General features: G+C 50.9%; 9 protein-coding genes and 2 pseudogenes across 18 annotated transcripts; 4 read left to right on the top strand and 7 right to left on the bottom strand.

The window, feature by feature from the left end:
• Nucleotides 1-5,691: 5,691 nt before the first annotated feature.
• On the bottom strand, nt 5,692-14,646 carry EIF3K (eukaryotic translation initiation factor 3 subunit K). The gene is made up of 8 exons (XM_080908443.1): nt 14,506-14,646; nt 13,465-13,563; nt 11,484-11,604; nt 10,884-10,958; nt 8,775-8,841; nt 8,364-8,441; nt 7,108-7,233; nt 5,692-5,759 (listed from the first exon to the last, which is right to left on the bottom strand). The coding sequence occupies exons 1-8, from the start codon at nt 14,562-14,564 to the stop codon at nt 5,728-5,730; spliced, it is 657 nt and encodes a 218-aa protein (XP_080764569.1). The 5' UTR covers nt 14,565-14,646; the 3' UTR covers nt 5,692-5,727.
• Nucleotides 14,647-15,793: 1,147 nt separating this feature from the next.
• MAP4K1 (mitogen-activated protein kinase kinase kinase kinase 1) lies at nt 15,794-34,696 on the top strand (the record flags this gene model as incomplete). Of its 3 annotated transcripts, none has more annotated exons than XM_080909115.1 (32): nt 15,794-15,892; nt 16,045-16,102; nt 16,224-16,314; nt 16,907-16,971; nt 19,485-19,540; nt 19,629-19,676; nt 19,817-19,859; nt 19,948-20,020; nt 20,788-20,919; nt 21,306-21,368; nt 21,458-21,539; nt 22,358-22,471; nt 22,698-22,776; nt 24,037-24,095; nt 24,229-24,272; nt 24,362-24,406; nt 25,560-25,602; nt 26,253-26,415; nt 26,493-26,575; nt 27,810-27,833; nt 28,450-28,489; nt 30,610-30,686; nt 30,773-30,833; nt 31,944-32,052; nt 32,149-32,207; nt 32,376-32,479; nt 32,882-33,056; nt 33,321-33,383; nt 33,458-33,547; nt 33,629-33,699; nt 33,965-34,020; nt 34,627-34,696. In XM_080909115.1, 32 exons carry the CDS (start codon nt 15,794-15,796, stop codon nt 34,694-34,696), a joined length of 2,439 nt encoding a protein of 812 aa, XP_080765241.1. The 3 variants fall into 3 exon arrangements, with proteins under 3 accessions (XP_080765241.1, XP_080765239.1, XP_080765240.1); XM_080909113.1 differs by having other exon boundaries at nt 28,405-28,489; XM_080909114.1 differs by lacking the exon at nt 27,810-27,833 and having other exon boundaries at nt 28,405-28,489.
• A 184-nt stretch (nt 34,697-34,880) lies between these two features.
• RYR1 (ryanodine receptor 1) lies at nt 34,881-155,486 on the bottom strand. 4 transcript variants are annotated; one of them, XM_080908926.1, is made up of 106 exons: nt 155,329-155,486; nt 149,798-149,917; nt 148,496-148,600; nt 147,273-147,347; nt 147,115-147,193; nt 146,725-146,837; nt 146,281-146,374; nt 143,537-143,630; nt 143,041-143,115; nt 142,490-142,646; nt 142,154-142,318; nt 141,337-141,458; nt 140,820-141,015; nt 139,711-139,846; nt 139,535-139,630; nt 139,332-139,450; nt 139,060-139,193; nt 138,234-138,475; nt 137,572-137,764; nt 136,594-136,810; nt 135,238-135,342; nt 134,949-135,052; nt 134,388-134,471; nt 133,097-133,404; nt 131,636-131,838; nt 130,032-130,206; nt 129,715-129,923; nt 127,020-127,414; nt 124,968-125,100; nt 123,743-123,903; nt 122,835-123,000; nt 120,382-120,468; nt 120,043-120,269; nt 118,616-119,228; nt 116,962-117,219; nt 116,430-116,630; nt 115,996-116,107; nt 113,017-113,163; nt 111,977-112,250; nt 110,769-110,883; nt 110,540-110,672; nt 109,252-109,346; nt 108,319-108,454; nt 108,002-108,188; nt 107,813-107,921; nt 106,420-106,540; nt 106,166-106,335; nt 105,315-105,535; nt 105,127-105,217; nt 104,117-104,257; nt 103,607-103,770; nt 103,434-103,512; nt 103,188-103,277; nt 102,637-102,777; nt 102,252-102,326; nt 102,098-102,173; nt 101,718-101,841; nt 101,229-101,344; nt 100,430-100,497; nt 100,215-100,336; nt 99,521-99,570; nt 99,046-99,106; nt 98,615-98,853; nt 94,740-94,821; nt 94,099-94,229; nt 92,361-92,693; nt 92,026-92,266; nt 89,589-89,676; nt 89,374-89,466; nt 88,842-88,856; nt 87,245-87,415; nt 85,798-85,857; nt 85,322-85,459; nt 84,873-84,985; nt 84,633-84,729; nt 84,123-84,229; nt 81,096-81,147; nt 80,906-80,980; nt 79,288-79,387; nt 78,918-78,997; nt 78,724-78,800; nt 77,651-77,724; nt 77,002-77,019; nt 76,003-76,083; nt 72,956-73,044; nt 72,747-72,875; nt 72,556-72,660; nt 70,365-70,446; nt 68,894-69,081; nt 54,905-55,246; nt 51,042-51,833; nt 50,301-50,365; nt 49,544-49,694; nt 48,774-48,860; nt 47,200-47,451; nt 45,159-45,289; nt 43,665-43,707; nt 41,498-41,628; nt 41,344-41,404; nt 40,885-41,031; nt 39,979-40,113; nt 37,007-37,163; nt 36,164-36,228; nt 35,808-35,908; nt 35,282-35,333; nt 34,881-35,098 (listed from the first exon to the last, which is right to left on the bottom strand). In XM_080908926.1, the coding sequence occupies exons 1-106, from the start codon at nt 155,377-155,379 to the stop codon at nt 35,003-35,005; spliced, it is 15,096 nt and encodes a 5,031-aa protein (XP_080765052.1). In that variant the 5' UTR covers nt 155,380-155,486; the 3' UTR covers nt 34,881-35,002. The 4 variants fall into 4 exon arrangements, with proteins under 4 accessions (XP_080765052.1, XP_080765054.1, XP_080765053.1 ...); XM_080908928.1 differs by lacking the exon at nt 77,002-77,019; XM_080908927.1 differs by lacking the exon at nt 88,842-88,856.
• A 7,714-nt stretch (nt 155,487-163,200) lies between these two features.
• RASGRP4 (RAS guanyl releasing protein 4) lies at nt 163,201-178,576 on the top strand (the record flags this gene model as incomplete). Its single annotated transcript, XM_080908670.1, has 17 exons — nt 163,201-163,223; nt 165,748-165,932; nt 166,716-166,837; nt 166,947-167,002; nt 167,899-168,030; nt 168,130-168,283; nt 170,514-170,585; nt 172,554-172,670; nt 173,520-173,795; nt 175,100-175,180; nt 175,275-175,379; nt 175,509-175,627; nt 175,722-175,866; nt 177,809-177,845; nt 177,932-178,066; nt 178,373-178,488; nt 178,550-178,576. The coding sequence occupies 17 exons, from the start codon at nt 163,201-163,203 to the stop codon at nt 178,574-178,576; spliced, it is 1,902 nt and encodes a 633-aa protein (XP_080764796.1).
• A 313-nt stretch (nt 178,577-178,889) lies between these two features.
• On the top strand, nt 178,890-179,380 carry LOC308413540 (ADP-ribosylation factor-like protein 2-binding protein; annotated as a pseudogene). The gene has a single exon. The product of its transcript is annotated as an ADP-ribosylation factor-like protein 2-binding protein (transcript).
• A 1,832-nt stretch (nt 179,381-181,212) lies between these two features.
• Nucleotides 181,213-185,054, bottom strand: FAM98C (family with sequence similarity 98 member C). Its single transcript, XM_080908437.1, has 8 exons — nt 184,977-185,054; nt 184,733-184,878; nt 184,523-184,657; nt 183,999-184,204; nt 183,433-183,510; nt 183,236-183,352; nt 181,956-182,123; nt 181,213-181,506 (listed from the first exon to the last, which is right to left on the bottom strand). Exons 1-8 carry the CDS (start codon nt 185,015-185,017, stop codon nt 181,360-181,362), a joined length of 1,038 nt encoding a protein of 345 aa, XP_080764563.1. The 5' UTR covers nt 185,018-185,054; the 3' UTR covers nt 181,213-181,359.
• A 5,152-nt stretch (nt 185,055-190,206) lies between these two features.
• On the bottom strand, nt 190,207-196,440 carry SPRED3 (sprouty related EVH1 domain containing 3; the record flags this gene model as incomplete). Of its 3 annotated transcripts, none has more annotated exons than XM_080908519.1 (5): nt 190,207-190,875; nt 191,533-191,673; nt 194,804-194,880; nt 194,968-195,136; nt 196,264-196,440. In XM_080908519.1, the coding sequence occupies 5 exons, from the start codon at nt 196,438-196,440 to the stop codon at nt 190,207-190,209; spliced, it is 1,233 nt and encodes a 410-aa protein (XP_080764645.1). The 3 variants fall into 3 exon arrangements, with proteins under 3 accessions (XP_080764645.1, XP_080764646.1, XP_080764647.1); XM_080908520.1 differs by having other exon boundaries at nt 196,357-196,440; XM_080908521.1 differs by lacking the exon at nt 191,533-191,673.
• Nucleotides 196,441-199,627: 3,187 nt separating this feature from the next.
• Nucleotides 199,628-202,219, top strand: GGN (gametogenetin; the record flags this gene model as incomplete). Its single annotated transcript, XM_080909169.1, has 2 exons — nt 199,628-201,513; nt 202,102-202,219. 2 exons carry the CDS (start codon nt 199,628-199,630, stop codon nt 202,217-202,219), a joined length of 2,004 nt encoding a protein of 667 aa, XP_080765295.1.
• A 406-nt stretch (nt 202,220-202,625) lies between these two features.
• On the bottom strand, nt 202,626-208,421 carry PSMD8 (proteasome 26S subunit, non-ATPase 8). Its single transcript, XM_080908288.1, has 7 exons — nt 208,201-208,421; nt 206,932-207,004; nt 206,709-206,811; nt 205,307-205,472; nt 204,469-204,569; nt 203,781-203,892; nt 202,626-203,135 (listed from the first exon to the last, which is right to left on the bottom strand). Exons 1-7 carry the CDS (start codon nt 208,366-208,368, stop codon nt 202,998-203,000), a joined length of 861 nt encoding a protein of 286 aa, XP_080764414.1. The 5' UTR covers nt 208,369-208,421; the 3' UTR covers nt 202,626-202,997.
• Nucleotides 208,422-209,386: 965 nt separating this feature from the next.
• LOC308413754 (large ribosomal subunit protein uL11-like) lies at nt 209,387-209,861 on the bottom strand (annotated as a pseudogene). Its single transcript has one exon. The product of its transcript is annotated as a large ribosomal subunit protein uL11-like (transcript).
• Nucleotides 209,862-216,022: 6,161 nt separating this feature from the next.
• On the bottom strand, nt 216,023-235,456 carry CATSPERG (cation channel sperm associated auxiliary subunit gamma; the record flags this gene model as incomplete). The annotated part of the gene is made up of 27 exons (XM_080908669.1): nt 216,023-216,274; nt 216,373-216,472; nt 216,631-216,723; nt 218,221-218,310; nt 218,532-218,627; nt 218,751-218,814; nt 218,986-219,142; nt 221,102-221,182; nt 221,368-221,486; nt 221,584-221,782; nt 221,874-221,936; nt 222,653-222,866; nt 223,814-223,923; nt 224,016-224,174; nt 224,406-224,517; nt 225,862-225,991; nt 226,084-226,134; nt 226,929-227,036; nt 227,171-227,230; nt 228,890-229,027; nt 230,014-230,185; nt 230,721-230,876; nt 232,005-232,077; nt 232,228-232,357; nt 232,476-232,620; nt 235,022-235,075; nt 235,184-235,456. The coding sequence occupies 27 exons, from the start codon at nt 235,454-235,456 to the stop codon at nt 216,023-216,025; spliced, it is 3,399 nt and encodes a 1,132-aa protein (XP_080764795.1).
• Between the last annotated feature and the right edge of the window lie 1,809 nt (nt 235,457-237,265).

Genomic DNA, 237,265 nt, shown 5'->3' with positions numbered 1-237,265 from the left:
AAAGGAATGGGATTCTCTGTCAGATCTAAAAGAAACTCCGGACAAACGGCTAACCGGGCTGTGCATTAGCATACCATACCAATTTAGGAGTATGTGCACCTTCTCTCTGCATTCCTCATTCCTATAACCCCGCCTTTTGGCGTGCCTGCTCTTTGCCCTTCTGGCTCTCGGTTCTGTCCTTCACAGTCATCTCTGCTTTCTCTCCCTCTCCTCTGGCTCTCCTCCCCTCCCCCTCCTCTCATGGCCTGGTTCAGTCTAGCAATCACTTTAAATCTACTACTTTCTCTCCCTGCTCTGGACTCTTCCTGGTGCCTCCGGCTGGACTCTCCCTCATATCTGCCATAAACCTCCCCTGGTGGCACTTGCCTTTAGGAGGCAGAGGCAAAGGGCGGATCTGCGGTGAGTTCAAGGCCAGCCTGGTGTATAGAGTGAGTTCCGGGATAGCTAAGGCTGCACAGTGAAATCCCCATCTCAAAAAACAAAGACAAAACAAAAACTGCTCTCCTCAACAGTACCTTGAACCTGTCATCTCCCCACTCTATTCAATTCATTATCAATTTCACAATCCATGTCCTAGACTTTGATATCCACCCTACTGTCTTCCCCTTCATTAATCCCTTCCCAAGTAATTCCCCTTTCTAATAGCAAGTTTGGTTCCCTTTCCACCCCCTGGGATCTTGGGTTGGACCTTCAGGCTGAACCACGTTGCCTGCTACCTCTTTTCTCATGGAATTTTGTCTTGTTTTCCTCTGGAGATTAAAGTTAGGGCCTGCTAGGCAAGCTCTCTACCTTTTTTAATGATTTTATATTTTGAGAGAGTTTCACTAAGCTGCCCACACTGGCCCATGACTTGTGATGTTCCAGTGGCAACCTTCCAAGGTTGCTGGGATTTCCACTCCACATCTTTCCTTCCTTCTCTCTTTCTTTCTTTTTCTTTCTTCCTTCCTTCCTTCTTTCTTTCCTTTCTTGTGTATATGTGCATGTGTGTTTTGTCAAGACAGGGTTTCGCTGTGTAACCCTTACAGTCCTGAAACTCTGTAGACCAGGCTGGCCTTGAACTCAGAGATCCACCTGCCTCTGCCTCCCAGTGCTGGGATTAAAAGCTCCACTCCACATATTTTCGAGAGGAAATTGTATTCTTTATGCCAGCACAGCCTTTAAAACAGTAGGAGAATATATTTAATAAAACAATAAAAGTCCTGGGCCTTCAGCCAGACCCAGAAGTTCCTCCACATCTGGGTCCCTGTTTTCCTCTCAGCTTACCTGCCACTCTCTCCCTAGCTTGCTGGCCTCCTTGCTGTTCCTGCCTCCATCCAAGTGATTCTAAGTCTCCAAAGCCTTTGCCACGGTGCTGTCTGTTGTACTATCCCCATATTCCTCATCTCCATGACTCCGCCTCCTCCCCTGAGGGTCCCGAAGGAGCCTGACCCCCTTTATATAAAATGACACTTTGGGTTGGAAGGGTGGAGGTGTGGGGATGCGCCTCAGAGGCAGAGCAAGTGCTTAGAATCCAGTCCTGAGAGTTTCAGAGCTTGGCTCTGGGATAGAATGCTGAACAAGAATCTACCAGTGAGGGGCTGGGGGCGTGGCCTACTGAAAGAATGCTTGCAGAACCCGGGGTTCCACACTAAGGCTCCCTCCTGAACCTTTTCCATAATACTTTTCATTGTTTAACGCTTTTGATTCATTGCTGTTCTAGGTCCTGTTTCCTCCCCCAAAATAGCAACCCAACCCACAAGGGAGGGAAGGGGACCTTTGCTTCAGATTCTGCCTTAGCCCTGCCCTCTGAAGCAGTGGGTGCAGGAAATTTACCAAGTCCTAAGGGAAGGAATGAGTAGGCTCAGAACCATAAGCAGAGCCAAGTGGGGTGACTCAAGCCTGTGGCCCCAGCACTTGGGAGGATGGGGCATGAGGAGGTGGTCAAGGTCAAGGTCAGCCTTGTTTAACAAAACTATGAAACAACAGAAACCCAGAACACTGGTGCAGTTAGGGGATGGTGGGATAGCTCAGCAGGTAGACACTTGATGCCAAACCCAATTTCTTTGGGTTTTTTATTGCTGCACTATGACTGAAAACATGTTGGGGAGGAAAGAGTTTACTACCCGTTCATTGAAGGAAGTCAGAACAGGAATTCAAACAAAGCAAGAACCTAGAGGCAGGAGCTGATGCAGAGACTGTGGAGGGGCGCTGCTTACTAGCTTGCTCTTCAGAGCTGCTCAGCCTGATTTCTTATAGAACCCGGGACCACCAGCCTAGAGATAGCACCACCAGAACAGGCCCTCCCTCACTGAGCACTAATTGAGAATATGCCTTTGATCCCAGGACTCTGCAGGCAGAGGCAAGCAGGTCTCTTAGTTCCTGGCCAACCTTGTCTACAAATCTAGTCCAGGACAGCCAGGGCTTGTTACACAGTGGAACCCTGTCTCAAAAAACCAAAACCAAACGAACAAAATGCCTTACAGGCCTACCTACAACCTGACTTATGGATGCATTTTCTTACTTAAGGTTCCCTCCTCTCAGATGACTCTAGTTTGTGTCGGGCTAACATAAAACTAACTATCCAACACATCTAATGGCCTCAGTTTGATCTCTAGAACCTACACAGTGGAAAGTTGTCCTCTGACCTCCCCTCGTTCTCTCTCTCACACTCACACACACACACACACACACACACACACACACACACATATATATATAAAATTTTTAATTTTTTAAATGAGGATGTTAAAGTGGAGTTTTCAGTAGTGGGAGGCTGCTGACTCACAAAGAGCCACAGGTAAGGAAGGACTGCGACCTGTCACCTACAGCACTGTGGAGATTGGGGAAGTGGGGTGGGCAAGCGTGTCATGAATTTAACTTTGTTGGGACAATCAGAGTGGTTCCCTAGCCTTGGGATCTGAGCCAAGGAGGCAGGTGGGGACTTGACTGAGACCAGAAGGACCCCAGGGGAGTAGCTCTTTTTGCGGTGGGGGGATCTCAAGTAACCCATTCTGGCTTCAAACTCCTTACTCACCGGAGGATGGCCTTGAACTCCCGATCACGCATCTCTCAAAGAGCTAGGAGTCCAGGTGTATGCTGCATACCCAGCTCAGCCCAGGGCTCTTGCGATGGGTACAGTTATCCATCAGTCGTCCCTACCCATTTACCAGTGGGCACAGAGATTCCCAGCCCAACAGCTCAGAAGCAGAGGCAGCAGCCTGAATAGTGATGCTTGCATGAAATGGTCTCCATGGTGATAGGACCATCTATATAATTGCGCTTTCCCTCACTTCCAGGAGGGGACTATAAACAGCAAGACCTCCGAGGGTCTCATGTAAGTAACCACAGCTGCTGGTCCTCTTTTTTTTTTTTTAATTATTATTTATTATATATAAGTACACTGTAGCTGTCTCTCAGACACACCAGAAGAAGGCATCAGATTCCATTACAGATGGTTGTGAGCCACCATGTGGTTGCTGGGACTTGAACTCAGGAACTTTGGAAGAGCAATCGGTGCTCTTAACCGCTGAGCCATCTCTCCAGCCCTGGTCCTCTGTTAAGATTCACTTCACGTGTGTGCATGTGGGAGTGTGTGTGAGTGTATGTGTGTGTGTATATACACATATGCATACAAGCACCATACGCTGGGTCCCCTCAGAGAACAGAAGGGAGCAGAATGTTCTGGAACCATAGTTACAGAAAATTGTGGGCTCTAGGAACTGGACCCAGGTTCTCTATAAGAGTAGCAAGTGTTCTTAGTCACTGAGCCATCTCTCCAACCCTAACCTTTTGAGACAGGGTTTTACTACGTACAGTCTGGCTGGCCCGGAACACACGTGCCTCTCCCTCCACAGTGCTGAGATTAGAATGTGCCACCATACCCAGCACACTACTCTAGACTTAAAGAGAGCAAACAGATGTTCTGCCTGTTAACCAGTGTTCCACAACACAGCACCTCCCTCTGTATTCCAGGCTGATCCGTTCCCCCCACCCCCAGCCTCCAGAATGCCAGGAAACTATGGCTGGCTCCTGTGTCCCTTGTTAACAGTGTAAGAGGGGTCTCTTGAAAGGACTGAGAGTTGTCTCTCAGGTTGGGAGTAGACACTGGAATGTCACAAGTGGCTGCAGCAGCTTGAAGAGGCAGACATCAGAAACTCCAAGTTAGACTTTGGAGCTTATCACACACACACACAGCCACACACTCACAGCCACACACTCACACAGACACACACACCACACACGTGCACAGGCTCCAGCCATTAAACAAACCAAGGCCTGTAAATCACTAGTCTTTGGTCAGAGCCAGATGGAACATGGAACGTAGTCGAGACAAGGCTATCAAAAGGCCAAAAGGTCATCATTTCTCCTCTTGCTAAGCAGCTATGGCCAGTTGCTTAAGTTGCATCCTACGCAGGAGCACCTGCCAGGAGATCCGTAGCTGTGGTCCCCACCCAGAGATGGCTGAGGGTGGAGCAGCATACCAGCCCTCCCTCCTCTAGCACCTCAGAGCTTTCGGGAACAGAAGTCATTTATTAGCTGTCCCCAGGGTTAGGAGGAGTTCTGGTTCCGGGTGCCTGCTCCTGTAGGTCTAAAGGCCAGAGCAAAGGGCGTGTTCCCCATCCTGGTTCCTCAGGCCAGGAATGATGGGAGAGTGCCGACTACTGGGAGGGCCAAACATGCCAGCAATCCATCTGCTGGCAAGACAGAACAGGCCCCAAGGGAGCTGGGAGTGGCCAAGGCTGAACATTTACTGGGTCACTTATCTCTGCTGACTTCACCCCTAACCCTGTGCATACTGAGATCACCTGTCCAAGGTCACTTGGCCCGGATACCTGGAATATCTTGGGTGTGGCATGAACTGGGTGACTGGGAGGACAGCTGACTGGGCAGACAGTCTGGTAACCTTTCTCACCAGAACCTCGAGAAAGGCCGGCTAACAAAACGAGTGACAGATTTTCAAAGTCTAAGATGAACGACCACCACTTTCCCATGACTGAAAGAAACAGCTAAGGGGCTGTTAGGGGAACAAGAACAAACCACTTCAAGTCGACAAGTGTGGAATGTATACACATGTCCGTGTGGAGGTCAGCCTCCCAAAGACTGGGGTTACGGGTATGTTGTGATGCTTGGAACTGAACCTAACTGAAGATAGCTGTAGCACCAATTAAATCAGGGTTCCCCACTTAACTCAGAGCTCAGCAATTTGGTTGGACTGGCTGGCCGGCCAATGTCAGGGAACCTCTTGTTTCAGGCTCCCCAGTGTTAGGGGTTACAAGTGCACTACCACATCACAGAAACTTTAGGACTGAGAGCCTCAGTCCCCTGTAAAGACAGAGTCTGATGTATGTAGTTAAGGGTAGCTTTTAATCCCTGAGCTTCCTACGTCCCCTCCAGTGCAGGGACTGGGCAGGCTGCCACCCCGGTCAGTTGAGGAAGCACTACACCCTCCTTTCCAGAAGCAGGGTGACTTGACGAAGAGCAGAGCTCTCCTATCTCTCAAGAGCCCAGGGCCCCAGGGTGGCAACTCCCCGGGACATTCACCAGCCTCAGCCTACCTCATCCGAAATGACTCACAGGTCAAAAGGAGGGGCAGGGAAAGGCAGCAGGGTGGGACAAAGGAGGAAGTGGCGTGGGGGACGCCCGAGATGAGGGATGGGCCCCAGCTCAGGCCACAAATTGGCTCTGTGAGGGCAGAGGCAGGAGACAACAGGGTGGAGTGAACAAATCTTTATTAACGCACACGCACAGTTACTGGGAGGAGGCCATGATGCTGGACACACCTGTTGAGAAGGAAGAAACAGGGTGAATTTGTGAAGAGAGAAGGGCCACCTCCCAGGGATCCGCTGTCCTTCAGGGCAGGTCACCGTCAGCACAGAGGTAGTTTGGCGCTGTAGTTCAGTGGTCTTGGCTACGTTAACCGTGCTGCACCTTAGCTTCCCCGTCTGTATCTTACAGGATTAGGAAGTGAAGAACTCAGCACTGTGCCTGTAGCCCTGACCTTAGCCACATGTGGGACAGGGGCCCCGCTCTCCGCTGCAGACAGAACGGTGGGGAATTCTGAGACCCTAGCACGGAGAGCACTTTCTGTATAGGTCAGGGTGCCCAGTGGGAAGCCACAGAGCCCACTGCTGCTCAGCTCGGCTGCTGACCCACTGGTGTCCCGAGTGAGCCAAAGCTGAGAGAGCAGGACCGGCAGGCCAGCAGGCGTGTCCCTGTCCTTCCCACTTCATGTCCTGCTCTGATGGAAGGGTGAAGCAGGGTACCTAAACGCCTGTGTTGATTTAAGGATCTGTCACTACTTAAAGACAGTGACTTACTGGCAGCCCAGGCTGGCCCTGAACCTCCCGCCTCCTGTGTGCTGAGGTCAAAGACACGTGCCACCACACCTGCTTTGTCCTCCTTTGGGGTGAGTCTGTTTACTCAAAGTGTGACAGGAACCGCTGTCACTGCCGTTCACTCTGCGCCTGGGTCTTGGCTGCGTGCCCTACACGATGATCTCCCTTCACATTCAACCTCCCAGGAGGCGGGCGCTGTGCCATGTCTAACAGTTTCCAAGTTAGCCCAAGAGCAACTACCTTATGCTGGGATGAAATGACGCATCGAGAGCCACAGCTCTGTCAGGACTGTTACTAGAGTCATCTACCGTTTCCAGAGGAGAAACTGAGGCAGAGAAGCAAGGGTACCTTGGCACAGGCAGCTGTGACGCAAGGGCAAAACAAGCTTCAGGGCCTGTGGTAACCCTGGGAACAAGCAGAGGAGGGAAACACCCTGCCTGGCCTCTCTAGGCCCTAGAAAGAGCTGGAGAAGGTGGGCTGGGACATGAATTTAATTCCAGCACTCTGGAGGGAGAGGCAGACAGATCTGAGGCTGAGGCCGGTCTGGTCTATAGGAATGCCAGGGCAAGAGAGAGCCAGGGAGAGGAGCAACACAGAGGACTCATGTATAGCAGGGAAGGCTACCCAGCATCCCTCACCGAATCTCCCTGGGCAAGCAACCTGGATGGGTCAACGGAATCTTGCAGACAGTTCCCGACCCAGGAAGGGAGGCTCTGCCTAGTGCTTTGCACACCCCAGCACTGCTCTGAGGACACCATGTCTCCCCCATAGTCTGCAGCCCCAGGCCACTTACTGTCAAAGTCGATCTTCTCCACGATGTTCTTGGGCTTGATGCTCTCTTCCTGGCTGCAGATGAAGATCTGCCCCGACTCGTCAGCGCTCCAGCCGTACTTGCTCATCCACACCTTCAGCTGGTTGTCTGCAGGTGACACGGGCAGGTGATGGAGGCAGGGAAATCAGGGCCCAGGCCACGCCTCCTTTGCCCAGCTGCTCTAGGCAACCACTGCTTAGACAGCAGCAGGGTTTGGAAGAGATCCTTTAGGGCAAAGCCAGCTTTCTGGGGCTCATTCTCCACTTGGCCACCAGAGGGCGCATTAGCCTTTCTCCTAGTCCCATAAGGGTTTTGCTGTAGCTTTATTTTTTTATTTTTGAGATAGGATTTCATGTAGCCCTGACTGGCTTGGACTCATGATGACTTAAACTCCTAATACTCCTGACTCTCTCCCAAGTGCCAGGATTATACAGCGTTTGCCTCCAGGCCCAGTTTTCCTTCGTTTAAGGATACTTTCTATTTCTTTTAAAATCCATTCATCTACACATGTGTGCAAGTGTGAATGTGCACAGGTGCTCCCAGGGCATGAAACTACTCAGAATTTCTGGGAGCCCGTGGCCCACCCACCATGGGTGCTGGGGTCCTCAAACCTTCTTCCGATCAATCATAACTGCTAAACCTCTGCTCATAACTGCTAAACCTCTGCAGCTCCATGCTGCTCTTTGTACTCAAGTGCTGAAAAGGGCCCAAGCTCTTGTATTCACTGCCACGGTCAGCATCAGGACCACTGCCTGGCATCTACATCCATTAATAGTGTGGTGCAGAGACTTGTGCTATAGCCCAGGCTGGCCTGGGACTCCACACCGTCTTCTTGCCTCAGCTTCCTGTAGCTGGGATACAGGACCTGGGGAGGGTGTTTTCCAGGCAGTGTCTCACTACAAAGCCCTGGTCAGCTTTTTTTTTAAAAAAATTATTTATTTTTATGTATATGAGTACCCTGTAGCTGTCAGACACACCAGAAGAGGGCATCAGATCCCATTACAGATGGTTGTGAGCCACCATGTGGTTGCTCGGATTTGAACTCAGGACCTCTGGAAGAGCAGTCAGTGCTCTAACCACTGAGCCATCTCTCCAGCCAGCATCCTATACCCAACTCTCACCCATACTCTGGGGCAGGCAATAACCTAGGAAAGGTGCAATGGGTCCCCTGAGCTGGCAGAGGCCCCGTACCCCAACCACCCAACCCTCTCAGACTGACAGAAAGCACCAGGCCTCACCAGGAAGGTCTCCGAGCATCTCAGCCAGCAGCCAGCGGTCGATGTGCTGGTACGTGATGCCCACCACATGGCAGATAACTGTGGAGATCAACACAAAGGCCGTCAGAGGCCGTTGGACGCGCGGTCCAGGGATGTAGCTGTGTGAGAATTCTGAGCTCGCTTCTGTGCCCCTCCCTGGTATAGTGAACAGCAATGGGTTCGCTGCTCCATTTCTGAGCACAGCTTTACCCTCATGGCTCTACGTGGCCTAAGCTTGCTCATATGATCATCCTTAACTTCAGAATATAAACGGATGCTCTAAATAAAACTGGCTATTGCATGAGAACCGGTCTGCCTCATTTCTGATCCCTTCTCCCTGGTCCCCACCACACTGCCCTCAACCCCTCAGAAACCCAGGCTCCCGGGACTCACATTTTCTGACAGAGTCTTCAAAGCCCGTTATGCCTTCCAGAAGGTCCATGTTCTCATCCAGGGCTTGCTGCGAAGAAATGATGCCGAGTATTAACACTTACACTATCAGGCTTGGCGTTAACCAGCGAGAGTGCTGACAGGCTGGAGGCTGAGGCAGGGGGATCTCAAGTTCCGGGGTCAGCAGATGTGATGAGTCTGAGGGCAGGAGATCCTCTCTGTCTCTCGCTGGTTTAAGACAAGGTTTCTGTGTAGCCCTGGCTGTCCTGGAACTGGCTCTGAGAACCAAGCTGGCCTTGAACTTAAAGAAATCCACCTGCCTCTGCCTGGCTGCGAAATTCAACAACCAAATCACAAAACGTAAATGTCCACCCACACACTCGAGTGCAAGCAAACACACACACACACACACACACACACACACACACACACACACTCACACACACACACACACACACGTCATTGGTGTGCTCTCCTCTTTGCAGCTCATCCTTCCCCACTCCAGGTTTGTAAGTTCAGTAAAGCACAGGCCTAGGGGGGGGGTGCCTCACTGCTGGAAGCTGTTGCTAAGGTGGAAGAAAACCTGGAGGAGTGTCCCAGAAACCACGTGACCATGTCTGCACTGGGAACCGGACACCTGAAGGCCCAGGTCACTGAGGGTCTGTGAGGAGACGGACACTGAATGCTGGGCGGAGGGCACAGAACCCTCAGTGAAGGAAGCAGAGAAGTGGCTTCTAAGCAACAGAGGAGGAGGGGACACTGAGAAAGGAGACCACAGCCCTTGACCTGAACACTTAACAGGAATTTCGGGGAGTGTCACATTTTCTGTTTTGTATTTTTTCCTCATGTTTTCAGCACGTAATTGTCTGACATTTCTATAGCCTTGCCTTGGATGGAGCGGGGAGGGGAGCCTCGAACCATGTCTCTGAGGTTCTGGCAAGCTCTGCCGGAATGCAGAGGCTCACTGCAGACCTGGTGTGATCTACAGGCTCCTACCCTCCCCCAGCTCCGGCCTTTTTTTTTTTTTTTTTTTTTTTTTTTACTATCGTGTTTTGGATAGTCTTGCTACGTCACCAAAGTTGGCCTGAACGCTTCTTTTCTAAACATTTATTTTAGAAGGCAAGATTTGGTGCTGGAAAGATGGCTCAGTGGTTAACTCAAGAGGTCCTGAGTTCAATTCCCAGCAAATACAGGTTTCTCATTTATCTATAATGTGCTCTGATGCCCTCTTCTGGCAAACAGGTATACATGCAGCTAGAGCACTCCCATGCATAAAGTAAACAAATCTTTTTTAAAAGGGAAAATTGATATTTATTTATGTATATGTATCTATGTGTAAGCATCAGCATATGCTGAGTGGGGTCACCATGGTGGCCAGGAGAGGCTGCCCAAAAAGTGTGCTGGAGCCAAACTCTGGTGCTTTTTAATAAAAAAATACATTCTATGTATATGTAATATATCCAATATGTATAATATATGCACATATATTATGCGTATAGGTGTTTTGCCTGCATGTTTGTCTGTGTACCAAGTGCATAGCCAGTGTTCACGCAGGCCAGAAGAACAAGTTAGATCCCCTAGAACTGGAGTTACAGATGGTTTTGAGCCACTGCTTTTAACTTCCCTGGCCTGGGAGCTCTATCTTCAACCTCCTAAGCTCTGATACGCAGGAAAGGGCCACCAATCAGCTTAGCTTTCCCCCCTGGGTGTCTCTCCATATAACGTCTGGAAAGGCAGAGAGCTCAGAGTGGATGAGAGGGTTTGTTTCTAAGTAAGGGCTCGGGACAACGGGACAGGGTCAGCCTCAGCCGTGCGGGTCAATCCTGGTTCTATGCAGAGATGAGAAGCTCTGAGCACAAAGCCCATGGCCACACTTGGCTACCACTGCCTTTCTTTGTTCCAGACAGGTTCTCATGCAGCTGGGACTGACCTCAAACTCTGCAACTGAGGCTGACATGAGCTTCTTCTGATTCTCCCGCTCCCACCTCCTAGAATTATAGGTGTGTGTTAACGTGCCTGGTTTTATGAAGTGTTGGGTGGGGATGGCACCTGGGGCTCCTCACACACTAGGCGGGTACTCTAGCAGCCCAGCCTGCACCCAAAAGACATTACCCAGAAGGCTTGAAAGTGGCAGGTCTCCAGCAGGTCCCCGAGGTACAAGATCTGTCGGATGGGCCTCTCTTCTTGCTAGCAACACGAAGAATTAAGGAAGAAGTGGGGGAAGCCATGGGTCCAGCTCAACCCTCTCCTCCCATCTCCTGGCTCCTTCCACCCCGCCCTCCAAAAGACCTGGGAACTAGGGTGAGGGGTGTGGTTCAGTAGCACAGTACTTGCCTCATGAGTGTGAGGGCTTGGGTTCCATCCTCAAAACCACAGAAAATACCCACCACCTGGGAGACAGAGGCAGCAGATCTCTGTGCGTTCGAGCACAGCATGGTCTACAGAACAAGTTCCAGGCCAGCTAGGGCGATAGAGGAAGATACTTTTCCAAAATACACGAATACAAATAACTGAATCATAGGAACCCACAGGTGGAAGAGAACTGCTACCCCAAGTTGTCCTTTGACCGCCACATGGACTCTGGGACATGGGAGCACTATACAGCTTCCAGGGACTGGCCGAGCACTGAACAGGTTCCTTTTTTTAGAAAGGCACGCATAAAGCCCTCTACCCGCCCTGCTTCCCAACCCTCACATGCTGCCGCAAGGATACATGTGCCTGGTCGATCATACACTTGCACAGGGTGAAGTCAGTGTGGGGCAGGTTGGTGAGGGCTTTCAGCAGAATCTGGGCAGTGACTGTGGTCTGGAAGAAGGCTGGGTTGAACTGGTACCTGAGAAGGACAGTAAGAGACATAGCAGCGGTGGCGTCTTGCAATGCTGGCTGTGGTGGCAGATGACCAAGGCATATTGTAAGTGTGAGGCTAGTCTGGCTACTTTTATACAAGTAGATACAATGACAACCTGTTAAGACAGGCAAGGGTTCCGGTCTGGGGTTTGGAATCTAGGAATGTGTGCGCTCCAACACCAACTGTATCTTCTATATAACCTTAACTTCTGAGTCACTTCCTTGCTCTAAACACTGTTGCATAACTCACAAATGGATCCAGTCACAAGCAGCCCCCTGGAGTGGGAGCTCTGAGCCAGGCTGCCTATGCAAGGAGCACTCAAAAAACAGCCAGCATCTCTGGTAAACACATTATCCCCACTTTATAGATGTGGAAGCTAAGACTACATAAACTGGTGCATACGAACGGCAGAAGCAGAGGCAGGTGGACCCGCGAGTTCAAGGCCAGCCTGGTCTGCACAGCAAGTTCCAGAGCGAACAACTACATAGCGAGAGACCCTGATTCAAAAAAAACAAAACACCAAAACCAAACTAAGCTATACAGCTGGCAGTGTGCCAAGAAAGCACTGGTGGGAAAGTAGGTGTGGAAGGGCGTATTTGTACTCACAATGCCTGCAGGTCTGAAGCAGAACCCAGAGAGTTTAAGGCTACAGAGTAAAATGCTCAGTGGGTCCCAGAGAAAGGCAGGCTGAGGGCATGTGTTCAATGTCATCTTGAAAGCAAGTTCAAAGCCAGTGACAACTACAGGACCCTGGCTATTAACAAGACCAGAAAAAGGACCAGAGAGAGGGCTCAGCCAGTATAAACGCTTACTGTGTAAACTCACTGTCCCAAGCCAAATCTCCTGGACATCAGTGAGTATATGTGTAAGCCCAGCACTGCCATGGTGTGATAAGAAACAGAATCTTCTAGAAGTCTTCAGGCCAATCGGCATTCAGAGGCAGAAACTCAGAAAGGTGATAAGTGCCTGCCAGACACGGTGCCCCATGCCTTCAGTCCCTGGGCCACCCTGGTCTCCAGCTCAAGGGCCAGGACTCAGCAAAACAAAACGGTGGGAAGCAAGATCAATTGCCTCAAGTTGTACTTGGACCTCCAGACTTGTCCTCACACTCATAAAACAAAATTAAAAGGGATAAAACAATGTTTACGCCAGGTGGGCATGCCAGCCTGGCTGGCACTCCAGTCTCTGAAGGTGTTAACTCAGGAGCCCAAGAGCAAGCTGGTTAGCCAGACAAGCTGTGGCAGTGAATTCTGGGAGGCTCTCTGACTCTGAATAAGGTGGAAGATTGATCAATCAACCCAATGGTCAACATCAAGCCTCCACATGCTTGTGCACACAGACACAGCCCCACACCCCCACACACTCACAAATATGGGCAAAGAAAAAGAGCTGCCACCAACCCAGTGCTGAGAGGAAGATACCTGCTTCAGAAGAGCTTGTGCTATGTGATTACAGCAGAGCTCAGAGCAAACAGACCTGACCCGAGCTGATCTGGACCCAAGGCCAGGCCCTAAGGGCTCAATAGTTGTTTACCTTAGGGTGGGGGTGGGGGGGTTGATGGGGCAAAGCATGAGCCAAGTTGGGCCAGTGGAACTAACAAATGAATGTTCATTTACAATAATCTGTCTAGCAACAGAATTGTTTATTAATTATCTTGTATATTTTTGGAATGGATAAAAGACAAAACAAAACCAAAACCCTACTCTGACCCTCTTAGCTTATACACCAAAGAGAAGTCACATCCTGCAGCTTGCCCCAGGCACCTCCGCACCAGGTTCCTTAGCCAGAAGGGCTTCCCACGAGCTAGCAGTTGGCATGAGGATTAGGAGGGGACAAGATACTCACAGTTTCAGGACGGCCAGGTTGGCCTCCAGATCATAGGCATTCTCCTTGGCCTGTGTCTCCACATACCGCTCCAGTGTAGCCAAGTTCTCAGGGTTGTACCTGGAAGGGCATCAAGATGGGTGAACAGGATGCCATAGTGGTTACATGTCTTTCATCCCAGCACCTTGGAGGCTGAAGCAAGACAGGAGGATTGCAAGTTTGAAGCTAGTCTGGGATTTATAGTAAAAAACTGTCTCAAAAGGAAAGAGGGAGATAATTAGATAAACAGACAGACAGACATGGGCAAAGAGAGAGAAGACAAGAACATAGGCCAGTCTCATTATAGGGTTTAGAAACCACTGTGATTTATTAACCTGAACTCACTCTCTCCCTTCCTACAACCTTAATTCTGGCCATGGGGTATTCCTCCATTTATTATTCTTTTAATAAAGCTACATTCATTCGATCTTAACATAATAAATAATTTAGTCCCATCTACTAGAACTACCCAGATAGCGGATCAGCTGTACAACTTCCAGTAAGTCTTGCTCACAACATGGACCTCTGTCTATCCCTACTTGAGCCCTGAGTGGTGTCTAGGATGCCTCCGACCTCAGCCACTCTCTGCAGCCCATGTGTTCCTAAATATACCTTCTCTTGAATCTCGTTCTGACCCAGTTCAATCCTCTCCAGACTAGCTCAATACGTGGGTTCCTTTGGCCAGGCCCTGATCGCTCCTTACTGTCACTATCCGTCGAAAGGGATTGTCGCCGGGATGGAATGGAAACCTAAGTTCAGGAACTCAGGACCTGTGGCTCCTTCCATCACCTCCGGTTCCCACTGGCCAAGTAAACATCAGTGAACATTATGTAGGATGGCCCACAAGAAGGGCAGAGAAGGAAGAGACTAAGAGACACCGAGAGTCTGTGGCAGCACAAAAGGCAAAGTTGAGGGACTAAGAGAAACACCTCTGGATGAGCGTGGAGCCCTGGCCACCCCTTGCTGGCTCCCTGTTTCCTCCACCCCGCTTGGGCAGAGCGCGCCCTCCAGCCGGGCTCAGACCTGTCGATACCCTTGAGCAACTTGCCCACGTTTGCTCTCATCTGCTCAAACATCGCCATGATCACTGTTGCCTTCCGCTGCCCCAACTTGAGTCGAAAACCAGGTACGGCGCTTAGTACTCGAGGACCGGAAGAAAAGGAAACGTGCAGGAAGCGGAACCTACGTCACACCCTCTCTCCAGCTCTTACGAGGAAGGCAAAGGGAAAGGCGCTTCCGGCAGCCGCACCTTTTTTTTTTTTCTACTACGTAATTTCCTCTCAGCGGTTGTAATTTGCGCATGCGCATTGGTCTCTCTTAAATGAGACCAATTACATGAGAAAAGGTTTAGTCGGCCTTACTACGCAGGCGCCAGGAGGCGGGCTAAGCTTTTTCCCGGGCTGCACAAATTTGTACTTATGTTTCCGACGCGCGTGCGCTGGAGTTGTACCGGGTGGGGGGGCTGAGTCTCTGTACGCATGCGTAGCCGTAAATGAGACTAGACGCCTGAAGGGTTCCAGCTTCATTTTTTGCGTTTAGTCAGGTGGAGATGCTTTCTGAAGCCCTTCTTGTCTCCGACTTGTGTGTCCGAGACAGCATCCCGTATCCTGACTTCCTCACTAATAAGCCCCAAACCCTGGTCCCCACTCGCATTCCGCGATGCTACAGTGCTCTCTGCTAGGAGGCTGGGAAGGCAAATGGATTACCGTGGCACCCTGGAGTCTCAATCAGGCTCCGCGTAGGGACTACTAACAAGTGCCCCACGTCTGCCACAGATGCCATACACTTTTGAAGCGATGCACAGACAATGTGCCATGTGGGCAGGTGCCCTGAGCTCAGCTGTCACTTAAGTCACATGCAAGTGTCAAGAGTAAACAGTCCTCTGTGCTACTCAGCCAGCTTTGTGCAGAGTTTTGTCAAGCCTGCAACCTCTGGCTTGACTCCAAATCTTCAAGTACCCAGCAGAGGCTCAACCTTAACCTGTGACTCCTCCCAAAATAGGAGCATGTTGGGGAGAGGGTGCAAGGTCAGCCCCAGGTTGCATTTAAGAACGTTTGCATCTTATTTACATAGTGTCCTTTAGGGGGAAAAGGGGAGTTCCATGGGTCCCAAGGCAGAACCCAGGGGACAGGGGTGGAGCCCTCTGCACAGCCCTGCAGCTGGGGCAGGAAGCGAGAGTGGGGAGGGGGAAGGCCACAGCCCACAGAGTCAAGGCGGGCCCAGGACTTGTGGAGACAGAGGGCTATACCAAAGCTTGAGCCCTGAGGCCCTGTTGGCCTACTGGGCACTGGCCCAGCCCCGGCCTCCAGGGATGGCCCTTGTGGACCCTGACATCTTTAATAAGGACCCTCGAGAACACTATGATCTACTGCAGCGACTGGGTGGTGGAACCTATGGAGAAGTGTTCAAGGTGAGAAAGCCCTTCTGTCTCTTCCACCATCAAAACTGGGATAGTTGTGGTGAGGCCGACAAACAGGAGTGTAAGAGAATGCCGGGGCCTTGACCTCGGTTCAGAGATGCAAGCTATTGAGCCTGTCTGATGGCCAACTTCCCCTTTACAAGGCTCGCGACAAGGTGTCTAAGGACTTAGTGGCTTTGAAGATGGTGAAGATGGAGCCCGGTAAGAGTGGGGACCCCAGAAACTTCTTCCCCATCCCTGCCCTTATACTTCCTGGGATAAGGGGAACACTTCTGTGAGCCCCTGCTTGTAGCCACCTTTTCTCTCCTGCCTCTCCTCACAGATGATGATGTCTCCACCCTACAGAAGGAGATTCTCATGCTGAAAACTTGCCGGCACGCCAACATCGTGGCTTACCATGGCAGTTACCTCTGGTGATGTCTTAGCCCATCCCCCAACCCAGCTCCTTATTTCTGACCCGGCACTAGGTCCTCAGACCTAAACTACCATTTGTGACCCAGATACCCTAACTTGACCTCCAACCTGAGGACTCTTACTATTAATTGGGGCATTCCAGTTGGATTTCCAGTCTGAAATTCTGCCTTTCTTACTGAGTACCCACTAGTTGAAGGTCTATTCTAGAACTTTCTTCGTTGTAATCAAATCTCTCACTGGTCTGTATCACCCATATCACCCATTTTTTACTCTGCTGCTTTAATATGCACCCCCAAATTCTTTGGCCCCCAAGATAGTATCTCAGTTGCCCCAATAATGACATCTGTTCCTTAAACCCAGGACTCTTTGTCTTGTTTGTTTCTCCATGAATTCTCTGCCCTGTCCCCTAAATTACCCTGGGATGGCAGTGGGGTGCCCTTGGGTTGGAACCAAAGACCTAAATTCCAATCAAATTGTTCTGGAATGCACACCTCCTGGCCTCTGCTCAACCTTCTGTGTCATGGGAACAGGACCGAGTGAGACAGCCCTGGGAGGTCTCACTACCATCCCTGCTCTCTTGACACCCTATAGGCTGCAGAAGCTGTGGATCTGCATGGAATTCTGTGGAGCCGGTTCCCTCCAAGACATCTACCAAGGTTAGAAGGACAAGGGGACAATAGGCCACCTTCTACCATCAGTCCACCTCTCCTGTCTGTCTGTCTATCCTGGGAGCTGCCTTCCCAGTTCACACCGTACCATGAGCCTTGGATGATGCTGGGGACCCTGCCCTCCAGCGCCTGTGGGTCCTGCCTGTCTTTTCCCACTCATTTCTTTGTCTGGATATCTATATTTTCTTGCCAAAAACTATCCCCGGGTTGGGGCAGTTTTGCATTTTCTTTCCTTCTTCCTTCTTTTTTTGAGAAGGGTTTCTTACTATGTAGTTCTGGTTTGTGTCCAGCTTACAGAGTTCTGCCTTCTACCACCCCCGGTGTTGAGAGTCACTGCATGTGATACCATGCCTGGCCTATTTCTGCATTCTCTAACTCAGATTAATTGCTCAGATTTTTCGGCAGGCAGTCAATGAATTTCTGGGTCTAGCGAGTCTCTCTCTCTCTCTCTCTCTCTCTCTTTCTCTCTCTCACACACACATTTTTTGTTTTTGGTGTAGTTTATTTTGAACCTAGAGTCTTATGTTTGCTAGGCAAGCACTCTGAGCTAGATCGCTAATACCTACCCACTTTTTAAAATAAATTAATTTATTCTTTGAGGGCTTAATTTAAACTTAAATTAATTTATCTATTCTTTAGTAATTATAGGTATACAATGTATTCTTAACATATCCCTTCAATTTCTCTTGCAGCTGCTCCTCAGCCCTCTTTTTACTTATTATTTTCCAACAGTCTCAACAACTTACCCAGGCTGGCCTTGAACTTGTGATCTCACTGCCTTAGCCTTTTCAGTAGCTGGTCTACACCTCAGCCTTGTCGGAAGTTCTGGTATTCACCTCTCTAACTCTAGCTAGCCCAAGATTTCAAATGTCTGAAAAGGTCTCACCATAACTCAGTGGTAGAATGCTCGTCTGGTAGGATGGATCGGGCAACACAAAACCTCCTCCAGAACGGGAAACTGAGGCCAATAGGCAGGAAGTGACTCACCCAGCCATTGTGTAAGTCCCATTGTTTGCCTGACACCCTCTGTCCCATCTTTCTCTTGTCTTCATTAACCCTGCTCGCCTTCCAAAATACGTCTGTCTCCCTGCATTTGATCTCTCTGCTCATGTCTTCCTCTGCTCTGATGCTGTGTCTTTCTGTCTCTGTATCCCAGCCATTGCTCATCTTCCCTGCCCCCACATCACCCCATTCAGAGCCTCCCTCAGCTCCCATAGGCCTCCAAAGGGAAGCTTATTCTGGTTCTGACCATTGCCCCCCGCCCCACCTCCTGCCATTGCTCCTTTTCTCCTGCAGAGTCAGACCCATCACCACCTCCTCCGCTTTATATGGTAGCCTTGCTGACCAGCATGTGTAAAATGTCATAGCTCTTCCCACACATACTTCCTGTTGTTGTTCCTGGCTCTGTTTCTTACTAATTAGTATTATATTTCATTATTACCTTACATTATATGTTTTTCCTTATTTCTTATTTTTAAAAATTTATTTTATTTATATGAGTACACTGTAGCTGTTTTCAGACATCAGAAGAGGGCATCGGATCTCATTACAGATGGTTTTTACATGTGGTTGCTGAGAATTGAACTCAGGACTTCTAGAAGAGCAGTCAGTGTGTTCTTAACCTCTGAGTCATCTTTCCAGCCCTTATTTCTTATTCGTTTTTGGAATAACAGGCAAAAGCTATTCCTCCAGTCTTTCCATCTTATATATTATTTGTCTTGGAGTGTTCTCTCCATGAAAGCAGGGAGTTGTCTGCAGGTAAAACCTGGGGACTTCCATATGCTAGGCTTAGACTCTATTGAGCCACGCCCCCAGCCCCATTCAGCCTCACCCCCAGCCCCTCACTGGGGGGGGGGTCTAGGCAGGGGCTCTACCACTGAGCCACGCCCCCAGCCCCTCATTGGAGGATTCTAGGCAGGGGCTCTACCACTGAGCCACGCCCCCAGCCCCTCACTGGGGGATTTTAGGCAGGGGCTCTACCACTGAGCTGCACCTGCAGCCCCTCACTGGGGGATTCCAGGCAAATGCCTTTCTCCTGAATCATGTCCCCAGCCTTTTGGGATGACTATCTTGCTTGGTCCTGTGTCTCCAGGACCCCTGGCACAGAGTAGGGCTATTGTAATTATTTGCTGAGTGACTCTTCCTCTGCCCTATAGCTGCTTATTTATCTGTCTATCACTCTTCTCCCCTGTTCAAATGCTCTTGGTTGTTTTGGAAACAGGTCTTTCTATGTAGCCTGTATATTGGTATATAGCTGAAGCTAGCCTCAAACTCAGGGCAACCCTCCTGCCTCAGCCTTCCAAGTAATTGGATTACAGGCAAGAGCAACCACCTTTCAGGCAGCTACTATCCTCTCTCTCCCCTTTCCGGTTGTCCCATCTAAAGCGTCCTCTTTGGACATCCTATCAGATGTCATGGGTCAAGGGAGGCTGGGGACCCCAGAGAGCCAGGATTCCTGGCTCTTCTCCCAACACCTGGCCTGGCTTGGATGTCTTTTGCAGTGACCGGCTCTCTGTCTGAGCTTCAGATCAGTTATGTGTGCCGGGAAGTGCTTCAGGTGAGAAGGGGCCAGGGGACTCCCAAAGCAAGCAGGGCTTTTGCAAGGCAAAAGGTATTCACCCGGCCATTGCCCATATCTCACCCAGGGACTGGCTTACCTGCATTCACAGAAGAAGATACATCGAGACATCAAGGTAGAATGGGGACAGGAGTGTCACAGAGGGAGGGTCATGGGGGGGCATTTGAGCTTTAGGGAGGAGTCACAGGGGTTGAAGCAAAGGAGCACTGGAAAGAGGTTTCGCTGTCAGCCTCTAATTCCTCCTCTGGTCCCCAGGGAGCCAACATCCTCATCAATGACTCTGGGGAGGTTAAGATGGGTGAGTCTGGCTCACAGGATACCCAGGGAGCTGGGGAGGTTGAAGAGGGGATGGGGCAGACACACATTATTTCTGTCTCTACCTCCAGCTGACTTCGGGATCTCAGCCCAGATCGGGGCGACACTGGCCAGACGCCTCTCTTTCATTGGAACACCATACTGGTGAGGGGTGTTGGGTTGCTGGTGGCTGGGATGGGAACAGGGGCACTTCCCATCTTGGTCCCCAGGAAGTCCTTGGCTCTGCCTTCTCCTACTAAAAACTGCTTTTTTCTCTAGGACCCCTGTTGACTTTCCACTCAACTTCCTCTCTTTCTGGCCCTTTGTGCCTGTTTCTCTTAGTGTTCAGGATTTCAGTGGTGGTAGTTGTGGTGTGTGTGTGTAGTGTTGTTGTTTTGTTGTTGTTGTTACTGTTGACAACACAGGTTCTCCCATAGCTCAGGCTGGCCTTGAACTCCTCGATTCTCCTGTCTCCAGTTCCTAGAGTTTCAGGATTACAGGCTTGCACCACCACCTGGCCCAGCTTGGGTTGGTTTGTACCTTGATTCCTATCTCGCCCCAACCGTCTTTATCTTATTTCTGTTCTCGAGCCTGTGGCTCTGAGCCTTTGCTTTGTCTTAGGGACTGAAGCTAAGGTTCAAAACCATCTCTGTGCCACTGAGCCGTCCTCCCAGCTTCTGTGTCCTTTCCTCCCTCTCTCCTGTTTTCCACTCAACGCCTCACTCCGTAGCCCAGGTTGGCCTCAAACTCCTGCTTTAACCTCCGGCGTGCTTGGATACTGAGCGCCCCCACACTTTCCTTTTCTAACTCCTTCTGCAACTTTGTCTTGGGATCTTTCATCCCTGGCTCTGTCGGTGCCCACATTTCCCCTCACCCCACCTCCTCTCCTGTCCCTGGGCCACTTCTTGCTCTCTGAGGGTCTCTGCCCACAGGATGGCTCCGGAGGTGGCAGCTGTGGCCCTGAAAGGTGGATACAATGAGCTATGTGACATCTGGTCTCTTGGCATCACGGCCATCGAGCTGGCTGAACTTCAGCCCCCGCTCTTTGATGTGCACCCTCTCAGGTAAAGGCCTTAACCTCCCAAGTGCTGGCATTGAAGGTGTAGCCCTCTGTGCGCAGCAAGACATTCTCATCCGGGGTCTCATCATAAACAGCTTCTCGCAGAGATTGCTTTCCCAACCAGGCATGGCTGCCTTTTCCCAGCACTCAGGTAGCTAAGGCATGGGGGTGGGGAACTCGAGGCTGGCCTGAGCTACATGACAAAATCAACACTAGAGTCATGGTTATGCCCACTTTTTATAAGGGATCTGGGGACTCGAACTCAGATCCTCAGGCTTGCGCACTTGCTACTGAGCCACACTCCCCTGTTCTCTTTCCATGGAGGAACTCCTGAAACGCTGAGGCCTGTCCCCATAGATCTGAACCTCATGTTCTTCCCTACTGATCTAGGGTTCTCTTCCTCATGACCAAGAGTGGCTACCAGCCTCCTCGGCTAAAGGAAAAGAGCAGATGGTAAGGGGGGGGGTGACTTGAGGGCCGGAAGAGGAAGGCTGTGTGGTGTGAGGAAAAGGACTTCACACCAGATCTGGCTTCCTCCCAAGGTCTCCCTCCTTCCACAACTTTGTCAAAGTCACCCTCACTAAGAACTCCAAGAAACGTCCCAGCGCCACCAAGATGCTCACTGTAAGCCACACCCCTCCCTACCCTGTTCCTTCAGCCCAGGATTACCAAGTCTTCCACAGCTCACAAGAGCTGTACATAGAAACCCGGTGGCCCCTTCAAATGCCCTAGTCCCTCAGAATTTCCCAGGACTCTACCCACAGACCTTCCAAACTATATAGGGAGATCCAGGCCTGGAGGCACAAGCCTACAGTCTCAGCACTAAGGAGACAGATCAGAGGATCAGAAGTTCAAAACCATATTTAGTTACATAGAGAATCTGAGCTACATGAGACCCTATCACAAAAATGAAACTCAAACCAAATTAATACTATTATTTCTTATATGTTTCCTAGTGCCTGTTCTCTGTCTCTCTCTGTTTTTCTGTCTCTCTCTGTGTGTGTATGTGTATGTATTGTTTGGTCTCATGTAGCCCAGGCTAGCCTCATACTTGATATATAGCCAAGAATGACCTTGGACTTCTGAAACTCCATTTCGCAAGGGCTGAGATGACAGGCATGAGCCGCCATATCTGGCTTTACCCCAGAGCTTCCTAAGTTTTCCTGAGTTGCTGGAATTTGCCAAGTCCCAAAGGCCTCCACGTGCTCCTGAGAGTCTTCACCAAGCCTGGTGGCTTCTAGGACATCCTAGAATTCCTTACCTCCCCTCCGGGAACCTTCTTCTAACTCCTCAAGACTTCTCAGGATCTCTGGGCCCCTGAGTCTCCCAGCTCCCCCTCTGTTCTCCCTCAGCTGCACCCTGGAGCATTCATTCTCTTACAGGAGGCCCCTAACCTCCCCTCCTCACCATGCCAGCCTTCTGACCCCTGCCCCCTCTCACAGCATCAGCTGGTGTCCCAGCCAGGGCTCAACAGAGGCCTGATCTTGGATCTTCTTGACAAAATGAAGAATCCTGGGAAGGGGCTGCCTGTTGAGATTGAGGATGAGGAGCCTGAGGTGAGAGCCTTAGAGGAGAGGGACGTGGGGACCTTTGGGCCTTTGCACAGGTTTCTCCTCCTGCCAGGAAGGCCCTCTGGAAACATATGTTAGAAGGAAAATGGCGGGAGGACAGGAAGCCTGGCAGGGTTGGATACAGAAGTTAGAAGAGCAAGGGTTCGAGGTGGGCTGCTGGAAGACTATTAGAGGGCTGTAAGCCCTGACATGGCTCTACCCTTCTGCTCAGCCACCCCCTGCCATCCCTCGGCGGATCAAATCTACCTACCGGGCCAGCTCACTGGGGATCCCAGACACAGACTGCTGTCGTGAGTAGAAAACCCTACAGTTTTGGGCCACCAACGCACACTGTCTAGCACGCATGGGCTCAAATCTCAAGAATTTTGTAGCCATGTAACTCTCAAACTGACTGTAGAGTCCTCTCTCCTCAGTCCCTTGACACCACCCTCCAGCTCTGACTCAAAAGAAACTTCAAGAATTGGCCTAAAGGCATGGTGGCGTATACCATTAATCCCACCCTCAGGATGATCATTGTGAGTCCAGGGTTGCCTGTTTTCCATAGTGACTTCCAGGCCAGGGTGACACAGTGAGACCCTGTCTCAAAACAGTGACAGGAAAAAAGAACCAAACCAAACCAACCAACCAAGCAAACAAACAAAAAAACCCCACAAAGACCAAAACCTCGCAAGAACAGGCTGGGGCTATAGCTCAGCTGGTAGAGTACTTGCTTCATGTACACAAGGTCTTAGGTTGAAGTTCAGCTGTGATCCCAGCACTTGGGCAGCGGAGGCAGGAGGATCAGAACTTCATGGTCACTCCTGTGTGGCCTGTCTTAAGAATAAATAGGAGGGCCAGTGAGAGGGCTCAGTGGGAGAAGGTGTTTGCTGCTAAGGCATATGGAAGGATAGAACCAACTTTTGCAAGTTGACCTCTAATGCACAGGCTCCTCCCTCTCACAAAACAAATAAATACACGTAATTTTTTATACATTGAAAAGAAAAAAAAAAAAAAAGAAAAGGCCGGCAGTCATGGCGCAAACCTTCAATCCCAGCACTCCAGAGGCAGAGGCAGGTGAATCTCTGAGCTTGAGGGCAGCCTGGTCTATAGAGCAAATTTCAGGACAGTCCGGGCTACACAGAGAAACCCGGTCTTGAAAAACCAAAACAAAGAATAACCAAAAAAAAAAAAACAAAAAAAAAAAAACCAACAAAACAAAAAACCAATCAACCACAAGCACCACTGCCACTAACAAATCCTGTGAGATTAATACCTACTTAATGCCCCCAAAACAAATGCCTTACAGCTACTTTGTGCCCTCTACCTCTCTGCTGCCACCCATGGTCCCCCCCAAACAAGACCCCTCAAAACAAAGGCCCCTCCCACAAGGGACAGGAGCTGCCCTTAAGGTCCAGACTCCAGCCCCGCCCCTCCCCATCTCTACCCACACTCTCCCTGCGGCATCCTTCACTGGATTGTCTCCGCCCACTTCCCAGGGCCCTGCCCCTCACTGGATTGTCTCCGCCCACTTCCCAGGGCCCTGCCCCTCACTGGTCTTCCTCCCTTCCCAGGGTGGCATATGGAATTCCAGAGGCCCAGATGCGTGGACTGCAGATCTCAGGCTGACACTGTGAGCTGAGTGGCCTCCTGGGCTCTCCCCAGAGGCATCCCCTCCTCCTCCCCCTCCCCACGTCCCCCTCCCCAACCCCCCCACCCCTCCCCCCCTGCCCTGTGCTGTGCTTACTCTTTCCCCCATCCCACAGGTTCTCTTACAGCCCCCTGCAGACTTCAGGAGCACCAGTCCCAGGTCCAGGACCCCTCCCCCTCCTCCGGGCTGGAGGGGAGGGGGAGGGGGTATGTGGGAGCCACCTAAGGGTCATGCCTGTCATTCTTCAGGAGCCAACTTTCAGACTCTGATGACGACTATGATGATGTGGACATGTAAGACCCCCACAAATCCTTCACTGTAGCTCCTCAGCACCCGAGAACCTGTCTTGTGTCTTCCCAGCCTCTACCCCAGACCCCAACCTTTCCTATCTTTTCACCCCAATGCTTGAACTCTGATAACCCTCAGTGCAGCTTCCACTTTCCCTCCTCTTCTCCATCCGTGCTCCCCAAACCCATTGGACCCTCTACCTTCACCTCTGACCCCTGGACTCTCTCAAATCTCTGAGTCGGAGGCCACCCTGGTCCACAGAGTGAGCTCCAAAACGGACAAGGCTGAAATAACACTGTCTGAAAAACAGAAGGGAAAGAAATACCAAAAACAAACGAGACAGAATCCCACTATGTAGCCCCAGCTCTGTATTTAGACCAAGATAGCCCTATACACAGAGATCTACTTACCTCTGCCTCTCACATGCTAGGATTAAGGACATGGCTAGCTTCTTCTACTTTTGAACTTGATACAAGGTAACACTGAGTTATGCAGGCTAGAACTGAATTTACTCTGTATCCCAGGTAATCCTCCTGCCTCAGCTTTCCAAATAACTGGTATTACTTGCCTAGTCAGGTCTGGCGCCTTCTACTTTTTATCCACTCCCCAGTTGGGCTCTTTAGTTACCCGCGGTCCCAGGCCTGACCACCCTTGACCACCTCAGCTCTGGCGTCTTGCCCCTTTCCTAGGCTCAAACCCCAACCTTCTCCCCCCAAGTCTTGGTCATTTTCTCATCCAGCTCCAAGTCTGTAGCCCATGTTGGTTTTGAAACTCTCTCAATCCTCCTGCCTTCGCTTTCTAAGTGAGATTACAGACTGATCTCACACAAAAATCACGGGGATGTCCTACCAGTCAGGGTCTGAGCCCCAGGTTTCCAGCTGCACCCAGCAGTCCGTCCCATGTCCCCACATTCTCCTTGCCCTGCCCCTGTTTGTTCCTTACCACATGTGTGTGGGAGGAGGGCTAGAGTGGGAGGAGGGAAACAGGACCTGTGTCCTCTCGTGGACACCATGTAAAAGTCCAGAGCTGCTGTTGCTGTTTCCAGCCATGGCGCTAAGTTGCTTGTACCCAACTGTCCCTCAGCCCCAGGCCATAAGCCTGAAGCATCCCATCTTGTCCCTGGAGCCCACACCTGCTCACCCTGTCTTTGTGTTTCAGTCCCGCCCCTTCAGAGAACACCCCTCCTCCACTGCCCCCCAAGGTAAGGCCCTGGGAGTACTGAGGCCAAGTCCTTTGATGCTGGGATGTTTTTAAATGTTTAGAGTTTGAAGCTCACAACCGTCTGTAATGGGATCCTACGCCCTCTTCTGGTGTGTCTGAAGACAGCTACAGTGTACTCACATAAAATAAATAAATCTTAAAAAAAAAAAAAAAAGCACGTGGGGTTCAAGATGGATGTATATATAGAAACTCCCTGGATCTGGGTGTGGTGTTGCATTCTGGGAGTGAAGGCAGGACGATCGAGAGTTCAAAATCATTCTTAGCTGTGTAGCAAGTTCAAGGCCAGCCTGGGCTACACGGTGACTTAGCGAGACCCTGTCTCAAAACAAAAATTTGTTTGTTTAAAGCAAGGCTGGGTGGCAGGGTGTCTGGGGTGTCCGGTGGAGTGAGAACTAGCTAAGTAGCTGGGCGTGTCCAGGATTAACTCTTTGTTTCCTGGTGTGTGCTGATGTCCCTCTCCTGGGAGGATGTGGGTCTGGGAAATGGTGGAACCAAGGCAGGGTGTCATGGGGAGGGTCATAGATATGGCTAATTCTTGGTCCTGGAGGAGGTGGGGTTTGGGGTGCAAGGTATGCTGTCTTCTGATGAACCTCTTGTGTTTCTGTCTCTCCCATACTCCTGACTCTGAAGCCCAAGTTTCGGTCTCCATCAGATGATGGCTCTGGAGTAGTTAAGGATGACGGACAACTGAGCCCAGGGGTGCTGGTGCGGTGTGCCAGCGGGCCTCCTCCACGGATCCCCCGCCCTGGACCTCCCCCAGCCACCCGCAGCCCTCACCTCACAGCCCACTCAGGTACAGGGCAGCCCTGGGGGAGGAAGAAGGGCAGGGGTGGAAGTCTCCTGGTCTGATTCCGTTTCAACTCCCACCAGATCCCACGCTCTGGAACCCAAAGGCTCCCGAGCCAGGCCAGCCCCCACTCCTACCGCCTAGGAAGGAGAAGATGAGGGGAAAGGTAAGAGCGAGTTACCGGGTCTCAGGCTGGGCGAAGGGAAACCCAGTGGATGAGGGGGTGGCATCTGATAGGTGACATTTATGGAGCCCTTTGTGCCTGACACTGATCTTGTGGGATGTGTATGAGTGTGTGCGTGGGTGAGTGGCGTATGCACAGGTGTGTGTGTTGGTGCAAATATGGAGGCTGGAGGAGACCATCAGACGTCAGGCTTTGTCTCTCGAGACAGAGGATCAGCCTGAACTTGTTGCCGGGCTGGTGGCCAGCAAGCCTCAGGGATCCTTCTGTCTCTGGGGTTACAGAGGATTGTAGTCATGTCTCGTTTTTTTAACATGGGTGTTGGGGGTCCAAACTCAGTTCCTCACAGCCAGTGCTCTCCTTCTGAGCCCCTATCTCATGTCTTCATAAAGTGCAAACCTTCATACATGAATATAGATACCACATACTCTGTGGGAACCATGCACTTGGGGGCGCTGAGGCGGGGCGGTGGGGAGCCGCAGGGCTGGGCGCTGGGCGTTAGACATGCACCTGAGCCCTTCCTGTTAGTTTTCCCATCACGATGGTACAAGGCCAACCAAAACCAGCCTAGGGAGGAAAGGGCTTACATTTCCACTTCACAGTCCACTATGAAGAGAAGCCAGGGCAGGAGCCTGGAGGCAGGACCTGAGGCAGAGGTGAAGGAGGGACAATGCTTTTTGTCTGCCTCACTCCTCATAGCTTGCTCAGCCTGCTTTTCTATACAACCCAGGTTCCCCTGCCCAAGAGTGGTATCACCCAATGAGGGCTGAGCCCTCGCCTGGCCTCTCCCATTAATTGGTAATAATAATAATAATAATAATAATAATAATAATAATAATAATAATAATGTCCCACGATCTGACAGAAGCATTTTCTTAGTTATGGTACTCTCTTTCCAAGTGACTCAGTTTGTGTCAAGTTGACAAAACAAAACTGGTTGTCAGCAGAAGACTTACCTAGAATCCTGCTGTGAAAGGTTGGGGCAGTAGTTCGCCAGGAAGAACTTGTCTAGTTCAACAGCGAGGGACTGGGTGCGTGGCTCAGTGGAAGACAGCATAGCCTTGCTTTCTGTATCCATTATCTGCAAAGGTAGGCGTGAGGGGGAGGGGGAGGGTCTAGGCCAAGTAGGTATATAGTGAGACTCTGCTTTAAAAAAAAAAAAAAAAAAAAACTGGAGGAGGGGAAGGGTGTCCTAGAGGTGGCTGTTCTCTGTTCACAGATGGAGAACAAGAAGGGCCGAGAGGTAAGTAGCTTATTCAGAGTTAGATATAAGACATCCCCCCGTATCAGTGGACAATCCATTCCAGGACCCCCAATGGGTGCCTCAAACTGGCTAGTACCCAATTCTATATTTTCCAACAAGATACATATTTATGGGGGGGGTTCGTTGATAGGCAAAATAAGAGATTTACCGAAGAATCAGCATATGGTGGTATACACCTGTAATACCCAGCACTTTGGAAGTGGAAGCAAGAGGGTCAGGAGTTGAGAGCCAGCCTAGGCTACATAGAGAATCCAAGCCCAGCCTGGGCTACAATAAGACCTTGTCTTTTAAAAAAAAAAAAAAAAAAAAAAAAAAAAAAAAAACTAAAACTAAATGAACATTTTTGTTTTTGAAATATCTCATGTAATATGTTTTGGACCATACCCTAAACCCTAACCATGGTAAATGAGACCGTGAAAGGCAGAACCCAGATGGAGGGGTTAGAGTGGGGGGTACGGGGGAGTCCTATGCCTCGGAGGCATGGGCAGAGTCTGAACCCTGCACCTTCCTGTCCTCTGCTCCCTGCTGTCCACTGCCCATGGCCATCCAGGAGTATACCCTTCTTGTGAAATTATTCAACGGCTGTCCCCTCCAGATCCACAGCACAGCTGCTTGGACACATCCCTCTACGAAAGGTGGGCATTCAGGAGGCCCAGGAGAACCTGGGGTGAGGAGCCAGGGGGATGACAGGGACCCTAATGGAAGCACAGAAAGACAGAGAGAATATTTTTTTTTGTTTTAATTTTACGTATGAACCGTTTTACCTGCAGGTACGCCTGTCCGTCACTTACGTTCACGCAGTGCTGACAGAGGCCAGAGAGGGCCCTGTATCTTCTGTAACTGGAGTTAACTGGTTGTTAGCTGCCATATGGGTGCTGGGAACTGAACCAAGTTCTCTGCAAGAGCAACAAGTGCTCTTAACCGCTGGGCCACTTCTCCAGCCCCAGGAAGCTCTCTCTCTCTCTCTCTCTCTCTCTCTCTCTCCTTTTTTTTTTTTTTTTTTACTACATTTTTAGTTTTTAGATGTCTTCTTAAAAAAACAGACTTGTTATTAGCTATTTGAGAATGTCATACAATACTACATTCTCGCCTTGCCTTCCTCCCAGATCCAGCCCCACCTCTCCATCCGTCCATCCATCCCAAATTTGTGTTGTTCCTTTTCTTAAGACTGTGGGGCCATCCACTAGAAGATGGTTAGCTCTTAATAGAAAACTGACATTTCCTCCCTGGGAAGCCATCAACAGGTGTGTGCTGTGTTTAGGTCTGCGCACATGAACAGGAATAGCATGTAAGGATCGCAGTTACAGGCAGTTGTGGGCCCTAAGCCTGGGTGCTGGGAACCGGTCACCATCCTTCTCTCAAAGCAGCAGGTGCTCAGCTCCTGAGGGAGGGTCTTAATGGAGTGATGTTGGCCTGGCCCAGTCTGGAGCAGAAGTTGTGGTAACTGTTGGGATTTGGGGATCCAAGAGGGGATGCCTTGGAAAACAGTTACTAAACTAGAGTTTAGAGGCCAGCGGGGTCTAGAAAAGACCGTCCACAGTTAGGGGAGCGTGATGGAGCCCCAATGGAAGATGAAGGTCACCTGCATGTTGGCCGTAGAGATTGGGATCAGTTTGGGGTGGGGGATGGGTTTGACTACAGCAGAAAAGGACAGAGTCAGTAGATCGCAGAGGGAGGATGAGATTGAGGCGTCAGTATTAAATGACGTAAGAGTCTTGGAGCAGAGGTGCACAGCATTACTGAGGCTGAGGTAAAAGGATCATCACGTGCCTGAGGCCAGCCTGAGCCGTATAGCAAGAGGCTTCTCTTCTTCTCCCCCTCCCCCTCTTCATCTTCCTCTATCTCCTCATTTTTCTTTCCTGTTTTAGGTTTTTCGAGAAGCGGTTTCTCCCTGTAGCCTTGGCTGTCTTGGAACTCTGTAGACCAGGCTGGCCTCAAACTCATTGAGATCTACCTGCATGTGCCTCCTGGGTGCTGGGCTTAAAGGCGTATGCCACCGCTGCCTGGCTAATGAGAGCCTTCTTAAGCAAACAGACAAAAAGCATAATAGCCCGAACTGGTAATCCCTGCTCTTTGGAGGAAGAGGCAGGAGGATCAGAAAATCAAAGTCAACTTTGGTTTCATAGCAAGTTCAAGGGCCAGTGGGATACTTGTGACCAGATCTCATAAAACAAGAGACAGGCTGGGAAGAAGGCTCAGTGGCTAAGAGTACGAGCTTTTTTTTTTTTTTTCTAGCACCCACATGGGGGCTCACCGTCTTCTCTAACTCCAGTTCCAGGGGATCCCACGCCCTCTTCTGGCTTCTGAGGGCATTGCATGTACATGGTGCAGAGGCACACATGTAGACACTTATCCATATAAAAGAAAAGCAAATCGTTTTTTAAAAATGACAGCTACCAGAGCTGATCAGTCAGTCCCACCGGATAGAAAAGGCTACCTTGGGGACCCGGGGTCAAAGATCAGGGTCTGGAGACAGGCACGGGGGAGGAAGGGGCGAGGCTACAGGGCTGCTGCAGGAAGTAGAGTTGGAGGGTCAGGGCATTGGCAAATCGCAGAAGGGAGGGGCGGGGTAGGGGAAGGGGTCATGGAGACTGGCGTAAGCGGACAGAGTAGAGGTTAAGCTCAGATTTGAGGAGGCTGCGGATGTCAGGCTGCAAGAGGCATTTGTATGAAAGGGTGGGTTTGAGGTGAGGGCCTGGGAGGTCCATCTTCCACGATGAGAGACCCCAGCAACCCCCTTGTCTGGTCCACTCAGACCAGCACCTGCTCCTGGGTGCAGAGGAAGGCATTTTCATACTGAACCGGAATGATCAGGAGGCCACGCTGGAAATGGTGAGGGGTGGGGTCAGTGCTGGCGGTGGTGGTGGTGGGGTGGCACAGGGTCATGGGAATCACGGAAGTCACCCCATTCTCTGCAGATCTTCCCTGGCCGCACAACCTGGCTGTACTGCATCGACAACCTCCTCATGTCCCTGTCAGGTTAGCCTGTGGCAGAGGGAGGGGCAGGGCCAGGACTTAAGGGCGGGTGTGGATGAGCACAAACTGAGTGTTCGCCTGAGGTTCAAATCTCACCACTGAGCCTCGGTTTTCCTATCTGCAAATCGGAGCTCCGATAGCTTCACGTCTCAAGTTGGTTGTGAGTTAATGTTTTACAGTCCATTCATTCAACGTTAATTAACTTTGACATCTCCGGGTGTAGTTGGCACACTCCTTTAATCCCAGAGCATAAGAGACAGGGCCAGGTGGGTCTGACAGTCAGAACTTAGTCTCTATTAAGATAGACAGGAGTTACAGGGTTTGTTGTTTGGTAATGGGGCCCTTGTATGTAAGGTGCTATGTCTCCAGCAGCACCCTACCCTTTATTCCCACCCCAAGACAGGGTTCCTCTGTGTAGCCCTGGCTGTCCTGGAACTCACTCTGTAGACCAGGCTGGCCTTGACCTCAACAGAACCGCCTGGTGTCATACCCCCCAGCTTTGAGACTGTGTATCCCAGGTTATCCTCCAACTGAGGGTGACTCTCTCGCTTTAGCCTCCCAAATTCTGAGATTATGAGCAGGCACCACCAATCCTGGCACTGGTAGGGTTTTCTGTTAAACTTTGAAATATGTGCCAGGTGTCATCAGGAGGATTTGAGTTCAAGACCACTCTCAGCTCCATTGGGGAGTCAGAGGCCAGAGGCAACCTCACAAGCTCCCCTCTCAGGAGCAACAGCGCTCTGAGCACAGACAGCTTATTTTTTAAAATATTTATTTATTTTTATATATGAATATACTAATGTTTTCTTCAGACACACCAGAAGAGGGCATCAGATCCCATTACAGATGGTTGTGAGCCACCACGTGGTTGCTGGGATTTGAACTCAGGACCTCTGGAAGAGCTCTTAACCGCCGAGACATCTCTCCAGCTCCAGACAGTTTATTCTGTTGTCTGTTTTACTGAGCAGATCACAGTGCCTGGACCACCCTGGTCCTTTCAAGTCTCAATGGAAAGTGGGATTATGCAAATCCATGTTGGGGAGTTTCAGGGGGCTGGAGACAGATGGTGGAGTCCTCTAACTGCTTACTCCCCCTCTCATACACACACTGCAGGGAAGACCCCACACCTGTATTCTCATAGTATCCTCGGCCTGCTGGAAAGGAAAGAGGTCAGAACAGGAAGCCCCATCGCTCACATCAGCCCTCACAGGCTACTGGCAAGGTAGGAGCCCCAAAGGGCGCCACTGGCTTCCCTGCCCCCGCTGCTGCGCCCCCCGCCCCCCCCCCCCGCAGCCTCTCACTCCTCCTCCTCCTTCAGAAAGAACTTGGTCTCCAGTAAGATTCAGGATACCAAAGGCTGCCGGGCGTGCTGTGTGGGTGAGAGCCAACCTCCGGGTGCAGAGTGATGGGGAGGGCTGGTGCCTGGATAGTTATCTACCCAATAAGGTCGAGGCATGGTGGCATGCTGTTCAGGACCCTCGAAAAGATGGAGGGTGACCCTGGAAGGAGACAGGGACCCTGATCCATTCTTGTCCACTCCCACAGCCGAAGGTGCTAGCTCTGGGGGCCCATTCCTCTGTGGGGCATTGGAGACGTCTGTGGTTCTGCTCCAGTGGTACCAGCCAATGAACAAATTCTTGCTTGTCCGGGTAAGTTTGTAGAGGGTTCTGCAGCATGAGACTCAACAGCCTCACACAGACGTGCTTGCAAGCACATAAAAATAAGTAAATCGCTAACTTCCTGATATTTAAGCCCCTCCCCTCACATCTTAGCTTAATTATTTTAGGCTCCAAGGGTTTGCTGCTCTGGTGTGTGTGTGTGTGTGTGTGTGTGTGTGTGTGTGTGTGTGTGTAGGAGTGGGGTTCCTGCCTTTCTGTCGCCAGGTCGACACGCCTCTGGGCAAAGCCACATTTACTCTAAAAGCACGCTTTGTTTCTTTCTAATGAAGTCCGAAATTCTCCAAGGGGACTCCCCACCTACCCCACGCCCATCCCCCACCCCACCCCGGGTCTCAGAGCCTCCCTGAGTCACTTCCCCGTGCCGGCCCGCAGCAAGTGCTGTTCCCGCTGCCCACGCCGCTGCCGGTGTTCGCACTGCTGACAACACCGGGCTCCGAGCTGCCGGCCGTGTGCATCGGCGTGAGCCCCGGGCAGGCGGCAAAGTCGGTGCTCTTCCACACCGTGCGCTTCGGTGCGCTGTCCTGCTGGCTGGACGACTCCAGCACTGGTGAGTGGGCTGTGCCGCCGAGAGGCGGGGCTGCAGGGGAGGGGCAGGGCTGCGGGAAGAGGGCGGGGCTTCAGAAAAGGCGTGGTTTTAGGAAAGGAGTAGGCTTGTGAGAAGGGGCAGCCGGACGACGAGTGAGGGCACAGTGTGTGGTCTTACTTGGACTGGTCATAACAGGGTGGAGCGCGTGTGAAAGGCAGGGGACCAGAGAGGTGCTGGTTGAACAGAGCCAGGCAGTTAATTCTTAAGCCCCTGCCTCTTGCACAGAGCACAAGGGACCAGTGCAGGTGATCCAAGTAAAGGACGACATGGTGATGGTGCTGATGGATGGTAAGAGCCTTCCTCCTTTCCCTTCCTGGTCCTCAACCCAGGCTTTGTGCACAAAACCTTCCACTTTCTTCTAGGCACCCTGAAGCTAGTAACCCCAGATGGGGCACCAGCTCCCGGGCTTCGAACCCCCGAGATCCCCATGACAGAAGCGGTCGAGGCTGTGGGTATGTGTTGGATAGGAGGGCCTAGGGTCAAGGGTGGGAGCTCTGTGACTTCAGGGTCACCGGCAACTGCTTCCTTTCTAGCTATGGTTGGAGATCGACTCCAGGCCTTCTGGAAGCATGGAGTTCAGGTGTGGGCTCCAGACTCGGAACAGGTAGGGTCCTTCAGTTCACACCACTCCCTTGCCTTCATCCTCAACCTTTTCATCCTTTAAATGGGCTTGGAGAAGCCCTAAGTCAGGACGGAGACTCATGTAGGGAAGCTTCAGGGCAAGTGGAAACAGGTTCACCTCGCAGAGAGTCCCTGGGTCCTGATCTATTCTTTACAGTTGTCTGGGGTTAGACTTACCCTGAGGAAGCCATGTTTGTAAAGAGGGGAGGGCCTACTTCTCAGTATAGACACAGACACTTTCTTCACAGCCGCTGCAGGAGCTGAGAGACCCCACCCTCACCTTCCGTCTGCTCTGCTCCCCCAGGTATGGAGGTGAAGGGGTGATGGGGAGGAGGAGAGGCTGCTGATGTGGATGGAGGTTTCCCTGGCTTAGAAAACCCTCCTCCAGCTCCACCATGACTCTTGGGAGCCTTGGCTGCCCACAGTAGAAGCCCCTGCACCCCAATGCTTCCCTGCATCCCTTTAGTTGAGTTCAGATTGGGACTGTGAGCTCCCCATGGCTTCTTTTACTGCTGTTGCTATGAGATAGCATGTATGTCCCTGGGTGGGCTCCAGTTCTCTCTTTTATCACAGTGGGGTTGGGGGGCATGTGACACAGAGGGCACCTGGGATCAGAGGACATTTTTTTTCGGAGATGATTCTCTCTACCATGTGGGTTGCAGAGATTGAACTTAGGTCATTGTGCTTTATAGGTCAGGCTAACCTCAGACCCTTTACATAGCTGAGGATGACCTTGACCTCCAGATTTGCCTGTTTCAGCCTCCCAGTTATTGGGATTGTAGGCATATGTCACCATGCCTGACTTAGTGATTGTCACAGCCTGGGATTGGAATGGTGCAGTTCCTCTTAAATACTTTGAGAATGAACAAATGAATGAATGAATGAATGCCTTGACCTCTGTCTTCTTCAGGCCTGTGGTGGTGGAAACACGGCCCACAGATGACCCTACTGCCCCCAGCAACCTCTACATCCAGGAATGAGTCATTGAGAGGGCCTGAAAAACAGACGCCTGCCGAATCCTAATGGACACACTAGTGGCCGCAACATGTCCTTATCGCCCAATAAACTTGACTTTTGTCTTGTCATCTTGAAATTCTTGGGGGAGAGATTTTTGGATGCCTCGCCCCCCCTCCCCAGATTTTAAATGACCCTACACAATGAGGCTGGGGTGTAGCACAGGCTTTATTGGTCTAGTCCAGGGTCACCTGTTCCCATCTGCACGGGGGGTGGGGGGGGACCTGCAGTGGGAGAAGGCACTTGAGGTGGGGGAGGGCCAGCTGCAGACCTCAGCCAAGCTGGTCCTCATACTGCTTGCGGAAACAGTCTCCGGCAGGGAAGAAATCCCAGCACCTTTCTTGGTACATCTTCCAGACATACGACTCCTAGGGTTGGGGGATAAGAGGTTCTTGGTCACATCTTCGCAAGTTTGATATGGAGTCTCTGCTGCCTGCAGACTGTCCTCTCTTAAGGCTGGTTTACTGAGTAGAGTAGGGTGTAACTAGAGAACAGCTTGCTGGAATAGCTTGAGCCAGGTCCCCTACGCGTCCCTTATTAGCACCTCTTACCTGACCAGTGTGCTCTGTCTCATCCTTATTTATCAAATACATCAGGAAAAACCTGAGGGACAGAGGACCACAGAGAAAGGTAATAAATACTTGCACTGAGGTTTAGTTTTATTTTCTGGTGCTGAAGATGAAATCCAGAGGTCAGTACATGCTAGATAGAAATTCTGCCACTAAGCCACACCCCCAGCCTCTCACTGGGGGATTCTAGGCAGGGGCTCTACCACAGAGCCACGCCCCCAGCCCCTCCCTGGAGGATTCTAGGCAGGGGCTCTACCACAGAGCCACGTCCCCAGCCCCTCCCTGGAGGATTCTAGGCAGGGGCTCTACCACGGAGCCACGCCCCCAGCTCTTCACTGGAGGTTTCACTTTATCACTGAGCCACAGTGATGCTTACTTTCTGATTTTGTAAAACCTATCCATGGACACCCGCATCCCTCTCTGTAACTGGCCCAGGCTCGGCAGTCCTGCCCTGGCTTCCAGCGGGCTCACTCCCACCCTCTGATCACCCATCACCTCCCACACTCACATGTAATTGGCTAGGTTGTGCTCTTCCAGAGTGTGGGTCTCAAACCCATGTGGGGTCGTGTCGAAATAGTCACTGCCGATTCCACAGATGAAGCACTTGGTCTGAGGACAGTGAAAGAAGTCAGGGTCAAGGCTTGGTGACATCCAGTACCTCTGGGCCTTACCTTGCTCCCATGCCGTTTCCTAACCTCACCACACTCCCCACGCAGAACAGAAGCACGTGTTTATTGAGTACTTCAAAGGAATGTACGGCTTACTCTTCCTGGCAAGCTCTGAGGTTCGTACCAGTAATGTCCCTAATTTATTTTTCCCTATACATCCCATAATTCCTTAGATTCACTCTTGGACATGACACACCTCCATGTCTTCTTTCACTTGCTCTTGCTGGTCTCGGAGCTCCCCGAAAGCGTCAATAATCAGACCTGGGGTGGCAAGGCACAGGTCAATACACTGAGTACCTCTGGGCCTTGCCTTTCTTCCGTGGCTTTCTTACTCTTACCACACTTCCCAAGCAGAATAGAAACGGGGTTTGTTGAGTACTTAGTACGGACACTTCAAAGAAATGGACGGCTCAATCTTCCCGGCAAGCTCTCGGTTAGTACCAGTAACATACCTAATTATTTTTTCCCTACGTAGCTTTAGCTGGCCTGGAACAGAGACCAGGTTGGTCTTAAGCTCATGGTACGTCCCTGGCCTCAGCTTCCCAAGTGCAAGTGCTGCCACTGTGACTGGTTTTGGTCAGGGGCAAGGCCTTTGGACTTAGGGATTCTCAAGATTTTATTTTTTTTGTCACAAAACAAACCTGTGCCACACCATGTGAGTCACTCAGGATCACACCTATCGGGGGTGGGGGTGGGGAGTCAGGCCTTTCTTGGCCAACTTGTAAATTTTTTCCTTCAAGTCCTTGGACATCAACTTCAGCCACATGGGGACACTGCGGCTATAAGGCAGAGCCAATGGGGACAGGCTCTTCCCAGGAGAGTGCATGGGACCCATGATGGGGGAGGTCTGGCATCAAAGCTTGTTTTGCTTTTTCAAGACAGGATAGCCCTGGCCATCCCAGAACTCACTCTTGTAGACCAGGCTGGCCAGAGAACTGCCTGCCTGAGGTCTCACAGTAAGGAGAGGCTAAGCCAGGGAGCTAGCCAGCCTCTAGGCACTATGCCATCCCTCCCACGCACACACCCAGCCAGCACTGACCCTGAATGATGGCCAGGAGAATGACAATAACAAAGAAGAAGAAGGTGATGTCGAAGACGACCCGGTACAGTTCATATTCATCACCGGCCGGGTCCTCGATCTCGTCCCCGATGCCTCCTCCAGCCCGGACGCCCACGTACATGTGGAACAGGTAGCACTAGGGAGGAGAGGTGGGCCACTCAGTCAATAGCCACAGAACCCACCAGAAGCCTGGACTAGGGCCTGAAGACTGAACAATGATGGAGAGTTCTGGGCCCTGCCTCTCACAGCTGGGGAAATGTCATGGCTACCACAGGAAGGCTGGTGACAGATCAGATTATCAGTGGACAGGATTTAGACTAGACTAGGAGACATACTTCTGGGCACATCCATGAGGAAGTTTCTAGATCGGGTTATTGAGACGGGAAGACCTGGCCTGAATATGGCCCCAGTTGTGGGCTTGGGGTCCCAATATGGATAAAAAAGAAAAAGCAAATAACCGTAAGGTTTTCCACCTGTGCCCCAGTTTCCAAAATAAGGTCTCTGAGACTTAGTTATTTATGAATGAATGCCTAGGCCGTAAGTTTGGGCTTGTTCCCCGACTAGCTCATGACTTATTTAACCTGTTTATCCTATTCTGAGTACCACATGGGTGGTTAGCTCCCCTTGGTTTCATGCGACTGTCAGAGTTGCAGGAGAATCTCTTCCTGCACCTGATGCTATCCCAGAGTTCCTCTCTCCCTGCTGGAACTCCCACCTCCGACTTCCTGCCTCAGCTAATAGGACATCAGCTTTTGACTGACAGGTGATGTTCCCATACAGTGCACGAGAGATTCTCCCTACAAAGGTATTCCTCTCGCTCTGCTTCCTGACCAGTCACCTCATGTTCCTGCCACCACGATGGACTATATTCTCAAATTAGGGTGAGAACAGTCCCTGTCTTCCTAAGTTGCCTTTGTAGGTCACATTGGGGAGAAATGTGACTAACGCAAGGGTAGGAGCTGGAGGTACCCGGCTGTGCCAGGTAGAGTGCTCATGTGGTATGCGTGAGGCCTGGATGTGATCCTTAGCATCACCTAAAGCAGAATGGTGGCACATGGCCGTCATCTCAGGCAGAGGCAGGAGGACCAGAAGTTCAAGGTCAACCTTGGCTACACTGAGACCTGGAAGAGGGGCTGGAGAGATGGCTCTTCCAGAGGTCCTGAGTTCAAATCCCAGCAACCACTTGGTGGCTCACAACCATCTGTAATGGGATCTGATGCCCTCTTCTGGTGTGTCTGATGACAGCTACGGTGTACTTATATATAATAAATACATCTAAGAGAGAGAGAGAGAATTAATTGGAAGGACCGGAAAGTTAGCAGGAGGTGACAGGGACAGGGGTCAGGCTGGGTCAGGGAACAACACTGTCATACTGTGAACAGGAGAAAGTGCAGGAACACTCACAAGCCCCAAGGTGCATCTGGCCTAGCCTCAGAGCATCCGCCAAAAGGGAGGGTGGGGGAGGGGGCGGAGGGGTGTTAAGTCTCTCAGCTGGAACCCAAAGGAGGTGGGAGAACAGGTGATGGGAGACAGTGTTCCATGTAGTCAAAACAACGTCACCCAAGGGGAGGAGACATCTGGGGGGCTGATTGTGTAGCAAGGCCCTGGGCTCCAGCCTTATCACACATATACCAAAGTTGTAGGAGGCTGGAGAGTTGGATCAGCTGTTTAGGACACTGGCTGCTCTACCAAAGGACCCAGGTTCAATCCCCAGACCCCATGTGGTTTTATCACTGTCTGTTGTTCAGTCATACATGTAAGCAAAACACCATATATGTTGTGAGAGAGAGAGAGTAAGAAACCTATTTTTTTTTTTTTCTTTTCTTTTCTTTCATGAGGAACTGAAATAAGTTTGGCGGGGCTGAAGAAAGGAGCTACTATGAACGAGACAGGGAGGGAGATGAGGCAGTGACTAGCTATGTGGGTTGTGCAGGCCTGGGCCCAGTGGTCAAGGAGGGCTTTCTGTAGGAGGCAGCATTTAATTTGGAAGGTAAGATATCAGGTGAAGGGGCGTGGCTGTTAAGCCTGGTACAAGGCAGAAAAGGTCAATGGGGAGGACCAAAAGTAGAGGAAACATGTATTCCCAGAGGAACTGAAAAAGGGCCAGGAAGTCAAGAATCAGAAGCAATAAAGACTGTGGTTAGACTTGGGTAGGGCCAGATCTTCTCTGTTTTTTCATTTGTTTTGGGTGGGGATTAGTTCCAAGCCAGGTTTTCTCTGTGTAGCTTTGGCTGTCCTGAACTCAGTCTGCAGATCAGGCTCGCCTGGAACTCTGAGCTCCATCTGCCTTCCTCTGTCTTCCCAAGTGCTAAGATTAAAGGTGCGGGCCACCACCACCCCATGTCTTCCGAGATGTTTGCCCCAAGTCACCTCACCCAGAGAGCACAGATGATGTGGCTGATCCTGCTAGGCCACAGCTCCACCCCCTACCCCCCAGCTACAGCCAAGTAATCAACAATCTGAAGGTGCTTTGGTTTGGGAGAAGAGGTCTCCCTGTGTAGCCCTGGCTGATGAGGAACTCACAGAGATTGACTTGCCTCTGCCTCCCGAGTGTGGGGTTAAATGGCTTGTGCCACCACACCCAGCTTCTTCTTCCTTTTTTTTTTTTTTGCATTTTCTTGATGGGGGAGGGCTCAGCCCATTGTGGATGGGGCCGCCTCTGGGCTGGTGGTCCTGGGTTCTATAAGAAAGCAGGCTGAGCAAACCATGAGGAGCAAGCCAGTAAGCAGCATCCCCTCCATGGCCTCTGCATCAGCTCCTGCCTCCGGGTTTCTGCTCTGCTTGAGTCGCAGCCCTCACTGCTTTGGGGAATAAACTGTTGTGAGAAAATGAACTGTGAAACAAACGCTTTCCTGCTCCAGCTGATTTTGGTCCTGTGGTGTTGCTACAGCAATAGTAACCCTGAGGAAGACACTTTGTAACTGGCGCACGGGCGTGGGGGAGGGGCTCACCGTCATCATGTCGTCACACTTCATGTCAGGCTCGTCCTCATCTTCGCTCTTGTTGTAGAACTTTCTGAAGAAGTTGAAGGCCACCACCGTGTACAGGTAGACCACGACGGCCAGGAGCCCCACGGTCATCACCAGCTGGGGGACAGGTTGGCACACGTCAGCTCTACTCTCCTTCTACACAGGGCCCTCGACTCTCTGCCCCTTGGGATTCCGGAGCCTCTGCCACACTCTGGCTGCTTGGCTCTCCCTCTCCCAGAATGCTCTAGGCCTGCTGTGATGGTGGCGCATGTCTTTCATCCCAAAATCGGGAGGTAGAGGCAGGCAGATCTGAGTTCGAGGCCAGCCTGGGCTAAATAGTGTGAGTTCCAGGACACTCAGTGCTCCATAGACTGGAACGTCGGAAATGACCTCCCTCCCCACAAAGCACAAGAAGAAACCAAAGAATGGGGCTGGAGAGGTGGCTCAGTGGTTAAGAGCACTGACTGCTCTTCCAGAGGTCCTGAGTTTAGTTCCCAGCAACCACATGGTGGCTCACAACCATCTGTAATGGGATCTGATGTCCTCTTTTGGTGTGTCTGAAGACAGCTACAGTAGTGTACTTATATATAATAAAATAAACAAATATTTTCAAAAAGAAAAAAAAAAAAAGAAAAGAAACCAAAGAATGCCCTAATCTTGGCTCAGACCTTTTCAGACTACCATGCCCCTCCCCTCTCGGCAAACCCCTCCCCTCCATGCCCCGCCCCTCAAAAATGGCCCCGCCCCTCAAAGATGGCTCCGCCCACACTTCCTTGTGCTCATAGACACAGTTACCAAGTCCACTTTCCCAGTATCTCTTGGTCACCTCCCCTGTCCCTCTGCCACTCCCAGATCTCCACGCAGGTCCCTGCCAGGTCCTCACCACACCTGCTTTCCATTGTGAGTGACAGACGAAAGGATGGTGCGCAGCGTCTTGACTCCCATGGCGATGTCCAGGAGGTGGGCAGCGAAGAAGAAGTTATTGTAGTGCCCCAGGAGGGACATCACCATGTACCAGCCCAGATACAGGAAAGACTGAGTGTAAAAGGGTCGGAGTCAGGAAACATGGGAGGGTGTCTCAGAGCAAGGACAGATGCACGCTCTGCCTAAGGGAATATCTACCTGCTCCAGAGCAGGAGGGGCCAGGGAGCAGGTCAGCTACAAAAGACCCACAGCAATGGCGAGGATGTTCCGAGAACAGGGGCATGGGGCCTAGGGATCTTTCTGGGGTCAGGGAATCCTGGGCACATTCCTACTCTAGGGGCTTTGCATGAGCTGTTCCCTCATTCGGACTCATTTCTTTCCCCGCTGCTACCCCACTCCATCCACGGCCCCTCCCCCCCTCACGTTGTCTGTGAAGATGACTCCAAACTTCCAGATCTGGTATTTGACGTCGATGGACATGATCCTGAGGGAACAGGAAGGGAGACCGCCGGATGCCTGGGTGTCAAGGCACTAGCCATGTCCCCTGGCCCACCTCTGGCAGAGGTGCCCCTCTCACCATGTCAGCAGGCCTGGGGGAGGGTCAGGTTTGCGCTCATTGTGAGCCGTGATCTCCAGAGAGGCCAGATCCATGCCCAGCAGTTCTGCAATCCGCTCCCGCCCGAAGATGTCCCCGTGTTTGTCCAGAACCTGTAGGAGAGAGTAAAGCCGGGCTGGAGTTGGGGAAGGGGACATTGTCTGTGTAGGGTTTCTAGGGACACCCAACTTTACAGGATAAACAGAGGGAGCATTTTTCTGGGAAGAAGGAGGCCTGGTTTCTCCGATAAGGAGGAAGGTCCAACGTCTGGCAGATGCAGAAGCAAATTAATGAGGAAACGATTGTTTGCGGAGGCGGAAAGAGGCGTGTAACTGGGCCCCCTGTCCTCTACTGCAGCTTGCCGTTCCTGTCTGTTCACTTACCATTCCAGCCACACTGACTTCCTGGTCACTCCGAGGGCCACTCCAGACCCCTCTAACAGAGCAGCAACCATTCCTGGCCAGCACACACTTTCCTGCATTTCCACACTAACCCTGATGCATATCTTATGCTTTTTTCTTTCCTAGCCTGAAATTCACTCTATAGGTCAGGTTGGCTTCAAATTCCTTGTATGTGTTTCCCTGGGTGTGCAGTGCCCACAGAGGCTGTAAGTGGGCATCTCATACACCGGAGCTGTTACAGATGATTGTGAGTCACCATGTGAGTGCTGAGAACTAAATCCAGGTCCTCTGCAAGAGCGGCCAGAGCCCTTAACCCCTGAGCCATTACTGCAGCCTTTGTTACATTTCAAAGATTTATTGCCAGGTTCTCATTTGGGTTTACTTCTTTCAAGATTTATTCTTTAGTCAGTTATATGTGTGTCTGCCTGTGCGTTTGTATGCGCCATGAGTGGGCGCCCACCAAATCCGGAACATGAATATCAGAGCCCCTGGACCTGGGTTCTGGGAGAACCGAAAGATCTCTTAACTACTAAGCCATGTAGCGACAAATTTGGAGCTTTGATTTCTTTTTAAAACACAGAAATATTACAGGAACATGTTTTTGTGTTAATCCCAGGTGTGGGATATGGGACTGCTTCAGACTGTCCACAGCCGCTGACTCTGATTTACCTCGAGCTCTAGCAGGGACGGGGATTTTGCCAGCTGAAGATAGTTTCTGCGATTGTGTGACATTTGGAATTCTGGGAACGTTTCAGAGGGTGCATAAGTGTGAGGCCCCCGTGTGCTGTTGATTAGTTGCAGTTTGTTATGTGCAAAAAAAAGGGGGGGGGGAAAAGAAATTAGATGTCCTGACAGTGAAGATTAAACTTGCTCCAAGGAACTTGATGCCCTAATCAGCAAGAAGTAGTCTAACTATATTGTTGTCCCCTTTCCTCTCCATCCTTTCTCACTCCAATCTGGTGTTAGGAGGTTGTAAGGGTAGAAAAAGGGTGGAGAAGGGTAGAAGAAAAAAGAACCCACAAAGCAGCCAATGTCCAGCTACAAAGCCATCTTTCCATCCATCCATCCGTCTGTCCATCCGTCCATCCACCCCCACCCACCCACGCACCCATCCGTATAGTTGCTGGTTTGGTTTGAGGTTTTATGAAGACAGGGTCTCACATAGCACAATGCAGCCATGAACTTGGTGAGGGCAACCTTCCTGCCTCCATCTCCTGAGTACAGGTTTGTACCACCATCCTAAATTTTACACAGTGCTGGAGATTGAACCCAGAGCTTTGTGCGTGCTTGAGAAGCACTCTACCAACTAAGCTACACCTTCAGGCCCCCAAAGAGACATTTAGAGACATCTAGGTTTCCCTGGCTGTCCTGGAACTCACACTGTAGACCAGGTTGGCCTCGAACTCCCAGAGATCTGCCTGCCTCTGCCTCCAAGTGCTGGAATTAAAGGTGTGTGCCACCACACCCGGCTGAGAAAAACTCTTAACTGCCCTTACAGCATTGCTCATCTCTCAAACTACAGACTGGTCCTCACCCTGGGCCCTTTACACGCATCTTCTCTTTTAAGAAGAATCAATGATCACTGTGCCCATGTTTCCGGGGGGGAAGCTCTTCAGAGGGACACTGCCCCTTGCTGAGAGTCACATATAAAATTAGCACTTGGCAAGGCCAGGGGTGGTCTATTGGCATCAGGGGACTCAGCCTCCAAGCCCTCCCCTCCACACACGGTCCCCTCACGTTCCTCTCACCTTCCGCTTGACAAACTTGTCCCAGTAGTTGCTGGGGAAAGACCTGTTAAGAAAGAAGTGTGGGGAGGTTAGGGTGCTGTAGTTGTTTGAATGAGGCTGACCTCCCAGAGGCTCAGTCCTGGATGAGCTATCAGAGAAGGATTAAGAGGTGCGGCCTTATTGGAAGAGGTGGCTTACTTTGTGGCTTCCAGAGCCCACACCAGACCAGGCTCATTCTGTCTCTGCCTCTGTGTCTCTGTCTCTGTCTCCCCCCCCCCCGACCCCAGGGGATCAAGCTACTTCAACACTATGCCTACCTACATGCCAACATGCTCCCTACCACGATAACAAAACTAACCCCCCTAAAACTGCACTCCCCAATTAAATGCTTTCTTTTATGAGAATTGCCTTGATGGTGTCTCTTAGCAACAGAGCGGTGGCTAAGACATATGGGAAGGATCATGGGGCTTTCTTGAAGTCAGGGGCTGGTCCAGAAGGCAATGAAACGGGACAGGAATCACTTTAACCCCTGTGCTCAAATCATCCTCCTGCCTCGAGCTCACAAGCGCTGTACTGGTGTAAGCAATTCCACCTGGCTCTAGACTCTATTTAACATTAAAACATTATTTATTATTCTGAGTGTAAGGATGTTTTCCCTGCATGTGTGTGGGAGGCCAGAAAGGGGGGGGGAGGGGAGTCAGATCTTTTGCAACTGGTGTTACAGGCTGCTGTACATTGGTGCTGAAGATCAAACCCAGGTCCTCTGAGAGAGAAGCCAGTGCTCTTAACTAGTGAGCCATCTCTCCAGCCCCCTCCACATTACTTTTTGAGACAGGGTCTCTGATTGAACCTATAGTTGGCTAGACTAGTTAGTCAGTGTGGTGGCTTGAATATACTTGACTCAGGGAATGGCATTATTAAGAGGTGTGGCCTTGTTGGAGTAGGTGTGGCCTTGTTGGAGGAAGTGTGCTACTGGGGGGGGGGGTGGGCTTTAAGACCCTCATCCTAGCTTCCTGGAAGCCAGCCTTCCGTTTGCTTTCAGAGCAAGATGTAGAACTCTCAGCTGCTCCAGCACCACGCCTGCCTGGATGCTGCGATGCTTCTGCCATGATGATAATGGACTGAACCTCTGAGACCGTGAGCCAGCCCCGATTACATGTCGTCCTTTGTAAGAGTTGCCGTGGTCATGGTATCTCTTCACAGCAATGGAAACTCTAACTAAGGCACCTACATCTAACCTAACCTAACCTGGCAGCCACGTCCAGGTTTTTATACTGCTGCTGAGGGTCTGAACTCAGGTCCTCATGGTGAGCAGGAAGTAATTTACCCTTACAGTTGTCACACTAATGCCACACCCAGAGGAACTTTAATTCGTCCACAGGATGGGGACGATGGCCAGGCTTAGAGAGAGCAAGCTGGGTCGCCGGGGCCTTGCTCTTTGGAAGTCCAGGCCTGGACTGGAGTAGGAATCTAGACCTGCCCCTCTGCCACCCCGAGGTGGCGCTGGGCACGTACGGTGTGTTGAGCACCAGGCGGTCCCACTGTCCTTTCACATCGTCATCCTCTGGCTGCTCTGTGATGTACAGACCATCGAACTCCAGCTTCCGGGCCAGCTCCTTCTCCCGCTTAAAGATCACAAGGGGCACCTAGGGATGGAGGGAGGCGGGAGTGAGGGGTGACATTAGTTATGTGGAGAGGGAGACCACGGTCTTTGCAGAAGCCATGGGACCTGCCTGTAGCCCGTGAATGGCACCAAAGGAGCTGTCTCAGACTTCAGGGTAGAAATATGGGAAGTGTTAGCGGGGGAGTCAGGGGTGGCTGGGGAGGTGCGGAGGTGCAGGCAAGGGTGGGGGCTCTATAAAGGAAAGGGCAAGCTCAGGGAACCCCTTGTTTTCTGCTGCAGGATGGGGCTCCAGAGGAGAGTGTCAGTGTCAACTCATGCCCATAAGGGATGTAAGACAGAGGCAGGTGGAAGCCACTGAAGGAGGGGCAAGCTGCAGACACAGCCTTCAGGACTCTAAACCAAAGAGCTGTGTTAAGTCAAAAAAAAAAAACTACAAGAGTTACACAAACTTCCAGACCTGCAGAGCCCAATGGATGCCTGAGACAGGCTTTGGGGGCCATGACAAACCTTGGACATATCTGATATATATCAGAATCCACTCCATACCTGTCACATCTGAGACCCCAGAGACATATTTTTCATTTAGACATCTGACATGAGACATATCTTTCATTTAGACCAGGCTGGCCTGGAACTTGCAGAGATCTGCCTGGCTCTGTCTCTTGAGACTAAAGGTGTGTACCACCATGCCAGGCCTTGTCTTCTTTGTCTTATTTTATTTTTAAATATAACCCACAGGTGCAATTAGTATTTTTCATATACCAATGGGTGTGGGCCATTCCACTGAATCATGGGTAAACTAACACACACCATGCTCCTGAAGAAATGTGTCTTTCCTTTGCCAGCAACAATCAATTGTTAACAACTACTTGATTAGGGATGAAGGCTTGTTTTGGAGACAGGATCTACCTCTGTAGCCCAGGCTGGCCCAGAACTCAATGGCCTCCTGGCCCTTGGAATTACAGGCATGCACTGGAATGGGCCCAGCTTCTCAGAGACCTTTTTATATTCAGAAGGTCGTCTAAGGGACTGGAGAGATGGCTCAGAGGTTAAGAGCACTGACTTTGCTTCCAGAGGCCCTGAATTCAATCCCCCAAAACCATTTGGTGGCTCACAACCATCTGTAATGGGATCTGCTGCCCTCTTCTGGTGTGTCTGAAGACAGCAACAGTGTGCTTATATACATAAAATAAATCTTCAAAAGAGAAGGTCTTCTAAGTGTGTATATATGTGTGTGTGTGAGTGCATGTTATTATGTGCATGTAGGTGACCACAGACGTCAGACACCCCCACCCCCTGCAGCTGGAGCCAGCCATTTGTGAGTCACTTTGCATGGCGGCTGGGAACTGAACCCTGGTCCTCTGCAAGAGCAGTACATGCTCTTAATCACTGAGCCATCTCTCCAGACCCTTGGCAGAGATCTTTTAAGGAGAGATTTTACTTGCATTCGTTTTAATTGTGGGTATGTCTGTGTGCGTGTGCACATGGGTGCAGTACTTCTGGAGGCCAGAAGAGGGCATCAGATTCCCCCTGGAGCTGAAATCACAGGCGGCCTGGGTCCTCTGCAAGAGCAGTATGTATTCTTAACTGTTGAGGCCATCCCCCCACCTCTCCGATTTCACGGAGATCCTAATTCGACTGGTTACCAGGTGGGGGGATAACATTCTCCATGATAAGTTTGCCCCCTCAGGAGGGAAGTGCACACAGCAGTGTATGCAAGGCGCAGATAACCCGGGGCTTAGCCTGTCAGCTGTGGTCTGCATTAGCTCCCATTTGCAAAAGCGTCCCTGTTGGTTGGCATCTTTGCCAGTATCCTATTGGTTGCTCTATTGGTTACCAATTTTACCCAACCTAAAGCCTCCTGTCCCACCCACTGTCCTAGGTCCTCTCTGCAAGCATCCGCCATAGCCCCAGTCACGTGTCATGTCTCACCTTGAGACAGTTGTAGCCAATGATGCAGAGAAAGGCCACCAGAGTGTGCAGCAGGCTCAAGCACCTCAGGGCAGGTTCCATGTAGCCGGTACTCTCTTCCAGGAAGTAGTACACCATGTTTTCATCCTCATCACCCTCTGCCTCATCACCGGCCCTGGAGCCCCAGCCAGAGCCATCACCAGACCCTGCCCCTGACATGTCCCCCGCTCCGGAACCTTCTATGTCATCCTCCCCTGGCGGAGAGTCTGAGACCTGAAATGGGGTCAAAGGCAAATCAGAGAGGGGACCCTGGGTGGCACTTGGCCTGTTATGGCACAACTCACAAGCAGGAGCATTTATATGACATGTTTTTTTTTTTGTTTCCCTCTTTCCCCTTGCTTCTCCTCTTTGAGACTGGGTCTCACTATGTAGCCCTGGCTGACCTGGAACTCACTATGTAGACCAGGCTAGCCTTAAACTCCAGGAGACCCATCTGTCTCTGCTTCTTGAGTGTCGGGACTAAAGGCATTCATCCCCACCCCCAATAACATTTCTTTTTAACATAGTATCTTGATAGCATAGGCTTGCCTGAGAATTCCTATGTAGCCCAGGCTGGCCTCAAACTAGTGATCATCTACGACAGCTTCCCAAGTACTAAGACTGTGGCTATGTGCCACCACACCAGGCCTTGAGGGTATTTTCTGTTGCATGCTTTATTTATTTACTTATTTATGAATGAATGACTGGGTCTCATGTGGCCCAGGCTGACCTCAAACTCTCTGTATCGCCCAAAAGGACCTTGAACCCTTGATCCTTCTGCATTCACCTCACTGAAATACAGTCTGACTATGTAGTAGGCCTGGCTGGAACTTACAATGACCCATATGCCACTGCCTTCCAAGTATTGGGATTCAAGGCCTACTACCGTGCCTGAGCCTGGTTCCCTCTTTTAAGTTTCAGAAGTCTCAGACATAAATGTGGCTTTGATCCCATTCTGAGGATTGGGAGACAGAGGCAGAGAGATTAAGCATTTGCTCACCACCATCTGTGCCGTTATCTAAGTCCCCTGGTAAGAACAGGAACACCCCCGCGCCCCAGCTTCAGGAGGTCTGGCTCCTCGCCCTCTCTCTCCATTCCAGGAGCTGCCCGCTTTCTCCCACACACACCTCTCCTCAGCTGCTCTGAAATAGTTGCGTCACTGGGCACTGAGGAGACTTCCATACCTGGGTGCTGCCCAGCAGAAGCCCAAAGCTGACAGGGCAAGTGGCTCTGTGTCTTGCACTAACTCTTGAACGCACCCAGACACCTGTCCCGTATGGGCCCAGCCACCTCCACAGGGCACCCCAAATCAGCACCAGCTGTCTAGGAGGTTGAGTCTGGATATCATCACTTCCCTGAAGGGCCTAGGACCCCTGAGTTGTCCTGAGCCTCCTTTCTCACAGCTGGGTGAGGATCTCTGCTGCTTCCCCCACTCCACCCCCCCCTTCCATGGCCTGTTGCCACAGGATAGACCCCCTTGCCCCTGCCCTGGAGCCTGTTGCCACAGGATAGACCCCCCGCCCCTGCCCTGGAGCCTGTTGCCACAGGATAGACACCTTATAAAACAATAAGATGAAGTTGATGGCAAAGGCCAGGAAGAGGGCCAGGAATCGCAGCGTGTAGAAGTTCCTCGACAGGTAGTTCTAGAAGGTGAGAGAGGAGAGGTCACAGCGTGGCCTCGTCTCTGACCGCTTCTCACTATTCACCCACAGCGAAAGCACCTGATCCTCAAATAGCTCCCCACAAGCTCCTCCTCATGGAGTGAGGCTTCGGCTGAGAATTTCACGCGCATGGACTTGCTCCGCTCTCGCTACAGCCCCCACAGAAGGGCCGTTGCTGTGACAGGCCTTTACAGATGAAGAGACCGAGGCTCTTTCTCAAGGCCACATAGCCAAGGATCTGCAAAGCGACTGTTTGAGAGAAAGGATTCTCTACGTGGAATCCGGGACCCTCGTGCCAGGCAAGCTCTCTGCCGTGGAGCCACGCCCCAATCCCGTAATCCGGGTAGACGGGAGTCTCCATCTTCCCAGCCGTGCTCCACCATGCTTCATTCACTGGGAGCAGAAGCAGGTTTCCTAACCACGCCCGCCACCCTTTCCTCCCCACACCTCCCATTCCTCTTCCTCTCAGTCTCCCTCGGCCCCAACTCTAGTCAGGACTGGCCCGGGGAAGGGACAGGATACTGTCTCCCAGACACCCTCCAGAACATGGGTTCAGATCCCCAGCTGTTCCTGGGGACAGCTCTGCCCCCTCTGTGAGATGAGCTTGGGGAGAGGTGGGTCTTGGGAGAAAAGAAAGCTTAAGTATGGCCCTGCTGGGTCCTCACCAGGAACTTCACCCTCTGTACTTCCAGTTCACCCCAGAATTCTTCCAGGCCTGCACCTCCGGCTTCCTCCTTCTTTGGAGGGGGTGGAGGGGGTGTCTTCTTGGGGGGCTCTGGAGGCGGCTCAGGGACTTCCTTCTCTCCATTCTCGGTGCTGTAGGGCACAGAAAAGGCTCAGGTAATTCATTCACTCATTCATTCATTCAAAGTCATTCATCTGTGGTCTCATCTCCAGCATTGAAAAGAAAAGAAAGCAACATAAAACGTTTCTGGTTTGCAGCAGTAGGAATTAAAGCCCTGAGCATGCTGGACAAGTGTGCTTTTTTTTTTTTCTTTTTTCTTTTCTTTTCTTTTTTTTTTTTTTTGAGATGGCATCTCAATAAGTTACCTAGGATGGTCCAGAACTTGCTCTGGTCCAGGGAGGCTTTTAAGTTGCTGCCCTTCTGATTATCTGAGATCATCACACCCCATCAAAATAACTTCACGTGTAGGGCAAGGGGGAGGTGTTCCAGACAGAAGGAAACACAAGCACAGAGATCTAGAGCTAAAAGGCGCGGGCGCGTCTCTATCTTGGGTGCCTTAGAAGTCTCTCCTCATGTATGGACTTGAGGACACGGAGGGCGGAGGGGCGGAGGGCTGTGGGCGGAGAGCGGAAGGCAGAGAGCGACCAGCACAACTTTGGGCCTTGACCTCAGAAGCTTCTCAGTCCAGGAGAAGGGTTGAGGTAAGGGTCTGTCCCCTTCCACTCGAAGACACTCACTCAGCTTTCTCCGGTTCCGGTTCTGGCTCTGGTTCTGGGGGCGGCTCCTCCTCTTCTCCGTCCACCTGGGGGTAGGCACACATAGGTCTCAGCCTCTTGGTGCCCACCAGCCTCTTTCTAGCCTGTTACTCCCTGGCCTTACTTCTTGTCCCCTGGGTAATCAGGGTGTTCTCCTGGATCCCCTCTTCCTTGGAAACTGAGGCTCATGGAGATAAACCGCCTGCCTCACAATCCTGTGCAGAGTCAGTCTGAATTCAAAGAGCACTTTGTCTGTTTGTGCTGGGTTCACACTATGTAGCCCAGGCTGGCCTTGAACTTAGATCCTTCTACCTCAGCATCCCCAGTGTGGAATCACAGGCTTGTGTCAGCATCCTTGCCCAAAGGGTGCTCTGGTCCCTCATGGCTTCTCATCACCTTGACAACCACAGGCAGCAAGCATGTCATAGCACCAAGGTGTGAGGATGCTGGAGGACCTTTCTCTAGGACCCCTCTCTCACATTAACTCCCTACTCTGTGTTTCTCTGAGAGTTGTTCCTGTTGTCCCTAACACTATCTCTGTGGGCCTCCCCTCCCGCGGCCCCCCCACCTTTAATTTGGTCTCTAAGTCTTTGCTTCTCGCCAGCCCCCAGAATGTTTCTCTCCCTAATATTTCGAGCTTCTCTTCTGTTCGACTTTCTCTGAGGGTTTCCGTCAGGCTGTTCCTCTCTCTCCATGCCCTGGAGCCTTGCAAGCCCCTCTCACCCCCAACTTCCTCTTGAGGATGGGCGAGCCCTCTGGCGTGGGGGGCTCCACTGGCGTCGTGTCACCCATATCCCCGAGACCACCGGCTCCTTCTGGCCGGAAGGGGCTCCCGTCGGCCACGGCCACCGCCCCGTCGGCACCACCGGTGCCAGCCTGGTCCGCTGCCGCCTCTTCGTCTCCGATGCCGTCGGCCGCATCGCCTTCGCCCTCTCCCTCACCCTCGCCCTCTGCATCGCTGCCGGCGCCGCCCGGCTGCTGGCCGTGCACCTCGTCGCCCGTGGGGTCCGGCATGCCCGCCAGGAGCTCGGTCACCGTCACCTTCTTGGCACTGTCTACCAGCCCACCACCGAACAGCGAGCCCCAGAGCAGCCGCAGTGCCCCGGCCGCCGCGCCCGCGCCCGCGCCCCCCGCTCGGGCCACCATCGCCCAAAGCAGCGCGACCACCGCCGTGGCAGCCTCCCGCGCCGTCATCCGCCGCAGCCTCCGCACGCGTCGCCGCAGGCTCCGGTAGCTCAGACCCCGCAGCGTTCGGCCCGCCGCCGCCGCCAGCCACATCCACACGCCCGCGGCCGCCGCAGAGCCCGACCCGTCGGGACCCGCTGCGCCCTCCTCCGCCTCCTCGGCGCCCTCATCCTCGTCCTCTTCCTGCTCGCCCTCGGGCTCAGAGATCTGAGCGGCGATCTGCATCTCAAAGATCGTGTCCTCGCAGAAGCTCACGAACATCTCCATCTTCTCCGACTCGCCGCCCTCGTTCACCACGTCGAAGATGAACTGGCGCTTGGACTCCTTCACCTGCAGATGAGGAGAGCGGATGGTGGGATTCGTTGTAGCAAGCCCCTTTGAGGCGGGGACTTAAGTAGCCCAGGCTAGCCTAAAACTGCCAATAGAGGATGGCCTTGAAGTCCTGATACCCCTGCCTCCACCTTCTGAGAGCTAGTATCAGAGGTACACAGCACCACCCTCCTCAACTTCCAAGTTATGGAGACATAACTCAGAATTAAGCACGTTGGCTACTCTTCCAGAAGACTCCATTCGGTTCCCCGCATCCATAGAGTGGCTCAGAGCCACCCGTAACTCCAGATCCAGGGATTTCAATGCCTTCCAGACACACACACACACACACACACACACACGGGTGGTGAACTCACCACGTGCAAGCATAAAATAATCTTTAAAAACAATAAAACGATGTGTATGTCTGTGTGAGCGCACATGGGTATAGGGAACCTAGAATCTTGGGAGTGGGCATAAGATCCCCTAGACGGAGAGTTACAACTCAGAAGGTGGGAGCCACCCAGTGTAGTCAGGAAACCAAACTTGGGTCCTCTGAAAGAGCAGCAAGCACTCATACCTGACCATAATTGCTACCACTATCATTTTTATCACCATCATTATTTTGGACATGGAGTTGCACTGTATGGGAGCCTGGAACTCACTATATAGACTGCGTTGTCCTCAAACTCACAGACACTGGCAAAGTTCTGCCCCCCACATGCTAGGATTAAAGGGGTGCACCAGCAAACTCCATAATTACTTTTGCATTTAAAGGAACCGTGCTCTTGTTATGTTGCCCAGGCTGGTTCTGAACTCATGGCCTTAACAACCGTCCCCACTCAGCCTTCAGAGTACCCAGCTCCACAGACGTAAGCAGCTGCACACAGTGCAAAAGCTGTTAGCAGAAGCTCTGATTACAGAGCGGGATGGTCTTTTGTGCGTCTCATCCCAGCACTTGAGAGGCTGAGGCAGGAGGAGTTTTAGCCTGCCTTGAGCTGTAAAGATGGTTAGGGTTAGGGCTAGTCTGAGATGCATGCACACACACACACACACACACACACACACACACACACACACACACGGTCCTAGACAGGCACTCACGGTAACACAGATCATAAATAAAAAGTTGAGTTTGAGCTTTCAGGAAGCTAGCTCCAGAACCTAGCCTTTGTTTATTTTATTTCTGTTTTGAGATAGTCTTCATATTAGCAGGTGTTTTCTTTGCACATGTAATCCTCCTGCCTCAGCCTTTCAAGTGCTGGGGTTACACAAAGAACATACTTGTCCATACCATACCCAGGGTCTTACACATCCCAGTCTAATCTCAGATGCTGTAGGTTGCTAAGGATGACCCTGAACTCCTGGTCTTCCTGCCTTCGCTCCCCAAGTGCTAGGACCACAGGCACGCACCACCCTGCTGGGCTCCTTCTGGTCTTTCTGGGAGGATGGAGAGTACAGTGATTGCTGGGTGGTTTTTGACCTACTTCTTCGGGCCTCAGTTTCCCCTCCATAAATAGAGCACAGTTGGAGGCTATAAGGATTTAGTGAGTTGACTGATGTTGGGTGGTTAGACTAGTCCGGCATGGGACGAGGGCACGGTGGTCACTGGTGATGGATTTCCCATGAGGCCCGTATGGACACGCATGGAGAGGGGTGTTCACACCATGAGTTCAGGGAGATCACAGGAAGAGAGAGTACTCACTAGGGAGGAGCTGAGTGGGAGGGAGGAGAGAACACAGTGCAAGCGCCGTCTAGGAGGACAGGGTGAACGGAAACTCCCTGCAGACGCATGTGCACAGACATCCCGGGTGCAAGGATGTGTAAAAGCACACGTGGCCCTGGTAGGATGGAGTCTGTGGCACAAGATCATAAGGGTTCTTACGGAGAGCAAGGAGAAACCAGGGGCCCGGGGAGGGGATTCAGGCATGGCATACTGGGAGGATGCTGGCTTGGTGTGACCACACCGGCCTAAGGCTTTGTGCAGGGAATGCATGGGACCTTACAGAGGAGGTGACAGGCATGATCATGCCAGGGCCTGTATTTACACAGTAAGTGCAAGGGGGTGTGTGCAGGAGCCAGTGTAAGAGGCCATGGGCACGTGGGCAGAACATGATCCACATGGGTTTCTACTGAGGAGTGGCATGAGACGGGTGGGCTGAGGAGACCGCGGGTGTGTGAGCCTCGTGGGTGGAAACAGTGTGTGGGTACCCCCTGGGGGCATGGCAAGCTTGCGTGGGCGCAAGTGTGTGCAGAAGGACCCCTGGGGTTTGGGGACAGGGTAGGGACTGAGGGTAGAAGTGGGGCTCACAAATGAACTTAGCACCCAGCAGGCGTGGAGGCTGTGAGAACACTCAGGAGGGTGTGAGAGATGCTTTCAAGCATTGGTGGGTTGGACGAGTGAGATTCGGGGTGGGGAGGGAGCCCCGAGATAGGACTCGGAAGGCCCAGGCTGCACGGGGCATGCTTCCGAGGGGCATATTTGAGAGTGTGCTAACATGGTAGGGCACCCTGGAGCCATGGAAGTGTATGGGACAGCTGGCATGGGCCTATCGGGGGCCCAGGGGACAGGCGAGCAGATTGAAGCACGGGTGTGACTGCATCAGAGTGACAGGTGGTACTGGTGTACCCAGGGTCCGGTTGCAAGCCATGGTGCACTGCATCAACCGTGAGGACACACCCATGCTACTGCTTCGATGCACAAGGGACGTGAATGCAAGAGGTGGCCACCAGCGAGCTGGGGTTGTGCAAGATCACAGCCCGAACCACAAAGTGCCTCTGAGAAGGGATGTGGGGTGCAGTTCGATTGGTAATTTGCCTAACATGCAGGAAGCCCTGCGTTTGATTCCCAGAACCCCCAAAGCCAGATGTGGTGGGATTCCCAGCACCGAGGGCACGGAGGCAGGGCTCATCCTCGGCTACAGGGAGTTTAAGGCCAGGCTGGGATACATAAAACCTTCTCTTTATATATAATAAGATGGGGGAGGGGTGTGGGCTTGTCGGAGCCGGGTAGGGCCCGAGGTACGGTGTCCACAGCCCCATGGAGGGTTTTCAGGTATCAAGATTTCATGCACACACACAGGACTACTGACCTGGGGCATCTCCCACTGGGCACGGTTGGTCTCTGAGATCTCGAAGTAGATCCGTTCTATGCGACGCGACGCGCCCATGATTTCGATGCGGCCCAGGTAAGGCCGGAAGTACTCCAGGATGCTCTCAGCCAGCTCCAGGAAGTTGCGCAGGCGCGGGTCGTGGGGCACGTGCTCGGACAGGTTGGTGAGCAGCACCGCCACGTTGAAGCCAATGTCCCGCGCCGGCTCCTGGAAGCGGTTCGCAAACTCTTCGCAGTTGATCATCTCGTTCTCATCTGCTTCGGAACACGAGAGCAGGAACTGGATCTCTGGGCCAGTGAACTGCTTCTGGCTGTCCATGGCCTGTAGGGAGTGGGCAGGAGAGAAAACTCAAGGGCCTCAGCATCAGCAACAACTCATTGCAAGGGCTTGCGCTAGGATGGACGTGGGCGTGCTGTTTTTAATCTCAGCACCCGGGAAGCAGAGGCTGAGAGCTCTGTGAGTTCGAGGTCAGCCTGGTCTACATAGAGCTAGGACGACATAGGGAGACTTTGTTTAAAAAACAAACGCAACAACAACAATAACAACACAATAAAACTCCACAAAAGAAAGGCTCAGATGGTGGGGTGCTTGCCCCAGATGCATGGGTGGGGGTCTCTGGTACTATATAAACAGGTATGGAGACCCATGCCTGTAATCCTGAAACAGGAGTGTAAAGGACTGCTATGCTCTTGGTAAAATAATGGTATTTGTTTTGTTTTACTGTTGTTGTTGGCTTTTCAAGATAGGGTTTCTCTGTGTAGCCCTGGCTGCCCTGGAACTTGCTTTGTAGAGCAGGCTAGCCTCAGACTCATTGAAATCTGCCTTCTGCCTTTGCCTCTTAGGTGCTGGGATTAAAGGCATTTAAAACGCACCCAGCTACTGATTGTGGGTTTTTTTTAAATTAAAATTTAATTTTGATTCTGCTTGTTTGAGACGGGGTCTATGTAGCCCTAGCTGTCTGGTAACCCATCATTGTAGACCAGGCTAGCATCTAACTACCTAGAGATACACCTGCCTCTGCCCCCTGAGTGCTGGGGTCAAAGGCATTTGCTACAATGTCAGCTTCTTGTGGTTCGTTTGTTATCTTTTGTCTTGTCTTGTTTTGTTTTATTTTGCTTTTTTGTATTTTAAGACAAAGTGTCATGTAACCCAGGCTGGCCTGAAACTTACTACATAGCCAAAGCTGACCTTAAATGCCGATTTTCCTGCCTCAGCCTTCTGGGTGTTGGTATTACCTACCATGCCCAGGGTAGGCAACTCTGGGAACCAAACCCAGGGCAAAACAAAACACCAACCAAAACCAAAACCAAAAAAAAAAAAAAAAAAAAAAAATGTCAAGAGGCAATTCAATTCTGACTTTAGCTACACAGCAGTTCCCAACCTTCAGTTTTATATTGAAAGATGCTGGTCATATTTTACTAGGGGCTACAGAACACAGACAGAGAGACGTAGTTCTGGGGTAGAAACAGAAGCGAAGTTTCCTGGCTCTGGGCTGTCCTTTGTGAAAAGCCAAGAGCTCTGCAAAATGCTTTCTAAATGAGTATCAGACTCTGCAGATCATGAGAGGCTCTAAAACCACAGAGCAGGGAGACTCGGTCACACAGGAACTTCTCATCGCGTCCCCTGCTGCATCCCCTGCCTCTTGATGAGTGGCACCTGCCACAGGGCCCTAGGATCATCATACACATGTCCCTTCCTTTGTGACGCTGTCTCTGGCCACTGTCAACCTGCTTTGCTGGAGTCACCTCCCGGGCCAGGCCAGGAAAGGCTGGAGGAAAGTGGGGTGGGCAGGACTGAGAGCTGTACCTTTTTTTGCTTGCTACCTGTCATGAGATAACCCTGGGATCTCAGGCTCCAAATGTCACCGTGCACATATGATCGTCAGTTGTCCCATCTGGGCTCAGACCACATTCCAGAATCTTGACCGATGTGACAACTGACACATCTTGGTGATGCTCCCCACACCCCCACACAACAGGAGTGCTCGGGGGAACTTGTTTTTTTATTATTTCCGACTGAGTTTACTGTGTTACTTGGCTAGCCTGGAACTTCCTATATAGAGCAGGCTGGCCCTGGATTCTTGGCAATCCTCCTGTCTCTACCTCCAGAGTGCTGGGATTACAGGCATGGGGGATCACATCTGAATCCAGAAGTGAACTTTAAAAGATAAACTGCCCCAGATCCCCAGCCTTATGCATTTCAGAAGTAGCAGCCCCCACCCACCACCCACCCACCCACCGCGCTTAAGTTAAAATCTCTGAGTCATAGCTGCTTGCTCTCTCTTGCCCACGTCAGATTCCTCAGCAAAACTGTCAGCTCAGCTTTCAGAACAGATGCAGGACTCATTCTTGTGTTCTGCCTCTGTGGTCCCCCACTTCCTCTGTCTCGTCTCCCACCATCACGAGGGGTCTCCCAGATGCACCCCAATCTCTACGCAAAGTGGGAGGGGCTCTGAAAACACCTGTTCAGGTCTGAGCCCTCTGCTCAGAACTTCCCTGGACTGTGCACCCTACACATTAAATGCCAAAGCTCTCCCACTGCCCCCAGGGCCCGTCAGCCGCCCCCAGGCTCCAGCTGCACCAGCCTGCCGCTCCTCCCTGAAACTCTGCCTCGTCCTTTCTCCTGGGCCACCTCTGCAGCCTTACTGCTTTCCTTCCTGCCTGCTCGTTTTGTTTTGTTTTCCAGCCTTTGCTTGTTGTCCGTTTGCAGGGGACACTACGCTGTCCTCCATCTTACATCTCAACACCAGCATCTCCGCTCCGGAAGAGCCTTCCCAGCCACCCTATTCACAGGCTTGGTTTAGCTTATTTTTACTAGGCGCACCCCTCTGATTTGAGTAGGGTGTCTCTGTTTTGTTCTGGCATGCTCTTACCATTAAGGGAGTGGCTGACACCCAGTAGGGGCCTCATCCAACATTGTGGTTTGGAAATGTCCCCCACTGGTTATGGTGTTAAAGGTCTGGCCTCTAGGTGGCGCTATTGGAAGACGTGGCCATTTAGTGGGTGGGACCTAGTGATAGGGCTTTAGGCCATTGGTAGAATGCTTAAAGGAATTAGGGGATTACAGACAAAACTCCTAATCCTTCCTGTTTACTTCCTACTTCTGGGTTTCATTCTTTGCTTTGCAATATATCCTTCCCAAAAGCCTGGCCACCCCCAGAAACCGTATACAATGGGCCTGTTTGATCTTGCACTCAAACCCTGAGAACAAGGAACAACAACAACAAATACTAATAAAACCTTTTTTCTTTATAAATTCATTGCTTCGGGTATTTTGTCATAATAATGGAAATCTAATATGTCTTCTTTTTGTAGCACCTCTTTTGTGCTTTTGAAGACAGGGTCTCAGGTAGCTTTGGCTGGTTCTAAACTCTCTGTAGCCAAGGCTGGCCATGAACTCCTTATCTTCCCATCTCACCTCCCAAGTGCGGGGTTACATGTATGAGTCACTGCACCGAGTTAGGAAAGCTGATATATCCAAATCTGTCAAGCACACAAGATGTCCTGAAGATGGGGCATTTTGTTCCATTTTCGGAGAAGTGGCAAGCTCTTTGAAAATCAATTCTAAACAATGCTTTTAAACCTCCAGCTGCAAGGCGCTTTGTACAATGCAAAAAGATTTGCTTGGGAAATGAATGGATGCTTGTTGGGGGAAGTCTTCCGGTGTTTGTAAATGTTTAGAAAATTAAATACCACCATATTCCATCTCCAAGGAGCTTACGTATCGGGGTATTTACCATGAGCAGCTGCCAACAGGAAGAAATCAGAGTGGTAAGGGGATTCGTCTGCTGGGTGGAAGGTTATGGGAGGAAAACTCAGATAAAATAATAGCATTCTCCGAAACAGATTCTGATGAAGTGTCTATAACAAATCTCAGTTGGCAGGACACATGAGGACAGAGAAACACATGAAATGGTAGGGAAAATAGTGTGGCCAGATCCAGACTACGAGAAACTACACCCGGGGAGGCTCTAACCATCTGGGTGGCTTGGCATGGGATAAACACAAAATGTTGAAATAATATTTTAGATAAACTGATATGTATGTGGATTTCTTCCCTTGAAAAATTCACAAGTGCAAGAAAGATGAATCAGCTGTTAATCGCTCTGACCGCTCTTGCAGAGGACCTGGGTTCGGTTCCCAGCATCCACAGGGTGACTCACAACCTCTGAAACTCCAGGTCCAGGCACCTGACTCCCTACCTGACCTCCCCACAGTGTACTTATATGCAGACACAAACCACAGGCATGAACAGACAGAGCTTAGTCAGCAATGTCTTGCAAGACCAAAGGCCTGAGTTCAAATCCCAAGAGGGAAAATTATGTGCTTGGGCATTGCCCGCATGCATTTGCAATACCCTTGGAGGCCACAGGGTTCTAGACATCCTAGAACTGGAATTACAGGCAGTTATGAGCTGCCGTGTGGATGCTGAGAACCCAACCCAGGTCCTCGGGAAGAGCAGCCAGAATTATTAAGTACCGAACCATCTCTCCAGTCCCAGCCCCATTTTAAAGAGCCAAATGCTTGACTGTCATCCTAGAACTTTGAGATAGAGACTGGAGGAACTCCAGGGCTCACTGGCCAGCCAGATTAGCCTAATTGGTCAGCTCTAGGCCAGTGAACAATCCTGTCTTAACAAACGAGGTGGTCAGCTCCTGAGGAATGCACCTGAGGTGGTCCTTCAGCATACCTGGAGGAGGTGCCCACACATATACAACACACAGATTCAACACACATGGGGTGCACACACATATACACACAGATTCAACACATGGGGTGCACACACATATACACACAGATTCAACACATGGGGTGCACACACATATACACACAGATCCAACACATGGGGTGCACACACATATACACACAGATTCAACACATGGGGTGCACACACATATACACACAGATTCAACACATGGGGTGCACACACATATACACACAGATTCAACACATGGGGTGCACACACATATACACACAGATTCAACACACATGGGGTGCACACACAGATATACACAAATCCAACAACATGGAGGTACACACACACACACACACACACACACACACACACACACACGTACACATTGCATGTGTGACTTATGCTCAAAATCCCAAACTCAGAAGACAAGGCAATTGAGTGTGTGGAGTTCAAGGTCAGCCATGGCGGAACCTGTCTCAAATAATAGTAAGATCAGAAGTGGGAAGATAAGTCAACTCACTAAAGAAGATTCAAAGAGCTATAGAACAATTATGTTTGCATGAGTTTTGACTCAAACAAGTTATCACAAAAACCTCCAGTCATGGGGAATTTAAAAATCGGAACTCTAAATATTTGACTAAATATTTGAGCTTTTTAAATTTCAGCGCTGGGGCTGGAACCTCCCCCCCAGCTCTCGATACTCAGTGATATAATACTGGGACCCCAGCATTCAGGAGGTGGAGCAGGGTATTCAGGGTCATTCTCGGCTACATAGCAAGACTGAAACCAGCCTGAGCTAAGTGAGAATCTGTCCCCCAAAAAACGCACAAAAGGGACCAATAGGATGGCTCGGCAGATAAAGGCAAGCGTGGTGACCAGAGTTCAATCCTCAGCACCCACATACAGGCGGGTGGGGAGAAACAACTCCGCAGATTTGAACTTGTCTGCTGACGCCCTTAGGCATAATGGTAACGTTAAAACTCATCCTTGTATTATACAAATGCTGGTTTCTGGGCCCCCATGTCTGGCTGCAATCCTTATGCTGAGACTCTCCCTCTCAGCGTGGTGTAAACGTTGCTCCGCAGTTATTCCCTGATTGGTCAGTAAAGCTGGATGGTCAACCAATGACTGAGCAGGAGAGAGAATAGGGCTGGACTTCCTCCCAGAGGGGAATGGGGAGACAGGCGAGGAAGGGAGGAGAGGGTCCGGGAAACACCGTGGAGAAACACCTGAAGCTCAGAGAGCCGGATCAATACTGAAGTGCAAGTATCTTGGGGAATCTGCTGGGAGGTAGAGCAATACTGCTCAGTTGTTGGGCCCTTAAAACTTGTTAAGTAGGGCTGGAGAGATGGCTCAGTGGTTAAGAGCAATGGCTTTTCTTCCAGAGGTCCTGAGTTCAAGTCCCAGCAACCACAGGGTGGCTCACAACCATCTGTAATGGAATCTGATGCCCCCTTCTGGTGTGTCTGAAGACAGCAACAGTGTACTCACATAAAATAAATAAATAAACCTTTAAAAAGAATCTTGTTAAGCAAATATAATTGTCCACTCTTAATAATTTGGCAGCTAGCTGGGTTAAGAGGAAAATTGCAAGAGTTCCAGGAAAGCCAGGGCTGTTACACAGGCAGGCTCTGTCTCAAAAAACCCAACAAACCAACAACGGCAAAGCCCTTTCTTTAAATTAAGGACGTGCTTTATTATAGGTGTACCGATGTTTGTCTGCATGAAGGTGTGTGCACTGAATGTGTGCAGGACCCACCAAAGCCAGGAGGACATCGGATCCCCTGGAAACAGAGTCACAGCTGACTGGGAGCTACCACGTGGTACTGGGACTCGAACCTGGATCTTCCTCAAGAGCAGCCGGTGCTCCTAACCACTGGGCGGTGTCTCCAGCCCTAGTTGTGGATAATTTTAATTTTATTTTTATGGTGTGGTTTTGGTTAGGGGTGATAATGTCTTGTGGCTTGTCAAATAAAAGGAAGATCTTGTGTGCGCACATGTTGTATGATGCCACTGATAAGCAATGTCCAGAACAGGCCAATCTCTAGTGACACTGGGCTAGTGGTTCCCAGGGGCTGAGGTGGGGGAAGGGCAGTGACTGCTAATGACTGTGGGGCTTTTTCTTGGGGTGACTGTGGTGTTCTAAAGTTAGATGGTGACCAGCACGCCGTTCTGATATTCCCACAAGCACCGTGTTGGGAATTTCCAATGGATGGGTGGACAGCGTGCGCATTACAAGGCAGTCAAGATGTGATTGTTTAAAAGGAAGTCTTAGCTAGCCAAGTGCGACGGCTCAGTAGCACCAGTTACATCAGAGGCTAAAGAAGTAGGAACACAATTTTAAAGCTAGCCTGGGCAACACCGTGAGTCCCAGCCTCAAATTCGAAAATGTAGTTAAAATGGAGGCTGGGGGTAGATCCCTGTGCCATTCACCCCATCACTCACTAGCGTAAAAGCTTCAACTCTTCCTGAAAGGCCTTTTCTCTCCCCTTCCTGTGGTGTTGGGGGTCAGACACAGGGCACATCCTGTCAGGCCTTGAGACACACCCCTAGAACAAAGTTGTATCTTTAACGCATTTTCCGCCAAGGAGCCCTGACGCTGGAAGCCTATCCTGATAGAGGCCGCATCCAGGAGATTAACTGTACCGAGCACAAACCCCTGGCTTCTCGTGGCTCAGCGGCAGAGCACCGACAGATTCACTTGCCTTTGCTGTGGTTCTTCAGAAACGTGGTTTATGCAAGGATGGGTGGTGGAAAAGACACCTCTGCCTGTCGGGAGCCTTCAGAGGTGGGGCGAGCATGACCAGGAATAGTGACCAGATGACACAGGCTCAGCGGACAGACGGGATTGCCAACACAGGCCAGATGGCCCAAGTTTGAGTTCTACAACTCACCGTGGAAGGAGAGAGCTGACCGCTGTCCTGTGGCCTCTGTGTGTACACCGTGGCAAAACTTGAGAAACGTGACCTTGAATTCTTTACAAGATCAATAGATGTATTATTGTGTTTGGTTAGTATTGTTTATTTGGCTAAAAGTTAGTAAAAAGTTTTAAATGGATTTCCAAATAAAAGTCCAATATTCTGCACGGCCAAAATAGCCTCATAAAGAAAAGCAGCCCAGTGCTCAGGAAGCAGAGACAGGTGATCTCAAGTTTGAGGCCGAGTTCTAGAGAAAGCCTGTCTCGGGAAAACCAAAATAGATGGATGGATGGGTGGATGGATGGATGGATGGATGGATGGATGGATGGATGGATGGATGGATAGATGGGTGGGTGGATGGATGGGTGGGTGGGTGGGTGGATGGATGGATGGATGGATGGATGGATGGATGGATGGGTGGGTGGGTGGATGGATGGATGGATGGATGGATGGATAGATGGATGGGTGGATGGATGGATGGATGGATGGATGGATGGATGGATGGATGGATAGATGGATAGATGGGTGGGTGGATGGATGGATGGATGGGTGGATGGATGGATGGATGGATGGATGGATGGATGGATGGATAGATGGATGGGTGGATGGATGGATGGATGGATGGGTGGATGGATGGATGGATGGATGGGTGGGTGGATGGATGGATGGATAGATGGATGGGTTGATGGATGGACAGATAATCCTTGTGGTTTTGGTGCACATCCATAATCCTAGCACCTAGAAGGCTAAGGCAGGAAGATCACTGAATTCTAGGGCAGTCTGAGCTATAAAATGAATTACAGCCAATCTCGGTTGCTGTGTGAGATCCTGTCTCAAAACAAACAAACAAGCAAACAAGCCAAAAATAAACCCCAAGACTAAACAAGCCCATGGGATGAGCTCAGCGGTAAGGCATCCGCCTAGAGTAGGGGAGGCCTGGATCCAATCCCCATCGTCACCAAAACACAAAATAAAGAGGAGAAAGATGCAGAGGTCATGACGTCCAGTTCACAAAACGAGCCACATGAATGAAATGTGATCTGAAGGTGCTTAGCTGGGCTCGCTCGGACGCAGGGAACGGGGAGGAAAGACTGCCCTACTAGCTGTCTGCCATCGGACTGGCAAATGTCAAAGACTTGCCAGTGGGGTCTGGTGTCTAGGCTGTAGGGAGACAGGCATGCTCACCTTCACTAATGCACATCCTCTGAAATACACCACACACACACACACACACACACACACACCGACTGCTGTCAGTATGAGAATATTCACTAGAGTCAGCACCGGTCCCTCTCGAGGACACCGACTGCCGCGTGGGGGACTCTGACATGATACATATATACATGCATGCGATGCCCGTGGTGCAGACGGCATCCTTTGTGCTGTGCGTGGCTTGCAGAACTGTCTGCGGCACAGGTCGCAATAGTAAAGCACCAGGAAGCAACAGGTGTCCATTGACAGGGAAAAGGCTAGAGGAACACGGTATACCCATGAATAAGAATCTTGGTCGCCCTCGGAAAATGGATGGGGAGGCTCCCTGGTCTCTAAAACACGCTATAACACGGTGGAGACAGGGCTGGGGATGTAGCTTAGTGAGGAGAGTATACGAGGCCTCAACTCTCCCAACATCTCATTAACCAGGTGTATGATTAGCTCGGGTCTGTAACCTCAGTGCTTGGGAGACAGGAGGAGACAGAAAGACCAGAAATCCACATCATCCGAGGTTGCATATCAAGTTTGAGACCGGCCTGGACCACATGAGGTCTTGTCTGAGGAAAGAAAAAAAATTCAAGTAGAGGCTGGGGCCAGGCATGGTGGGTGCATGCATTTCATTAATGGATTTAACCCACGGAGGAAGGTGGATCTTTATGAGTTTGAAGCCAGCTTGGTAAAAAGTTTCAGACTAGTCTAGAAAAGAAAGAAAGACAGACAGACAGACAGACAGAAAGAAAGACAGAGAGACAGAAAGGAAGAAAAAAGAAAAGAGGAAAAAGTAGGCGCAGGAGAGATGCTAGGTGGCTAGAGAGTTAAGAACATGTACTGTTCTTGCTGACAGAGGACCTAGGTGATGTGTTCAGCGCCCACACTGGGCGGCTCATTAGCACCTTTAGCTCCAGTTCCCGGGGCCCGACGCCCTCTTCTGGCCTCCATGGGCAACTGCACACATGTGCACAGGCATAGTGCAGTCAACGTACCCATTCATACAGAATAAATCTTTAAAACAGAACAACACACACGAAACCAAACCAAACAAGCATGGCTGCATGTGCTGGCAGCCCCAGCACTGGGTGGAGGGGACAGACTGGAGGATATAACAAGCTTCCACTTTTGGCAAAAAAAGATTTTGGAGTTCAAAGAAGATGCTGTAAATCCTACACTTGCCTCTGCATACGATCTCATGGAAGCACACACCTGCACACTCAGTCAGGGTACTACCTCACACACATTCTGCAGGGAATCTAGACAAATGGTATAGTGCCCTACGGGTTACCTAAGAATGAAGAAAAATAAGAATATTTGTATTTGTATGAAAAAATGATGATACAATAGAAAAAGAATTGAAGCAGGCTTAGTATGAAGTGTGTGTGTGTGTGTGTGTGTGTGTGTGTGTGTGTGTGTGTGTAACAACAGGCAGATGGGGACAGATTCAGTTAAAATTTCATGAACACAAGTTGGGTATGGTGGCACACACCTTTAATCCAGCATGGGAAGAGGCAGGAGGATCTCTGTGAGTTCAAGGCCAGCCTGGTCTACAGAGTGAGTTCTGGGACAACTAGAGATACACAGTGAAACCCTGTCGTGGGAAACCAAACCATAAAAACAAAAACAAAACAAATCCCATGAATGCATACTATATTTAAAAACAAAACAAAACACAGGGCTGAAGAAAGTTCAGATGTTAAGAGCTCTTTCTACCCTCTCAGAGGCCTGGGTTCAGTTCCCAGCATCATCCATGTTAGAAGGCTCATGGTGCCTGTCCCTCCAGATGCAAAAGATCCAATAGCTGATTCTAACTTCTTTGGGCCCCAACACTCTCTCTCTCTCTCTCTCTCTCTCTCTCTCTCTCTCACACACACACACACACACACACACACACACACACACACAGAGTTCCAGTGCTGGGATTAAAGGCATGCACCACCATGTCTACTTTTAATTCTTAAAAACAGTTCTTTAAAGTGGGCTGGGGAGATGGCTCAACGGTTAAAAGCACTGACTGCTTTTCCAGAGGTCCTGAGTTCAAATCCCAGCAACCACATGGTGGCTCACAACCATCTGTAATGGGATTTGATGCCTTCTTCTGGTGTGTCTGAAGACAGTGACAGTGTACTCACATGGAGTAAATAAATCTTTAAATAAATAAAGTATATGCATGTGTGTGTGTGTGTGTGTGTGTGTGTGTGTGTGTGTGTAGAGACATTCATATGCATGCATGTGCACATAGGTAGATGTCAGAGAACTTCCAGAAGCACGTTCTCTCTGTCACCACATGGTTCTGAAAGTGTTACAGGTTGTCAGGCTTAGCAACAATGCCTTTACCTGTTGAGCCATCTTACCAGCCCCTTACTGGAGGATTCTAGGCAGGGGCTCTACCACTGAGCCACACCCCCAGCCCCTCACTGGGGGATTCTAGGCAGGGGCTCTACCACTGAGCCACACCCCCAGCCCCTCACTGGGGGATTCTAGGCAGGGGCTCTACCACTGAGCCACGCCCCCAGCCCCTCACTGGGGATTCTAGGCAGGGGCTGTACCACTGAGCCACGCCCCCAGCCCCTCACTGGGGATTCTAGGCAGGGGCTCTACCATTGAGCCACACCCCCAGCCCCTCACTGGGGGATTCTAGGCAGGGGCTCTACCATTGAGCCACACCCCCAGTCCCTCACTGGGGGATTCTAGGCAGGGGCTCTACCACTGAGCCACGCCCCCAGCCCCTCACTGGGGATTCTAGGCAGGGGCTCTACCACTGAGCCACACCCCCAGCCCCTCACTGGGGGATTCTAGGCAAGGGGTTCTACCACTGAGCCACACTCCCTGCCCCTCACTGGGGATTCTAGGCAGGGGCTCTACCACTGAGCCCCGCCCCCAGCCTCTTACTAGGGGAAAATGAGCCACGCCCCCAGCTCCACACTGGGGAAATTCTAGGGAGGAGCTCTAGCACTGCTAGAATGAATGGTTCAGAGAATAAGGGGCATCAGGAAGTAGAATGGAGCTGAATCCTATGTCCCAGGAGATGAACAGATTAAGGGAGTGGTGACCTCGAAGCAAGATCCCACCCAGCTAAGCTTATTGCTTTTGCCTTTGCAGTTGAGCAAGGGACTTGGTTATTGTTTTCATTTGTATTTTAAATCTGAAAGGAACTACAATCCAGCAATGGAGGGCACAAGCTTTTGATCCAGATTTGAAGGCCAGTGGCCTAGGAATGTGGTATACACCTTTAATCCTAGGAGAGACAAGCAGATCTCTGACTTCAAGGTCAACCTACAGTTTAAGTCCCAGGACGGCCAGCCTTAGCCAGTGAAGGAGCTGGAAAGTAGAAAGCTAGTGATAATGTAATAGAACAAGGCGCCATGTTCCAGCTCCAGTCAGTCTCGGGACTAGGCAGCTTTGGCCGTGTGGCTCTGGCTTCAGAATTAAGAGTAGAAAGAGACTACTCGGACACTTGATGATGTCCAATAGCTGGAGCCAAGCAACTAACAGTCATTAAGAAGCATTCAGCACCACTGAGGTGAAATCTGGGAAGTGTTTTCTGAGAGCGCAAAGCAGTTGTGTTCCAGAGAGAGCCAAGGTTGTACCTCGTGCTGTGGCTTGACCTAGTAATGTGTAAGAATCACCACCAGGCGGTACTGGTTCTGAAGGCATAAAGGGGACATGAAGGCTGTGAGAGGCCATGGAAGGCCATTGGTGAAAGTTCAGCCTCCGATGCAGTTGATGGCCCAGGACTGAAGGGATCATGCAAAGATTTGGTACCATGAAGAGAACCTCTGAGAGGCTATTGGTGAAGCCTGGTTGCAATGAGAAACCCCAGCATGACAGAGATGCCAGTGCCGTGGGATGATCACCAGGAACAGCAGCAGCAGTGGAGTGGAGTCAACCAGAGCCTAGAGTGCCACAGAGGACAGAGCTGGAGATGTGACCCCAAGCACTTTGGAGGAGCCCAGAAGATCATGTGTGGATCCCAGATGTTGAAACAAGAAGCTGCAAAGTTGAAGTTGCCTTGGATTCTCCAAAATGGTAGAGATGCCAGAGCCATAGGATGCCGGCCCAGGCAAAGCTTCTAACAAGAAGTAAAACCAGCTCAAGAGAGAGAAGTGTGTTGCCGTGAATAAAGCAGAAAGGAGTTGGAGATCTGAAGAGGGCTTTGACATCAGACATAGAGATGAGAGTTTGGAGTTTCCCCACCTGGTTCTTGGTCTCGCTTTGGTCTAGCATTTCCTCACTATGTCATTTTGGAATGGTAATGTATATTCTGTGATGTTGAATCTATGTGATCTGCCTTTTGATTCGTATAGGGGATTACAGTTAAGGGATTGCATGGATTTCAGAAGAGACTTTGAACTTTGGAATTTTAATATCGTTTGAGACCGTTATAGACTATGGGACTTTTGATATTGGACTAGTGTATTCTGCATTATGCCGTGGCTAGGTATGGCCCCCATAGATTCATGTGTTTGAACAAGCCTATGGGAGACAGGGATTGAAATGCGGTGGTTTAAATAAGCTTGAGCCTGAGAGTGGCACTATTAGGAGGTGTGGCTTTGTTGAAGTAGGTGTGGCTTTGTTGAAGTAGGTGTGGCTTTGTTGAAGTAGGTGTGGCTTTGTTGAAGTGGGTGTGGCTTTGTTGAAGTAGGTGTGGCTTTGTTGAAGTAGGTGTGGCTTTGTTGAAGTGGGTGTGGCTTTGTTGAAGTAGGTGTGGCTTTGTTGAAGGAAGTATATCACTGTAGGGGTGTGCTTTGAGATGCTTCTCCTGGCAGCCTGGGAGACAGCTTTCTCTTAGCTGCCTTTGGGACAAGATGCAGAACTCTCAGCTCCTCCTGCACCATGACTACCTGGATGCTGCCATGCTCCCCACTATAATGATAATGGACCGAACCTCTGAACATGTAAGTCAGCCCCAATTAAACATTGTCCTTTATAAGAGCTGCTGGGGTCATGGTGTCTCTTCGCAGGAATAAAACACTAGCTAAGATACCTCTCAAGCCCTGGGACCACAGGCATAAGCCACCACACTCAGACCACCTCAGTGTTACAGGCCAACTGAGAAGTCTCTCCCCCACAGCAGCCAGCCAGGGAGGCACAGTTGGCACTTGGTAAGCCTGCCCAGATAACCCGGGCTCACCTACTGCCTGGCACCCACCTTCTGGAAGTCCTTCTTGGAGATGAGGCCACGGGGATCCGTGACGTAGTCCTGGAAGGCCTCAGAGCCTACGATGTCCTTGAGTTTCAGAAACATGTCGAAGAACTTGAGGATCATCTCCACATTGGACGAAGATTCCACAAGCATGTCCACCATCTGCCGGGCAATCATGCCGTTCACCACATTCCCTGCGGGAGACCTGGGTCAGTGCCACGCAGCAGAGAAGCCACCCATGGCTCCCTAGGACCCACCCACTAGATGGGCACTTCCTGGCCCCCTGCCCTGCCTCCAGGAAGAGGGTCATCACATGATCTGTGGGGGTGCCATGACCACCTTGGTTTTGATAGATTGGGTGGAAAGATCATCAGTGAAGATAACAGAGATCTAAGTCAGCAGTGGGGGCCACGTGCTGTGTCAAGAATGCCTCAGGAGGACCTCACAAGGAAACTATTGCTGCAGTTTCCCCGGCAAGAAAGACTTACAGGTATATAGCTGCTAAGTAGTCAAGGGAGGATTTGCACCCAGAGCTTTGCGAGCGCTGAGCTCACACACTGAAAAGCTCCGTACTAATGAAGCTGGGTATAGAAGCACACGTGGGAATGTCAGCATGTGTGAAGCCAAGCCAAGAGGACTGTCATGAGTTCTGGGCTAGCCTGGTCTATAGAACCCCAGAGGGCATTGGCAGGTTGTTGTAAGCTACCAGGTGGGTGCTGAGAACTGAACCCAGGTCCTCTGGAAAAGCAGCCAGTGCTCTTAATTGCTGAGCCACCTCTCTAGCCCTAGTTTTTTTTTTTTTTTGTTTGTTTGTTTTTTTGTTATTTTTTTGTTTGTTTGCTTTTTTGTTTTTTAATGTATATATGAGTGCTCTATCTCCTGTCTGCCTGTAGGCCACAAGAGGGCACCAGATCCCATTACATGTGGTTGTGAGCCACCATGTCTTTGCTGGGAAAACTTCAGACCTCTGTAAGAGCAGCCAGTGTTCTTAACCGCTGAGCCCTCCAGCCTAGTTTTTGTTTCTTTGAGATAACTTTTTTCCCATTAGGACAAGCTGACCTAGACTCAGCATGTAATTCAGGTTGTTGTTATTATTATTGTTGTTGTTGTTGTTGTTATATCAAACGAAAGGCTTTAAGTTGCTAAATTTGGTGCAAAGCCGATACATGAAATCACTATCCATGTATTATATTGGTTTACTTAATAAATCTTAAGTTCATTGATAAAGTCTTCAGGCAGCTCATCTTATTAAAATGTCTCTGTGGAATCGATACATTAGCATCCACAGAGTCAGGGCTGAGCTCGTACACAGAACTCGGAAGATGTCTGCTGACCTTGTCCGGCAACCTCTTCACCACTAACGCCCTTAGCATAATGTCAGGTGGGGGCTCAGAGGTGGGGTCTCTCGGGTCTCAAGCACCATTCTTGGGCTGGCCTGAAGCTCTGTGCGGCTCCCCATCCCCCCCCGAGTGTTTACCTTCCAGGAGGGACAGCAACATCACCACCATGTCCTTCTGCAGGTCCAGAAGCTCCTTCAGCAGTTCTATCTGGCTGGAGTCCTAGAGAGCACACACCAGCTCTGAGAGGCCGGTCTCAGCGGAGTGCCTTCCACTGGTTTCAGGTTTCCTCACCTACCAGAGGGGCCTAAGTCCTCTTCTTTCTCTCTTACCTCTGAGGGAACCCGCGTCCAAACGTTTTTCTCGGAAGCAGAGGAAGGGCAGAGAGACAAGATTGTGGGGTGGGGTTGGCACCCAGGGGCGGGTGTGTGAGGGGTGTGAGGATGGCAGATAAGGAAATTGGGAGCCTTAGAGAGCAGACATTCAGGGCAGAGACAGACAGACAGATAGACAGACAGACAGACAGGGACAGATGCTGTGGACAGAGAGTCAGATCTTAGGAGGATGAAATTCCAGCATGGTGCTTGGTCCATGGGGACGGTTGGTCATGCTAGAGCTGACTGTGATGGATGGGTGGGACCATGAGGAAGTGCAAGAGGAACGGGCACTGGTGAGGTAGGCAGCCGTGCGATTTCTGGTTGCCATTTGGGGACACAAGTACACAGTACATCCCCGGCCACGGAAACCTCCGTCAAAGCCTCCCAAAGTGGCACCTGTGTGATACTGAGTCACACACGAGTACCATGTTTTTACTTACACACGAGTTGTGTGTGTCCCTTGCCACCTTGCTAAGCTGTTCATTCTGACCCCAATGCAACCCACAGTTCCAAAGTTTGGTCTTCTGACCCAAGGTCCCAATAAATTGAGATCCCAGTATTGCTAGGTTAATTGCGCCTGGGCTCTGTGCCTTCCCATGAGCCTGTCTCGTCTTAGATGCCACAGCAGAGGGGGTGAGCTGTCATTCTGGCAGAGCTCAGGGATCGAACTCCACATCCTGGCTCTTGGAATGAACACATCAGTGGGTCTGGCCAACCAGAACTTTCTTCCCTCGGGCTGAGATCACTGGCAAGCACATGATCCAAGAGAACCTTGGGTCTTTTATTTGAAACTTTTAGAAAAGACCCGTTTCCCACTCCCTGGAGCTGTTAGTGCGGTGAAGAGAAGCCTGGTCACCATTTTTTTCTAGGCCCTAACTAAACGATTCTAGGCAGAGCCACAACCCCAGCCCCTCACTGGAGGATTTTAGGCAGGGGCTCCACCACTGAACCACGCCCTCAGCCCCTCACTGGAGGATTTTAGGCAGGGGCTCCACCACTGAGCCACGCCTCCAGCCCCTTACTGGGGATTCTAGGCAGGGGCTCTACCACTGAGCCACACCCCCAGCTCCTTGTATTGAATCTCTCTTATAATTTGCATCTGATCCAGTATTACAATAATACTTGGAAGTTTGTTTCCACCAATATTTTAAGATTACACCAACATCATATGTCAAACTGTGCTGAGAAACCGAATTCTCAGTTCAATTCCTTTCAAAGTCAGATGGCATCATACAGGGTCATCATCATACACTGTGGCAAATTAGGTCTCTCCTTCCTTATGACATTTGTGGGACATTTAATGGAATACTTGTCTGCCACCTGCCGGACAATTATTGTATTACACCAATGCATCTGCCCAGTTCGTGTCTAGCACCCCATGGTTGCCTGCAGTGCACAAACTTGCCTAACTGAACACGGAAGCCTTGACTAAATCTACTAAGCAGAAGCACACAAAATGAATGGAGTGTGGGGGGCGGGGCGTGCACGAGGCTGCAGAGGAGCAAGGGGGCGGGGAAAAGGAGAGGGCAAGTATTCTAGGAGCGGGATCCTTACATCATGGGTGCTTGGTACGGGAGTCTTCTGCGGCAGGCAGGGTGAAAGAAGGAACACTCCTTCAGCCCCTAATCTAGAAGTGTAGTCCCACCCTATTCCCCAGAGCTGGAAGAATCTGGGATGACGTCATTAGAAGGAAAATGATCTGAACCAGTCATAGGAGAGTTCTGAACAGGAGAGATGGGCTCCAAAATCAAACCAATGAAAGTATAGGTGGGAAATGAGCAGATGGGTGGGGCAGAGGAAGAAGCATGCAGAGGACCGATTCAGAAGGAGGGGCTTTGGCCATGGGGAGTGAACCTGTCTGGAGCATGCGCAGAGCACTAGGGAACCGACCAATGGGACAGGGGAGCCTAGGGGATGGCTGGAGGCTAAGGGCTGATCTCCGACGAACTCGAACCTGGGCCAGCTTCATCATCATGTGCGCGAACACGTGCAGGAAGCCCACCACAGCATCCCAGAGGCGACTATGCGCTAGGCTCTGCTGGTTTCCGGTGCAGGGTCCCTGGGGACAGAGGGTGGCCTGAAGCCCCAGCAGGAGTGCCGGATGCGGGCAGCTCTGCCTCCACAGGTCCCGAGGGCGGACCCTACCTGGATGTACTCGGTGAGGCTGTTGAACACTTGTTTAGCTACGGACATGGCTTTGGAGAAGTTTCTCTTTCCCTGCTCCTCGATGACATCCTTGCCCGAGTAGTACCAGTAGAAGTCACTGATGGATTCCTGTGGGCCCGGGAGGGCACAGAAGGTGTTGGAGTCATGCTTGGAGCCTCGGGACCCTGGCGCAGGCCTCCCCTCCTTACCTGCAGCCGCAGGAGGTAGTCCACTGTGCAGATGATGATGTTGATGGTGGTCGTGTTCCCAGTCTGTGTCCGTAGGTAGTTTTGGAAATCTGAGGAAATGAACAACATGTTCATTCAGTGGGTGCCCGTGACTGGGGAGACCCTGGGGTTTATTCATTTAGGGTTAGGATTAGAGTTCGTATTGTGTGCCTACGGCGTGCCAGAAGTCAAGTCTGAAGTATGTGTGTCACACAGGGATGGAGGGTCACATATCACACACACACACACACACACACACACACACATTTAAAGATTAGTTTATGGGCCGGGAGAGATGACTCAGTACTTAACAGTATTGGCTGCTCTTGCACAGGCCCTGGGTTCAAGTCCCAGCACCCTATAGTGGCTCCCAACCATCTGTAATTCCAGTCTCCAGTGATTTGCGCTCTCTTCTGGTTCCCTCGAGAACTGCATGCACACTGTGCCCATACAGTACGTAGGCAAGATATCCCATACACACACACACACACTAAAAAAAAAAAAATTATTTACTTAGGTATGGGCATGATAGTCCCTGTCATTAATTCCAGCACTAGGGAGACAGTCAGGTGGGTCTTTGTGAGTCCGAAGCCAGCCTAGTGTATTGGGCAAGTTCCAGGCCATTCAAGGTTGCAGTGAAACGCTCTCCAAATGTTTTCATTTGTTTATCCCTGAGAGGTGGGAGATGCTTGTACGTGCAAGATGCTAATAAGGTTAGAAGCCAGCTCTATCCATCCACCAAGTCGGTCCTGAGAACCAGTTCAGGTCAGGTCATCAGACTTGGCAGCAAGGCCTTTTATCCACTGGGCTAACCAGCCTTCCTCTCTTTGTCTCTCTGAGACAGGGTCTGGAGAGGTGCCTCAGACTAGCCTCCAACCCTCGGACCTCAGACTCCCACCTACCAGAATTACAACTGTGTAACTCTCACACCAGCATCAAATGCTTTTATTTATATTAATTAGGTAACTAAGTAGGTTTTTTTTTTTTTTTTTTAAAGATGGTTTTTCCGAATAGTCCTGGTTGTCTTGGAATTAGCTCTGTAGCCCAGGCCGGCCTTGAATCCAGAGATCCGGCTGCTTCTGCCTCCTGGGTGCTTGGGTTAAAAGCATGTGTTGCCATCCCCAGTGTCTAACTGTTTTTAAATTAATTTTTCCTGAACAAATATTTAATGGGTGAGCAGAGGTAAAGTTCTCCAGTGTTTCTCCTTCTCTTTTGTTTTGCTGCATTTTGCTTTGCCTTGCTTTGTGAGACATGTACACCAGGCTAGTCTTGAATTTAATGTGTAGTTAGAGAGGCTGTCAGATCCCCGGTCCAGCCAGTCTAAGAGATAAAGGTACGTGTGCATATGGCAGGGGACACTTCCAGTTCAGTGAGAAACCCTGTTTCAAGACTGTAAGGCAGAGTGACAACAGAAAGACACTTGATACACCACAGTCACACACACCACAGACACACATCACAGTCACACGCATCACACAGTCACACACATCACAGTCATACACACCACATTCACACACATCACAGTCACACACACCACAGACACACATCACAGTTACACACATCACAGTTACACACATCACAGTTACACAAATCACAGTTACACAAATCAGTCTCACACAGCACAGTCACATACATACATCACAGTCACACACACCACAGCCACACATCAGTCACACACATCACAGTCACACACATCACAGTCACACACACCACAGACACACATCACAGTTACACACACCACACAGTCACACAAATCACAGCCTCACAGCACAGTCACATACATACATCACAGTCACACACATCACAGTTACACATCAGTCACACACACCACAGTTACACATCAGTCACACACATCACAGTCACACACATCACAGTCACACACATCACAGTCACACACATCACAGTCACACATCAGTCACACACATCACAGTCACACACACCACAGTTACACATCAGTCACACACATCACAGTCTCACACATACCACAGCCTCACACATTACAGTCAGACACACCACAGTCACACACATCAGTTACACATACCACATAGTCACACACATTACACAGTGTCAGAGATACACAGAAACCTCTCATAGACACACACACAAAGACAGACACACACACAAAGACAGCCACACACACACTTTCCCTCTGTATAGCCTGTAGCTTTCTGTGTCCTGTGTCCTGTGTACACACAGCCATGGGCGCACGCTTGTCCTGGGGAACAGCCGCAGGGAAGGTGGTCAGGCTTCGGGCTGCTCTTGGTTTCTGGTTTTGGAGCTAAAGTCTCCCTGGGCAGCCGGGCAGCCTGGACTCCTGCCAGAGTCCCAGCACTGGGTTGCAGGCCTTTGTCACCAGGCCCAGCTTCACTGTCCCTTCAGTGTAAGCTGCCTGAGCCGTACGGAGTTTATCTTTCCGCCGGCACGGTGTTTAATCAGCGTGCTGCGTCACACTGCACAGTGTAAAATTGGCAGAGCGTGTGAAAACTCTCGCTTCTGCTAAGAGAGGACCCGCACATCTCCTGGGAAAATGCTTTCTGTGATAAGTGAATAAATCAAATACATCCACTCTTAAACACCAACCAATTCGTTCGTCTGTGGACTCTGGCATCCAGCCTGCACGGAGGGCTGCCAAATGCCTGTGGGAAAAGCGAGTGTGACCAATTGCCCATTTGGGGAAATTGACTCCTGGCCAAACTGGATTTGGCAGAATGCCGGTGAGGAGTTGCACGGGCTGGAGTGAAAGTGAAGCTAAGCGGTTTGCTTCCAGAACTTTCAGAAGCCAGAGGAACTTGTGACTATTGTTGGTTTCTTTGGGACAGGTATCACGTCGCCCAGGCTGGCTTCACACTACCCATGTAACCAAGATGGCCTCATATTGGTCCTCACGCCCTGCGTGCGCTTCTTCGGAGAGTAGAGAAAGCAGAGACCAAGTCTGGGCAAGGTTTGTATGCCCGGAAGAGGAGAGATCAGGTGACTTTTAGAAGCCCCGCCCCCTGTGCCCCTCCGCCCCGCCCACCCTCCCCTCTCACCATTATTATGACCCTCGCAGAGCAGCTGCAGGAAGCGGAACAGGTCCTGTGTGAACTCATCATCTGCCATGACTTTCTCTCCTGGGTGGGAGGAAGGGGACCCAGGAGGGGTCAGAAGTGCCAGGACACAGCACACACACACGCATGCAATCCATGCACACTGCACACGCGTGCACAACGTATGGGGTGCTGGAAGGAGCAAGCAACACTTCGAAGACACTGTGAGGGCCACCGGCATTTAAGACACCAGCCAGTGAAGCTAGGGTCTCAAGTGTCTTTCTACATTAGTGTCCCTCCAATGTCACCACTTGTGTGACATCCAGGAGTGACCCAGTAGACACTCAGCAGCTGGTATAACCCTGAGCCGTACTCCAGGCTGCCGGGGTTAATGGATTATAGAGTTGGGGTCACTTGCACACAAGGTTCTGGGCAGGGGAGGACGGGGCTAAGAAGAGATGGGGATTGAAAGACTGGCCCCAAAGCCTCAAAAGCAGCCAACCCAGGAGAAGGAGAGGGGAGGTGTGTCAACATGGTCCAATCAGAATGGACATCTGAAAGAAACCAATCACGGTGAGCAGTAAGGGCTAGGTTGGGAATGGACCAATCAGAGCAGGCGCAGAGGGCATGCGCGGCACCAATCAGAGTGGTTGCCTCCAACAAACGAGGACCACCAGACTAGGTTCGGAACGCACAGCGCAGAGAGGGTGGGAATGGGGGAGGGCTGATTCCACCCTGGACTGGGAATCTGGGTTTGGAAGCCCCCGAAATATCCAGCTGAATAGGGACCTTGACTGTCCTTTCTAACTTCTGCGTTACATTTGGGGAAAGCTTACGTTAAATAAAACTTGTTCATTATGCCACTGGCCTCTGGGCTCGGGGAACCTGAAGGGGTCACCGCCCTGACCTCCCTGACTGTCCCAGATCCTCAGCCCCAGGGGGTATTGGGGGTTAGAAGGGGGTCGGTGGGCGCAGCACAGCACAGGGTGGCGGGGGAATTACCGTTCTGGCGATTGATGACTGGGGCAGCCAACAGGATGGGAGGAGGAAGCAGGAGAAAAGAGGAAAAAGAGACAGAGACGGACAGAAGTACAGGGACATGGGACCAAGACAGACACACAGAGAGAAACGAGCACAGGGAGAAAGACGGCGAAAGGAGGAGACAGGAGGGCATGGGTTAGCAAGGAAGAGAAATGAGGGGGGAGCGAGGGGAAGGGGAAATGGAGTAGGGAGATAGAACATGAACGAGGGAGAGAGAGAGAGAGAGGAAGAGGAGTGGGGGGAGAACACAAGAGAGGCAGGAGGCAGAGGTCAGGGTGAAAGTTAGACACGTCAAAACACAGCAAAGAGGAGACTCGATTAACCGGATTAGGAACATTAATGAACGGCAACCATAAAGAGACTTGGGGCACGTGGAGGGTGGTCCACGTGGCGATGGCTGAATGACACCCATGGGAAGGGAGACCCTGGAGGCATAGGGGTGGGCCCAGGATGGGGGGGGGATCACAACCCCGGGGGGACCTACTAAGGGGAACTCTTGGGAAGAGGGGTGCCTTGCAGGACTGGGGCTATGGGCAGCCAATGGGGCAGAGAAAGGGATCTTGAGAAAGGTGATGTCCCAGGGAGACGGGCACCCGGAAGAAAGTCTCACCCGTTCCATCCTCGTTCACCATGCCCAGCCCCTCTGCCTTGTTCTGCCTCTCAAAGGCATTGAGGTCCAGGACACTGAGGAAAGAGATGACTGACGTGAGGAAGGTCCGGTTTCTGTCTCGCATGGCCTGGCAGCCCCCACCGCGGCAGATGAGCCATAAAGGCCAGGGCATTAGAGATAGCAGACGGAAGCTATGGCCCCGCCCACTTCTCGAATTCCACCCTTCACCCCTCCCTCGTCTACCTCCTATTCAATCCCTCACCCTCTGCCTGTACCTCACCCTGCCCTTCACCCTCTGCCTGCACGCCCAGGCACCTCCTGCCTCTATCCGCGCCCCCATCCCCACCCCATCCCACCCCTGTCCTCTTTCTTAAGCCTCCGGCCCCCTGGCCTTGTGAAGTGGGTCTAGCAAGAAAGCTGAAATCATGAAGACACAGAAAACCTCAGTTAGCAAATCCTACAGAGGGGCAGAGAAAAGTCAGCTGACAGCAAGAGAGGAGAGAGAAATGGCAGATGAGCCCTACTGGGACCCTCCCGCGAGTTGTCCCTAACCAGGGTTCCTCTCGTCTGAGCCCGTCTTGCCCTTCCCTTTGTTGAGACAGGGTCTCATGCAGCTCGGGTTATCCTTACACTCCCTGTTAATCCTCCTGCCTCTGCCTTCTGAGAGCTGGGGTCCCAGGCATGTATCGGATCTTATCCTCTCCTCTATGTTGGGGAAGGAACTCAGATCTTGCTAGGCAGGTGCTCTGCCGCCAGGGTACAACGCCAGCCCATAACCCAGTCTCAGTCCGTCAGTGTGTCTGTCTGTCTGCACTCCAAGCTGGCCTCAGACTCACTCAGATCCTCCTGCCTCTGCCTCCCAAGTGCTGGGGTTAAAGATGAGCAGCACCACGACCCCACAACTTGTGATGGGTGAGATTTTTCTTTCCACGTCAGTCCCCCTAGTAAACCCTTTAGTATTTGTATCCTCTGTGTAGGGCCCTTTCCCTGGACCGGGAGAGTCTAAGAAGAGCACCGCCCCCCCCGCCCCCCCCCAAGCAGAGCAGAACCGGAGGAGAGACTTAGCGCCCCACCTGCACGTCTGCATTAGCGCCTGGATACTCTGGAAGAAGCCCACTTCCTTCTTGTCCTTCAGGTATTCCAACATTTTCTGCAGCGGAAGTGGCAGGAGATGGCGGTGGGAGCCACTCAGGAACACCCATCGGCCCCCGCGCCCACGCCCACCCCCACTTAGCCCCTCCTCCCAAGATCCTGCCTGTTGGGTTACCTGCTGTACTTCCGCGTTCCCTCCGTTGAGGATGGAGATGCCCAGCTTCAGGGTGGAAGACACCATGGCACCCGTTTCTCCTGGAAGTCCCAGGGACAAGGCCAAAGAAACCAATCAATGTTTCCACCCGACAGAAAAACTACAGTAGGCGCAGGAAGGAAGGAGATGAACGGGGCTCTATGTGTGACCGAAGAGTGGAGGGGAGGCTTGGAAGACAGACATGCCAAAAAGTCTGCAGGAGCTGGACTGTGTTTGCAGGCTGGGGGCATGCAGAGGGGGCAGGGAGTGGGTGGGTGTACCAGGTAGGATGCAGCGGGTGTGTTCACAGGGGGAAGGGGATGCCCGGGATCGGGGGGCGCATGGACGGCACCTTTGCAGGCGCTGATCATCTGCAGTACCATCTCAGCGGCACCCCGGTTGTGCAGCCTCGACTGCTGGTACAGGAGCCTCTGCTTCTCCATCTCCTTTTCCTGAGGTTGGGAGCAGGTTTGAGAGTTCAACAGCCTAACCTGGGTGCCCAGGGTCTGTCCCTCGTCTGTCTTCCCAGCCCCAGCCTCATTGGCCAACTCTCCGACTGTGAGGTCCCTTCCGTGCCCCAAGGGGCTGACATTCTGTTTGTCACCTGTACCTGGCTCAAGTCTGCAGACCTCCAGCAGCTCAGAGCCTAACGTCTATGAAGACGCCCGTGGACAAGCCCTATGCTATGCTCCTGTCACTCTCTAACGGAAACCTGGCATTCCTTCTGCTGTGGAAAGGTCATCAGAACCCTTACTACTGTTACCAAGAAGAATCACAAATGCACCCACGTCACATTACTGTCTCAGACGTCTTGAAATATCATGTGATGTGCACCATAACCTCTTAATTAACCCCTGCTACACCTTGCTTCAGATAGCTAAGTAAAAGGTGCCACCAAATTCCAAATTTAACTTTTTAAAGATTTATTTATTTATTTATTATATATAAGTACACTGTCACTATCTTCAGACACACAAGAAGAGGACATCGGATCCCATTACAGACGGTTGTGAGCCACCACGTGGTTGCTGGGATTTGAACTCAGAACCTCTGGAAGAGCAGTCAGTGCTCTTAATTGCTGGGTCATCTCCCCATCCTGCGGTTGGTTTGTTTTGACAAAGACCTTACAGTGTAGCCCTGACTTGCCTGGAACTTTTGGCAATCCTCCTGCCTCAGCTTTCCAAGTGCTGGTATTACAACCATGTGTCAATATGTCCAGCTTCTGAATTTTTATTTTAAATATATTTTAAAGGGTGTGTTTATTTTAGGTACATGTATGTGTGTGCACACCTGTGCATGAGCACATTTCAATGTCTTTGCGGACATTTTCCGTATGCATGCAGTACCCATAGAGAACAGAAGAGGGCGCAAGAACAACTGGAACTGGAGTTATAGGTGGTTGTGAGCCACCATGTGGATGCTGGGAACTGAAATTAGGTCCTCAGGCAGAGCAGCCAGTGCTGTTAATTGCTGAGCCACCTCTTTAGGCTCTAAATATCTCTTTCCCTCCTTCCCTCCTTCCTTCCCTCCGTCCTTCCTTCCATCCTTCCCTTCTTTTTTTTTAAAGCACAAGTTCCTCATGAACCCTAGGCTGGCCTCAAAGTTATAGTTCTTCTGACTCATCCTTCTCAACACTGGGATTACAGGTGTGTGACACCACAGCTGTATTCCTTTATCCTTTAACTTTCTCGGTCACTTTCTCCTCTGAGAATCCTTCCCTGATCCCCTCTCACTGTGTCTGGGCTGCGGTGCCTCCGGAGCTGGCCCCATCCTAGCCCCACCCTTCACCTATGCCTCCCGACACCACAGCGAACACCTGGTGTTGTTGAGGTTTGTGTTTTGGCATCTTTCATCCCCAAGGACAGGCTTTGTTGCCACCGTGCGCCCAGATACAGCGCTCGGGTCCTATACTGAATGGACAGGAGTCAAGAGCTCCCGACCCCTCCTCCAGGATGCCCTCATGCCCCTACCTCAAAGGACACCTCCACCTCCTCTTCTTCACCTCCTTCTTCGCCATTTTCTCCGCCCTCCTCCAGGTGGCAGCTCTGGGGAGCAGCATCAGCTGGTGAGTGAGCCAAGCAGATGACCTGGCCACCCTTCAGGGGCCCCTTCAGTTTGTGGGAGAAGGGAACAGCCTTCAGGGCAGAGGCAGGAGCTCACCTTTGCCATGATGTCAGCGTAAGCCATGTACAGGTAGTCCTCCTCCAGTTTGCTGAGGAAGAAAGCAGAGAGACTCGCCCAGTGATGACAACTTCCTAACTTTCTTTTTTTAATTGAGATAAGGCTTCTGGTGGCCCAGACTGACCTCAAACTCAATATTCAATGACCCTGAGCCCCTCACCGTGGTGCCTGCACCTCCCGAGGCCTGGGATTCCAGCTGTGCCCCATCACGCCCATTTTATTATGGTGTTGGGGATCGAACACAGGGCTTCAACCATTCTAGACAGGTAACCTTCCAACTGTGCTACAACCACAGCCTTTTGTTTTGGGGGCAGATTCTGCAGATGTAACCCAGGCTGGCCTTCAACTCTTCTGCCTCATCTTCCTTAGAACTGGGATTACATGTATGTGACACAACGCTCAGCTTGAGGTTATCCATTTTATAATAGATTTTCCTCTTTGCTTTAGAAAGACGGCAGGTGCTGTCCCTGTATTATCTTCACAGCAGTCCTATCAAGGAGGTATAGTACCAGCTCCATTTTACAGATGTAGAAACTGAGTCACAAAGACCTTGGCTGGCCAAGGTTGTACAACTTGCAGTGGAATCCAGCCCATTTAGAGTAACATGGAGTTCTGAGTCTCCCTCAGATGGGAAACAAGACACTCGGCTTCCCCATGCCCCTTGCAGCCATAGGTGGATATCAACATTTTGGTCACGGGCTATGTGCATAAGCCTACCGGGGAGAGCTTCGCTTACTGGAGAAAAGTGGCTAAAGGTCTTGCTGGGGTGGGGAAGGGAAGGCTTCCCCCTCTTCCTGTCTGGCACGTGGCCATGATGTGACTACCCTCAGCTACATCATCTACATCATCTCCCCCTGCCATGCTTGTCCAGCCATGATGGGCTGAAATCTACTGAAACCATCACCCAAAGGAAATCTTTAGAGACAATGTTCCGGTGTGGCACCCCAGGCATGAATCCTAGCACTTGGGAGACTGAGGTGGGACAATCGAGAAATCGTTCAGAAAGAACAGAACCAGATGGGGTGTGCTGGCACACCGGAGACAGAGGCAGGAGGATCTCTGTGAGTTGTAGGCCAGCCTGGTCCACAGAGAGCAAGTGGACAGGGCTCTACCTTGTTTCAAAAAGTGGAGGGAGGTTGGGGTGAGAAAGGCAGACAGTAAATACTTTACGCCTTTCTGGTCAGAAAAGTCTCTGAGCCTTAATGCCATCTTGTGTCGGAGTAGACAGGAAGTCTTAATGAGTAAGTGTGGTTACCTTCCGGTAAAACTCTTCAAAAAAACAAAGCAAACGAAACTAATCTTTGCGGCCCTTAGGTAGCTTTTGTGAGGTTTGGCGCTTAAAGTGGCAAGTAAGAAACCAGTATGGGGCTGGAGAGATTGCTCAGGTTAGAGCACTGGCTGCTCTTCCAGAGGTCCTGAGTTCAATTCCCAGCAACCACATGGTTGCTCATAACCATTTATAATGAGACCTGGTGCCCTCTTCTGGCCTGCAGGGGTACACGCAGGCAGAACGCTGTATTTTTTAAAAATTATTTTAATAATTAAAAAAAGAAAAAAAATTGATATAGACTGTAAGACTCAAGCTAAGACTGACAGGAAAAATGAGAAAAACTGTGAGTCCCTGCCGGTCACCCTGCTCAGCCCCAGACACGCTACAGCTTGATTTCATGTTAGAGAAAAAGAAATCCCTATACGTTTTCTTTTCTCTTTCTTCCTTCCTTCCTTCCTTTCATTCTTTCTCTTATAAGGACATTTAATCGGGGCTGGCTTCCAGGTTCAGAGGTTCAGTCCATTATTACCAAGGTGGGAACATGGCAGCGTCTAGGCAGGCACGGTGCAGGAGGAGCTGAGAGTTCTACATCTTCATCTCCCCTAAGGGTTTTCATTTCCTCAGCCACAAACTAAATGGAATTGGAGAGGGCGTGTGCATGTCAAGTGAGCAGTATGGTGCCAGACACAATAAACACTCACAGATACCACTCTACTGTTAATTTTTAGTTTTTGTTTATTCGAGACAGGGTTTCTCTGTGTAGCCTTCGCTGTCCTGGAACTCTCTCTACAGACCAAAGATATCTGCCTGCCTCTGCCTCATGAGCGCTGGGAGAAAAGACGTGTGCCACCTAGCGCCTGGTTAATTTTAGAATAAATTTGTTTCTCTCTGTGTGTGTGTTTTGTCTATATGTGCACCATGTGGGTGCAGTGCCTTCAGTGGCCACAAGAGGGAGCCAGATATCCCCAAACTAGGGTTATAGATGATGACCAGCAATTATGTGTAAGAGCCACCAAAGGACCCCATACCAATACCCATATATTTATGGGGACTTAACTGCTGAGCTATCTCTTCAGCCCCTCAGAAGCATCCTCACTATCATGGTTATTACTAAGATGATTTAATGGCCACTAACTTGTATCAAAGTCTTCAAAGGGGTTAGAAATGTCTCCATTCCTATCTAGTAGGAAAAAAAATGTATATATCAACTCCCCTGGCTCTCTGCAATACCATCCTGATCTCTGTCAGACAAACGCTTTTGTTTCTGTTGTTTTGTTTTGTTAAAGCTCTGGGGGTTGAACCAGGGTCCTGTCTCTGCCAAGCAAGCATGCAACGACTGAACTATATCTCCAGCCCAGGTACGGTTTAAGCAAGACATGTTCTTTTAATAAACCCACGTGACAACTTTTGTGAACCCCTGAGACAGGATATTCCTGTGACATGTTCAGCAACGGTAGAAAGTAGCTGCCTGTCCTCACAAAGAGACACTGAAGGGTCTAGTGATTGGGGGCCAGTAAGAGCGTTCAGAGGGTAAAGGAGCTTGCTGCCAAAGAAAGCTGAGTGTGATTACTGGGATCCACACATGGCAGAGGGAAAGAATAGACCCCTGCAAGTTTTCCTTTGACCTCCGGCAGATATACACACACACTGAATAAATAAGTCTAATTACAGAGTTTAAGGGTCAGCTGATTCTTAAGGATCCCAGGACTGCTTCTGAGAGAGGGGAGAGTTCTTACCTTTTCTCAGTCAGAGCTGTGCGGCTGAAGTGTAGGACCAACTGGTGTAGGGGGTCTGGCTTCTTCTCCTCCACTTCTTCCTCCTCTTCCTCCTGCTCCCCAGCTTTCTGGGGGGATGGGGTGAAGGCTGGAGGGTGAACTTTTTTGGGTCCTCATCAGTCCCCTCTCATAGTCTTGCTGGATTAGAATTTTGTCTCTTTTCCCAAATCAGGCCTAAGGGGTCTCGTTTTCTCTTCTTCTTTTTTAAAATAATTATTTATTTATTTTATGTATGTGAGTACACTGTAGCTGTCTTCAGACACACCAGAAGAGGGAATTGGATCCCATTGCAGATGGTTGGTTGTGAGCCACCATGTGGTTGCTGGGATTTGAACTCAGGACCTCTGGAAGAGCAGTCAGTGCTCTAACCACTAAGCCATCTCTCCAGCCCAGGGGGCTCTCGTTTCTACATGGAGGCCTCCCTTAGTCCCACTCAGCCCTCCCCCACATCCCAAGCAGTCCCCAACTCACTGATAGGTCATCTATCATGCGGTCCTCGAAACTGTGGTCCTCAGTCAGGATCCAGGAGGCTTTGTAGCTCTCCAAGAACATGTTACATGCTCGGTGCCTGCAAGACAAAGGTCTTCAGGCTACCGAGCATCTCCTGTTCCTCCCACTCCCCCTGCATCTGCCGCCCTCAATCCTAAAACTCAACCCTATTGGTACTCCATCCTCCGGACTCCCAGGCCTTTTCCCTTCTGGATGTCTTACGTGGGCAAGTTGTACAGGGGCGTCATGCGGAAACAGGCCACCACTGCCCTCCGGCGCTGCTTGGACAAAAGTTTATGCCACACCGCCTTCTTGGACTTGTAAGGATGCTCCGTCTGGGGAGTGGGATATTCTGTTATGTCTCCCCAGATAACGACAATGGCCCAAGTCCCACCTAACCCTGAGTGAAGCTACCCATGCATGTTCAAGACTACGTGCAGAGCGGTCAAAGGAACTCCTGGGCTCCTCTGCGAACAGACTCAAGGCCCCTTCAGGAGGTCTCACCCTAGTCTCAATGCTTTATCACACTTGCGCTCAAGGGTCCAGCTCTAGCCCCGCCCACCACCAACAGGCCCCGCCCACCACCGGCAGGTCCCGCCCACAACCGCAAGCCCTGCCCACAGACCCAAGACCAGGCCCTGTCCAAAGGCTCAGCCTACAATGGCGCCCACCTGATCCAGGTGATAGAGCACAGCGGACACTTCCTGGACTCTGCGCACGATTTTCTCAGGATCATCGGCGTCTTCCTCGCGGCCTGGGACACCGCGGTACAGTGCCATTTGCCAGCGAAGAGATGGTGAGCCTTCCACCTGAGGGGAGTGGATCCTGAAGGCATCTCCCTGGCCGTCTGCCTACTTTCTACTGCCGAGCTTTGGTGCAGTGAGTGAGAAGCAAAGTCCCTCCTTCAGAGCTGGCAAGTTGGCTCAGTGGGCAGGGCGCTTGCAGCCAAAATTGAAGACCTGAGTTCAAACCCCCCCCATCCGGTCCTCTGGGACCCAACCCATATGATAGAAGGAGAAAACTGATTCTTTCGTTGTCCTCTGACTTCTACATGCATGTCAAGATACACTAAATACATACATGTAATTTTTTAAAAAGTCTCTCTTCCATGCCCGGTGTTTCATACACTTCCCCTCCAACGACTTACCTTTCCCTGAAGGTTAAGGTTGTTTTGAAGGAATTCACGGACCTCCTCATCTGTATCTTTCTGGGAAGACAAAGCCCACTAGGTCACTTTGGAGGCCTCACGTTCCACCATGACCCATAGCCCTCCCCCTTCTAGGCCTGACTTGACGAGGGTGGGACCTAGGGAAAATGAGAAGAACGTGACTGGGCTGTGGACAGACTGGTGTCTAAAGTGACTCACGGGCTCACTTTGAAAGCGCAGAGGGGGTTATTGAGCCTGTGGGGTGTGTGACAGGGGACATCATCAGAAGTCAAATTGCCCAAAGGGGGATTTTTCAGGGGCCGGGTAGAGTGGGCTGTTTTGGGGGATCAGGGGAGAAGAGGGGAAATGGTGGGGCCAACAGAGATTATAGGAAGTTGGGAAGGCCAATTAAGTGTCGGGCTGCACAGGGCCAATGGGAGAGTTAGCCAGGTGAAGCGGGGCCTTAGGAGTCACGGGGCTCTGGAGGATTCTATAGGATCCCCAGGACTCAGTATCTCCTAGGAAGTTAAAGTTGAGGAGTGGCCTCCAGAGTCCCTGGGAAGAGGTTATTGCAACATGAGGGAAGAAGTCAAGTGTCTTCAGGACCTTGGGGTAGGTGTGGGGTAGAAAGATGTCAGGTGCTCAAAGGGGCCTTGTGCCAGAATCCTAGAGGACGTCTGAGGGTTGCTGAGGCTGAAAAGCATCTTCTTGCCATTTTATGTAAGGGAGAAGTGGCCCCTAAGGAGTTTCTGAGTGTCCAGGCTACCTTATCTGGGGATTGGATTAATTAATAATTATCAATCACTTGTTAATTGATAATCAATTAATCATTACCTTATTAATTAATTTAATAACAATTTAAATTTAAATAACAATTTGATTTAATAATTAATTAATAATAATGAATCTCAAGGTCCTTAGGACCTCTGAAATCCCAGAGGTTGGGAGTGGGGGTCCTGGGGAAGGGGACATTAGGATTCTAAGAGGCTTCGAATCATAAAAGCTCACTGGCTGTCAGCAGACGCCTGAAGACAAAAGGGTCCTACAGGTCCCAGACCTTCAGTCATGAGAATATTTGGAAGTTACAAAGAGTTCAGTTAGTCTCAGGAGATGGTTCAGGTGTCTGGGGGGAGAGGAGACCATTGGTTTTATGGCTGTGGGGGAGAGACCCATGGGGTCCCTACAGGGCTTATTGGAGTCCTATAAGCTATATCGGTCTCTGGTTGCATTTGAGGGTTAACTGTGTCCTTGTCTTTAGATTTCTTGGATGGAGTCCTCGGCATCCTAGGGCAAGGCACAAAACATCGTAAGGGGGTTGGTAAGTGTTTGAGGTCCTGCAGAGCTTTGGGGGGTTCTACATCAGGATTCAGAAAGTTTCCATTGGATCTTAGGGGTTCCCTGGGATCCTAGAAACAGAGTAGGGTGCTGGGTGGGCCTGGATAAGCACCAGAGCGTAGCGGCCCTTGGCCAACGCGATGAGGTCCTGGTCAGTGGGAGCACACATGTTGAGTCCGATAGGCAACATCTTCTTGAGCGTGGCCACGATCAAGGATGTCTGCACCGAGTAGCGGTCCCCTCGGCGCTTCTTCTTGGTGCGTTCCTGGTCTGAGCCACCTGACTGTGGGGACACAGGGTTCAGTGTTTGCTCAAGACCCCACCCCACTGCCCCAGCACCAGCCACAACCTGTATCTGTTTCACACAACCTAGCATCTGGTTGCTAAGCAACCTATTTTCACCCCAGCCTTGCTCCTCCTTGTGCCACAACCATGATGGTAGCCCTATCCCCCACCCCTGGTCTGATCCCTCCATCCCAACTTCTTCTTTTTTTTTTTTTTTTTAAAGATTTATTTATTTATTTATTGTTTATAAGTACACTGTAGTTGTCTTCAGACACACCAGAAAAGGGCATCAGACCTTATTACAGATGGTTGTGAGCCACCATGTGGTTGCTCGGATTTGAACTCAGGACCTCTGGAAGAGCAGTCAGTGCTCTAACCACTGAGCCATCTCTCCAGCCCCCATCCCAACTTCTAACTAGAACCCGTGTATATCCATCCCCCATTTGCTTCAGACTCTAGCGATCCTCTCTAAGAGAACTGCACAGGATTCGATGTTTACCACGCTCCGCCCCGCTCTTCACATCCCCAAACCAAGTTTCCAAGAACAAAAACAAAAGGTGTTGGCCCACAAAGGGTCCCAAGACACAAGATAAGCTAGAAGAAGAAAGGGAGAGACAGAGAGACTGAGGCAGACAAGGACACGAGGAGACAGAAGGTACAAGATAGATCTGAAAAGATCTGGAAGCCAAGACAGAGAACACAGACTCCCACAGCCATGTTCTGGAGCCTTAGGTGCAGACCCCTCCCTGGCCAGGGACACCAGTCATGCCAACAAAAAGTCCCGGTGGCAAGCCAGAGCCCCATCCATGGTAATACTGAGCATGGCCCAAGTGCCAGGCACCACCAAAGGCCCCACATGCAACACTGCTGAGTCTTTAAAGAGCCCCAGGCCTGGGGTCTGTTGGCTGGATGCCATCAGAAGTTCACAAAGATGACATTTGGCAAGAGTCACACAGATCACTACCATCACTGGGTTCTCCCCAGAGGCCAAGACGTACACCTGTGCACAGCCAGGGTTGCCCCTAACCATGCAGCCATTCCACCTGCCCCCCCAGAACCCAGCCCACAATGCATGGGGGAAAGTCAATGGTTGATTTTTTTTTTTTTTTTTTGGTAGCAAAACCAAAAAAAAAAAAAAAAAAAAAGATAAAGAAGAAGAAGAGGAAGAAAAGAAACAAAACAAAACAAACAAACAAACAAAAAAATCCACCCAAACCAGAAGAGAGAGAATCCAACAACTCATCAAAAGCCGAGAATGGGGGGAAGGAGTGGGTAGTTGGAGAGGAAGGAGGACGGAGGGCAGGAGCTAAGGACAAAGGATGGGGGACGAGGACAAAAACAGGGGGTTTGAAAGGGTGGGGCTTGAGTGGGAAAAGGTATTAGCCAGAAGCCATGCAGAAGAAGGTTGCAGATGTGGCGCTGACCTGTGCGTCTCCTGCCTGCTTCAACATGTTGCCAGACAGAGACAAGAAGGGTTACCCCAGCCCGACAGAGAGCCCCAGACCCAACTCCAAGTTTCCCTGGCTTCTCTGCCCCACCCCCACCCTGTATGGGGGGGGGTGTTCCCAGACCTTGATTCAGGGCAGGGGATGCTGGTTTTTTAGGATCCCAGAGAGGGCCTTCGGGTGAGGAGGGAAAGGGGAGGGAGATGTGGGGAAATGGGGAGAGAAGGAAAGTAATGGGGGGCAAGGGGGTGGAAGGTAACTGGGCTGGGGGAGGGGAGGAAATGAAAAAACAGGAAGGAAGGAAGAATGAAGGGAAGGACATCCGGAGGGCTATGGGGAGGACTGTGGGGAAGACAGGAGAGGAGAAAAGGAATGGGTGGGTGGGAAGATAAAGGGGATATGACCAAAACAGGACAGGTGACAGGTGACTGGGTCTGGAGGGTGCTCCCCACCCCCATCCAGTCCTGGAGGGTGCTCCCCACGCCACCCCTCAGTTCTGCAAAGCACCCACCTTGGCCATTTTGCTCTTATTGTCGGCGGTCAAAAAGGACATGTTGTTGATCTCGTTCTGGACCACAAAGTTCTGTTCTTCACGCTTAAAGTTCTGGTGGGAAAGCGGCATGGGGTTCTGAGCCTGAGGCTGGCAGGAGGCGCCTGGGCTTAAGGAGAGTGGTGCCGGTGGAGACTTCGGTGTGGGTGGAGGTTTACACGGGGTTGGGGACTCACGTGGGACTTGGACCAGTAGATGAAGATTTCTCCCACCATCCTGAAGAGCTCCTCTGCGTTGGGATTGGGCTCCGTCAGCCAGTGTGCCCTGGGGGCCAGGAAGGAATGGCTTAAGGATCCTCAGGGAAGGGGTTCACCCAGAGAGCTCAGAGATGTTCATGGGAACCAAGACACGTCCAATAGAGGGGACGGAGTGTTTTAAGGGAATCTGATGAGTTCAGCGAAACTTTAAAATTTTAGGCTTTTCAGACAAGATCTTACTTTGTAGCCCAGGCTAGCCTGGAGCTCATTGTTAGACCAGGCTTGTTTCAAAATCACAGAGATATCCCTCCTGAATACTAGAATTTGAACTACCATGCTCTTCCAGAACATTTTTTCTTTTTAAATTTAGCCCAGGGGGACTTGGAACTCATAGCAGTCCCCCTGTGTTAGCTACTTGAGACACATATCACCAGACCCAGGTTGGAATTTTCTGTTTAATGTTCTAATCACTATGAACTGTGCAAATCCGATGCTGTGGATGAAATGCTAAATGTCTCTGTGGTATGTGGCTGTTTTTTTAAAGGGCGACTTGTATATTACAGTATACACAGTAGAAAGGTCACATTATCCAGTATTAAGGGAACAATAAAGCTTTGTACAACTGGGTATGTACCTCCAGCTACAGGAGGCTGAGCCATGAGTTTGAAGCCAGCCGAGGCAACATAGCATGTCTAAAGTCAGTCTGAACAACAGAGAGAGAGCCTGTCACAAACAGAAGGAAGGAACGTGGCGCACATAATTTTTTGTGTAGTGGGCTCTGTTGGTGTGGTTGTGTGATGACTTTCTTAATTTCCTAAGTACAGCTGGACTCTGCTCAGCAGCCCTTTTACCCTGTGTTAACCAGAATTCTGTCCTGATAGCCCAAACCAAGCACGGAATTCTCGTCTAAGCCTAAAGATTCAAACAAAACCCCAAAAAACATTGGCAGAGGTAGAAGAAAAGGGGGTCAGAGGGGCTGACGAAGCCTTTTACTGTGATCCAAAGGAGGCTGTGGTAGTTGTGTGTTCTGGGGTGGGGGTAGGGGTTGTGAGTGCCAACTCTCCCTCCTTTCTGTTTAGATAAAAAGAAAGAAAATAATCAGATAGAACCAAGCTGGGAGAAGTAGAGATTTCTTTTAGATTCAATTTTGTGTCTAAATATGAAGGTTTCTAGGTTTAGAGTGAGCCAAAGGAAATTAGTCTACTTTTGCTCACAAAGCTTACAGTCGACCGTGGAAAGCTGATGCAGGAAGGATTTCTGGGACTTTCCCAGTCTAGGTTATTCTTCTTCTGACTACAGAGTGAGACTCTACCTCAAAAACCAACAAGCCAACAGCAGCAACAACAAATAACTTATGGCCGACTGAAGTTAGTGATGGATCACAGCTCAAGGGTAGCAAAAATCTGGAATGGCATTCATGCAGAATGCACGCCACTACTCCCATTTCTGCCCCATGTCAGACATAGCTAATCAATCACAGAGCCCAAGGCAAGCTTACAATAGTTTTCAATGGGGATGGATCTGGAGTTTAAGCTGTCTAAATAGTGGTTTTGGTTTAATAGTTAGCAATTGGCTGACATCTCCGTATATTGTTTTCTTAAAGACCTATGTTCTTGGGGGATGCCATCTATGTTCCTTTCTTCTCTCCATGGAGAAGAGTTTGACCATGATCCTTCACTACATAAGTGGGCACTTAGTTCTACGTACCGCTAGACAGTGCTGTAGGGGAATAAGTCTCCTTATGGTGGGTGGTATAACCCTCAATAGGGTTTTAAGAAACAGAAGGAGACACACCTAGGAAGGTTTAATGTGTGTATGTGTGTGTATGTATCTGTGTACCTGTGTGCATGTATGGATCTGTGTGTGGATGTGTGTATCTGTGTGCATATGTGTATGTACGTGTATATTTGTGTATGTATGTGTTGGTGTATGTGTATGTGTGTATCTGTATTTGTGTGTGTGTATGTTGTGTATATATGTGTATGTATGAGTATGTGTGTGTATCTGTGTGTGTGTGTGTGTAGGTGCACATGTGAGTGCATGCAGGCATTTGCTACTGTGCACATGGAAGCCAGAGGACAGCCTCAGGAGCTGGCCACCGCCTTCTACCTTGTTTGAGACAGAGTCACTTTGTTTGGCACTATTTGCAGGCTTCAGGCTAGGCAGGCTATGAGTTTCCAGAAAATGTCCCTTCTCCACCTCCCATCTCACCCCAGGGCACAGGGATTCCAGGAATTCCAGATGTGTGCTGCTGCAGCTAGCTTCTCGTGAGTTCTGGGGTTCGAATCCAGAACCTACCACTTTATCCACTCAGTGGGGCTAAGGCGGGAGAAAGGGCTGGAAAGGCCTGGTGGGGTCGCAAGAGCACACAGCAGCTGAGGAAGGGCCGAGTGGGGACAGGCGGGGCCGTGCTGACCTGTTGTTGTCTACATAGCGGATGAGGAGTGGATAGAGGGCGTACAGGTCCCGGCAGAGCACGGAGAACTCGTCCCGGACCAGGAGCTCGCCCTCCTCAGCCTCTGCCTTGGCCTCCAGGCGCAGCTGCTCCTCCTCAGCCACCACCTTCCCGGCCCGCTTCCGAAGCCGCCCAATGGTGGGAATGAAGTGGGAACGCAGGAGCTCTGGCCTGGCCCGGCTCACGATGGGCTGGGCAAACACTGAAGGAGGGCGGGTGTTACTCCCACGTGACCTCTGACCTCCGGGGGGGGCCCAGCGCCCTGCTTCCCAGGGGACAATGTCCTGCAGACCCACCAGCCAGCCGCTTCATCCACGAGGCCTCGTCGATGCCCAGGTTGTTGACGATGATTCGAAGGATGTTCCCCAGGAGGGAATTGAGGTGATCGGAGGTGACGGCTGTACAGGGTGGTGGGGCTCCTGCGGGCAGGGCTGGCGGGGGCGCCTCTGGCCCTCGCTCCCACCAGCGGGGCAGATAGCTGCACAGCATAGGCAGTGTAATCTCGATGACGTGCGGCATCTCTGTGTAGCGAGCTCCGGACTCGGCCAGACCCCCGATTTCCGCCATGAGCCTTTCCAGAGCTGGGATGTCAGGACACATCTCCTCCACACTGTTGGGAAGCCCCAGGACTGGGGTGCAGGGATAGGTCAGGGTATTCCAACGATCAACCCAATACCTTCCCTATCACCCACGTGACACCTGAATTACCTAATACCTAAAAGAGTATATCCATTCCTCCTAGCTCACCCTTCAACCCACATGCCTCTCACAGCCCTCCCATTGAAACCGCGACGCCCAAGGACTTTACATCTCAACCCTCATTAATCCCTAAAATCAAATGTAAGATTTGACTCCAACCCCAAAATATATGCCTGGTGTGGAATTTGGTCTCACTATGTAAACTAGGCTGGCTTAGAACTCACTATGTAGACCAGGCTGGCCTTGAACTCACGATGTAGATCAGATTGGCCTTGAACTCATTATGTAGATTAGACTGGCCTTGAATTCACTATGTAGACCAGACTGGCCTTGAACTCACAGAGATCCACCAGCCTCTGCCCCTTGAGTGCTGGGAGTAAGGGTATATGACTTATATATAAGTCATATATATAAGTCCCATGCAATGGCATGGGACTTCCACACTGAACTTCTGAGGCAGGAATCCAACGTTTTATGCAGATGGGGTCAAGTACAAGCCTTGAGCCCTAAAATCCTTCACTCCTAAAATCACCCGAACTCTATGTCCGCTATGTGTTAAGCTGCAAAAGTGCTTTCCAACCCTGGTGGGCTCCAGGATAGCACCTCCCACCTCAGCCCCCAGAGCGTCTCGAGGTCTCAGAGCTCTAGACTCCAGTTTTGTCTCTGGAAACCTACACTTCACTTCCCACTGTTCCCTCCCATGAGCTGGAACTGGGCCTTTTATTCTTTTTAAATGGGGTGGGGGTGCTGAGTCTCATGTAGCCCAGGCTGGCCTCAAACTTTCTTAGAAGTGAGGATGGCCCCTAAGAAGTCCCTCAATATCTCCATTATCTTACCTTCCAGATTTCGGGGTACAAGCCCACCACACCCGACTGGGTTTGGGGAGCCCAGCATAACTAAGAACAAGTCTCCTGATTGGATATTTGCTAAGCCCCACTCCTGGCTCTCAACCCGGGGGGGGGGGGGTTGAGAAAACAGGATGTCTGCCTGTGGCTCCTGTGGCCACCTCTGACTCTTGCCCGAGTGGCACTCTGCAGACATTGTGAATGAAAAATATCCACGATAGGCCCCCGGCCATTCAAACCTCAAGGACACTGAAAGGTACCTGCCTCCCTAAACTTCCCATTACCAACTCCATAAACCCTTAATCCTCCCAGCGAAGTGGCTTCGGATGGTCCCTTACGACATGGCCCGGATCCCTCAAGGTCTGGTTGTTGCGCAACACTACTATCCCGGGAGAATTCTCAGCCCCTCACAGCCCAGATTTAGGGAGCATTCCACCCTGAGGGTGGCTCTCCTGTGACCCTGACAGCTGCCCCAGGACACGCGACTCACTGGCGCGCTCTCGGGGAGACTTGGTGGTGTAGACAGAGCAGGCGTTGTATTCATTCAGCTCGGGCTCCAGGAATGCCACAGGCATGGCTGCAGCCAGGCGGGCCAGGCACTCCCCCAGGGCTGGCCGCAGCCTAGAAAGAAAGCCACAGTTAGTTTCCAGGCGCCCCCTCCGCCGAGTCTTGAGTCCCAGCCCCATCCTGCACGGGAGCGCCCCCTACTGGTCCGTTCTGGGGCAGAGTTGCAGGCGCCGCCCTCGCGTGCACCGTTCTCTGCGTGCAAAGACTTGTATGCAGACTGAAATGTTCCCCTCTAGTGACCTCCGGCGTGCTGCTGCCCCGTTTCTGCACGTCTCCTGTCAGGTCAAGCTTGCTCCCCAGAGAAGCTACTCAAGCATCGTTAGTCAGCAGGTGAATGGTTCCCACTCTCCCAGATCCCACAGCCTGCTTCTCTGCCTGGCTTTTCCACTAACGCGCCCTCTCTTGGCTTCTGGAGTGCACTTCGGCCACCCTAGTTTTAGTGGCAAGGTTAAGATTTTACCATGTCCAGCTTTGCAACCGCACCCCACTTCACAAGACCCCTCTCTTTACCCCATAGCCTCTAAGTGCCTGTATAAACCCAATCATCCGCTCCGTTCTTCTTACTTTTCCACGTAGGGGTTCCTGGTGGTTCCCAGAGAGTAGATACTGCATAGCGTTCGGTAGCAAGAAACTTGCACGTCATCCACTGAAGAGAGAGAGAAGGGGGGGGGGTCTGGGCTGAGCCCACCATGCCAGCTCGCCCCTTACCACCTTCTCTGTCACCACATGGCCGGAGGGTAACAGGTAAAGCTGTACAGCCCCTGGCCATTTATGCTTTGCAACTCAGCCAAGACCAGCTAGCTCTCTTTCAGCCTCAGCTTCCCTATCTGTAAAGTGGGATTATTGTGGTACCTTCCGCACAGGGTAGGTTGAGGATCAAATGAGTTGTTGTTGTTTTGATTGGTGTGAGGTTGTGGGTAGAACATGGCACCTCACACGTACTAGGTCGTGTTCTGCCGCTGGACCACACCTAATTCTCAATTAAGTTAATTCTTGAAAAGTAAGCAGGAAAGAGGACACAGGCCGGACAGTGGTAGCACACACTTTTAATGCCAGCACCTGCTAGGGTGCAGGGGACAGAGGCAGGTGGATCTCTGAGTTGGAGGTCAGCCTGGTCTACAGAGTTCCAGGCCAGTTGGGGCGACACAAAAAGACTCTGTCTCAAAAATAAATAAATAAATAAGTAAATTAATTAACAAACAAAAAATCCCAAACCGAAACAATCCAAAACACAAACAAAAACAAAAAAGGACACAGGAGGTACTTACTAAATGGGAGGTGCTTACTAAAGGGGAGGTGCTTACTAAAGGGGAGGTGTTTATTAAAGGGAGGTACTTACTAAAGGGGAGGTGCTTGCTAAAGGGGAGGTGTTTACTAAAGGGAGGTGCTTACTAAAGGGGAGGTGCTTACTAAAGGGGAGGTGCTTATTAAAGGGGAGGTGCTTACTAAAGGGGAGGTGCTTACTAAAGGGGCGGTGTTTACCAAAGGGAAGAAGCTTATCAAAGGAGAGAGACTAGAGGGAAGGGTTTACTAAAGAGGAGGGGGCTTAGCAAAGGAGAGAAGCTTATTCCCTCACCTCCAATCTCTTTGATGAATATAATAACACTTCTTCCAGAACATGTATGCATGGTTTCAGACAGCCCAAACCCCTCCCACAGGGACAAGGTAAGATCCTCGCTGACTGTACAAAATCGTCAGGACAACGGGGCAGGGAGGCTTAAGATAGGAAAAAATAAAACTACATAGAGACAAAGAAATACAATGGAAGTGAACGTTAGAGCACCTATATTTTTCCATGTGTGTGTATGTATATATGTTCCAGTGTGTGTGCATGTGAAGGTCAGAGGTCAAAAGTAGTCAGTCGCTTGATTCCTTCCTTTCTATTTATGAATATATTATGTATTTATTTATGCATACATTTATTTATGTATGACTTATGTATTCATTTGAGGCAGGATCTCACTATGTAACTTTAGCTGGATTGGAATTCACTATGTATCCCGGCTGTCCTATGTTAAGATTACGGGCCCAGCTCACGTTGTTTTTGAGGCAATCTCTTACTGACCTTGGAGCTCACAGATCCTGCGAGTCTATCTGCCAGCGAGCCCAGGGGATACTCTTGTATCGCAGGATTTGTGTGTGGACACTGGGGATCCGCACCCAGATCTCACACTTGTATGGCAAATACTTTCCTAACTGGTATATGCTCCTCAACCTCTGGGATTATGAATTTTTTTAAATTAAGGACAACTGAATGTGGCAATGCGTGCCTGTAACCTCAATTTTAGGAGGTGGATCAAGAGTGGAAGGGACGGGCTAAGCTGGGTGACACATGCCTTTAATCCCAGCCATCAGGAGGCAGAGGCAAGTGGGTCTCTGTGAGTTCAAGCCTGGCCTGGTCTACATAGTGAGTTCCAGGACAGACAGATCTGTAGAGTGAGACCCTGTCTGAAATAAACAACAACAACAACAACAACAACGAAAAGAGTTGCGGACCAGCCTATATGAGACTGTGTCTCAGCAAACAAAATCGAGGACCAGCAGGATAGGTCAGTGAACAAATGTACCTTTTACCAAGTACGGATTGGTCCTGGAATCCATATGGTGGAGGGACAAAGCCAACTCTCATACTGTCTTCACACATGCACCATATTAGCACACTTCCGCCACCCATGGACACATAATAAAGTAAATGTAAAGACAAAAAAAAAAAAATACCCCAAGCAAACAAACAAAACCCAGACTAGAAAAGATCCTAATTTTAAATAAACGGTGAGTTCGGGAATAGCTACAGAATAGCTCATAGCCTAATGCCTACGGTCCCTGTAGAAACCCCCCCCCCCTTTTTCCCCTAGAAGCAATAGGCCTGCTATTGTGTTTCCCATGGGGTTCACATGCTGCAGGCTGGGCCCCAAAGCAGCGATGTTCAGAGATCGGACTATGGCCGTCTGATTGGATCATGAAGGCTCTAACCTCACGAATGGGTCCTATTCATACCTGGATGGGAGGGAGGGCCTGGATGAAGGAAATAGGTCCTTGGGGGTGGGACATTTGGAAGGTATGTCCTTCCCCTGATTCTTCGTCTCAGTGTCTCTGACTCCTGGTCCCCACGGGGTCAGCAGCTTGCTGCATGCTGCCCCACCCCCCCACCCGCTGCCATGATGTCACCCAAAGTCATGAAGCCAGGTTGACGAATGATTGAAGTCTCTGACAGTGTGAGCCAAATAGATCCATCCTTCATCCGAATTGCTTTTTGGGGATACGGGGTGGGGCTCAGGACAGGGTTTCTCTGTGCAGCCCTGGCTGGCTGCCCTGGAAGAGATTCACCTGCTCCTGACTCACAAGTGCTGGGATTAAAGGCGTGCACCACCACTGCCCGACCTGAATTGCTTCTTTCAGACAGTCCGTCACAGTGAGAAACTCTGGCTAACAAGGCTACTTCTAGACTGTTCCTTATAGGAGCTGCGGCAACTGCTCCTCCCCTTTAGCCTCCTCTGCTGCCGGGGAGGAGGCTGCCTGTGGTGAAGCAGGCGAGGGAAAGGCACTATTTCAGAGAAGGCAGGGCCATGAGGTGGAGGGAACTTAGAGTTTCTGACCTTAGGACTTTTCTGATCTATGTCGGAAATTGTATTGTTTGAGTTACAGTGATTTAGAGTCATTGGGTCTCTGATGCAAGCAGCTGAATCTACTATGTGTGTATATGTGGTGTTAGGGATGGAACCCAGCACCTTGTACATGCTAGGCAGGGGCTCTGCCACTGAGCCACGCCCTCACTCCTCACTGGAGGATTCTAGGCAGGGGCTCTACCACTAAGCCACGCCCTCACTCCTCACTGGAGGATTCTAGGCAGGGGCTGTACCACTGAGCCACGCCCTAGCCCCTCACTGGGGGACTCTAGGCAGGGGCTCTGCCACTGAGCCACGCCCCAGCCCCTCACTGGGGGACTCTAGGCAGAGGCTCTACAAAATGAGTGCTTTTATCTTTTCATTGTGAATTCTATAGGAGAGCTATGCAGTGAGTTTTTCTCCCAGCCCTTCACTGCTGATACCAACTATGCCTCTGAGATGCATATCCTCAGCCTTTGCTTTTCTTTTGCTTTGTCGTAAGTCAAGACCTCACCCTGTAGCCCAGGCTGGCCTCGAACTCACGGTATAGCCCAGGCTGGCCTCAAACTTGCAGTCCTCCTGCCTCAGCTTCTTGAATGCTGGGATTACTGGTGTGCACCATCACTGTGGTGTGCACCATCACTGTGGTTTTTTTGAGTTCACACTTTAGTTAACACCTTTGGTTCCCTACGGTTCGTTAACTGTGTGCTTCGGCTCATGGTAAGAAAGCATTTGCTCTGACCCCAAGTGACTCTGCCACACACCTCAGGATGGACAGTGCCAGTCAATGGCCCCCCACCCGTGCCCTTTGCCCTCCGTGTCAGAAGTCCTTACGGATGACGTCGTCTCCGAACTGATGCTGGGCGATGTGCTGGAAGAAGGTGGTGAGAACAGGCAGCAGAGCCACTGTGGTGTAGGTGAGGTTCTGGCCCACGCCCTTCACCTGCGTGCGTGCCTGGGACACCTTGCCTAGCCGAAGGTTCTCCACCATCTTCTCGATGTCCTCGGAGGCACTCTCGAAGAAGGAGCGCAGGCCCGCCTTTACAATCTCAGGGCCCGACTTCATCACCGTCCTAGGAGGGACGCAGAGCTGCAGCTGCAGGAGCAGAGCGTCCCCCTCTCCTCCCGGCTCCCCCATCCCCTCCTTCCATTCCGCTTGCTTCTCGAGACAATGTGTCACTATGTCACTCAGCCGGGGTTACAGAGAGTAGAGGACTGGGTTGGGGGACATGATTAAAGTGTGTGTGGGGACCCTCAAGCCATACCTGGCATCCAGGGAGCGTGCCAGGATGTGAAGACAGTTGACCACAGCTGGGGCATCCGTCCCTGGGAAAGGAATATGGGCCAAGATGAAGAAGGGGTCTCAAGGCCAGAACCTCCTACGGTCCATCCCAACCCTATCCTCTCTGACTCTGCTTTCTGGCTAGGTTCGTACTACGTCATACCTAACCCTCTTGAGCTTCCACAGCCACCCCCCGGGTGTTTCCCACCCCAGCACAGGCTGACCTCCTTTCCTTTCTCCCTCTCTTATCCTCTGTCTAGCCCTGACTTCTCAGGGCTGTCCCTGTGGCAGGCAGTGGCTGTATGGTTAACCTGCCCATCCCTAGGATGACCCAGTCTGCGATCAGAGGGAAAAACGTTACAAAATGCTGAGCCAGGAATTCTTTCTTCCAGGTGAAGTTGGGGATAAAGGAAGCAAGAGAGCTGGCAGAAAGGCTCAGAGGCAGGGCTACTTCTTACCGAAGAGGGACACTCGGTGGCGGACAAGAGCAGCAAGTTTACAGAAGAGGCTGAGGAAAGAGAAAGGGATGGAAGGACAAGGGAACAAGGAGTGAGACCAAGACAAAAGACAGTGGTGATGTCATCAGAGGAGACAGGAACCAAAGGACAGGGAGGGGACAGAGCACAGAGGGGGACAGCAGGCAGAGCAAGGGTAAAGAGATGGCCAAGTGTGACAGTTACATGAAAGGGCTGCAGGAATGGCTCAGTCTTAGAGTGATGACCTAGAATCCCCCAGTGAGGGGCTGGGGGCGTGGCTCAGTGGTAGAGCCCCTGCTTAGAATCCCCCAGTGAGGGGCTGGGGGCGTGGCTCAGTGGTAGAGCCCCTGCTTAGAATCCCCCAGTGAGGAACTTTGGTGTGGCTTAGTGGCTCATACATTTAAGATATGTAAAGTTCGGTTCTCAGCCCTGCAAGAAAACACTGCACAGCAGTAACTGGCCAGTAGAGGTGGCAGAGGAGAGGCAGTCTTTGCCAGAATGACTGGTTTGTTTCCACTTAAGTCCTAGGAGCATCTTTAGTCCCAGGGAAACTAGGACAGTTGGTCACTCTAGAACATCCCAAGGCAGAAACACCTATCAGAGCCCATGAGCCAAGGTCAGGAAGAAGATGCTTGGGACTTAAATGCTGTAAGGTTAGCTGTCACCGGCAGCTCACCTGGTGATCATTTCCTTCTCCTTGTTGGAGGCGTGGCCACCACTGCCCAGCACTTTGGCTGGTGTAGACAGGAAGTAGAGACAGTGATTGGTGAAATATTGGTTGATTAAAGGTAGCAGAATCTAGATGGGGAAGGAGAAGGGGGAGGGGCTGAGTCAGGGGTCCAGCAACTCTCCCAGACCACTGCCCCTCCAGGTTCTGAGCCCACCTCTCACCTTAGCAAAGAATTTAATCTCCTGTTCGTGTGGGGATTTCTCCACCCGTCCACTGCTGACCACAGCCTCTGTGGGGGAAGGGCAAGTAGGGGCCACTGTAGGTTTAAGCTGAGGGACACTGGGAGGGGGCAGAGTTAGGAAATATGACACGTCTTTAATCCCAGCACCTGGGAGGCAGAGCTCTGAGTTTGAGCCTGTCTACAGGCCAAGTTTCAGGACAGCCAGGGCTATACAGAGAGAAACCCTGTCTCCAAAAATCAAGCCAAACCAACCAAAAAATATTATCTTTTTCTTTCACACCTGCTCTGGTCACAGTCAAGCCTCCTGGGCTAGGTCCCTGCTCAGACCCCTTCTATGACTCCATCCCTGTGCAGAGGACAAACTCTTATCTCCCATCTAACCACAAAGCCCCACCCTTCTCACACTTTGAGACCTAGCAGGGTCCCTTCTGTCCCTCCCCCTCCAGCTTGAGACATGACGGGTGGTGGTTTCACAAGCTGTTTGCCAGGGACACCCTCCAGGTGTTCAAATTCCCCACCCCACCCCTCGTGTCCTGGCATAGATGTCTTCCTTGAAACCCTGCTTAAATGGCATCTGGGTCCACACCCCCAGCCCATCTTTCCCTGGTGACCTCTTCCCCCAACACTAGGCACTTCCTAGCACACTTGACTTAGTTATGTGTGATTCTGTCTGACTCCCAAACAGGGATGAAGAACCACCTTTGTCTTGCAGGGTCAGCCATAACTGATACTTAACAGATACTAGTTGAAGGAAGAGATGGGGAGGGAATTTTCCCTACCCAGGTGAGCAATAAATTCCTGGGAGATGTCCATCCAGCGCAGCAGCTGCTGCAGGAAGCCGAAGGCAAATCGTTTCTCAATGGAAGATGTGTCCAGTTCCATGTCCTTAAGACCCCTTCATGGAGAGGTAGAGACAGTCAGCTCAGACACAGGCCTTGCCCTATATCGCAGACCTTCCTGTTCGACCTGTGCACACTGCCCCCGCTTGCAGGTCCTTACTCCACCAGCCTCTTCCTCATCTCCGGTTGTTCTTGCTTCCCCATGCTTCTTCCCCTTGGCCTGATCAGCGCGCTGCCTTTAGCAAATCTGCTGGCCCTGACTTCCCTCTGTAGGCTATGCCCAGTAGAAGGTTCGCTTGCTGCCCTACTGATTTCCAGTCGACCCTTTAGTTTCCTTATGGCCCCGCCTCCGTCCCAAGTCCCGCCCCCAAGGCCTTTCTTCCGGCCCTGTCTGCAGCTGCTTCTGCCCAGGTTCATAGCTTCACGTGCCTGGTGACAGCATAGCCATTCATCTGCAGAAACTTCAGCAACTCCTGGGCCTTTTCCCGGTCCCGTGCCTTCTCCTTGGCCGTGAGCGTGTCATAGGGGACCAGCAGAGGATGGGACCCACCCCCTGGGGACGACAAAGATTAGAAATCAGGGGCCAGGGAAGACACAGGAGGCTCCTGCAGTTGAGTTAGCTGTACAACTGAAAAGATGCTAGCAATGCAAACATTGCTTTCCGATGCTGGTCCTCAGTGCAACGGAGCAGAGCCGGGAGAGTGATTAAGTAACACCGTGAAACCAGGACTCTAAGAAGGCGCGGAGACTGCGCGTGGGAGGTGGGGCGGGAGCGGGGAGGGGGGGAGGGGGGATACGGGTGCCTTCACCTTTGGCCTCCAGCTCTTGCTTCTTCTTTCGCCCCCACGTGTTGTGGTAATTTTCCGCCAGTTGTTCGGCCATGGCCTGGAAGTGGGATGCGGATAGTCAAGCACCAGGTTCAGACAGGCCTGAGCTTCCTAAGTAAAGGGGCCGTGACCTCACCTGCAGCTCCCGGGACAAGGTAACCACGCTGAGGTCTGGTGGCTGGGGATTGTAGCCTTCTCGGGGGTCATATGTCTGAGAGGATGAAAGAGAGGGGAATACGTATGGGACCGGTTAGGAAGCTCTGAGCCTTGCTCCAGATGCCTACCCTGAACCCATCCCTTAAGGCCCCGACTCTAAGCCACCCTTTTCCACTCTTTAGGTGGCTGTCCTTTCCAGGGTTGACATTTCTGCTCAGGACTACCCCCTTCTCCTCGCTCCGCCTCCCCGCTGTCAGGCCTCAGGGCAACCCCAGCCATCCAGCCCGCCCCTTTTCATAGTCCCTCCCACCACATTGGAGCCACCCTGCCCATTCCTGCCAGTCACTGTCTCCTCACAAGCTCACCTGGGCGGTTTGGGATATCTTTCTTGTCTTTTTCTTTTCTGTCTTTTCCTCCTCGCCTTCCCTGGCTTTCTCCACGGTCCATTCCCAGGCTATCATGGCCTTCAAGGACTCCTTGATGGGCCAGCGGTAAATCTCTTTGTCCTGGGGCAGACAGAGCACAGGGAGTTGGTGGGATGGGGCCAGAAAGAAAGCTTGATTTCACTCCCTCCAACCCCTGTCTCTGCAGGCTCCTGGCAGGAGAAACCCCACCAGGGGTGAGGTTAGAAGTGGGTCATCAGGATTGGAACCCAGGACTCTAACCTGCTCTCCAAACAAGTAACACACACGTGTTCCTAGCACATATTTTATAAGGGCCTCAGTGAAGTCTCACTGTCAAGGGCTCCTTCTAGAGAGGGGACTTGAGGATTCTGGAGAGGTCCAGGGGAAGCATCTAATCTTGAGAGAAGGCAAAATCTGTGACCAGACTATGAAGCTGTCTCAGTCCTCCCTGGACCTCCTAAATTCTGGAATTTCCTTCTGACCTCTGACATCAGGACCTAAAGTTTGGTCACCTTCTCTGAAAAGGTCTTGTAGGGTCTCAGCATGGGGTGGGTCTTCAATTCTTCATCAATGTTCTCACCATAAGACCAGTTGTTTTGAATCTAGAGGTGGAGGCCAGACAAGAGGTAGGAGAGAGTTGGGGACAGATACGAGGCAGGGGGACCCTGTAGGGCTCTCACAGATTTTGGCTGAGGCCTCTGGGAAGGTATGAGGCTCAGGGAAAGGAAGGTGGGTAGAGGTGGAGGGCCAGCGTTCACCTTGTCGAAGGCCCACTTCTCATGGGCATATTCTGCGAACTTGTTAATGAAGGAGTCCAGCTTCTCGGGGATGATGACACTGTTAGGAGAGACAGGGTCCTCAGGCATTGAGGTGGGGGTCTCCTCTCTCTCTGGAACCTTCCTAACCACCACTGTCTGTCCCCGACTCTCACTTGAGGGTCTCCACAGGCCGGGGATCAAAGTTGCCTTCAGCGTCCACTGTGGCTTTTTTCTCCGTCTTGGATGAGTATGAGGCGTCCACATAGTCAGGGGGCAGTGCCCCCGCAATGGCACAGAGACACGGCATGGCTATTCGGTAGAGTTCCGGGTCGTATTTCTGCGGGCGCCAGGGATGAAGGGGAGGATCATGCAGTCCCCAATCTACCCTCTAACCATCAGCTCCCCTCTCTGAACCCACAAGCTGCTGGTCACTCTCTCGGCAGCCCAAGCCTCACTTTGGTCTGTGTTGATTGTTTTTTAGAACGGGTCTCATGTAGCCTAGGCTATCCTCTAACTCGATATATAATCTAAGAATGACTGAATTCCTAATCCATCTGCTTCCGCCTCCCACCGAGATTACCGGTGTGTGCCACCAACCCGCCAGGGATTTCATCCCAGATCTCCAAGCTTGAACCCCCAAACCCTCCGCACACCCTCCTCTGAGATCCCATGGGTCCCCAGACCTTATGCGCTAGAGAATCAAAGATGCCCCAGAAGAGCTTGCGTGTGAGGTGCAGCTCTTCCTCAGAGGTGACCCCGAAGTTGGCCCAGCCCGTGGGGAGACAGTAGTACTTCCAGCAGCGTTCATAGTGGTTGGTAAGGAGCTGAAAGCAAGAGACACACAGAGGAGGCATCAGCAGATGGCAGGCATCAAAGGCCCCAGGAGGCAGAGGGTGTCAGTGCTTGCAGATGAGATGCTAACAAGGGAAGGAGGGTATGTTTATTAGCGAACGGGCAGTTTATTACGCAGAGTTGGTATTTTCAATGAGAGCCAGGGCAGGCATTAAACTACTGCTGGGTCTGTCTGCTGTTTTCACAGACATAGGCGAGCTAAGTCTCCTGGTAGAATTGTGTGCACACTAATGGGATGATCCGTGCTTATGCAAACCAGCACGTCAAACAGAAACATAGGCAGTGCCCCCATGCAAATATATGGTAATCAAAACGGCCTCCTCTATCCAATATGCAACTTAGAGTTGGGGCTAATTTAGGCATCTTATGCAAGACAGTCTAAGTTAGATGGGGTACCGCCTTATGCAAACTAGCATGCAAATGTTAAAGTAGGAGAGACAGTATGCAAATATTCGGAGTAGCTATGGTACTGTTGATTCAAATAAACGCACTCATTTGAATACTGGAAGGCTGGTGGTCTGGACATGCGAATAAGATGCTAATTAGGGAAAGTAGTGCGCCCATGAAAATATATGCTAATCGAGGCGGGGGCTGGCTCACTTAGTTAGGCAAATTAAACGGTAATTAGGGAATGACAGGCAGCGCCAATGACGAAGAGCGAATGGCACGGGAATCCGAGCCGGCGAATGAGGATGTTAATTGGTTTCCTCAGGGCTCGTCGTCCTCCAGCTCTGGTTAGCTGTGGTGGGCGTGGCTAATAACGAACGACCCCCACTGGTCCAGAGGCAGAGCCAGACTGTGGGCGAGCAAAGGACCGGCTCCCGCTGAGCACCGGCCGCACCTTGAGTGGCATCTTGGCGAACTCATTGAGAATGGGCACATCGAAGACCAGGCGTCGAAGCAGGTGCTGCAGCATGGACGGGCGGATATACCTGAGGAGGACGAGCCCAGAGAAGGCGGAGAACTCAACTTGAGGCTCGCCCTGGCGACCCCGCCCACTCCCTCCGCCGCCATCGGGCTCCTTCTCACCTGCACAGCGCCATGAGGCAGTCCTCGATGACGTCGCGCTGTGCTTTGGTGAGCGAGCGGCCCCGCGACAGTCGGTACACTGTGTGCAGCATGGAGTCCACCATGATGGCGCGGTGCTCGGTGCCCGCAAAGAGTGGCGCGCACTTGGTGATGAGCGGCAGCACAGCCAGGCACAGGTAGCGGTTCAGCGCCAGCGCCATCTCCGTGGTGCTGAAAGTAGCCTGCGGTGCAGGGGGAGACCATCAGATCCTCGCCTTTGCCTTGGTACCCAGGCTTCTAATCATTCTTTCTCCTCAATCTCACTCCTCCACATCTCTCCCCATCTGCACAGGATCTCATGTAGCCCAGGCTGGCCTAGACTCTTCTGCCTCTGCTTTCCAAGTGCCGAGATTACAGGCATGCCCAGCTTTTTTGTTACGTCAGGTGTTTGTTTTGATAAATAAAACCTCTCGTTGTGTAAATAAATTTGGCTGGCCTAGAACTTGACGTGTGATCAGCCTGCTTCTGCCTCCTGATTGCCTAAAGGACAGCATCCCCACACCTAACTTCACTTTTTCTTTCTTTCTTTCTTTCTTTTTTCTTTCTTTCTTTTTCCTTTTTTTTTTTTTTTTTTTTTTTTTTGAGACAAGGTTTGGACTGTAGAGCTCTGTCTTCTCTCTCTGATGCTAGGCAGAAGGTGTACCACTACACCCAGCCAGTGCTTTCTTGTAACTGAAGGTAGTGGGGATTCCCGCTCACCTTTTTTATGGGTTTTGGCTTCTATCACAAAGATGGGGGATCAGGACATGCATGCAGCCCCCTAGTTCTGCAGATGTGGCCTCTCCGCCTATTAGATGTTTGGGGATGCTCACCGTGTCTAGTGAGGCAGCTGCCCTCATGTCAGGAAGGAAGCCCACGTCCAGCACATGCAGCAAGAAGTCCTGGTTCTCAATGCCGTACACTCGGTCCAGGAAAAGCACCATGGATGCCTTGTGGTCAGGTACAAAGGATGCAGACATCTTGGGCTGAACCAGTGCACCATCTACAGGCAAGGACGATGGGGTATGAGCATGTGCCCCTTTGCCCAGCATCACACCGCCTCAACAGTTCCGGTTCCCCCACCTACCTTTGCCCAGGGTGGGGATCTGCAGTGGGAGGCTGATGATGCCCACAAGGTCATCCAAGGGCACAAGGGACCGAAGGATGGCACGGATCCTCAGGGCCTCACCCTTACCGGCTTGAATCAGCTGACAGTGAGGAATAGGCATGTCATCAGACGATGGCGCCCCATCTGGGACTTGTTCTATTCCAAACATTCCTGACTCACTGATGGTAAAACAAGCCTCCTTTGTGTATACATCTTGTATGCATTGTGTGCATGTGTATATGTGGAGGTGCATATGTGTGCGTATGTATATGTGTGCATGTGTTTATGTGTGCATATGCCCATAGGTACAGTTGCCCAATACCCCCACATGAAGGCCAGAGGTTGGTTAGCTTCAGGTGTCTTTCTCCATTGCTCTTCCTTGCTTGAGACATTGTTTCTTTTTTCAGGTGGAGGTGTTTTATTTTGTTTTGAGACAGGATCTCTCTGTTACATAGCCCTGGCTGGCCTGGAACTTACAGAGATCCACCTGCCTCTACCTTTTGAGTGTTGGGATTAAAGGCCTCCACACCCGTGCCTGGCTGTTTGATTTACTAGGGGGCGCGCATGCTATGGTGTACATATGAAGGTGGGAACACAGCCAATGGGATTTGGTTCTCTCCTTCCTCCACCGGTTATGAAATCAAGTCACCAGGCTTGGTGACAGGCGCCTTCACACACTCAACCAGTGGCCCCTTGTTTGCTAACGATTTATTTTTATTTTATGGACACTGGTATTTTGACTGCATATGTCAGTGTAAGGGTGTGTCAGATCTGCAGAAACAGTGATTACAGATGGTTGTGAGCTGCCACGTGGGTGTTGGGAACTGAACTCAGGTCCTCTGGAAGAGCAGCCAATGCTCTTAACCACGGAGCCGTCTCTCCAGCCCACACCCTTGTTTATTTGTTTTTGTTTTTGTTTTTCCTTTGAGGCAACTTCTCACATAGCCCAGGCTGGGTTTCATGTTCCACCACACACAGCTATAAGATAGGGTCCTGTCATGTACCCTGGGCTGGCCACAGACTCTCGGTACTCCTGCCTCTACAGTGCTGTGATCACAGGTGTGTGTGTGTGTGTGTGTGTGTGTGTGTGTGTCAGGGTGCAGTGTGGCACCATTCCTGGCTCAGCTCTCCTCGAAGGATCCCTAATGTACCTTTCCCATCCCTATCATGAGTCCTTTGGCTGCTCACATTTTGTCTTTTTCCTCTACTGGGCTCCGTGGGATTGGGACCTGAGGGTGTCTTGGTCACGAGTGTGTGCCCAGCCTCACTTAGCCCAGGACCACACCCAAGTGAGTCATTATGAATGCTGAGGTTGAAGGCTGGGCATGCGCACCCATCCCCTCCCAGTCCGCCTTGACCTCCCAGGGCTTACATGCATCTCAGGTGCACAGCGTCCCAGCAGGTCAATCAAGGCAGCATAGAAGGACATGATGGCGTGTCCCAGGTGTACCCGGTTTTCTTCAGGGGGCTCCTCACCAAAGCTGTAGAGGAGAAGGTGGTGAGGAGAATCCGGGGACATGGTAATGGTGGTTACCGTCCTGGGAAAGGAACAGAGACTCACTGCTCACGTCGACGGTCTCTGCGGACACCCGGCCCATCCCGTGCAGGGTCCTCGGAGATACGGATGGCCTCTTCGATGGCAGCCAGCAGACCTGAGCCACCCTCACCCCTCAGGGCAGGTCCAAAGCACTCGGGCTTTCGGATCAACAGTCGCACTACCACGTTAGCGTTCTCTTCCACGCTCTCACCTGGCACCCAGAAAGTTCAGGAGAGCTCACGGGGCACCCCCATGCAACCCCAGAACCCAACATACTCAAGAATAACGTCAGTCAGTCCCTGCTGATCTGCAAGTCCACTTAAAGGGATTCCCTGCCTCACCGTTGACAAAGACGGCAAAGCGCAGGAAGTCCAGGTATCGTTCTCCCCCACAGGGATTCCATCCGATGTCAGGATAGCCTTTGGCCAGGAGCATGGGGCAGCTTTGTAAGCCACACCCTGCCAGGTATGACACAACCTGCAATGTGGAAACGAAGCTTACTCCAAGACCACTCTCCTCACACGCTTCCGGCTTCTGGAGCCCCTCAGCCGTATACACCTGCAGATCTTCAGCGAGCTACGCCTGGTCCTATCTGCCTCATCCCCAACCTTCCTGAGCATCTTATCTGCCCCCCACCCACCTCTTCCTTCCCCTGCCCAACATTGGTTCTGTCTTACTTGCAATAACCCCCAGCCTCCTTGCCATGACATGATCTCCATGACGTCATCTCTCACCACTCAGCCCCCACTGCTTCTGTCCCAGCCATTTTGGGCATTCTGCTGCTCCAAGGCCTCTGACCTGCTCCCCCCGCCCCCGAGGTCTATCCAGCTGCTCAGATCCTTCTTAACTTTATTCAAACGTCACTTTCTCCACAGGGAGTTCTTTAACCAGTCCCCCCCCCTCTCTCTCAACAAGGTCTTTCTATACAGCCTCGCAGAACTCACTATAAATATCAGGCTGGCTTCAGACTCACAGACTCCTTATAAATGCTTATAAATCATAATTGCATATTCCCTGAACATACTAAGTGACAGAGGTCAGAAGAAGCCCTCTCTTTCCTGGGCCACCCAACATGGAGAGGAACCACTGACTAGTGGCGGGACTCCAAAGGACCTGTAGCCCTACACCTCCGTGACAACCAAAGACACCCGGCTGGGGCGTGTAGCCCATAAATCTGCTCCCAGGCCCTCTTGCACAGAGTACAGGAGCCACTTGTGCTCAGAGCCAGCAGGCGCCCACACAGTTGGGCGTGGCCAGGCCTCCTCCAGCCACACCTTTTCCAGGTCTTGCTCTTGTAATGCTAAGGCCAGTTCGTTGTTGTCAATGACAGAAGCGGCTGCCACATCCAGGGGCGTGGAGCCCTGCATGCCTGTGGGGACAAAGAGTAGTTAGAGTCCCTCATTCTTATTCATTTTTCTTTAACTCTTTAAGTGTGTGTACGTGTGTGTGTGTGTGCACGCTCGAGAGAGTGTGTGTGTGTGTGTGTGTATGTGTGTGTGTGTGTGTGTGTGTGTGTGTGTATGTGTGTGTGTGTGTGTGTGTGTGTGTGTGTGTGAAGGTGAACATGGAAGCCAGAAGATGTGGGTTGATGTTAAGGTGATTGGATATATGATTGGACAGTGGAGAGGTAGGCGGCGAAAAGGCTAGGAAAACAGAAGAGGCAGAATTGGGAGGGAGGAGATTCCGGGAGAAACGGAAATGGAGGCAGATGCGAATGTTTCTCTCGGCGGCTCTCTTCTTGAATAAAGTTGTAATGGGTGTTTTAATAACGGATGGAGTTGTACGAATTCGTTTGACTTATAAAAGTTAGCCAGTGATACCCATTGGAGTAGAGGACTTTGGTGTGTTCTTTGGTGTGCCTACTTAATTGAGTTCAAAGGGTGTAGCGGCGGAATGCGCAAAGCCCGCCACAGAGTTAGGATGTGTGTGTGTCTAAGGCTTGGCAACAACACGCCAAGAGGAAGTGAGTGGAAACGACACGCGGGGGCGGTTGAATCCACCCGCCGTGTGGAGAGGGCGGCTTGCAGACCGTGTGACAGAGTCCGTGTGCTTGGCTCCACACTGGGGAGCAGTGGCTCCCGTGGAGTGAGACCACGGGGCTGATAGCAACAGAATCATCTTACTATTTATTCCAGCAAGAGGACACCAGGTCCTTTAGGGCTGGAGGTGGCTGGAGAGTCCATTAAGTGGGAGCTGGGATACAAACTCTGGTCTAGAGCAATAAGCACTCCTAACCACTGAGCAATCTCTCCAGCCTCTCCCAACTCTTCCTCTGGTGCCGCTTCCTCTGGGAAGCCCTTCCTGACCATCCCTTTTTCAAAACAGGCTAAGTGCCTCCACTGGTCTGTGATTTCTGCATCCCAGATCTCGGGGCTGATATCCGAGACTGAGCTTTATTCCTCGGCTGCTCAGTGAGCCTGTGGGTCAGTCAAGGTTGTCTGAGCCACTGTGTCCCAGTTTTGGGGTTCGTGCTGTTGTTGAGACAGAATCTCACGTAGCCCAGGCTGGCCTCCCACTTGTTATGTGGCTGAGGATAACTGTCTAGACCCTGGGATTTCTCACCCAGGCCAATGCCACTGTTCTCCAGCAGGTAGCTCAGGTGGTCAAACATAGAACGCTGGTTCTGCCGGCTGATTCGGCAGAAGTAGCAGAGGAAGCGACAGCAGCTTGTCACCATCTTGGGGAAGCGGATCTCCTGCAGGGAAGAAACAGGGAGGATCAGTGGTGAGTGCCTGCACTGCGTCACTCCCCCCCCCCCCACTGAGCCAACACACCCATCCAGGCCCCTCACCTTTGACTCTCCGCCCCCAAGGACATTCACCATGACCTCCATGACAGTTTCATGCATACCCAGCGCTCTCATCAGGTTTGGGTGTTGGTAGAAGACTTTGTTATTCATGATGTTCCTGTGAACAGAAAAAAATGTGTGGGGTTAGTGCAGCCTCGGGGCGGGGCGCACATCCAAGGAGATTCACGGTCACCATGGTGATAACCGTCTGCACTCTCTATGGGCCTTTTGTGGATCTAAATTCACGCATTCTTTTTTGTTTTTTCTTTGTTTCGTTTAAGTTAGGCTTTGAGACAAGGTCTCACTCTGGTACCCCAGGCTAGCCTGAAACTACGTAGCCCAGGATGGCTTAGAATTCCCCTCCCTTTCCGGACTTGAGGACAGGTATGAGCTACCACCTGAGTCTTTGAAGAGCCATTCTCACATCCCCTCTGGGAGGCAGGAGTTATAATTGTGGGATTTCACAGACACAGAAAATGAGTTCTTTGCCGTTCTGCTCCACAGTGAAGGCCGTGCACACAGTAGGAGCTTAAACGGCTGAGTTACATTCAGTGCTCAATCCTATTATAATTTAACATGATTCAAAACAAGGTTTTAAAATTTTGAACCTTGGTCTTCTGGAAGAGCAGTAGCTGCTTTTAACTACAGAACCAACCTCTCTCCTGTGCCCCCCCCCTTTGTATTTATTTGTGTATCTGTGGGGGAGGTACATGCATCCCACAGGAAATTTGTTGGAGTTGCTTCTCTCCTTCCACCTGGGGATAGAACTCTGGTCTTCAGGCTTCTCGGCAATCACCTTTACCCACTGAACCATCTCACCAGCCCAATTATTAATATTTGTTATTATTCTGAGACAGGGTCTCACTATGTATCCCAGGCTGGTCTAAAACTTCGTACGTAGCCCACGATGGCCTGAAACGCAAGATCCTCCTACCTCAGCTTCCTGAGGGCTAAGATGACAGACCTGAGATGACACCCCAAATTTGCTAGCTTGTTGCTATGAGCACAGGTCCCCGAAGCCCCATGGCCTCTCTGCAGGGGAGACATGGCTGTTCCCTCTGTTACAGCAGAGGACTTTAAGCTCAGAAACAGCAGATGTGCCAAGAGTCACAGTGACCAAGAGCTTCCGAGGGAGGTTAACCATTAGGACAAAGGAACACGGTGGGAAGGAAGGACAGTACGGCAGCCAGGCCACAGGGGGGCGCTCTCACCCAATGCTCTGGATCATGAGGTTCTCCTCCTGGGGACCCATCTGCACAATAAGCAGGGAGCGTATCTGGCCCAAGCACTCCAGCAGGCTCATGGTGTCCTCCACGGAGGACAGAGAGATTGTGTAGGCGCGGGGCAGGGCACGCAGCAACTCGCCGAGCCCATCGTACTGCCGGTGCAGGAGGCTGAACATGGCGCGGACCAGCTCCGGGCTCTGAACGAAATCCTCCTGGGCCCAGCGCACCACCGTGTGGGACACCAGCTCCTGCAAGGACTCTGGGGAAAGGTCGGAACACGAGGTTGCGTCTCTGAACCAGAGGAGGGGGAAACCCTTCTTGGTCACCACCTGCTCTGTCTCCCACCTGCCACAAGCACATGGATTCAAATAAAATTTCTACTGTTCCCCCAAAACTCCCTTCTTTCCCTGGCTTCTACACACACACACACACACACACACACACACACACACACACACACACACACAAAATGGGCAGGCTGTAGTGGCTTACATCATTAATCCCAGCACTCAGGAGGCAGAGGCAGGAGGATTTCTGTGAGTTTGAGGCCAGCCTAGTTTACTTTGCAAGTCCCAGGTCTACATGAGATCTCCTCTCAAATTAAAACAAACACCCCCCCCAAAAAAAACCCAAAACAAACAAAAACAAAAAGCCAATCCTCTCCAAATGCAAAACCCAACCCTTCCTAAAAGAAAACCAAAAAAACCAAACCAAGCCAAACCAAATAAATGTTACAAGATCAAACTTCTACCAACATTAGAGACTCTGTCCCGGGCACACACAGTTTGTGACCCCCCCAACACTGACCACGCCTTTCTAATCCCTCCCAGGGTAATTATCTCGGTTTGAGAGCGTCTGAAAACAAGGATGGGGAGGGCACAGAAGCCACCACGGTCTTGTACATTCAGCCACCTTCCCAGGCACCACCATCTCCCCCAGTTCTTGCTCTCCTGTTCCCGTTTGTCTAGGGCACCCTCACAGGAGCACGCTGCAGAGAGACCCGCCCTGACACCCCCAGTCCTCACGGGGTTTGTGCTCCTCAGCTGCTGGCTCCTCCTCAGGATTCTCCTCTTTCTTCTTCACCAGCCGCACTTTCTCCAAGAGGCTCATGAGGCGGCTGCCCAGAGTGCTCTCTTCCTCTGGTTCCTCCTCCTCTCCCTCCAGCTGGATTCCTGAAGGTGGTTAAGACAGCATGGGATGCCACTCTTGTGACTGCTTATTCATCTACTCATTCATTCATCCATTCACTCACTCACTCATTCACTCACTCACTCACTCACTCACTCATTCATTCATTCATTCATTCACTCATTCATTAATTTATCCATCCCAGCAGCTGTCCCTTTCTCACTCAGGCATACTCTCTGGGAAGCTCTCCTCCTCCTCCTCCTCCTCCTCCTATGCCTGCGTGTGTACTGACTTAGCCATTCTATAAAAGATAATTCCTCGTCCTGGTCCCACCTCCCACGTGACAGGATGGCTGGCATGTGCTGACACCGTGACCACGCTTGTTTTCATCCATTTGGGGGGGGGGGAAATTGTTGATTTTTTTGGAGACAGGATCATGTTGATCAGACTTGCTCTCAACTAGTTACGTAACCCAGGCTAGACTCAAACTTGAGGCGATCCCCCTGCTGCAGCCTCCTGAGTAGGAAGAGTACAGATGTGAACCACCATTCCCAGAAGCGTGCGTCTTCCAAATCAACTCTCGAGAATATATCCAAAGGACAGAGAAGAAGATCAAAGAAAGTGTCAAATGAATTAAAAGACAGTATGCCTGCTCATGGAAGATCCATCAGAGAACTGTTTATTATTATTATTATTATTATTATTATTATTATTATTATTATTATTATTATTATTATTATGTGCGTGTGCATGTTTTGAGACAGGGTCTCAGTGGCTTGGAACCCAACACTTAAACCAGGCTGGTTTCAGATTAACAGAGCTCTTCTTTCCTTTGTATCTCTCTCTCTTTCTCTCTTTTAAGATTTCTTTATTTATGTATAGAGTATACTATAGCTGTCAGACACACCAGAAGAGGGCATCAGATCCCATTACAGGTGGTTGTGAGCCACCATGTGGTTGCTGGGATTTGAACTCAGGACCTCTGGAAGAGCAGCCAGTGCTCTTAACCACTGAGCTGTCTCTCCTCCTAAGTGCCAGGGTTAAAGGCATGTGCTACCATACTGGGTTGAGTAGAGAACATTAATAAAGAGGTAACAGTGTAAAAAGAACCCTATGGAAAAACATACATTGCTGCACAGCTGTCATCCCAGTTCTCAGGAGAAGTAGGTCAGTGTGTCACGGCCATCCTTGGCTACGTGTTCGGTTCAAGGTCAGGCTGTTTTACATGAGAACATGACTTAAATAACGACACAAACTGATATTGACAACCACTTAGGTGTGGGTCTGAGCTGGTAAAATAAAGAAACTGTGAAACCAAAGGGTGTGTGTGTGTGTGTGTGTGTGCGCGTGTGTGTGTGTGTGTGCATGTGTGTGTGTGTGTGTGTGTGTGTGTGTGTGTGTGCGCGCGCAGGGCCTGACGGCCTGGGTTTAATCCAAAGTGCACATGAGCGGGTGGATGCAGTGGTGCCGGCTGTAATCAGTCGCACAGTTCCCCTGTGCAGAAGTGAGGCAGAGTAGAAGAATCGCTCAGAAGAATGGACAGCAGAAACACGAGAGTTCTTGACTCAAAAACAAGGTAGGGACTAACTTCTCCAAGCTGTCCTCTAACTCTTGCACAGATGCACACACTCATATCACACTTATGCACACTCACATATGCACCCACACACACTCGCACACACATATACACACTCACATACATTCACACTCAGACACTCTCACACACATTCACACTTACACACACTCACATATGCACCCACACACACTCCCACACACATATACAGTCACATACATTCACACTCAGACACTCACACACATTCACTTACACACACTCACATACCCACCACCCACACACACTCAAACACATATACACACTCACATGCACACATTCACAATCACACCACATTCATATACATGCACATATACACCCTCACACACACTCATACACACACACTCACAACTCACACAATTCACACACACTCAGATACACACTGACACAATTTTCACACACTCACACACACTCACATATATACTCACACACACATAAACACACTTATACACAGTCACACACAGGTATGCATATACACACATTAATATTTTTAAAAGCAGGCTGTAGACATTACTAATCTAAAAAAAAGCAGAAAAAAAAATCAAAAAAGTAAGAGAGCCCGAGAGACTGTGGGACACAACACAGCAGAATAAACTCATAATGAGATTCTCAGACAAAACGAGAATGATGCAGAAACAGACTGAAGAAACAATTGCTCAAGGTTTTCCAATATTGGTTAAAAAATATGAACTTACATTTCCAAGAAAATGAAATTCCAAGTCAGATCAACTCAAAGATCTCCACACTCAGACACTACAACTCAAGCCGTTGAAAAGCAAAGAAAAGTCGGGCAGGGAAAAAGGACTTGTCTCCGATGAGAGACTCTCATTAAGACAGACTGTCCGATGGTTTTCCATCAGAAACGGTAGATGTCACCTGCCAGCCAGTTAGCTCTTCCCATTGCCCCTGCCTCCTGAGTCTTGGGATTAGAGGTCCGCACCATTACAGAGAGCTTAAGGTTGATTTATTAAACTTGTGTGAATGTTTTGTTTATATGTATGTGTACCATGTGTTCATCTAATGCTTGTAATGGCCAGAAAGTTGTTGGATATTCTGAAACTGGAGTTACAGATGGTTGTGGGCTGCCGTATCTGTGCTCGGAATCGAACCCAGGTTCTCTAGAAAAACAGCCAACGCTCTTTGCTCCTGAGATAGCTCTACAGCCCTGTCTTACGTGGCTGCTTACGATCAGGAAATCTTACTGAAACTTCAGGCAAGAACGCAAAAGAACGTTTTGGAAGAGGACTCTCCGAGTTTCTCTCCTTACCACAATGTGCCAGCAGGTCTTGGTGAAAGTTGACTAAATCCTGTCGGATTTCTTCAGGGAGAGGACAATCTTCCTCGTCGGCGCCGTTTTTGAATTGCAATAGCATGTTGATCTAGAGAAAGATTTAAACAGTAGAATAAAGACCTCCGGCATCAGATCAGGGTCAAAGGTCATAGAGCCAACTGTCAATCTCTGTCGAAGATGATGACCCCCCTCCCCCCCTCAAATGTGAGTTAGTAAGGAATATTTGAGGGACTAGAAGCAGAGGGGCATGGCTAGTCTCTGGTGACTCCGAGGTTAGTTCCTGAGAGGGAGAGGTGTTCACATCATTTCAAGGGTTTCAAAGGTGACTGACAGCAACCAGTTGGGACTGAGGCAAGTTGAGGTTGGGGTTTAGACGAGTGATAGCAGCTGGAGTTGAGGTGTCAGAGGACCTGCTCCTGGGGCGGAGAGCGGAACTCTCGGGTGCGTCTCGCAGTCTCGGCCGCGCTCATGGTGAAGGCTTTCATCAGGAGGCCATAGCGACCCCGCTGGTTGCCCTGTAACTTGTCCACGTAACTCTCCGCAAAGGCTGCCAAGGACTCCACCCGGTGCTGCAGCTCTTGGTCACAGAAGTACTCCAGGAGGTGGCACATCTACGGGAGGACAGGCGCACAGTAGGACAAGCACGGAGTAGGAGGCACGGTGGGGACACCATCAGGGGTTCCTCCACGCCGCCAATGCTCTCCCTCCCTTCTCCACGTCCCCGGTCAGCTTCAAACACCATCGCCTGCAGCCTTACGTCAGCCTCCTCCGTGGCTTCCTCTCGTGTGGAAATCAGCGAGATCTCTCCGAAGCCAGCGCCACCCCACTGCTTTTGGCATCTCCACGGCTCCCCGTGCCGCTGGACAAGGACCAGACTCACGCTCCCCCAGACGGGGTATCTCCGAGCCAGATGGATGGAGGCCAAAAGACAGAGAAACCCACCTGTAATTTCACAGACTCCGGCAGCTTCATCTGCAGCAGCCCCTCCTCCAGCTCTTCCTTCTCCTCTGCGGCCTCCTCTGCCTCTTCCTTTTCCTCATCTTCCTTCTCATGGGCCTCTTCCTCCTCGTCCTCCTCCTTCTCCTCCTCGTCTTCCTCCTCCTCCTCCTCCTCCTCCACATCTTCTTCCTCAGTGAAGACTTCAGGTTCAATCATCTTTAGGACCTGCTTCACATCATCGTCGCTAAAGACACCCATCACCTGCAGGACAAGGGCCAAGTCCTTCCCAGTGGCCAGGAAGGGCTCAGGATCTCCCCCACCCCCACTTTCCAGACCCGCGTCTCCTGCATACACCAGGAGCATCCCAGCAGAGGCTGATGCACTCCTGTCCGGCTGCCCTTAAGGTCCCTCATTACAGGGGGGCTGGAGAGATGTGGTTGAGAGCACGGACAGACAGGGAAACTGGACTGATAGATGGACAGACTGGCTTATGCCTGAAAAGCTGGACGTACATCAGACAGATGGGCAGGTGCATGTACAAAAATGGGCGTGGAAATGGATGGATTTGTGGCTGGGTCTACAAATGGATGCACAGGTGAAGGGAAGAAGACCACAGTCGGCCGTATAGAAGGATTCTGTACTAATGAGTAGGCGTGCGGATACAGGAGCATGGGATCAAGTAGGAATGAATGTGAAGATAGGGGTTTGATACACTGAAAACAAATGGGTGGGGGATGGATGGGTGGATGGGTGGGTGGGTAGATGAATGGGTAGATGGATGGGTAGATGGATGAATGGATGGATGGGTGGATGGGCGGGTAGATGGATGGGTGGATGGATGGGTGGGTGGATGGATGGATGGATAGGTGGGTGGGTGGGTGGATAGATGGGTGGATGAATGGATGGATGGTGGGTGGATGGATGGGTAGATGGATGGGTGGATGGATGGGTGGGTGGATGGATGGGTAGATGGATGGATAGATGGATGGATGGATGGATAGATAGGTGGGTGGGTGGGTGGATGGATGGGTGGATGAATGGATGGATGGGTAGGTGGATGGATGGGTGGGTAGATGGATGGGTGGATGGGTGGGTGGATGGATGGGTGGATGCATGGGTGGATGGGTGGGTAGGTGGGTGGATGGGTAGATAGATGGGTGGGTGGGTGGGTGGGTGGATGGATGGATGGATGGGTGGATGGATGGGTAGGTGGATGGATGGATGGGTGGATGCATGGGTGGATGGGTGGGTAGGTGGGTGGATGGGTAGATAGATGGGTGGATGGTTGGATGGGTAGATGGATGGATGGGTGGACAGAGAAGCAGGAAGTTGAAAGCGTTTGTCAATGGGGGTGTAGAGAATGAGTGAACAGTTGAATGAATAAGAAATTGATGGAGAAAGGAATGAATAATGATTAGTAGGATGGGAAAATGGGGGAAGGGGGAAGATATTGAGAAACACAAATAGAAGACAGGTGGCTGGATTAAAGGAGGAATAAATGAGAGTTGGGTAGGTGATGGATAAATCGAAAGGTGGGCGAAAGTTGGGCGAGGAGATGAACGGAATGTGCAAACAGGTAGCCTGATACACCACCTAAGATGGACGCACAACTTCGAATGTGGGATAATGGGGGAGGGAAACCGGAAGCAGCCATTACCAGGAGGGTAGACACAAGCTTGAGCACCGGCACAAACTGGAACTCCACAGAGCCCCCGACTGGGTCGCGAGCATGCTGTCCTCCGTCACGCACAGCTTCCCCCAACATTCTCAGCGCCTTGTCTCGCAGAGCCTCCAGAGGAATGGCAGGGCTAAGCCGAGCCGGGGCTTCTGCCGCCCCAGCGGCTGGCAGGGCGACCACAAAACACGGGGGTGAGAAATGGTGTGGAGGTCTCAGGGAGGTTGTGACTCCAACGCCAGGCAAGCCATGGCGGCGGGGGCCGTCCTCCGCACCGCGTCCTGGCGGGAAAAGCGTGATGGCGCGGGTCTCCGGTGTGAGCGGCACGATGTACTCAGAGAGCATGGAGCGACGGCTGCGGCAGGCGCTTTCGAGGTGGATGCTGATGAGGAGGTCGTAGTAGCCCGCACGCAGAGGACCTGGCAAGTGAGCATCTTCCAGAGCATGCAGCAGCTGTGCCTGGTCCACGTGGCTGCACAGGGCGTGAGCCACCCGGTTGTTGCCCAGGGCGCACACGGAGCGGTAGAGAGAGAGCGTGTGCGAGTGGAAACGCTGTAGATCCAGACGCTCAGACAGCTCCAGGATGTCCATACACCTGCAACAGAGGTGTGACACTAACTCAGATACAGCGGCCGGGGACAGAGGCTTCAGAGAGGCTCGGGAATCTCAACTGTCCCACAGGGTCAGGCTCCAAAGTGGCTCTGGATCTAGGAATATTTCCGTGGTCCTGCTAGTCCCACCCTCACTTGGGATTTCTGGAACATTCTAAGACTCTGGAGTTTGGGGGCCAACAGAAAATATCGGGAACCCCTAGATGTAGCTGAGATGCCTCGGGACAGGGCTTGAGCTGTATGTTCCAGTACCCTAGTTATATTTGAGTGAGTCAGCCTGAGGAGAATTTGCCAGGTATGGTGGGAGACACTTGGGAGGTAGAGAAGGCAAATCAGGTGTTCAAGGCCATCCTCGGCTATATAGCCAGTTCAGGGCCAGCCCGGACTACAGGAGACCTTGTGTCAAAACAAAAACCTTAGGGGAGATCCCATCTCAGGATAAAAACTTTTACTTTTTATTTTAAGAGCCAGGGCTATGGTCCCGCTGGTAGAATAAAGCTTGCCTAGCATGGGAGAGGCCCTAGGTCTAGTCCCTAGTATTGCATTCACAAAGAAAGTCTAACATCTGGGTTGGGGAGTTTGATCACCGTCTGGGCTCTCTGAGTCGGATTTAGTGTCCCTGCAGTGTCTGGGGTCTCTAGGGTGTAATTGTGCTCTCCTAAGATGAATATGAGGTTCACTGGGATGGGTCTAGAGCCCCCTGGTGGGTTAACTGAGGAGGCTGAACCTCTGCGTATGACCTGGACTGTGTAGTCCCGGGGAAGTTGGGGAAGGCACGGAGTGCAGCAGGTCCCGGACCTGTTCTCCTCTGGGATGTGTAGCGCCATCATCATCAGCGGCTCCTGGCACTCTACAGCCCAGCCCAGGCGCTCTCCAGCACGCCGCGTGTCCACGTGTAAGAAGTGGTTGGGCATTCGGCTCCAGGAGACAGGCATCAGCATCTGCACCTCCAGCCTTGGCGGGCACTGCGGGGCTGGGTTCTTGCGCTCGCTCAAGAACATGGCGGCTGACAGCGGCATGATGTTCTGTGCGTTGGGAAAGGAGAATGGGTCGGGATTCATGGTCCTCCCAGCCGTGCATGGGTACCCTCTGCCCACCCTGGCCCAAGCCGACTCCTATCCATGGCTCCGTCCGTACCTTCTGCTTCCCCAACTCAAACTGGATCACGTTCTGATGGGTGGGCAGGACAAAGACAGCGGGAAACAGTTTTGTGTTGGGTTCCACCTGGCGAGGGAGAAAAAGTCCAGGTGTAAGGGAGGGTGGGCCAAAGGCATGGTGGACTCTGCCTGGACCCAATTCGTGGTCACTGGAGATCCACGACGGCTGTAGGTGACCCTTGGGCCAGGCCACCCTGATGCAGCCAGGCCCAGCATCTCCAGCTCCTTGAGAGAAACCTGCATCCTTATGCACATCAGGGTCTCCCCAGGAGTGTACTCCCCACTCACTCTTCAGAAGCCAGACAGGCTCCCACCCTTGACAGCCTTCCTGTTTCCCCAAACAACACTGGTGAGGAGGGAGGAGCCCGAACTGCACCTGCAGACCCAACCCCTAGTTCACTGGAGATACAGAGAAGAAAAATGTTAGGATGACAAGCCAGAGGCTGTAGGTAGCTAAGCCAGAACTCTCCTGGAGGGGTTAACTTTCATAGAAACCTCTGAATTCTCAGTAAAGTACAGAGTAACAGTCAGCGGGTCTGAGGAAGGGGCCTCCCACTCTACAGGATCTAACAAAATTCCCAGTGCTGCTGGTCCAAGGACCGCTATGAGGAGCAAGTACTATAAGACAGACTGTGTCTGTTCCCTCAGCAAAGGTTTAAGACAGAGGGAGGGGCGGGGGGGAAAAAGAGGGAGGTAGGAGTAGAGGAGGGAGGGGCAGAGAGGGGAAGGGAGGGAGAGAGGAGGAGGGTGAGGGAAGGGGGAAGAGAGGGAGAGGGAGAGGGAAAGAGAAGGAGGAAGAGGAAAGGAGGAGGGAGGTGCTGAGAGGGGAAGGGAGGGGGAAAGGAAGAGAGAGAGGGAAGGAAAGGGAGAGAGGGGGAGGGAGGGAGAGAAAGGGGAAGGGGAGGGCTCTGGGGAAAGAAGGAGAGAAGGACAGGAGGGAGGAAGGGAAGAAGGGAGAGAGGGAGGAAGGGAGAGAGGGAGGGAGGAAGGGAGGGAGGGAAGGAGGGCGAGAACACAAGTGGCACACACCTGTGATCTCAGCACTTGGGAGGTGGAGGCAGAAGGATCAGGAGCTAAAGACCATCCAAGGCTACACTGGCTGGCCTAGGGTACATAGACCCTATCTTTAAAAAAGGAAGGAAGGAAAGAAGGAAGGAAGGAAGGGGAAGAGACAATGTGTGAAGAGGTTTAAAGGACGTAGGAATTCATAAAAAGATACAGCTTCACTTAGGTTCCAACTCAAACAAAGAAAAGGCAAGGAGACATTTTTGAGACAATCAAAGAAATCTGAACATGAAGTAGGTATCTGTCGACAATCAGGAACAGTTAGGAACTTTTTTTTTTTTCTTTTCAGCAATAACAGTATTGTGGCTCTGCTTTTAAAAATAATCTTTATCTTTTAGGGAGATGAAGCTCTGTGCTGTGGTACTTTCTTTCAAACCCTCCAGTGGGAGTGGAAGGAGTAGGTGTGGAGATGGAATGAGAACGGCCCTGAGTGGGAGGGAGTTGGCGCTGGTAATGGGGGCCTGGTGGCTCATTACACTTTTGTGCGTTTCTGAAATTCTCCACTTAAAATGTAGTTTTGCAGGCTGAGCGTGGCTGCACAGGCCCGTAATCCCAGCACTTGGGAGGTAAAGGCAGGAAGATCGTGAGTTTAGGTCATTCTTGGCTACGTGTTAAGTCTGAGAACAGCCTCAGCTATGTAAGACCTTGAATCATAAAGTAATAAAACAGGGACTGGGGAGATGGCTCAGTAGCTAAAAGCACTTGTTGCTCTTGCAGAGGACCCGGGTTCGATTCCCAGAACCCACATGGTGGCTCAACCACAAGTAGCTCCAGTTCTCGGGAAATCCCAAGCCTTCAAACCTCCGTGAGCTCCAAGCATGTACACAGTACACTTACATGCATGCAGGCAAAATAAAATAAAATACGCCCCATATGCATTTTAAAAGTCTAACAAATAAATCTGCTAATAAGGAACTCCATTTAGAGGTACCTCTAAAAGTTAAAAGATAATTTTTAAAATGTTGCGAAGACCACCTTAGATAGGCTGAAGGCTAGGTAGGTTGGACATGTATGTGGCAAATCATTACTGACTTTGGCGGTGGGCGGGCTTATGAATCGGGAGTCACTGTCCAATTCCTCCAGTGTCTCTGTATCCTTAAAATACATGTGAATATTTAAATAATAATACAAGGACAATGACAACAATAACAGTATGCTAAGGACAACAAACCCACTTGAAGATTTTGGGTAAATGATGCGAACAGTGATGATGGCTGTCACCCAGCCCATGATGGCCTCTACAGACCTCTCTTCAACTCAGGAGTGGGCCTGCTTTCTCTCCAGGGTCCGGCCTCAGGAGCTACTCTGAAGGGTTCTTCCTGGGATACTGGGAAATCCTGTTGCTGAGGGGTGAGGGGCTGGGCTCACCTGGAAGAAGGTGTTGCTTTCTTTGCCATTGGCTGTAAAGGTCATCAAACCGGTGGCCAGGTCTACCAGGCAGCCAATGACAAGGTCCGTATGGCTGATCCGGCCTTGCTGTCCGGGGCTCACAAAATCCCCACCCCACACCATGTAGCAATTGCTACACTTGAGGCTGGAAAAGACAAGCCTAGTTACGGCACACATCCTCAGTCAGGGAGCCCTCCATACCTCCCTTGTCACACTGCAGGCATGCCATGACCTCAGAGCCCCACCCCACAAACACCCACCACCTGCAGACTGAGCACAGAAAACCCCTCTCCCTGGACCGGGATACCCCATAGTTTAGTATGGGCACCCTGGAAAGAGGAGTCAGGAGAACAGAGAGAAAGGAGGAATCAGAATGGGAGTCAGAAGAGACAGAGGGGAACATGGGAGGCTACGAAATAGAAAAAGGGGGAGTAAAAGAAAATAGCACGGGGCTGGAGAGATGGCTCAGCAGTTAAGAGCACTGTCTGCTCTTCCAGAGGGCCTGGGTTCAATTCCCAGCACCCATATGGCAACTCAAAATTGTCTGTAACTCTAAGATCTGATACCTTCACATAGACATATGATCAGGTGAATCGCCAATGCACATAAAATAATAAATAGACAAAAAGTATCTATTTTAAAAAAGAGAATAGATATAAAATAACAAATAGATAAAAAGTATCTATTTAAAAAAGAAAACAGAACAAAGAAACAATTAGCAAGCAGGAAAAAGAAAAACTTCTGAAGTGGGTGTCATGATTTCTTTTGTTCCCCAAGTTTCCCAGGAAACCCAAGCCAGGCAGCTCCAAAGATGGTGGCTGGAGCTCTTGGGTTCTGCTCATGCCAACCTCCCACCTCCACACAGAACCCCCACTCTGGCCCAGCACCTGCTGTGGACATTGCCTTGTTCATCCCCCATGGTCACTGTCACCGCCCGGACCTTGCTGAGGTCGAAGCTCATGTCGTGTTGATGGTAGTCAGGAGTGACCCAGCCCACCCACACGCAGCTGGGCTCCTGACCCGCGAAGACCCTCACAGAGTAATAGTACTGGGGACATAAAGAGAGGACCAGAGGTCAACTGGGAAAGTGGCCTTTCCTGGGACTTCAAATGCATCTCCTGGATTCTAGGCTCTTCTGGGAGTTTAACATGAAGTTACTCCATGAGAGGTCTCCTGAGTCTAAGTGGGTGTGCCTATTCGTGATTTCCAAGACTGGGGAGCCTCTTGGGAATATCTGGTGGAACCCTTATACCCGGTCCCTCTTCAAACTACAACAAAGCAATAAAATAGCTCTCGATAACAGCTTGGTGCTCTGAGTAAGGTTCTTTGCGTTCTATCTCACAACATCTGCCTGGCCACTTCACTGGGGTTGCTACTATTATCCTTGTATTTACTGGTGAGAAAACAAATCACAGTCCTTCCACTAGAGGGCACAGAGAAGTGAAGTGACTCACCCAGGTGACACCCAGATCCTGAGCGTTAAAGTGTACCCCTCTGTCCCTCCTCTTCCTTCCCCCTCCCCTTCTCTTCTTTCCTGGACTAACGCTGGGATGAAGGACCTCGTGAGTGCTCCATCACTGAGCTACACCCCCAGACATGGGATGGGGCTGTACTATGTTGCCTTAGCTGGTTTTGAACTCCTCCATAGCTCAGGCAGGCCTTGAACTTGTGATCCTCCTGCATCTGCCTCCCCAGTAACTGGGATTACAGGCGCCTGGCATGAATACGGTGTCTTAACAAATATCTGAGGACTCAAACTACATTGGGATTTTTGCTCCCAGGAATATGTTAGCTACTGAATGTCAAGCATTGTATTTATATAGTTGATCCCAAATGGTGATTTATATTGGTTTATCCTCTGGACATGGGATTCCTAAGAGTTATATAAGTTTGCCTTATAGGTTCATTGACCCCCCCCCCACTATCTTCAGGTCACTAATTTACAAGAATAGGGGGATTCAAAGGATCACATCGGTATGTGTTGTATTCTGACTTCTCTAGCATGTGTGGGGGTATCTCAGATATAAGGAAGACAGCAATGATCTAGAAGTCTGGATTTCCCTGTCACATGGGGGGCGGGGGTCCCCAAAGTGGAAGGGCCTAGTTTCACACCGTGGTGGTGTTGAGGATGATCTCAGGGTCATCACGGTTGTCAGCAGGTACCACATCTCGAGGGAGACGGGGAAGAGCCGGGGTGGTAGGTGGTTGGGTCATCATGGCAACCTTCTTGGCCTTGAATAAGAACCTGGAGGTTAGAGGAGAGCCTGCCATTAACCGTAGCTCTTAAGCCCGGCCCCTCCTTCTTCCCACCACAGTCATCACGTAAAGCACATCTGTTCTGGTTAGACCCTCCTTCTAGCTTGCCACTGGAGGACAGGGATCCCTGACTGGCCCAGGAAGCGCTGTGTGCTGTGCTTGTGAATGCTGGGCCAGTCACACTTAAAGAAGGCAACTGATAGCTAAGTGTGGTGGTGTACGAGCACTGGGGAGGTGAGACGAGAGGACTGGGAGTTCAAGGCCGTCCTCAGTTTTACAGCAAGTTCGAGGCCAGTCTGGGCTATAAAAACAAAGCAAAAATAAAGAGGGTGGAAAGGGTAACGAGATATATGTGTGTGCATGTGTATTCATGTGTGCATGCACACGGAGACCATATGACAGCCTTTGGTGTCCACAGAAAGGGATGCCCACCTTGTTTTGTGATAGTGTTAGTCTTTCTGTCTCCACCCCCAACCTCCAGCCCTGGAACTACAAGCTCCTGCTACCACCTCTGGCACTTTTGTGTGGGTTCTAGGGGTGAAACTGAAGCCTCATGCCTTCAAAGCAAGTGCTTTACTGACTGCACCATCCTCCCAGGCCTGTTTGGGGGTGTTTGTTTATTTGTTTGTTTCTAAAATCAATGTCGTTTATTGGTTTTTGAGACAGGGCCTCACTGTGTAGCCTAGGCTGGTCCGGGATTCACTATGAGAACAGTCTGCCTGCCTCTGCCTTCCATGTGCTGGGACTGCAGGTGAAGCCACCATGACAGGTGGCAAGTCTCCGTAGCGTAGCATGTGATGATCTGTATAGGTCTGGTCAGGGAGTGCCACTATTTGGAGGTGTGGCCTTGTTGGAGTAAGTGTTCCACTGTGGGCGTGGGCTGAAGACCCTCACCCTAGCTGCCTGGAAGTCAGTCTTCCACTAGCAGCCTTCAGATGAGGATGTAGAGCTCTCAGCTCCTCCTGCACCATGCCTGCCTGGATGCTGCCATGTTCCCGCCTTGATAATGAACTGGACCTCTGAGCCTGTAAGCCAGCCCCAATTATATGTTGTCCTTATGAGAGTTGCCTTGGTCATGGTGTCTGCTCACAGCAGTAAAACCCTAACTGAGACACAGCGCAGAAGGTATGTAGGACCTTCTAGCGGTAGCACCTCTGTCTGTGACAGATACCAGCAACATCTCATCGCTTCCACACAACCTCCAAGAGACTAAGTTGAAAATCACTGCCATGATGGAGGAAAATAGATTTCCTTTCAATCTGGTCCCTCATCTCCACTTTTGTTGTTGTTGTTTTGAGGCAGGGTCTCTCTGTGCTGCCTTGGCTGTACTGGAACTCACTCTGTGGACCAGGCTGGCCTCGAGCTCAGAGATCCGCCTGCCTCTGCCTTCCGAGTGCTGGGATTAAAGGCATGAGTGCTTGATGTTGGCCTTTTTGGGGATAAAGGCGTGCACCACTACATCTTGGGAAAGTTAGTTTAGGGGAGGGGCACACTGGAGACACAGAATGGACCTCAACTTAGATGACCACTCTGTGTCCATTGAGGCATGGAGGGGCGGGGCACAGTAAGCTCCAACAGGATTAGAAACTTCCTCTTAGTGCTCGTGTCTAATGGCGGTCATAGCGCACGCTGGGATCCACCAGGTACTCCAGGATGACAATCTTGTCCATACTGTGTAGGAGGGGTTCTTGTGTTTCATAGTTTTCATCTTGTGGAAATTACAGCAGAGCAGGGAAATAATACCATTCGCCCGCCACAAGATCGCTCCGCGTTCTGACCTCACTTAGCATAACTGGGTCCCCCTTGGGGTACAATGCAGACTTCTTAAATTATTGAAGTTGTGTATATATATAACTGGAGATCCCAAAACAAACTCTGAGCCCCATTGTAGCCCCAATCTTGACTCACCCTCTCTTCTTGTTCTTCTCAGTGGTAGCGTCTTTCTCATTCTCCGCCCTCGCAGGCTGAGCCTCTACCCCAGCCTGGACAGCGCCTCCGGGTGTCCCTTCCTTGGCAGTTCCATCCTTGCCACCCTCAGCCTCTCCCCAGCCTCCAGCGGAGCGGCGCAGGTTTTCATAGTCCGTATCCGGTTCTGCTGCCCGGGCCTCATCTTCGGCAGGCGGCTGCAGGCCAGGGGATGCCAAGGGTGTGGCCCCTGCGGTGCAGCGGAAGTGCTGGTGGAACTGGACCGGAAGGCTCAGCCGCAGAAACAGCATCTCCACCAGACTGTTCTGCGAGCCCCAGGTGCGGTGGGTCAAGCGCAGGCAGGGAGGTGCGTCCACGGTGCCATCCATGCGGGCCACCTTGAGGGAGGGAGGAAGCTCTGAGCCAGGTTTGTGAGTTAGGCCGGGCCACTGGCTCTGAACACGGCTATGTGTAAAGTCGCTATTGGGCTTCTGTGTGGAGATTATCTAAATTAACATGATGGAGCTTGGCTGGGGAGTGCTATGGGACTCTATCCAACTCTGAGCCATATAAATCGTTAACAGCTTGGTCCTACACTGGCATCACGTGGGGGAATTTTCAGAACCTAACTGTCCACTCCAGAGTAAGGTTCCCACATATGCATTCAACACACAACTCCACTCGGGCATTCACGAATCTGCCCATCACCTCCCATGCATCCATCCATCTATCCGTGTTCACACCTACATACATACATCCGTAGATATATTACACTCACGTATGTGTGTCACCACCCTCCCACACATCAATTTACTGTCCTTCCATGAATCCATTTATCTACTTATCCATCCTGCAAATATCTCAGGAATTCCCACTGTGTTGCAGGCACTGTTCTGGAAACACACCTAGGGCTCCCTTCCTAGAATCCTAAGGGGACAGAAGGGATCTCCAGGGGCTCAGAAAGTATGAACAGAATGATGACATAGCATCATGACGAAGCTTCACAGATTAAACACTCACATGCACCCAGGACCCAGATACAGAAATGGATCTAGGTTCCTGGGAACCATTTGACCAGTCTGGCTTTAAATAAATGGCAAGACCCAAGAGACTTGTGTGCTGTGTGCTCAAGATAGACTCTCATAGATGTGTGTGTGTGTGTGTGTGTGTGTGTGTGTGTGTGTGTGTGTTACTGGAGATGGAAGTCCAGGCCTTGTACATGCTATGCAAATGATGTTCCACTAGGCTGCATCCTGGCCTAAATTTACAAACAGGTCCTTTTGTCGTATCCCAAGCTGGACTCAAACCCTTGATCCTCCTGCTGAATTCAGCATCCCAGGGCTGGGAACCTGGGATGTGCTACGCACTGAGTTCGCAACAGTTTTCTAGAGATTGATCAAGGCTGTGAGGGCAGGGTTAATCTCCCCAAGCACCAAATCCTTGGTGCGCTCTGTTTCTCAGTATCTGGAGAATTCACCCCAAACTGCACCTACAAAACTGTGCTCCGGGGTGTGCGGTTTTCTCCCCTCTTTCCCTTCTCTTAGGAAGCTTCTTTTGCCATTGTTCCCTGACAACAGGAAGACTCCGTCCTGTGACTTATGTGTAGGAAACCAATATTGTCTCTGGCTTATTCTTCTCCAGTAACTTCCCAACCTGTCACAGCACACATTAGCTTTGCCAGTTCTGGAGCTTTCCATGAACGGACCCTGCATCCTATGCTTGTCTGTGCTTGAGTCTCTCATGGTGTTTGTGAGATTTGTCCAGTGGGTCAGTGTGTTTTGCCTTCTTCGCTCTTGCTGGTTGTCTGGATTGTTCTACACTCTGCAAGGAGCACAGCCTCACTCGCTCCACCTTCCTGTCCACCCTCCCTGATCATTCGGGCTACACCATCTCTTCTGTAACCTCTTACCAACAGGTGGATGCTTTTCCAAAACTCCAATCTCAGCTAGACGTGGCCCTACCAAAAAAATCTTCCGTATCCTTACTTCTAATATTTACCCCATATCACTCATTTTGTTGTTGTTGTTGTTGTGGTGGTGGTGGTGATGGTAATGGGTGTGGTGGAGGTGATGGAGATGGTGGTGGTGATGATGGTGATTGAGGTGGTGGCAGTGGTGATGGTGATTGTGGAAACAGTGATGTGATGATGGTGGTGATGGTGGTGATGGTGGTGATGGTGATGATGGTGGTGATGGTGGTGATGGTGGTGATGGTGGTGATGGTGGTGATGGTGGTGATGGTGGTGATGGTGGTGATGGTGGTGATGGTGGTAATGGAGATTCAGTCTTGAAGAGAGTTGTTTTGTGAAGCTGAACTTTAGAAGGGCAGCCCTGGGAGACCCCTTTCTATGACGTTTGTGCATAGAAGAGACAGGGAGAAGAGAACTGTGGAAAGAAGAATAGAGTTTGAACACAAATTATAAAATGTAATTATAGAGGTGGGAAATGTATTTCAGCAGTGAGGGGCTGGGGGTGTGGCTCAGTGGTAGAGCCCCTGCCTAGAATCCCCCAGTGAGGGGCTGGGGACGTGGCTCAGTGGTAGAGCACCTGCCTAGCATGTGAAAGGCCCTAGGTTCAGTCCCTGGAACCACCAGAAAAGAGAAAAAAGATACATCATATAGCAAGTATCATGGCCTGTGTTTGGTCCCTAGCAGCACAGAATTCTAATAATAATCATGTGGATGGGAATCAGGTCTTACCTCATAGTGGGGGTGTTCGAGGGGCACAGGCTCAAACTGAGGAAGGCTCTTGCTAAACCAGGTGGTAACTGGGCGTTGCATGTTGATGGCGAACGGCTCAAAGCCTTCCTGGAGGCCACAGATGGCAAAAAACCGCAGGGAGCTCACATCCTGGCCCAGGTTCAGGTGGCCCACCTGACCAGGTCCCAAGCTGCAGACTGGCAGGAAGCCTGAGGGAAAGGGACAATGGGTGAGGTGAAGAGGAGGATGGTCCAGGCATCCATGGGAAGGAGGACCATCTGGACCAGGAAGAGATGTAACAAGATGGCGGCTCTCACCGTCGCCAATCTCGATGTCGCGGAAGGCTGTTTCGGAGCCCGAGTCGGACATGAGGACCTCGCCGTTGAGGGTGAAGATGATGGTGTTTTCTGTGAGGTCAATCATGCAGCCGACAACATCGCCTGGCTGCCAGGGACGCCCAAACGGCTCACTGCCCAAGTGCCAGCGCTGGCCCTGCGAAACCCCAGGAACCCACCGTGAGAGACATACAGGGAAATGGAGACAAAAACAGCAGACGTGTCTGGCGTGTCTACATGAGAAGACACACGTAGCATCGAGTTCGGTGCATGTGAGACAGGAGAGGGTCCCCCACGTACCCCTCACCTTCCTCACATTTGCATCCGTGAACCTGAAATCCACCTCACCAGTCTCTACCCCCTGCCTGCGGCCTGCCGCTGTCCCCGTAGCGGGGACATACCGGCCAGCTATGAGGTAGTGTAGGGTTTGAGATGGAAATAAACAAAGGCATAGAAAAAAATGAGCTGATCACGGTCCTCCACACAGACCCACGGGTTCCCAGCACAGGTGGATAACAATGCAGATGGAAGGGAGGGTTGTTCCGGGGACAGGGGTGGGGGTGGCGGTGAGAATCCGCTCTGTTGGATGGAGGGAAGGGAGGAAATGTGAGGCTATGCACACGTAAACAAATGGGTAGAGAGATGGCATGGGTGGATGAATGGCTGGGGAGATAGGTGGTGTCCGAGACAGGAAGATGGATGCTGCTGGGTTTTGTGATTCATGCCTGGAATCCCAGCACTCGGGAGACTGAGGCAGGAGATTTGTGAGTTTGAGCTAGCTTGGGCTAAATAGCGAGTTTTAAAGCTAGACGGGGGGGGGGGGGGACATCAAGACCCTGTGTTTAAAAAAGGAAGGAGGGAAGGAAGGAAGGAGGGAAGGAAGGAAGGAGGGAAGGAAGGAGCTGGGCATAGTGGTGTGGCACGCCTTTAATGCCAGCACTCAAAAGGCAGAGGCAGGCAGGTCGCTGTGAGTTCAAAGTCAGCTTGTTCTGCATAGTGAGTTCCAGGACTATGCAGTGAGAGTCTATCTCAAAAAAAAAAAAAAAAAAAAAAAGCATGGATTGAATGGATTGATGATGGTGAGTAGTGTGTATGTGTGTATATATGTGTGGGGGTGGGGTGGAGAGTGGGGGTGAATGGGTGGATGGATGGATGGGTGGATGGGTGGGTGGATGGGTGGGTGGGTGGATGGGTGGATGGATGGGAGTGGGTGGGTGGATGGGTGGGTGGATGGGTGGGTGGATGGGTGGATGGATGGGTGGGTGGATGGGTGGGTGGATGGGTGGGTGGATGGATGGATGGGTGGGTGGATGGATGGGTGGGTGGGTGAGTGGGTGGGTGGATGGGTGGGTGAATGGGTGGGTGGATGGATTGATGGATGGGTGGATGGATGGGAGTGGGTGGGTGGGTGGGTGGGTGGATGGATTGATGGATGGATGGTTGGATGGGAGTGGGTGGGTGGGTGGATGGATATTGTATTGCAGATTCACAGATCAATGAACAGAGAGGCATGAACAGACAATACAGGAATACGTGACTGGGAGAAACCACAGGGCAGACAGAATGGAGCCCAGTGAGGTACGCACTCGGTGCCCATTGAAAACATAGGCCAGATCGTCGGCCCCCAGCTCCACATCAGGTCTCAGCTCAGGCCTGGCCCAGCCCACTCGCATCTCTCCTGTGGTGACGGCTTCAAACTCAAAATACCAGCGGCCGCTCTGGACTGCATAGGACTTCTCTGCCCGAAAGATGCGGGCCCGGTCGCCTCGAGACTGGCTGTCCACCTGACCTAGAGTGGAGGCCAGGCAGAGTTAGAGAGACTGGGCAGGAAACGGATGCCAAGATATCAAGGGGTGAGGCGAGACTAGGAAAGGGGAGGGTCGTCCCTTCCCAGTGCCGTGGTGGCTTTTGGTTTTGAGACTAGGTCTCATTGTGTCTCATTAGCTGGCCTGGAACTTACGACAGAGACCAGACTCACAGGCTCTGACTCCTGAGTGCTGGGAATAAAGCCACCGCAAGAAAGTGAAAGAGGACTTGAGGTTGAAGGCACATTGGGGTTCTTAGGGAGGTTGTTAGGTGCTGGGGGCGGGGACGATGAGGGCGGACATGACCTTATTTCATTGTGTACATGTAGGGAATGCTCAGGCACAAAGACGTGGTGACACACGCCCTTAACCCCAGCACTCAGGAAACAGAGGCAGGCGGATCTCCTGAGTTCTAGACCAGCCAGGGCTGCCTAGTGAGACCCTGTTTTGAAACAGAAGGAGAAAGAGGAGGAGAAGAGGAGAGAAATAATGAAAAAAATATCATCTCACACACAAAAATAAAAATAAAATAAATGGTTACCAGGAGAATCCAGAGTTCGAGGCTAGCCTCGGCTGTACAAGTTAGAGGGTCACCTGGCCTACCCGAGCCACGTGAGACACCATCTTGAAAGTAACCATGATTGCAGCCAGGCGTGTGAGTTCGTACCTACAATCCCAGTACATAGGGGGCCGAGACAAGAGACTGTGGGCTGACACCAGTGTGGATTACATGCGTGCCAGGCTAGCTTCAGCTAGTGAGACCCTTCCTCAAAAGACAAAAATAAAGTGTGCAGAAAAAAAGGAGGGGCTTGAGTCATCCTCGGGGTCAAGGGTTGGTCTGGTAATTGGTGAAAGATCAAGTTACTGAAGGGAGTTACAAACCCAGTCCTGGCTACTTGGTCGACCGGCTTCATGTTACAGCTATACCCAGGGTTATAGGGCATAGGTTTGGGGTTAAGGGTCAAAGGTGAAGGTCAGCATTCACTGGGCACATGGCATGGTCCCAACAGCTCAACGTCGTGGTCGTGAGCCACACAAAGCCACACAAACACTGAGTCAGATCAAGGTCTGTGGTCCGGATAGGGGTCAGTCAAGACCAGGGTGATGGGTAAGGGTCATGGTTGGAGGGAGGGGTAAATGCTTGCCAACCTCTGATCTGTCCGCTCAGTGTTAAAGGTTGGAAATGTTGAAGGGTCAGGGGTCAAGGTCAGTTTAGGGGTGGAGGCAGAGGTCAGCACTCACTGGACTCCTGGTCTGGTGGTTCAATGTTGTAGCCATAACCCAGCAGGGTGCGCACAGCCTGGCAGAGACTGTCCCGATTGCTGCGCTTGGTGGCCTCGTCCAGCAGGCGGTAGGGCACGAGGCGAGGGTTTCTGCGTGCAGGGATGTCCTGCACAGCACTATAGCTCCAGCCCTGTGCCACGCGGTCTCTTGCCCATACATTGTGCCCGTTCTCTGCCAGCCGGTCCACCAGAGTTGTCTGCGCAGGCGTCAGCCTCACGTGGCTCAGGTCCAGTGGAGCTGGCTTATAGCCATTGCTCATCATGTACCTGTAGATGTGACAGCGTCTTCACCGTATAGCCCTGGCTAGCCTGGAAGTCATGGTGTGAAACAGGCTGGCTTTGAACTCAGGGAGATCTGCCTCCTGCATACTGGAATTAAAGGCATGCACCGCCACACTGGGTTGGCTGTGGGATTTTGGCCCGTCCCAGGATTCCTAAGATCTTAACTCTGTTGATGTTTGTGTGTTCATGGTATGTGTGTGGTGGGGAATCAAGTATGCACAGTGCACATGGAGGTCAAGCTGTGGGCTCAGCTCTCTCCTTCCAGCTTCATGTGGGTTTCCAGGATTGAACTACCTGTGGGGCTTGGCACTGTTGACCCCTGTGACCCCTTCACTAAAAAGAAACAAGTTATGTGTAAGTGTGTGTGTTTCCACTGAGCCTGACCAGCTTCCTGAAACTGGGAGTTTCATCTTTGCTTCTTTGGGGGTTTTGTTGTTTTTAAGATGGGGTCTCACTGTATAGCCCAGACTGCCTTAAAATCCCAGATGTTTCTGTCTCAGGCTCCAGATGTGCTCCACCACACCCAGTTTTGGGAGTCTTTCTCTTGACCACACTGAGTGATTTTAGCCTTGAGGTTTCATGTTTCTGGCCCATAACCAAACACTCTTAAACACCTGGCTCGAAATCCTTGACCTTTGAACTCGGGATCTCTATCCCCTCACCCATCATCTGAGGACCAACCACTTATGGCTCCAGCAACTTCTGGATTCTCACCTTCTCTCTCTGACCTAGGACTCTAAGATGGAAATGCCTGGTTTCAGTCTCTGTCTCTGGAAGTCCTAAGTCCTCAACCCTGGACACTTAACTTCTGACCCCTGACCCCTGACCCCTGACCCCTGACCCACCAGCCTATATCATAACCTGTGCGGTTTCATCTACAACCTCAGCCTCACTGCTATGGCTTTTTGGTCTCTTTAGGGTTCACTATGACTCCCTTCCCCTGACACTCCGAGGCCACGCACACTCACGTCTTAGGGAGCTTCGTCTTCTTCAGGTTGTCCTCAGCCTTCTCATCTGCCATGCCTACATGACAGCCAAGGGCCAGCAGAGTCCTGAGCAGGAGGGCAGGACAATGAGATCACCACCTCAGAGCTCCTGCCCCCTGTCACCTCTGTCTCTGGCTGGCTGCTCTGACGTCTGTGCTCCCTCTCTTTGGGTGCCACCGACCTCTGACTCCCTGCATTCAACCATATCCACATCCCTTTGGTTATCGTCAGCTTTTCCTGAGTCGTCTTCTATTCCTTTCCATGTTCATCCATCCTTTGCTATGACTTCCCGTCTCCCCTCCAGTTTGTTTGTTTTAGCTATACTGGAGACAGAGCCTAGGACCCTGCGTTTGCTAATAAAAGCATTCTAGCACAGAGCTACACCCTAGTCCCTCACTGATGGATCCCAGGCGAGCACCCTACCACTGACCACCCCCTGCCCCGAGCCCCCATGACTTCTCTTCTCCCAGTCTCTGCCCCTCTCTCTCCTGTGCCTCCCCTGACCATCAGTCATGCCTACTCCCGGCTCCCCGAGCCTCTCACTTGAGTGTCTCTCCTGACATCTGCAAGTTGTAATTCCGCTCAGGCTCTGGCAAGCTGTGGAAATCCACAAGACATGGGTGCAGCCTCTTGTTGTCATCCCGAACCTAGAGAAATACCAGTCAGTGTCCGGGTTCCCGTCCCCCCCCCCCACTTACTCATATATGGTGACCCACTGATCTCCCTCCTATTATTCTGCCATTTGCAACCCAAAGACTTCTTGGTTCCCTGAAGTCCCCAGGTACCGGTCCTCCCTGCCATTCCTGCTCCTCCATCCAGGGTCTAGGCTCACCGGACCATAGGTCCATCCCTGCTCAATGCGAGTCAGTGCCCAGAGTTCATGAATGTTCTCTGCCAGCTTCTCCCGAATCCGCTCCAGATGGGGGGGCAAGACAATCTGAGGGTACAGAAATGCTTGTGAGATCGTTGAGATCCTATTGCACCTCCACTGTAACCCCTTTTCCCGATAATGAGCAAGTCCTGGCTCCTCTCCCAGCAGTGATACCCCAAACACCTACTCCTAACTGCTGCTGTAACCAGAAAGGCAACGCCCAGAGGAGCAAGGACCCAGCATCACAAAAATTAAGGAGCGCCTAGGAACAAACAGATCCATGTGCCCTGTGGACTGGGAACCCCTCAAAGACAGTTTAGGCTGCTTTTCATTGAGCCTCCAGCCCATCCAACCAGAGCTAGAGTCAGATCCAGAAAACTGTTCAGAAAAATACTGAACCACCAGTTGAATGATGTCCTTTTCTTTATAATCTGACTGACAGTTCTACACACACTGGTGAGACTGGAACCCGGAGCTTCATACCACATCGGGCAGTTGCCATAAACTGCTAAGCCACACCCCCAGCCCCTCACTGGGAGATTCTAGGCAGGGGCTCTACCACTGAGCCACGCCCCCAGCCCCTCACTGGGGGATTCTAGGCAGGGGCTCTACCACTGAGCCACGCCTCCAGCCCCTCACTGGGGGATTCTAGGCAGGGGCTCTACCACTGAGCCATGCCCCCAGCCCCTCACTGGGGTATTCTAGGCAGGGGCTCTACCACTGAGCCATGCCCCCAGCCCCTCACTGGGGTATTCTAGGCAGGGGCTCTACCACTGAGCCATGCCCCCAGCCCCTCACTGGGGTATTCTAGACAGGGGCTCTACCACTGAGCCATGCCCCCAGCCCCTCACTGGGGTATTCTAGGCAGGAGCTCTACCACTGAGCCACGCCCCCAGCCCCTCACTGGGGTATTCTAGGCAGGGGCTCCACCACTGAGCCACGCCCCCAGCCCCTCACTGGGGGATTCTAGGCAGGGGCTCTACCACTGAGCCACGCCCCCAGCCCCTCACTGGGGGATTCTAGGCAGGGGCTCTACCACTGAGCCACGCTCCCAGCTACTCACTGGAAGATTTTAGGCAGGGGTTCTCACACTGTACCATGTCCCCAGCCTCTAAGTTCCTTGCTTGAAGCCCTGCCCCTGGCTTCCCTTACTGCTGGACTCTGATGTAGAAGTCTAAGCTCCAACAAACCCTTTCCTCCCCACATTGTTTTCAGTCAGTGTTCTATCACATAAATAAAAGCCGAGGCTATTTAAAAATAAGTAATTATTTAAATAAATGTTTAGAAGAAAGGAAACCCTTGCAGAGCAGGAGGTACCTGGATGGTGTCCACAGGACAGGGCACAAAGTCCAGATGTGAGAGGCAGCGACTGGGGCCCACCAGGTGGGGACCCCGAGGCCCTTCCCGCCGATACTCTTTGATGGGTTGGAGATGGAGCCGCTCCCGAGGAAGCACAGCTTCGTGACATGGAGCGTAGCCAGGTGGGGGCAGAAACTTAAATTCACCATGGCGGCCACCAAGGAGGAAGCGCACTCTGAGGGAGGAGGGTGGGGATGACGGAGAGAACTTGCAGTTAGTGTGAGCAACTCTGGGGTCAGTGCAATGTTCTAGGGCTCTGGTTCTCAACCTGTGGGTCACAACAGCCTTTGGGGTCACATGACCCACTGGAAAACACATTACGATTCAGAATAGTAGCAAAATCACAGCTTTGAAAATGTTTAAAAATAATAATTTTATGGTCAGGGTTCACTGCAGCGGGAGGAGCTGTATTAAAAGGTTGCAGCCTTAGGAAGGTTTTGAGAATCACTGTTCTAGAGGAGTGTGAGAATCCTGAGAAGTCTTGGGTTTGCCTCCCTAGTATCACAAAAGTCGTTCAGGAGTCATTTAAATTCTATGATCATTACAAAATAAACAAGAGTTCCATTGAGTGGGAATACAGAGAGGGTTCTCAGGAAGGACTGGGACCATTGCGTGTGTCTGGAGTATACAGGTGACAGGAAGTCACTGGAGGAGTCCGGGGTCACTGGAGGTCATTGGAATGGTCTTGGGTCGTTAAGACATCTCTGTGAGAGTCTGGAGCCATTATAAAGTCATTGTGAAATTCTAGGGTTACTTGGGGGTCTCTGGATAGACATAGGAGTCGGAGGTCACTAGGGCCATGCACTGAGGTTACATAGCCCTTCGTGCAACTACCACTGGCCACCAATCAGTTGTAAAGCAGACCTCTCTGTCCCCGCCTTCTAGAAGGATAACTTTTGATTGCGGAAGGACAGTGGGACATGGATGGATCCTCACTTGATACCAGCGGAGAAGCTCACGACAGGGAAGAAGAGCCCATCGAGGTTGAAGGACTCGAAGACGCCCTGCACAGGGCAGCCGTTGATACGAAAGGAGATGGAAGGTACACTGAGGTCCAGGCAGCAGCTGACCACATCCTCTGGGGCCAAGAGGTGCTGTCCGGGAGAAGACACTGGACGTGCCACGTGCCCTACAACAAGTCACCAGGAAAGGATCAAGGGTCAAGGGTCAAAGGTCCCACAAAAGCAATGCTGTTGTGACACGTATGGCTATTAAGGCATACTGTAGGGGCCCAATATTAGAATCTGTACGAGCAAAGGTTCCCACGCATTGTCCTAAAATTAGGGCCCCTGGGAGATACACGTTAAGATACGGATCTTCACAGAGTTTGAATTCTGACAACTTTGAGGTCATAAATCAAAGGTCAGAGGTGATAGCAATCGGGCAGTCTTCTGGGACCACCCTTGTAGGATAGGAGGAAACAGGTGAAGTTCAGGATTCTGGAAGTTCTATAGTTAAGGTCAAATGAGGGGCAAAAGGCCAATAGTTTGCCTCTTCTGGGAGTCAGGATTCTTAAACCCGAAGGTGTGCCATCAGAATCTTGGGGGACTCTGGGGTCAATGGCCAGGAATGAGAATCCCCTGGAAGGTTATAGATACCTGTCCAGAGATGCAGCCCATCAAAGCCGTAAGAATAGAGGTCATCGCCGACCCCGTTGCCGCCCCAGCCCTCGCCGCCTCCGGGGTAGGGACTGTAGCCCTCGCTGAGGGCCCAGCCCACCCGCAGGTGGGTGGCCTGAGCTGTCAGAAATGGAGCCACCTCGTCCACCATCACCTCAAAGTACCATTTGCCGTACTGTGTGGAGCCTTCTGCTCGACCCACAAAGATGTTGGGGCGGATGCTGCAGGAGAAACGGGAGGGGAGAGGTGGAGAGGAGAGCCGAAAGGGGAATGGAGGGGGAGACAGACAAACAGACATCGATAGATAAAGAGAGAGGGGGGCTGGAAAGATGGCTCAGAGGTAAGAACACTGGCTACTCTTGCAGAGGACCTGGGTTCGATTCCCAGAACTCAACTGGAGATTCACAACCAACTGTAACTCCAGTTTCAGGGAAGCTGATCTCTTATCCTCTGTGGGGAACAGGCTTGCAAGTGATACACAGATATTCCCACCCGTGCACACATACATAGAATATTCTTTTGAAGAGACAGAGAGGTTGAGATAGCCAGGGAGAAGGAAATGGGAAAAAAAGGACAGAAACGGGCAAAGAGAAAGAGGAAACAGAGGAAAGGAAGAGACAGGCAAAACCAAAACCCAAAGAGAAGAAAGAATGAGGACCAAGCAGAAGCCGGGGCCAAGGGGCTCTACTGGCAGGGAGATGGGAAAGAGACAGCCCTTGGGTTGGAGTCTCTGGGCCAGGGAGAGGCTTGAGAGGCTCTGACCCTGAGGTCATGTTGGTGTCCAGGTTGGGGTTTAGTGCCACACCTAGTGACATAGTTGATGAGGTTTGTCTGCAGCAGGAGTTCGCGGCCCGGGAGCAAGTTCTCAGTAATGAGATCCTGGTTGGAGCGTACAGCCACACCATTGCACACGCAAAGTGAGCACAGCACATCCAGGACCTAAAAATCAAGTTCAGACATCTAAGGGAGTGTGAGGTTAGCCAAGGCATGGCTGCACATGCCTTTAATCCCAGTACATTCGAGGCAGAGGCAGATGGATCTGGGACCTGGGGGAGGGTTCAGGGATGCAGGGCCAACCTTGTGATTCCTCCCATGCTTGTCTAAGAGGGAGATGATAGATTTGATGTGGTTCTCCTGGATGATATTCAGCACCTCAGGACTCTCAATCAAAACACAGTACAACACCTCCAGGATGCCTGCCGGGTGCCCACAGGAGAGAGGTAAGTTGGGGTGGCCTTTCCTTCCCAACCTTACCACCCCCCCATTCTGGGTTCTCCTACCAGATGAGGCCTCTAGACGGTCCAGTTTGCTGACCAGCCAATCCAAGTTTGTGGAGAAGAGGGCACAGTTGGTGCGGTTGCCACGGATGAGAGAAGCTGCAGGGGGCACGAGGATCAGATCTGTTAGAATAGGGCATCTGGGTGCCCTTGGGGATGTCAGCTCTGAGTCCCCTTACCTAGAAGTTCATAGAGCAGATTCACAATCTCCTTCCAAGATTCAGCTGCCTCCTCCCCCGCAAATTCAGCAAAGTGGGCAGCGGTGGTGTAGACATTGAGTCGGTCAATGCAATTCAGGACCAAGGAGAGCATCCCCTGGGGTGGAGAAACAGAGATTTTACACCGGGAAGCCCAGGCCCAGTGTTTGCTAGATTTCCTAAGTCATAGCCCTGAAATAAGTAATGGCCGTGTCCGCAGAGGAAACTAAGTTTCTTTAGCTCTGTATCTCCAGGTTTATTGCATCTCTCTACTTGACTCACCAAACCTGTTCATGTGCTCTTTGCATTACTAGTTATTTTTAAATATTTGCATGTGTGAGGGTTTGTGTGTGTGTGTGAGTGCGGGTTCCTGTGGAGGCCAGAGGTACCTCTAGAACTGGAGTCTAGGTGTCTGCGAGCCACCAGATACGGGTACTGGAGACTGAGCTTGAGTCTCAGTGCGTGCACTTAACCACAGAGCCATTGCTACAGGCCCCGCCTTACTTTTGTGAGGCAGGGTCTCTTCCTGAACCCACCTACCTGTACTGCATCTAAGCGCCCTGCCTATACTGTACTAATTCCACCCTGTTGATGGTTTTGTTATTGTTACTATGATCCTTCCTCCTCATCAGGAGAAGTACTTTCCCCACCACTGACAAGGCAGCAGAGTCCCGGACCTCAGGACAGATCTCTTGCTCCATCTCCAGTCCTCCTACTCTGGCAGAGCAGAGCACCACACACCTCTTCCCTTCTTGTTCCCTAAGAGAGGACTAAAACTATACCCCAATTGAGGTCCTTCCTATAATCTCCTCCCAGCCTCTGTGGCTGTATCCCGTACACCCTACCCTGGTTCTGCCCTCTCACCCGGAAAGTCATCACAGACTTTAACCCAGAAGCCCCATCATTAGGAGTCTCTGACTCAAAGCTTCACCAAGTTAATAGGGCTTCACTGGACGTCGCCCTTGTTCCCGCCCATTCTCAAGGCCCCGCCCATCAGCACCACCCACCCCTTCCTACAGGCCCTGCCCTCTCTCGCGCTCCTCCCCTGACTCCGCCCCCTCCAGGGCCCGCCCTTCACGCCGCTGCTTCACCTCCTCCTGGAAGAGGCTCTGTCGGTTGCGCAGGCTTCGCAGCTTGGTCTGCTTCTCCTCATGCTGCAGCTCCTCCGAAGGCGGCTCAAAGTAGCCGATGAGGTCCTGTAGGCTCAGGATGACGCCCTCGATGGGCAGTGCTGACCCAGCCGGTGGCCCCGAGCCCCGTGGTTTCCCGCTGAAGCTATCGAGACCTCTGCGGGGGACCACAGTGCTCAGGCGGGGGTAGGAACCCCCACCGTGCTAAACTCCCGTGGGGTTTCCACGGGGAGAGGTGGGGAGAGGACAGGGAAATAGAAAGGTCTTGGTCCCTGTGCGTAGCAGGCCCGGAGGATCACGGAAGGAATCAGGACTGGAGGGGGCCGGTCAAAGGGTTTGGGGGCTGGTGTGAAAATTAGGTGATGGTCGAACCACGCATGTCTAAATCAAAAGTAGGGAGGTCAAAGGCTGTGCACGTGTGAGGTCCCTGAAGAGGGCTTGTCAGGCACATAGGTGGCTGAGCAGGGTGCGGGCTTACTTTATGAACTGGTTGTACAGGCCTGAAGTGCTGTATATCATCCGGGCAGCCTGGGACTCCTCCTGCTGGCATCGTGTCAGTGATAATGCGTCATCCATGTGGCCTTCCTGGTGCAGCATGGCCTGCGTGTGCAGACACAGAGGGGTCAGGAAGGTTTGGCACCTGCTCTACAAGGCGGTGGGGATGGAACCCAGGGCTTCACACATGCTACACAGGTCCCACACTGAACTACACAGCTCCTCCGCTTTCTCTTTCGACTCCTTTGAAATAAGGTTTCACTATGGAGTCCAGGCTGACTTCGAACTCACAGTCCCCCCACTCTGCTTCTTGGGTGCTAGAGTTATTGGTGTGACCCCGCCAGGCCCTGCCAATAATTTTCGAGTATTATTTTCAGCCTCTTGTCATCTGGAAGATTCTTGTGGGGAATGGACGTCGGTGTGTGCAGCCAAGACAAACCGCAGAAGCCAGCCCCCTCCAACTACCACGCAGGTTCTAAGGATCAAAGTCAGAGCCTCGGGCTTGGCAGCAAGCTCCTCTACCCACTGAGCCATTTTGCTGGCCCTTATTTGTTTCTCTCTGTGTGTATGGCTCTCTAGTTTTCAATTTCTGTGCATCTATATCTCTGCTTCTCTCTCTCTCTCTCTCTCTCTCTCTCTCTCTCTCTCTCTCTCTCTCTCCATACACATTCACACACACACATGAACACACACATCTCTCCCCCATCTACCCTAGTCTCATTATAAGGTTCCCAATAAACTGGGTACCCCACAGCCCATCCCTACCCTTTTCACACACCCCACCCCTTCCTAGAACCTACCTTCTTCTTGAGTACCCCAAGCCTCAGGGCCTTGGGGTCTGGGGCAGCATAGGTGAGCCACAGGCCTGAGGCCACATGCTGCACAAAGCACAGTGATTCTCCATACTTGATCTCAGGGGGGCCCATGCCCTCCACATCTCTCTTGGGGGCCACATCCAGCTTCTCCTACAGGGACAAGGGACAGAGGTCAGCCTTCCCTGTCTGGTGTCATGGGAGACCCCAACCAAAATCTTAGCTATAGCAAGAAGGCTAGAGGGAAACCAGGGCTGCAGATGAGCAAGGGCACCCCTCCCTACACACACACACACACACACACACACACACACACACACCGACCTTGGAGATTCGGAAGCAAAAGGAAGTGGCCTTGGTGTGGGCCTTGCTGGCATCAACCACCACAAGGCCTTGGTCCTCAGTGAGCGCAAGGTACCGCCCCGTGGTCACATGTCTAATTCTTAGTGGCTGGCCCCAGCGGAGGTGGCTTCCACTCCAGCTAAGGACAGTGAAAGTGAGACTCAGGGGACCTCTCCCTAGTAGCCATTAATGTCATAGTCTCTGCTTGAAACTCCTCAATCTCTCTTCTAGGGTCTTTCTTGGGACCCCTAAATCTTTCTCAGAGCTCCCTCCTCCCTGATCAACAGTTCCAGTCCTCTTGTCAGTCTTTGAAGATTCTGCAGAGCTTCCCAGCTGTATCCAGGGTTGCTGGAACCTCCCACCTTCCCCCAGGGGTTTTCCCTCTATGGCTCCAGGATCCCTGAGGAGCTACATCTCTCTCAGACTCCCTAGGTTGTCCCCCTGAAACCTTCCAGTATCTTCTTCATAGCTCCTTCAAGACCGTTCATTCCCTCCCAGGCTGCAGAGCAGTACCCCAGCCCTCCCCTCCGTACCTGATTCTCAGCGGCTCTAGTCTCCATAGGGAGCGGGCATGAGTACACACAGGCCCCCCCTCGTAGTAGACAAGTCTGAGGATATGGAGAGAACACGGTCAAGAGTGGAGACCTCAGTCGCCAACCCTGTCCAGAGGGTCTGAGATAATATGCTAGCAGCCCATGCATGGAAGGCTTGGTCCCCAACCTGTAGGACTATTGGAGAGTGGTCAAGCCCCTAGAAATTGGTTATGTCCCTGGGATATTTGAATCTCAAATATCATAAGGTAGAAACAGCCTCTGCCACAGACTTTTACCATAATGTCCTTTACCACCCACTTAAAGTAATAGGGGCCAGGCAATCATGGACTGGAACCATAAACCAAAACCTTTCCTTTTACTAAGATAACTTTCTCGGGCATTTCATCCCAGTAACAGTAAAAAGCACAAAGTCCCAACCAGTCTTTTCTCCCCACCCCCACCCTAGACACCGGGTCTCCTTGTCCCAAGCCCAGACCTGCGTTGGTCATCACTGTCAGAAGGGGAAATGGTCAGACATTCATCCATATGTCCATGGAAGAGGCGGAGGACATGGCCTCCAGTCACAAAACCTGAGGAAGATCAAGGAGAGGTAGTCGCTGTGAGGCAAGAACCCCAGAAAGACCCGGATGTCATGTGGAGTCTGGGGGGGGGTCCTATATCTCTCCTGTGGAAGGTTAAGGGCAGGTCTGGAGAGTGACATCCTGCAGTTGATGGTTCGTGATCTAGGTTATATTTAAAGACTGGAAATTGAGGATGTGAGACTTGGGATCTGAAGTTGGAGACCACCCCATAGGGATCTAGATATTCCAGAATAAGGTCAGGAAACTTGGGGTCTGTGATTTAGGGTTCTCTGGACCTTTGAGGTTGGGGTCAGATTATTCAGTCAGAAGATTGAAGCTAGGCTAGTGTTCCCTGCTGCTGGGGCCTGTGTTTGGGTTTAGAGATGCGATGGTTTGCTCTGAGGCTAGAGTTGGCATTAAGAACCCCAATACTGAGTGTTGGTTTGGGGGGAATCTTAGGCTGACCTGTGAGATCAAGGTTCTGGGTTGCGCTCTGAGTTTGAGACTCTGAGCTGGGGAGTCTGGGCTTGAAAAGACCTGAGCCTTGTAGTTAAGTGATAAGGGGACTGGAGAGGTGGCTCAGGAAGGAAGAACACTTGCTGCCTTGGCAGAGGAGCTGAGTCCTGCTCCTAGTCCCCACACAGCAGCTCAGAACTGTCTACAATTCCACCTCAAGCTGATCCAACACGGTCTTCTGGCCTCTGCAGGCACACACATGGTGACAAACATACACGCAGGCACAACAGCCATACACATAAAATAAAATATATAGCATGTGTTTTATTATATATTACACATGTTTTATACTATAATATCAATAAATTATATATTATATAACATGTAGTATATAAAATATGAAACATATTGTGTTGAATGTATCATATGATACGTTATTACTCAATATATATGGTTACATAATACTCTTATGTTATATTATATATTATAATATATAATATATATTAGCATTTTTTAGAGGTTGGTGAGTCTGCGTTTCAAGGCTTGGGTATCAGTGGCTTAGTTCTCAGTTTGGTTCTGGTTTAGGACCCTGAGGTTGGAGCCAAAAGATAGGGTCATTTTCTGGCGTCTTCCTACAGAGCCCTAAGACTGGAATTTTTGGTGGGTGCTTTTGTTTCTTGGTTTTCTTTGATTTGCTTGGGGGAGTTTACATGTGTGATTTTGTAGGGGTCTTTCCTTTGTTTAGTGGGGGCGTTCTATGTATGTATGTGTACATGTTTGTATGGACATGCTTGTGCATGCAGGTGCTCACGCACGTGTGCAAATGCATGTGGAGGCCAGAAGTCAGCACTGGGTGTTCTATAGTCACTCCACTTTACTTTGGGGAGCATTAAACCTGGAGAGGGGGCAGGTTTCTCACTGAGCTTGGCGTTCACTGAGTCAGCTCCACTGGTTGGTCCAGGAAGCCCCGGGACCCTCCCGTCCTGCCCACCAAATACTGGGATCACAGAAGGTCCGGGACACTGCACCTGTGTAACAGGCCTGGCTGGAACTCACTCTGTAGACCAGGCTGGCCTTGAACTCAGGGATCAGGCTGCCGCTGCTTCCCAAGTAACGGGATTAATGGCATGCACCACCACCACTAGGCTTAAACCTAGCTTTTTAAAAACATAGGTGCTGAGGATTATTCTCATTTCCCCTGTGGTTCCACAGCAAAAACTTGATCAACTGAGCTATCTCCCCAGCTCTCCCCAGCTTCTGCGGCTGTGTGTGTGTGTGTGTGTGTGTGTGTGTGTTTGTATGTATGTGGGGGAGTGTCTTGTGGGTGGAGGGTTGTTTTGCCTGCATGAATATCTTGCATTACTTATGGTTATGGGCGGGTGTCTTAGCAGGTGTCTTAGCAGGTGTCTTAACAGGTGTCTTAGCATGTGTCTTAGCAGGTGTCTTAGCACCTGAGCTCAATCCTCACACACTGACCCCAGTAAGTTACCCTCTGACCTTTACGCACGTGTGCACACTCCCCTCCACACACCCACATTTTAAAAGTTTTGAGAGTGTAAAGCTGATGGGATAAGTTCTGAGGTCTGGGTCCTGGGTTAGGATTAAGGTCTAGATTTCAGGGCTTTTGGTCTGTGCTTCTGTCTGAGAGCTGAAGTCCGAGGGTTTCTAAGCTGTGGATCTGCGTGTAGGGGTCTGACTAGTAAAATCTGGGCCAGATTAGAGCAGGTTAAAAATAGATAAAGGCAGGTTTATCAGACGCTACTTCCGAGTTGGTTCACCAGTCCTGAGGAATGGGGTCAGGGAAATCACACACCTGGGCTAAGGCAAGGGAGTTTTATAGTCTTTAGGCAAAAGGTGAGGACACATTAGCCTGAAGTTTTTTCTCTCTGCAGACAAGGTTGGGAGAAGGGGAGCAGATGGGGATTTCCCATGTGGGGACAAATGGGAGTTCCCCACACACAGACCTCCAGGACTGAACTTGGTACGGGAAGCTTTAGGATCTGAGTTTGGGAGTGGTAGTGGGTGAATTTGGGGCCTGGAGATCTGGGGTTCTGGCTTCTGGTCATTAAGAAATGTGATGTGAAGGCCATAACTCAGAGAGCTGAAGTGTGAGATCCCTCCAGTTTGGGCATATCTGAGGAAGCACCATGGGAACCTGCTTAATGGCGCCTCATCTTAGGGGTCAGAAGCCTGGAGTCCTCACCTTCTTCACAGCCAGAGCAGATAGGGTTCATGTTCCACAGAGTCTGCATGAAGGAGGCATCAACCTGGAGTTCCCCACTTGCAGTTGACAGATGCTGTGGGCAAAGCCAAAGTGTGGGGGTCAGAGGTGATGACATTAGCAATCGTTTCGAACCAGTGGCCAGCAGTCAGAGGTAGACTCCAGGAAATGTACAGAAAAGAGGCAGAGAGTTGTAGGTCAAAGGTCAGGAAAATGAAAGCCACTTAGGAGACGGTGGGGGGGGGGGGAGTGGTGGCAGCCAGGCAGAGGGGCTGGAGGGGGTGACCAGATCTCAAAAATATGGGTGTCAAAAAACCAGATACATAGGGCCAGAGACTCACTGGGCAAGCCAGTGATGAGAGATGGGGCAAATCCATGCACCCCTACGGTGGCAGTAGGAGCTTTGGCAGGGGGAGGGGTACTCACCAGATATCGCTCTGAGGAGACGCTTACGAGGATGAGGTCATCGCCAACTCGAACCTTCTCTCCTTCAGATCTCTGCTTCGAAGCCGGGTGCATTGTCCACCAACAGGCCTCCCCTAAGAGTGGGGTGACTATCAGGATGATGGTTTCCCACAGTGCTCTTCACCAGGGTGCTCACAGCCACCAAGCCTTCCAGACTCTGGGATCTATAAATCGCCACCTTGTCTTCCTGTACAGAATGTGCCCATCCACCCCAATGTCCAGCCGCCCTGTGCCACAGCCCCGGTTCCTGGCTCCACTGCAGCCTCGTGCCCACCTCTAGAGTTCTGCAGATTTTCTGTTCCCTGATTCGGGATGCCCGTCACACCCCATGCCCACAGCCCCTGCCTGCACCTGTCGCGTCTTCCTGTAATCCCACGTCAAAGGCCAGCTTGTCAGTCATGGATCGGGAGGTAGTGAGACAACTCAGATACTAGGGTAGGAGAGTGAGGTCAGCCTCCTGGCAGGCCTGCACCCTCTCCTCTGCCCGAGCCTGTGGTTAGTACACTCACCATACGGCTGTGTGTGTGCCGGAGCAGGATGGCATGGCCGTACAAGAGTGTCCTGTGTCCCCCGCCCTGGGACGACTGGAGGGAAGGGATGGTATAAAGTGAGCATGGATTTCCAGATTGACAACACCTTCCAAAATGCATGGCTTATTCACAAGTAGATGTAGGAACCCATAGAATGGTACGCTCAGGCAGGAAGGCAGGAAACCTCAGCTCAGATTCCCAGCACACTGTCTACATCCATTTTCTCGTCTGTAGAAGCAGAGGCTGTCTCTGAAAAGCCCGGACACGGGGTGTTTTACACTCCCCAAGCCCCAGAAGCTTGTAACCCTAGCACTTGGAAAGCAGAGACGAGAGGAAGAATCAGGAGTTCAAGGTTAACCTCAACTATTTTTGAGAGTTTGAAGCCAGATTGGGATACAAGAGGCTCTATTTAAAAAACAAAAAATCTACAAAGCCCACCTTGCCATTACCTTCCCCCCTTTCCTCTTCTACACCAGGTCCTGAAGTCACCCAAAGAACGACTTCATCTTCCAAGTGACCAGGGTCACTCAAGAGAGCCCAGTATCCCACTGGAAAGTCACCAAGCTCTAGTCTCTCTGCACCAGGACAACCCTAGCTGTTGCTAGGCATGTGACTCCCCACCATGGGGATAAAGCGACTCCTTGGTACTGCCACACACTCCCGTGCATGAGGAGACTTGGCCCTTTGGAGGAGGGAGGTGACTCCGATTCCTTGATGGCATCGTGTCCCCATCATGGCTCTCCCATGTCCATGCTCTGAGGGAGCCATGCCATAGGGCTGTGTGGTCAGATGGCAGACCCACACTTGGGATGAAAGGAGGGGAGGGAAGATGTCCCATGCAGTAACGGGGAGGGTGGGGAGGAGGATAGGAAGAAGAGAAAGGAATGGACCAAGGAACAGGGGTTCAGAGCCCCTTGTTCCCCAATTCCTTCCTGCCTGGCTTGTTCTGGGCTCCACAGCCCCTGACATCTGGGGTGGGGGAGATCCCCCAGCCCCTGTGTTCAGGATGTGGGCCGGAGCAGCAGGCCTGGGGTCGGGAGTAATAGGAAAGATGACACCCGAGGCTAGACCTACCCACTTATCCAAATTGAGGGCCTGTGAAGGGGGGCAGGGCAGAGAGAGGAAGAAGAATGGTGAATGACCCCCAGGTCCCCTTACCCATCCTCATCCCTGTGCCCTGCTCCTTGGAGGCAGAGCCTTACCTCTACACCGGCCTCCACAGTGTTGGCCAGCATCTCCTGCAGAGCTCGAACTGACAGAGACTGCTCCAGGATAAAACAGCAGATGGCCAGATCGGGGGGCACATTCTAAGGAGGGGTGAATAAACAGGGCTGGAACAGGAAGGCTCCCAAACACTGTTACCCACAATGCCTCGCTCTTAACCTGAACAGTCATACTCCCAGACACCCAGACCCAACCCTCACCCCACAAGAAGCTCCAGATCCTGCCCGGCATCTCACACACACATCAAACCTTTGCCAACAACACAGAAAACAGTTCTTCCAGCTTCCTCCAAACTCCTGCGTTCCCCCAGCTCCTTAGACACTTCCAGATCGCCTGTATTTCTCCACCTTTCTATGTTTCCCGGTCTCACAGGAAGCCCTCACGCTGACCCACCCCCACGATGTGCCTTCCCAGCAACTCACCCAAAATCTCTCCAACCCTAGAAGAACATTACTTCTGGTCTTTGTCCCTGCCTTTCCAGTCATACCCACTCCTCAGATGTCTGTTGACACCCCACCCCCACCACCACAGATGATCTCTCTCAGTCCCCAGGCCCTCTCCTCTGGTCCCCTCTCTCACCTGACTGCACCTCACCCTCAGACCACGGGTTTCTCTGGCCTCTTGGTCTCCATGCCTTCCTGACAACTCTTGCTAAAATCCCCCCTGATATCTGAGCCCTCTACTCTTGACTTCAAAGCCACCTGCATTTCGGATTCTAACTTCCCTCCACACCGAGAGCCCTCAAAGCCACGCACGCTCAGGTGTCTTATACTCTTCCCACCCCCCACCCAGTCCTCTCCTGTTAGGTCCCCTTTCCTCTAAACTGCCTAATGTCTCCTCCGCCTTTGATCTTTGCCCCTCCTTCCTAAGACCCATGAGCACCCATTCTTGGTGCCCATATTCTCCCTGTCATCTACCCTCCTCTCACCCTTCACTACCCAACCAAGAAAGGCTCCGGCCTCACCCCAGGCCCCGCCTTTCATTCTTCAAAACCCCAGTCCACCTACCTCAGATCCAGTCCCACCTCCACCTCAGACCCCACCCTTTTTCTTCAGAGCCCCTACGCACACCCACCTCAGGTCTTTTACTCCAGACTCAGCTTGTCTCAGATCTTGCCCAGCTTTAGACCCCACCCCCATACCAGGCTCCGCCCCTTCAGGTCTCACCTCAAGCTTCTCAAACTCTACTAGCTTCAGTTTCCGCTCCTCCCATCTCAGGCCACGCCCCTTTCTCTTTTAGGACCGGACCCTGCCCTCCTCCCGTGCACTGTGCTCACAGACCTGTGCGTTGCTGGTGGGTTCCAGGAAGCAGAGGCGGTTGCCGAACCCCTCAGCGGCCAGACACAACTTGAGCTGCTCCTTGAGCACCGTGGCGCTGCACTGCAGGACCACTTCGTCATCCTGGGAAAGCAGAGGGACGAGGCTCACTGGTGGGAACCAGAAGGGATGGAGCAGAGAGGACACTGCACGCCAGCCGGGGTCCGTTTGTTTATCTATTTGGTTGGTTGGTTGGTCATTTATTTTTTATTTTGAGACAGTGTCTTTTTAAGTTGTCCAGGCCAGCCTTGACCTAAGAATCATGAGAGACTCCAGCCTCAGTGTTGAAAGTACTGGTATGTGCCACCATGCCTCCGCTTCACTTTAAAAGGGAGAAACGGAGGTTTAAGGGAACTGAAATCTACCTCCTCCAGAGGCCTCCTAGCGGAGGATTTGCAAGGTGACACAGTGAAGTGCTGGAAAAGAACAACTTTCTTACAAAGTAAATGTTTGGGAGAGCTTTCTTTGTTTTTGTTTTGTTGTTTCGTTTTGGTTTTGAGACAGGGTTTCTCTGGCTGTCCTGAAACTCTTTCTGTAGACCAGGCTGGCCTCAAACTCACAGAGATCCTTCTGCCTCTGTCTCTAGATCAAAGGTGTTCACCACCACAACCATGACGATTTTGGGGGAGGGGGTTTGTTTGTTTGTTTGTTTTGGCAACAAAGTATCAAGTAGCCCAGGCTAACCGCAAAGGATGACACAGGGCAAACAGGATAACCGACTAGAGGAGTCCCAGTGAGGATCCAGTATTGATAGTGTAGCAGAAGCCAGAGGCCTGTAAACAGACTGATGACTCATGGCAATGAACCTTTGCAAGTAAAGCTGTGTAGGCAGAGTGCACTGTGGGCCACACTGGGACACACTGCAGCTTTTATGATGAGAGGCTCTTTTGTTTTGTTTAATTTTTGTTTTTTGGTGTTTTTTTTTTTTTTAATTTTCTTTTGGTGGGAAAGATGAAAGAACAGAGAAGGGAACAAAGGGAAGGGAAGTGGGGGATGGGTGGGATTGGGATTCATGATGAAATTCACAAGGAAGAGAGAGAGAGAGAGAGAGAGAGAGAGAGAGAGAGAGAGAGAGAGAGAGAGAGCACAAGCCCTGGTTGCTCTTCCAGAGGACCCAGGTTTGATTCTCAGTACCTATATCATCTGTAATTTCTGTCCAAGAGAACTCGACAACCTCTTCTTCAGGCACTAATGTAATACACTCGCATGCACCCAACTACACACACACACAACAAATACCTGTGCACACAAAATCATGGTTTTAAAAAAAAAAAAAAACCTTTTCAAAAGAAGGTTATACATCCTACCAGAAATCACATCCCCCAAATTCCCAAGCACAAACATGTTCTAATCCTGGGTGGTAATGCACAGACAGTCTTCACTTCGCTGGCCTGGTGCCTAGTGACAGTTGCTCTGCCCCTGTTTCTCCATGCATTTCTGGCATCCTGGTACAGGCTGGGCGTCTGTGTATCCATAGTAACGATACATCCTGGACATTATTTATCGAGAATTTACTGGCAGTCTTATGCTTACAGCTTCCACTCATCTAACAGAGATGCACATCATCAAGTACAGTAGGGAAGCCCTGCCCCCAGAGAGCTGATGTGTGTATGACGACATTTATGAACAAGGGAGTGAATACTTAAGCTTATAGCTGGTGGTAGGTGTTCGGGGTGGGGGGATCAGCCCGTGTGATGTAACAGAGAAAAACTGAGGTAGGTATGGATCGGGGAAAGGTGACACGCGGCTAGCCAAAAAGATGACCTTTCACCTTTGGGTCTCGTCCAGATAGAAAACAGCAGGGCTGTTCATCTGTAGGGAAGAATGTTCCAGTGCATGCAGGAGGTACTAAGGACTGTCAAGTGAGATGGGATTGTGGGAACAGCAGGACTAAGGGGTGAGATGAGGTCAGAGGTCACTTTGAATCTTTATTAGGTTTTTTATTTTTCCTCTCCATTTATCTGGATAAGGAAACTGAGCTCAGAGATTAAAAAAAGTTCAAATCATTTTCCCAAACAGAGAAAGCAAGTGAGGGATAAAGCCAGCATGTAAGTCAGAGCCGAGAGTCTAATCATGACAGCAAACGTAATCACACAGGGTTGACTCCCACGATCTCCTGCGTGAGGATGAAGGGAGGAGGAGCCCTGGTTCCAAATGCTGCCCCCAAAACTGGTTGGAAGAATGCATATCTAACGTCCCATCAACTCCAGGAGCTGAGGCAGAAGGATCGCTTGAGTCCAGGAGTCCAAGACCAGCTTAACAACATAGCAAGATCCTATCCTGATAGATAGATAATAGATAGATGATAGACACATGATAGACAGACAGACAGACAGACAAATGGCTAAATGAGTAGATGATTGGTAGATAGTCAACAGAGAACAGACTACAATTAAGTAGCATAATTTCCAAAGCCAGGAATAGCTGGGTGGAAGGGTCGCACACCTCTAATCTCAGGGAGCAGAGGCAGGTATATCTCTGTGTATCCGAGGCCAGCCTGGTCTACAGAGCAAGTTCCAGGACAGCCAGGACTATGCCATCTCCCTGCCCTCTACCCAGAGGCCACTACCTTCAAAACGAGTGAGATGACCGGCTGCACTGTGGCCAGTGCCCTCAATAATCCAAGAAAATAGAACAAGAGCAAGAAAACAACATGTCTGGTCTCACATCGGGGTGACTGACATGCTATGAAAGTGGAAGCTGGTGTTGTGGACGGCCTTGGTTCTGCTGAGATGCTTCAGTGATTTATTTAGGATGCCTGGGGTCCCCATGAAATCCTACTATACCCAGGTTCACCAGGAAATGTGGGTAGGAATGGGGTCAGTGACCCTCATCACTTAAAAACTCAGGAGTGCTGATAAAAGAAGCGAAGCTTTGAAAGACTCCAGTCCTTGGCACCTGCCCATGGCCACTAACTGCTCCCTGAGTCCACTCAAGATGAAATGTGGGCTAAACTAAGCCAGCTGTGTTAGATGGGGACATGGAAACCCACTGTGCACTCACCTAAGTACCACTTACAGTGTGGCATTAATAAATGTATCTGAGGGGGATAAAAATCGCTGTGTCAAGACTGGTGGTGTGTGTGCACACCTTTAATCCCAGCACTTGGGAGGCAGAGGTGGTGGACTTCTAAGTTCCGGGGCCACAAAACAACACCGAGAAGCCCTGTCTGAAAAAAAAAAACAATTCCCCTAAAAGAAAAATACTAGGGAAGCAGATGCAGGTAGATCGCAGTGAGTTCGAGGCGGGCAGGATCTGCATAGGGAGTTCTAGGCTAGCCAGGGCGACACAAAGGGACTTTCTTTTCTTTCTTTCTTTCTTTCTTTCTTTCTTCTTTTTTTTTTTTTTAGTGAGTGTGAATGTTCACTGGGGTTGTCTGTAGTAACAAAACAGTGAAGGTGTGCCTAGCTCAGTGTGCACAAGTACACACACAAGCAAATGTGTGACACAGTCACACAACAGGACACCAATAAGGTCCTTCAACCAAAGGAATTCAGGCTAGAAACATGCTACGTGTCAAAAACATACCCTTAGCAGAAAGACAAACGAGCACCTGTCATAGATGAAATTCTCGTGGTGACTGATAGAGTGTATTGGGGGAAGGCTGGGACAGAGTGATGGCTGCCAAGGGCGGCAGGGACCTCCTGGGGTGAAGGAAGCAGTTGCCTTGCTGGTTACTTTGTTGCCATAGTATGTCAAAACCCACACACACCAGAGGTGGTGGCTAATGCCTGCAACCCAGGACTTGAGATTTGGAGACAAAAGGATCAGGAGTTCAAGGTCATTCTTGGATATGTGTCGAGATCCGGTTTGAACCTGTGTGATCTGCAGCTTGTCAGTGACTCCAGGGTCAAATTGATGGTTTGGTTTGGTTTGGTTTGACACAGTCTCCCTAGGTAACTTAGACTGGTCTTGAACTTACAATGTTGCCCAGGCTGACCCAGCACTGGAATCAGGAATATCTACTACCACAACCTCCTTTAAAGTTGAAATTTTCTTTTTGTTTAATAATCCCAATTCACAGGTAAACTATGCCCTGGGTTGCTATACGGATTCTTTCTTACAGGGGAGATATAACGCTAACGAAAGAAAGTACCACACAACCTCAGTAACACTGAGGCAAACAGGTGTAGTTTGGGGCCTTTGACCCCCTGACACTGTCTACCCTAGCAAGCCTGGGTCCAGATTTCCTCTGTTGAAAGCAAGCCTTGGTCTCCCAGGGCACTCAGAGAAACCACTTCCTGGCCTTGACCTTGGGCAAGTTGACTACTTGGGGCTTGGTTTCCCTCAAATCTCTCAGGGAGATAAAGATAGGGCCCTACCTCAGAAGATAGGGCAATGAGAATATAATTAGACACCTCAGGAGGCTGAGGCCCTGGGCACTGGGCCTAGCGCAGAGTGACAGCTCAGGATTCGGGAGCCACAGCCATTGGCTTATTAGGACAGTGGAAGGCCATGGTGTAGGACAAGGGGCTGGGGCTGGGCAGAGGCCCTCCTCCGGTGGCTTCACATCCAGCTGTCCCCATCCTTCATTACCAGCCCCAGCTGTTGTTCCTCTCTCCCAAGAAACCGGACCCAGCCTGCCAGGGTCCTATTCTGGGTCAGGAATGCTGCATCAGCATTTCCGCGTGGACCCAGCCTAGGGGGAAAGGGGGAGTGCAGGGTCAGCAGACCATCTCACATACCCATACCCCAACCCCTGAGAGGGAATGGTGGGAAGGACTAAGAAAGAGGCAGCCCCTCCCCCTCCTGTCCCCTCCCTGTCCCCTACCCAGAGCCCAAAGAGGGCTATTCTGGGAGAGACACCTGTTGTCCCAAGACCCATCCCTGCCCCCAGCTGGGGATCTGAGATTCAGGGAGACAGGACCAGAGAGACGACGAAACGCAGAAGGCTGAAGCCAAGGGACAAGAGGCAGAGACGCAAGACATCCAAGGAGCTGGGAAAGATTTTATCACCCAGATACCCTTAGAGACCATTAGCGGACATAGTTAATCCTCTTCACCAAAATCGAGGCGGAAAGTACATTTAGGAGCCAAGAGACCCCCAAGTAGACACCGAAAGGCTAGGAGTTGAAAAGAAAGATGTTGTCCAGCCCACCCCAGCCCCCTTCTCAAGAACTTAAGTAGGTCAGAGCCTGGAGCAAGAAGGGAATGGGGGCTGGGGTGACGAAGGGGGACAGCTAAATTAAGCGCAAGAATTAGAACCACTCTCCTCAAGTACCTGCTTCCAGAATGGCAGGAACTGGGGGGGTGCTCCCTCAATAATCCCGAATCTCTTATGTCAGGAGAAGACGTCTGAGGATCCCACCCCTCCTGCCCACTCAGTCCTCCTAAACCCTGCTAATTCTCCGTGGTCGGAAAGGTGATGAGAAAAGAGGGCATGACAAAGTGATCTCGGATTTCGGAGACCACCAGCAAGCAGGGGAGAGACAGAGAGACTCAGAAAAGTAAGCAGGAAATCACCCCCAAAGCCTCCTGACCCAGACAAAACGTACCGTCCGCAAAAACTGGACCTCGTCCTCGCCTTCACCTCCTCCATCACTCATGATGGCAATCCCCGGGTGTCCCGGGCTAGGGTCTGAGGATGGTAAGAGGGGGCTGTAGGCTGGGCGGGTGGGCTGAGGGCGGGCTGGGGTCGGAGACCTCTAGGGAAGCCAGAGGCACCCGAGAGGGAGATGGAACTGCAGGAAGCAAGCCCTGAGCAGGACACAGACGCAAGGAGGTCCCCGCCCCACCGCACACCCATTGGGCAAGCATGGGACGGGCCACGCCCCTGTCCAGAACCCCGCCCACAGCACAAACTCTTGGTGGAAGGTGTAGGCTCCCCGTGGTCTGGGTGTCTAGAAAGTAGCTGAGTGGCCATGGTCACAGTGAGATATCATGTATATATTTATTTAGTTAGCTCTCCCTCTCCCTCTCCGAGTGACATGTCCCTCAGGATGGCCTTAAACTTCATATGTAGTTAAGGAAGATCTTGAACTTCTGGCCCCATCTGATTTATGTAACGCTGTGGTTTAAACCCTGGGTCATTTGCATGCTAGGCAAGCATTCTCCCATTGGGCTACACTCTCAGCCTAGTTCCATCCTTTCTTAATGGCTAAACTGAGCTTTATCCTTGCAGAACCACACAGTTGTGTGCTTGGACGCACACCACAACCCCTAACATTAAAAAGAAAGAAAAAAAAATCACCTAGTGCCAGACATAGTGGTATGGCTCATCATCTATCCAAGACTGAGGCAGGAGGATTGAAATTTGGAGTTGGGGCTGCATAATAAGACCCCGTCTCAAAACAGAGACAAAAAACAGGGTTGCAGGCGTGCCTCCGTTGATAGAATTTATCTAGCAGTCACAAAGCCCCGGGTTCCATCCGCCAGTACATAAAATGGCTGTGGTGGTGCCCGTCTGTAATTCCAGCAAGCAGAAAGTTGAAGATGAGAGAATCAGTAGTTCAACTTCATCCTCAGCTCCCTAGCTAGAGGCCAGCCTGTGCTACATGATACCCTGTCTCAAAACTGGGAGGTGCGGGTGGGAAGAGAAGAAAACAACAGTCTGACCTTGAACTCACAAACATCCCAAGCCTCTGCCTCCTAGCACTGAGATTAAACAAATGTGTCACCCCACTCCCCCCCCCCAGCCCCCAGCTAAAAACTGCCTTTTGGAATAGTTCTGGCTGATGTCTCTTACCCACCTGTTGCATTTCAGGTGTGAGCTAAGATCTTTTTATTACCACCCTGCTATTATTGGCATCCTTAACTGCAGAAAATAAAAGCACGTGGTCCCTGCGGATACCTCGTACATGCCCTGTAGTCCCCAGGGTAACCTTTAGGGGGCAGACTTTTCCCCACTCTCACAGTCTGCAGATGGGAAGAGCTGCGTTTGGGAGATGGGGTCACAGAGGCTGAGCTGGGGACCTAACAGACAGCTCCATCTCTGCATATGACTTTCTGATTTAGTCATGCGGAGGCACGTGTCTGTAACCCTCCACATTAGGAGGCAAAGGTAGAAGGATCAGGAATTCAAAGCCAGCCTTGGCTCCACAACACAGTCCAGGCCAACCCACACTGTGTGAATCTCTATCTCAAAAATTAAAAAAAAAAAAAAAAAAAAAAAAAGAGCCAGGGGTGTGTCGGTGCACACCTTTAATGTTATCACGTGGGAGGCAGAAGCAGACAGAGCTTGGTGTGAGGTCAGTTTGGTCTACAGAGTGAGTTCCAGGCTGGACAGGGCTATATACAATCACCTGTCTCAAAAAATAAAACTAAATAAGTAAATAAATAAATAAATAAACGAGAGCCCACAAGATGACTCAGCTGGTGGGCTGCTTGCCCCAAGCCTAATGATGAGCTGAACTTGATCCCAACCACCCAAACAATGGAATGAAAGAGGGGCTCTACCACTGAGAGATGGCTCAGTGGTTAGTGCGGACGGCTCTTCCAGAGGTCCTGAGTTCAAATCCCAGCAACCACACGGTGGCTCACAACCATCTGTAATGGGATCTGATGCCCTCTTCTGGTGTGTCTGAAGACAGCAACAATGTACTCATACATAAAATAAATAAAAACCTTTTTTTAAAAAAAGGCTCCATATTCCATAAGATGACCTCTTACTTTCACATGCCAGCCATGGTGGTGTGGGCAGTCTATACACACACAGAGATGCATGTACACACACACACACACACACAAACATACGTGGTACACACATGCACACACAGAGACACATACATATATATACACATATACACACATACACATATACACATTCATGAATATACACATACACATTTATACACATACATACACAGACACATACATACATACGTGCACACACATTTACACACACATACACACACACACACACACATACATACATACATACACAAAATAAATGTTGTAGAGTAATTTGAAAAGTAGGAGCTGGAGAGACAGCTCGGGATTAAGAGCACCTACTGTTCTTGCAAAGGACCTGGGTTATCTCCCAGCTCACAACCATTTACAACTCAAGTTCCAGGGAATCTGACACCCTCTTCTGACCTCCTCAGACACTGGGCAATAGTGCCCTTAAGCATCACATTAGATACATCTTAAAGATAAACTAAGGCGGGTGGGGCAGGATGGCGCTAGTTAGCAGACGGCTTGCCCAGTATGCAAAAAGCCTTGTGCCTGGTCCCCGGCACTATATAAAGCAGACCTGGTTGTGCACATAAATCCCAGCAGTTGGCATGAAGACAGAATTAAGACTTCAAGCTCATCCCCATCTACATAGTAAGCTAGCCTGGGCTACACTGTTTCAAACAAACAAAAAGTGTGTGTGTGTGTGTGTTGTGTGTGTGTGTGTGTGTAAACATCTTTTCAAAGGGGCTTAGGCCCATACCTTTAGTCCCAGCACTCGGGAGGCAGAGGTAGGTAAATCTCTGGTGAGTTCAGGGCCAACCTGGTCTACATAGTGAGTTCTAGTCCAGCCAGATCCTGTCAATTAATTAATTAATTAATTAATTAAATGGTGAGGATATTAATTCAATGATAGAACACTCCATTCGAGTAGTTAAACGAAACAGTCTCTTGGACATGGTATAACCACTGAGCAGGCACAGGGAGCTGTTTCATTTGCTTGCTCTCCTCTGATCTCCATAAAATGCTTCTGGACACACCTACAGTGACACACATGTCACATACAGTGACACACATGTCACACACACAAACTGAAACCAGTATTCTGCCGTTCAACAAAACTGCAATAACATACTTTCCAAGGTAGATATTGCTTATTAAACACTGGCAATAATACACTTGCATTAAACAATCTAAATTATTACTATTATCATCATCATTATTATTATGATTACTTGAGATGTGGCCTTATTGTGTAGTCCTGGCTTGTTTCAAGCTTCCTATATAGACCAAGCTGGCCCTGAACTCACATAGATCCACCTGCCCCTGCCCCTACCCCTGCCTCCTGAGTGTTGTATTATTGAATTACATAGTTCAGTGATACATTATACAGTATTTAGTTATATATATGTACATATATATAGTTTATTATATGGTACAACATAACTTTGTGTTATATTTCATACATTACGTAGTTGCATGGTAAATATTTTTCCTTAAATGTTAAGAGCATTTAGAATGTTCTAAACAAAATGTGGGATTATTCTGGGTCATGATGAATCACATCATAAGCTTATCGACAGCATTTCTTAGGCCTTTAGTCATGACTACATTTTAAGACTTTTTCCATGTTGCTTCCTGGACAACTGGTGGATGGTCATGGTGGCTTTGAGGGACTTCCTGGTGGCAGTCCCCTTTCTGCTTAGCCACCCTTCCCTGTCCACGGACGCCCTGGGGGTGATTCCTGCATCCATCCTCGCCCATAGCACATGGGGTGATAAATCCGCATTGCTGATTTGCCCAGATTTAGGAACCCTCCAGAACACGGAGCCTCGGGCGTGTTCCGGGAGAGCATTTTCAGAGTGGTTTAACTGAGGAAGACAGACTCATCCTGGCCGGCGGGCTGAGTCTCTGTTTCCTGATGTGAGGTGCAGTATGACCAGCCGCCTCATGCTCCCGCAGCCCTGGCGGTCTTGAGCCTTCACAGTACAGCCAAAACACATCCTTCCTTACCGATGAGAAGAGTGACAAGCCATCCGCCGTCTTGTGGAATTGGCACCATTTTGGTGTGAGCCACCCAGAACCTACTTGCTAGGTGATGCCCAGAGACACAGTTCCTCTAAGCATCATGGGTAATGGCTGCTTGCCGTCACTATGCAAAAGATCTCAGTCTCCATCTCCCAACTTCCACTCGGCATCTTCTGGCTTCTCATTTGTGTGGGGAGGGGTGGGGGTCACATGGGTACATGTTGCCGTGGATAAACATGTGCACACTTGTGTATGAGGACAGAGGCTATCTTAGCCAATGTTCCTCAGCTGGCCCGGAGCCCACCATTATTAGGGTAGCCTGGGTGACCAGCAAGACCCAAGGAGCCACCCGTTGCTGCTTCCCCAGGGCTGGGATTAAAGAGAGCATGCTGCCCTGCCTGGCTTTTTAGGTGGGACCTGGAGCTCGAACTTGGGTCCTCATGATTGTGTGGCAAGTTGTTTACTGACTGAGCCATCTCCCCAGCTACCTGGCTACTTGTCTAACAGACTCTTTCTGTCTAACCAGTTCTTGTTTGTGCTTATTTTTCCACAGTGCCCCCTGGAAAGAAGTCTACTCTGTTATCAAAGGCAGTGTCTCGCTGACTCAGCCCCTTCCTTTGTGGTCATCAATGTTTTCAGTGGTGTAAATGGTGATCTCGGGATCAGGAGACACTCTCACACTGAAGGCTGAACGGGTGCTATGGGAGACTGGGGGAGGGGGAGAGGGGGAGAGAGACTATATTAATAAAGGATTGCAGTCCTTGAGACAGGCAGGAGTCACAGGAAGGCAAAGAGCCGGGAAGAGAGGAAGTATCCAACCGGGGCGCTTCATTTGATGGGGACACTAAAGTAGGCCTTCTTGCCTGTGTAAAAAGATCCCCACAGTGAACACATTTAGTGGAAAAGGAAGGATCAAACACACTCCCCTGAAAGTACTGCCGCACCAAAGCTACTAAAGCACTAGGTTTGGCAGAATCATTCTACTACGACCCATTTATTCTACTCCTCACTTTATATATGTGATGTGTGTGTGTGTGTGTGTGTGTGTAGTATATGCATGGTTGTTTTGCTTATATGTATGTGTGTCTAGTCCCTCAGGAGTCAGAAGAGAATGTTGCCGCCTCAGGTCCTCTGGGAGATCCCTGAGTCATCTCTCCAGCCCTAAAGTATACTATTTCAAACAGATCCAAGCAAGGAACTCCACTGCCCATGGTAAGAAAGGTTGTAATTAACAAATCATTGCATTAGCACAGCGAAAGACAAACCAACAACAGCAAAGGAAGAAGTGTAAACAAATCAAATATCCAGGTTAGCAAAGATCCAGGGTAAGAAAGAGAAACGACCGCTCAGGAGCCCATGTACATAAGGGTACTTTGAAGATGTGTTTTTCCTGGTTTTAATGATCCGCGGGTGTTTGGGTCTGTCTGGGAGTGCATGCGCAGTGAGAACCGGTGCCTTCAGAGGCCAGGGTGTTGGACAGCTCCATGATGCTGCGAACCGAACCTCCAGTTCTCTGAAAGAGTAGACCCTGTTCTTAACCGCCAAGTCATATCCTCAGCCCCTACATACAGTTTTAAAACAGACAAAAAAAAAAAAAAAAAAAAAAAAAAAAAAAAAAAAAAAAAACCTACTCTGGGTATATCAGGCTGCAGATAAATCATATGAGACCGTGACAGGAACTAAGAGAGATTAAGATTGTCCTGAAGGTTGGTGTGGTGGCTCATACACGCCCTTAGTTCCAGCACTGGAGAAGCAGAGGCAGACCTCCCAAGTGAATTCGAAGTCAGCCTGATCCACACAGAGTTACACAGAAGAACCCAGTCTCAGAAGGAAAAAAAAATATATTCTGGAGTCAATTGACTTTTTGGTTTTGGATTGTGGGTGGGGGTAGATGGAGGGGGCAGGCGGCTAGCTCCAGTCTAGACCAGGTTAGTCTGCCTTAGCTCCCTGATCCGACCAAAGGTGCTAGTATTCACAGAGTCCTGATCCTTCTTCCTCTGCCTGCAACACGAGGCTCAGCTAAGGTCCTGTTCTTGACTTAAGTATCCTTGGGGTTTCCTCAGGTAGTGACAATTCATCAGCCAAAATACCACTGTGTGCTTTTTTTTCTCTTTTTTTCTTTCTTTCTTCTTCTTTTTCTTTCTTTCTTTCTTTTTTTTTTTTTTTTTTTTGTACTTCAGTTAAAAATATGTCAAATATGACACATTTAGATAAAAGACCAAAATGTACACACTCCGTAAAGTCTGTCTCTATGGACACAAATATTACACACACACACACACACACACACACACACACACAAACAGGAAACAGTTGAGACAAAACCAAGCAATGTAAAGCACTGTTTGTAGCAGCCTAAGAGGAGCAATAGAGGAAGGGGGGCTTTGAAATGGTCATTCTGTCTAGGCATGGTGGTGCCCACCTTAAATGCTAGCACTGGGAAGACAGAGGCGGAGGGATCTCTGAGTTCGAGGCCACCCTGACCTCCACAGCTAGTTCTATCTAGCAAGAGCTACACAGAGAAACCCTGTCTCCAAAACTAAACAAGACAACAACATTTTGTCTGCTTTTAAAGCTGTAAAAAGGGCCTGGGGAATAGCTTAGGGCTTACCTCTATCTGTAACTCCGCCCCCTCCCCCCCTATAAAAAGGTAACCTTGGGAACTGAGGGGGAAGCTCAGTTGGTAGGGTGTTTACCCAGCTTCAGCGCTCTGCACGGTGTGAACTAGGCATGGGGAACCACAGAACCAGTCCCAGCACGCAGGAGATGGAGGGAGGTAGAAGGTTATCCTCAGCTACAAAAAGAATTTGAGGTTAACCTGATCTACATTGAAATTAACACACACACACATACACACACACACACACAACACAACAAAAAGTAGTGCATTGCACAGAATCAATGTCTGCCCTACAGAAGACCCGAGTTTAGCTCCCAGTACCTGTGCTATGTGACTCACAACTACCTGGAACCCCTGCTCCAGGGAATCTGATGCTTCTAGCTCTTCCAAGAGCAGCAAGCACTTGGGAGCACACACCCACATACAGACCCACACATACACATAATTCACGGTAAAAATTAAATACAACGAAGGGGGAGTATGCCTTTAGAAAATAATAAAGAAACAAAACTCCCTAAACCTTAGAGAAGTTTATATGGCACACAGTAGGAGCTACACAAAGGATTTTACAATGAGAGCGATAAAGTGAAAACGGTTTTCAGGTATAAATGGTGTCCTTCAAACCAGCCAGCCATTCACACCTATAATCCCAAGCTAGAGAGAGCTGGGGGTTCCGGGGGGTGGGGGGGGATGCAGAGGAAGAGAGGCAGAGAGAGAGAGAAAAATACAGACTTTTCTTTTGAGCCTGTTTTTACACACTTTAAAAAACTTTTTGTGTGTCTGCCTGTGTGTCTGTGAGTGTCGGGGGGGGGGGGTGGTGACAGAGACGACAGCAGAGAGAGATGAATTGATAGATAGACAGCTGAGGGGGTAGCAGGCAGCACCGGAAACCTCAGCAGGCAGGGATCCCCGCGAGGGGGAGGGGAGCCTTTGGTCTCTCCCCAGCCTCTTCCTTCCCCCTGGCCTGGGGGTGGGTGGGGAGGGGCAGTTCCTCTTTCCTTCCTAAACACTGTGGACGTTCTAGCTCCCAGGGGCCTGACAATCTAGTCAGGGAAAGAACCGGATCACACTCATGTCAGGACCCCCCTCCCCGACCCCTCCAGGAAACATGAACCGGAAAGACATCAAAAGGTAAGAGGACCCTCCCCAAGGAGACCTGGGAGAGCCAAAGTCCTAGTGCAACTGGTTGTGGGGAGGTGGGGGAGATGATAGGGGTGAGAAGTCACCCCACTCCTCCAAGACCGGGCTCCATGGGGTCCAAGGATGAGATGCTTCAGTGAGATGAGCATCTGGGCCTCTGTTACTGCTGCAGTCTCTCCATCCCAGCTCCCTCAACTGGATGTCCCTATTGTCCCCGGGGTCTTCTCTGTTCCCTGTTATGGTCACTCCCCCCACCCCCACCCCCACCCCGGACTGGAAACTCCAGGCTCCTGCAGGACCGTGTCCCAGGAGAGAGGGTCATGACGTAGGTCTAGGCAGCTTCCCTGACTCTTAAACCACTCCTGGCTGCTCCGGACACTACGGGGGCTGCCGGTCTGCAGGTAAGGGGCAGCAGGATCTGAGATGGGCTTCTTTCTGTCTCCTGGCTTTGCTTGCCCACCTGTCCCCGTAAAGAAGGGTGGTGCTGGGTCCCCAACCTGGATAGTTCTTCCAGCCTCCCTAGCATGACCCTGATGGTCAAAGGGGTTCAGTACAGTGAGAGAATTCTACCTGGCTCATCCTCTGCCTGTGTGGGCTTAGGTAAGTTGCTCGACTGCTCTGTCTGGGTTTCTGCTTCTGTCGGCGTTACCACTCCAGAGGAGCTTTAAGGTCTTATTCGGCTTAGACTACTGCACAGCCACATAGAGGGCTTGGAAGCACAAGCCATCGGACTCACCCGTAAAGTTTTCAATTCTGTGAGACCGGGGACTGGCCGGAGAAGCTGTGCTTAGGTGGAGCACCCAGGAAGGTGAAGCCATGGGTTCTCCGTGTGGACGACAAAACAAACAAAACAAAAAAAAACCAACAACAACCGCAACAAAAACAAAGACAAAACCCGCTGATCTTTACAGAGTGCTCCGCTCTGCTCCCTCCACAGGTGTCCCCTGTCTTTAACATTTAACAACTATCTGAAGCCCTTACGGTGCTGCAGGAGACATGGCAGATTTTATTTTAGGATGCCCTGTTTGTGATTTCACACTCATAGCATGCTGAGAGCCTGGTTGCCTCCTCCCGTTTTTGGTTGGTTTTCTTTGTGTGTGTGTGTGTGTGTGTGTGTGTTGTTTTTGTTTCTGTTTTGAGAGTTTTGCCGTGTAGCTGGCCTTAAACTGGCAATCCACCTGCCTCAGTTTCCCAAGCAGCTAGAAAACAAGAAAACATCACAACATGAGCTTTCTTTTTCAATCTAGAAGTCAGCTTGTCCATCAGCCGGGTTTCCTTGAGGATCCGGGCTTTCTAACATCTGGGAGAAAATCCAAGGACGATTCTACCTTTTCCTATGAAGAAAACAAGGGTCAGAAAGACACTGGGTTACTTATTAAAAGGCACACGGCCATCAGAAATTTCTGGAACCCAGTTCTAGATGACTCTGAAGACCAGAGACTCTAACCCCTCCCTCTGGCCCTCCCTTTCTCCCACCACCCCCTTTTCCTCACCTGGGACAGACACCTAGGGAGGCATATGACAGGAAAGGTTATTTTTAGATTTTCCTTGAAGCTGCTATGGCCCCAGGGACCCCGCCTAGCTCTCAGGAGCCCTGGAGAAGCTCTGGTATACTTCCTCCCCTGGCTCCAAAATGTGGGGAGCAGGCTAGAAGCTAAGACTCTTGGGTATGAGTAAGCTAGCTTGGATGAAGGTCTGTTGCCTTGCAGGGGGTGGGGTGGAAGATTCCAAGAGGCCTGACCACATAGGTCATCTCCATCACTGGGACACAGAAATATAACTTCTACAGAATTGGGGGAAGGGAGGTGACACTCTGGCTTTGGAAGGAACCTGAAGACCAACTCATGAGACACCTTGGAAAGCCAGGGGTTGGTCCTAAGGTCTTAGGAGTAGATCCTAGGATAAATCCTGGGGGTCTACTCACAGCAAATCTGTGGCGCTTTGGGATTGTCTCGTCCAGAGGAATTTTTGTATGGCACTGATGGAGAGTAACAAGGGAGAGGCAAAACATTACATGTTTTCCTTTATTTATGAAAGTAGATTTAAGTGTGTGTATACACACATCCGTGCAGACATGCACACGTGACATGAAGCCCAAAGGACATTTGGGAGAGGGAAGGATCCAAAGAGATGAGACAGGTGGCAAACAGAAGTAAGGTTCCCACCCGTATGATGATACATATTATGGGAAAACCCATTGTTTTGTATACTAATTATAAAAACAATAATTAAAAACAAACAAAAACAAACAAACAAACAAAAAAAGACAAGGACTGTGTCAGTGACCCTTGGTCCTGGACCTTTGACCTAAAACTATTTTGGGGTTTGTCACCCATGAGCCCCTTATGGGTATCTCCGAGATTCGATCTGTAAGATCTGTGGTGCTTAGGGGAACTGGAGCCCAGAAGAACTGTGGGAATGTACTTAGAGAAAGGGGCTCCCATGATGCTTTGAGGTGGGCTTTTGGGTATGTGTGTGTGTGTGTGTGTGTATGTGCATCTGTGTGTACCCACAGGAAGTCTCATCAGGAATGCTCTGGGAAGGCAGGAGGGCGGGGCCGGCCTCGACAGGCCCGCCGCCACAAGACGTGCCCCACCCCCCGGGAAATCAGCAAGGTCATGGCTTCCATGAATCTGGGAGTGCTGAGTCAGAGAAGCTGCAGCGAGGATGAGCTTCTGGAGGAATGCATCCGGTGCTTTGGTGAGTCACAGGGCTAACCTCTCCAGCCCTCACACCCAGCTGAGCATCCTCTCTCGGCCTTGCTGCTTGGGGCGGAACACGGTTAAACAGGATGAATTTTCGTCCTCATGATGAGAGAGAGCTTGGATCCGGGGTCTTACTTTTGAAGGCTGAGGCAGGAGGATAAAGTTCCAGACCTCCCTGGGTGACGTGGCACGTGCCTTTCATCCCAGAACTCTGGAGGCAGAGGAAGGCATGAATTTGAGACCAGCCTGGTCTAAATAGCAAGTTTCAAGCTGGCAAGACTACGTTGTGATTCGTGTCTCGAAACATAAATTAAGAGAGGGGCTGGAAAGATTAAATCCATAGCTCTCTTCTAGAGGACCTGACCAGTTCCCAGTACCTACCTCAAAAGGTCCACATCCACTGGTAACCCCAGCTCCAGGGAGCCCTATACATCTGACCTGAGACAGCTTCTGCACCCGTTTGAGCAAACCCACACTTACACACACACACACACACACACACACACACACACACTTTAAAATAATAAAATTAAATCTTTAAAAGTTCAAAGAACTTTAAACATCTCAACCTTGATTGAGGAAAAGGAGCCAAATCCGCGCCATCCCGTGCGCCTCACAGCTGAGGAAACTGAGGCATAAAGAAGCCATATTGCTTACCCAAGTTCCCGCAGAGCATTACAAGTAAAATGAACATGCACGCCAGCTTGCCCACTCAGCTCTAGAGGCCATGGGTCTGCTGTTCAGGACCCAGGCTGACAGCCTCTTCTCCCTCCTCCAGACTCAGCAGGCAGCCTACGCCGAGGGGACCACATTCTCAAGATGGTGCTTACAATGCACAGCTGGGTGCTGCCATCCTCAGACCTTGCTGCGCGTCTGCTGACTTCATATCCACCCAGAACCGTGATCTCCCTCTAGAGGGGTGAAGGCAGACTCCTGGGAGATAGGAACAGGGGGAGTGGGCAAATGGGGATGCTGGAAAACAACCTTGACTAGAACTCTCACGTATCAGAAGGCTGCCAAAGATGCCCAGGAGCTAAGACAGCTACAGATCTGCTACCTGGTCAGGTAGGTTTGGCCCAAGATCCTCAGTATCATGAAATACCTCTCTAAGACACGCCCTCCCAGCCCGATTGATACCCCAACCCCCACACACTCACTCAGCCCCATTTTCTAAAATCCCACATAACGAACTTATGTGATAGCTCAAGCCTGTAATCCTGGCATGAGATAGCCTAAGGCAAAAGGATCTGTTCAAGTTCAAAGCTAGCCTGGGCTGTAGCATGCTTCAACTCAAAAACAAGAGTTACCAAAAAAATCCCATGCTGAAACACCATTGGCTGGGATAGGCAGATGGCTCAGAAGGGCTGCCTTTTCAGAGGACCCGAATTCAGTTCCTAGTACCCATTTATTGGCCGATGACTGCAACTCCAATTCAAAGGGATCCAGCCCCTGTCTTCTGGCCTCCTAGGGCTCCGGGCACGCACATGGTACACATGCATACATGTAGGCAAAACATTCATACATACAAAATGAAAACAACATTTTAAAGGAAGTTAGAAGAACATTCCTAATAGTTCCTGAGACATCCCTACCCCACCGGTCCTTAGAACACACAGTTCTTGAAGATTCCTGGCCAGATCCCATAGACTTTCCTAGGTGAGACCTCAGTTCCTACATAGCCCCCAAAACTGCATCGCCTTGACTCCCCAAGTCTCCCCCCCAATGTGGTTCCTGACACTATCTTGCTTCCCAATTGTCTCAAGAGAGCCCTACCCTGTTTTACACAGCCCTCCCATTCTTACCTGAGGTCTCCCCATCCTTTGGATCACCCCTCTAAATCCTGACTCCAGAAACCCCAACACACATGTAAATATTTTTGTGTCTAGAATTCCTAAAGCCCCCTTCATCTCTCTACCCTGCTGCCAGCCCAAGTTTACCTCCCATCTCTGGACCCCTCCCAGGTACTGGCTGACCCATCACCCTGAGGCGGTGCACCAGGAACCCCAGCTGGAAGTAATCATAAACCGGTTTTGGACCACTGTGGCTCAGGAGGGCAACATGGCCCAAAGGAGCCTAGGAGATGCTTCTAACCTGTGAGCCAACCCCTCCCTCCTTCCCTGCCCACACCTTCCATGTCCCCCAAACCCTCGATTTTTGAGCCACTCCAATAACCTGTCCTTCTTGGTCCCCAGGCTAAGTCCTGGAGGGCCCGGTCCCCCACCTCCCATGAGCAGCCCGGGCCTGGGCAAAAAGCGGAAGGTGTCCCTGCTCTTTGATCACCTGGAGACAGAGGAGCTGGCACAGCACCTGACGTACCTGGAGTTCCGGTCCTTCCAGGCCATCACGGTGAGAATGCCCTTCCCAGTGCACCCCTAAGCAGGAAACAGGATGGGGGCAGGGCGTGAGCCCCTGGCACAGGCATCCAGATGGAACTATAATGTACTACATTTACTGTCATTAGTAATACAGTTACCACGTCAGCAGCTCTAGGAACTGAACCCGGGTCCTGCCTGTGTTAGGCAGGCTCTCTAACACTGAGCTATAGAGCAAACTCTCTCTCTCTCTCTCTCTCTCTCTCTTTTTTTTTTTTTTTTTTTTTGAGACAGGGTTTTTCTGTGCAGCCCTGTCTGGCCTAGAACTCACTCTGTAGACCAGGCTGCGGAAGGTAACTTGCAGGAATCTATCTTCTCTTCTTACCATGGGGGTGCCAGGAATCCAGTGCAGGCCCCTTTACCCACTGAGGCATCTCAGCAGCTGGTTCTCCCCCCTCTCATTCCTCATTTCCTGTCTGCCTTGCTGTTTGGAGACAGGGGTCTCGTGGTTTTCTGTGTAACCAAGGCTGACTTCAAGCTCCGTTCCATTCAGTCCACATCCCAAGTGCTAGCATTGCAGATGATGTGCACCAACACAACTGGTTTGTGCAGATGTGCACCAACACAACCGGTTTGCGCAGTGCAGCAGATCAAACCCTGGGCCTCAGGCCCTCTAGGCAAGCACTGTACCAAGGATCCGTGTCCCCAGTGTCCTTCAGCTCCTTTCTACCTAGCTAGCTTTGAGCTAGTTTCCCAACCTCTCAGGTATTCATTCCTAAAATTCAGAGTGCTGAAATTTAATGTAAAAGCCCATTTAAAAGTGTTTATTGCAACCGGGCACCACCGGGGTGGCGGTGGGCACCTCTAATCCCAGCATGTGGGAGACAGAAGCAGGTGGATCTCTGAGTTCAAGGCCAGCCTGGTCTACAGAGTGAGTTCCAGGACAGCCAGGGCTGCACAGAGAGACCCTGTCTCAAACAACAACAACTACAACAAGTGCTTACTGCAGTATGCTGATGGCACGGGCCTATAATCCAGCACTGAGGAAGCCGATGCAGGAGGACAGGAAGTTCAAGGCCAGCTTGGACTACATGAGACACTGTCACAAAAATACTTATTGCAGTAGAATCAATCACAGAATTGTGCCCAAAATATTTTATCACCTATTCGTTTATTCGCCAAGCATTTCAACGCACCATGCCACAGTTTCCTTATATGGAAAGGTAAAAATTAAAATGGACTATTAACAGTTCCTACCTGAGACCAGTGCATGGGTCTGAGTGAAGCCTTTGAAATGGTTGCGTCTCACTTCCCTAAAGGCCTGTGCTTCTGTATTCAAATGTGTCCGCTGCTAGCAACTTGACATTGTTTTGAAGGAAAGTGGGAACCTTGTTCCTGAAGGGGACAGATTTCCAGATAGGGCTAGGGCATGTGACTGTGTATGTGTGTGTGTATATGTAGATGCATGTGTGCATGTGTGTGCAAGCACGTGTGTGTATGTGTGTGCATGTATATGTATATGTATGTATGTGTGCATGCATGAGTGTGTATGTATGTATGCATGTATATATGCACATGAGTATGCGTGTACATTCATGTGTGTATTATATGGGCATGTGTATATGCATGTGTGCATGTGTGAATGTGTGCACGTGCGTGTGCTTATGTATGTGTGCATGTGTGTGTTTATGTGCACACATGCGTGTGCATATGTGTGCATGCATGAGTGTATATGTATGTGTGCATGTATATATGCACAAGTATGTGTATGTACATGCATGTGTGTATTATGTGGCTATGTGTATATGTATGTGTGCATGTGTATATATGTATGTGTATTTGTGTGCATGTATAAATGTGTGCACGAATGTGTGTATGTATGTGTGCTTATGTGTACATATGTGTGTGCATGCACATGTGTGTATGTGTGTGCATGCATGTGTGTGTGCACATGTATACTTGTGTGGTGTAGTAGATTTGAGTGTGTGTGGAGTGTACTGAGCAGAACAAGCACACAGACCGGAGAAGGACATGACAATGTCAGGGACATCCAGCAGCCTGGGACAGACTTAGGCTAGACCACGGTAGGACATGAGAGGTTGGATCTGCCAGAAAGATGCAATGTGAGCAACAGGACACACCTTGACCAGTCTCGGCCTCAGCCCCAAGACCTGCGGGGCTATGTTTTGCAGGGCTCGGTGAGAGGTTGTCCTGCCCTGGAAGCTTCTGTGGGTCTGAGCAACAGTGTGTCCCGTTGGGTGCAGGTCATGGTGTTGAGTCGTCCTGGGCCTGCGCAACGTGCCCAGGTACTGGACAAATTCATCCGTGTGGCACAGGTAAGCCCCTGACCACCCAGACTTTCTGCTTGCCTTATTTCATTTTATCTGAGAGATGCTCTGTCTATGTAATCCTAGTTGTGCTGAAACTCACTATATAGACCTGGTTGGCCTTGAACTCAAACAGATGGGCTTGCCTCTGCCTACTTAGTCCTGAGGTTATCAAACCACAGCTGGCTTCTACTTGCTTCTGGGCCTCTAGAGTTGGCACAGCTGCCAGACCGTCCATATTGCAACTGACCAAGGCTCTGGGCTTTTTATTAAAAAATTGTTTTAAATTTTTTTTTAATTATATGTGTGTCTGTGACTTCGGAGGCCAGTGGCACTGGAATTACAGGAGGCGATTGGGAGCTGCCTGAAGTGGTTGCTGGGAACAGAACTCAGGTCCTCTGCAAGAGCAGCAGTATGTGGTCTTAACCACTGAGCCATCTGTCCAGCCCTTGGCTCCATGCTCTTGATCCAGCAGACCATCTCTCAGCCACCACACCTATGACATCACACCTTGGCCTCATCAAACTCCATATTCCTGGGATCTAGCTGGAACCTGTGCCCTTCCTTGACAGCACAGAGCTAGACCTTGCTTGGCCACACAGCTGGCTCTATAGTTAGGAATTAACACTGCTTCCCAAGCTTGAAGTCAAAGATGTGATCCTCCTGCAGAGACAGGAGCCTTTCCATGTCCCCGGCTTTGCATCTCCTGTCCTCAAGACCCCTCTGTGTCCTTGGGACAGTGACTGTATCTCTTAGGGATACAGCAGTGCAGAGAGACTTAGTCCAGTCTCTCTGACCTTGAACTGTTGAGTCAGCCTCCCCTTCTCTTCTGGGAAAAGGGAAGCCCTGTGGTCAGGCCTCTTTGAAGATCTCAGAAGCAAACCACGCCCTTCCTTATGAGGCTTCCAGCACTTAAGCTTCCTCTTGCATGGCTATTTGTGTTTAAGTGTTCATACTGGGGATTAAACCCAGGATCTCCTGCACCCTAAATAAGACCTTTGCCACTGAACCATGCACTCAGCCCCTCACTGGGGAATTCTAGGCAGATGCTCTACCACTGAGCCACACCCCCAGCCTCTCACTGGAGGATTCTAGGCAGGGGCTCTACCACTGAACCACGCCCCCAGCGTCTCACTGGAGGCTTCTAGGCAGGGGCTCTACCACTGAGCCACGCCCCCAGCATCTCACTGGAGGATTCTAGGCAGGGGCACTACCACTGAGCCACGCCCCCAACCTCTCACTGGGGGATTCTAGGCAGGGGCTCTACCACTGAGCCACGCCCCCAGCCCCTCACTGGGGATTCTAGGCAGGGGCTCTACCACTGAGCCATGCCCCCAGTCCCTCACAGGGGGATTCTAGGCAGGGGCTCTACCACTGAGCCATGCCCCCAGCCCCTCACTGGGGGATTCTAGGCAGGGGTTCTACCACTGAGCCAAGCCCCCAGTCCCTCACTGGGGGATTCTAGGCAGGGGCTCTACCACTGAGTGCTATCTTGCTGGGCTCTTTAGGCCTGAGGGCTTGTCTGGCATCAGCCTGAGAACTCCTTGACCTGAGCATCTTCTACTTGGTCCTGCCTCCCTCTACAGTGACCTCCACCTTTCCAGGTCCCAAGGGAAGAATTCCCCGAATGCCTTGTGAACCTCACACTGGTCCACATCTTCCATGTGACTGTCACCCTCGTCAGTTCTAGCCTGGTCCCTAGCCCTCACCTGTGTGACTCTGACAGTTGTCCCTCCCCTCCCCAGAAGCCCAACACCTGAAACATTTCTGAATTCTCTAACCCCAGCTGACACATGCCTGTCTGCTCTCCAAATCTGTCTAACTCAAGATACATGCCTGGCGCCTTGCCAGTCTAACCCTCTCATCTACTCCCACTGGGCCACACTCCCATACAACTGGCACCCCAAGCTCTGCGCCCGCCCCTCCCTGCTGCCGTTCTGTGGTACCTCCCACCTCTGTTCATTACCTCTCTTCTAGAGGCTTCACCAACTGCAGAATTTCAACACACTAATGGCCGTCACGGGGGGCCTGTGTCATAGCGCCATCTCCAGACTCAAAGATTCCCACATCCATCTGAGCCCTGACAGCACTAAGGTAACCCCTTTACCCCCCAAAGTCCAAAATGGTCACGTGCCAAATTACTCAACTGTCATCGTCCCTACTCAAGGGCTCTGGGACCAACAACCTAGGAACTCTATCCCCAAATTCTACAGACCCTTCGCTATCCCTAGTCTTTCTCCCTGGGCCTCCTACCACGGTGTTGGACCACTGAGCAATGTCATGGCACCTCATTGGTGGATTCTAGGCAACTGCTATACCACTAAACCACACCCCTAGTCTCTCACTGGGGAATTCTAGGCAGGGGTTCTACCACTGAGCCACGCCCCCAGCCCCTCACTGAGGGATTCTAGGCAGGGGCTCTACCACTGAGCCACGCCCCCAGCCCCTCACTGGGGATTCTAGGCAGGGGCTCTACCACTGAGCCATGCCCCCAGTCCCTCACTGGGGGATTCTAGGCCGGGGCTCCACCACTGAGCCACGCCCCCAGCCCCTCACTGGGGGATTCTAGGCAGGGGTTCTACCACTGAGCCAAGCCCCCAGTCCCTCACTGGGGGATTCTAGGCAGGGGCTCTACCACTGAGCCATGCCCCCAGCCCCTCACTGGGGGATTCTAGGCAGGGGTTCTACCACTGAGCCAAGCCCCCAGTCCCTCACTGGGGGATTCTAGGCAGGGGCTCTACCACTGAGCCATGCCCCCAGTCCCTCACTGGGGGATTCTAGGCAGGGGCTCTACCACTGAGCCACACCCCCAGTCCCTCACTGGGGGATTCTAGGCAGGGGCTCAATCTTAGTGTGTGTAGTCCAGATTCTGAGATTCAGAGTCTTCTTCCAGGAGGCACAGAACAGAGACATTCTGGTCCACAGCATGCACTTTCTACACAGGCCCTGCTGGAGTTGACAGAGCTCCTCTCTTCCCACAACAACTATGCCAACTACCGCCGCACCTGGGCCAGCTGTACTGGCTTCCGACTGCCAGTCCTGGGTGTACACCTCAAGGACCTGGTATCTCTGTATGAGGCCCATCCAGACAGGTTGCCAGATGGCCACCTGCACCTACCCAAGCTGAATAGCCTCTATCTAAGGCTGCAGGAGCTGGCAGAACTCCAGAGACAGCATCCCCCCTGCAGTGCCAATGAGGACCTACTGCATCTGCTGACGGTAAACTATGGGCCGTACGTTATGTGAGCTCCCTGAAGATCCCAGGGGACCAGTACTTAGAGTCCTTGGTTACTGGGAATCTGTAGGACCAGGATAGACAGTTATGGGATGAGAGGTTTTTGTTTGGTTGGTTTGCTTTTTGCTGTACTAGAAATTGAAACTAGGACCTCACTTATGATCTGTGAGCACTTAACCACTGAGCCACGCCCCCAGCCCCTCACTGGGGGATTCTAGGCAGGGACTTTACCACTGAGGCATACTTCCTGCACGATATAGACTTGATTTTCTACCAATAAGATATATCTCCAATCCAAGAGTCTTCTTTTTCCTTTTGTGTTTTTATAAGCTAAAGAGTTGTTTTAAAAGAATCATTTATTTATGTATTATATATTATATATTATATATATATATATATATATATATGAGCTATCTTCAAACACACCAGATCCCATTACACATGGTTGTGAGCTGCCATGAGGTTGCTGGGAATTGAACTCGGGACTTCTGGAAGAGCAGTCAGTGCTCTTAACCACTGAGCCATGTCTCCAACCCTAGAACTTATTTTAAGATCAGGTCTCACACTATTGCAATCCTCTTTTTGCGGCCTTTCCAATGCAGCGATTACAGGTGTGTAGCCAGAAGCCGAGCTATGGGGCACAGGAAGTCTAGGAGTGTAGCTAACTGTATGACTACACAGTTGTATCACATCCCTTAGTTCCATTGCCTTTGAGGATAACAATAGAACCCACTTCAGAGGGAACCAAGAGGACCCGGTCAGTAGTGTCACCTGATGTCATCGGTACAGCCTCTGAGGTGGTGTGGTGACTCACACCTCTCTTAATCCCAGCACTCAAGAGGATAAAACTAGACAACTGTTGCAAAGTCAAGGCCAGCCTGGGCTAAGTGGTAAAACTGCCTCCAGTCGCGTGCTGCGGAAGGGGTGTACCGCAGGTGGCGGCAGCTCAGTGGTTAGAAACGCTTGCTGCTCTGAGAATCTCATTTCCATTCCCAGAGCTCACAGTGTACCGTAACTCCAGCTCCAGGAGATCCGGTGTCTTTCCTGGTCCCTGTGGGCACCTGCTCACGCATGGCATACATACATGCACACACACACACACCACACACAAAACATACCTTTCAAAAAGAAGCATCAGTGGTAATAAGGCACCTCTGACTTGTGGAGGGTGACAGGTATGTCCAGACAGTCCGAAAGTCTCTGGAGAGGGGTCTGAGAGGACAGTGGGAAGAGGGCCTAGGCAGAGACTGACCTAAAGTGGAACTTTCCCGCTCTGACCATCCCCCAGCTCTCCCTGGATCTCTTCTACACGGAAGATGAGATCTATGAGCTTTCCTATGCTCGAGAACCACGTTGTCCCAAGAGTCTGGTGAGCCTTGACCCTTGACCTCTGACCCCTCCTTACCTCTGAGCCCCCACTCGAGTCTATGCTTTGACCGACCATGTCCCTTTGTGTCCTCTAGCCACCATCCCCCTTCAAAGCCCCTGTGCTGGTAGAGTGGGCCCATGGTGTGACACCCAAGCCAGACAGTGTGACTCTGGGTCAGCATGTGGAACAGCTAGTGGAGGTGAGGGGGGGGGACTCCAAAATGCAGCCTGCTGGGGGGTTGCGGGTGGAAAGTTGGGGAGGGGCTGAGCCCCCAGGGTTAGATCTGGGCGTTTTGTGCTCACCCAGCTCTCTCTGCATTCCTCCCAAGTCTGTGTTCAAGAACTACGACCCAGAAGGCCGTGGCTCTATCTCTCTGGAGGACTTCGAGAGGCTGTCGGGAAACTTCCCCTTTGCCTGCCATGGGCTTCACCCACCTCCCCGACACGAGTAAGAGGCCCTGACTCCCGAATCGTCCGAAACCAAGCATCCTGGACACGCCACGAGCGGCCAGGCATGCTGAGATGTGACCTTTGCCCCGTAGGAGTGGCTCCTTCAGCAGAGAGGAGCTGACCAAGTACCTGCTCCACGCCACTGCCATCTGCTCCAAGCTGGGCCTGGCCTTCCTGCACACCTTCCAGGAGGTCACCTTCCGCAAGCCCACCTTCTGCCACAGCTGCAGCGGCTTTGTGAGCACTGGCCCTGTTAGCACCCTTGGGTCCCATCTGCCCTGGGTTGTCTCAGTTCCTCACACCCTAACTTGGGCCAGTGTCAGGGCAGGTTTTTGTGTGTGGGGGGGGGAGGGGGAACTTCCAGAAATTCCCCAGTCTCAGATATTCCACAGAGTCCATATAAGCACCAAACACTGAAATTTCTATATTCTGTGTACCCCCCCCCCAACTCTACATATTAGAAGATCTTCACCAAGATAATGGCCAAGCTGTGAATAGTATCCAAACCTCAAGTAATTTCCAGAACACTGGGTAATCTGCAGGCCTGGGCAGACTGCCTTGGGCATGGTGGTGTTCTAGAGCCCTGGAGTGTGAGGTTATCCTCAACCACATAGTGAGTTTGAGGCCAGCCTGAGCCATAGGAACCCCCTGTCCTTTAACAAACAAATACTAACAGGGCTGAGTGTGGTGATGACACGCACCTTTAATCCAGCACATGGGAGGCAGAGGCAAGCTGATCTCTGAGTTCGAAGCCAGCCTACTCGACAGAGTGAGTTCTAGGACAGCCACAGAAACCCTGTCTTAGAAGATGTAACCAAACAGGCACTGAGCCAGAGAGAAGCCTTTGGCTGCCCTTGCTTGGTTCCCAATTTTGTAAGTGGGAAATTCACGGTTCCAGGAGTTATGGTGCCCCCCTTTTGCCTCTGAGGGTACACACAGAGACAAGTGGCATGCATGCCTATACCAATAACAAAGTAAATACATAAATAAAATAATAGCTGGGCCTCATGGTCCAATGCCTGCAATTCCAAGACATAGGGAACTGGAACAAGGGACTCCCACGAGATCGATGCTGTATAAGTGAGCTGTAGATCATCCTTGGCTACAAAGAGATTGGGACCCATCTTAATAACGGGTCAGCGAGATAGCTCAGCAGGTAAAGATGCTTGCGGCTCAGCCCAGAAGCCTGGGTTCTGTCTCCAGGACCCACACTAAGGTGGAAGGAAAGAACCAGTTCCATGAAGTTGTTATCTGACATTGTCATGTATGGAATGTATCTGTGTGTGCACACACAGATACGCCAAGTAGTAATGAAAAAAAAAAACTTTAAAACATGTTACTCAAATTATTTTTCAAAAGCAGAAAGTAAAACAAGTTTAAACATCAGTCTGCACACACCTTGAGTGCCTGCATCTAAGAGGCAGAGGCAGGCAGATCTCTGTGGGGTTGAGGCTAGCCTGGTCTACAGGAGGAACTCCAGGATAGTAAAGAATACTTAGTGAACCCCAGTCTCAAAAGGATCCGTCTCTGATCGTAAGTAACACCCAGAACCATCCAAAGCTTGCTTCATTTCCAAATTAGTGGCATCTTTTGTTTTTGTTGGGTTTTCTCTCAATTTTTGGCCTTTTGAGACAGGGTCAACCCGTGTAACTCAGGCTGGCTTCAAATCTATGTGTTAGGGCAGAGGATATAGGACAGTGGTAGAGGGTGCTTATCTGCCATGCACAAGGCCTTGGGTTCAGTTCACACACACACACACACACACACACACACACACACACACACTTAAATTGATTGTGTGGCCCAGTCTTGGCTCAGCCTCTTGGGATTACAGACATGCGCCTCCATACCTGGCTCCAGATTCTTAATCATGGACAAATCTCAACCAAATCAAGACTAATTCATAGATCTTTTCGTTTCTTTATTGTCGGGCCTGCATTTGACACAGCCCAGGAATCAGTTCTGGGGCCTAGAGAGACACCATGAACTACACAAACATTTATGAACTCAGTTTACCCAGTTCTAATACCCTGCACATTTGAGATAATCTCCGTGTTCCAAACATTTTAATTAATTGTCAGGATCTTAAAGAAAGTTCGAAGCCCCGTTGTCTTTCACTCTTTCCCTCCCATGCTCCCTCCTTCCGTCCAGCTAACAGACTCTCCTTCCTTTTCCCCAGCTCTGGGGTGTCACCAAGCAAGGCTATCGCTGTCGGGGTAAGTGAGAGGCCTTCGAGAGGGAGGGACTCTGGACCTGCAGGCTGGAAGAGGGAGGCGCTATTTTAACAGCTCCTTCCCCCCAGACTGTGGGCTGTGTTGTCACAGACACTGCAGGGGTCAAGTGAGAGTGGAATGTAAGAAGAGGCCAGAGACTAAAGGTGACCCGGGTCCCCCAGGTGCACCCAGGCCAGCCACACCACTTCCTCCTGCCAGCTGTGGTAAGACCCAGGGCCCAGTAGTACCAGGAGATGGGCACAGAGGATGGGGGGGTCACTCCAGGGCCCAGTAGTACCAGAAGAAGGGCACAGGATGGGGGGGTCACTCCAGGGCCCAGTAGTACCAGGAGAAGGGCACAGAGGATGGGGGGGGTCACTCCAGGGTGCAGTAGTGCCAGGAGAAGGGCACAGAAGGCGGGGTTCACTCCAGGGCCCAGTAGTGCCGGGAGAAGGATGGGGTTCACTCCTGAGGTCATGGGGTCCTTCCAGCCAGAGCCACAGCTCTTCCTCCCTTCTCGTCACCAACAGGCTCAGAGGAAGAAAGTCTCTCCTACACACTCTCCCCGGATCCAGAGTCTGGTTGCCACCTTCGCCATGCTTGGACCCAGACGGAATCCTCACACTCTTCCTGGGAGCCAGAGACGGTAAGGAGGTCCCTAGCTGGATCTAGGAGAGGCGGGCTGGCCGTTTGTCTGGGCAAACCAGACAGATGTGGGAATCACAGGAAAGTGAAGTCATGTAGAAAGCCTCAGTCTCCGGGATGGGAGGGTGTGGACATTGTCCTGGTATGCCTTCTGTTGCTGGATGAAACACTAACCAAAATCAATTGGGGGGAGAATTTGTTTTTTGACCTGCACTTCCATGTTATTGCCTTTTTTTTTTTTTTTTAAGAAGTCAGGCAAAAACCTTGAGGCAGGGGCGCTGGGCCCAGCCAGGAGCTGCAGCCCCAGCCTCCCGCGATCGCCCAGCGGGACTCGGGCGTGGCCTTCTGCGGGCCCTTGATGTGGCTGAAGGCGCAGCGGCGGCGGCACCCCTACGATGGACGATGGACGCCCTAGAGGAAGAGAGCTTCGTGCTGTCCTTCTCCGCCTCTGACGCAGAATTTGATGCTGTGGTTGGATGTTTAGGGGACGTTATTATGCATGATGAATTCCAGTTATTACATTGAAACTTCCTGGACAAGTACTGACAGGAATTTGAAGACACCGAAGAGAATAAACTCACCTGTATGCCCATTTTTTAATGGATATGTTTCCCTGGTAGAGAAATGCACTGAAGAGCGGTTGCTGGAGCGCATCCCAGACTTCAGCATGGCGGCCTTCACAACCACACTGCAGCACCATAAAGATGAAGTGGCTGGCGACATCTTGGACATGCTGCTCGCATTTACGGATTTTTCTGGTTTCCAAGGAGATGTTCCCGGACTACGGAGCAGAAAAGGGAGGCCGATGACTGGACTTAAGCAGCGGCTTGGTTGCGACTTCTCTGTGTGAGTCATCTCCTACGCCAGCTTCCCAGAGCAACCTGCCACACTAGGTGCCACCTTCACACAACAGGTGATCGATGTGAGGTCACCAGCCCGGCAGGCTCAGAGAAACATGGGCTAATGATGACAGATGTAAAGACCCACTGTGTGCCACAGCCCTTCGTTCATATGAAGTGTTGACGAGCCCTGGAAAACGTGACTGGCCCTCCTGGCTCCTGTCCAGAAACTCCTTCCTGTAATCAGTAGCCCTCATGTTCCCCGCTCCTGTCCCCATAGAGACACCTCTCTCAGGTGCTGTCCAGTTTTTATTGTTTGAAGAGAATAAGAGTGGTTTTGATAATACTCAGGGGACAGCGGTGGGTAACTACCAGCACAGAAGAAAAGATTCCGGGAGAAAATAGAAAGCCAGGCGTGGTGGCTCAAACACATCCTGGCACTGAAGGGGCTGTGACAGAGAATAGCCACAACTTCGAGGCTCGCCTACATGGTGAGAAGCCAGGTCAGACTGTCACAGTGAGACTCCGTCTCAACCAACCAACACCACTACCAACGAAATCCCAGTGAAGCAAGAATAAGGCCAAGAGAACGTGCCTACCCACCCTATCCACATGACCTACCCACGTGACCTTGGCATACTGTCCAGGGTCGGGGTAGGCAGCATCTACTTGAAAAACAGTGCCCCCAGCAGAAAAAAAATAAGGTCAAATAAGGTCATGGGCTACAATAAGTATTACTGGAACAATTTCCACTCCTAAAAGGCCGAGGTTTCGTCTGGGAGTATTGGTTCAGTTACTCAGCCACAATCTGAGTGAGACACTGGTCCTGGCGGTGGAGAAGTGAAGAACTCTTTATTGCGTATTCTTCCTCCTTCCAGGTGCCCTGCCCAGCACCAGGTTTTCCATCAAAGCCCAGCGTCTGAACAGCATCTCGAGTCGTATCCCTTATTCTACTAACCAATTCCTACTCCATACCCACACTGCCTTTGGCAAAGCACCTACCATCCCTTCCCCTTTAAAACGTTTTTGTACTGCGCTGACTGCCAATCGCACCCCTTCCCCTCACTTCGAATCTGCGGCTCTGGACTGGATGCATTTGGACTCCAGCTGTGTCGGCTCCCCAGCTCCCCACTTCCCTGAAGGTTAACCGGCAAGCCCACGGTGTGGGAGGCAAGGCTCATACCTGTTTTAAAACTGAAGCTCTGAGCCAGTGGACCACATGGACTGTTGGCATGGGGTTGGGAAACCGTGAGGACGCAGGGGAAAGGGGCTGGTGTGGGTAGTGTGTGTAAAAACATCTTCAATAGCTTGTCCAAGGTAAAACCCAGTCCTGTCTGCAAGGCCTGTCCCCACCACCTGTTTTCCCTTCCCACAACTCATCCTCTTCCACCTACACTGGCCTCTAGGTTCCTAGAACATGCCTCCCAAATATTCCTACCCCAGAGCCTGTTCCCTTTACCTGCAGTGCTCTTTGCCAGAGGTCTGTGTGACTCACCTGCTCTAGAACTCTGCTCTAGTGACATCCCCTTGGGGAGGCCTCCTGACCTCAGACATGCTCTGCCCCCCTGTCCCCTTCTGCTTTATTTCTCTTTGTGGTACCTTGGTCCTCTAACAATTTTATCTTGTCAAATGTCTGACACTGCCCCCCACCAGGAACAGCTCCCCAAAGGCAGAGATGTTTATTCGTATTATCCAGCTCCAGGGAGCATCTATAAAGTGCTGGTCTGATGCTTTAATGTGTCTTTCTTCACACCTACATAAAAAGGCTCATCCCGAATTGGGGTTGGAAATCCACTGCCCCTCCACAAACCCATACACACCTGATCCCGTCCCTATGGAAACAAGATCTTGTAACCATCAACAGAATTAAATTTATTTTTCAGACAGCATGGTTCATAGCTTGAGTGGTGGCTGTGTGTAGGGCACTTAGGGCCTCTAGAACAGGGAAGGCCAGGCTAGCCAATCCTCAGTGACTCCCAAAGGGTTGCCAGCGGCACCAGCACCCGGCAGATCCTGCGACCCTCGGAGGCCCTTTACTTCTTCTTCTTTCTTCTGCAGCCCCAGCGCTGTTGGCCGGCATTTCCCCTTCCTCCATCCTCCCTTCGGCTCTTCCAGGTAGGCATGGGAGCCTCCAGCTCACCTGGGCGACCCCCACGGTCTGGCACATTACCCATAAGCACCTGAGAATTAGTTAGACTTGAGTTTCAGTAGAAGGTAAAAAGAGCTGGGTGTGCTGGTGCACCCCAACATCCTACCATTTGGAAAGTGGAGGAAGACTGAGAGTTTCCATCTAGTCTTTGGCTACACAATAAATTGGAGGCTAGCCTGGGCTACATGGGACCGTATGTCAAAGGGGAACAAAAAAGCCCGATGGTGGTACATACTTTTAATCCTGACACACAGGAAGCAGAAGCAGGAGGATCTCTGAGTTAGAGGCCACCCTGTTCTACAGTGTGAGTTCCAGGATAGTAAAAGCTACACAGAGAAACCCTGCCATGTAAACTGGGTAGTTCGAATCCAGTTGTGTCCAGAGGCCAGGAACCAAGGAGAACACTGGACCAGGGGAACCCCCAGAAGGCCAGCCTAAGAGACAAGGGTGCCTAGACTCTCCTGCCCCAGGTGTGCCCACCTTGTTGATCGCACAACTGGTCCCTTGTCGGGCAGTCACACTGGTAGCTGGGACCAGGCGGGAGAGGTCAGCTCGGGCAGCCAGAACGTGTGCAGTAGAGACATCAGACTCTGGGGTCAGGAGCCCTCGGATTGGTAAGAGCGCCGCTCTCATGGTCTCTCCGCGGACCTACAGCAGGGGAAGGAACACATGGAAAAGGTGCCCAAGAGCTCATCCCTACTCGGGGTCTCTGTGTGCTTTGGCGGCGGGTAGGGGGGGATGCTTCTCCCAGGCCTACGTGCTGGGGTCTGGGTGAGGTGACACAGCACTGGAATCTCAGCACTGGGGGGGGGGGGGGGAAGAAGGATCGGGAGAGGTTGTAAAGATCATCCTCAGCTACATGTCAGATGGGGGCGGAAACAAAATCTTAAATGAAGTAGTGGACCGTGTGAGAGACCGAGCCTGGCTGGCAGTCACGGGCCACCACCGTTGGAGGGACTCGAGCAAGTCCCATTATGTTATGACGTCATGGGACACCGGCCAGGTCTACCTGACCCAGCCTGCATGCTTCAGCCTCCAAAACCATGAGCCAAAAGGAACCTGTGTTTCCTTTGAACGTTCTGGGTTCCTGGTATTTTGTCGTGGCTACATAAAACCCAGTTAAAATAGTCTTACTGACTATTTTCGTTACATACAGTAAATAGTTCTGAGGACACGCCCAGCTGAGAGCCGGGCATTCTTGAATGCTCTTGAGGCCCTGGGGGGTCTAGAAGTCTTGAACCCTGTAAGATTCTAAAGTGTGGTTTTGGGAGATGGCTTGACTTTAAGGGAACTGACTGCTCTTACAGAAGACCTGGGTTCAGTTCCCAGTACCCACGTGGTGGTTCACAGCCTTCTATGGCTCCAGTTCCGAGGGACCTAGCGCCCCCTTCTGGCCTCTGTGGACACTGCACACACATGCTGGGCACACACGTATAGGTAAAACACGTAAAATGAAAACGGAAATCTTGAGATTCTAAAGTGGGAGCTGGAGAGATGGCTCAGAGGTTAAGGGCCCTGTCTGCTCTTCCAGAGGTCCTGGGTTCAATTCCCAGCACCTACATGGTGGCTCAGAACCATCTGTAACGAGATCTGGTGCCCTCTACTGGCCAGCAGGCACATGTGCAGGCAGAACTCTATATACATAATAAATAAATAATTAAAATAAAAAAAGTAGAATCCCCAGGAGTGTACTGTATATATTCCTCACCCTCAACCTTCTTCCCTGGCTGCCCTGCTTATTCTTGTTATGGTCCCCGTACCTCTGCCCGATCACCCCAGTGGAAAGCAGATGTTGTGAGGTCAAGGCGCTTCAGGAGGAGGCAGCGGCGGCAGCAATACTGTTCTGTCAGGCTTTGGGACAAAGACTCCAGAGCTTCCTGGAAGGGAAGGCCTCAGTCACACCCAGGGTCCCATCTCTGGGTGGACACGGCTCACGGCCGTCTAAACCTGCTCTCACCCATTGTGACGCATCCAGTGGCGAGTTAAGGAGGGGCTTCATGGACTCTGGGGGTAGGGAAGGCAGCAGCTCAGAGATCTGGTGGGAGAATCGTTGGAAGCCAGTCAAACACAAACAGGATGGACCTTCTCCTCAAGGGCTCTAGCTCCCCTCAGCCCTGTGAACCCGGGTCCCAGAAGCGTGAATGACTTCTGCCAATTTGACAGTTGCTATGGGATACGGGAGTGCCTAGCCCACTGTGGGCAGTGCCATCCCTTTGTGGATGGGCCTGGGCTGTATAAAAGAAGCAGCTGAGCAAGCCAGAGGGCATGAAGTAGTAAAACAGCCTTGCTCCATGGTCGACTTGAGGCTTGAGTTCCTGCCTTGGTTTCCTTCAATGATAGGCTGTAACTTGTAAACAAATTGTTTCCTGCTTAAGCTGGCTTTCTACGGGGTTTTATCACAGCAAAAAGCAAATTAGAACGCACGGTTTCTGTCGTTTGGTCATTCTTTCTAGAGCTGATTTTGAAGACAGGATCCTTTCTACAAGTAAGATACTTCAAGAGGGGGAGTCTCTGTCTCTCTACCTTGTCATGAAACTCCCGAAGTAGCTGGCTAGCCAGGGTTCCATGCCGGGGTCTAGGGAGCCCCAGGGCTTGAAGAGTTAGCATCAGTTCCTGAACCAGGCCATTTCCCTCCTTTGTGCCCTTTCCAAAGGACTGCACAGGGCTAGGATCCTGCTGGAGCCTTAGTTGCAAGAGGCGGGCAGCCTGGAGCTCAGAGCAAAGAAACCCTAAAAATAGGGAGTAGATCCCTGCCCAACCAGAACCTTGGCCACTCCCCCAGAGTAAGCCTCACCCACTTACACTGGAGGACGTTGGTCCACTTCAAAACCACCCGACTAGGTTTAACTCAGCGCATTTAAGCTTTCAGAGGTCTTTGTCAGAATTCCAGCCTAGCCCTAACCCGAACCCATCTATCTACCTGTGGCCTTCACGCTCACAGCAAAAGCTTTGGCCACGCCCACGGGAGCCCAGTCTCAGCGTGAGAGCCCGCCCCCTTCAGAGGCCCCGCCCACCACCGCCTCCCGGGGCCTTCCAGGCTCGCTCACGCAGCAGGCGCAGGCCGCCGCCGGGCTCCCGCAGCACGGTGGCGCAGTCCCCGCCGCAGAGCGCGCGGTCCGGGCAGTGCAACGCCCGCAGCAGGCCGGCCAACTGCCGCAGGAACTCTTCCTCTGCGTCCGGGCCTGCGGGAGGAAGAAGCCATAAGGGAGCAGCGGGTTCCGCGACTCCACCCGCCGTCCACCCAGCTCTTCACGCACCGTGGCCGGCGCCAAGAACTGCGGTGCCCTCCTCTTGCTGCTCCACAGCTCCCAGAGCCGTCAGTTCGGCCGCCAGCCGCGCGCACAACGCCCTGAAGTCCGCACACCCGGGGCCCCGAGACGCCCCCTCCGGGAGAGCATCGTATCTGCAGCAGGGCGCGCGTCAGTGCGAGATCCTCTGCGTCCGCGTCCCCAGGCGAGTGCGCCCTTCCCGTACCCCAGGCCACACCGCAAAACCCCTTACCCCAGTGTCAGCAGGTCACGAGCTACCGCGCCCCCATCCATGGCAACTCCGTTTGCGACCCCGTGCCCGCGCCCCACCTTCCGCCTGGGCAGGCTCCGCCCCCTCCTCCCTCCGCCTCTTCCCGCCCCCTACCCCTATCCAATCATATTCTCGTGCGAAGGCGCTTCGGGGCTCCTATTGGCTTGGTAGCGCGCAACGCGCACCCTTCAGGTAACTTGTCCTGGGCTGTAAATTTTACAGCTTGAGGTTTGGATCCCCGAGGACGCCGGAGGCTTGAGTATCCCTACTGTCGAGCACATAAAAGCAAAAGGCAACTCGTTTACCTTTCCCACTCTGCTTCTTTACACTTAAATTTGTTGTTTTGGAGGCAGGGTCTCGCTATATAAGTATATGTAGCTCAGGCTGGCCTCCTGATCCTTCGGTTCTCTGGTTGACAGGCACGTGACACGCCCGGCTGCCCTTTGTTCTTAATGAACCCCAGACCGAAAGTCCCTCCAACTTGTTTCCTTTTCTTCCACTTTAGGATTAGAATATCAGCGCACCTTCACTTCCGCTCTTCCACCACAGCCAGGCCCTCCTTCCACCTCACAGTGGGTTCCAGTGCTAGCCAGCCTCTCTGCTTTTGTAGCCTTCGAAAGAGGAAGCAGATGGCGTTGAAAAACTACATCCTAGGAGAGAGGCAAGCCGATGGGACTGGGGTTGACTTTATTTGCCAGCTCATGTTCCTGCCAAACTGGTTTTCCATCTATGCAGTTGGGGTCCCAGGGCAATAATATATTCCTTTAAATTTATGTGCATGAATGTTTGTGTGTGTGTGTGCCTTGTGCCCACAGAAGTCAGAAAGCTTACAGTTCCCTGCAACTGGAGTTCCAGATGGTTTTAAACCATCATGTGGGTGCTGGGAACCAAACCCAAGTCTTCTGCAAGAACAAGTGTGGGCTGGAGAGATGGCTCAGCGGTTAGTAGCACTGCTCTTCCAGAGGTCCTGAGTTCAATTCCTAGCAACCACATGGTGACTCACAGCCATCTCTAATGGGGATCTGACTCAACTGTGTACTCACATACATGAAATAAATCTTAAAAGTATTAGCAGTAAAGAAAAAATATCCGCAATTGTAAAAAGAAAAGTACTCTTAATCACTGAACCATCTCTCCAGCCATTAATATATTTAATGGAGTCTGGCCTCACTGTCTAAGACCCTCCTATCTTAGTCTCCCAAGATCTGGGCCTACAGATTTGCCTCACATCCCATCTCTCACTCATTCTTATGTCTGTGAGGATTATGGTTCATATGTCAAGGTGCTGAAAAGGGTTTGATGAATCCTCAGTTAATAACAAGTAAAGCCAGATGATGGTGGCACATGCGCCTTTAATCCCAGAACTCAGGAGGCAGAGGCAGGCAGATTTCTGAGTTCGAGGCCAGCCTGGTCTACAGAGTGAGTTTCAGAACAGCCAGGGCTACACAGAGAAACCATGTCAAAAAATAAATACAAAAGCAAACAAGAACACAAGCAGGGGAACTGAACCAGCTGCTCTCTCAGAAGTTGGTTCCCAGCACTGACCTCTGGAGATTCATTCACAAGGGCCAGAGACCCACCATGCTCTTTCGGCCTCTGGTGATCCCTGCAAACACCATGTACATGAATACAAAATAAATCTGTTTCAAAGCCACATCTGGTACTTGGATGTATGTTCTCATCGGAAGACAGCCACAAGTTCTCGTGTAGGTGGCCCACAGCATCTGTGACTCCAGCTCACATGAATCCAGCCACATATAAGTTTAAAATCTTAAAAAACAAAGCAAAATACCCTTGGGCTAAAAACCTTTACTCCTTTTTTTTGGGGGGGTGCTGGGCCTTACATCACTCCCCTGCCCAGGCTAAGCATGTGTCCCATCGCTGAGGTCTATTCTCAGCTTGCTTTCAAACTCTACGTATAAATCTAAGGACTCTGGAGAGAGAGCTAAGCGAGAGGTCTTACAGAGGGATCTGGGTTCAGTTTCCAGAGACCACATGGCTCACAGCTCCAGTTCTAGGGGCCCTGATACACACAACCGGTGAGCAACCACACAAAATAAACTTCCCCCTCACAGACACTACCTGCACCTCCACAGGGATGACCCCAGGAGTCCTCCCTGGGCTCCAGAGAGCCTTTGAAAAGGCAAATCAATACTCGAGAGCCTTCCCGTGGCACCATCTCACTCACTGGGGCAACAGCATATGCAATGAAGTAAAGTCTCTTCACCTTCCTCTCCCAGGGTCCGCCTTGCTTAAGCCCCCTCCCAATTCCTACTTTAATGGCTGGTGCTGGTTGACCCTTGCACACACCCACAGAGTTCCCCTCCCCCGCCATGTTCACCATGTTACCACCAGCCATGATGGGTTGGGACTGGAGGATGCAGAGGGGAGAAGGAGTAAAGTCAACCCCTTCAGGTAAACAAAGGCACAGGGCGCACCAACACGAATAAAGACCAGGCTGAGACACAGTCACAGACATTTCTTGGAGCAGATCTCAAGCCCCCCCCCCCCCAATGACAAGACTGGGTCTTTGGCCCCCATCCTCCCTCTTCAGCCTGCCCTAACACCAACAAGGTCACAAACTGGCTTGGAATCAAGATCAGGAAGATAAATGTTGGCGTACCTCCCCCAAGATCTGGGGGACAAGCATCCAATCTGAGGGGGCAAGCAGCTGGAAAATTGGGCTCAGGAGCTCCAGGATCTGAGGTCTTCCTGGCTCCCAGGATTCAGTCTTCAATGCACCCCAGATATGGGGGCAATGAAAGGTAATCATGGATCAGAGGTGGGTAGCAAGGGACAGGGCTGGGGGACCTGGAGGGGGGGTACTGGGAGATGGGGGACTGGGGAACCTTCCCCAAGTCCCCACTGCTTAATCCGAAGATCTCACAGCACCATACAGCACTCTGGTCCCCCTCCCCACCCCTTCCCAAAACGAGGTAGGTTAAGAATGGAGCTTCCCCCGCTTACCATGGAAGGGGGGAGACCGAGGCACAAAGAGGGGATGGGGACCCAGGCTGCCCCAGCCCCCAGTCCCTCCGCCCTCAGCTCTGGTGGGTCTGACATTGATGAGAGTGGGGCCGAAGGGGGGTGGGAGGGACACCCCCTCTCCCCATTTTCTCTTCACCCATCCCAGGGTCTGCTTGGGGGAGCTGAATCACAGGTTCCGGATACAATAAATAGTTAATAATTTAAAGGAAGTGACACAAATATTAATCCCTTGGATCCCCACAAGGCCACCCAAGTCTGGGTAATGAAGAATGGTTCAAGTGCACATCCCCAGGTACTTAGGGCCAGATGTAGGTCCTAAGCCTATGAACCACCAAGACTGCCTTGGCTCTGAAACCTTGGTTCTCCTACCCAGGACACCAGTTCCTACTGTCTTTACTCAGAGAAAAGAGGCTGTGGAGTCTCTCTTCTCCATAGGGAAGTGCCATGAAACAGTAGGGAGCTTTCTAGAGCCACTCCCAACTGAGATGGAAGAGATTCATGGGAGAGGGACCCGGATGTACTAGGGGCTATGGTATGGGAAATCTGCAAGGTTAGGAATGAGAGGGGGCCTTCTGCGAACAATTGCTGGCCCCAGAAGTACTGGTGTGTAAAGGGTAAAGCTCTCTCTGCTACTTCTGCTGCTTGACCCCTGCAGTTGCCTGCCTTTGCTGGGCTGACAGCTCATGTACAATTCTCCCTGGCAAAGCCAGGCCTTGGAGAAGGGAAAGGCAAACAGCTGAGTGGTCCCAGATTTCAGGAATCTGAATTTACATTGGCACATGTGCCCTGCTCTAGGGTAATGGGAGGGGGATCAGGGCATTGCTGGGACATTCCAATTTTATGGGCTTCTGGTTGGCAGGACACAGGGACAGAGGGAATGAGGTGGTGAGATACATAGGGGCTTCATTAATCTAGATGTACTTGGAACATCTGGAGCCTAAAGGTGCTGAAATCCTGGGGCATCTTGTTGCTGAAGGTCTCTGGTATGAAAGGGACCAAGGTGTCAGGCCAAAACCAATCCCAAAATTGTGGGGGCTTGACTCCTGCACCTAGGGCCCAATGTTATCTCAGGGTCTTAGATCCAGTGCTCTTAAAGCACCTTGGGTTTGCTCTAGGGCTGAGTCAAGGGATGAAGGACCTGGGTTACCATGACCACCACATCTTCTAAGTTCCAACTTGGTGAATGTGGAATGTAGACGGAAAGAAGCCAATATTTCCAGAATATTTGGGGTCTTAAAATTCAGGCCTAAGGGAAACTGGAAGATTAGCTAATCTCTACAAACCAGTGTGTTAGGCCCAAAATCCTGGTAGCCTTCAGCCATACATTTAAGGGTACCAAGGCATCTCAGGGCCCACCCATGAGACTTAAATTCTCACGCTGGCTTGAGGGGTAGGTGTTTGGTTCCTGGCTCCCTAAGCATCTTGGTGTCTGATATCTGGGCCTTGCTGAGCTCTGAAAAGGGCATCCCAAGTCATTTTGGTCAGAAAACACTTCATGTTTGAGGATATCTAAAGCATTAATGCATTTTAAATCTGGGGTGCTAGGGAATTTGTGGGTCACTTGCACATGAACTGAAGGGAATGGCTGTGGACTCTCAGGAGTGGATAGACTTCAGGTCAGTATCTGGTGATTCCAAACCATCCTAGTGTCTCTTACCCAGAAGGGTTTGGTGTCTCCAGGTCCTGGGGCCTATAAGAGCATCTAGATGTGCGGATTCCAGGTCTCAGGTGAAAATTCAGGGACCATTTTCTGGTAATTCTGGGTCCTCTGGTCTCAAGATCTAAGTCATTTTATATAGAGTCAAGTTTTAGCAACTCTTGACTAATTTGGGGGCTGTAATATGAGTGTTTACAATGTCAAGAATGACCTGAAGTCTGGATTGGGCATTTAGAAAAAATCAGGGTCTAAGTTCCCCGGGTCTCAGGGATGTGAGCTCCTGGGCCCCTTGAGATGCAATGTTTGAAAATGCCCTAAGTCTTGTCAGTGGGGAAGAGGGAAGGGGAATCCAGAATTCAGGACTTCAGGTGGACATACACCCTGATGAAGCTGGATCTGGGGATCTCAGTCCTCAGTTTGGGGTCCAGGTACCAGATCCGGGATCTCTCAAAGCCATTCAAGTTCCAATTGTACCTAAGTTTGGGTTTTAGGTTCATATGGAGTTCAGGGTCCTGGACCTTCAGTGTTTGGGTCTTCAGACCGATTTCCAAACCAGCCCAGCAATCCTCACCGTGCAGCCTCCTCATGGCGACCCCCACAGCCCGCGCAGCCACAGCGTGCTGCGACCCAATGACAGGCGCGCAGGGGCGCATAGCAACAGAGGCAGGGCACTGCCAGGGACAGAGCAGCCAGAGCGGCCCAGCGCGCAGCAGGGCGCGGGTGGCCTGGCTCACAAGCACACGGGTCCGAGAAGTCACCCTCGGCGTCCGACAGGCAGTGGTACAGCAAGCTCTCAGCACACCACAAGCAGCTGAGCCTGCGTACTAGCAGGCGACCTGGGTCAGGGGCCTCTGCACAGCGACCACCACGCCCATCTGCCCGGCGGCGGAAGAGTGCTCGGCAGTGCACACAGCGCGCAGCCTCCTCAGCCTCTGGGGAGGCTTTGGCTGGAGCAGGGGTGGGGCCTGGGCCCGGGGGTGGACGAGCAGGGGGTGCTGGGGGTGCAGCCTCTGTGAGAGGGGCAGGGAGTGACACTGGAGGACCCAGGGCTGCACCCCTCAATGCACCAGTCTTGGCAAAGCGCACAACGCAGGTAGACAGGGCAAGAGGTGGAGGCGGTGGTCCAGATCGCCGGTAGTCCTCATAGCCACGGCCGCCCCAGCCCTGGCTCCCTGCCCCAGCTAGAGACTCTGAAGGTTCTGGAATCCCAGTGAACGGTAGAAGCGGAGGGTAGCTCTGCAGAGCCAAGGGACAAGGAGGTCAGGTTAGGGACATGTGCAATTTACTCCATTCCCATAGACCAAAAATCCCAGAATGCAAGCATAAGGCAAGAGCCAGAAGGGATTGTGTTCCCCTGAACTTTCTTGGGCTTGGGGTTCCTCGTGCCGGCAGAGACAGCAACATAGGCAGCAGACACACACATCATTAAGGGCCTTGTGGCTTAAGACTTTCCAGTTCGGTCACACTCGACCCCAAGTCCCTCCTTCAGGATAAGCAGACTTAAGAAGTCCTTCCAGAGTACCAGCATCTTCTAACATATTAGAAAACCTGACCACGTCATCTCCCAAATCCCTGCACAAACTAGACAGCCCTCAAATTTCCCAGAGAGCTAGAAACACTTGGACGTTCCTACCAGCTCTCGGGAGCCCAGGAGTCTTTGTTTCGGACCCAGGGCCTCCAGCACCTTCCCACTTGCTAGGCAAGCTATTGCTAATATCCCCGGCCCCAAACCGAGGCCCTTTCTATCCCACTATCACCTTCCGCCCAGTCAGGCTGGCCATTTCCTGGGATCTGTGTCCCTTGTACAGTTGGGCTTCGGCTGCAGTCAGCTTAGGGAGCCGTCGGATTTTATCCCGGTTTACTGCCGAGGGGAGGGAGGGCGGAGGTCCATACCTGAGCAGAGGAACGGCGCCTTTGTGGGGGCGTGGCCGGTGGGAAGGCAGTTGCTGACTCCACTGTGGCAATGGGAGCGACGGCTGTGGGAGGAGTCTCCTGGCGGCTGTGACTGGAGGAGGAGTCGCTGTCCACGTGGGACTGAGGGAGATTGATGAGGCCTCAGCGGAGGGGAGTTCCCCAACCAAAGAAAGATGCCCTTAACTTAGACCTCTGGGCTCAAACCCTTGCTCTGCCACTGACTAGCTGTGTGACAACTGAGCTTCCCTAAGAGCCCAAGTGTCCTCCTCTTAAAATGGGGGTCATCATTAGTACCAATTATAGCGCCCTCTACAGCTGAGCCAAGATACAGTCTTTCACTGGTGCTTCTAGGCAACAGCTGGTCCTCTCCCAGCCCCTTGCTGGTGGAGTCTGGGTAAGCATCTACCATTCAGTCACCCTCCCAGCCCCTCACTGGTGGGTTCCACCACGTCAAATCCACCACCCTTGCTCACTTAGCCCAGGCCTCTCAAACTCAAGATCATCTTGCCTTCCCTCGGGAGTAGCTGGGATTATAGATATATATATAGATATTATGAATATGGGTACCGTTTTTTTTTTTTTTTTTTTTTTTTTTTTTTTTTTTTTACTAGACTCCTAATAGCTCAGATCACTGAGCTACTGGATGGGCCATCACACCATACTCTCCTTCCCGGAAACCCACTTCCTTGGCCTGCCAGTACTTTGCAACTTCACTGTCACGACATTTGCAAAAGGATAGTTTGCCTGCCTGGACATCTTTCTTCCATCCAAACCAGGCCTCATACTTTATTAGCCAAAACCTCCACTTCCAGGCCCTCTGCTCCCTCTCCTGTAACCTCCTACCTCATCTGACCACAGCCTGCAGTCTATATTCACTGAGCACCACAGCGTGCCACAAGAGCCCCATACACTGGAACTGTGCATGACCGCTGGAGGTCCACCTCCACCCCTCATGACCTTGAGACTCTCTTTGACCCAAGGAACTAGTTTTGTTGCTCGCGGTATTCTCATAAAATGCATCTGGATAATCTGTGCCTCGTTTGTTAGCACTCCGTTTAATTTATTCGGCCCATCTGCCTAACCCTTAACGTGTACTGGGCACTGTTTTAGGCACTGGAGGTGAAGCAAGATGCTAGGAAAAGATCCTTGGCCTCTGGGAGCTGACATGTTAGCATAGAGGGCAGGAAACTAACGGAGAAGAAAACCATCTCAGGGGGCTGGAGAGGCGGCTCAGAGGTTAAAAGCACACGGAATGCTGTCTCAGAGGATCTGGGTTCAATTCCCAGCAACCACATGGCAGTTACAGGTAATCTAACACCCTTATACATACGTGTACACACACACACACACACACACACACACACACACAAATAAAAATGATGAATTAAGAAAAGAAAGAAAGAAAAAAAGAACACTGTCTTAGAAGTGGGAGGGGATGAGAACCAAGAGTAAGGGACATTGGCAACTGTAACTGGGAAGTAGCCCTGACAAGGGAAGGTTTCCTTTGTTCTTTGAGACGGGATTTTCCGGGCTGGAGAGATGGCTCAGTGGTTAAGAGCACTGACTGCTCTTCCAGAGGTCCTGAGTTCAAATCCCAGCAACTACATGGTGGCTCACAACCATGTGTAATGGGATCTGATGTCCTCTGCAGCACAGGCACTCATGCATTAAATAAGTAAAAAAGACAAAAACAAGAGGGTTTTTCTACGTAGCCCTGGATGTAGAGCAAGCTGGCCTCAAATCCACAGAGATCCACCTGCCTCTTGCTTCTGCCTCCCGATTATGCCTCCCAAGTGCTGGGATATAAAGACATGTGTTTACCTGTAGAAAATGTATTCTGTATTCCAAGCTGGCTTCAAAACTGTTATACATTCCCAAGGATGACCTTGAATTTCTCCTGACCCCGCCTCCCCCCCCCTCCCATGCTGGGATTACAGATACCAGTTAGGGACTCTGAAACCAGAGCTCTGTCCCTGCTAGGCAAGCACTTCACTAAGCAAGCCACACCCTGGCCTGAGAACGCAATTTTAAATGGGCTCAGTGAGGCCACCAAGAAGACATTTGTAGAAAGCCTCAAAAGAAAAGATTATCAGTCAGATCTGAAGATGTGTCTGAAGACAGAAGGGCCCCAGGACAGGAACACACCAGTCCTGTTGCAAGAATAGTGAGGAGTGTGGCGTGATAAGATGAGAGACAGACCAGCCCAGGCCCAGATTGATCCTATGTGCCAGTGAGAAGGTTATGAGTAGGGAAAGGGTGTGATCAATCAGACCCAGCCATTGATAAGAGCCCCAAGGATCAGGAGATCCAGGCTAACTCTCTCTCCTAACTGACCTATCAGTTTCTCATTGTCAGCCCTTCTCAGATTCTTGTCAGTTTCTCACCAGGGGGCTCTGCTGATGGTTAGCTGCTATCACACCTTCCTCTCACTCAGTGCCCAAAATGCCATCGCTCACGGTAAAGGAACAATCCCTCACAGTAGATCCCACACCACCTGTCCCTGGGTCACATGACCTGGGCTGTGCAGTAAGACCCCGTCCAACAAACAAACAAAACAATGGAGTCAAAGATGACTCTGAGTTTACAAGCCTGCAGCCTGAGCAATAAACAGAAGATAGAATTATCATCAATACATGGAAGGGCGGTGTTGGTGCACACCTTTGATCCCAAAGCCTGGGAGCCAGAGGCAGATGGATCTCTGAGTTTGAGGCCAGCCTGGTCTACAGAGAATTCCAGGATAGCCAGGGCTACACAGAGAAACCCTGTCTCAGAAAACCAAAACAAGGAATTAGCAATTCATTTATTTGTCCATGTATTGATTTTAATGTTTATTTCTTTCTATATTTTACCCTTTTCTCTAAAGTACCATGAACAACGGAAGCTTTTTTTGCTTATTGTATCTCCCTGGTACCTAGAACACTGCCTGGTGTGGGGGCTTTTTAGCACCTGAACAAAATGTATGAATCATGACTAAACAAGCCACATATGGTGACACTGAAATCAAGATTGTCATCAGACACCTATTGAGCTTGAGGTTGGCCTGGGCTACACTAGACCCCATCTCAAAGATACATTGATAGATGCATATAAAAGAACAGAAAAAATGGCACCATAGTTGAATTGGCATTATCCATTTGGGCCTGATTTTGTGTCCCTAGCACGTGGCCTTTTGCAGACTACACAGCAATTATTTAGGAAGCTCTGTAGACTAAAACCAAAGCTCCCAAGGGAGAGGGACCTCAAGACTCACCGTCAGAGGGCAGGGAGTCTCTGCAGTATCCTGGGAAGGGGAGGAGGAGGAAGAGGAAGAGGAGGGAGTCAGCGAGCCTAGGGCAGGGAGAAAGATAGAAGTGAGTCCCCAGAGCCCAGATTCTGTGTCTGTCCCCAAGCCTAGTCTGTGCCTGTGCGACTCACCTCGACTCAGGGCAGCCAGTGCGGCCAGCAGGCTCCTCTGGAACTCATCAGCTTCCGCAGGACTCTGAAACGTCAGCCCAAACTTGCAGTCCCCCAGGCTCCAATGGTGGAAGATAGGGTTCACTTTGTTGTAAACCAAACCTGGCCTCAGGGTACACTCCAAGGTGGTCTGAGGGGCAGGAAGGGGCTAGGTCAGCTAAATCCTAGCCATGCCTATGACTTTCAACTCCAGCCCCTCTGCACTCTCTAGCCTCCTATATCATTCCCAATTCTAGATGTACTTAAACACTAATAAACCCTCATTTTAGGAGATGTATCTCCATCCCGCAATATTCCTTCAATTCTTTCATTTCTATTACTCATCTGATTTCTTCCAGTAAGAATTTCTGTCCCAGTAAGAACCTCAAATCTTTTTAAACGCTTAAAAAAAAAATTAACCTTTTCTCATACCCTAACGATGCCTCCTTTGATTGAAGAAAAAGCATCATTTACAGTTTAAGGAGCACATCAAAAACATTACAACCAGTTCCCTTCTGGTGCCTCAATAATCCCTGGAAACCTTACCCAGAGATAGTTACCTTTTACACAGCCACGGGATACTGACCACCCCTTGTGCCCCCTCCATGTTCTTGTCTGATACCAACCCTCCCTTTACACTGTTCCTGATGCCATGCTTTGAGATGTATCCCTTCCCCAAGCTTTTTTTTTGGTGGGGGAGGGTTAGATAAGTTCTCACTACCTAGCCCAGTCTGGCCCGGACTCTTATAATCCTGTCCTACAACATCCCTAGTGCTGGGATGAGAAACACGTGATGTAGGACTCTCAACCACATTCAACACTTCTAAGCAGACCCCATAAATGCCTCCAGATGCTTAGGGCAGACAAGGGCCACTTTGGTTGCGGTCTCCTGGTGAGCGGCTGTGAATAAGATGAAGGCAGAGGAGGACTCTGAGCAGAGAGGGAACGTGATATGGGAAATGGGTTGAGCTGGGTCGTTGTGGACCAGACCAGGGTTAAAAGAGGAGCAGGAATGATCGGGAAAGGAAGACCCACTACCAAGACAGCTGTTCGAGAACAGCCCAAGAAGCAGTAGACTGGAGCTTTCTGATCCTTCACCCCACCCCCAAATCCCAGCTCTTAATTCACAAACGAGATTATTTATTCCAAACTCCATCCCACGGCCCCGCTTTGAGTTCCAGAGGTAGAGGGACAGTGACCTCTCCTTGCCACCCCCTCCCCAACCCCATCCCTCCTTCCCCAGCGCTCATCCCACTCCCACACCCCAGGGTGGCTCACTTTCTGGTCCCGAAGCCGCTCCCCGTGGATGACGTAGTGCCCCTGGCGGGCCCCCCCCTCGGGCCTGGACCCTCGGACCCGACATACGCTCACCTGGCTGAGGCCCCCGCCCCCCACAGGCAGCCAGCCCCCACTGGAGTCATCTCGGGCCATCACCACGGCTCGGACCCGCACCATGTACCTAGAGGAGGTGGAAGGACAGAAACAACGCAGGCTGTGAACTCAAATCTTGTTCCTGGTTTCAGTGTTCTCCCCAACCCTGCCCTTCTCTTTTACCTCTTACCTCTGCACTCTCAAGCCACCAGTACACCCACCCCTTACCCACTTTCTTCTATCATGGCTTCTTTCTTGTTAGGGACATCTTGCCCACCTTCCTTTTCATACCTACCTTTTCTCGCCATCCCCACCTTTTCAGCACCTTCCCCTATCCCCACCCCCATAGCCTGGGTTTGCCATTTCCCCTCCCCCTACAGCTCATCCCCCCCCCAACCCCAGTCTCCTTCCCTCTCCCATAGCCCCACCCATTGTCCCCCCCTCACAGCTGGATTCCTGCGCATATGTATTTTCTCTGGACCCATCAACTCAGCTTCAGTACCCCCAACACTGCCTCCGCACCCCAGTCGCCCAGGCCACTAACTGGGTGAGAAACCCTGGCTTCCCCCCCACCCCTTCCCGGATTTATGAATGAGACCGGATGCAAAGCTCACTGAGTCACCCAGCAACCGGGAGATGGGCAGGGAGCAGAGAGAGAACCAGAAATGGCCAGAAAGAGAGGCCGAGAAGGAGATGGAGGCAGAGAAAGCCAGCAACCGGCGACCGAAAAGAAGCAAGAAGCATTTCATTCACAAAAATCAAGGCTGCTCCCGTTGATCTCAGTTGAGGGAAGCCAAGGTAGAGAGATGGGAGGGGAGATTATGATCCATCCCCTCACCACCACCCCCCATCCTTCAGAAACACTTCACCCCGCCCCCAGTTTAGGGATGTAGCCCTCCGCCCAGCAATCAGGATTACCATTCAGCCCCACTGTCCCCAGGCTCATGGACCCTGAAGTCCCAACCTCAGGAACCCAGGCAACGAGTTCTAGCCCCCTCCCCCACCTGCAGGATGTCGGGTTTCCCCAGCCGTTCAGGAGGGGAAGGGGCGACCACAGCGCCCCCAGCCCCCTTTTCTCAATGGGATGGGATTTTGTGAATGAGTAGTCACGTGACACTGCTTCCTTTGTCCGCCTGCCTCCCCCAACAACAGGTGAAGCAGGGAGAGAGGGCAGGGGTCCCCCCCAAAGGCCTAGCAGAGACACGGCACTGAAATCTTGGGGTGTCCTATGTTCCCACACATCTATCTTCCCGGGGAGAGTAGTCATCAGAGTTCTTCAATGGCGAGGGTCCACGACAGAATTTTGTGAATGGAGCATCCTCGGAAGAAGTCCAGGACCCTCAAATTGAGATTGGTACCCCAAATGGCCACCGCGTAGTTTGGTACCCCCACCCCCCTTGTTCTCCCAGCCTGTATCCGCGGGGCGCAAGAGTGGGCAGAGGGTTACAGCTGCGATCCTGGCTGCCCCCTCACCCTGGCAGGCGGTCTCGTCAGCCCCCCGCCCCCTCGCCACTCTGGGCACCTGCCTGGGAGGCTCCGGCCGGGCTCCGAGCGGCGGCGACGCGGCCTCCTCCTCCTGTTCGCTCCCGCTTCCTCGCTGGCTCCGGCGGCGCTGGAGACGGGCACCGGGAGCCGGGGCGAGGGGGGAGGGAGGGGGAACCTGGAAGACGCGTGTGGGGGAGGGGGCGGCTTGGGGGAGGGGTAGAAGCAAGGCGGGCGTACATGCCCTCTGGGTCCTAGAGCCCGGCTCGGGCTACAACGAACATCCCCTATACCCCCCATTTTCTCGGGACCCAGAAGGGAATCCCCACTTTTCCACTTATCTGAACGGTTGGTCCCTGATGATGTGAGAAGGGAACAGAAATAGACCCTAGTCTCAGGGTTCTAGAGAGAAGGTGGTCCACGGTCTGGGCTCTGAATGGGAGGGGCGGGATGCTTGGCAGGGTTCGAAAAGGGGAGGGGCCTGGGAGCCTGAGTTAGGAGGAGGTTTGGACGCTGAAGGAACTGAGAGGGTGCGTCACGGAAGGGGCGGGCGAGTGGGCCTTCTGAGCCATCCGAGGGAAGACAGGGTCTTAGATGCTGCCTGAATTTAGCAAGGCGGAGCCTGGACATAAATTTCCTTAGTGGCAGGTCAAATAAGAGGCCCAAAAGGAGGAGCTACGTAGGAGTGTTTGCCATGGGCGGGGTCCGGGGAGGAGCTTAACAGAGAGGGGCGGGGCATTGTAAAGGGGTGGGGCTTAATGGGAAGGGGGCCTGTCTACCCCCTAGGAAGACAGTCCTGTATTTCTAAGGGTGATCCAGGTTCAAAGGGCTGCGCTCAAGCTGGCTCACAGGGGGCGGGGCCTCGAGCTCGGGGCGGGGCCTAGATCTCGGGGGTCGTCCTCGCTGTCTCGCCCACTTGCCTTCACCCGCACATCCGTTCTTTTCGGTTATTTTCTGCTACGGCCGTTCCCCGCCCTGCCTTGGGCCCACGGGGCAGTAATCTGATCTTTGGTCGGCTGGAGGAGTCGGTGAGTACGGTCCATTTAGAGGCGGAGCCTGGGCGGAGCTTGAGGAAAGGGGTGGAGCTTAAGTTAAGAGCTGTCACAAACGCCAAGCGGGAAAAGTTTAAGAGGCTTGAGGATTTGCTGCAGGCTGAGAAGAGGGAGGGATCCAAATGATCAACAGGGAGAGACGGTGGGTGATCGGAGGGTTAGGACTAAAAGACTAGGGAATTAACTAGATAACAGGCCCAGGTATCGGTTAGGTAGAAGCGGACCTGACCCGGGGCGGGGAAGGGCGACTATACGGCCCGATTCCTGACAATCGGGGGCGTAACTAGAGAATGGGGCGGGGCCTGGTTAGACTGGTGTTAGGGGAGAAGCTTGAATTCATTGTTGGCTACTGGGCATAACCATCATTACCCGTGTGGTTTGAAACTTTAAACAGAGAGGCTGGCGAGACTGACTCCTGGAGCCTGGGTATCCTGGGAGTGGCAAAAGTGTTAGGGAGGTGATCTAAGCAGTCAAGGGATCAGGGTTGGCACTTTTGTACATTAAGAAGTTAGGTTCGAAGAGTAAGAGCCTCAGTCTCGAGACCATGGGGAAGGGGGCGTGCCATGACGAACCGGAGAACTGAAGACTTAAGAGACGGGGGCTGATTCATTGGAGGACAGGGCAGACCAGTGCAGACAGGGGCAGTCAGAGAACAGACTGAACCGTGGAGTTCCCGCAGAACCCGACGACTGACTGGTGGAAGTTTTTTTAAACACAGTCCCCGACCTTCTTCAAACATGGGGAACGTGCAGTCGGAGCCGTCCGCGGGCGGGGGTTCCCGAAAAGAGCAGGCCTCAGACCGCGCCTCGGACTCCCGCAGGACGCCTCTGGTGGAGCCCGAGGTGACCCCCTCATCCCCTGCCATGCGCCTGGCTCGAGGGCTGGGCGTCTGGTTCCCTGGCAGTTCCGGGCCCCCGGGACTCCTGATACCCCCCGAGTCCCAGGCCTCATCCTCCCCCCTACCCCTGACCTTAGAACTGCCCTCGCCAGTGACACCCCCTCCAGAGGAGGCGGCTGCGGCGGCGGTCTCTACACCACCCCCGCCCCCCGTGGGGACCCTGCTGCCCGCGCCATCTAAGTGGCGAAAACCCACGGGCACCGCAGTGCCTCGGATTCGTGGTCTTCTGGAGGCGAGCCATCGTGGTCAGGGTGACCCCCCGAGCCTCCGCCCGCTCCCACCGCTGCCCCGGCAACTGACCGAAAAAGACCCGGTCCTGAGGGCCCCAGCCCCACCTCCGACGCCCCTGGAACCTCGGAAACAGCTACCGCCAGCACCATCGACTTGTGACCCGCAGCCCCCGAGCCGCAGAATCACTCTGGCCTCGTCGGCCACAAGTCCCACAGAAAGCCAGGTCAGACACAGCAGCGAGGGTCAGGCGGCCGGGGGAGCCCACGGAGGGGTACCTCCCCAAGCCAGAGAGGGCGAAATGGCTCGCTCCGCTACCTCTGAGTCTGGCCTGAGTCTGCTGTGTAAAGTCACCTTCAAGTCGGGGCCCCATTTGTCCCCAACATCAGCCTCGGGCTCCTTAGCAGCTAAAGCCTCAATCGGGGCCGGTGGTGGCGGAGGACTGTTTGCCTCTTCTGGGGCCATCTCTTATGCTGAGGTCCTGAAGCAAGGGCCCCAACCTCCCGGAGCCACTCGTCCCTTGGGAGAGGTCCCTCGTGCAGCTCAGGAAACCGAGGGTGGTGACGGAGATGGCGAAGGGTGTTCTGGTCCCCCTTCGGCGCCTGCTCCCCTTGCCCGGGCTCTACCGCCACCCCCTTACACGACCTTCCCAGGTTCAAAGCCCAAATTCGACTGGGTAAGCCCTCCTGATGGTACTGAACGGCACTTCCGATTCAATGGGGCTGTCGGGGGAATCGGGGCACCCCGACGGCGCACGACCACGCTCTCGGGGCCTTGGGGATCCCCTCCGCCAAGGTCAGGTCAGACACATCCAACTGTAGGGCCCCGAAGGCCCACACCTGCCTTGTTGGCACCACCCATGTTCATCTTCCCAGCGCCAAACAATGGCGAGCCTGTTTGCCCAGTGCCTCCAAGTCCGCAGCAGATACCTCCGCTGCCACCACCACCGCCCACACCGCCAGCCACGCCACCACCGGCGCAGCCACCCACACCACAGCCGCCAGCGCTCCCGAGGACGCCGATACTGGTGGCCCGTCCGCCTACCCCAGGCCCTGGCCACTTAGAGTCAACCTTGGCTCCCACCCTTTCCTCCACTTTATCCCCGACTGCAGCTGCCGAGCAGGAGGCCCTAGCCCCGACTCTAGCCCCAGTCACATCCCAAGTTCCAGCAACCACCACCGCTGAGCTGTCACCCCCGATGATGCCCCAGCCCAAGATTCGTACACGCAGGAACAAAGGTCCCCGAGCGGCCCGGGGTGTTGTCCGTGAAGAAGGGACTTCAGGAGAAGGCCCTCGAGAACCGAATGCGGCTCCAGTGACTGACAGCAGTGGAGGGGGTGGCGGTGGTAGCAACGGAACCTCCTCCACAGCTGGGGCCTCTAACAAGGGAACAGCACGCCACTGGCCGCCTTTCGAAGTGCTTAATTCCTGTCCCTGCAAGTGCTACTGCCGCCATCAACGCCGGCACCGCCGTCTGCCACGCAACGTGTCTGCCTGGTGAGGGAAATGGAGGGGTGGGAAGGAGGGGGCACACTCCAAGTCCTGCACCTATTTACCCGGGATGAAATAATCTTCCAAGAAGTTACCTGGATCTCAATCTAACTGAGCCCCAGGAGCCTTGGCCCTTGACTGGTCTTAGCTCAACTCCTTGGTATTCTGAATGCCAAGCTGACCTCTGGTTTATTATCTGTAGCCTTCCTGCTGGCCTGTCCCTAGTCACCTATTTAACCCGTCCCTTAGGGCAGTACGGAACTGTTTCTGGAACTCGCAGCGTTCCACAGCCCTTTACAACCCCCACCCATGAGACCAAGGCTTTGGCCACACGTTACCACTGCCCTTCTCCACCTTCACTACTATATAAGCCCCTGGACTTGGTTGCCAGGCCTGCCTAGAGACAAAAACCTCCTTTGGGAGCTTAGTTAGGGTTCCTCACACTCCTTCCCATTCTATACGGATGTACCTCTGCCTCCAAATACCCTTCCTTGGCAACCTGATAGCCTTCAGGGTTGTCCTTATGCCTATGGGGAAAGTGAAGTGAAGCCACAGAGACTACATAAGACAGACCCTGTCAACTCATCTTCCCAGGCTGAGTACACCTACCAACCACCTGAGAGAGCCACCTTGGGTGGCCACCGTCAAGCTGGCTGGCTCTCTGGTAGCTGGCCTAGAGCACTACGACTTGCAGGCCACCCATTCTACCTGAGTGGAACTGCCCAACGCCCTGCCTCACCCTCCTTGCCAATAAAGTACCCAGTCTACAAGTTGCCTAACTGCCTGTCCATTTTCACCAAGGGGCGGGAAGGCTTCCTTTAAGGAGGCTGGCCCAGGACAGGAGCATTGTTCTCCTTCGTACTGTCAGTGCTGTGGCTCAGCCAAGGTCATGGGTCACTCTGGAGCAGCAGTGAGGACAACCAACTGGACAGCTGTCTTGAACCCTGCAGGAAACCAGCTAGTGGGCCAGTCCAGTCTAAGTTACAATGTTGACTTGAAGAGGCCGGACTGAATATACCCATATCAGGGTATATTCATTTATTTATATATATATATATATATATATATATATACCGTTTATTACAGAGGGCTCAAATGATAGCCCACAAAGTTTAATGTGTCATTTAAAAATTTAATCCATGGCCAACATTTTTTAAAAACTGAGACATACAGTGCTTCGCTGGAAAAAAAAAAAATCTAGTCCCCTGGCCCAGTACCAAAATGCACCCACAGCTGACTGGCTGGAAGAGTCCCTTAGTCTGGGCCTGTGCTCTCCTGTGAGCCACTGGCTATCTATGCTTAAAGCCCAGAGCAATGACAACTGTTAAACACTCACCCAGAGCCCCCCAAAATCCCAAATTCTCCAGGAGCAATTATCTCCACCATCCCACTGGGGAGACTAGGGCCCATAAGAAGCTCGTGTGCCTTTATTGAAGGCCAGCCTGTAGTGGGTTTGCTGGACTAGCCAGAGCCACCGTCCCGGCCGAGGTTCAGACAATCATCTCCAGCTGCCGGGCATACTCGATGACCTGTTTGGCCAGTTCAGTAGAGGGGATGGTGCTGTCTTCTGGCTTCTGCTGCTGGCTGGCAAAGCTGTAGTAGTTGTGAGGGCCCAGCAGCCAACCTCGCTGAGAAGAGAGGTAAGAAATAGGTAGGTGACTCCACAGGCTGCTTCCCACCCTACATGACCACCTCCCAGTGTACCACGGCTCCTTTCGTCATGGAAAACTGCCACTAGATTTACTGCCTCAGTTTCTCCATGTTTGAGATGGGTACCATAATCATCATCCTCTACGGGTCCAGAGGACTTATAAAGCCTGTATTTGGTCCAGAGTAAGCAGTTGGCTGGCAGCTGTCACATCACGCCTAACAGTATCCCTTTGACAGTTTGCTCACCATCTGTTCTTGCCTCCTTCCTGCCTCCTGGTCACTGAGCAGCAAGAGTCAACATCCCTGGGGGCCTTGCTCCACTCAAATGAAGCAGGGTAACCATTACCAACAAGTTGCTGCTTCTAGGGAATTCTTAGGAAAGTCAAGATGCAGCACACGCCTTAGCTCCACACCTGTCAAACCCCAGCCTCTTTCTATGGAAAGACCAGCCAGCTCAGAGAGGCTAAGCCTGGAGTCTCACAACTAGGTGTAGTCATAGGCAGTCTCTGCTCTGCTGGTGTCCCCCCAGACTATCCAAACAGCTCACTGACACTGTTCAGACAGGGAACAATACCCTCCACCCCCCTACCCTGATCCAGTCCCTTGTCCCACACCCAAGCCACCTTCTTGGCATAGTCTGTCATCTTTTTGGGTGTACTGAAGAAGAGGATCCGGGTAGCCTCAGCAAAAAGAATTTTCTCATAGGCCTTCTCAATGCATCCTGCGATTTCATCCCTGTGGAAAGGTAACAGTTCTCATCACTGGGCAGACAACCTCCCACACCCTGTCTTCCAATGACTGACTCCAGTACCAAGGGCTTAGAGGGAGGGGACTAACTTGACCAGTCACAAAGCAGGCAAGGGCCAGAAGGGACCCGCAGCTCAGTTCTGATTAAGTCTTTTCACATAAAAACCTGCACAAGAACACAACACCCTTCTTCAGATGTCTAGAGGAGGTTCTTGTTTGAACGAATAAGAGGTTATACCTCCAGCACCACATAAACCAGGGTGGTGGTGCAAGTTTGTAATCCCACCATGCACTGTGGGATGTGGAGGAAGGAGGAACGGGGTAATGGCCAGTCTTGGCTACATTAAATCCTTTCTGAATACCCCAATCCCAGTCATGGCTGGGAAGGCAACTCAGCAGTAAAGCACTGGCTTAGTCTGCACAAGATTCTGACTCAACCCTAGAACAGGGGTGGGAAGATACACTACAAGAAACACCAGGGCATCAAATAATCATAGGGATCAGGCACTGTGGCATCTAGGGGACAAACAAGAACAGGAAGTCTGGGAGCCTGGACCCACATACCTGATAGTATCCAGCAGGATGTCAATGAAGAAGGTGTAGCTCTCGGCAGGGATATTGCCCTTAGCCAGGAACACCTTGTTGTAACTGCCCTCCATGAGGTACTGCCAAGACCAAGGAAGAAGAGGAAGAGGACAGAGGTGGCACAGGCTTTCCTTGCTTCCTCCCAACCCCCACTCTACCAGAACCCACTCATCCCCAGTAGACTGGGCTCCTCCTCTTCCAAGAAGCCCTGCCTGCTTTACAAACTCACCCCGGCAGCCTCCTCTAGACTGGCACCTAACTGCCTTGTCTCCAATTATATGGGGAAAAAGAGGTGCATCAGCCTCAGCTCCCCCTACATCTAAACTGCTGGCGCCACCCACCTCACAGCTCAGTCCTCTGGACGGCTCAGAACCTGACACAACTTCCTAACCCCAGCTCCCACGGCCTCACCCTGGCCTTCTTCCACTATCTTCGTTGCTGTCTTTTAAATATGGCAACAGGTTTGAGCCTCAGGACACAAACCACCTCTGCCAGATGACCTCTTAGGCCTTTCAGACCCTCTCTGACCCCTCCCAGGGCCAGGTCCCCAGAACACTTAATTTCTCACATACTACACAGGTAACTCATTATCTTGGGACCCATCTGCCTCTCCACTTCACCAACTTTACATTTGGGGTTTTATCTGTTTGATTTGTCTTAACATAAAACCTACCTGGGTGCCTGGCACATATCTGTTTTGCTGGTTAAAAGACTTAGTGGATTGGTGATGGCTGATCATTCTTTCAGAAAACCCTCCCAAAGTCTAAACTGGTACCACCCACCTCACCAGGATCTCCCTTCCCCGACCCAGCCTTACTTGCTCGAGGGACACAGGGTGTTTGATATAGACGTTGGTCTGAATGTCCTTGGCAGGCAATCGTTCTAATTCTGTGTGGAACTCAGCCACTCGGTTCTGAGACAGCAGGAAGAGGAGGTTGAGGCCCAGGAGTTGGTGCATATAGGCTGATTCAGGAAGCTGTTCCCTGTAAACCAGGGAGCGGGAGGAAACTAAAGTTAATAGGTCCTGGAGAGCTGACCAAGTCCCTCATCTACCTTCCAGTATTCTTACAACTATTTGTAGGAGTTCAGACAAGTTAGGTACAGAGAGGCAAGAAAAGCTCCAAGCTGTAGGGAACAAACATATATGGACCACAGTGATTCAGCCTACTTCCCATCTGTTAAAATGTTGTCACTAGGTATCCACATCTTAATGGCATGTTCAGTAAAAAGTGAATTAAATGGTCTAACCTAAGTAAGGTTAAATTGTATAAAAATAGTATCCAGAGGCTGGATACTCAAAAAGCAGAATGTTTCCCTCAAATGAGCAAAACTTTTGGTTCAATCCCAGCACTTCTTAGACAAGACATGGGGGTGCACATCTGTAATCCCAGCCACTGGGAGGTACAGGTAGGAGTATCTGAAGTTCAAGATCAGAAGGGCTACACAATTGGGTTCTCAGCCAGCTTGGGGCACACAAGACACAGCCTCAAAAAATAATTATTGGGTATGGTGGCCCATGCTGTTAATCCTAGCACCCAGGAGACAGGCAGGCAAATCTCTATGAGTTCCAGGCCAGCCAAGGCTACACAGAAAAAAACAAAAAACAAAAACAAAAAAAAAACCAAACAAACCAGCAGGGGGCAGCACTACATATAATCTCCAGGTGTAGGCAGGTGGAGCACCATGAACCCTGTCTCTAAAACAACCAGCAAATTGTGAAGCAAAGTAACATCCTATTGGCCGTTACAGATATGTCAGCTTGAGGAATCAAGAATGAAGGGTAACACATAGCCACACTGGGAAGAGGGGACATAGTGTGGGAGGGGCTGAAGAGATGGCTCAGCAGTTAGAAGCACTAGATGCTTAAAGAGCTCTGCACTTTCAGAAGTCCTGAGTCCGATTCTCAGCACCCATGTAGCGGCTCATAACCATCTATAATGGGATCCCATGCACTCCTCTGGTGTTCAGACATACAAGCAGACAGAGTAGCCATATACATGAAAATACATAAATAAAACAAAGCAGTTTAGAAACAGAAAGAGACTACATAAACCCAGTCTCAAGATCTCTAATCTTCTGGCGCCCCAGCCTCTGGGAATAGAAGTAAGAACAGCAATGGTTCTCAGGTGAAAAGCCATAGAGGGAGCCAGAGATAAATGAACTACCAAGGAACTACCCGCCCCTACTTCAGTCCCCTCCCCTAGAAGACCCAACCTCACTTGTAATCAAAGTAGTAGCATTTGAGCTGGGCCATGTAGCGCTCGAAGGAGGGAATGTCCTTGCAAAGGATGCTCCACTGAGCCCCGATCTCCAGAATGTCACCTGTGAGTAAGGAGAGATGGGCTCTCAGGTAGTGGCTGGAATGCCCCCCGGGGTCATCACTATAGTCATGCCTACAATGACCCCGGCCCATCACCCGCCACCAACCCTAGTGACACTCACGGGCCAGAATGAGCTGCTGTTTAGTCAGTTTGGTCCCCGTGGTTGGCAGGAAATTGAGCTCCAGCAGAACCAACTGAGGGGAAAGGAATGAAGAGGAGACTTCAAATATAGATTACTTACTTTCTCTGGACTTTTATGTTCCTATTGGCAAAATGGAACTTACGTGCATCCTAACCCACACACCTGCTATGAGTATAAAGAAGTCAGTACTTGTAAAGCATTCAGCACAGGGCCCGAAAGCACAGAGAGTACCAACTGGATTACCTCATCTTACAAACATTAGTAACCCCACTGGGAAACAGGAGGCACTGATCATGGAATCATGGGGTGGAGAGACGCCCATGACCTCAATTCTTTCTGTTGCTATTTTTGGCTTGTTTTAGGTTTCTGTTTTGTTTAAGACAGAATCTCCCTAGGCAGGCCAGTCTGGTCTAGAACTGGAGACCCTGGTGTCAGCCTCTCAAGTACTACAAGGATTACAAGTGTAGGACATCATGTTCAGCTTTGATACTCAGTTCTTGGAAAACCTTCCCCACCTCAGACTGCCTGAGAAGGGGTAACAAGGTTATGTCAAGGAGTGTGGGGCACTAATTTTCCCCTTCCCCTAGTCCAGCCCAGACACCATTCCTTAGTGAACTTAGGGACCTAATACATTATTTTGTTGTTGCTTACTTATTATTATTATTATCATTATTATTATTATTATTATTACTATTATTATTATTTATATATTTTTAAGACAAGGTCTATGTAGCCCTAGCCTCCTCGAACTCACTATTGAAGACCAGTCTGGCCTTCTATACACCTGAATGTGTTTACATCCGAAACTCATGCTCTTCTATTCTAGGTTCGTTACGGCCTCAAACTGTTCCCGTCGCCCCTCCTGACACAGGTTGTTTCCCAGCCTCTGCTCTCTCACAGCTTACCTGGGCTTTATTGACCACACATCCCCTTAAGGCCCCGTCATCTCAGCCTTATTCTTTTCCCACCTCCTCGTTCCTCAGTGTCTGATCCCACTTCTGCCTCCCTCTAAGCACCAAAGCTCGAACCATCATCTCATTCGACTCTGCCAAAACCAATCTTTCCATCACTCCCTCCCCGCCACCTCAGGGGTCGCATTTGGTCGGCTCCAGCCGTCTCTCCCTTCTGAGTCCTCCGGGCCCACCGAACTTCGCTCTTCCCATTCCTCAGCCCGCTCTACTAGCCTTGAGCTCCCCGTCTGCCACCATCCCTCAAGCACTAGGCTTGTAGGACCCGGCGGCTCCTTACCTTCAGACGGCCCAGCTCTTCTCCACATTTACTAAGATTCGGGCTCTTCCGGTTCCACTCATCCTTGAGTTGCTCGTACATACCGGCCGCTGCCTGTAGGATCCCGGCCGATGTGGCCACGGGCCCCGAGCCCGAGACGCTGGTCGTCCCGTTCACCGTAGCCGCCATCTTTCGTGATGCGGCAAAACGCCGACCTGACTTACGGCAGCGACGCCGAGCAATGGTCTCCCGGCGGAAGTGAGGCCGAGAGGTGGAGCCCAAAGCTGGAGGCAGAGCTACGACTGCCACCTTCTGCCCCCCGGAGGGAGGAGCGCCTTCGCAGCCCGGCCCTTAAAGAACGTGCCACGGCTCCGCCCGTGCTGTCATTCAAAATGGTGACCGGAAGTCGGTTTGCTCTAACTGAAAATAATACCCACAATGCTCCGCCCATTCTCGTAGTCACCATGGCCGCCCTTGCTTCGGTCTGTCCGCCTCTAAGCCAAGAGGTGGCGATGTGGAGCCATTTGGAAAGCGGTCAGGTGTCACTACAAAGGCAGGCCGTGAGAGGACTTAAAATTAAGGCGCTCGTGTTTATCAGAGCATCATTCTCCCACATTTTTTTTTCTTACCTTTTTTTCCAGACTTTTAAAAGAAGATTTAGAACTGGAGAGATGGCTCAGTGGTTAAGAGCACTGACTGCTCTCCCAAAAGTTCCGAGTTCAATTCCCAGCAACCATCTATAATGAGATCTGATGCCCTCTTCTGGCCTGAAGGCATACATGCAGGCAGCTTTAAAAATAAGTAAATAATAGTAATAAAAATTTATCTATTTTATGTGTATGAGTACATCCGATCCCTTTATGGATGGTTGTTAGCCATCATGTAGTTGCTGGAAATTTGAGTCAGGATTTCTGGACGAGTAGTCAGTGCTCTTTACTGCGCCATCCCTCTGGTCCCCCCTTTTTTTTTCCTTATTTTTGAAATTAAAATAGGGACTAGAGAGATGGCTCGGTGATTAAGAGCACTGACTGCTCTTCCAGAGGTCCAGAGTTCAAATCCCAGCAACCACATGGTGGCTCACAACCGTCTGTAATGAGATCTGATGCCCTCTTCTGGTGTGTCTGAAGACACTTACAGTGTATTTATATATAATAAATAAATTTTTTTATCAGATAAGTCTTTTATTGAAATATTTTCTTGCTGCTTCTTAACTAGCCGGGCACTCCACTGCACCACTGTTGATGTCATCTATGACGTCATGAGGGTGGCGGCCACCCACATTGCAGTCCACAGACTGCACAGGCCCCAGGATCTCATTGATAGTTTCAGAAAGCTCTCTGGCCAAGGGCCGGTGTCGCATCTGCGGGGCAATGTTGACAATCTCATCAAAAGTGATGTTTCCACTGTGTTTGATATTTTTCTGCTTCTTCCCATCTCTTGGTGGCTCCTTGAGGGCAGAGGCAGAGGGCACCACCTCAATCTGGGCCTGTCTATTCTAGATGTTTTACTGTAATCCTGAGGCCTTTCCAGTCCCCGGTAGCCTCACAATGTCATCACCGACTTTCTTTGGAGACAGACACAAAGGACCGATTTTAGGAGCCAAGGCACTTGCGCCGACCTCACCTCCGGTGCCCCTCAAGTATACGACTTTGATCTCGAAAGGGGTCTAACTTGGGCGGCATGGTGGAGGCAGCCGGTGGATGAATCCGGATTCGGGACGACCGGAGAAAGTTGCCTCCTCTGAGCCGAAGGCTGCAAAGCATAAATAAATATTTTTTAAAGATTAAAATTAAAATATAAGTACAGGCTGAGCTTTGTGGTTCACACAAAGCACTTGGGAGGCAGAGGCAGGCAGATCTCTGTGAGTTCGATGCCAAACTGATCTACAAAGTGAATTCCAGGGCAGCTAATCCTACACAAAGAAATCCTGTCTCGAAAAATATCATATATAATGTAATAATAATTATATATATATAATTATAGAAACTGAGTATAGTGGCTTAGCACTTAAGAGGCAGAATTTGAGGCCAGTCCAATCTATGCCAAGTGTTCTAGGACAGCCAGGGTTACATAGAGGAACCTTGTCTCAAAAAAAAAAAAAAAAAAAAAATATATATATATATATATATACATACATATATATGATATTAAATATGTTTTTCAATTGTTACACATATATATATGACCATATATATGGTCTCCTGGCAGAAGTGAAGCCAGGGAGTGGAGCCCCAATTATACATATAATTAGTACAGGTTGAAGAGACAGCTCAGGGGTCAAAACTACTTGCTCTTTTTGCAAAGGACACAAGTTGGATTCCCAGCATCCTCGTGGTGGTAACTGTAACTGTTCTGATCTCCGAAAGCATCAGGCACACTTGTGGTGCATATCTGTACATGCAGGCCACACATTTGTACATACCAAGATGGAGTTTTTTTGCTTCCTTTGATTTTTTTTTTTTCAAGACAGGTTTGGAGCGGAAATTTCTGGTTGTGTCACGTGATGCAGACTCAGGTGATGTTTTGCTGAAGCAAGACCCGGGCAAGGACACATGATGTCTGGAGGGAGTATAAGTAGGATTCTGCAGACTGTGAGGGCACGCCTGCTTTGCTTGGCCATTTTCATCGGCCTCTGCTTCATTCGTCTTCGGTTCTTTGAGAGGGGCACAGCAGAGAACTTCTGGCCCCGGGGAATTCTGGCCACTCTTGCTGACTTGTGCCAATGCAGGCAGAGGCCTGGCTGTTTCTGCTGGATTGTGCCACTGCTGCTGAGTCGTATTTGAACTGGACAGCTGGTATCCTGACAACAAAGATTAAAACCACCCCAAAGAACTACTTCTAAACAGGTCCACACCCCCTTGTCCTATTTACCATCTTTTCTCCCCTACCTTTGGATGGTGGGTTAGAAGGGGGAGGGGTGTCTGAGAACCCTATTAAAGTAGTTTTTGAAAAAAAAAAATCTAAGCCTAGGCTACAGAGATGGCTCAGCGGTTAAGAACACTGACTGCTCTTCCAGAAGTCCTGAGTTCAATTTCCAGCAACTACATGGTGGCTCACAACCATCTGTAATGGAATCTGATGCCCTCTTTTGGTGTGTCTGAAGACAGCTACAGTGTACTCACATATAACAAATAAAATAAATCTTTTAAAAAAGAAAATTTAAGCCTAAAGAGGGTTTCTCTGGGTAGCCCTGGCTGTCCTGAAACTCAATTTGTAGGCCAGGCTGACCTAGAACTCACAGAGATCTCTGCCTCTGCCTCCTGAGTGCTGGGATTACAGGCTTGAGCCACTTTCCTGGCTCATTTTTAAAAATGGTGGATGGGTGTTAAATCGTACATTGTTTTCATTTTTCCTTTCTTCCCTCCCACCCTTCCCATGTAACATAAATCCCTGCCAAATTTACAGCCTTTTGTCTCATTTTCTGTTATATATTCTTAAATATATAAATGCAACCTGCTCAGTCCATATATGATCTCAGGGCTGACCACCTGTTCTTGGTTATCAAACTGAGGGTCTCTAACCTCAAGGAAACTGTCGTCCTTCTATATCCTTAGTTATCTGTAGCTATCTAAAGGTAAGGCTGAGTGAGATTTTTTTCCCTTTCTTGTTAGCATGTCTACTGATGCCCTCATTGTGGGTCTTTAGACATTACTATCTTTGAGACTTCCCTGGCATCTCTAAAGACCTTCCATATGTTTCTTCAAATTTACACATAAACAATTTAAACATAAATGTACACGATTTACAAGAATCATACATGCCTATGGTTTAAATGTCAAAAAGAAGCAGAAATTTCTCAGTTTTTATTATTATATAATGATTCTTGTTGTATTTTGGTTTGGTTCTTTTTTGGGGGGGACGGGGGACAGGGTTTCTTTGTGTAGTCCTGGCTGTCCTGGAGATCTTTCATTCTTTTAAAAAAAAAAAAATATATATATATATATATAGGTGTTTTTAAGACAAGGCTTTTCTGGGTAGCTTGGGCTGTCCAGGGACTCTTGTTTTGTTTTTAAGAAAAATAAAGATTAAGTGTTTTATGTATATGAGAGCCCTATATGCCTGTACCTCTGTAGACCAGAAGAGGGCATCCGATGCCATTATACATGATGCCATGTGGTTGCTGGGAATCAGGACTTCTAGAAGAACAGCTGAGATGTCTCTCCAGCCTGAGGAGGTTGTCACAGCACAGAGGAGAGACGTTTCTCTTGATGCTTCTCTCATGCATGTTCTGGGCGTCAAACAGGTTGCCAAGTTTGGCAACAAGTACTACTTTTACCTGAGTAGCCATCTCACCAGCCAGAATTTCCCATCTTTATCCAACATCCGCCTCTTCCATCAAGACAGAAATATCACCCCCCAAATATCCTGACACCCACCCCCAGTGCTCTATAATGCATTGCTCACGAGATAGGGGGTTGCTGGTGTCGGCCTTGTCTGTGCTGGGGTTTAAAGGCCTGGGTTACTACTGTCACCTGTCACGGTGCTCTCTTTTTATCCTTTTGTCCTTCCCGACAGCCCAGTTTCTTCAGAACTGCCGCTGTGCACAACATTGGGGTAGGATTGGGAATGGCATATGACTGAGTTAAACTTGAGGCTCCTGGAGCCACCACTGCCCTGTGATTGGTACAGTAGGGACCCTGACCTGAGTGGTTGACAGGACTTGTGGTTCACCCCTTCTTTCTTGGAGCAGTGCGACATGTTTCGTCCTCCAAGGGTGAAGGTGGAAGGCTTCAGGTCAAAGTCCACACACAGTGCTGAAACTTGTCTTGGGCAGACATGAGATGGGGGAGGGGGCAAAGCCTTTGCTAACAACACTGACGACAGTTTGCTAGGGAAAGCTCTCAGGGCTTGGGAGATGGGGAAGCACCAGGATTTCAAAGTCATCCTTCGGTTAGATAACCAGTTCAAGGCCAACCTGAGCTACGTGAGACCTCAGCTCCGAGGGGGAGGGAGTGGAGAAGTGAAAGTGTAGAAAATGTGGCTCAGCCACTAAAAGCACTTGTTCTCAGAGAGGATTCGATTTTGGGTTCCCAGCTCCCATGTGTCCTCTCACGATGGCTTGTAATTTCAGTTCCAAGGGACACAGTGCCTTTTTTCTTGTCCCCACAGGCACCAGCCGCCCATGTGATGCACATAAACAGGCAAGTACTTGCACATACAAATAAAAATCTTTTATTAAAAAGAAAAAAAGAGTTTAGAGGGAAATAACCAAAAGCTTGGATTGTGGGCACATGTTGGAATCTCATTCACAAAGCAGAGACATAAGAATCATGGGGGTGTAAGGGCAGCTTGGCCAGCACCGCTCTGCCACACATCAGGATTATATGAAAGAAGAAAGGGGGGCATTGAGATGGGTCATGTGGTAAATGTGATTGCCACCAAGACAACTCGAGTTAGAACTCTGGAACTCAAATTATAGGAGAAAATCTATTATCGAGTTGCCCCAAACACACACACACACACACACACACACACAAAATAAATAAATGTAGTGAAAAAAAAATAAACTAACCACATCATCATAAATTATCACTTCCACATAGAATATTCAAGCCTAGGGTTGACTGCAACTATTTCCAAACCATTTCATCGCCCACGAGCCACTAAACAGACACTGGTTGTTACTGTCAGGGCACCAGATGATTAGAACACAATGCAGGTCACAGACGGGACCGGGAGAGTAGAGAAGACGCTGTGGCATGAGAGACGCTAAGCTCCTGGGGTGGGTGTTCAGGAAAACCTGAGTATAGGCATCTGGAATGATGACGGCCGTAACTGCCTGCTCTACAGTTTCTCGGGGAAATCAAAGCTTGAAGTGGAAATGTCTGGTGTCTTTAGAGACTCAGCTGTGTCCTATGACATGTTTCTGGAAACTGTCCTGTGAGCCTGTTTTCCTGGCGCAGACCTGTGGGAGGATGTTTTGCTGACAGCAGACACACAGTGTTTTTACTGGAAGCTGCCTGGAAAAGGGCGTGTGATATTTTGCTAGAGCAGATGCTCGAGAGAACATGTGATGTTTGGAAAGGGTAGAAATATAACCCAGCAGACAGTGGATGAGGCTGTGTGGTATTGGTTCGCCTTGCCACTTTGCTGATACTGGTCACCTTGCCTTCTTTCCTGATCATAGTCTGTTATGACTGCAGAGATTATTAAAAAAAAAAAAAAAAAAAAAAAAAAAAAAAAAAAAAAAGCACCAAAGAACTATTCGTGACATTCCAGTAGTTTCTTGCCACATCTACAGCCTCAGGCCGGCTGGCAGAGCCTTGTGGTTTCTTCTGGATCAAACTGTCGTTGCTGATTCATGAATGATGTTTACAAGTAGATGGAGCTACTGCTGCTAATTCATGTGAACTGAACTGCTGATATCCTGCCAACAAAGATTAGAATCGCCCCCAAAGAACTATTTCTAAACAGGTCCACATCTCCCTTTGCCCTTTTAACTTTTTCTTTTCACTACCTCTGGCTGATGGTGGGCTAGAAGGAAGGTGAAAGTGTTTAAGAACCCTTAGTAAAATAGGTTTTGAAAAAATCTAGGCCTAACTGCTTCCAAGCACCTGCACCAAGAAAACGCCTGGCTTTTTTGTTTTTGTTGTTTTTTTGTTTTTTTGTTTTTTTGTTTTTTTTTTTTTTTTTTTTTTTTTTTTTTGCTTCTTTCTTTTTCATCAGGCAGGATTCAAAGAGGAGATGTAGTTTTTCTCTCTGGGTTTGATGGAGAGTTCCTTTACCCTTCTGTGTTAGCCTCTTAAATTACTGCAACAAACCTTAAAAGGGCACAGCAAGGGGTGATACTCTTGACTTTTCTAAGATTTTTTTTTTTTTTAATGTGCATGGGTGTTTTACCTGCATGTTTGAAGGTATCAGATCCCCTAGAATTGGAGCTACAGGCAGTTGTGAGCTGCCATGTGGTTGCTGGGAATTGAAGCCACATCCTCAGTGCTCTTAACCGCTGAGCCATCTCTCCAGCCCTAAGATTTATTTTTATATGTATGGTGCTCGGTCTGCATGCTCACCTACATGCCAGAAGAGGGCATCAGAACTCATTACGGATTTGTTGTGTATGTTTTCTGGGAACTGAACTCAGGACTTCTGGAAGAGAGTAGCTGGTGCTCTTAACCGATGGTTTAATGGATCTTTCTCTTGGTTAGTCAGTGCTAGCCTGGAAGTCTCTAAGTAACTCAGACTGGCCTCAAACTCAGAATATTTCTGCTCCCTCAGCCTCCTGAGTGGTCAGATGACAGTCTGAACCACCACACTAGCTAGCATCATTTTGTTGTTTGTTCTGTTGTTTTTGTTTGTTTGTTCTCTTTGGTTTGGTTTCCGACAGGATCTATATAGATCTGGCTGGCCTGGAACTTGCTATGTAGAGCAGGCTGACCTCAAACTCAAGAGGTTCACCTGCTTCTGCCTCCTCTACTGGGAATAAAGGCATACACCTGGCTTAACTTAAAACACTGTGTGTGTGTGTGTGTGTGTGTGTGTGTGTGTGTGCATACATGTGCACATGTTGAGGTCAGAGGACAACTTCACAGAGTCAGCTCTCTCTTTGGACCTTATGAGTTCTGGGGATCAAACCCAGGTTGTCAGGCTTGGGAACAAGCACCTTCATCTGCTGCGCCATCTTGAAAACATAAGATTCTGATGTTTTGACAGTTAGCTACAGCTGTGCTGGCACAAAGTGGACAGACACTTTCTGTGGACTCAGGACTGATTCTTAAATGAGGCTTTATTAGGGTCTGAATGAGACATGAACATTGTAGCAAACCAGAAACTCCTGGGTAGGTGGCAGGCCACATTCCCAGAGGAGAGGCCTAAGGGTTTATGAGGAAGCATACAGACCAGAGACTCAGGCCACCTGTGCTCTCTTAGCTTTGTCCTCTTTGGAATCTACTCTGGAGGGGCCCTTGAAACTTCCTTCCGAGCTATGAGACTGGAGACTGAAGCCTGCAGTGGATGTGGTATATGTGTAGTAAGACTCTGACGCCATGATGTTGTTAATCCGCCAGCGTAATGAGACCCAGGCCTTCACTATGTGAGGCCACACGAGGCAGAACAGGATGTAGAAGATCACCATGAGTATAAAGAAGCTGGTAGAAAACTGCAAGCCCAGTACAACAGTCACAAGGGGTCGGGTGGAGGTATATTAGTAGGCAAACCCCTGCCCACCCAATAGGGAAGCCTTTGACTGCCACTCACTTTAACAACAAAGAAGGACCGTTTGCTGCTGAGCGGTAGCCCATGCAAGTGCAGTATAAACATAAGCTGGTAGTCACAATACGTGCTATTGTCTACACCTCTGGTGAGGGAATGGAGTCCATGATTGAGTTCATTAGTGGAGCATCACGCCAAAGAACAGTCTCAGCACACTGCACCTCCCCGCCCCCCCCCCCCCCCCCCCGTGCGCGCGCGCTCGCCCCGACCCCAACACACACCTAGGCTCTGCACCTGGCTTACCTATTGCTCACCAGCACCTTGAGGAAGAAATCAGGTGGGTGGATGCTGTTAGGAATGATGTCGTAGCAAGGGGAGTTCTCCAAACACAGCCACCTACAAGTCCAAGTGGAGGCAAGATGTTGCACCCACACTCCAGGAGAGACACTGCTTTCTCCGATCTGCCTGCTGCCTGGTGACCAAGTCCCAACCCGCTGGGGAAGTGCAGCCAAGTGTTCCCACTGAGCCACACTACCCTTCCAGTCCCTAGTCTCTTCCTTCATCAGTCCGCTCCATTCATTCATTCAATGATGCTGTCTGTCTGAACACCAGCCCTCAAAACAGTTGCTGCCTACTGCCTCCACCTGCTAGCTGACCCAGTTATAGGACTTGAATACCTACTGTGTGCCACCTTCATCCCACAGTCTGGACTAAGTACAAACTAATCCCCTAATTCTCACTAATTCCCTCTTGGCCATTATTCAATAAACCAAAACTGAACATGGTCTTGGGTGCAGTTGGTTAATTTGTCCATTTTAAAGTGGAACTTTCTGGCTGTTTCATGTGACGCTGAAGCACTTGAGAACCATTATTAAAAGTCAGTTTCAGGGCTGGAGAGATGGCTCAGCGGTTAAGAGCACTGGCTGCTCTTCCAGAGGTCCTGAGTTCAATCCCCAGCAACCACATGGTGGCTTACAACCATCTGTAATGGGATTTGACGCCCTCTTCTGGTGTGTCTGAAAATAGCTACAGTGTACACATACAAATATTTTTTTTTTTTAAAAAAAGTTGATTTCAAAGATCTAAGCCCACACATGGCTGTCTTGTGATATATTATGTGTTTCCTTTCATTGAGTAAGAAATGGTTTTTCAAGCCCTTTCATACTAACAAGGTCCTCTACAATTTTCTTCATTTGTTAATATCTCCTCTTAGCTGTCAGTGGATGCTGATCTGTGTTAACTTGTTTGTTTAAAAAAAAAAAAAAGGTATATTGTGCCTAGAGAAACAGGTCCTCTAGGAGACAGTGACAGGCTCTGAGTGGTCAGGACCAAAATGTAAGGAGATATGTGGGCAGGGCGTCTGGGAAAGTTGAGGAGGTACAGGCAGAAGCTCGGGATGGCAAAGGCATGAGGGACTTCACAGGGACTGACTGCCCATCTTGGAGAAAAGGGCATGGCTAAGCCCTCCTGAAGGAAGGAACATGTGATCTAAGGCCTGAAAGCCGAGTAAAAGGCCCCCCACTTCCAGGGGAACCTCTCTCTGCAAAGGATTGCCCTCCTTTGGAAAAACAATACAATTAAGCACAGTGGGCCAAAAGGATGGGGGGCAGAGCTTGTGCAAAGGGTTTATCTATAATCCCCACATTTCAGAAGTAGGATAATCATAATTTTGAGAAGAGTCGGAGCCACATAGTGAGACTCTGTGTAAGACAAAAATAACAGGGTAGGGCTGAGAGGATCCACAGCTCAGTAGGGAGGGTGCTGGCCTGGAAACCAGACCCTGGTAAACTTGTGTGGAGATTCAGAGGAACAAGGGCATCCTAGACTAGTGAATCCACAGTGAATCCATAGGCTAGCCTGGGGGAAGGGGGAACTCTCAGGGCTTGCACTCACTCAATTCCAGGGCTCTTGTGGGACATTATGTAGAACTTTTTGTCACTGGTGGTCCTTACAGACTTCGTTTTCCAGATGAGGCTATTTGTTCTACGCAGGTCCATAAAGAGTCAAAGTGGGTGAGAGCAGAAACAGTTCTTAGCACCTAGGGGAGGGGACCTAGTGGGCAGGGCAGGATTGTGGGACACTTGGCATTACTGTCTCAGGCACCTTGAGTTTAGTTTGCAGGAGGAGTCCCCTGCTTAACTGGAAGTGGAGAGGGGAGACCCTGCAGACCCACCAGCTGTGGACCGGGGCCCCAAAGACATTACTTGTCCAGTGGGCTGTTGTAACGGAAGATTTCTTCTTCCGTGTAGTCTCTGATGGTTTCCTCTGTGCGCCCACCGCCCACCACCTTCAACACATAACTGAAGAACGCAGAGGTAAACAAGGATCACTCAGGGTCTTGAACTATGCATCTCCCTCCCCACTGTCAAGTCCCCGACGTCGGGGGGGGGGGGGCAGTGAGGGGACAACCAGTCTGTCCTCACCTGCCCAAGAAACTGCCAGAGTCTCCCGTCACCAAGTCTTGGACTAAGAAGAAAGGCTGGAATACTGTGGATCGGGAAAGAGAGCAGGGAAGGGAGAGATGAGCTTTGTCCAAAGAGGAATGGAAGAAGAGAGGAGGGGGACTCTAGGTTAGAGCAAACAGTGGTGAGGCTGTGGCAGGAGGGAATGTGTGAGGGACGGGAGGGCAGTAAATTCCGGAGAAGGGATGGAACACACTGTCACGGAAGAGGAAGCACGGCATCTCAGGGTCCGGATTCACACAATCGAAATAGTGCTTGTTTACCGCCTTGGAGTTCTGTATTGTGTAGGAGACATCGAAGGCCAGGCGCTTGCCAGGTGGACAGCCGATTAAGATATTTATCAATAGGAAACCCTGGGAAGGAAAAAAAAAAAAGGCCTTCTGCTGGGGAGTGGCCTAGATTGCTTTGAAGGAGCAGAGGGAGAACCCACAGCCCCACCCCACCAGCATGATCAGGTGACCACCCTGCAGTCTACTGCCAAGTTCTTAAGACCAAATTTCCAGTGCTAAGCTTGGAACCAGGGCCTCTCTCAAGGGCTAAGCAAGCACACTACCCCTGAGCTGCGTTTCCAGCACTTGTTTGATGCCTGTTTGCTTTTGGTTTTGTTGTGATGGTCATTGCTATTTTAATGTAGAAGTGCTCTATCTGCACGTACTCCTGTGTGACAGATGAGGGCATCAGATCCCATTACAGATGGTCGAAAGCCACCATGTGGTTGCTGGGATTTGAACTCAGGACCTCTGGAAGAGCAGCCAGTGCTCTTAACCACTGAGCCATCGCTCCAGCCCTGTTGTTTTAATGAGCATCTTATTAACCTTTAAGTTTTCATACAATATACTTTGATCATATTAACTTCCCATTCCTCCCCTTAACTCCCCACCAGACCCCAACACACTTCGTTTCTTCCCTCAACTTCAAGTTCTTTGCAGCTGCTGGAAACAGAGTCTCCTTGTAAAGCCCTGGTTGGTCTGGAAATTACTACCTAGATCAATATGGACTCCCAAGTCATAGAGATCCTCCGGCCTCTGCCTCCCAAGAGCTGGACAGATAAAAGGTGCTGCATCAACAGATGCAGTTTCCTTGGCTCATGAGACAGACTCTTCTCTGTACCTGTTCAGTGTTGGGATACAGGAATACTTCCGCCATGCCTGCTTAGCTTTCTGTTTTTAGCCTTCGAAACCCATCTAGAAGGCCGGCACTCATCATAACAATAAAGATTGGCAAGCGTGGGTCCCTGAATCCCACCACTAGCAACATAAAAAGGGACCCTGTCTCAGAAAGAAAAAAGAAAGACCACACCTAAAACCTATCTATTTTTTTCCTCTAAACCTCCTTTCTTCCCTTACACGTGTCTTCTTTAGCTTTCTAGAACACACACACACACACACACACACACACACACAGAGGGGGGAGGTGAACAGCCCACTTTTGTTACCCATCCTTGCTTAATCAAGCTTGTTCCTGTTCCTTTAGCCCAACACACGCCATCTAAGGAGTCTGTGCCTATTACAACTGTCTTCTACTTCCTGGGTCATTCTAAATCAGGAAGGAGGGGACCCCAAGGTGAGTTTGCTAGCGGGTGGCTAGGAAAGTTACAAAGAACAAAGACTCTAGGCCTTTTACTGTGTATGAGCTCTCTGGGTTAGTCTGCATTGCTCTGGGCCTCAGCAGACTTTGTGCTAGGGGGACAGCACGCGTGTAAGCAACAGAAGAACAAGAAAGCCAAAGGAAAGGATGAAGAACACTTGAGTCGGAAAACGTAGAACAGCGCGTGAGGGTTGGGGGTGGGCATCTTAGTGATAGAGTACTTGCTTGCTCAGCACCTTCAAAGGCCTAAGTTCCACCTCTAGCACTGGAAATTTCAAAGAAAGACAGACCGTTGGTGTGTAGCACTGTGTAATGGCAGAGGACCTGGAGTTTGATCCACATGACAGCTCACAACCACTTATAACTTTAGTTCCAGGGAATCCAAAGGCCTCTTCTGCCCTGGCCTCTGAAGGCACCAGACACACAGGTGGCCAACAGCCACACACACAGGCAAAAATACTCATCCTTGTATGTTTATAATCCGAATGGATTTACAGCGCTCCTAGGACAGCAACAGGAACCAGCCCTCTGGGGACTTGAGCCAACCCTCCACCCCCAGTACCAGACCCAGTACCCAAACTCCAGTACTCGACTTTGTGTCCCAAGAAGTGAACTGAAGAAGCATCTCCCAGAACTGCCCAACATCTGTGAAGAGGAATGGGTGATTGGGGATTCCAAGGGCCAGGGTCCCCTCTCTCCACCCCTCCCCCAGATTTGGACCATACCTTGACCATAATGGAAGTCTTCTTGATGTTATGTCCAGTCATGCCCTGTTCAGTGCATCTCTCTGTGTCTTTGACTTTAACCTATGGAAGACAGGAAGGAGAGACTGAAATAGAGGACCATCCAAATCTATCCCAGGATCCAGAGACATTCAAAGGCCGGATAACTGGGACTCAGAAGAGAGAATAAGACCTGTGGCTTTTTACTTACTGTTCAGAGGACCAGAGAGACAGCAAGCAAGGAAGGACCTCCTCTCGGGCCTCCTCACCTTGTAGACCATTGTGTTGCGATTAAGAAAGACCTCCTGATTCACAGTTTCTGAAAGGCACTCAGGATCCGCCAACACCACAGCCAAAGCCAGCTTCTTCTCCGAATTAATGGTGGCTCCTGTGGGAGTGGGTGGGGCTTGATGCATGATGCCTGCCCCCAGAGTAATTCATTCAGGTCTCATCCCTTGGTTGCTAAGTAGGCCCTGACCACAGACCTTGGCTATCAAAGCTCGTGAAGGTTTCCTGATGCGACAATAAGGCCGCTTTGAAGGTAAACCAGTTGCCCTTGTCTAGAAAGACATAATTGGGTGCCCTGTTGATGTTGCTGATGTTGTAGAGCTTTTGGTAGGCTTTCATGTTGATGAACAAGCCTTCTGCCGCCAGCCGGTTGCTGAACAGGTAGAAGTAGTAATCCTGGATGCACAGGATGGTCAGCTAGTAAGCGCTGGACAGGAGACACACACCTCAGTGCTGTCCCTCCACCAACTCCCACGTGTCCACCTACCTGGTGTATTGCTTTGTGTTGCCACCAGCGCCAGGTGGGATCGTGCACTGGGTCTGCATAGGGCTGTGGAACCGGTCAGACACCATGAGGTGACAGCGAGGAAGGAGGCAGGCAACTCTAGGATTGTGTTTAGCTCATAGCCCAAAGAAAGAGATAATCACCCAGCTGGCCCCCAAAACTCGGCCTTGTGGGCCCGTGTGGGGTGTGCGGGCCTGCGGAAGCCAGAGTAGGGCCTTGCTTGTGTTTCCAAAGAAGCTACCCAGAGAGTTCACACTGAACCGTGGCCTGACCAGACTATTCTGGCTGGTGAGTCTCACACTTTGGCCTGCTTTGGCCACCCCGGTGCTGGGATTCTGAGCCCAGCCTCACAACCAGGTTTTTCTGTGGGTGCTGTGATTCATACTCAGCTGGTTATGTTTTGTGTATCAAGTATGGCCTCAAAGTCAAGAGTTCTATCCATCACTGAGTCTGGACTAGCAGCATACACAGTTATACCAGGTTCGTTTCTTTTTCTGGAAAGGGCTGGGACTCATGTATCCCAGTCTAGTCCTGAACCCCTATCTTCCTGGGTCCCCCTCCCAAGTGTTGAGATTATAGGCCTGCACCAGCATGTGTTTTCAATCTGAGGGCCTCATGCCTAAGAACCAGTTCAAACCTGTCCTGCCTCCGGCCCCTTCACCTTCCTCACATCCTCGAACTTCAGGTCCCACTCTGGCTGCGCTAACCCCTCAAACTCACCCACCCAGAACAGTTCCCTCTTCACTGCCTCCTGGGCCCACCTTATCGTACTTGGAGTGCAGCCACAGCAGGTAGTAGACAAGGCCTTGGTAAACAGCGAGTGTGTTATTGTTGTGGAAGCCCGAGGAATCAGAGACCAGAGGAGGTAAAGCAAGGTAGGTCTCCTTGCGTTCTACATGCTGCTGCTGGGGCATATCAAACACCTGAGCAGTCTTGAAAGGGCAGATATTCGTGAAGGAGACTATACTGTGGTCCCTGGGCAACAACATGTTGGGAAGTTAAGTTGACAGTTCTCTAGGAACATCCCCAGTCTACATTTTCCACTTTTGAGTTGCTGATTCCCCAAATTTTAACCTGGCCTATATCAAACTCATTTCAGTCCCCTCATGCTCTCTAATTGATCCCTTCTCCCTCCACCCCAGCTAGGTTGTTTGCCTTAATCCCCCCCCCCCCCCATCTCCAAGATGCTCTGCTTGTGGCACCATCTGCAGTTGCTCAGAAACTACCCTTTCCTCTGTACAGTCTCACTACATAGTCCGACGGCCTTACATATTTGAATTCCAAATTCTTCAGCCTTAACCTCACAAGATTTGGGCCATTTCTGAAGTCTGTCAATTACAAGTAAGGCTCCCACGTCTCAAGACCCTCCCACTTCCTCCTTATCCTCTGTTATGGTTTGTACATGCTTGGCCCAGGGAGTGGTACTATTAGAAGGTATGGCCCTGTTGGAATAGGTGTGGCCTTATTGGAGTAGGTGTGTCACAGTGGATGTGGGCTTTAAAACCCTCATCCTTGCTGCCTGGAAGCCAGTCTTCTGCTAGCAGCTTTCAGATAAAGATGCAGAACTCTCAGCTCCTGCACCATGCCTGTCTGGACACTGCCATGTTCCCGCCTTGATGATCCTGGACTGAACCTCTGAATGTGTAAGCCAGCCCCAATTAAATGTTGTCCTTATGAGACTTGCCTTGGTCATGGTGTCTGTTCACAGCAGTAAAGCCCCAATGAATACACCTTCTAACACTCTTCCACCTTCCTCCTCACCCTTAAGTTACAGCTTCCCTCCTCCCTGATGCTCCAAGCTACACTGCTCTTTTCCTCTGACCTGTGTTCCATCCCCACCACCAGGTTATCCTTGGGGTGGCTCCAGGTCCCACCCCTGGGTTGAAAACTCTGAGACAGCTTCATGGGTCCAATCTTTTCACCTTTCACCCTTCACTGTGTAGGGTTTGGGCAGGTCATACTCCATCAACGTTGCCACAGGCAAGAGCCTCTTAACCAAATCTTCCTTTCCAACATCATAAAGATAGACCAGCTGGGGCCAGAAACAGACATGTAAGGGTGTGGAGACCTCCTTAGAGCTCCCAACACGCTCCCCACATCCACCCTACCAAATCCGCCCAGCACCTCATAGAGATTCCCATCCTCAAAGAAGAGGGAGACCAGAGTCTCATCTTCCGAATAGAGGGGAGAGTCCTGTATCTTCTGCAGGTTAGTGTAGGTGTCCCAGCCTTGAGATGGGACCAACCTGTACACGTCATAGCCGCCCTCCAGAAAGTACCATATCTGTGGGTCCAGCGGCATCTATGTGAGTCTTCAGGAACAAGGGGAGCCTCCCGACTCTCCCACCCCACTGTGCCTTCCAAAGATACACACTCTTTGAAAAAGTCCCCCACCCCCTCCAAGTCACCTTCTACTGACCTTTATCTCGGAGTTTCTGAAGGGTGCTCACCTTGACGGGGAAGGAGATTTGGAGGTGAACGAGGAGGGCTTAGAGAGAAAAACAGGGTATCTCACCTCTTCATCTTCTGTGACAACAGCTATATGACCTTTGTAAGAGTTGAGCATGTATTTGATGGTAGAATCTCCTGGGAAGTCCGCCAGATAAATGAAGTGTTCTCTATCGTAGCTTTCGGGACAGAGAGAGGGAGCTCTGAGCATGGGGACATCTGGTATTCTAGACACCTGTTTTTTCCATTGCACCCATAATACAGCAAGTAACCATAGACTGTTTGTTCTCTGACACTGTAGACGATAGCAAAGGGACCCTGTGACTGTGGCTTCAGCTTCCAGAGCGCATGAGAATGCCCTTGTGGTCTTTCTTGGACCTGCATCTCCCCATCTCTGGTGTTTGGGGAACTCCAAGACTCAGCTATCTGGCCTAGGACAGTAAAAATGCTACCTTGCCTAGAAATGGGGTCCTAAGGGTCTTAATGGCAAGCCTCAGAGCCCTGGATCCAGTCACGCCTGAAGATAAACATCTGCTTCATCTTCCCATGTATCAGTCAGGCGATTCTTTATGCTTAAGTGATTCTTGAGTTGGGTTTCTTTCTCTTAAAACCAAATTCATAAAAAAAAAAAAAAAAAAGCAGTTTTCCAACTGTCCATGAAGATGGCATAGGCCCCTGGGTTCCTGATGAGGAAGAGAGTAGACCGGTAAGAAAAGTTCTCAAGTGTCTCCAGAAAACACTTTCTGTTGCTCACATGTACCCAGTCCAGAAAGTTTCATTTTACAAAAGGGCTCCCAGAGCTGGAGTGGGGTGACTCTGAGCAGAGTCCTCGCCTAGAGTCTACTAATGAGGGTCCAGGGTCATGGCTTATCAATGGAGTGTTTCCTAACCTAAGCAAGACCTTTAGCTCCACCCTAGTGACTGGGGGAAAACAGCCCATTGAAGGTATGAAAAAATTGCTTATGGGTTAATTCTAGCTCCAGGATTTCTAAAACCCTCTCTGGCTTCTACAGATACCCATACTCCTATGTGTATACCACTACCACACAGACACACAAACATACACATAATTAAATAAAATAAAACTTTACTGGGAGTTATGGTATAGGCCTTTAATTTCAGCGGGGGTGGGGGGAAGCAGAGGCAGACAGAACATTGAGTTTGAGGCTAGCCTGGTCTGCAGAGTGAGTTCCAGGACAACCAGGGGCCACATAGGTGAGACCTGTCTCAAAATCAAACAGATAGGGCTGGAGAGATGGTTCAGTGGTTAAGAGCACTGACTGTTCTTCCAGAGGTCCTGAGTTCAAATCCCAGCAACCACATGGTGGCTCACAACCATCTGTAATGAGATCTGATTGCCCTCTTCTGGTGTCTGAAGATAGTAACAGGGTACTCATACGTAAAATAATAAATCTTTTAAAAAAACAGATAAAATTATTTCTATAAATAAATATGTGAGTGTGTGTATATGTGTGCGTGTGTGCGTGCGTGCCTGGGTCCTTAGAGAGATGGCTTATACTTACCTTTGCAGGATGAAGTTGCCCCAGATGTACAGTGCGTTGTTCATTGTGTTGAAGAATAAGCCCTTGGGTTTCATAGGAGTGTTGGTATAGGTCTCTGTACCAAGGATCACCAAGAAGTCCAGTTCCTTAGCTGGCCACAGCAGAGGAAAGGAGAAGAGTGTTCACCAAGTCTCTTCCTGACCACTGTCCACCCTGGAAACCGCCCTTGCCCTTTGGTCCTACCTAGAGGGATAAACTGTGGTAATTTGTAGAGGATATCCAGAATCTGGAAGTCTAGAGGTAGGAAAACAGCATCCTGAAGCCTGAAGAACTCTCTTGAAACCCTAATCTCACACTGTAAGCAAGGCCAGAGTTACTGTTCTCCAAGCTCGGAGCAGGGTGACCCTTCAATCCAGGCACTCAGGAGGCAGGGGTATGTGGCTCTTTGAGAGTTTGAAGACAGCTTGGTCTACAGAGGGAGTTCTAGGCCAGCAAGGGCTCCATAATAAAACCTTGCTTCAAAAAACAAAAAAAAATTAAAACAAATCCCCACCCACCTTTAAGAATCTACTGGCTTTCCATTTAAGATAGAAACCTTGTTGATTTATTATATTTACGCTATGTGAATATGTATGTGTATGTGTGCGTACACGTGCACATTTCTCAGCAACAGAAGACGGCTTCGGGAGTCTCCTCTCCTACGATGTGAGTCTCCAAAACGGAGCTTAGGTTATCAGGCTCGGCGGCAAGTACCTGTACCCACTGAGACATGTTGTTGGCTAGAATATCAAAATGCAAGTCTGCGCAGACACACAGTTGGAGATTCCTCCTCTCTGGTCCTTTTTGAGACTGTTTTTATCTCAAAGAGAACATAAAACTCAACCTCCTTGTGGACTACAGGGCCTTCCAGATGTGGTTTTGGGGCCGTCTACAGGCTTCCTCTTATCCTCTTCTCTGTCCCCTAGACACACTGGCTTCCCCAGCCTCTGGACTGCTTATGTAAGAGTAGCGCGTGTAAGGTGGCTATCCGGTCCCCAGTCCCAGCTGCTGCACGGGTCTCTTCTGACCTGCAGGGCAACCTGATTTACCTCTATTATAGCAGAGTAGGTAAAATTCCCCGGAGGCAATTTTTACTAACAACAGCAGGCTCTTCTCATCGGGGATGTATGTAGCCCATTCGATGGTGCAGTTCAAGTCTCCTGGAGGAGAACGGAATCTATAGCAGTCTAGAATCCAGCCATCCCCATAACCTTTCATACCCTTTCTCAGAGGCCTACTACCCCCTCCTACTCCAAATCACAAAAAAAAAAAAAAAAAAAAAAAAGAGTACCTGGAAACTTGCTGCATACTGACCATTCCCTCGGCACCATCTCAAAGGACACGAGGCCAGCTGTGGATCAAGTCAGATGCCATGCTCAGGCCCTTTCTAGACCATCAGCACCTTCAGGGCATCCTACCCAACCAGCGCCCCATCGGGGTTCCCCACACCCTTAAACCTCTTAGTCCAGGGATTCTAGGGGTCAGGCTGACTTCTGGCATTTTCATCTTTACACTTGACCTACTGTCTCAAAAACAACTTTAGATATGGAGGTGTGACCAATGCAAGCAATCAGAGCACATCCTGTGGCTGGGTGTGGAATGAATGCAGCAAAGCATGGTGGTGCACAACCAGTGATCTAGCATTTTCTGGTAGATTCCATACGGGCTCTCTAATGCTGAGCCACACTTTGGCCCTGCTTTTGCCTGTTTTAGTTCAAGATGGCTTCCAGCTCTTGCTCCTTCTGCCTTAGACTTCCAAGTGTTGTGACTACCATCTGTGGACCACCATGTCCAGTGAACTTATTTAATCTTTATATTAACCCAAAGAAACACTTCAGAGTTGCCATCTGGTCCCATTTTATAGATAGATGGGAAAGTGTGTGAGGGAACTCCTGTTACTTGGTGAAAGCCACAAATCTAGGATTCCATGGAACAGGCTGGTGGGGTTGGGGGGACCTGTGTATAGTCACTGTGCTAATACAATAACAGGGACTTGTCAACTACTCTTTTTTGTTTGTTTTTCCAGACAGGTTTTTATCTGTGTGGCTGTCCTGGAACTTATTCTATAGACCGGGCTGACCTTGAACTCAGAGATAGGCTTGTCCCTGCCTCCAGGGTGCTGAGATTAAAGGTGTTCACCACCAATGCCCAGCTTAACACCTACTTTTGCTAACAAAGAAACACATCCATTCTCTTTTCAGCTGGGCCTGGCAGAAGATGCGAGTTGGGAAGCTGAGACTAGAAGAGTCCCTGAGTATCAGTGTGGGCCTTTAATTCAGCAGGCAGAGGCAGGGAGAGCTTTTCAGAGGTGAAGCTAGCTTGGCCAACGTTGTGAGTTCCAAGAGAGCAAGTTACATGCTAAGATCCTGTCTCAAAAACAAACAAGTAAACGATGTGGCGTGAGGAAGACCTCGAGGCTCTGCTGCCTGACCTCTGGACCTACCAAGAAATGTGGTCATCCTGCCTAACACTGCATGTGAGCCTGCCTAAGGTTTTATGATCGCATCGTTTTCTCTGTGTGTTTGCATGCTGCTACGTACATGAACTACCTGAAAGCCTAGCCCTGGAGGAGGCCGACAGAGACCAGCAGAACCCCTGGAATGCGATGAGGAACTGAAGAGCAGCCGGTGCCCTCAGTCTCTGAGCCATCTCTCTGGTCCCCCCCCCCGCCCCCACATTTTTTTGAGAGAAGGCCTCACTATGTAACCCTAGCTATCCTGGAACTCCCTATGTAGACCAGGATGCCCCCAGGTTCCTGCATGCTGTGCACGTATGAGTGTGTTAGAGGGACACCCTATGGGAGCTGGTTCTTTTCTTCCTTCAGGTGGGTCCCAGGGACTGAATTCAAGACCTCGGGCTTAGCAACAAGCATTACCCGTTCCCATACCCACAGAACAACCCTGAGCCTGCCACTTCCTCTGACGACACATAGCAAGAAATAAGAGCCCCAGGTGAGAGTGTGGGGGGAAAGAGCCTGTCTCCTGAGTGCTCAGAAGACACAGGCTTTTACCTGTGATGGTTCCGATGTGAACATAACCCTCATTCTTGCCCATGGTGAGGGCTAAAACGTACTCAGAACCATTGCCGCTGGAAAACACCGGGCACAGCTTCTTAATGCACTCGCTAGACAAGACTCGAACCCAGCTGCCTAGGGGATTAAACGTGGGGACATAAAACCAGCTTGGTCAGAATGAGGCCTGGACCCCAACCCTTTCTTTTTCTGCTCTTACAGAGCCTGTTACCTGTCCTCTTAGCCTGAAGCAACATGTCGGTGTGGCGTTAACGCCTCTCCCAACCAGTCCTCTACCCTTGAATTCTAGCTTGCTATGACTGGTTTTGGTTTTATGAAATAGGCTTTTTAACACTGTAGCTCTGGCTAGCGCAAAAACTCTATCTATAGCCCAGGCTGGCCAGCTTCCTCCTACTGCCTGCCTCAATGCTGCGGTGTCAGGTATGTCCCACTGTACGGGAGCTACTCGTGATGTCTAGATGAGCTCACCCCTTCTTTTGTTCCCTTGGTTCTGAACTGTGTTCTGGACAGAGTGAGGCAAATCAGAGGCCCTTCCAGCTTGTAGCCACTAGCCAAAAGATATGTGGCTCTCCGGGGCTGGGTGTGGGTAGGAATCACAAAGTTCAGCAAGAGACCAAGGGTTATATTGTGTACCTGGATACACCTCAGTCTGAAGTCAGAGTGCTCTGGGCTTCTGGGTCAGGTAAACCGATCCTCAGGCATGCCCCACTTCTGTCTTGTTTTCTTTTGCCCCCACCGCCATCCCAAGGGAGTGGGTTGAGGCAGTTCTCACTAAGTTTCCCAGGCTGTCTGGAACCTAATACATAGCCCATGATTACCCTGAACTATAGATATAGTCTCAAGTGCTAGAATTAGATGTTAGCAACATCCCTTCCCTTGTGTGTGCTTCCCCATCTCCAGGATTTTGCGGAGCCTAGATTCACCTCAAACAGGCTATATGTATCCTGATGACCCTACCTCTGTTTCCCAAGTGTTGGGATGAAAGGTGTACACACAATGGTGACGCCTGGACTGTTTCCTTTCTGGTCAACATCCTTCTTGGTTTTGTTTCTCTGACACCCACATGTCCTCCACCCTTTGCCCCCCCCCGGGGGGGTTCTCACTGCTGCTGTGGCTTTGGTCGAAGAGTGTGGTGTAGTTGCCCGTGAAATAGTAGACAAGCTGGTTCTGCCGAATGAAGAGCGTGCTCTCGGTGGCAATGGTGTCGTGGATGGTGGCTGAGAAGCCAAGAACGGGACAGTAGTAGGAGCCGACCCAGCAACTGTCAATACTCAGCTGCAGGGGAGCAGAGCACTTGTGAACCAGTGTGAGACCTCAGCCTCCGACTTCTGCCTTGGCTATCACTACCGTTCTAACTGCCTAGAGAAGACACGCTATCCCGGTCTGAACATTGGACACAGCCTAGAGTTAAACAGTGTTCAGAGTGTGCAACGGTCCCTGTGCCCGTGTCAGAGTTCCCATGTTGAATCTAGAGAGACAGCAATACCCGTAGAAGCCAGAGGCACCAGATTCCCTGCAGCTTGAGTTACAGATGGTTGTGAGCTGCCACGTTGGTGCGGGACTTGAATCCCGGATCCTCTGGAAGGGCAGCCAGTGCTCTCAAACTCTGAGCCATCTCTCCACCCCCCCCAAGAAATGTATCTTAAAAAAATATTTAAATGTGTGCTTCCTAGCAGTGAAACTGTTCTTCAGGCCCCGTTGCTGGAGACTGGCATATCTTTGAAGTCCCATGCCATAGTCCCAGACCCCCACCTATGGGCTAAGACCCAGCACTGCCCAGAAGCCCAAGTGTGCACCTGCTCTCCCTCACCTCCAAGAAAACATAGTCCTGGAAATTAGTGTCCGAAAACAGGATGGCTTTCTCAGTACTAAAGCCCCCAAGGATGAACACGGGTGCGTGGTTCACAGTGAACCACAGGGGTCTTGATTTCTGGTTCCAGAAGTGAGACGACTCTAGGACAAGGCTCTGTCAGGGGAACAGAAATGCCATTCAGCCCCCACCTCTCTGCACCTCCACCTCTGCCACAAGCCAAAGTTCTCATCCTGATGACAAAGCCTCTGCTGCTGGCTGTCCCCTCCCTAACCTCACTCTCCTCCACTCTAACCCAGGCCCTGCCTCTTCCTTGTTTTCTGCTCATCCCAGGGGCTTTGCAGCAGCCTCTTCATTCCTTTTCCATCTTACACACACACACACACACACACACACACACACCCCACGCTCACACTGGAATACGGGTGTAGGGACCATGAAGGATAGTGTCAGGTGGGAATTCTCTGACAGGAGGCAGGAAATCATTCCCTCCTTTAGAGCCTCAGTATTCTTGTCTTTGAAGTGAGTAAACACAGCAGGTGAGCTGGCTTGGTGGGTAAAAGACACTTGCCACCAAGCTTGATGTCCTGAGTTTAATGACAGAAACAGAGAATCAACTCCTGATTGTCTTCTGACTTCCACACATGTGCCCCATGTGTGTCCGCCATCACAACATGGAATCATATGTTAGAAAAGTTCAAATGAACCCGAATCCTGGCTTGGTGCCTCACATCTAGGATACTCTAGTATAGCCTGGTCTGTACAGTGAGTTCCAGACCCCTGCAGACTATACTGAAACCTTGTTACAAAACACCACACACAGGGGAGCCTGTGAGATGGCTTGGCAGGTAATGGCTCCTGCCGCCAAGCCTAATGTCTCTTAGTTCAATCCCAGGCAATTCCACAAGGTGGACCGAATACAAGCCCCTAAAAGTTGTCCTCTGACCTCCACATGCATACCATGGTATAAACACATACAAAATAATAGAAAATGCCTACATAAAATCCAATGAGACGATGGGGATGGGCTATCAATCACCCTGTGCTCACCTAGAAAGCCAGACACTCCAGCCGCTAGCACTGGGAGGCTGTGTGTGCATGTGTGTAAACACCCCTCCCTCTCTAGATTGACTCTAAAAGAGAAACTCAAAGGTACAGTTGAGAAAATGGTACCTGGGGCCCAGAGATCAAGGAAACTGTTCTGCAAATGGGGTCTCTGTGGGTTTGGAAGTTTGAAGATAAGGCATGGGTAATCCGAGTATGACCCCCATTGGCAGCCCTCACCTCATACCCCATGGTGAAGATAGATTTGCCTTCTGAGTCTCTTTTCAAGAAGCCATTCATATTCACATAGAACCTGCAAGGAGGCTCCCATGAGGAATGCCATCTCAGGGACTCCACCCTGCTCACAGCAACCTCCCCTTGCCCCCTCCCCACTGGCTTCCCCTGCTTCCTTGGGGATTCTGAGGGTTGCCTCTCCGAGTGTGCACACTATCAGAAACAGCACCTTTTCCGGGGAATGAAGGGCCCTAGGCCATTAGTGTAGATGTCCACTGAGATGACCACGGAGCCATTTTTCAAGGGCATGGGTGTGTACCAGTTCAGGACGCACATGGACTCTGCCTGGCAGTCATTTGCTGATTGGATGGGGCACAGAGGCACAGAGGAATCAGAGGCCGCCAGAAGCCCAGGTGGGCCTCAGGGCACTCCCAGACTACCTATCCCCACCCGCTACCACCAAGCAGTTCGGCCCACTTGTGCTGCGCATTGGAGCGGCCTCCATCAGAATCTGCAGGTTTTCAGTCTTCCAACGGTAAAAGTTGACTGAGTGCATGTAGCTGACCAGGACCATGGGCTTCATCCCCATCAGGTGGCCTTTTCGGGCCAGCACCTCGCTATCCTGAAGGGGAAGAGGGCATAATTTAGTTTCAGGGTCCACTGCCTGGAGACCTTCGGAGTAATGTCCTGCATCCTGAGCTCAGTGGACACAGCAGGTTCTCTCCACCACAAAGGGTCAGAGGTCAGGGCTGTGCATTCTGCTATGCTGCCACATGCTTGCCCCCAGGGCTCCAGAGGGTGACACAGCAGGCTCTTTCGTTCAAGGCTAGTCCAGAAGAATACAAAGGGAGTTTGAGGTCAGCCTGGGCTACAAAGTAAGACTGTCTCAAAAATAAGCAAATCAATAAAAGCTAGAGGCCGGGTGTAGCAACATTTATCTTTCTCCTCCCCAGGAGACAGAAACAGGAGAATCACAAGTTTGAGGCCAGTCTGATTTATACAGAGAGGCCTAAGTGAGCCAGGACTGTGTATCTATCTGTCTCCTGGGTTTTTGTTCTCTCTTCTGGAATCTGCAAGGGACCAGGCACACAGGTGGTATACACACACACACACACACACTCCGGCAAGACACAAATAAAAGGTTTTAAGAACAACAACAACAACAACAACAAAAAAAACGTTCGACTCGTGGTTGGTTAAGTCTGTGAGCCCATCACTCAGATAAGGCGGAGGAGTCAGTGCAAGTTCAAGGCCAGCTTGATCCAAGTGGGAAGTTCCAGAGCAGCCCCAGGTCCCATAGTAAAACATTGCCTCAAAACGCACAAAAGTAAAGCTGGGCGTGGTACACACCTATAATCCCAGTGCAAAGGAGGCAGGAGAATGCTGAGTTCAAGAACAGCCTGGGACACAGTCAATCCAGTTCTCAGAGAACACATTAACACTTCTCTGGTGCTTTATCATGAGTGAGTTACAGCTCAATAAACTTAAAACTTTTCAGTGGTGCCCCGAGAAAAGATTTTTCTACATAGCCCAGGCTAGACTCCTTTGTTCTGTAAATACGGACTTACACTGACACTTTTTATTCAATCCCTTTCTATAGATTTACTTATTTTACCTTTTAAAAAAGATTTATTTATTTTGTATGAGTTCGCTGTTGCTGTCTTTTTTTTTACTGTTTGTGTTTTATTAACATACATATAAAATAACACATATGTTTTAAAATTAGTAATTATCAATTATTGCCACTGTCTTCAGACACACCAGAAAAGGGCATCAGATCCCATTACAGATGGTTGTGAGCCACCATGTGGTTGCTGGGATTTGAACTCGGGACCTCTGGAAGAGCAGTCAGTGCTCTAACCGCTGAGCCATCTCTCCAGCCCCTACTTATTTAACATGCAGTATACGCTCCCATGAAGCCTATAGAGGCAGGATGCTCAAAAGTCTGAGGTTATTCTTGGCTACACGTCAGGTTAGCCAGCCCGGGTTAAGGAACATTAGGCTATGGCATCAAAGAATGAGGGCGGGGCTGGAGAGATGGGCGGCTCAAAGGTTACGAGTGTGTACTTACTGTACTTCCAGACAGCTAAGTTATGGCTCCCAACATCTATGTCAAGCCACAAAGGCTTTGTAACAATTCCAGGAACTCGTCACCCTCTTCTGACCTCCATATGCAACTGTGTGCCCATGTGTACCTTCATATATAATTAAAAATAAGACAAATGCTCTTTTTTTAAAAAAATAAATAAATAAATAACTATTAATAGACACGCCATCCCATTGACACTGTTCTTGTTGGAGGTTCGAGGAGCATTCAGGAGAAAGATAATGAGGTGAGTGTGGGTGGCCCCTTAGGTGCTCATGTTTGAGTGTTTGGTTCTATTTGAGTAGGACTGATTACATGTGGCCTTCTTGGAGGAGGTGTGTCAGTCGGGGTGGAATGCCTTGAGGTCTCAAAAGTCTGCACCAATTTAGTTTCTCTGCCTCCTGCTTGCGGATGGGGGTTTAAGCTCTCGGAGGTTCCCCACCATGTTTGTTCCTGGCTGTGGTGTTCATGGACTCCTACCGAGTTGCCTTGATCATGGAGGTTTTGTTAAGGCAATGTAAATGTAGTAGCAGAGACAGGTGCCTGACTGTGCAGACACACTAGGATTACTGGAATGGCGCACTGAGGGGCTGAGGCCGTGATGGTAGCAGGAAGCAGGGGTAGCATGCGCAAATCCTTGGGCTCTGTCCTTAGACCCTAAAAAAGATGAGCTGCGGCTCAATTTTGAAATGGGGGAAGCTCTTTTTTTCTTTTCTTTTTCTTTTTTTTTCTTTTCTTTTCTTTTTTTTCTTTTCTTTTCTTTCTTTTTTTTTTTTTTTTTTGGCCCTACTGTGTTCTTGTATCTATTGGGAGACTGAATCCCTAAGGCCTTCAGGTTTGGTGGAGATGGCTATTAAACTGTATTGAAAAACATTACTGAAAATGATGGAAATTGGAGACTTACAGAAATCGGCCCAGTCATTCAGTAAGCTCTCACCTGTCCCGAACAAGAAAAGTTGATTTGCAGGTAGTAAGGGAAGCTCAAATATTTCTGTAAGGAAAGGTAGGGAAAATACCTAGTCACTTGGTGTGCTGACTCAAGATTCCTCTGTTTACTGGCCCCAAATCCCTTTGATAGTCTTGATCTCACTTCCCTCACCTCTTCCAGATTGATTGGCGAGTCCACCAACTTTCTGAACACCTCGGCCACTGTGTTGATGGGCTGGTGATCCTGAAATCGATCTTTGGAGAGACTCAAGCCTACATTCTCGAACTTGTTCAGGACAACACGCCAGTTGCAATTCTGTAAAATATCTATCGCCCACGACTTCAACGACAGCAACAGCACAAGCCACAGTACCCAGAATGCCCATAGGTTTGGTCTCCTCGGCCACACAAGGCTGACAGGGGACATGGCTGGCCAGGACACCATGTAGCTAGAACCTGGAGAATGTGAGGATCAACACCCACTTGCAAATCGGCTTGCTGAGGCTGATCGCTAGGAAACCCGCGCTCAATTCCTGCCCTTTTTCCCACTCCTCCTCCTAGCTCCACCTTTGATCCGGCTTCTGGGCCCCTTATTCTCTGCCCTGGCCCTGTTCTTAGACCTAGCCACGCCCTTACTCTCAGCTCCTCCCTTACTAAGACTCCTTGCCCCGCCCCTTCTCTTACTCTCAGCCCCTCCCCTACTAAGACTCCTTGCCCCGCCCCTGCCCTTGGCCCCTCCCCTACTAAGGCTCTTCGTCCCGCCCCTGCTCTTGGCCCCTCCCCTGCTAATGCTCCTCGCCCCGCCCCTGCTCTTCCTCTCGGCCCGGTCCCTGCTTTTACTACGGTCCCGACTCCTGCGTCTCTTTTCACCCCGTTTCCTAGTCGCTCTCCGTCCCTTTGCCCTGGCCTTGCTCTTCTCTGTTCCAGTTCCTGGAACTCTTAACCTACCCTTCGCCAAATTTCTCTTTTTTTTTCTTGCCTTGCCCGAGCCCTTGCTATTTTCCCCACCACTGCGCCCCTCAGCGGTCAGAGATTTGGCTCCGTTCTCACAAGCTTCCTCGCCCTCACACTGCTCTTCACCACTCCCCTTTCTCTTTGCACTGCCCGAGAACCGGCTTCTAGACTTCTTGTTCTTTGGTGAGTCCTCACCCACACCTAGGTATTCGCTAGGCCCTTTGCCTTGGCTCAAGTTGTTCTGAGTCTTTCTGAAGATCAGATCCTCCTCGCTCTGCTTTCTCTCTTGGCCACGCCCCTGGTCTTGGCTCAGACCCGGAATGTTGTCATAGTTCGAATCCTCGCTCTGTCTTCTCTCTTGGTCACGGCGCGGGTCCTGGCTCAGGCCCTGAGTGCTGAGGTAGTTCGAATCCTCGCTCTTTCTTCTCTCTTGGTCACGGCGCGGGTCCTGGCTCAGGCCCTGAGTACTGCAGTAGTTCAGATCTTCTCTCTGTCTTCTCTCTTGGTCACGGCGCTGGTCCTGGCTCAGGCCCTGAGTGCTGAGGTAGTTCGAATCCTCGCTCTTTCTTCTCTCTTGGTCACGGCGCTGGTCCTGGCTCAGACCCTGAGTGCTGAGGTAGTTCAGATCGTCTCTCTGTCTTCTCTCTTGCCCACACCTCTGGTCCTGGTTCAAGCGCCAAAATCTGCTGTAGATTGGGTCCTCGCTCCCCTTTCTCTCCTGGCAGTGCCGCTGGTCCTGGCTAGTTATCCCTGGGTGCTGGGCAAACTGGCCCTCCTGCTCTTCCCACCTCTTCTCTTTAAAGCCCTTCTCCCACCGTGGTGGTTTCTCAGCACCAGCCTGCCCCTCCGCACCAGCCCTCTCCTTAGGGAACCATTTGTGGTCGCAGGGCCACTCTACTCCTCGGGGTGTCTCCTCTCTTCCAGTTGTGTCTTCACAGGGTTGTCGCTCCTCACTCCAGTCCTTTCTCTCTCTACTATTAGACCTGTCCTCCCATTTGGCTCTCTCTTCGAGGAACCCCCTCTCGTAAATAATTCTCTCCTTGTCCCAGTAGGTTTCTCTGCCTTGACTTAGCTCGTGATCTCTGGGTCTCTCTTGGGTAAAGACTGTCCTCTGGTTGCAAGTCCTCCCGTCGTCCCACACCCACTCTGACCTCGCGATCCTCACTGTCCCCACCGGCAACTTTTCTTTCCACCTTTTCTCATCTCTCCTGTCCATTCCCTGAACGCCCACCTACTCTATGCCCCGCCTCTTCTAGCCATGCCCATACTCCTCTGCCGGCTTCAGATCTTAACCACGCCC

Source organism: Micromys minutus (assembly GCF_963924665.1).
Source record: "Micromys minutus genome assembly, chromosome: 32".
NCBI classification, from domain to species: Eukaryota; Metazoa; Chordata; class Mammalia; order Rodentia; family Muridae; genus Micromys; species Micromys minutus.
The sequence above is the reverse complement of the archived record's forward strand: the minus strand, read 5'-3'. Positions and strand labels throughout refer to the sequence as shown.

Coding starts and splice junctions, on each gene's coding strand:
- FAM98C (XM_080908437.1), bottom strand. CDS start 185,017: ATGGATGGGGGCGCGGTAGCTCGTGACCTGCTGACACTGGG. Junction 183,511..183,998: donor TTCGGGAGTTTCATGACAAG/GTAGAGAGACAG, acceptor TTCTCCCACCAG/ATCTCTGAGCTGCTGCCTTC. Junction 183,353..183,432: donor CACTGGATGCGTCACAATGG/GTGAGAGCAGGT, acceptor CTTCCCTTCCAG/GAAGCTCTGGAGTCTTTGTC.
- EIF3K (XM_080908443.1), bottom strand. CDS start 14,564: ATGGCGATGTTTGAGCAGATGAGAGCAAACGTGGGCAAGTTGCTCAAG. Junction 8,442..8,774: donor TGAAGACTCTGTCAGAAAAT/GTGAGTCCCGGG, acceptor TGATCTCCACAG/TTATCTGCCATGTGGTGGGC. Junction 7,234..8,363: donor GATGCTCGGAGACCTTCCTG/GTGAGGCCTGGT, acceptor TGTCACCTGCAG/ACAACCAGCTGAAGGTGTGG.
- PSMD8 (XM_080908288.1), bottom strand. CDS start 208,368: ATGGCGGCTACGGTGAACGGGACGACCAGCGTCTCGGGCTCGGGGCCC. Junction 207,005..208,200: donor AAGAGCTGGGCCGTCTGAAG/GTAAGGAGCCGC, acceptor CTTTCCCCTCAG/TTGGTTCTGCTGGAGCTCAA. Junction 205,473..206,708: donor TGCTACTACTTTGATTACAA/GTGAGGTTGGGT, acceptor CCTGGTTTACAG/GGAACAGCTTCCTGAATCAG.
- RYR1 (XM_080908926.1), bottom strand. CDS start 155,379: ATGAGTGATGGAGGAGGTGAAGGCGAGGACGAGGTCCAGTTTTTGCGG. Junction 149,918..155,328: donor AGGTCCAGTTTTTGCGGACG/GTACGTTTTGTC, acceptor CTGCTTTCCCAG/GATGACGAAGTGGTCCTGCA. Junction 134,472..134,948: donor ATGTCAGGAGAGACACTCAA/GTGAGAGGCTCG, acceptor CCTCCTGCTCAG/GACTCTGCTGGCCCTTGGCT.